The 248,177-nt window shown below is 54.3% G+C and overlaps 1 protein-coding gene across 11 annotated transcripts; it reads left to right on the forward strand.

The window, feature by feature from the left end:
- Window positions 1–45,588: 45,588 nt before the first annotated feature.
- DAB2IP (DAB2 interacting protein) lies at window positions 45,589–233,506 on the forward strand. 11 transcript variants are annotated; one of them, XM_054509398.2, is made up of 17 exons: window positions 65,383–65,686; window positions 131,823–131,926; window positions 149,851–150,002; window positions 205,941–206,094; window positions 207,752–207,850; window positions 208,665–209,219; window positions 212,197–212,341; window positions 212,428–212,572; window positions 214,743–214,979; window positions 216,631–216,832; window positions 218,505–218,683; window positions 220,497–221,385; window positions 222,090–222,242; window positions 224,397–224,590; window positions 229,464–229,551; window positions 230,372–230,442; window positions 231,499–233,506. In XM_054509398.2, exons 1-17 carry the CDS (start codon window positions 65,584–65,586, stop codon window positions 231,506–231,508), a joined length of 3,480 nt encoding a protein of 1,159 aa, XP_054365373.1. In that variant the 5' UTR covers window positions 65,383–65,583; the 3' UTR covers window positions 231,509–233,506. The 11 variants fall into 11 exon arrangements, with proteins under 11 accessions (XP_054365374.1, XP_054365373.1, XP_054365372.1 ...); XM_054509400.2 differs by lacking the exon at window positions 65,383–65,686 and adding exons at window positions 109,040–109,177; window positions 110,805–111,179 and having other exon boundaries at window positions 230,372–233,506; XM_054509399.2 differs by lacking the exon at window positions 65,383–65,686 and adding an exon at window positions 45,589–45,724 and having other exon boundaries at window positions 230,372–233,506.
- Window positions 233,507–248,177: the final 14,671 nt, after the last annotated feature.

Below are 248,177 nucleotides of genomic sequence, written 5' to 3' on the forward strand. Positions count from 1 at the left end.
GCCTTCGGCTCAGGTCATGATCCTGGAGTCCCGGGATCGAGTCCCGCATCGGGCTCCCTACTCGGCAGGGAGTCTGCTTCTCCCTCTGACCCTCTTCCCTCTCGTGCTCTCTGTCTCTCATTCTCTCTCTCAAATAAATAAATAAAATCTTTAAAAAAAAAAAAAAAAGAAGTGAGAGCGAGAGAGAGCCCCTGCCATGGAAGGCACAGTTGTTTTGCAATCGAGTGCACACCACGACAGGGGCCTCACACCTCTGCAGGTGGATCCTCAGCTCGTCTACACTGGTCTGCACTCTCTCTGAGCACAGCCGTCCTGGGCACACAGGGCAGTGCGGTCTGTCCTCATGAGGCAGGCCCAGGACCACCGGGCAGAGAACTCCCGGGTTCCAGGGTGTGGGTCCAAGAAGAGGGCAAGGCAAGCTCTGAGAAGGTACGTCCCTTTGGACCCAGGACTCCTCACTGCGCAGAGCGGACACAGCTGGAAGAGGACCAAAGTGTCACTGGGAACCCGGCTCTTGTCTAAGAGCAGCACCACGGGGGACTCCCACCTTCTCGAAGGCCTTGTACAGCATTCCCTCCCCTCATCACCCTCTACACCACACCTTTCCCTCCTACTACTGCCAAGGTTTCCAAATTTCCTGTTCCATGGCATTCCTAGCCAGCCCCACTGCCCCCCCACCCCCAAGCTCTGCCCCCCAGAGCTACCGTTCCTCAACTTCCTGCGTTTGCTCAAGCAGCAGAATGGCATTCATACACCCACGTGACACTGGATTGGTGAAAAGGACAGGAAGTTCTGGAACAAGTTGGTGGTATGAGCTCCACTTCTGTGTTACCGTCGATCTAGGTGCCTAAATAGAAAGGATTCTGGATAGAAACCAATATGACCGTGAAATTACCAAAAAATAAAATTAAAAAAAAATAGCTGCATTTTTTGTATAATTCTGCATATGCCCTTTGTTGTTTTTTTTAAAATTTGTATTGCATATTCTATACAGACAAAAATACATGTCACGTTACGAAGTCGTAAGGCAAACACCTGCGCTTCAGCCACCTGCCCCAGATCCCAGAAGTGACCAATGCTCAGAGCCACCTGGGGGTTCCCGCAGCCTGCCCCCCGCCTCCCCACAGCTGTAACCACCACCTAAAGCTGTATTTCCGATCCCCTCACTTTTCAAAAATAGTTTTGCCGCAGATATATCTGCCCCTAAACAATATATTTTGGGGTGGTGCTTGATCTTGAACCTTTTTAGACACACAGTGTGGCGGTATATGCCTTCTGTGATTTGTTTCTCCGTTGATACTATGTTTCTCAGGTCCATCCACATTGTGTTTCCAGGCGTGACTCCTGCATATTCACTGCTTTATCATAGCCCAGTGTGGGAACAGAAACGGGAGGCATACACTGGGATCTGTTCTTCCGACTTTTTTTTTTCTTCTTCTTCTTTTTGGAATGTGATCGATGAATCAATCCTCTTTTGGGAAAGGCTGTGAGTATGTTCTTCCTTCCTTGTTTGGTGTTAAACTTATGTTGATACCCAGAATTGTTTTTAAATTTTAATTTTATTGGTTCACGAGATTCAGAGCCTGGAGTTCATCGGTCCTCAGCATGCCCATGGTTCAGTCATCCCACCTCTGCTAGGATCCTGTGGGGCTAGGTGCTCACTATTTCCTGAAGGGCTCTGGATCTAGAAAGTTCTTTCTTGGGTGAGGGAGAATCTGCCTCCCTATGGCTTTCCCTCATTGGTCCTGCTTCCCCCCTGCTGCCCCAATGCTTAGAATGTCTGCACCTTCTGCACCATGACAGCCATAAAAAAAGGTAATAGTTCTCCCCACGCCCAGCACTGCACCCCGCACACCCCCCCACTCTCTCCCCAGGCTTCACCAAATCCTCCGCCCTCTTGTGTGAACAAGACCGGATTTCCAGTTCTCTACGCATCCAATCACTATCTGGCCCCAGCTCCAATCTTATTTTTGTGTAATCCAGTGTTCTCGGGTCTTGCCAACTATGGAAATAGATAATGTCCCGCTAACAGTTAATCTTCAGTGCTGTGAGTTGGAAACCTCCCACCTGCTCACACAGGAATCCCCGTCACAAGGAGTGTGATACAATCACTCATGAGTCAGTCCTGGCAGCCACTCCCTGTCACGGCCACAGTGAAAGTCCTCACAGTTAGACAGCGAGACATGCTGATGGCATCTCACTGAGTGGGAGAAGTCATCTGACATGGCCTCACAGGGCTGCCACCCTTGTCACGTGACTGTGGAAGGGTGGCCTCGCTCCGCGGCGGGAGCCCCAAGACAAGGCTGCATTAGTGTTCGGCAGGCAGCTCCTGGGGTTCCCACGAGCACCACCAGCATGAGGGCAGGTTCCTACAGCAGCCACTGATCCCTGTGTCCCCCTTCCTGGCCTTGTGGCGGAGTCTGCTACGCCACGCCAGATCCCTTGCCCTCTGGAAGAAACGCTCGAGAGCCTTGCCAGATGCTCCCTCCCTCCCTCCTCCCCCACCCCCACTCTGCCACACACACCTGCCTATGTCAGAGCCTTGACTGTGGCCACAGGCCTCCTCCCAGGAAGCCCCTCAGCCCTCACGTAAATCAGCAGGTACAGATAGCCCAACGCTGGATGGAGGGCGTCCCCTAATGGAGCACATGTACAACGGTGTCAGGGTCTCAACTCCGACCAGCTAGGACTCCTGGGACTCAGGGATGATGGTCCCCGTGTCCTAACCCCTGCTGATAACCAGATGCGCCCACAGTTTGGGGTAAGTGAAGCCAAGAGGAGAAAAGACGGTTTCTGAAACTTCTGTTTGTTTAGGATAAGCCCCTAAGAGTGTTCGTTCCAGCTCCTGATAAAGAGGGATTAGCATTGACTTGAAAGTAGTCAATCCAAGAAGTAAGGGCTATAAACTCACTCGGCCCTGGGTGGGGGAAGGACAGAAGAAATTCGGGTTGAGAAAGTCATAGTCCAACGGTGTTTTGCCAGTTCTTTTTTTTTTTTTTTAAAGATTTTATTTATTTATTTGAGACAGAGAGAATGAGATACAGAGAGCATGAGAGGGAGGAGGGTCAGAGGGAGAAGCAGACTCCCTGCCGAGCAGGGAGCCCGATGCGGGACTGATCCCGGGACTCCAGGATCATGACCTGAGCCGAAGGCAGTCGCTTAACCAACTGAGCCACCCAGGCACCCTGCCAGTTCTTTTTTTGTGGTTCTGACCACTCTCTGCCTCAGGGTCCCTCCTTGATCTGAGAGACTTCACTTGTGTGTGTCTATGAGCCCCTGGAGGGCAGGATCCAGGTTTGACCCTCTGTTTCTCTCCCAGGACCCAGCCCGGGGCTTGGCCCATAATAAACACACAGTCATAGGAATCAAGAACGTTGGAGAGGGAAAAAAACATCTGGGATCTGGTCATGTCACTTCCCTGCTCAAAAACCTTCAATGGCTCCTCATTAATAGCAGGATAAATTGTAAGCCGTTGGCCAGACATTCATGACTTTTAGGTCGAGGGGGGGCAGCCCACCTCTCTATCCTCATTTCCCATCACACACCCTCAGTCACACAGGACTCGGGGCATGAGCTGGGGTTCATTTGGAGAAGCAGAACCACTAGAGGGACAGAGAATGGGGATGTATTATAGGGAGTCGACTTTATGCAATCCTAGGAGCCTAACAGCTGTGGCCTCCGCATCCGGCGCCAGCTCTGAGGTCAGCAGGGCAGGCCATAGACAAGGAAAATAGTCAGGAGTTGGGGAGAGCACGATGAGAACAAATCAGAACCCACACTGGTCTCTCCTTGTGTTCAAGCCTCTAGCTTCCATCGTGCGATTGACTTGTGGGACCAGCCGGAGACTTTGTTGACAAATTGGCCAAAGAGATGAAGACCCTGAAGGAGAAGATCCAGCAGGAGCTGGAGCAGGTGCAAGCTGCTGCCACGTCCCTCCCTCTCTCCCTCCCCAATTACAAACACACACACACACACAGCCAGCACATCTATGCCAATATGGATGAGCAGCAAGTGTCTCCGCTGATGGTCTGAGCATAAACATGGCTGTGTTCATTTCCCCTTTCCAAACCTCATGCAGATTTCTCTCATGGCCAACCTTAACCCAGAGGAAATTCCAGAAGACGTAGTTCCAGCTCAGCTAAATTTGACCAGACACATACTTCCCCAGTCTGTTTCTTTGGCCTATAATATTCTTCCCCATTCTCCTCATGAATACCTCCTACTCACCTATCAAGGCTCCAGAGAAATGGCTCTCCATCCCACAAGTGTCTCTTATCATCTCTGGGCCGCCTCAATGCGCCCCTCCCCATGCCCCTGAGGGCCTGTCAGGACCAACCTCCTCTAGAACCTTAACACAGCCGGTTTCCGAGAGCTGCCCTCACTTGCGAGCCTGGATCTGCGTCATCTCTGTGACCCAAGGGACTAGATAATATTAAGCCTATCTCAGTCCCTCTTCACACCAGTCCTCTGAGGCCAAATGTGTTTAGTGTCTCCACATTATAGCCGAGGCAGGACTCAGCTGTCAGGCTCCAGAGCCAAAAGGCTTAATCACCAAGCAACTATTAAGGTAGAAAATACTAAAAGGATGGTGAGAGCGGGGTGACCAACTGTCCCAGTTTGCCCAGAAACAAGGTGGGCTCCTGGAACGCTGGGTTTTCCCTTTAAAACTGGGGTAGTCCCGGGCAAATGAGGATGAGTAGGCCAACCCTAGGAGAAAGTGCTCTGGCTGTTCCAAGGTGGGAGAGGCACCGGGAACCCGGGGAGGGGCCACCCTGGAGCATTGAACTTGAGCCACCCACCACCCCGCCCCCAAGACCAGAACAGGAAGGGAGTTTTTGGATTAGCTTTGTCATCCAATTTCTTCCTTTCTCTGAAACTCAGCCCTCTCCGTTGTTTGGAAAGCAATTTCGAATTGCTTTGTAGTCCCATTGTAGGTCCACGGTTGCTGACTGCACATGGAGTACGGCTGGGGGAGATGTGGGTAAGGGGTAGCAGGGAATACACCTTCTTTCCTGCAAAATCCACCAGGAGCCTGTGGACAGGGAGTCAAAACAGATTCACGGAGCCTGCAAGAGCTGGGTGGGAGTGGGGGTGCTGCCTTGGTCCAGCCCCTCCAGAGATGGTTGAAGAAGCATCAGCAGGCTCAGTGGAGATGGGATTCCAGCCTCCTAGTCATCAGCATTGGGAGGAACTGCTCAATCCAACCCCGTTGTTCAGCCCTGGGAAGGGATTTATCCAAGGTCACAGAGTCATCAGGAGCAGAGCTGGAGCTAAGACTCGGGTTTCCAGGCTTCTGCCCCCCAAACGTGGAGACTACCTGGGCAGGGGACAGTGGCCTGGCGCACTGTTAACTTCAGGCAAGTTGCTTCTCTGTCCGATGCTCATTTTCTTTATCTGCGAAAACGGGGAGAACTTCCGGGTCCAATGAGCAATGCACACCCCCAGAACCATGCAGACCACCTGAGAAACATCAGTGCCCTTCTCCAGCCACACCCAGACCAAAGCCTAGGGTTCCAGAGCCAAGACTCTATGAATGACCAGCTGTTCAATTAAGCAAGTTTTTCCTTCTCTTCAGTGCTGGTTTTCTCCTGTGTAAAGTGAGGTAGCAGTGCCTACTCCCGGATTTACTAAGAACATAAACATAAACAAAGAAAGTTGTCCTAACAGCTGGTACCTCTTAACTTAACAGCTGGGAACTGTCTTTGTTCAGGGAAAACACCTCGCTAAGCTTCTTGGAGAGACTTGCCGGGCTGGGTGTGGTCAGGTGGGCATGACGCACAAGAAGGCTCTGTTTGGGGCAGGGAGCTCTTGAAAGGGAGAATAAGAAATGGGGAAGGAGCTGTGGAAAACATGTGGAGGTTCCTCAAAAAGTAAAAATAGAATTACCATATGATCCAATAAATCCACTATTGGGTATTTACCCAAAGAAAACAAACACTAATTCGAAAAGATATATACACCCCTATGTTTATTGTAGCATTACTTACAATAAATGGCCAAGATATGGAAGCAACCCAAGTCCATCAGTTGATGAATGGATACAGATGGGGGATATATATATATATATATATATATATATATATATATATATAGTGGAATACTACTCAGCCATCAAAAAGAATGAAATCTTGCTATTTGCAACAACATGGATGGATCTAGAGGGTATAATGCTAAGTGAAATAAGTCAGTCGGAGAAAGACAAATACCATTTGATTTCACTCATATGTGGAATGTAACAAAACAAGCGACACAAAGGAGAAAAGAGACAAATAAAAAACAGACTCTTAACTATAGACAACAAACAGGTGGTTGGCAGAGGGGAGGTGGGTGGGCGGATGGGGGACATCGGTGATGGGGATTAAAGAGTACACTGACCATGATGAGTACCGAATCATGTACAGAACGGTTGAATCCCTGTATTGTACACCCGAAACTAATATAATACTATATGTTAACCATGCTAGACTTAAAAATAACATTTTTAAAAAAGAAACAATAAAGAGAGGGGGTGGGGTAAGGGAAAGGAAGGGGCAGGCTGAAGAGCCCGCACCAGGGAGGGGGAGCAGCTAGACTTCCAGGCAGGAGAGCATGACTGTTCTTGCCCAGAAGTTGTCACACCGCCCCATCCCTTCTGTACCCCCAAATCATCAGGGACCTTTGCCAGTCCCCCAAGCGCCTATGTAAACAGTGTGTGTGTATGCGCGTGTCTGTGTAAACCAGAGAGCGCTCAGTTGCTTGTCTGAGTTGAGGCGATGAGAAACAGAGACCGCACATCAGGAAGACAAAGCTAAGGATTTGAGAAAGCGTGGTTTGGCAGAGACCACGGGCTATCCATGGGGAGCCACCACCCCCCTTCCTGGGCTCACGGCTCCCTACGTTCCCCAGCCTCCCTTGCAGTGAGGTGTGGCCAAACGAGGGAGCTGGGGCCCATGGAATGTGTGTGGAAGTGATGAGGGCCGCTTCCAGGCCTGGCCCAGAAAGCCTCCCACCCCAGGCCCTCCCTGCTTCTCCTTCCTGCCTGTGGGAGTGTCTTGGGGAGCCATGTGTAGACAATGGCAGATCCACCCCACCAGCCTGGAACCTCCTAGATCTTACTGGGAGAGGAAAATAAACTTCTATTGTGTTAGGTCATTACATTCTCGGTCTAATGGTTGAAGAAATTGAGCTTACACAAAACAATACACTTGCAGAAGGTTTTAGACTTCCAGGGACTGTGAGATCGGGGTGGAGGGTCAGGGTGGAGGGTGTTGGACACATTCCAGCAGATCTCCAGGATGGATGCCAATGGATAGGTGGGTTACATATGTGACGCGTTTTGTATGCACTCCGCAAGTGACAGCCATTCTAATTATGACAATGGTCATTGGAAGAGCTCATCTATCCCTAAAATGGATCCATGAACCCCACTTCTCACAGGTGTTTGGCTGTTTGGGCTGTGGGCAGTGGGTAGCATCAGCATGAGGAGCCCGTCCAGACAGAGCTTAACTTGAGTTTTGTTTTCTCGACATTAGGGGAAAAGTCTCCTTCCCTGAGTTGATAATGAGATGGTGTGTGAGGCAGGAAGCACAGGTTGTTAGGCTCAGGAAGGAATGAAAGATGTTCTTACCTTCTGGGAGGCCTGAGCACCCTCCCCACCGAGGAGAGTAGACAAGCATGGTGCGTTTCTAAGTTCCTGGCCTCACTGAGAAGTCCCGAAGCCCCATGAAAGAGAAAGAGACAGAACATGCCCTTAATGTTTCTAGAAGGTGAAATGGATAGCACCCTGCCTCTGGGAAGGTTCCCAAGGGTCCTCTCGCTGCCCTTCAGGCCTTGTGCGGTATGGACACCGAGGCTTTGAGGCGTCCAGGTTGGGTCCACCGGTCTGAGCCAAGGCAGTCTTTCCCCGGCCCAGTTCTGCTCCAAGCAAAGGCATACAGCATCTCCTGGCATCTCGGGAGTCTTGGAGACCCGACTGTCCAGGAGCAAAGCAGGCCAGCCAAGCAGGAGCTCAGGGCAGGCCTGGGCCCCCAAAGAAGTGTTCTGGGCTCTGGAGCAAGGCCACAGAGCAGGCGGCAGGGGCCGGGGAGGAAGGAAATGAGCTTCCTTGTTCTGTGAAGGCTCACATGACTTATTAAGGAAATGTCTTGGGATGGGAGAGAGGGGGATGTGTGTGCGAATCACATCGCCAAGATGATCTGAGGCTCAAACGTCCACCAACGTTCGAGAAATGGCAGCCCATTTCTCCCTGAATTGGAGATGAGGAGCAGCGCAAAAAGATGCAGGGGGAGACAACCCCAGTTCTGTACAGAGAAGCCTGGGATGGAAAATGGGCACCTCTTGGGTTCACGGTTCCTGGCCTTCTGGAAGGCATAGCCGGCATTCCTGGGGAACTTGGCTCCCAGGCCCCGTAAGGTATTCTGTTGTTGGAGGAACACAGGCCAGCCAAGGTTGGAGGCCCAGCTCCTTCACTTACTAGCATGGGTTGGGCAAGTCACTTCGCATCTCTGGGTCTCAGTTCCACATCTGTAAATTGGAGATTATGACACTTGCCCAGTACAGCTATTGTGGGGAATCAGCAGGAAGAGAATACGAACGCAATCTGCCATAATCATTCTCACTGTGACTTACAGAGTGAGCACTTGCTCTGGACCAGGCCCTTTCCCTGAATTATCTCATTCAGTCCTCTCCGTAACCCCTCTTGGCTGATAAGACAGCCAGAGCCCAGAGAGGCAGAGTGGTTTTCCCAGCGTTGCTCAGCTTTAAAGTGGCCAAGCCTGGCCTGAAGCCCAGGTAGTCTGACCCCCACGTCCAGGCTCCGGGTGGTCTGTTCCCATACTTGGGATATAGAGCCGGTGGTCACTGGTGCTCAGAGTGAGGCTAAATCTACAGCAGGAGTGGGAAGAAAGGAAGCACCGTTCTGAGAAAGGTTTTCGGAGGGGGCAGGATTTGAGCTTTTCCAAGGAAAAGCGGGGTATGAGCAGGAGAAAAGGGGAGAAGGGGAGAGCACCGCCAGGCTACTGCGGCTGGAGCCAAGGCAGGGAAGTAGAGACAAGGGGCAGAGGGAGAGCGACAGGTAGATCATGTGGCCACAGTGGAGGCCTCCAGGCAGAGAACCTGGTGGTGGGTCACAACTGGAGCCTTTTCCTTATAGAAGGGAGCAGCCATTTTTCTCGGGGACCCCTTTACAAATCCAGCAGACTGCAAGCTTCATGAGGGCAATTCCATTGCCCGGCCTGGTGCCTGGCCCGAGCATGGTAGGCACCAGACGAACATCTCTGAATGAACTGGAAGGGGGAGGGTATGTATTCTCGTCCATCTCTTATTTTGGCAGAACTGCACCTGGATTGCCACACAGTCCGCTCTCCCCCAGCAAAGGAGGTGGACTCTCGTGGATGGGTGGCGGGGGGGGGGGGGCAGGTTAGGGGAGGGACATGGATAGAACTCCGCCTCTAGATACAGACTCCAGGGGACGGAGACCATGGCCCTCTCCTCTTCCCCACACCTGTTCCCTAGGATACTGCTGGGAGACAGCTCTCCATGGGCCTTTCAAGTGTTGCAAGCAGAGCCCCTGACTGCCCCTTGTTCTAGACGGTTTTTCCAAGGATGTCTGTATAACGAACAACCTTGGAAGAGGGAACTTTCTCTGAATCAAAGGGCCCGTTATAAAAGTTTGGTTTCTCGAAGCTCAGGGATCCCCTCTTGTATTACAACCGCTGTGTGCGAGGCATCCAGCTGGACCCATCTAGTCCATCCCTGAGTAGAATCGCCTGTTAAAATATAGGACACCCAGTTAAGTTTGAATTTCAGATGAACAATGAATACTTTTGTAATATGAGTATGTCCCATGCAATATTTGAGACTTACACACAAGTCTCATTCATTGTTTATCTGAAATTCAACTTTAACTGGGTGCCCTATGTGTTTATTTTTGAAGCCAGGCAACTCTACCCCCAAAGGGACTTGGGGGAAAGAGGAACTGGTCCAAATATGCTGATGTTTGTGCCGTGAATAGTAAAGTCCTTTCTCTGACCCTAGAGTCCTGTGTTTTCTGCCAGCATCCAAATTAGTTAGCAAGCAGGGCAAAATGTCATGCCCCTTCCCGGTTCTTGATAGGTATCCCCAGCCTAAGCTTGGAACCTGGCATAGAGTTAGCAGCCCAAAATATCTTCGGGATGAACGGCCATCAATCCTGTAGCGATCGCTGCCAAGTACACAGAATTCCTCAGGGATTTAGAATGGGTTCCTGGTGGTTGGTGCATCCGCTTTACATTTCGCTAACTCATTGTCGTTACCATGGTTACTGTAGCTACATAGGGCTTTGCAGCTTCCAGAAAGCATTTTCACACATTATCTTATTCAATTTCCCAATGATTCGCTGAAATGCACATGATTATTCTTACTTAAGGAACTAGAAAACTGAAATTCGGGGTCAAGAAATACATTGCACAAGTTCACAGGGCCAGGAAGTAGCACAGCTGGGATCACTCAGCCAGAAAGCAGGAAGACCTACTATGTGCCTGGCACTGAGCTAAGCTCGTTGCATACTTTATCTAGCATAGATCTTGTAGCTTCCTTAGGATGTAGGCATAGTTAATTCAGAAAGGGGTCTTATCACTCACCCAGATTCCCATAGCGGGGGAGTGGCAGATTCAAAAGGAGAACCTACTTCTGTTTAATGCTAAAGCCTGAGCAAAAGTAGTGGGAGGCTGCAGGGGGTGGGGAGGGGACGAGGGGTGGCAGAGAACAGCATTCCAGGGCTGGGCAACCACACATCTTAGGACTTCAACAAATACCACAGTTCATTCCAGGGCCCACAGGCTGGTGGGCTGGGCTGCGCCAGGGTCCCAGCAGTCTCAGGGATGGAACGTGATTTAAGCTGGGAGAGACAGGAGGGAAAAAAAGATGTTTTCTACACGTGGTTAGGGTAAGTTTGGCTTTTTTGGGGAAAACACACCCTTTGGCGCCAGAGTTTCCCGAAGTGTGTTTTCCTGAAACATTAGTTTCAAAAAAAAAAAAAAAGGGAAAAAGGAAATTCCATAGTGAACTAAGTTTGAGAAACAGTCACAGCTCATTTCTGCCTCTTAGATTTACGGGGTCTTCAGTATATTAAAGGCTCTGACAAGTCCTATTGCAGAGGGAGTTACTACGTTTTACTTCACCTGGAATTTCCTGAAAATATCTGATTGGGACATTTCTTTCTCATTTTTAAAAATAATGTTTGGGGGTTCATAGCTCGTATGAAGACATTGGGGGAAATGTTGGAATTTCAAGAATTTGGAGGCATAATACTGCTTGAAATTTGCCCTTTGCCTTATTTTCAGCAGAACGAAGCCTTAATTTCTGGCTCAGGAAATGGAAAGAGGTAGCATCGGGGTCACTGCAGTGATCAATTTCAGGGGACTCCGCGGGCACAGACTCCAGAGAAGGAGCATTTGTAGTATTTCACATATTCTCTGAGCAGTGCCTCTTGGAACCGTGGGAGGTAGCAGCCCTGGGCAGCATTTCTCATCAAAAAGAGGTGTTCTCACAGAGCCTCCTTATCTCTGGGGCTTTGGTGTGGTTTCCATAATGCCACGCAGGGGACATTTTCTGATTGCAGGCAAACAAGCGCAAATGCAACCGGGGCCTAACTCCCCTGCACCCCCACTGTGTTAAAGGGGAAGGAGCATCATCTTGCCTCTCAAACCAGAACCAGCCAAGGGAACAAAGAAGCAGCGCTGACTGCCTTTGACATGCTGGGGGCCAGGCAGGTCTTAATGCCCTCACCTGCTCCACTGGCAGGAATTCCAGCGTCTGATGTCCCCACTGCCAGAGTCACCCTTCTGGCCCATGGCTGGTTTCCAGGCTGCAAGCCTCCTAGGAACACGCAATTACCCCCGAAAAGAAAGACCCTCTGGGTCACATTGCCCCTGATAACTCAAGGGCGATATTAAGGTATGACCCAAAGAACTAATACATGGGGCGTTGGCAGATGATGCAAGGGAAAACAGTTTCGTGCTTGCATAAGTTTGGGCAACTGGGCATCCTGCAGACACTCTGTGGAAAGTCACGGAGTGCTCAGCAGTGCTCAAGTCCTGAGGGAGAACGGCTTTGGCTAATTTGAACACAAAACACTATTTATATTCAGCAGGGATGGGAAATGCTGGACATAGGAGATGTGGTCAACAATCCATTAACAACCAGGCTCACAGAAACGTGCCCGGGGAGCAGGCAGAAAGTTCTGCCAAGTGTGTAACCACGTGGACTCAGAAGTCGGGCAGATCTGAGTTCTAATCTTGCTCCACAATTTAGAACCACGCAGCCTTGGGCCACCACCCGAACCTCCCAGACTCAGTTCTTCATCTGCAAAGTAGGAATGATAAAAGTCTCCACGGCCGGTGGTTTTTGTGAGGATGAAATGAGGTAATGCACACGGCAAGCGATTGGTACATAGTCTTGGCAAGAGGCGCCTGGGTGGCTCAGTTGGTGAAGCATCTGCCTTCGGCTCAGGTCATGATCCCCGGGTCCTGGTGTCGAGCCCCGCATCGGGCTCCCTGATCAGCGGGGAGTCTGCTTCTCCCTCTGTCCCCCGCTCATGCTCTCTCACTCAAATAAATATATAAAACCTTAAAAAAAAAAAGTCCTGGCCATTACTGTCCTTGCTGTGTGTTTATTATTGTTTGTGGAGAGGGAATGGAGAGGCAGACAGCAAGAGGCGGGAGGAATCATGAGAGGTGAGCAGAGAAGAGGTCAAACACAAAAGCTTGCTGCCTTCGTTGTGTGTCCTCCAAGGTCAGAGCTGGAAGAGCCCTCCCTCGCTCATAAACTTAAGACAGCTAGCTGAAGTCCAGAGAGACAAAGAGCTTTTCCCCCAGATTACACCATGAATTAGTCTCAAGCCAAGAATTCATTCATTCTTCAGCGATTTACTGAGCATCTACTCTACTGTGTGGAAGCGATTTGCATGATCTAAGAAATGAATGCAGCGCATGATCTAAGAAATGAATGCAGTGCACACCAGAAATCTCATGCTTGGAATTTCCCTGGAAGAAACTTTTGCCAAATGTTTTCAAGATACATGTATTTTTTTTTTTTTAAGATTTTATTTATTTATTTGACAGAGACAGAGACAGTGAGAGCAGGAACACAAGCAGGGGGAGTGGGAGAGGGAGAAGCAGGCTTCCTGCTGAGCCGGGAGCCCGATGCGGGACTCGATCCCAGGACCCTGGGATCATGACCTGAGCCAAAGGCAAGTCGCTTAACCGACTGAGCCACCCAGGCGCCCAAGATAAATGTATTTTTTAAAGGAGCATAAGAAAATACACACGCATCTACTCATTTGAGCAAAAGAGACACAGGAAGGATCAACCAGGGCTAACGGGATTGGTTATCTGCAGGGTGTAGGTAGGTGAGGGCAGGGTGGAAAGAAGAGGGGGGAGTGGAAACAGGATGAGAGCGATAAGGACGAGTGACATTTCTCTGCATCTACTTTTGTACAGCTCTGCCTCTTGGATCCATGGTAATGTTCCATAATCCCCCTCTCCTGAACTGGCTCAATAAAAGCAACCAGGATCGGGGCGCCTGGGTGGCTCAGTCGTTAAGCATCTGCCTTCGGCTCAGGTCATAATCCCAGGGTCCTGGGACTGAGCCCTGCATTGGGGTCCCTGCTCCGCGGGAAGCCGGCTTCTCCCTCTCCCACTCCCCCTGCTTGTGTTCCCTCTCTCGCTGTGTCTCTCTGTTAAATAAATAAATAAAATTAAAAAAAAAAAGCAACCAGGATGTAGGGGGAGCCCCGAATGTTGTACAAACAGTAACAGATGAACGTGACAGTGTGACAAATGAATAACATCGCCCCACTGAAAGCCACGGGGAAGAAAGGATCGCACTCGAGCAACTTTGGCAAACAGTTATTTTGACTGGATAGAGACAAAACGTCTGTGAGGCGAAGGGCAACTAACTGTACATCAAGACTGTGTTCCAGTGAGTAAATCTATTTTCTCACAGCAATACGGGGTAGCCATTCTGAAACTGCTTCCTGCGTATCCTGGGAGTGAGCAAGTAAGGCGACGCACTGCGGGGCCGGGCTTTGCGCTGTTGGAGGAAAGAGTCAGAAAAAAGCAAAGGAGAAAGGTTGGAATGAATTCTGTGGTGTTGGGTGGGGATCAGAGACATCAGTGTGTGTGTGTGTGTGTGTGTGTATAAATATATATATCTGCATCATATTAAAGTATCTCCCCACGAGACACTTACTACTCACAAATGATAAATAGTATCATTTACTATGGTAGACACCTCCTAAGCCAAGTGAGCAAAATTAACATCACCAGACATCACGAACTTTCTGACTGGAGGCACTGAGAATGGACACAATATCACTCCATGGTGTTCTTGCCCCCAGCACACAATTATATCATGACAGCACATCGGATAAACACACACGTGGAGGTACATTCTACGAAATCACTGGCTAAAACTCTGCCAAGGTGTCAAGGTCAAGAAAGACAAAGACCGAGAAGTTGTCATGGATCAGAGGAGGCCAAGGAGGCCTGACGACTGAATGTCACGTGGGATCCTGGGTTGGATCGTACTGGAGAAGGGCAATGATGGGGAAACCATGACCTGCTATCACGTGTATGAGGTTAATTTCCTAATGTTGGTAACTGGACCTCAATCACATAAGATGTCAACATTAGGGGAAGCTCCATGAGGAGTGGACTATTTTTTGGCAACTTCTAAGTCTACACTTATTTCGAAAGAAAAAGTTTTTGAAAAGATAAAGAAGAATGTTCTTTGCAGCATTATTTGCAGGAGTGAATAAACCATAAACAAGAAGAGAGGTCACCGGTAAGCAGTATTTATTTATGTGCATAATTTTTTTTTTTAACCACAGAAAGAACCACAAGAAACTAACGGTGGAAGAAAGATTGTTGGGGAGAGAGCGTCGAATTTCATTCCGCTGCTGTCTGTACAGTTTGCATTTTCTGATCTGATTTTTTTTAAAGATTTTATTTATTTTTTTGACAGAGAGAGACACAGCGAGAGAGAGGGAACACAAGCAGGGGGAGTGGGAGAGGGAGAAGCAGGCTTCCCACGGAGCTGGGAGCCCGATGAGGGGCTCGATCCCAGGACCCTGGGATCATGACCTGAGCTGAAGGCAGATGCTTGACCATGAGCCACCCAGGCGCCCCTCTGATCTGATTTTTTAAATATGATTTCAACATTGATTGTCTGAAGATAGGATTATGGGCCATTTAAATTTTCTTTATATTTCTTTGTGCATAACACACACACACACACACACACAAATATATATATATTTAAAATCTTCCCCTCTTTATCTGACTTCTCTGGTTTTAAAGTTTTTTTAAAATTTTTTTTAAGATTTTATTTATTCACTTAAGAGAGAGAGAGAGCACAAGCAGGGAGGAGGGGCAGAGGGAGAGGGAGAAGCAGGCTCCCCACCGAGCAGGGAGCCTGATGTGGAGCTTGATCCCAGGGCCCTGAGATCATGACCTGAGCCAAAGGTAGACGCTTAACCGACTGAGCCACCCAGGTGCCCTGGACTTCTCTGGTTTTAACTGAACACTTAATATGCTTCCATTGTCAGTCTTCTCTTAGCATATCAATTATGCTCTAAAATTTTTTTCTTTGGTGGTTACCCTAGAGCTTGCAACATACATTCACAACTAATCTAAATCAGCTTTCAAATAACACAGGGCAGTGAAGTCACCCTACAATACTGTAATTCAGAGCTCCCGCTCCCCTCCACCCCGTCTGATCCGTACACCCCAGGAGACAACATCCCTCTGCTTTAATCATCCCAGGGTCAGGTGGCAGGCAACTAGAGGCTACCCGTGTAGCCCAACCCCCGCCCCAGTTATTCAAACTAGCCAATCATAAGCTGTTCTTTCTGCCCCATGCGACCCCCAATGAAGGCCGTGGCCTAAGCATGCCCTCACTAGTCTCCCTCCTGATGACCCAGGGAGCCCTTCCCAAGGGACACTGCCTGCCCTGTGCTCTGCGCCTCCCATCCCTAGGACCTGGGAGTGCCATAAACTTTGTTTTCCTGTCTCTTCTTGTGGCCACACCTGACCGACCCCATAGAAGATGACAGAACACCTTCTCTGACGTTCTTTCTTCATGCAGATTCGAGTTTGCCACTTGCATCATTTCCCTTCTTTCTGAAGAATTTTTGTGACCATTTCTTGCAAGCAGGTCTTCTGGCCACAAATCCCCTGTTTTGTTAAACTGAGAAGCCTTTATTCCTTTTTTTTTTTTTTAAGATTTATTTATTTTAGAGAGAGAGAGAGAGAGCACACATGCACAAGTGAACAGGGGAGAAGCAGAGGGAGAAGAAGAGAGAGAATCTCAAGCAGACTCTACGCTGAGCAAGGAGCCACCTTCGGGGGCTCAATCCCATGATCCTGAGATCATGACCTGAGCTGAAATCAAGAGTTGGACGCTCACCCAACTGAGCCACCCAGGCGCCCTGAAAGTCTTTATTTCTCTTTTGCTTCTAAAGGATAATTTCACCATATACAGAACTCTACGTGGGCTTTTTTCTTTCAACTTTGTAACTATTCCATTCTATTCTCTTGAAGCTTGCATGGTTTCTGATAAGAAGTCCAATGTAATTCTCATCCTTGTTCCTCTATAGATAAGGTGCTTTTCATTTCCGGCCTCTTTCAAGATTTTTCTTTTTGTCTCTGGGTTTCTGTAGTTTGAATATAATATGCCTTGCTGTCGTTTGTTTTGTTTGTTTGTTTGGGGTTTTTGTTTTGTTTTGTTTTGTTTTGTTTTGACATTGATCTGCTTGATGTTCTCTGAGCTTCTTGGATCTGGGGTTTGGGGCCTATCATTAATTTTGGAAAATTCTCAGTCATTATTACTTCCGAAATTTCTTCTGCTCCTTCCTCTCTTCCTTCTCCTTCTGGTGTTCCCAGGACGCACATGTTACACCTGTTGTAACTGTCTCACAGTCTTTGACTTTCTGTTCCTTCTCTTCTTTTTTTTTTTTTTTTTTTGTTCTCTTTTCTCTTTGCATTTCAGGTTGGGATGTTTCTATTGACATATTTTTGAGCTCACTGATTCTTTCCTTGGCTCTGTCTAGTCTACTAATGAGCCCATCAAAGGCATTCTTCCCTTTTGTCACAGTGTGTCTGATGTCTAGCACTTCTGAACCTTAGAGAATCTGTCTCTGTGCTATTACCCACCTGTTCTTGCATGTTGTACACTTTTTCCATTAGGGCCTGACATATTATTATTATTTTTTAAAAGATTTTATTTATTTGACAGAGAGAGAGCAAGCACAAGCAGGGGGAGAGGGAGAAGCAGGCTCCTCGCAGAGCAGGGAGCCCGATGCGGGACTCGATCGCAGGACCTTGGGATCATGACCTGAGCCGAAGGGAGACGCTTAACCCACTGAGCCAAATCAGGCTTCCAGCGTGTGGTTCTATATTAACCTGGCTAGGTGCAGGATTGTCTTTCATATTTGTTATAACTGTAGGTGCCAGAGGCTTTGTTTTTTTTTCTAGTTCCTTGCTATTTTCTCTCTAGTTGTCTTTGGTTTTCCCTAAGAAGTCTTTCTTAAATGCATGCGTCTTCCAGCTTTCTACACTGTAATCTACTGTTATTATACCTGTTGCTGTGTTGGTATGGTTTTGGGGAGGGGAAGCATTCTATAATCTTATGATTAAATCTCAATTGTGTTTTGTTTTGCTTTGTTTTGTTTTAGCGGGCCTGAGTCCCTGCTGAGCGACTATGACCTTCAGAAGCATTTCTTAGCTCCCCCCACCCTCTCCCCCTGTGAGACCGGAAGGCTGGAAGAGGCTGAAGCTGTCTAATTGCCCTTTGCCCAGATCAGAGAAGATGGCTCTGGTAAAGCAGTTTTCCTTGGGGGCAGGCCTTTGTTACAGACAACCATCTGGACAGGTTTCTCAAAATGGTTACTCTTTTGCTGCCCCCACTGGAAGCATGGTGGGATTTCTCTCTAGTCTTCAACTTGAGCCCCTGGTGGGGTCCTGGAGATGAAACCCTCAAACATGTTGGGGGCCTGAAGGCTGGGCCCCTAGGAGTTTTTAACTCTCCACTTAGTCTACACCGAGCGTTGTGTGATTCTCTGTATTCCTTATCTCACCAGTTTTTGGAGTTTACCTTGTAACCTCAACTCTCTGATGGATCTGAGATTTGCAGTTTGTTCCGGCTTTTTCTTATTGAGGAGGGAAGGGATGACTTCTGAGCTCTTTGTGTGTTAGAATTGGAACTGGAAGTCTGTGTGTGTGTGTGTGTGTGTGTATCAATCTTTTTTTAAACATTTAGTAAATGTCATCCTAATGTTTTTGGTTATTGTTACGTGCAAGCTGACAGGCTCCTGCCCTTGAGGCACTTAGCATTTGGAGGGGGAGGCAGGGAGGGACAGGCTGTCATTAATTTTGGAAAACTCTCAGCCATTGTCTTCTGCTCCTTTCTCTCTTTCTCCTCCTTCTGGTATTCCCAGGACACATATGTTGCACCTGTAAATTGTCCCACTGTTTTTGATATGTTATTCCTTTTTTTTTTTTTCCCCCATTCTTTTTTCTCTCTGCATTTCAGTTTAGGACGTAAATAATGGTGTCAGTAAGTAAAGGATCTAAATGGTGAGGGTGTCTGAGTAGCGCCCCAGGAATGTCTACGAGGGAACCTGACCCACTGCGGTCGAGGCTGGGGTTGGGCCAGCCAGGGTCTGAAGGGTGCTGGGCGGAGAGAGGCGGGAGGGGACAGTCTTGAAGAGGGAGCAGGCCCAGCGTTTCTGCCTCCGGCCCAGTGCCTTGTCTTCTGTCCTCCGTTGCCTCCCTCCTCACTCACCTGGCCTTCAGCTTGCTGTGTCAGCTCGACGGCCTTCACCTGGGCTGTTGGCTGGGAGGTGGTTTTCCCAGTGGAGCTGCTCTGGGGGTCTGATAACGCTCCTCCCCTCTTCTCTGAATAAAGCTGTGCAGGGAGGGCAGGAGAAGTTAGTGATTCTGGGAGAAGAAACCTACCGGGAGAGTTCTGGTCTGGTTCTGTTACCACCAGCTTCGAGAAAGGCAAGTGAAGGTCAGAGCCAGCATCCTGTTTGTTGCTGTATGTCCTTGTATGTGTTAGGCACTCTTCTTTGACAGCATAGCCTGTGAGATAAGCATTATTATACCCATTTTACAGACAAGGAAACTGAGGCTCACGGGGTGCTCATGCCCCGTCTCCAGGCAGCTAGAAAGGGGCAGGGCTGGGATTCAAACCCAGGTGTCCTGACTTAAGGCCCAAGCTCCCTCCCCCACACCCTTGCAAAGGCCCAGGCATTCCCACTGTGAGAGAGCCATGGCCTCGCTGCGAGCTTCCGTCGCCAGATCTATAGGCAGATGCTGTGGGGGATTTAACAGCAGGCTGTTGGAAGTTTGGCTTCGAGCCTCCATTGTCTCAGCATGTTGTAATCTGGCCCCGGGCAGGGGGCTAGGGGCGGAGGCCACTTTTCATGGGAATTCGGGCAAGCAGGGAGTGGGAACCATCAGGCCGGGACCCAGGCCAAGGGAGAGAGAGAGAGCTGAGGCTTGGCTGGGCCCTCGGGAGCATCCAGGGGACGGGGCCATGCGGGCTGGGGAAGGTTCCTGGCGACTCCTTGTCTGCAGGGGAGAGAGACAAACAGCAAGCTGAATGACAATCCAGAGGGTAAAGTGCTGCCAACCAGGGAAACATAGGGGCCTCTGGTCACCCAGGAAGGGAGCCCAATCCATGACGAAGGAGCCCCCCGGTGTGCCGAGACCCAAGAGATGAGCACAGGTTGGCCAGGACAAGAAGGGGACATGGCCCTTCTGGTGGAAGGAACAGCAGGTAAGAGGAGCCTATTGATAAGAACATGCCTGACCCATTTGGGGAAGTTCATTTTCAAGCAGTTCAGTCTCTCCTGAGGGTCAGATGTGAGATACAGCATAGCAAGAAATGAAGTTAGGTGTATGGAAAGGGTCCAGATGTGAAATATTGCACAGGACGGGGACATACACACACAGAGTCATTGTTTATCTGAAATTCAAATTTAACTGGACATCCTGTTTTGTTTTGTTTTTGTTTTTGTTTTTTTGCTAAATCTGGCAACTCTAGCCTTGGGGCAATTTGGACTTAATTCCTACGCAATGGGGAGCCATCAGAGGCTTTTCTGGAGGGGAGGACAGAATGAGATTTGCATTTTAACAGGAATGAAGCATGTGGAATGAAGAGGGCTGGACTGAAGGCAGGGAGGCCAGCCAAGAGAGAAGCGGGGAGATGAAGAGGGGGTAGGCAGACAGGGGTTTGTCACAGAGGTCAAGCCAATGGGCCTTGGTGACCAACTGAGTGTGGAAATTGAGAAAATGGGGCAGTCAAGGTTGGCATCCACATTTCAGGGCAACTAGACAGATGGTGGTGACCTCTCCCGAGCTAGGAGCAAAGGAGGAGGGGCAGGTTTGGGAGGACGTAGAGGCCAAGTCCAGCTTTGGACATGGGGAGCCTGGCGGCCTGAGGGGCCCTTCTAGAAGAGGCGTCCAGGAAACCACCAGAGCCGGAGGTCTGGAATTCAGGGGAGGGGCCAGGGCAGGAGGTCGGCATAGACCAGCTTTTGGAGTGACAACACTGAGAGGAACACACTCAGGGGAACCATACAAGGTGGGAAGAGAGGGAGACCGAGGCAGGAACCCTGGGAAATGTAACAGTTCCAAGGACATGGAAGGAAGGGAAGCTGGAGAATGAGACCCAGAGGCCAAGGCCGGGGGTTGGGGAGACACAGGATGGGTCTTCCGGAGCTGTGTGGCCCTCAGTGTTAGGGCAGGAGAGAGTCAGAGGGAGAGCCAGTTGGGAAGTGTGAAACCCTACCTGCGCATCCAGTCAGGTGGGTTTGGCTACCAGTGACCTGACGGGGAACGTTTTAGTGGAGTGGTGGGGGCAGAAGGCAGGTGCCTCAAGAAAGTGGGAGGCAGAGGCAACCCTTTCCAGAACTTTGGCTGTGAGCCACTTGGACACGGTGGATTGGCCACTGCCGTGGATGCCCTGTCCCCACTCCGCCCGCACCAAACTGACCGTGAAGGAAGAAAGCAGGTATAACTCACCTGTAATGGCGAAGAAGCCAGGACAGGAGGCACGGGAAGAAAAAAGATTTCAACAGCACTTTGGAAGATGGGAGGCTGAGGGAGAAGTGGCGAATACATTCAGGACTACAGCCTCCAGGGCGTGCAGAGGAGATGCTGAGAGAGACCAAGCCAGTCTGTCCTGAAGAATCCAAGAAGCCCGGGTCCTGGAGGGACCAGGTGTGGTTGGAAGTCTGGACACAGAACTGTTGTTCCAGGGTTCGTAGACGGCTATATGCACGGACAGAAGGGCATCTGTGTCTCCTTGGAGGATTTGAACCACAAAGACTTGCAGATCTCAGGCATGGCAGAGAACAAGACCGCATCCTGAACAATGGGACTTCTAGCCCTCCTTCCCTGCCCTACACCCAGAAGTATGCCCACCATGCTCTCCCCCAAGCAAGAGGTTGGAAGAATTATCTCTTAAGTGACCAAGTCCCAAAGGATGCACCTCTGTTGGTGACAGTGGCTGGAGGCCAGGACGCCAGGGGGAGAAGGCTGATGTGAGGTCCAGGCTGGACCTGGGTAGCTGCAGTGGCAGGAGTGGGGGGAGCCTGGAGATATTTAGGAGGCAAACTTTGTGAGGGGATGTGGTGGCAGGATGACTTCTAGAGAGAGAGAGAGAGAGAGAAACTTGTGAGGGGCCATTTCCCAGCACAGAAAACGTCGTCACAGGCAAGATCCTCGGGGGACAGCCCAAGAAAGAATTCTTCAGTGACAAGGGGTTTGTTCCAAGTTTGCAGGCAGAGGTGAGAGCAGAGGATGGAGCTAGGCTGCTGTGAGGGACCCCAAGGAGAACTGAACTTGGCTGAGAAGCCCTGCTCCCCGAGGCCGGCTGAAGAGAGTGTCCTTCATCTTGGGGTGCAGGGGGTCGGAGCCAGGAGCTGCAGGGGAGGCAAGAGGTGGTGACGTGGCAACAGAAATTGAGGATCATGATGCCCTCCCAGGGTCAGCACGGAGAAGGACGGTGCCTGAATCAGGCAGCCTCTTCTGTTGTAAATGACACAAAACCCAGACTGGCTTACACACAAAATGGTACGCATCTTGTACACATCTGGCCTCAGCCTAAGTGTGGATTCAGGACTCAAACAATATCCCCCGAGTGGCTGACCCTGACCTCCTTTATCAGGGTTGGCTCCATTCTCCAGCTCCGTGAGGTGACCCCCCAGCAGCTCCCATGACCTCAACACCAAGTCCGGGGGAAGGGACAGTGCTCTTCCTCCTTCTCTCAAACCAGAGTCCTGGAGAAGAGCCCTGTTGGTCCTGATTGGCCTGACCTAGGTCAAGGGCCCATCCCTGAACTGATCATCACGTCCAGAATCATGGACCTCACTAATGGGTTTAGCCCAGATCATGTGTTTCACCCTCAGGATGGGAAATGGGTTTTGCTACTGTGAAACACGTGGGCTGGGGCACGAGGTCCCCCAAAGGCAAATCAGGGAACTATTGTCCCAAGAAGAAAGAGGATGCGGAGCCGCAAACGTAACTGATGTCTCTATCTGTCACTGGGACCTAATTCTGGGGAAACCCTGAATTCTGGGGAACCCCTGATTCTAGGCACTCAGTACATGTTTGTGTGATGAATGGATGGATGAATGGACAGACAGACAGCTGGCTGGATGAAGGCATCTTTCCAGCTCCCAGGGAGGATAAATGATTTCCCCCTCTGTATCTCCCTCTTCACTTACCCTTACACTAGCCAAGCACAAAGTCTCCTTTGTCTTGTGCTCTGCTGTCCCCCTAGCACCCAGCACAGGGCCTGGCACAGAGTAAGGACTCGGAGAACCTTTGAATTAACAAATGAACTCATCTACAGACAGAGCCCCCAGTTTGGCCCCTTACCCTCTGAGCCTCAGTTTCCCCATCTGCAGTGGGCGCTACCCTGGGCATCAGGCAGCCATGGTGATGTGTCCAATGGCTCCATGAACATGAACTCTGACTGTGGACGTCCCTGGTCCCAGCAGAAGCAGCCTCTCACGTTGGTCACCAGCTCTGCAGGACAATCCCAGGCCTGGCATGGAAGCGGTTAATTGCCCTCCTAAACCACAGGACGACTTCAGCTGTACCCCACCCCACTCTGGCTTGCCAGATCCAGAATCTAATTTTGCACAGGCTGGAGGACTAATCCATTTAGCAGAAGTCATGGGGAAGGGAAGTGAGGGGTTAGTGATGGCCCCTGGAGATCAAGGTTTGGAATACCTTGAACTCCTGGGTGGAAAACTACTGGGAGATGAATCCCAGCCCTACAAAAAGAAGGGCATTGTCATGGCCCAGAGCTTAACAGACAGAAGAGGCAGAGCTTCCTCAGAGGTGGTGAGCTTTCCATAATTGGAAGCATTCAAGCAGACACAGGGGAACACACTTAGAGGGGACATTTACTAAGGACTAGAAAGAGTACTTCCTTCTATTTCCGGATTCTTAGGATTCCAATCCAGCCCATGGTGACAGGGCATCTTCTGGGTGCTGGCCACTGTCCAAGGAGCCGACACATTCTGGCTCCCTTCATTCTCCCAATGACCAGGGAGGGAGTTATCTGTAGCCCCCATTTTTCAAATAAGGAAACGGAGGCTCTACAGGACCAAGGTCCTTGCCCCAGGTCACTCCTTGAAAGGTGGCCACAGTGGTAGCGTTGATTGGGGCAGGAGCCCAGGTGTCAGGCCGAGAACCTTACTAACATTAATTCACGGAATCAACAAAACAATTCTTCTCTCCATTTTATTTTATTTTAATTAATTAATCTATTTATTTATTTATTTATTTATTTATTTATTTATTTATTTATTTATTTAACAGAGAAATAGAGCCAGAGAGAACAAGTGGACAGAATGGCAGTGGGAGAGGGAGAAGCAGGCTCCCCACTGAGCAGGGAGCCCGATGTGGGACTCGATCCCAGGACCCTGGGATCCTGACCTGAGCCAAAGGCAGATGCTCAACCATCTGAGCCACCCAGGTGCCCCTCTTCTCTCCATTTTAAAGACGAGGAACCTGAGGCTTGGGGATTCAGAAAGTGTGCAAAGCAGCACCTTCGGATGCCAATCCCCGTCTGAGCTCTGACTGACACCAAAGTCCAGGCTTTTAACCAGAGCAGCGGTGGTAAACTCCAGTTTTCACATTCTTTCTGTTGTTCTTTCCCTTGAGACTCATTGCTGGGCACCCACAGGCTGCAGGCAAAATGCCCCTTCTGCTGGCTTCCTCTTCTGGGAGAAGAACCAGAAGGACAAGGGGAAGTGGGACAAGCTGTCGTTGTTCTTACCATCTCTCTCCACCCCCTGAATTTCACCATGGAAGGAGGAGGGGTCTGTCCCCAAGAGAGAGGGGTTCACAATGCCAGGGACAAATACAGGGAGGCAGCATGGTCCTGGGTTGGGCCCCAGACACCGGTCCTATAAGGAGCAGAGCTACCCATTCCTCCAGGACATCATGGACATGTCCTGAGCACCAGGCACTGAGCACATTCGATCTTTCTCTCATTCACTCCTGACATTGACCTGGAATACTGACCTGACATTCATTAGCCCGGGAGGCCCCAAGATCACCCCAGCCTGTGGGATGCTGATTGCTGCCACTGTGTCTTAGCTCTCTTCTGCCCGCCCCCCCTTTCCCCCTGCAGTCCCCAGGGCCTCCACGGTCCACCCAATCCCCGGGGTTTCCCTGGCGGCGACCCTGGTAGGAAATTTGGGAGCATTCTGGTGCCACCTTCTGGCTGGTGCTGGAAGGACAAGGAGCCAGGCCCAGGAGGCTGGCTGCCCCACAGCAGGTAGGCCGCTGGTTGATTTGCTCCGTGCCTTGCTGCAAAAAAGATCTCAGGCAACTTCCAAGGATGCATAATGCACCACCAAGGCAGAGAATAAGGGAGTGCGAAAAGGAGAAAGAAACACAAGAATGGGAACACGGAGGAGGCGGGAATGAAGTTAAAATACAGACCGTAAGGATTGACTGTTCTGGAAATAAGACCACAGGCTCAGAAAATTGGAAGGTGGCTTCTGTCATCTACTAAAGAAACAGAGAAATGTAGGAAGCATCCAGCAGCACGGCGAAGTGATAATTCATCTTTGTTCTATCCCATCAGGTTATAGGTTCTCTATACCAAGGTATAGAGTGCACAAACACACACAAACACACACACACCACATCTTTCCTGGAATCCTGCCTGGGATGCACAAGGGAGAGAGGCCCTCATAATGTAGATTTGAAAAATGATACATTTTGAAAACAAGGAGTTACAGTAAACAAAATAAGGTATTCACATGAAAAAGATCCAGATATACATTTGAAAAGACAGTATTCTTGGGGCGCCTGGGTGGCTCAGTCGTTGGGCATCTGCCTTTGGCTCAGGTCATGATCCCGGGGTCCTGGGATCGAGCCCCGCATCGGGCTCCCTGCTCCTTGGGAAGCCTGCTTCTCCCTCTCCCACTCCCCCTGCTTGTGTTCCCTCTCTCGCTGTGTCTCTCTCTGTCAAATAAATAAATAAAATCTTTAAAAAAAAAAAAAAGTCAGTATTCTTGAAAAAATAACAAAGAGTATAGTTTTAAAGGAATAAGTGTTAAAGATATTTCTGTTAGGTCAGTGCTTAACTTTTGGGCTACAGGGCGTGAAGTTCTTTTGCTACGAGGGGTTGGGCCCCCCCATCTCCATATCTTGCTGTGGGGGCCACACCTTGGCTCTAAGTTGCTAGCAGGTGACACAAAACGGGGTCAATCATAGCTGCTTACACAATCCCAAAGTCTATGAATGAAGACAAACCAATCACTCAGGAAAAGCACGACTTTGGTACTAAACGGGAATGAGTCACTCTGGGGCTAGGTGAGGGGTGCCAGCTTGGGTGAGGGGTCCCAGGGGAAGAAGACAGAGTGAAGATGAGTGATGTTCTCTGTGACAGCCTCCCTGTGAGCCACTCATGGAGCATTGTGCCCGATACAGTCTGGGTTTTAATCACGGCCCCGCACTTGTTAGCTGAGGGACATGGGACCCTTTACGTCGTCTGTCTGGATCTCAGTGGCAAGACCAACACCCCGGGTGGTGCTGCCAGAGCTTCCTGAGATAAGGCACGAAGAGCACTTAGCACAAGCTGCCGTGAAAACCAGTCAGAATCACCATAGGACCCAGCAATTCCACTCCCAGGGATGTACCCCAGAGAATTGCAAGCAGAGACAGACACCTGTATACCAATGGTCTTTGTGGCATTATTCACAATCATCAGAAGGTGGAAATAACCCAAGCATCCCCCAGCAGATGAGTGCAGAGGCAAAATGTGGAGTATCTATGCAAGGGGATAGTATTCGGCCTTAATTAAAGTGGAATAAAATTTTGACCCTTGCAACACGAAGAACCTTGGAACCATTGTGCTAAGTGAAATAAACCAGACACAAAAGGACAAATACTGTATGCATCCACGTAGGTGAGGTCCCTAGAACAGGCAAGTTCATTGAGACCGAAAGGAGAGCAGAGGTTACAGGGGCAGAGGGGAGAGAGCAATGGGGAGTTCCCATTGAATGGGTACAGTTTTTGTTTGAGATGGTGAGAGGTTCTGGGGGTGGGTAGTGGTGATGGTTTGCACAACACTGTGAATATACTTAATGCCCCTGGATGGTACATTTAAAAATGGCTGAAACAATTTTTGGGTAAAAAAATATATTATCTGAAAAGAAAAGAAGACTACTTAGCACAGAGCCTGGCATCTAGCATAGGCCCTCCTCCTCGGTCTCCACTCCTTACTGTTAGACCGGAACCAAGCCTCCTTGGCCACTCTGGCCGGCTCCCACCAGGGGGCGCACGCGCTCCTTGCAAAGGCCTCAGGAGGCGAAAAGGGAAGGGTCTAGACTCTGAGGTCGGGCCAGCCAGAAAGGGGGTGTTTGCAAGATGGGTGGACTGAAGTGCAGGAGGTGGGGGCAGGAGCCTGACACCTGGGACAAGGCCACCTGGCTTGAAGTCCCAGCGCCACCACTCCCCTCTGCAAGCCTCAGTTTTCCTATTACAACCTTCTGTTTTCCTGGTCTATAAAATGGGAGGTGGGGGATCCCCAGAGCGCGCTTCACAACTTTTAATCGCCTGAGAATCTTTTTAAATGGCAGATTCTGAACGAATGTGTCTGGGGGGGCCTGGGAAGCTGCATTTCTAACAAGTTTGCAGGGGGGATGTCCATACTGCTGGCTCTTGGATTTATCTCTGAGAGACCCGTCAGCTTTTGTGACAGGTTTTGTTTGTTTGTTTTAATTTTTTTTTTTTTAAAGATTTTATTTATTTGAGAGAGAGAGAATGAGAGACAGAGAGCATGAGAGGGGGGAGGGTCAGAGGGAGAAGCAGACCCCCTGCCGAGCAGGGAGCCCGACGTGGGACTCGATCCAGGGACCCCAGGATCATGACCTGAGCCGAAGGCAGTCGCTTAACCAACTGAGCCACCCAGGCGCCCTGTTTGCTTTAATTTTAAGTAGGCTCCAACTCATGACCCCGAGATCGAGTTGCACGCTCCATGAACTGAGCCAGTCAGGTGCCCTGACAGTTTTGTTTTTTTTTTTTTTTAGGATTGTATTTTTAAGTAATCTCCACACCGACCGTGGGGCTCAAACTCACAACCCCAAGATCAAGTGTTGCATGCTCAACCAACGGAGCCAGCCAGGTGCCCCAACAGTTTGGTCTTTTGAGTTGAGCAGGGAAGACGTGCCAGTGTTCCAAACCCTTCTGCAGAAGTGGCTGTTTACGCATTCATTCACTCCTTCCTTCCTTCCTTCCTTCCTTCCTTCCTTCCTTCCTTCCTTCCTTCCTTCCTTCCTTCCTTCAGCGAGCACTTTCTGGGCCCAGCCCGGCACTTGAGGAACTCATGGACACAAGATCCAGAGATTGCAGCCCCGCCTGACCAGTGCTGGGGTGGGGATTGTGGGAACACCGGAGGGGCCCCTGGCCAGACAGTGAGGGGATCAGTGAAGGCTTCCCAAAGGAGAACGTTCCTTCCCCTACTCTTAATGAGTGGGCAAGAGAGCGCCCAACAAAGGTGATGCTGGGGAAGGGAGAGCGTGTTCCAGGCAGAGGAAATGCACGTGCAAAGGCCCAGAGAAGAGAGAGCCAGGCTTCCTGGGGTAACGTGTGCGGTGAGGGGCCACACGCAGATGCACAAAGGCAACACGCCCACACGCCGGCACACACACCAGTTGTGGGTGCAGCATCCTAAAAGAGGTGACAATTCTCCTCTCTTCTCTTCTTGTTTTTAAGTCAGCTCTACACCCAATGTGGGGCTTGGCCCTACAACCCCAAGATCAAGAGTTGCATGCTCTACTGTGTGAGCCAGCCAGGCGCCCGAGATGACAATTCCTATTCCAGGAACCTCCAGGAGCTCCAAGTAGAGTGGGTTGTTGTGGGAGGGTTTCCATAGCAACTCTCTGCTTTCCTGTCCCCAAAGACTCTGCAAGGATGTTTCCAAGGGCTTCTCTGACTCCATGGCCAAGGCTCCCTCAGCTGGAGATGGAGTCCACTCCCAGCCTCCACCCCCGGCTCTGAGTCCCCGGGCCCCGGAGAATCTGACCCCCCTGAATGTGCTGTCATGCACAGGGCCCACATTTACTCCACCCTTTTCTGCTCCAGTCCCTGCCTGCTACCCGTCACCACAACTTTGGGAGGCAGTTCTGGGTACCACCTTAAAGGGTGACTGAAGCTGAGAGAGAGGCAGACATTTACTGGGGTTTGAACTCTTTCCACCTGGCGTGGGAGTGGGAAGGGAAGGTGCAGTCTACCAAAGGTCAGGGTCTCGGATATCCCTCACCTGACCTCCACCCCAAGGTCAGAGCATTCAGTCATCCATCCCATCCACTCATACCTACTGAGCATCTACTATGTGCCTGGCCCCCTACCAGGTCCCTGGGATGCAGAGCCAGGCCCAGGAGCTCATAATCTAGTGGGAAGAACAACTTGGAACAAAAAAGCAAATGAACATTACAACCCTTTGGGTATCATGGGCATGTGGGCTCTGTCCACTTTGGGCTCCATTAGGGAAGCCAGAGAAGGATGGGAGTCCTGTGGGTGGGGATCTGAGACTCTAGGCCTGGGAGGGACCTAAAACCCCACTGTTCTGGAATAAATGCTGTGTCCCCTTGCTCCCTCTTGGATCACTCATTCTGGGAAAGCCAGGTGCCATGCTCATTCTCCCTACGGAGAAGTCTGCGTGATACCAAACTGAGCCCTCCTGCCAACAGCCTGCACCAACTTGAAGTTTTTACTAACTTTTTATCTGCTTGCTCTATCAGTTACTGAAAGAAGGGTTGTGGGGTGAGTGAGCCATCTCAGAAACGAATTCTCCAGGCTACAGCCTGGCTGACGCTTGATTGCAAACTCATGCAAGACCCCAAGCCAGAATCCCCAGCTGAGCTGCTCCCAAACTCCTGACCCACAGGAACAGTGGAATAAGTGGTTTTTGTTGTTTTAAGTCACAAAGTTTTGGGAGAATTTGTTACAGAGCAACAGATAGCTAATATCCAGGGATTGAGCCAATATATAAAGAAAAGTATAGATACTACAAAATAATGGAAGCCAGATTTCTCACCATTGGAGAGAAGAATTTCAAATATGGAAAGGGAGAAAATTAGAATGACCTCGTGGTGTCCGATAGAAATTAAAGCCCTTGGCTGTCCATATCTGTACGTAGATGTTGAATGGCTATAGATATGAGTGTGTGTGGAGGGGGGATGTGTAGATACACACGTAGGGCATGATGGCGGCGGAGGGGCAGGTAGGAGAAGGACAGCCAGTGCCTGGGTGGCTCAGTTGGTTAAGCATCTGCCTCAGGCTCAAGTAATGATCCCAGGATCCTGGGATTGAGCAGGGAGCCTGCTTCTTCCTCTCCCTCTGCCCTTCCCCACCTCATGCTCTCTCTCTCTCTCTAATAAATAAACCAATTAACTAAAAAGTAAATTTCAAAAATATCATTCTCCATTAAAAAGAATCAAGACTCCTTAGGGTAATGACTGATTTCAGGGCAGAGAACATACAAAATGAGTCTGAAATGTCCTATTGCGCCCAAAAGGAAGCAAGTGTACGAAGAATAGGGGGACAAATCAAAAGGAGTGCCCCCTGGCCCTATCTGAAAATATCTGAGTGTCAAAGTATTGGCAGTAATAAACTGGTATTGGTCATATTGATATAACGCACTGAATGAAACAGGAGTCCATGAGTCTACACTGATAGCAATAAATAAATGAATACTTTGGAAGTTTGTTAAAGAGTCAGATATTTATATATTTCAAAGTAACTCCCTCACAAAATGCTCATGAATTACAAACAGGAAAAGAGTAATTTTACAGTGAGGAAGCCTAGCAGACAGCATCTTAATCAAGCTATCAGAAATGAGACAAGTGGCAATCTTGAATCACCTGATAAGATGCAATAAATGTGAGGGCGCCTGGGTGGCTCAGTTGGTTAAGCGACTGCCTTCGGCTCAGGTCATGATCCTGGAGTCCCGGGATCGAGTCCCGCATCGGGCTCCCTGCTCAGCGGGGAGTCTGCTTCTCCCTCTAACCCTACCCCCCTCATGCTCTCTCTCTCTATCTCATTCTCTCTCTCAAATAAATAAATAAAATCTTAAAAAAAAAAAGATGCAATAAATGTGATGTTCCTATAGATATACGAAGCTTTTCCTAAGTTTTTATCTGCTTGTGCTATCGATTACTGGAAGAAGGATTGTGGATTTATCCATTTCTCCTTTTCATTCTTTTGAATTCTGCTTTATATATTTTGAAGCTTCCTTATTAGTTTCATGCAAGTTTAGAATTTTTGTATCTGCTTGATAAATTGAACATATTTTTTTTCCCACTGTGAATAGCTCTCCTTATCTTTAGCATTGCTTTTTTTTCACTATAAACTCTACTTTGGCTGGTATTAATGTAACTATACCAGTTTACTTTGGGTTAGCATTTTTTTTTTAAAGATTTTATTTATTTATTTGAGACAGAGAGAATGAGAGAGAGAGAGAGAGCACATGAGAGGGGGGAGGGTCAGAGGGAGAAGCAGACTCCCTGCCGAGCAGGGAGCCCGATGCGGGACTCCATCCCGGGACTCCAGGATCATGACCTGAGCCGAAGGCAGTCGCTCAACCAACTGAGCCATCCAGGCGCCCTTGGGTTAGCATTTTATGGTATAATTTTTTCTATCCTTTTCCTCTCTTCATTTCCGTATCCTTGTATTGGACATGTCTATTTTGTAAGCAGCATGTGATTGGGTTTTATTCATTTTTTCATCCAATGTGTTCATGCTTACCTTTCTTTTTTTTTTTTTTTAAAGACTTTATTTATTTATTTGACAGAGAGAGGCACAGCGAGAGAGGGAACACAAGCAGGGGGAGTGGGAGAGGGAGAAGCAGGCTTCCTGCCGAGCAGGGAGCCCGATGTGGGGCTCGATCCCAGGACCCTGAGATCATGACCTGAGCCGAAGGCAGACGCTTAACGACTGAGCCACCCAGGCGCCCCCATGCTTACCTTTCAATTGGAGTATTTAATCTGCTTACATTTAATATAATTGCTGACATATTTGGCTTTATGTCTCCCACCTTCCTGTTTGTTTTCTGTTTGTCCCACGTCCTCTCTGTTACTTTTGTCTCCTTTCTTGCTCTCTCTTGCCAACCTGAAAGTACATACCCAGCAAAAAAATACCCTTTGAAAACGAAAATGAAGCAGAGGTATTCCAGGCAAATAAAAAACATAATAATTCCTCACCAGCTCACCCCCATCACAGGAATTAGGAAAAGATGGTTTTCAGGCAGGAGAAAATGGATCCCAGACAGTAACTTGGAGATGCAGGAAGAAATGAAGGCCAATGGAGAGAGAAAATATGTGGTTAATCTAAACCAATATTGTCTGTATAAAACAATAATAATATCCTCTTGTGGAATTTGAAATATATAAAGAATTAAAATACCAGATGGCACCAGATGACAATAGCATTAAGTCAGGAGGGGGTAAATGGAGTTTTAAGTGGCCTAAGGTTCCTGCATTTTCCTGCAAGTGGTAAGAGTACTAATTTATACTATCCTTTAATAAGTCAAGGATACATATTGTCATCTCTAGGGGAAGCACTAAAAGAATAGAAAACTGGTGAGTTAATAAAGAAATAACATGTATTAACAAAAAATACAAAATCAATCCAGAGTTAGGTGAGAAAGGAGAGAAAATAAATGTGTTTTTTAACTGAAAAATAAAGTAACACATAGAAGAAACTTCAGAGGTAATAAAAATCTTCTTAAATTGCGTGGGGAGCGCATAGCATTCACTTCAACATGATTCACATCCTTTACATATATTAGATAAATATTGCTTTTGTCTCTACACTACAGTTAATAAAAATAAATTTATTTATTTATAAAGATTTTATATATTTGTTTGTCAGAGAGAGAGAGCACAAGCAGGAAGAGGGAGAGGGAGAAGCAGGCTTCCTGACGAGCAAGCAGCCTGATGTGGAACTTGATCTCAGTCCGCTGGGATCATGACCTGAGCCAAAGGCAGACACTTAACCGACTGAGCCACCCAGGCATCCCAGTAAAAATAAATTTAAAAAGCAAAGCAACTGGCAGAACCCTAGGCACATATAATAAGGTCTCATTTGTATATATATACACATAGGGAAAAAATAAAAGGAAACAGAAAATAGGTGGGACAAAGAGAAATATATACATGTATTTTTTCCTGTAGAGGAAAATTTCGAAGCCTATTTGCCAAAATGCACTCAGTGGACGTCTGTGGGGCTGGAGGGCCTGAATGCTGGGAGGAAACTGTCAATTGCTGCCTTATATGGTCTATCGAGTTTGCTATCTTTTTCAGTAAGCATATGTTACTTAAATAATTATAAACAGTCTGCAAATAGACGTCCATTCTGAAAAATAAATTTTAAATATGTAATGAGAATAGGACCTGGTGTACCTTGCAGCCTGGCAGGCCAGCGACCAATCTGGTGCCTTCCCTGGCCCTGCGCTTAGGACTTGGGAGTTGAGCGACAGACCTTCTGTCGTGACCCGCCTCGCCCACACGGTGGCGCTGCGGGGCAGGCTCAGCAGCTCCCGGCAGGGGTGGGAGCGGTGGGGGGAGGGAGTGGGGTGATGTCGCGGCGGGGAGGGGGCGGCGCATCATCATGAACAGATTTATTTCTTCAGCATCCTGCCGACAGCTTTACCAGGTGGCATCCGGAGCGCTCGCACGCAACAAGTCAATCGCCCCCGTAGGTGGCTGCGGAGCATTCCGGCGCCAGCTGCCAGGCCATTTTCCACGCCGTGGTGCCACCCAGCCCATCTCGCGGCGCGGTGTTAAATGCCCTGGTGTATCCCAGTGACAAGACTGGATTCCCAGAGCATGCCTGTGGGGCTCTCACAGGGCTTGTCAGATCATCTTTGGGGCCCAGCTCCAGAGGTAGTGAGGTCTAGGTCTCTGGAGGTGTGCAAGCCATACTGACCCACCTCACCTGTGGAGGGAGCTACACGAGGGTGGAGGGGATCTTGCCTTGGATGAGATGATCCTGGGTCTCTCTGGGCTAAGATTGGGTGTTTCCGATTTCTGTCTCTGAATTCTCCCACATGTAAATCTGAGCATATCACTGCCTGCTTAAGACATTCCATGGCTCCCCATTGCCCTCACGAGAAAGTCCAAGCTCCTAAGCCTGACTCCTGAGGTTGTTTACCATCACCACACGCCCCCCAAACCACCGCCACCTGGAGACACCCCATGCTCCAGTACACTGAATCCTTCCATTCCCTCCCACCTGGCATGCTCTCTCATCTCTGAGCCTTCAGCAGGCTGTTCCCATTCACTCAAATACTTTTCCACCCTCCATTTTTTCTTGTCTGACTCTGATTCATCATCCTTCAGACCTATAGTTTAAATGTTGCCTCCTCTAGAAGCCCCTCGGATTCCTGCTGCCCACCTCCCCCCGCTTCTCTCTCCAAATACCACACTGGACTCTGATTGTACACTTATTGTTTGCCTCCCCTCGTGGATGGTGGGACCCTTGAGGACAGAAGCCAGTCTACCTGGGTCATCACTGCTCTCCCATGGCTAGGATGGTATCTACTAGGTGCTACGTAAATCACTGTTCATGGAATGTTCAAGAATGTGCATGGAATGGTGGGGGCCCCCTCCTTTTGCGGTGCCTGAGGAGTACGGCAAAGGCATTCTGTGGGCTGCAGATGGGAGGGACCAGGCCTAGTTGCAACAACTCATTCAGAGGAACTGCTGGGCTCCCCTTGGGCTCCTGGTGCCAGGCAAGAAAAACCACAATGGCTGGAAGCTGCCGGGGCCCCTCCCCAGCACGCAGTGTGTAGCTGGACACAGGCTGGCCTCAAGTAGCACCAAAGAAAGAGGTGGGTGAGTGGCTCAGCTCCACCCAGCTCTGCTCAGCATCCTCCCTGCACATGCGGTTCCTCCCAGACCCTGATGTCCAACCCACATGCCACGCTGACATTAGACATTTCCCCCAGAACACTCTCAGCACCCTAAACTCATTGAATCCATCACCTTCTCCAAATTGCTTCTCCTCCTGGTTCCTGACTCCCCACACGCCGCCCCTACCACTCACCCGTCCCCAGAGCCTAGTCTCTAATCAAGGACTCCACTATCTGCTTTGTCAGTCTCTCCAGGGTCCTGTGAGGACAGCCCTCCCTCCGCATCTGCCCCTCACCCTTCCCACACTGCACATTACAGCCAGACTTTCTTACTTTCAGTTCCTCAAACAAGCTGACTACTCTCTCCTCTTGACTTTGTGCTGACCCCTCAGCCTGGACACCCCCTTTCTTTTTTTTTTTTTTTTAATTTTATTTATTTATTCATGAGAGACAGAGAGAGAGAGGCAGAGGGAGAAGCAGGCTCCCAAGGAGCAGAGAGCCTGATGCGGGACTCGATCCCAGGACCCTGGGATCATGACCTGAGCTGAAGGCAGTCGCTTAACCAACTGAGCCACCCAGGCGCCCGAGGACACCCCCTTTCTATGTGGCAAACATGTCTGTGTCCCTCCAGTTCCTGCTTAGACACCCCTTCCTCCAGGAAGCCCTCCCAGGTCAGGTGCTCTTCCTTAGGGCTCCTGAGGTTACCTGGCCTTTCTCATCTCTGCCCGGGTCGCACCGTGTTGCCAAACCCGGTGGTCAGTGTTGTGTCCCCAGCTTGCTAGGCTGCTCAGCACCACCTGACCCAGTGGTCCTGTCCTCCTTGCCGAAACCCTTTCTCCCCTTGGCTCTCAGGTCCCCGCTCTCTGGGCCCTCCTCTTGCCCCCAGGCTGCTCCTTCTCAGTTCTCTTGACAAGCTCTTCCTCATCTCCCTGCCCCCTGGTGTTGGCGTGCCCCAGGACTCCTCTCTGCTCCACCTCCTCTCCTCTGATGCTGCCATCCAGGGGCAGGGCTTTAAATCTTAGCTGCATGCAGACAGCTCCAGGCGTCTGTCTCCACCCTTTCACCTGTTCCTCGCCTCTGCACTTGATGGCTAGTGCCCACCTCTAACTTAGCAAGTTCAGTCAAGCTCTCAGGTCAAACTCCCTTCCTCCAACCCACTCCTCTTCTAGAGCCCCATTCTCCTGGTTCGTGGAGCCCTAAGCCTTGCTGTCATCCTTCTCCCTTTTTATCACCCCACATCTAATCCATCAGGAAGGCTCATGGCTACCTTCCAAACACACCCAAGTCCCACCCTTTCGCCCCCTCCACCCAACCACCTGGCCCAGTATCTCTTGTTGGGTCAAGTTCAATGACATCCTGACCCATCTCCCCAGTTCAGCCCTGGCCCCCTTTGGTCTATTCCCAACCCAGCAGCCAACTGTAAGTCAGGTCACCCCCACTTCCCAGAACTTCCACAGACCCCCCCCCCCCTTACTCGGAGTAAGAGCCAAGCCCTTCCCTGCCAAGGAGATCTTCGGGAGATGACCTGCTCTTCTACCACCTCAGTGCTGTTCCCTGAACATCCTCGCCTCTTGGCCTTTGCAATGGCTGTTCCCTCTGCCTTTGACACTCACACCCACCGTATCTGCACAGCTCCTCCCTCATTGTGGGCGGATCTCTGCTCAGAGAGCAGAACCTGACTCCCAGTACTCCCCAGCCCCTTCATTCTGCCTTATCACCTCCCCCACATACCGTATGTGTTTATGATGTCTCCTCCACTGGAATGTAAATCCGAGAGGGCAGGGGTTTTCTGTCTTGTGTTCCCTGCTCTCTTGTCAGTATCTGGCACGTAGACACGCTCCTTCGCTAGATGGTGGAGACTAAAAAGGCAGGGATATGGTTGTGTTCACCACCACCACCACCACCACCAGAGTACTCAAGCCGCCATTACTGTTCAACAAGCACTGAATGAGCGGATGCGTGGGTGGATGGAGGGAGGGAGGGAGGGAGGGAGGGAGGGAAGGATGGGTGAGTAGGGGGATGGGTGGATGGAGGGAGGGAGGAATGGATGGATGGATGAATAGGGGGATGGGTGGGGGGATGGGTGGATATGTGGACAGGTAGATGGAGGGATGGGTCAAGGCGTTGACGGGCAGGTGTTGTCCTGGGCCTGGCTCTGCAGGAGGAGGCAAGTCTGTGCATCTGGAACCCAGAGTCATTTAGGAGCCCTTGGGAGGCTGAGGTCCCAGATCCTGACTGGCCCCTGTAGGACTCTCGAGGCCCCAGAGGATTTGCAATGCTTATTCTCAGCATCGAGGAGAAAGTACCCCAGGATGCCACACTGATCCAAATTTTAAGTTCTCGTGCCTTTTGACACAGCATTTCTGCTTCTGAGAATCTCTCCATCAGGAACGCTCGCACCGGTACACAGAAATAGGTATGTGTGCCGAGAAGGTCTGCTTGTAATCCTGCGACACAGGGACCAGGAGACAGGGACCGACACAGGGTTGTCCCTCAGTGGACCACTGCTGGCAAAGTATGAGAGTCCAGGAGGGTGCATCCATGTGCTGGGGAGGGAAGATTCGGGGTTGAGTTGCTAAGTGACAGAAGAATAATTATATAGGATGTGCTATATGTGGTGTGAGTAAACACATACTCCTGTGTGTGTGTGTGTGTGTGCGTATCTGTGTACGTGTCCATGTGCACAGGGAAGATGTTGGGCTCACACTCACCCACCTTCTAACTATGGTCACCCCTGGGTACACAGTGGGATTGGAAGGAAAATTTCCTTATTAGTCTCTATACTTTACCAACTTTCCTTTGAACAATAAGCTTGTATTCCTATGTCATTGGACACACATTTTTAAAGAAATTGTCCTACTGTACGTTTCAGCACTTGATTTGATGGCAGTTGGGTTGGGTGGGAAGGTGGGTAGATGGGTGAGTGGGTGAGTTCCCCCAGGGCGGTGGATGTGGGATCTGTAACCAAGCGCTGACCAAACCAACCTAGAAAGCCTCCCCTTGGCTTCCAAGGCTCACTTCTACCCAACTTTTTTTTTTTTTTAAGATTTTTTATTTATTTATTTGACAGAGAGACACAGCGAGAGAGGGAACACAAGCAGGGGGAGTGGGAGAGGGAGAAGCAGGCTCCCCGCAGAGCAGGGAGCCCGATGCGGGACTCGATCCCAAGACCCTGGGATCATGACCTGAGCTGAAGGCAGTCGCTTAACCAACTGAGCCACCCAGGCACCCTCTACCCAACTTTTGAGCACAATCTCCCAGTATTCCCAAACACATATAGCGGCGGGGGCGGGGGGGGGGGGGAGGGGGGAGGGGTGCCTGGATCAGCAAACTAAGGGCCAGATCCAAACCATCAGCTGTTTTTGTATAGCCCCTGGGCTAAGAATGCTTTTTACATTTGTAAATGGCTGGAAAGGAATCAAAAGAAGAATACTATTTCATGACCAAGAAAATTATGTGACAATCAAATTTCAGTGTCAACAAATAACGTTTTATTGGAATAGAGCCACGCTCATTCATGTCTTCATCTCTCTGGCTGCTTCTGAGCTCCAACGGTAGAGCTGAGAAAATGGAACGGAGACCAAATGGCCTGCAGAACCCCAAGTATTTACCGTCTGGGCCTTTACAGATAAAGCGTGCTGATCCTGATATCTTCTGTCCCAAGCAAATCAGTCGGCTAGGTGGCCCCACTACTTGGCCTTTGCTCTCCGGTCTGTGCACCCTCCATGCTCTCTCTCTCTCTCTCTCCCCCCACCACCTCCCCTTGTCTACCTGCTGGAAAACTAGCCATCCTGAAAGAGCCTTGCAAACCCACCTGTGACCAGTGGGGAGAGCTCCCTCTGCTGACCCCCTGCTTCTGGCTGATGCCCAGGTACGCCTGCCTCTGCACCCTCCCACCCCTATCCTGGTGGGGATCCTCAGGGGCATGGACTGATTCATTTCTGGGTCTCTGGCACTTGACACGGTCTCTGGCTCAAGTCGGCTGAATGGCACGAATTGCTGTCATGGCTTTGTGGGTAAAGTGCTTCCAGGCTTCATGATTTTTCCCCTGACTCACCACAAAACCTGAAAACTAGCCTGGAAGCATGGGGTGGGAGTGGAGGGTGAGGTTCAGGGGGAGTGCTGCGAGCTGAGCTCATGTGGGGGCGTTCTGATGATACAGGGGCTTCTCCTAAGGCACCATCACGCGGGGTGACCATGGCGAGCAAAGTAAGGCCAATCTGGAGTAGCAGCAGGATGGCACAGCATGACTCCATTGAGTGGGGACCTTACTTTGGAGTCAGAGGGAATTGACGGCCTGACAGAGAGTGAGTTCCCCATCCTGGGAGGTAAGCAAGCAGAGTTTGGATCAAGAATGTTATGGAGGAGATTCCTGCCCTCTCAGGGGGCTGCAGTTGGATGAGCCTCCAACCTGGGGCTCTTGGAAGACTGGAGTTCTCTCAGGACGATGACCAGGCACTTTGGTCCCAGGCACAGGGCTGAGATCTGGGGGTTTGGGAAGAGGACGGAGAGCACTATCCTTGCCAGCTGCTGAAGATCCCCCTCACCTCATGCCAGACGTGTCTCAACCCTGTTGCCCACATGCAGGGCGTGCCGACATCGGAGGGCGAGGCAGGCCCTGGGCTGCGGCAGCCGGGATTTCTCGATGGAACCCCATGGTCCATCATGAAATGGATGGTTTCACAGAACCCTGGGGACCATGACCGTCCCCATCCTCTCAGCCCCGGAAATCCCCGAACTCCCGGCATTGACTGAGAGCTCACCTCCTTCCGGGAAAGATCTGAGGCTCTTTGATGAGAATTCGGCCTCAAGTTTGTGCAGCCACGGCCCGTTGTGGGTGAGTCCTGGCCTCGGAGCCTGCGGTGGCCACCAGCGGCAAGTTACCAACCTTCCCCACAGGGCCACGGATGACTCGAATTTCTCACCCGGCCCCAGATTTTTGGGTCCCACTCCGGCCACTTCTTGGCCGTGTGAGGTCGATGAGCATTTCTGGCCCCTGAGTCCTGCTGTCCTCAGGACAGTGGTTAGGATTCTCGGAGAGCACATGGGAGCTCACCAGGGCCCCGTGCACCCCCGGGGCTGCCGTCATTGGAAGGAGCCCAGCCCCTCCTCCCCCGGTGGAGCGGACGACAGGGCCAGCCGGTGACGTGCCCTCATGCCCCACTGGCTGGCTCACGACTTGTCAAAAGTTGCCAACCCTCAATTCTGAGGTCTTTCAATGAGCCACAAAAGCAGAGCCACCCCTCTCCTTAAACCCAGGAGATGGTGAAGGACAGTTGCTCGGGGTGGGGGGGTGCCCAGGAGGGAAAGTAGAACCACCAAAGGCTGGTCTGTCCCATCTCTGAGCCTCCCTTGCCACCCCCACCCAGACACGCCCTAGGAGGCCCCACTGGGTGCTACAGTGGGGGCAAAGGGGGGCCTCCAGCCAGGCCAACACGGCCACAAGTCCCAGCTCTGAGACTTGGTGTAGCCTCTCAGTGTTCCCATCTGTGAAATGGAACTCAGAAAACCTTCCTTGGAAAGTTGATGAGTGGGATGCAGAGAATGCCAGATTCATAGTAGGCGCATCTCCCCCAGGAGAAGACCCTCTGGTCTCCCTGCTGGGGCCCAGCCTTTTAATGAGAAGGGAGGACCAGTCCAGCCAGATACGCATTAAGAGACAGGGAGGCACACAGGAGTCTAGACGTGAGGTGCCCGGGCGCTCAGTGGGAGCTCCCAGATTGTGTGCTTGTAAATCAAGGCAGGAGGCAGTGGGGGGAAAGATAACCATTACAGCGGATGCTTGGTTCTTCCACAAAGATTTTGTCCCACGCATATTTATTGGGGGGTCTGCTTCCCTGGGCACTGTTCCAACTGCTGGGGGTACAGCACGGAGCCTACAAGTAAGCTGGGGCTAACAGACACTACACAAATATATAATATAGTGTCACATGGGATGCTAAGTGCCAGGAAGAAAACTCAAAGGTTGGGGGGCAGGGGTGGATAGAGAGTGATGAGAGGGGCAGGGGTAGGGCATGATATCTTAGAGAGGATGGTCAGGGAGGTGGCGTTTGACCAGAGACCTTATAGTAGGTGGGGTGAGGCTCTGGGGGAATCTCGGTCCAAGCAGAGGAAATGACCAGGCCTCAGGGGGAGAGTGGAAGGGCAATAAGAAAAGCCAGGCTGGGGGCACCTGCGTGGCTCAGTTGGTTAAGCGACTGCCTTCGGCTCAGGTCATGATCTCAGGGTCCTGGGATCGAGCCCCGCATCGGGCTCCCTGCTCGGTGGGAAGCCTGCTTCTCCCTCTCCCACTCCCCCTGCTTGTGTTGCCTCTCTCGCTGTGTCTCTCTCTGTCAATTAAATAAATAAAATTTAAAAAAATCTAAAAAAGGGAAAAAAAAAAAAAAGAAAAGCCAGGCTGGTGGGGCTGTAGAGGAAGGAGAGAGGGAGGGAGGGGCCCAGGAGGAGGGCTGGGAGAGGGCGAGGGGGCAGGAGGGAAGAGAGGGGAGGAAGAGAAGAGGTGAGGAAGGAGGAGTGCTTCCTCTGGCTCCTTTTTAAGTTCTATCTGCATTAACTCACTCTCCAGCCAGCCCTCCCGGGACTGCCCTTACCCTACAGCACAGACAAGGAAACTGAAGCTCTGAGAAATGGAATCACTTGCCCAGGGAAGCCCAGCTGGTAAATAGGGAGCTGGGATTTGGACCAGGCCGGCTTACCTGTCCTCGCCCTAGAAACCCAGCTGGGATGCTCCTGAGTGGACGCTGGCCACATCGGTTTGCGTTCCGGAAAGGGGCAATGCAGCGTCAGCTCAGAGACCCAGGAGGAGCCAGACATTGTGGGCTCCCCACGGGCTCCACTGGGGCTTGAACAGCAGGATTTAGCTAGAAAACCAGAACTCAGGGCCGAGAAGGACTTGAAAGCTCTCGTGGCCCCAAATGTGGGCTGTTCCGTACAGTAGCGTCGCCTGCCCTTACGCCTTGCATCTGCCTGGCGAACTCCTCTTCATCCCTCCCAGTCCCGTTTGGCTGGCCCCTCCTCTGCAAAGGCTTTCCTGATTCTGCTGACCAGATGGCTCCCTGGACGTACACTCTTCCAGCTTCCACATCCCTAGGTTTCAGTTCTCCCTTTAGTCTCTGGCTCCCCGGCTCAGGGCAGCCTAGGGCGCAGCAGGGGCAGAGAGAGTGAGCGGTGCAGATCGCGTATGGTCCCCAGCAGGCGAGGCAATGGACTAGCTGACCACCGCGAGTCCACTGTCGGGTTCCCCTTCCTGCTCCTTCCTGCCCACTTCTCTCTGTGGAGCCACAACTTGGGGCCAGCTGCCATCAGTGACTCTTAGTTCCCTTTCTTTACACAGAGTGACAAGTCGTGTCTGGAACCAGGGGATTCCTGTCGCCGGAGCAGGGCGGCGCAGTGGGCGGGCACGCTGGGCTGTGTCCAGAGCTTTAGCGACCCCCGGCTAGACCCACTGGCCCCCCTGCTCCACCCAGCCCCAGCCTGCAGCCACGGCCTCCTGGACGTCCCCAAGGGTTTGTGTGAATTTCCCACCACACGGCTTGACATCTCCATCCTCAAACCCTCTCCGCCCCCTCCTCCCCCAGCTCCGTAAACCACTCTGAAAGCCTTGCAGTCCTCCTGGACTTGTCCCTTCCTCCACGTCTGATCGGCCAGCAGCACCCAGGGCCCTACAGGTATCCTGAATGTTGCTGCCTTTCTCCATCTACTCTGGCTCTCCTCGGGCCACCTTGCTCACAGCAGCCTTTCATGTCCCTCTCCTGCTTCAGCCTGCAGTGGCTCCCACCCTCCCCCGGCCACAAGGCTCTCCGCGAGGTGGGCTCTGTGCCCTTTCTCTTCTCTGGGACCATCCCTCTGACTGTCCGCCCACGCCCAGCCACACTGGTCGTTCTTCTGTCCCCCCTGCTCACCGAGCTCACTCCCACCTCAGGGCCTTTTCAGTAGCTTTGCCCACTGCTGGTTGCTTTCCCCGAACATGCGGGAATGAGTCAAAGAACCAGATGGGACTTGAATGCCTTTTGTTGCTACTCCAGGAATGTACAAAGGCTGACATTTTTTGACCCCAAAAGTTCACATCTAGGGTTTTACCCTAGGGAGGTCATGAGACAGATGTGCACAGAGAATGTTCGAGAGACCCGTCACAGTATTGTTTCTCATCCTGGATGATTGGCAACAACTTAGGCGTCCATCGGTAGGGCGGTGGCTCAAAGCAGGCGCAGCTATTAAGCGGGAGGAGACAAGTCTGTTTTGCCCTGTTGTGTCACCAAGGGAAGGCCATGCAGACCAGTGCTCAAGACACATTTACTGTAAATGAATCCCCGAGCTCGGAGCTCTGGTTGCACAGAAACATATCTAATTCATAAAAACAGAGAAATGAATTGGGACCGTGTGGGAGATGCCAGGCTAATCCAACTCTGACCTTGACTTGTCAGAAAGAGCTGGCCAGGGAAGGAAGGGCCTGGGGACCCAGCCAGGCCTGGAGCCCAGGTCCCCTCCCCCCCGGAGCCCCACCTCCTGCTCTCAGTGGGCCCTGGGGCACAGCCTAGTGGGGGTGTAGACTGAGCCCGCCCAAGACCCTCAAGTTGAGTCCGTTCTTTCAAAGCCTCAACTTCTTTGACTGTACAATGGGCTCATATTCTCCCCCACCTGCCTTACCCCTCATCTAGGCAGTCAGGATGATCGAAGTTTGGAGAAGATGGAGCATTGGGACCCTTTAATTTTAACCATCACACACGCCTGGCCTGGTCCTGCCCTAAGGCTCAGACCACTGCATGAGGAAGCACTATGAGGAGCCCCATTCTACCAGTGAGACTCCCAAGGGTGCTAGCTTGCGTTGCCCAGTTAGTAAGCGGCAGAGTCTGGATATAAGTCTGAGGGTCTACTTCGGCAACCCCTCACTCTATCTAGAATGTGACCCCAGAACCCCCAAAAGCTTCAGGGCCCCAGAGAGCCGACAGGAGAGCTGGGCCTGAGCTCACTTGTTGGCTGGTGGTCCCCAGGCCTGACCCTTCACTCCTAGATCTCCCCCCGCACGGCAGCTTGCCCCCCACACCCGCTGAGTAGGAGAGCCTGTGAGCTGGACGTCAGCAGCTGGCTGGGTAGGGCTTGGCTTCCCTGTAATTAAGGCAGTGGGAGGTTGGAAGCTGGGAGCCCTGGCAGCTGAGGTTGGAGGGAGGGGTAAAGGGTGACCCCCCCCCCAACACTGGTGTTCTGGGAGCAGCTGGGCAGCACAAGGTGGCCGGGAGGGGCCCGGGTGGGTCTTTACTTCCTGCCACTCCTGGGCCTGGGCCCTCCTGCCAGCCTCCCAGCTTGTCCCCCAGTCCCCCAGCTCCCTCCTCTTGATGTCCTCTGCCTGGGCACCAGAACCACGGCATGTCTCCAAAAAGCTGGTCACAAAGGAGCAGCTTCTAATGTTCTCACAGTGCTGTGGGGCAGGAAGCTCTCTCCTGCTTTGTTTGTTTTATGTATGAGAGCTTTCCCCTGCTTTTAGTGCAGAGCATTACAAAGACTGGCAAGGGGCTGCTAGCGGGAATGCCCAGGCATTCCTTAGAAAGGAGGCCATTCTCTAGACTGCCTTCTGAGGCTGCCTGACGCCAACTTCAAGACTGTCATTCCAGGTCCTCCTCACTCCAGCCCTGACCAACCCATCTCCCTGACCTTCTCCCAGTGACTTCTCATTCTCACTGCATGCTACCTTCCATGCCTCTGCCTGTGCCATTCCCTCTGCCTGGGATGCCCTCACTGTCCCCTGCTCAGCCCATCCAAATCTGCTCTCCTCCCGCTCTCCAGTTCACATGCTTCCTCACCTGGGCAGCCTTCCCTGATTGGGCCAAAATGACGCACTTCTCCCACAAGCCTATGGCCTTGGTCTGTATTCTGGGTTGCACGCAGATTGAATGAATTACTGCATCTTTGTCCTCCCCACTGTCCCCCCTCCCCTCCCCCCGCCCAGCACCAAGGCTGTAACTTCTCTGGGGCCCAGGCCTGCCCTGGAGGCCACCCGCTGCCTTGGACATGTGGCTCCCCCTGTCTAGGCTGTGCTGTCCTCATCTGTAAAACAGGATAGCCAGAGTTTCTGCGAGGGGCCACCGAGCCGTGCACGAGACCATGTGGATAAATGCTCGGAACGGTACCCGGCTCCGGGGCCACTCACTGAGTGGTACCCAGCGTCGCAGCCGCTCCAGGAACCAGAGGCCTTTCAAATGACAACTTGGAATGTGTCAGTCCCACAGACCATCCTCGGGGTCAGGCCTGAGAACATCCCCGAGAGACCCTGCCCGGCCCTCTCCTGCTTCCCTACCTGGCTCCATCTCTCCGCACCACCCCCGCTTCAGCCACTGTTCCCACCACCGGGAACTCATTCGGGGGCGCCGAATGCCCCAGGTACCCCGTCAGCTCCAGGCTCTGGCACAGGTCACTCCGTTTACTTGGCACGCCTTTCCCCCTCACTTGCTCCTTCCCTGACTGATTCCTACTCATCCTTAGGGGCCCGTGTCTCCAGGAAGCCTTCCCGGACCGGGGGAGACATCCCTGCTCTCTGTTTCTGCAGCACTTCTCCCCCACCCCCCCACCGCCTGGCCATGACCTGCTTACCTGTGAGCTCCATGAGCCCAGACACCGCGCCTTGCTCCCCGCTGTTACCCCAGCACCTGGCAGTGTCTGGCGTGGAGTAGATGCTCAGAAAAAAGTTAATGACTAACTGAATGGAGGGATGAGTCAGTTTTGCATCCCCCACACTGCAGGAAATGTCTGTAGAACAGATTTGAGTGGGAGGTTCCAGCAGGGCCCGGGAGAAGCCCCTGGGGTTTGGGTGCTGGGTGGTGAACAGAGCCGAGCCCCCCCTCCCCCAACCCCTCCCACGGGTGGGTCAGCCTGCTCCCCTCCCCCAGCAGACCCTGGGGCCCCAGAGCCAGCTTCCAGATGCTAAGCCCCAGCGCAGCCTTACCTCTTAGCTTTTCCATTTTCACAGCCCCGGCCAGACCCCACAGCCAGCGTTGCCGGCAGCCAGGCCAAGCGTCCCGGCGTCTTCCTATTTTAGACATCTCGCTGCCTCGGTCCCTTCTAATGTTTCCAGCCCGGCTGTGGGGGGAGGAAAAAGAGGTTACTGCTACTTTAAATGTACTGTATGAAGGCGAGGGCTGGAGAGGGGCCTGCTTGCAGGAATACCCAGTCATCTAGTTGGAAAAGCCGCCAGATGGAATACAAAAGGAGAAGCCCAGACGCTCATGGAGACAGCCTTGGTTCATAAATCAGGTGGGGCCAGGGGCTGGGGGCCCATTCGCCATGGAGCCCGATTCCCTCCTGGACCAAGACGACTCCTACGGTAAGAGGGCCCCGGCCCCTGCAAAGTGGCAGAGTTGGGGATCCGGCCTCGCTGCTCGGCAGACTTTTCTCTGCTTGCTGCAGGAATCCGAGTTGATGGGGGGAGGCCGTCAGGAGGCTGGGCACTGTCTGATCCTGGGGCCTGTGGGTGGGCAAGGGGGGGGCCCGGGGAGAGGGGATACAAGGCCGAAGGGTCCCCCCACCCCCTGGGCAGAGCTGGGGGCAGCCCCTCGGACTCTGGACATGAGTAGCGTCAGGGGAGGGAGAGGGAGTTTGGGCTGCCTCTGTTTTGCTGTTGGCCAAGAAGGAAAGGAAGGAAGTTTGCAGCCCCCTTGCCTGTCTGCCTCGCTCCGGTCCCCAAGCCCACCGGGTGCTGTGGGGAATTTAATTAGTGAGATCCTGCAGATAAATACAGGTGGACCAGGCATCAGGAACCACCCTGTAATTAACGCCTGGCTGCAAGCACGGCCCACCTTGCAGGGCCCCGGGGGCGACCACCGGGAGCTGCCCCCGCTGCCCCTGCTGCAGCCTCCCGGCTGGCTGGAAACCCCGGGGAAGATTGTTGGGGGACAGTTGCCAGGACGGAGCTCTTGCTGAGAGCCTGGGACGGGACTTGTAGGACTCGGAATGGCTTGGCTGGGGCAGGTTCTGCAGGCTTGGAGCTCCGGGGGTGCAGGTAACCGAAACCCCCACTGCTCAGCCTGGCCGGGGGCTGCCCATTGGCTGGCACACCAGGGCACCCTGGCTGTCTCTGGGCAACGTGCACGTGAGAAAAGCAGGAGGGCCAGGGTGCCTGAGGGGCTGAGGTGGGGTGGGGGGCAGCAGATTTTAGGGTTCAGCAGGGAGAAGGCCCTGTTGGCCAAAAAGGGGGCAGTTGAGAGGCGGCCTCACTCCAGCTCCTCCTGGGACCACAGTTCCTGCGAAGAAAACTGACTTCTCCCTCTGGACCCCACTCCCACCTTCCCCCCACCCCAGCCAGACCTGGCCTCCATACAGATTCAAGGCCAAATTTCCTTCCTCCTGCAAGAGCTCAGCTCTTTCCAGGGAGAGGGTCCCTTTGCCATGTTCGGAGCTGCAATCCTCCAGGGAGCTTGGCAAGGCCCAACCCATGGACCTGGCACCGTTGGGCAGCCAGGTGGCCAGTGGATGCATGCTGAGTGACCCCCAAGTGCCAAGCTGTGTGTCAGGGGCACGGGTTCAGAAATGAACAGCTCAAGCTGGAGAAATGGTTGTGCTTAGTGAATGGAAGGAGAAAAGAGAGAAAGAGGGAGGGAGGGAGAGACAAAGAGAGGCCCCTGACCTGGAAGAGCTCCCAGCCTCAAATGGGAGACAGACGAGTGATATGAGGCTGGATTGAGTGATGAGTTCCCCAGGGAGGCGGGGGGCAGACAGACAATCTGAGACATGTCCCCGGAAGTGCTCACCTGAAACTTGGTATAGCCATGCCTGAATGCGACTCCAGAGAGGGCACGGACCCTTCTCTGGGGGACCAACCCATGGCCAAACGAGGCTCTAAATCTCCCAGGGCTCCATCTCCCCACCTGGACCCCAGAGCCCTGACCTGCTGTTTCCTGGTTGGCTAACAGCAGCCTCAGGGCAGGGCGAGGCTGGTACCCCAGGAATGGTATGCACCCTAACTGAAGGGTCCCATGCACAGGAGGCACCTTTTCTTCACCTGTTATGGGAGCCTGTTGTTGGTCTTCTGGAAGCTGGTCAGGCGGCTCGGTGCCTAGGAGCCAATAGGAAGAGGCGAAGGGACAGAGGGAGCCTCAGGAAGGGGTCAGGCAGGAATGGAGGAGAGCCCAGGCTCTCCTTGCGAGTGGTCCCAGGTCCAGCCGAGAGGGGCCTGGCTCCAGCATGCCTGGGAGGTCCAGAGCAGAAGGAGCCTCCTGGACCACGCCAGTGAAGGAAAACCGTGGGCTCAGAGGCACGTCCTCTCTATGTTCATTCATTTAACAAAAGCTACTTTCAGGTCCTGTGCTAAGTTTTGGGGTTGGAAAGGCAAGTCAGACCTTGTCTCTGCCTTCATGACATTTCCAGGCTAACCTGGGGGAGAGGAAAGCACTCTGATGGGGGAGGCCAAGGCACTGTGGAACCCCTAACCCTACACGTGGAGTCCAGGAGGCCTTCCTGGAGGAGATAACTCCTCCACTGAAGAAGTTGATGACGCTCTCCTTCACAAAAGCCTTTCTTCACCTGGCGGCTGGGATAGGCCACTCTCCCGATTTTCTCCCACCTATTTCTCAGTCTCTTCTTCTGGCTCCTTCTCTTGGATCCTTCCGTTTTCCTGCTACCCACATGGTCCCTTGACCAAAGTCTGCTGCTTCTGCCTCCCTGCATGATCTGACTCTTTCTCCCTCACCCACCCACTCCATAGGCTCCAGTCCTAGTGATCTGAACTTGCTCACACTCACCAAACCAGTTATCAGCCCAGGGCCTTTGCACATGCTGTTTCCTTTGCGGGGCACACTCTTTCTCTCATTCTTCAGTAAACTAACTCCTCGTCCTCCTCCTGTTCCCAAACTCAAGTAAAAAGTCAGCTCCTCAGGGAAGCCTTCCTGAGACCATGTTCCCTCGGTCCATCAAATGAGATCTCACTCTTAGTTTCTCCTTTCCTTTATAGGGTCTGCTCCTATTTGTACTGGACATTATTGTGTGTGCATGCACCTGTGCTTAAACTCTATATGTCCCCAAGTCTCTAAGCTCTCAGACAGCTGTTATCCCCAGAGTATAGCTCTCTGGCTGGCACAGAGTAAGCATCCAGCACATATTTGTTGAATGAGTGAGTGAACGAATTCCGTCGGCCCAGGCAAAGAGGTGAGGAAGGACATTCCAGGCAGATAGGACAGCAGGTGCAAAGGCTGGAGAAACTTCTGAGGGTTCTCCAACACTTCTAAGGAGGGTAGTGCTTTGGGTCAGGGTTGACAAGCTGAGCTCTTTGGGGAACTTGGGAACTTTAGGGGATACAGGGTTGGGAGAGGCACAGCTGGGAGTGGGGTTCTGGGCACCCCCTCCATGCTTCAAGCCAAGTCAGACTCTTCTGTCTGGTGGATAGCTTGAGCTTTGATTCCATTCACGTGGTGCTCAAGGGCTGAAAGGAGTTTGGCCACATCCCAACCACTGACACAAATGCTCTGGAGGCCCGAGCCATACTGAGGGTGTCTCAGCAGACAGGGCTGAGCGGTGCCCTATCAGGTCGTCCTGAGGTGAGAGACCCTTTGAGCAAGGCCAGTGAGGGCTGACGCGGCTGGGGGAGTGGCAAACACAGCTGCAGGCGTTTCTTCACACAACAAGCAGAAGCAGGAAGGCAAGGAGCAGAAGCCCTTCGTGGGTGGGCCTCAGTTTCCCCGTGTGTAAATCGGGGCAAGGGTCAGCCAAGATCTGACTGACCCTCTCTGGCGTGGGCCCCTCAGCTGCATGGAAAGTCCAGCTCAGAGAAGCACTTCCTTCCCATCTTTCCAATCGCTGAGGAAGAAAACAGGAGGGAGACCTGACCGTGGGCCGACCAGGAAGCAGACCTCACCCCATAGAACATTGTCTCTTCGGGTTCTCACGCAGTCCTGCCCCTCCTCCACTTTGAGATGTGGCCTCCCACCCCTGCCCTGCGGCACGTCTTGGTGCTTCCCCGAAGAGGACAGGTTTGGATTGCCTGGTCGTTAATCTGACTCCCACTTAAGACCTTGAGATCCTTGAGGGCAAGGGCTGTGTCTTGGTTGCTACTGTATTCGCTGTATGAATGAATGAATGAACGAATGAAAAAGTGAATGAGTGAATGGCACCAGCTGGATCCTGCCCTGGACTTGCTCTGTGCCCTCAGGCGTCCTCCCCCTCTCTGGGTTTGTTTCTTTCGCGGCCATTTACGCCCCACACCCCTGAATGTTCCAGCTCTGACCATCTAAGATTCTAAATCCGACTCAGCACTTGGCACCCACTTCCCTCCCTGCGGCCTGAGCCTCATCCTGGTTCCCTTTGCCATCGGTGGCCTGGACCAAGTCCCTGCTCCTCACTCAGCCTTGGCTTCTTTGTCTGACAAATGGGCAGACTCAGCTGTGCCCTGCCCACCTCCCTGGCTGTCTTGAGGCTCCAGAGGAGTGACAAGGTAAAATCTCATGAGACCGGACACATCGGGGGCGGCGGGGAGGCCTGTGATTCCCAGAGGGAGTTGGGCTCAGACAGACAGCGGGGATCAGTGCTCTGGAAGGGGCTGGTTGCTTTGGAAATCTGGGGGGCAGAACAAGCAGCTCAGAAACTTCAGTTTCTTCCTGGTGATGAGGACATCTGCCCCCGCTGGGGGACCCCAGTAGGCGGGCAGGTGGGAGTGATTTTATAAACTTCCCAGTGCTGCAGGTACAACAACCAGTCTTATTTATTGAGTACGTTTTTCGGGTGAGACTCCATGCAAGGTCCTTCATGGACGTTGTCTGCTCGACTCCTCACCACCGCACACCCGGTAGGTTGCCGTTAGTTCCATTTTCCAGATGAGGCAACTGAGGCTCTGGGAAGTTAAGTGATGGCCAAGATCATACAGGGAGGAAGGTGATTTGAACCCAGGTTGCTCCAGAGTCCAGGACCTTGATTTGGGGGCACTGTCTGAGAGCTTTATCACTGCTGCCCGGAGGCCCCTTCATTTGCCCGGGGAGAATCCTGCCTCCTGGGGGGCTTTGTTGGCGCGGCGCTGGGGACGAGGCTGATATGGCAGGAATGGGAACCGAAGGCAATACCAGCTCAGCTGGGAACGGCGAGCAGAAGCGGCTGTGAAGGGACAGGGTCAGTCTAAAGAGAAGGCTATTTTGGGCTAGAAGCTGTCGGGTCTGATGTCACCACTCGCTGGCCCTTCCCGTGAGAGGAGGAACTGAAGATGTCATAAGCGGGTTTGCTTCAGCTGGTGACAGACAGACAAGAACCACAAAACAGCTGTGTGCCTGGCCGTGCGCCTCTCATTCATCATCTGGCTTCCCCTTCCCAGCACCCTGTGGGGTGGGTGTTAGCATTCTCACGTTAGAGATGGGGAAAAGTTCAGAGAGGCTGAGTGACTCACCCAAATCACACAGCTAGTGAATGGCTGCGCTGAGAGTCGTGTAGGTTTGTCCCACCCCAGAGCACATGCTCTGAACTGGTGCCCACTAGGTCCTTCTCTGAGGCCGTGTCTGTGTGGGTGGATCACTGGGGAAGGGCGTTCAGGCCTGGCCTGCCTCTCAGGATGAGAGCCTGGGGGCTCTTCCTCCTGGCTCTGCTACTCAGCTAACCCAACAGGTCCTGGACAAAGACCTGGGCCCTTGGCAAGTTTTCGCTTCCCTGTCTGTGGAACTGGGTAATGATGCCAGGCTGGCCTGCCCGGGCTGGGAAAAGAATGCCAAACCCAGATTCCTTCCATCTTGCCCTGGGGCTCTGTCCTGGGCCCGCGGGCAACCGAAGGAACAGGAGAAGCCACACTCCTACCTGGGGCCCTTTCACAGGTGGACGAACGAGGCCAGCGAGGCAGAGTGGGGACGGCATTTACTGAGCACTTAGTACATGCCTGCTCTGTGATGTGTTCCACACGGAGTCACCGCCTCCTCGCAGAGGAAGAAACATCACCACTGTTCACACGAGACAGTCGAGGCTTAGAAGGGTCCACAGCCACAAGCTCTAGTGGGGGCACTCATAATTCAAACCCAGGACTCCAAGATTCCTGTGCTTTTGTCCACCATTCTGGGCTGTTCCCTGGGTACTCTGGCCCCCAATCCAAAGTCCTACCCATGCTCAGGAAAACCTCGGTCCTGCTGGCCAGCCATGCCTGGGCCTCTGACCCTCCCTAGTTGGGCAGGTGGATGAGGGTGGAGCCCCCCCTTCTTGCCCCATTGCCCCATGGGACTCTGGGAAGAGGCTAAATCAGGAAAAATAGTCAATAAAGAAGAACAATGAGGATGGACGGGAGGGGCTTAAATCATTTATGTACCCAAGCCTGAGCAGCTGGCCGCACAAGAAGGCTAGAAAGTGGGGCCCAGGAAGGGGGACGCGGAGGGCAGTCCTGTGTCTGGAGCTGGGCCAGGCAGAGCCAGGAGAAAGCTCAGGAGAAAGGAGCTGGTGTCCCCCAGGGAGAGAGGATCCTGGTGGGAGGAGGGAGGAGCTCATTCAGAAGCTCCTATTGTTTAGAAAGCAAAGACATTCCTCCCCCCTTCTTGTCCACTGGCTTCTGGTGGGTTCCCTCCTGAGCTGCTCTGGGCATGCACAGCCCAGGCCTAGGCTTCTGTCCTGGCCACTTGGCTCTCTGAGCCTTGACCTCCTCCTCAGAGGGGTGGAGACAGTAATAGCCACTTCCCATGGCTCCCACTCTTGACTGGACCATGCCAATAGATCATTCCTTCTTATATTGTCCTAGATGGCTACTGCCTCCTGCTGGTCCTCCTGCTTGGAGCTGGTGTGGCGTTTCCTTCTGCTGGATGGATATGCCCTGGGCTGCTGATACCAGCCCAGGCCTTCTGAAGCTAGAGCTGTGCCTCCCTCCCAGCTGGGATTTCTCCTAGGAGGTTACTTCCGGAAGCCCAGGGAGGCTGGAGCAAGCAGGAAATGGCCCCAGCTGTGAGGAGGCCAAGGGAGAGGGTCTTGGGTGGGGGTGGAGGGGCTCTGTCCATCCCCCATTACCAATGGGAAGATGGGGGCACCAAGAGAGGAGGAACCAGGAACCATTCAGGGTCCATTCTCCCTCCTAAGTAGATCCTGAGATGTACCCTAGCTCCAACTACCAGCCCCCACCCCAGGCCAGGCACCTCCTTAGACTCCTAGAGGGCTGCCTCACCCCCTCTGGGTCTCCCCAGCTCAACAAACGCATCCTTAATGTGCAGCCAAGGGGACCACTCACAGGCATCTTAAAGTCCCACAGGGCACCCACTCACTGCAGCAGGATAAAGTGAACTCCTTCACACGGCCTCCAGACAGTCCACCATCTGACCCCAGGATGGGGTTTGCCTTTGTCTCCAGCCACACCTCTTCTTTCTCGCCACCCCCATCTCTATGAATTAATCTCTGCGGTCTCAACTCAGGTGTCATCTCCTCCGGGAAGCCTTCCCTGACTACCTTGTTTGAGCTCATGGGCACCCTGAGCTTCCTGCTATCCTGCCACACACGGATGAGTGCAATCCATTTGCTTTCCTGCTTTTCTCCACCTCTGGGCTGTGAGCTGTTTCAGGAGCCAGACTGCAAACTTGGAGGCTGAGGCGGATGGGGTGGAGAAAGAGGTCAGGACGACTTGGCCTGTGGCCTGTGTGGCAGGAATGTTGGCGTCCACACCGAGTGGGGGACATGAGTGGAAGAGCAGCTTCTGAGTGGGAGTGATGTCCTGGGCTTGCTGTGTCTGAAAAGCCTGTGGGGCTATCCGGGGGTTTTCTATAGAAGAGTCTGTGATGGTCCTTCCTGATGTGACCTCTGGAGAGGCCCCAGCTCCAGGGTGGAGGAGCAGCTGGGCTCTTCCCAGCTGTGTAAGTACCACTCCTATTCCTAGGCTTTTTGAAACCTTACTCAACTGCCCAGCCAAGGTCCTGCCACCTCCCACAGGAAGCCAGCCCTGATCAGCCTGGCCGAAGCTGCTCGGTTTTCTCCTTGACTACCCTCTGGCCATTACCTCATCTAGTCCTAAGGCATCCCACGAGCTATGCCTTGAAAGTCTTCACGGTGGGGTCACATCCCTCTGTCTCTTGTAGCCTCCACATTGTCCTGCACAGGGAACCGCCCCCCCCCCCCCCGAAAAGAAGCCACGTGGCCCTCCCCGGACAGAGTTGGTTCCCAGCAGTCTCAGCCAGTGGGATTCTAGGGAAAACCAAACAGAAGCCTAGCGAGGCTTTGGGTCCGACTGACGCAGGCGAGCCGAGGAGGGAGGGGTGCATTTCTGTCCAATCCCGAAGCGTGTGCCGGATGGCTGGATCCTCAGAAGCCCGGGCCCTGAGGCCCTCCAGCCAGTGACCTACATCCCAGCATGCCTGTGTGTGTGTGTGTGTGTGTGTGCACGCACACATGAATGCACGCGGAGGGCGTGAGCACGTGTGAGTAGGACAGAATGCCTGCGAGGGGGTCTCTGTCTTGGCTGGCTGTGGGGGTCCCACATGCCCAACCCAAGCTCCCACTGACTCTGCACCAGAACGAGTGGGTCTGTGCTCCAGAAAAGCCAGCTCAAGCTTGCACAGTTCCTGAAATGGCAGCTGGGGGTGCTTGTTGCCCTGGCCCCCACCCCCACCTCTGCCCTGGACTTTTTTTCCCTTGACCCAAATCTCAGACAAAGGGCCTCACTTGCCATTGCTGATGATGGAGTGGAGGGTGGCTGCTAGTAGCATGGGGGGAGGGGAGACGAGGCTGACCCAGAAGGTACCAGAGAGGTCGGGAGGGTGGGGGCTGGGCGGGCTCTGGCCTCCGGACCTGAAGCTGAAGCAGGGGAGGGGCTGCATTCAGGGCCTCACTCAGGAGCCCTCTGGGGGCTGGCCCAGGTCTGTCCCTGCTTTCCCTCCAGGTGTCCTCACAGAGTTGGCTGGTGGGGGGGAGGGGGATAGAGGTGAGGCCTGTCTTTGACCGAATGGCCGTGCCAACTCCATGGCCCAGAAGCCAGGGTGCTTGGGAAGGTGTCCGCTCGGAGAACCTTTAGTCTTTCCTCTCACCAGCTCCATGGTGGGTGAGGAGGGGCGCCGTTCTCCTTCTTCTGGGGCTCTTTCCCCAGTCTGGGCCTCCCATAGCTTGGAGAGGTTAGACAGGGCCCCCCCTAAGTCTTTCTTTCTCTCTCTCTTGCTGTATCTCTGTTTCTCTTTGTCTCTTGTCTCTGTCTCTTACTGTTTCTTTCTGTCTCTCTGCCTCCTAGTGATTCTAAGGGGCAACCACTGGAATTGGAGGGTGATGGAGCCTGGGGGCTCATGTTTATTCTGTCTTTGCTCTTTCTATCACTGAAGTTGACACACAATGTTATATTGGTTTCAGGTGTACAACGTAGTGATTCAACAATTACAGACATTGCAAAATGCTCACCATGAGAAGTGTACTTACCATCTGTCACTGAACAGAAGAATCACAACATTCTTGCCTAAATTCCCCACGCTCTATACTTTTCATCCCTGTGACTTACTCATTTGATAACTGGAAGTTTGCCCCTCTGAATCCCTTTCATCTCTTTTGCCCCCCCGGCCCCTGCCAACCACCCGTTTATTCTCTGTGTTTATGAGTCTGTCTCTGTGCTATCGCCCCCGAATTCCTAGGACCCCAAGCCACCCCTCTGCTCAACAGAGAGCCCCCTGCCCTGAGGCAGCTCAGCTAGCTGTGGGAGGTCACGGTCCCAGCAGGAGAAGCTGAGCCCAGGCAGGGACTGGGAAGATAAGAGCAGAGGCCGAAAAGGCCGGGAGCCAAGAGGGCGGTCACGCTCCTGGGCTGGCCACTCAGCCGGGCCTGCTCAGCCTCCGGTTTCCGGTGCTGTGGCTTCAGAGGACTCCATTCCCCAAAGTCCTTGGCAGCCCAGTGCAAGCTCAGCTTCTAGGGAGAAGTGGGAGGGCGACTAATCTTCCTCCTCTGGGCCCCAGGAATAGATGGCTGTCCGGGCACACCTTGGCGAGATAGACCCGTCAGACAGGGAACAAGGACGGGGACGGGACACCTCACAGCACATGGAACTCTCGTTGGAAAACCCATTTTATAAAGGAGGAAACTGAGGCGCAGACATGTTTGGTGATTAACTTCTGGTCCAACTACTAGGAAGTGGCCGAGTCAGGATTTAAACCCTGGCCCACTGGCTCCGAAGCCACATGGGTCCCACTGTATGCCAACACGGAGTGCCCCATGTGCTTAGCATCCCAGGGAGAGGCAGGAGGGGCTGTGTCCGCGCTACGGGGGGCCCGGGGTCTCCACTCACCTTGCCCACCCGTTACGTAGATGTGCCACCGGAGACTCAGGAGGGCCAAAGGCGCCTGGAGCTGATCAGATGAAGAGAGAAATCAGGGTACCATGTAGTCAGAGGTGGCTTCTGGGAGGGGCAGCTGGGGCTGGTGTGGGCAGCAGGGGAGAGCCCCCACTGGTAGAGGGGCTGGAGAGAACTGAGATTAAGGTAAATGGAGGGCAGCAGGGAGGCACCCCAGCAGGAGAAATAGCAGAAGCAAAGGGGCTGAGGTGGGAGTGAGCATCCAGAGCATCCCAGCCTGAAGCATGGGATGGGGGGGGCTTTACCCTCAGGCAGGGCCTCCAAGCTTAGCACTATTGGCATGTAGGGCTGGAGGACTGTCGAGCAGCCTGTTCTGTGCACTGGAGGATGCTCAGTAGCCTCCCTGGCCTCCACCCACTAGTCACCAGCAGCATACCTGCCCCCCCCAGCCCAAGTTGTGACAACCAAGAATGTCTCCAGACATTGAAAACTCTTCCCTGGGGGATAAAATCCCTCCTGGTTAAGAACCAGTGTCCCAGAGTAAGCAGGAGCCCTGGAAAAGATCTGAGCAGGGGAGGGGCAGGGTCTAAGCTGCCACCAGCAATCGCCTGCATTCCTGCCCCTGGTCCCGGACCCTCGATGCCCACTAGTCCCCGCCTCATCCTGCAGCTGACCTGAGGCTAAGTGAGCGTGGATGCCAAAGCAGATGCCTGGCTGCGTGGTGGAACCAAAGGGCTTGTGTTTGGGGATGGAACTCCCCCCCCCTCCGCCACCGCAGCATGGGGGACGGGGAGGCAGTGATTCCAAGAGGGGCTGCAAGGCTGGGGCAGGGGCTTGTCAGAGCCGAGAGTTGGACAGAAGGGACTAGAAGGGGGTGGGGAAGCTAACTTTCTGCCTGAGTTCCTGTTCACAGACAGAAGCCCTAAAATCAAAGCATCCCAGCCAACTGGGATGGAGTTTTTCCAACTTTCTAATTCATCCTGACCCCGTGGTCCCAGGGGTGAAGGGGTCAAGGGCTGCATTACCAGGCTGGGGGCCAGGCCAAGGTGGGAATAGCCCGCAGCCTGAAGCCCCTCTTCCCATCTTGCACATGCTGTGTCTCAGCAGGAAACAGGGCTACCTGGAGGGTGTTGAGGGAAGGTGGGGTTTGGGGGGTGACGAGGGGGAGGAAAGCCTCATTTTCATAGTCGCCCCCCTCCCCAACCGTGTGTACAGCCCGATGAGCTTCTAAAATGCGCATCTGGTTCCTCTATCGCTCGTGAGGCTCTGCATGACTTTCAGGATCCAGCCCACCGTCCTTAGGACAGCCTTTCAAGGATGCTTTTCCCACTCCACCTGCATGCACTGATTACTCCGGGACGCAGGTGTCCCTGTGGGTGAAGTCTCAGTCCTGGGGCGGAACCCGTGCAGCCTTAGGCCTAGAACAGAAAGTCGAGCATTTTAGAAGGAAGCAGAGAGAGAAAGGAGAAGACAGGAGAGAGAAAACAAATAGGCAGCAGTGGGAGGGGACTGGCCTGTCCTCACAGCCACCAGGGAGTGTGCCGGGATGGGCTGGCCCCGCAGGCTGGTGCAGAGAGGCAGATATCATTTCTCTGTGCTCACACTCCTGGACGGCTCGTCCCCCGCAAGGCAGGGCCTTGGGCACGACCTGGCCTTGCTGACATGCCCCTCCCGGGTTCGGCCCTTGATGCTCCTGACAAGGCAGGACAGGTGTTCAGGGGGAGGGGCCCGCCCTGCATGTCGGGTATTGCCAGCCATCAGTGGAGCTCAGATTCCTTGGCCCTACGAACCCCAAGAGTCAACAGACTCTGTCCAGGCCAGTGGTTTCCCAATTGTCAGAACGGTCCCAGGGTCCCACGGAGATGCCTCAAGTTTGTCGAATAAGAGAGACTCCACGCCCTTGTTCTAACACAGCTCTGCCCAGGGCAGCTCGCTTTCATCTAAATATTGGGCTTGCCTGAGATTTTTCACTCAAAACGAGTGTTCTGTAGCTCCATCAGTTTTTAAAGAATCCACCTCCTCGAAGAGACGGGAAGGCCAAGGCCTAGCGAGGAGTGGACGGGCAGAGCGGCGTCGACCTCCTGGTCCTTCCTGCTGGAGCGCATGGCCCTCCGCTGAAAGCCTAAATGTGAGCGAATGATTGGAATCTGAAAGTAGGTTTTGTTTGGTAACACCGAAGGACAGTAAATGACACTTGGTTTCTGGAGTGAGGGGTGGGGGTGGGAAAGAGGAACCGCTCGAGAATGGAAAGGGAAGAACAGAGCTGGGTGGCCGGTCACTGTGCACTTAGTTTAATTATACTTTACCCAGCGTGTTTCCAAAGCTGTTCAGAGACGCTGCTCAGACTTCCTGGCTTCAGCCAGAGCAGTGGGAGTAGAGAATCGGAGTCTCAGAGGTGAAGCCTTAAACTCCTCCATTGACTCACTTGACCTTGGCCAAATTAACCCCTTCTCGAGACTCAGTGTCTTCCTCAATAAAATAGGACAACACTCCCATACGAGAGTTGTTGGGAGGGGTGCACGAGAACACAGAGAAGAGGTGGAACAATTCCTGGTGGGCTCAGTATTCTCCCTTGTACATGAATTTGAGGGAGTTCACAGTTTAAGGTTCAAATCCCAGCTATGCCCCTTACTAACTGTGTGACTTGGGGCAAGTTTCTTAACCTCTCTGCCTCGGCTTTCCCATCTGTAAAATGGGGATAGTAGTCGCACCCACCTGCGTCACGGGAAGTAATGAGTTAATATGCACGAAGTACCCAGAACTGGGCCAGGAACGTGTTTGCTATCAATATTTGCATTCAAATAACAGTGGAGACCAGGTCTTGCAGAGGAGAGAGCCCAGAAACAGAATAAAAGAATGAATGAGATAATGAATGAATGCAAGAGAAAGTAGGGTTCTCCCAGGGAATGCCTCATGGTCCTCACCCACGAGTGGTGTCTTCCAGTCATTGATCTTGGCTGGGACCGCCCTGCCACCCACTCACTGTGGCTTGACCTTGCCCTGCATTTTTCTGCAAACACGTAGAGGTAGGATTCCATTTCACCCCTAGATGACTTTGGGTGATAAAGAAGTAACTTCAGCCTCTTTGAATTGAATCTTCTCTCCAGAACGTGTAACAAACCTGGAAATTGGAATTGCCCTGGAACTGATTATCCTGGGAGGGCACCTCCTGGCATTAAAACCAAATTAGATCAAGGTACCTCTGTTATTAGCAAAATAATTCCCTACGATTACAGAATGCAGCCATGAATCCGGATGGCAGATGAACTTCAGGTGACTTACTTGAGACAAATAACTTGAGGCAAAAATCACAGGCTCATCTAATCGCTTCTCTACAGCGTTGCAGTCAGGTAATTATGCTAATGGTTATAAGAAATCACCTTTTGTGGTCTGGGACTGGGAGGCTTGAGACAGAAACGTGTGTGGCGGATATTACCTGCTTCGAGCTGGAGAGGCCGGGTGTCATGTTTGGTGCCTAAACGGGCCATTTCTGGGGAGCTAGTTTGGTCCCCTCTCAACCGGGGGAGAAACCGGTTACGCAATCAGAATTGCAGTGGCTTCATTATTCATCTCTTTTCGGATCATCTTAATATAGGAAATTGAATTTGTCTAAGTTCCACTGTTGGGCATGGCAATTCCAAGAAGCAAATTAAACTATAAAAGCTCAGGACCTTTGAGTCGCTTCCATTTGGCTAACGTGTATTTGTGCCGCTGGGTGCCAGGCACTGATCTAGGCATGCACGGGGGGGACATGCCAACGTTTGAGAGTGTATCTGGTGCTTTCTGAACATGGTCTATCATCCTCTCAGCAACCTGGCAGAGGTGGTATGGTCCCCATTGCAGAGACAAGGAAATGGATGCTCAGAAATGTGAAGTGACTTGCCCAAGGTTCTACTGCAAATCATCAGTGCACATTGATTACTTCCACCTTCCCAGAGAAATCTGGGAGGCCTCCTGGAGGAGTGGACATGGAGAGGGCATAGTAGGGAGACAGAGGACATAGTGGGGCAAACGCTCAGAGGCAGGAGATTAAAGGGGGTTTTCAAAGATGGGAGGTGGGGTGGGAAGAGTGGCCGAGGATCACACAATAGAGGACTTCCCACGACAGCTGAGGGTTTGGATAATGGGAGGGATACCACGGAATGTGAGCAGTACCTGGGCTGCAGTTTGGGGGGGGGGGGCCCTAGTGGACTACTGGCAGGAACAGGGTCAGAAGGTGATGAAGTAAACAACGGATAATTCTTTGATCCCAAATATTGCGTAAGACAGACTTACACTAAAAAATTATTCATCATTTATGTGAAATTCACATTTCACTGGGCATCTTGGATATGTTCTGGGAATCCTAGCTCAGCTGGGTTCTGAGCACCAGCTATTTCCTCTGCGTGGTATGACTTTCCCTTATGGGCACACCTCCTGGCAAACTCCTATCCACCCTTTGAAGCCCTGTGCTCCATATTACTGCTGTGGCAACATTTATCACGCACTCTGGTCGTCAATTTCTTATGTAATTACAATATCTATCTCTTCTCCTCTGAGCAGCCAACCTCACTTCCAGCTGCATAAGAAAAAAAAAAGTTAAGGTCATGACTCACTCCATTTCCTGACCCCATCCCCACCCCCACCTGCCTCCAATTTCTGCTTCTGTCTCAGGATGAGCCAGCCTCTCTGCCCCTCCTGAGACCTTGCCTGCTTCCGTGAGTATCAGTCACCTCTCTCACTGGCTCCTGCAAAGTCACAAGCTCTCCTGAGTCCCTCCCACCAGCGAGACACACAACAAGGGCTTCCCGCGCTCCCTGTCACAGTTGGGTTTCCCGGCGAGCAGGCTCGGAGACGTGTGAGGGCGCAGGAGGTTTGTCAGGGACTGTTCTAGAAGGCTCGGCACCTGTGGACGGGAAGGGCGGGCAGCGAGACCAGGCAGAAGGAAAGCTGAACTGCCATGCGGCCGCAGTGCCGGCCTCTGCCCACTCTGCGTGGGGTTTGGGGAGGGCCTGGGGCAGGGCTGGTCCTTCACACTTGTCCTGAGGAGTGTCAAGGGGCTCAGCCCTGGGGTGATCTGTCACTGGATGTAGGACACCCTAGGAAAGGGGTGTCACCTCAGGTGCAGTGGCTTCCTTCGGCAGAGGCCACCGCCAAACGGAACTGACAGCTGAGGGCCATTTTGCAATAGCCTCCGAACGCCTGGGGGAGTGCGTCCTTCATTCTGGAAGCGGGGATCTGGGCTGCATGTCATAGTATCCACCACTCCCCCAGCCCCAAAACATTCCAAGCTCCTGGGCATGGCATTCAGGGCCCCTCCTGCCCCAGCCCCACCTCCTTTTCCTATGGCCTGTCTCACAGCTGCTTGCCGGGATTCCAGAGCAGGCCGGGCGGCTTCACATTGCCCTGCAATCCCTCTTTGTCTGGCTAACGTCTCTCTCTGCTCCTTTAAGACACGCTCCGAGGTCATCTCCTTAGACTAAGGCTTTCCTGGAGCCACTGCTCCGGCCCACCAGCCCAGCGTCCTTCCGTGTTAGCCACAAGGAGGCCACTGGCGACCCCCTGAGAAGCATTGAGTTGGCAGACCGTAAGCTGGGCAGGATTCCCACCTCATGGGGCCATTTGCATGGGACAAAGTGCCAGCAGCAGCTCATGTCGTGTCACCAGGGTAATATGACATTGTCCAGTGTGATCTGGATCAAAGAGGATCGGCTCATTAGTTCAGAAAATCTCATCCGAGCCCATGAAGCGCACAGTGCTGTTCTTTTCCAGGGACCATATAACCCTGCCGACTTTATGTATTTGTTTGCTCCTACAACATGTAACACTGGCCAATTCATCTTCTAGAGTATGGACCATAAGCAACTTGCCATCCTGTATGTCGCCTTGATGGAAGCTCCCGACAAGTGGACATATGTGCATTTTGCATATACAGTGCAGACGATGCATTTGGTAGAGCGCCTCAGACGCGTCCCTGGGGAAGGTGCCTCAGGCTCTGTCGCCCCTACAGATGGAAGCTGGCAAGGAAAAGACAGGTCCAGATTGAGATCCCTCGGCTATGTGAGAGAAACAGATTGGAGGGGGCCAGAGTGGACATGGAGAGACAGAGAGGAGGGCCACCGGTTCCGAGGGGCCGTGCAGCCCCTCACCCCGGGGTAGTGCAAAGGGCAGGAGGGAGGAGCACGAGAAGCACTAACTTGGGGCACATTTCTGACCCTCCCACCTCCTGGGCCAACTCCCTTGCTTTTGTGCAGAGTCAGAGAACACTCCCCGGCATTTTTTCCCAGCCTCCTTCTTTCGTGGTAACCCAACTGGGTCCCTTCCACCTCCCCCCGCGAATATCTTCCTCTTGGCCAATATTCACGTAATTGCTACCCGTTCCCAAAAATGGGGTCATGCATTTTGCTTCTATTACCTCATTGACTCTTCTTGAGAACCCCTTGCAATATGCCCTCGTCCCATCCTGGTTGTGCGGATACACAGTCAATCCGCATGGTGGGACTGCTTTCCTTTTGAGAGCTTGGCATGACCCTTTCTTGTGTCTGAGTATTTGGATCCACTCACCCCCTTTATTCATTCATCCAACCTTCCCGAGGCCAGGCCTTATGTAGGTAGTAAGGCTGCAGGGGTTGCTCAGACAAGGTTCGTGACCCGGAGGAGCTCCCAGCCTGCAGCTCAGGGAGGAGAGAGAGCCATAAGCGGGTGCAAGAGTGCACAATGTGATAGATGCAGACAGTGGGGTGAGGGGATGCTTCGAGAGCCCCTCTGCCGGGAGAGTGGACGAGGACCTCCCAGGGTCTCTCCATGGGCTGAAACGCCAGTGCTGGATGACAACAGAAGAGAGGGGGAGGACGGACACTCTAGGAAAAGTGAACAGTTTGTGCAAAGGCATGAAGGCAGGACAGAGGTTGGGGGGCTTGGGAGATCCGGTTGCATGGAGTGAGGGAGTCTCAGCTGGCTGGGACTAGGGTATGAAGGATCCCGGGGGAGCCTGAGGAGCAGGCTATTCATGTTCTCAAGTTTTACTGAGCAATTGGCCATGAGTCACGCTTTGTGCTAAGCACTTCACAGACATGATGGTCGGATTATTTAAATTAGGAAACTGAAGTTCAGAGCAGGACTGCATTTTACGGGGATTTTATATTTTATAGCCCCCTGCTTGCTCTGTATCTTTAAAAAAGGTTCTGAAGACTAAAACAAACACCCGGGTACCTTGACCGGTGTCAAGAAATAAAACCTTACCAATATCGATGAAGCCCTTTCCCGCCATCCTTCATGTCTCCCTCTCCGCACCTCCCCCCCGCCGCCCCACCCAGAGGCAAACACTTCACTAAACGGTGTATTTGTCATTCCTCTGAGTTTCTTCAGATTGTTACCAAACATGTGCATTCCCAGCAATAAGTGGTATCATTTTGTTTCGCATGTTTTAAAAATCTCCAAGAATGCTGTCATCCAATGTGATCTTCTGCAACTTGCTTCCCATCCCCCAACTTAACGATTCGTAAGGTACCTCCATTCATTTTCACTACCATATAGAATTTCACGGACTGATCCACCATTCCTTTATGCCTTCTGCTGATGGACGTTGAGGCTACTTCAGATTCTTTACAAGGGTAAACACTGTGGCAATGAGCAAGCCCTAGGTTTATCCCAGAAGCCAAGTTCTCTGGGTCACTGGGATATGGAATGCATCTTCAACATTTCTAAACACTGTCAGATTGTTTTCCAGAGTGGTGGCACCCACTTCCCCTTTCCCCTGTGGTGTATGAGAGAGTTCCCTGTGCCCTGTATCTTCATCAACACTCTGCCCTCCTGCCTCTCTGCTTTTTGTCAATCACACAGGTGTGCCATGGCACTTCTCTGGGGTTTAACTTTCCATTTCCCTGATTAGGAGTGAGGCTGAATGTCTTTTCATATGTTTATTAGCCATTCATGGTTTCCCTTTCTCAAATTGCCTGTTCATATGTTTTACTCAATTTTCTCTTGTTTCTTTTGAAAATTGATTTGTAGAAGATCTTTGTATGTTTTGGATATTGTGTTCCAAATACCTGATTTTGACAGACAGGAAGTTTACACTTTTTTTGGGGGGGGGAAGTTTACACTTTTGAAAAAGATTTTGTTTATTCATTTACTTGAGAGAGAGAGAGAGCATGAGCAGGGGGAGGGGCAGAGGGAGAAGGAGAGAATCCCAAGCAGACTCAGCGCTGAGTGTGGAGCCCATCATGGGGCTCGATCTCAGAACCCTGAGATCATGACCCAAGCCAAAACCAAGAGTCAGAAGCCCAACCAACTGAGCCACCCAGGTGCCCTGAGTTTTATTTTTATTTTTTTATTTTTTAAAGATTTTATTTATTTATTTGAGAGAGAGAGAGAGAGACCGCGAGAGAGGGAATACGCTTAAGGACTGAGCCACCCAGGTGCCCTGCCCTGAGTTTTATACTTTAATTAAGTGTGTCAATCTTTTCCTTGATGGTTTGTGCTTTTGGGGTCTTTAAGAAATCTCTCCCTATTACACAGGTTCTTTGTGTTTAAGTCTTTAATCCACCTGGAACTGATTTTTTTAATGCAAGGTGTGAGGTAGGGATTCCATTTCATTTTTCCCCAACGTGGATATCCAATCACTCTAAAAAAGCACCATTTATAGAAAAGTCCACCCTAGGGGTGCCTGGGTGGCTCAGTCCTTAAGCGTCTGCCTTCGGCTCAGGTCATGATCCCAGGGTCCCGGGATCGAGTCCCGCATCGGGCTCCTTGCTCCGCGGGAAGCCTGCTTCTCCCTCTCCCACTCCCCCTGCTTGTGTTCCCTCTCTCCCTGTGTCTCTCTCTATCAAATAAATAAATAAAATCTTAAAAAGAAAAAAAAAGTCCACCCTTTTCCCAGTGACTGGTAGCACCACTCTTGCCACATATCAAGTTTCATACATGTGTGGGTCTATTTTTGCAGCCTCTGTTCTAGTCCACTGGCCTATTCCTCTATCCTTGGGCTCGTATCTTACAGTCTAGCTGTACCTTTTTATGCCCTTAGCACCCTCTCCCTTGAATTAGAAGAGCTAGTGACTTCCTGAGAGCAGATCTACCTCTTCTTCCTCTTTGCATTTCTTCATCCCTCATTACACGAACAAGCCCCTCAGGCTTTTTTTTTGCAAAGGCTTTCTCACATGCTATCTCTTGGGCTTCTCAGACTTCTTTATGCAGAAAGGAAACTGAGGCACAGAGGTGAGAAGACTTGCCAAGGTCACACAGTCAGAAGGTGTTGGGTTAGGGGTTCTGTAGGATTTGGAAACCACCCCACCCATCCATCCCATATTGCCCAGGCTCTGAAGACCTTTACTTGACCCTCTGGCTCATCTGATACAGGATTTTCACTCTTCCGTCTTTCAACAAGCAGCTCCTGAGTCATGGGAGTGTGCCAGCTCAGTCGGTGCTGGGGCCCAGATCCCATTGCTGGGGGGCTCTTCCCAGTGCTGGAGACCAGTAGGAAGGGTGGGCATTTTATGGGAAGTCGGGAAGCCTCGGGTCAGCAGGAGGAAGGCAGGTGGAGTTTCAGAGTCAATTTGAAGAGCCCCATGCCGGGCGTGCACTTGGGGCCCAGGGCTGCCTTCAGAGAGGACGCCGGCTTCCCGGGGGAATTAGAGGCCTCCTCCCGCCCTCCCGCCTCGAGAGGCAGGAATGCGAAGGATCAGCTTTCAGCAGAGCTGCGGCTGCCTTTCCGGGGAGCTCCCGGTGCAGGCCCTTCCCGAGCGGCCGAATTAACTGGTTCTGTCTGTCCAACTGGGAGAACAGCTCCAGCTAAAAATAGCGCCCTGCCCTGCGCTGGTCGCCGGGATCCGGGGCCGCGACCGTGGGAGTCCGGGCCGCGACAGTCCGAGGAGCCCGGGGAGCCCCGGACGCCCCACCCCGGGGCCTGGCCCAGTCCCACCCCCGAGGCCGCGGCGGAGGCCGCCGGCACAGCGCTGTCGGCACAGGTGCCGCGGAGGGTGGAAGGCCAGCGGGCGGAGGAGCGGCCGCGGCCGTCCGGGATGGGAGCCGGCGGGGCGGCCTCCCGCGCGCTCGCCTGGGCCTCCCTGCCCCTGCTGGGGCCTCCGGCCGGCGCGCTCTGCGAGGACACGCTCTGCTGCCGAGGTAAGGCAGGGCCGGCTGCCGGCGCGCCCCCGCTCTTCGCGGGCACTTGCTGGCGCCTCTTTCTCCTTACTCACCCCAGGTCCGCGGCGGGGGGCGAGCGAGGGGAGAACCCAGGCGTCCGCACCGGGCTCTGGGAGTGGAGCCAGGCGCTCTCTGCAAACTCACCCTTCGTTTGAAAAAGTCTCAGTCTCGCCACCACGACCGAGAAGCGTTCGCCTCCCTTTGGCCTCTCAGTCTTCCCATCTGGAAAATGGAACAATAAATTCGTCAAGCTTTAATATTTGTTGTGACCCCAAGAGAAGTTGGGGAACCCGCTGCAGCCGATCGCAAGCGTCCTGGAGAAGTTTCCCCGAATCCAGATGGGGTTCTCGAGGGTTTATGATGGTCGCGGGGGGGGGGGGGTTGGGCTGGAATTGCCTTCCCCGTGACCTTCCCTCCCCCTGCCGTCCTGTCCCAGAGCTCTGCACCTAGCATCAGACAGCGGCCCCCGCCGTCGGAGATCGAGGCAAGCTCGCCGCGAAATTTAATGGGCCAGAGGACGCGCGAAAATCCTCGCGGGAGAAGAGGGTGTAGAGTAGAAGAGGGGTGAGCCAAGCAGCGTCGCAGCCCACTCCTCAGACCTGTACCCCCATAGCCCCCAGGCTAAAGCCGGGATTTTGTGTTTGACATCCCAGGGGCTGGGGAAGGAGCGCAGTCCGGCCGCACCGAGGGCCCCCGCAGGCAGGCGGAGACAGCGGCGCGCTCGACCCGGCTGGGTCCGGGAGGCGGAGGGGGAGGGGGGCACGTGGCCCGGCCTAGATCCCGGGCCCAAGCGCGGAGAGGGGGCGTGTGCCGAGAGCCGAGGGGATCGCCCTGCTCAGTCCCGCGGTCTGGCCGCGGCGAGGTGGTTAGTAGTGGGGTCGATTGGCCAAACAGGTGCGCCCCCGCCCCTCCCCTCCCCGCCTCCGCTCGGTCCCGGCCGGGCGGGCGGAGCTGCCGGTGGCCGGGCCTGCGATTGGCGGGGCTGGGCCGGGCCGGCGGGGTGGCCGGGGGAGCCCTGGAGCCAGAGCACTGCCGCACGGGCGGAGGCACGGAGCCGGCCGGAGCGCGCTCCTGCCCGGCCCGCCGCCTGCTCGGCCCGCTCCGCCTGGCTGGCGCTACGGAAACTTTCCTGCGGCCCCGCGACCCAGCCACCCCGTGACCCTGGTCCGGTGCAGCTCGGGCTCCGGCGCCTTTGGGATGGCAGCGTCCAGTGGCCCGGCCGGCGCATAGTGGTAAGAGCTAGGGTCCCCGAGCTGGTACGAGGGGGTCCCCGGGGCTTGCAGGGGTCCCAGAGGGACCTGAGGTTCGAGAGGATCTGGGGGCTCTAATGGGAGGTATGGGGGTACCAGACCGAGGAGTGGGCTGCGACTTTGCTTTACTGATCCCTCTTCTACCCTACAGTCCCACTGTGCCGCCGAACGGTCTTTGCGAGGTACGTTGACCCTTTAAACTTCCCAGTGCGCCCTGCTTAGATCATTGGGTCCTTGGCGGAGAACCGCGCGGGATCTAATATGGAAGTCACCCCAGCTGGAGCCTGCAGCCCACAGGGGTTAGGGTGGGGGGGCGTTTCTCCAGCCTCCCAAACCCAGCTCTTCCAGTGGTCTCCCCAGACTTAAGACCCTCCTCAGCTCACCCTAGGGGTTGGTAGTTGAACAGCCACTCCTCTCATCCCAGAGCCAGGCACCCTGGGGCACCCAAGTTTGAGGTGTTGTTTTGTTTAACCGGTAGCCACTCCTCAGTGTTGAGGGGGCGGGGTCATTGAAGAGAGGTCTGTTTTTGGTTTCCTGGGCTGCCCTGACCCCTGAGCTCAGCAGGGTAGGAATAGGGACCAGAGCCATCTAGGTTCCAGTTCCCAGCCTGGTGGAAACGATTGGGTTTTCTGGTTTCCAGATGCTCCATTCTTTTGAGCTGTCTGGCTTGAGTCATATGGAAACTGAGCACCCCTCCTTCCCCCCATTCTGCTATTTAGGGGTGAGATTAATTTTGATTTGAATTTAATTTTAATTGAGGGTGGATGAGTAGGTAGCTTGTCACCTATGAGGATCATCATCTCTAACATGATTTCCCCTCGTGTCAAAGCCAAACATCTTTCTGTGTTTTCTTGACCTAAGACAGTATAGCCAAGAGTTAAAACCAAGCCAAACACCAGCTCTGAGGCCCAGAGAACTTGGGTGCAAACCCCAGCCCTGCCATTCACTAGCTCTGTGTTCTTGGGGAGTTTGAGCTCTCTGAGCTCAAAGGTCTCACCCCAGGGGGATGTAGTGAGGATTTTGAAAGATAAGGCATGGAAAGCACCTGGCTCATAGGACAACAGCCTTGGGCTCCAGTCTGTATCCTGGAGCTTGGGCCCTCTTGCAGCCTGAGCCACACAACCCCCTTTGTGCCTCAGTTTCCCCTCTGCTCAAAAGTTGGTATGAATCAGCCCTTTTGAGAAAAGTGCACAGATGCACGTGTCCTCTGAGGCATACGATTTCAGTGTGTTTGTAGGCCTCGGATTTAAGACAGTCCCATCCATCCCCCTCCTTACCAGGAACTACTCAGAAGGCAAAATAAGACTTTCTATCAACCACTGGCCTCTCCCCATCCCTTTTGGATTTGTGGAGCTAAAGGTTGTAAAGATCAGGACAGTGCAAATGCACCAATTACAGGGAGAGGGACTGACCTGTAGAACCTAACTGAAAGTCACCTTCGAGAGCGCCAGGCCACCCCCCCCTTCTTCCTTCCCTGGTGCCGCATCTCTACCTGGTGAACATCTAGTCTTTTTAGCCTCCATCCTCTAGTGACAGCCTGCTAGGCAGCTGGTTTCCTGATGGAGCCACTCCAGGCTGATAAAAAAGTTCTCGTGTTTCGAGCAGAAATCTGTTACTTCTACCCACTGGTTCTGGTACGACCCTTCAGGCATCTCTTACCGGCTCAAGGACGCCCTGCGGTCCCGTGGTGCCTGGCGCTCAGTTCCTTCCCTTCGACATTCAATACACTGAACTGAGTTTGGCCATGAGGGTAACACCATTTTTTGAGTATTTATGATGTGCTAGGTCCTGTGCGGAGGGCTTTATACATATTATTTCCTTGCATCCTTAAGACAACACCTTGAGGCTGCTTCTTTTCTTACCCTCATTTCGGTTTAGAGAGGTCATGAGATTTACCCAAGGTCATTCAACCCATAAGGAGCTGAGCTGCATCCCAAACCCGGCATCTCCCTTTAGAGCCCATGCTTCTAATGGTCCTTTTTGGCTCCATGCTGGCCCATGTCATGTGTACCCATGAGTGTGTGCCCATGAGTGTGTGCACGTGTGTGTGTGCCCCCGGGCCTGCGGTGTGTGCTGACGGTGCTTTATCACAACACCCTGGGGCACCTGTTAAAATGCAGATTCCTCATCTCCACCCAGACCTGGGCATCTGCACTTTGAAAAACTCGCGGGGCCATTCTCATGCACACCACAGCCTGGGAACCATGGCTGTAAGGTGTGCTTAGGAAGAGAATGTGGGATATGGGTTCCATGTGATCTAAATTCCAGCCTTGGCTCTATTCTCTTCAGCTGGTTAGTTTTCCTTTCTGGAGCTTTCTCCCGATTGTAAAATGGACAGGATGTTATGCCCACTAGTGGGGTGATCCCTGTCTGTGGAAGTCTCCTGGGTGGATGTCAGGCATTATGGAGAGGCCCGTGGAGGACTGAGACCTCTCCTGCCACAAGTGGATGGGCATGGCAGCAAACCTGCGGCTCCCAGGAGGCCCTGCTCACCCCACCTCCCTCCCCTCAAGACCTGTGACCTCTGCTTTCTAGAAGGATTAGTGCATCTTGGATGAGGACCTTGTGCTCAGATTTCTCAGCTAGGGTGGAGGGGACTTAGGAGAGGTGGGCAGGACCCTCCCTTCCCCCCGCCACACACATACCTTTCCTCCTCCATGGCCCCGTGATGACCTCTATCAGGAGGTGCTGGGGGACCCCTGAGGGAGGGGAGGGGGTGGGCCTGCCATGCATGCATCTGTGTTGTAAATCCAGGGGCAACCCACCCCTTCCCCTGGAGGGCTGCTCTGCTGGCCCGGGGGCAGCTCTGGGGAAATGTCTGACTTAGGGCTGGCTGGCCTGGGCGGCCTTCCAGGAGGGGTGAAGGTGAAGGAGTCTTCTGCAAAGGCCTCAGCAATGTCCCCGTCCTGACCACCTGGCTCTGTTGTACGCAGTGCTCTTGTTCCCCCTTGATTCTCTTTGATCCTGCTGAGAGCACGGAATTATGAAACACCCATTTTATGGAAGAGGTCTCTGGAGTCCAGGAAGCTGCAGTGACATGTCCAAAGCTCTAATGTCTGCGTGCATAAGGGAAGGTGGTGAAGTCAGAACTTGAACCCAGGCCCCTTGACAATAAGCACAGGCCTTTCTTGCACCATATCCGCGCTATGTCCTTGTTTTACTGCCCCACCTGGTCCTGGCTTCGGTGCCGGAGCCCTCCGGGAGGCCTGAAGGAAGATCTGTGTTCTGGCTGGGCCGCCATTGGGCTGTGTGATCCCCTGCAGAGCTGGTCATCTCTTAAAAGTGTAGTTTCCTTGTCTGTTAAGGCGGGGGGGGGGGGGAGCGGTGTTCAGTTATATCTCTGAGATTCCTTCCAATCTTGATATTCATGAGTTACTCTTCTTTTTCTGCCTTTCTGGGGAAGGGGGTCCTGTGATGGGCTTGGGGCACGGGTGAGTTGTTGGGTTGGGTTGGAGGGCAACGTGCTACACTGGCTTGTTGTGAAACCAGTCAGCTGGGCTCTGTGGGCTCAGTGTCCAGGGGGCTCAGGGAGCTGAGGGGTGGGGGCGCGGGCCACAGGAGGGAGCCCTGGGTGCGGTCAGGGTGCTCACCTCTGGAATTAGACAGTAATCAGCACTCTGAACACTGCAGGGGGTGATGATGGCCGGGCCTGTGAGAGGAGGCTGAGGAGCAGGACGGGGCTCCAGCCCAGCGGAGCACCCCCTCAGCCCTTCATAGCCTTGGCCGAGAGGCCAGGACGGTGTGCGGTTGTCTCTTGTCTCCCAGCCAAGCCACCGCATGCCTCTCCCCTGGGCGTCCCCAGCATTCCTTAAAGCCAGCCCCTCCCAGCTGGGGTCTGTGCCAGCATGGCTAAGAGGCTCTCCCTGGAGCCGAGCAGCTGGGTGAGGGGGTCCAGGTGCCTGTTCTCCATGCCCAGGGGGAGCCCCTGGCAGCCCGGCTTCCTAAAGCGGGCTCTTGTCAACCGAAGGCTCCACCAGCCTCCTGTTCTCAGCTTCCCTCCATCCTGCCTCCTCCTCCCTCCCTGGGGCTGGGAGGGGAGGGAGGGCTCCCTGTTTCCCGCCTGCAGGATCAGGCCCACTGCAACTCTCCTCTCTGCCTGTTCTCCCTCTCTCTGCTCTTCAGGCTGCCTGTGTCCCGGTCTCCGCCTGACTCCTGGATGCCCTTCTCTCGTGGCCGCGGCTTCACTGCGCAAATTCTTCCTGCCCCTCTGGGTCTGGCCCAAATGTCACCTCCACTTGGTCTCATCACTCCACTAAGGGTGAGCCGCCGCCCCCCCCCCCCCCCCCCCCCCCCCCCCCCCCCGGTGCAGTCCTGGCTTGTAGCTCCTATCAGCCGCCTTGCTTTACACTTGGTCGTCGGCTTGCCTGTCTCCCAAGACGGGCTCTGAGCTTCTTGAGGGCGAGGCCCGGGGCCTTACTTCTCATCTCAGTGCCCATGGAGCGTGTGGGGCCCGGCCCAGGCCTTCCTGGGTCTAGTAAATGCTCATAAAGCCTTGTAGGGTTGGACTGGCTTGTCATTGCACTTGGTTGTTCTGTTCCTGGCTCAGAGCATTTTTCCAGAACCCTGCTTCCCCGTGCAAAGAGCCTGGGTCCTCTGTGAGCTCTGTGTCAGGCTGCCTGCAGCTGAGGGATGGACCCAGAGATGCCTTTGGTTTGTGGAAAGACTTCCCTGACTCCTTTGGATTGTTCTTGATCTGCCTTTTAAAGAAGTCTATTCTGCTTTGTGGCATCAAAGACAGAGAAGCCTGGAGGAAGGTCTGAAAAGGGCATATCATTTCCTGCCCGCCCCCCCGCCCCCCGCAGGCTGAACTTCAGGTCCCAAATGAGCATTGCCAAGATTCTTTAGAATTCCTAAGAGAGTGTGTAATGTATTTATGGGAGGGTCTGTGGGGTCATTGGGATTGTGCTGGGGGCTCACGGATGTGGCCCCAGAGGCCCCTAGGGATCACATGACTTTTCTAGGGTTGTACTGTTATTTGCGGTCAGAACCTTCAGGGAAACTGTCTGTCCCTGGGGTCAGTGGGGGTTGCCCAGCCAGGAGAAGGCTGACCATCTTGAAGGCTCCCCATTCGGAATGAGGCTTTTTTTTTCTTTGAAACTCATGTGTTGGGGTCATTTTCTCTGCTGGTATCATTTGATGAGAGTGAACTTAGGCAGTGGCAGGTTCATTTCTCTGGTCCTGGGGTCAGCGGGGCTTGGTGAGGTGGGCGAGGTGGGACCAAGGAGAATGAGCAAATGTCCTTACAAACTTGATCAAAGCCCACACAAGTAGGCCAGGGACTGGGGAGGAGTTCTCTGTCCCGAAGTAGGAAACCCCCATCTCCCTGCAGGTCACAGTGACTGATCACCTATTAAACACCCACCTTGGAGTGAGGCCCGAGGGATGCCAGGGGTGCCGGAGGAGGGAAGAGGAACAAGATTAGTAATGGCCCAGCCCGGCTCCTCAGAGGGCCAGGAGGGAATGTGGGGGTAGACGAATCAGTAAACGAATGAATAACCCTCCTCAGCATTGCTGGTGACCCTGTCTGGCGGCTGGAGAATCTGTGACAACTGAGTCCACCAGGAAATGGCCATTTGACAGGGGCAATGAGGACCCAGGCAGACATAATGGAAGCTGGCCCCGGCCGGAGCAGGGCTCTCCCAGCCTTTCCCGGCAGAGGCAAAGCCATGAAAGCTGGCTCTGCTTCCAGGAGGAGGCAATTCCCAAAAGGCTCTGCCAGCCCCCCTGATAGGGATCTGCAGGGTGTGTGAGGGATTTGTTTTTTGGCCAGGATGTGGGGAGTTAAAAATAGACATCCTAATCCCTTGAGTTCGTGTCACACTCGAGGCTGTGCAGAGCCCTTTGGCTCCATGAGCTCGCCGGCGTGGCTTGGCCGCCGTTGATGTAGGCAGAGGTCACCCCACCTGCCTCGTAAGTGGGCACATGGTGGCACGGCCCCAATTCCACGCTTGAGCCTGTACCTGAAATCTGGTGGCAGAACCTCTCTCTGTTCTCTCTGTCTGCATTCTTTATTCTCCCAAGGAGCCCAGTTAAAGTCTAAAAGTCAACAGACTACAAGAGGAAAGGGGGGTTGGTCAAAACAACAGGGGCAGATTATTATTATTATTATTATTATTATTTAATTTAAATTCAATTAGTTAACATCTAGTTTATTATTAGCGTCAAGGGTAGAGTTTAGCGATTCATCAGTTGTGTATAACACCTGGGGCCCATCCCCCAGTGACCCCAGCCCCCAACCCCGCTCGCCTCCAGCCACCCTCCATGTGTTCCCTAGAGTTAAGAGTCTCGTATGGTTTGTCCAGGGACAGATTATTAAGCAAAACAGCAAGGGCAGCAGGAAGCCTGAGGACAGATCAAAGCCCAGGGGGCAAAGGCTCATGATGGGGATCTAGAACTGGAGAGTGGAAGCGGCTGGAGCAGGGGTGTGCGGGGAGGTGGGGCAGTGACGGGAGCGAAAAAGTCCCCTTGGGACCCCAAACTGAACACCTCGAACGCCATGAGTGTGAACAGGATGCTGCGGGCAAAGGGGAGGCTTTGAGTCTTCTAGAACACAGCAGCTATGGGCTTCGTCAACAGTGCAGTGCAATGGTGGGCTCCCCTGGCTTGGCTGCAGGTGGCCTTTTACGGTATATGGTAGAGTGGATGTCACAGAAACCCTCAAAAGACACCCTGTCCGTCCCCACCTCTCCTGGAACCTGGCGCCATGGGAGAGGGAGGACCTCACTTCCTGCTACCTCGGGGTTCTGGGAGGAGCCAGCTCAGGGGCAAAGTCTGTATTGGTTTCTTGGCTTTTTCCCAGTGTTCATCTACGTTCTCCTGATTGTCTGTGTTGGCCATGGTGGGAGGAATTAAGTGAGAAGGAGGGGGCGGTGGCTGAAGTTCTGGGGGAAGGCTCTTTTCCCCTCCTGGCCGGATTCATTGGAATGTTTGACAGGCTGCCCTGGTGCCTCTGGAACTTTGCTCCTTGCCCCTGACAAGCCTGCAGACCACCAGGATTGGTTTTCTCTTCCTCCTCGCCCCACCCACTTATCAGGCCCAGCTTCTCCTGGCGGCCTACACCATCCACTCCAGCAACAGTGGCTTCTCCTTTCATGTACTGTAGTGCCCACTTCTCTAACCTGTATCTTTATTAGCTCTAGGCCAGGGGCCCGTGGTGGGCAGATCTCAGCTGGACGGACCATTGGAAACCTGTAATCTACCCATGTTAGGGTTGGGCAGACAGAGGCCTGGGTTTGCATATTAAAACCTCATGGGAGGGGCGCCTGGGTGGCTCAGTCGTTAAGCTCAGGTCATGATCCCAGGGTCCTGGGATTGAGCCCCGCATCGGGCTTCCTGCTCTGCGGGAAGCCTGCTTCTCTCTCTCCCACTCCCCCTGCTTGTGTTCCCTCTCTCGCTGTGTCTCTCTCTGTCAAATAAATAAATAAAATCTTTAAAAAAAAAAAAAAAAAACCTCATGGGAAGTTCATGGCAAAGCTGTGACTCGAACCCAGATCTCGTGGCCCATCCTGGTCTTTGGCTGCAACACCGCCCTGCTTTTCAAGCCACTCTGATTCTCAGCTCCGAGAGCAGGGATCCCCAGCTCTGCGTGAATCCCAGTTTTGCAGCCTTGGCTCCTCCTGGGGCTGGGAACCAGCAGTTCCAAGCCCGCGGGTTCCCAGAGAGGGCTCTTGGCGTCCGTGTTGGCTTAGTCACAGGGATGAGATCACTACTCACCTCTGGACGGGGGAGGATGCCAAGGTTTGGGAACTTTCACTCTGAGCCACTTGTCGATTTTGTGTGTGTGTGTGTGTGTGTGTGTAAGGAAAACAAACCTGTTGGTTGGGACTTTGTACTTGGCCTGGGAATTGCAGACGTGGGGAGACCACTGGGCCATGAGAGCTCCTGGGCTGGGCCCTCTCACATTCCTGAGTGGCTCTGTGTCGAGAAAGAGCTTGATCCAGGAGCCAGAACCCAGAGTTAGTATTTGCCAGGCCTCACACTGGCTCTGTGCAAGGTGCAGGACCTGTCTGGGCTGTAATAATAATTCCTAGCAGCCCACACTTACTGAGTACTACCCTGGGCCAGGTACTGGGCTCAGGACTTTCCAATATTAGCGCATCTGGTTCTCACGGCAGTCCCATGAGGTCCTGTCATCATTTCCATGTTGGAAACTGAGGCCCAGAGAGGGGGAGTGACTTGCTTAAGGTCACCTAGCCAGGAAGGGGCAGAACTAGAATTTGAATGAAAGTCTTCTCCACCCCACGGCCCGAGGTGTCAGGCACTGTGCTTCTCTGCCCTCCAGCTGCCGTGGAAGTACAAACGCAGAGAAATTAGGTGTGATTAAGCTGGTGAGGAGGAGAAAGGGGGTGAATGAGGAGTCCTCTTCTAGTTTGACATCATCCCCCATGTTTCCCCTCTAACACTGGGCTTGAGCAGTCGGTGGGGGAGCAGAGGAGAGCAGGTACGGCTGTATCCAGGCTCTGTGAGGGAAGGGTGCATTAGAAGCCATGCTCTCACAGACAGCCAGTCCTGGGCCTGTTTCTCTCCACCCCCTGTAGCTCTTGGCCTTTTTGATGTTGGTGTTAATTCCATTCCCTTCTGTCCCCAGAAGGTGCCTTTGGGCAGTTGTGGGGGCCATTTCCCTTTGAGTGGAGTGGCCAACGAGGTGTTGATTCAGATTTGGAACAGGAGTCTGTGTTGGCTACTGAGTCCTGGGCTTGGGGTGGGAGGTGGGGGCAGAGCCAAGCAGCTTGATCCCATCCCAGAAGGGCCTGGTCTTGCAGAGGGGCCAAGGGTGGGGAGTGGTCTGGGGCCCATGAAACTGGAGTCCTGGCTGGCTCGCCTGCCAGCTATGTGACTCGGACAAAGCTACCTCACTTCTCAGATCCTCGGTATTTCCATCTGTAAAATGGGCATAACAACAATACCTGCCTCCTAGGGTTGTCGTTAGGTTAAAATTAGGGGTGGAGCTGAAAGCCCAGTCCAGTGTTTGCACATTGTGAGTCCTCTGTAAGTCCTAGCGTTTCGTTATTACTCACCATTATTTGCACTATGATTACTGAGGGCCTTCTCCATCCCCTTCAAATTGGTCTTGGGATGCTCTGGCTAGTGCCCCTTTCTAGAACTTGCTGCCTCTGGTGGAGGCAGTTCTGGGTATGGAGAAGTCTGAATTAAAGAGACTATATGAATTGCTTATTTATTTATCTTGTAAAGATACACAGCGCCTCAAATTGCCCAAACAAAAAGGTTTTCGAATAGGGGTTTTTAAGTGAGCTGCAGTGATGAATAGAGACGGGATGATAGAGGAAAAGATTTCTTTCAGGCGCTTGAAGTTTACCTTTTGCATGGCATTCACATTCCACTAGAGTTTGTTTCTGCCGTTGAAACGACTGGGGTGAGTGTTTGTTGGAACAGACCTGCCCGGTGAAGGTGGAGGGGACTCAAACCAGCGTGAGGTTCTGCTTCTCTTTCCCTCTCGAGAGCCTCTGGGGTCCAGTCCTAGAGAGAAAGCATGCCCAGTCTTTGGAGAGCCCACAGGACTGGTGTGTGGGGAGGACGAGAAGTCAGGGAAGCTTCCTGGAGGAAGTGAGGCTGGAGGGGGCCCCCAGGAGGACAGCTGTCTAGGTTTCTGCAAACAGGATTGCAAAATCGCTTCTCCCAAGTTTGCCTGCTTCTCTGGGGGCAGCCTGGCAGCCTGGCCAGCTGGGAGGCCCCGGGCCAGGCAGTGAAGACCGTTGGGGAGGAGGGAGGTGTCCAATCCTGCCTCAGTTTCCCCATTTAGACCGGAACCATCCCTATAGGCCCTTTATTTTGGGCATGCCTTTGGAGCGGGAGCGGAGGGCTGTGGATGAAGAGGCGGGTTTGAAATCAGACCTGAGTTTGTCACTTCCGCTTTGTGCCCTCAGACGAGTCCCTTCGCTGCCTACACCTCAGTCTCCTCATCTGTCAAATGAGGATCATAGTGACACCTACGTCACTGAGTTGTTTTGAGGCGCAAGTGAGGTAATGCATGCAAAGTGCTTATCACAGAGCTGGCACGGGCTAAGTGTCTATCATTATAAACTGCTGCCTGCCCACTGTTGTCTTTAGCTCGGGACACACCTCTCCCCGCCCGCCCTCACCTCTCCCCTCCGCCAGAGTTCCTGTTGTTGACATCCTCCTCACCAGCTAGTGCAGGGATTTTAAGTATTTATATCCTTGCTGGAATTTCTCTTTGCATTGTCTAGTTAATTACCTAATTGAATTAAGGCAAACAATTTCACTTCCTTTCCCGCGCAAGGGCAGGAAGGGGCCTGGTGCCTTCTTTACTGTGATGGAGATGATTATTGGAATATTTGATGATGATGATGCCTCCCTCCCTTGAGAGGTCTGCTACTCCTTAGGATGGCTCCACAGGCCCCATAAATCAAGCGGCAGCCACGTGCTTGGGAAACGTAAATCTCGTTGAGGATGTCGATGGGTTCCGTCACATGTTTCTGTTGGTGCCAAGTTGTGCTTTGGCACCTTCTTGCCCATTCCCAGAGGGAAGGTTGGAAAGACTCCCTTTAAATATTCAGAGCCAATGACCTATGTACATATTTGGGCAGCACTGGCCGATGGAATATAAGTCAGAAACCAAGGCATAGGGACATGGCATCCTGTGGCAAGGAACGATTGACCCTTCTCCACACCTTGATGGTGTTGATGGCATTGGGTTCAGCCCTGCCCCTTGCAGCTCTGGGGTGGGGAAGCGCAGTGGTTAAGGGCATGGGTTCTCTGGTTAATATGCTGGGGGCTTCAGATCTCTGCCCACCACTCAGTAGCTGCATGAACTGAGATAGCCATTTAACTTGTCCTTGGCTCCAAAGTGACAGATACACTAGAACCTGCCTCATAGGAGTGTTGTCAGAATTGTACTTTGCACTGCGCTGCACATGGTAGCCACTCATGAGTAAGCCATTACTGACTCCAGGACCTTCAAAAAACCCTCACTGTGTTCCTTACCCCAAGACCCTCCCCGCCCCGCCTTTCCAGCCTTCCGTCCTTCTCTCCTGGTAACAGTTAAGGCAAACAGTTGGACCCAGCATGCCCAGGGCTCTCCCACCCCTAGGGTTCCTGCTTGGACAGTCTCTTCTAAGGCGGATGTCCCTTCCCTGTCTTTGCCCCTCCTTTCTCCTTTAGAATGTATCTCAAGCTTATGCCCTCCATGAATTTTTCTAATAGCTCCCTAACCAGTCCCCTTTAAATGCCTTATTACAGCCTCATTATACCTTCTGTCTGCACCCACTGCTGGTCCTAGTGTGTTCTACGGAACAGCAGTCTGGGGAGATACTTAGTACAAAAAGAGTTTTGGAAAAGGCCGCATACTTTATGCCCATTCCTACAGGACCAGTCCACATTAGCAATTTTGAAGGCTCTGAGAAGTTCTGCAGGGAAGGAACCGGCTGAACTTTGTTTCCCCCTGGACTCCCAAACCTCTAACCATAGGACACTTTTCTTTTGGAATACCTGTTGACAGGGCTTTGTGATATTCTTGGGGCTGTGGCATTGTAGACATCTATATGATAGTTTGGTGCTATTTCCCCATTTTACAATCAAGGCAAGCAAGTAATTGGCCTCAGGAAAACCTGTGTGCCCCTCCATCACCTCCTGGATCAATGGGCATCTGGGGCCCGGTGGCAAGGAGAGGCTGGTCAGCCAAGGGCCTGCTGTCAAAAAGCTTCTGTCCTTGTTGAGGGGGTGAGCTGGACACGTGGAAGAGAGAGAGAGAGCCCAATCATGTATCATTGGGCTTCTGTGTAACGGGAACCCTGTCCCTGTCTGTTTCCCTGCTTAAGGAAGGACACAAGAGTCAAATGTCCTCTGAGAACACAGCACTGTCCCCAGGGTCCGGGACCCTGGAACTTGCCCACCCACCTCTCATCCCCATCCCCGTGGATTTCTGAGACATTGTGGTTTGGTCCTGCAGGGGCACAGCCAAGGAAGGGGAAAGAAAGCAGGAGGGAAGAGAATAGCTTTCTGTTTATCAGTGCACAGTCTCCCCTTCCTTTCTGGGGGAATAATGCTCTCTTTTTTTTTCTTTTTTTTTTAAAGATTTTATTTATTTATTTGACAGAGAGAAACACAGCAAGAGAGGGAACACAAGTAGGAGGAGTGGGAGAGGGAGAAGCAGGCTTCCGGCTGAGCAAGGAGCCCGATGCGGGGCTCGATCCCAGGACCCTGGGATCATGACCTGAGCCGAAGGCAGACGCTTAACGACTGAGCCACCCAGGCGCCCCAATGCTCTCTTTTTTGATTCCTCTTTTATTATCTGAAATTCTCTGGGGAGCAATTACCTGACGGTGGGAATTATCTGCTGTCTTTATTCTAATGCCTGTCTACCCGAGTTCCATCTTGGAGTAATTGATTTTGGTAATTCCGAGCTGTTGAATGTTGTTTTAAGGGACGGTGCTGGTGCAGAGGCAGGGGGATGCCCACAAAAGCATTTTCAGAGGCCTCGGTGGCCAGCAGCTCCTGGTGATGGTGGGGGTGGGGCGGGGCCTATAGACAATGTATCTGGTGTCTTGTACCTTTGAATTTGTCCCCTCTCATACTGAAGACGCGTGCGTTGCACGGGAGCTCACCTGACTGTGGAACTGGGGCAGGCTTATTGTAGGAAAACAAGGAGCAGAAAGGCTGGGGTCAGCTCTAATGGGTTTGGTCACTCCTCACCACCGGCAGTTCAGTCCTGGGCATTGGCCCTGACCCGACCCTGACCCTGGCTCTCACCCTCTGGCCTCCTGGAGGGTGACGGAGAGCCTTTAGGGAGGGCAACTGCTGCGAATTGGCCTGACCTTTCTCCTGGGCAGACAGAGGTGCTGGCTCTGGACCCTGGCTCAGGGCGCCTGAGGGGCAGCAGGAAGGAAGGGAGGGCCTCAGTGTAGGGAGCTCGGATGAGACCGGGAGATTTATCTGCTCAGTGGATAGAAGGCAGTGTGGTCCTCCCACAAATGCCCAGAGAAGGCCCGATTTCCAATGAGTGAGTGCTCTGGATGGGGGAGGAAAAGCTGGGACTGGAAGGTTCCTCGGGTCCCTCTCCTCTGGGGCTTGTATGGAGGAGGCAGCCCGGTGCGGGGGCGGGGGGGGCTTCAGGGGAGTCTCTCTCCTCCCGCTCCCCCTCCCCTGTCCCGCCCTCACCCAAGAGAAAGGAACCTGCAGACCCAGAGTCTGTAGTCATAACCACCACCCTCCCCTGGGAGGCCTGGACAATGCAGCTCCCTTCCCTGGCCTGCAGCCCGGGGTGTCACGTGGCATTTCCACCCCCATTTTGCTGACGAGAAAATCAAGGCCCAGGGTGATCTGTCCAAGTTCCCACAGTGAGTTAATAGCAGGGCTGGGCCTCACAGCATTCTCCTGACTCCCAGTCCGGGACCTCCGTGGGCTGTAGTGGGGGGTGGGAGCTCATCAGCGGCCCAGTGGAGGAGGGGGCGGCGGTTTCTCTGGTTCCCTTATGGCTCTCAGTGGGAGTTCCTACTGGGATGGGTTACTTGAGTCTGTCCAACCACCTGCTACACTGGGAAGGACTCTTTGTCGTCTTGGGATCACTCCTCGGGGCCCAGCGCCGGGCTGACCCGGGGGCCAGCCAGGGCTCTTTCAGGTACAAGAAACAAAGCCCCCTCCCCCTCAAACTGGCCAAAGTTAGACGCATTTTATGAACTCATGTATATAAAGAACCTAAGGAGGCCCAGGGAATCCTAAGTAAATGAATTAGTTAGGCTGTCTTATCTGTCTCTCTCTTCCCCCTTCCCCCAGTGCTAAGCTCTGCTTCTCCACTGAATTGGGAGTGGAGAGAGGGGGGATCCCCAAGGAAAATTCAGATGTTGGCCCTGGCAGAAGGGGGACCAAACATAGGCAAAAAATAACCAAAGACCCATCAATACGATGCACATGTCATGAGTAGTCAGTAAATTCATTGGATTTTTGTAGACACTTTTTTTTTTTCCCCAGAGAAGGAATTTACAGGAGACACAATATCCATGTGGTAGGCACATCATCTCCTATAAGCGAAACAAAGCAAACTCCAGGCATTGAGAGGATCTGAAGCCATATCTTGGCCCAGCAGAAAAGAGTGCCATCATCACTCAGCGATACGTGCCCACGCCCTGGGGGTGGAGGTGGGGGGAGGGGGCTGCGTGCGCAATGTTGGCATGTTTGCTGTGCCTAGTCTGGCCTGAGTTTTGGTGTTACAGAAGGACTTTCAAGGATTGAAAACAATTGGGTTGAACCTAAATACTTTTGGGAAAACTCCCCCAAACTTTAAAAGGTCAAATATATGTGCTTAAAAGCCCTTTCTGGCCAGATATAATACTATCCTATAGAACCGATGGGTAAATTATAATGTGATGGGCCATGATGAAGGGGTGATTGCTGGAGGGTGTGGCTTCTGGCTCTCTGAGTCTCCAGGGAGGCCTTCCTGTCCCTGGACTGTAACAACAGTGAGCTACATAGCTCTGGAGGGGCACATGTTTATTGAGGGTCTGCCATGTGCCAGGCACTGTTTCAGGGCAGGCTGAGAACTGGTATGATTTCAGCAACTCCTGTAAACCACCTCTGGTGCCTGAAATTCCACCATTGGTGATTGATTCCTTTGAGTTAAGCACTGTAATTTTTAGCTTAGGTGTTGGGTCCTGAGGAGATGCTGAATGGGGATCTCATTCATCTCTAAGCCTTCCTTGGGTTAGAAGTTATTATTTGGAAATGTGGAAATAGAGGAGTTAAATAGGGGACCAGGATACAACATAGGCTTGGGGGCGGAAGTCAAGGTTTGCGCATTGTACATCATCGTGCCTACCCCACCCTGAGCGCTAAACTTAGCAACAGTCAAAAATTTTAGTCATCAGATTACTTTTAGCGGTCATTGTTTTCCAAGTTTGGATCCTAAAGGCAGAACAAGAACTAAAGGTCCTTCCCGGCTCTGGCTCCCTGCTGCAGTCTTCCGGATCCTTCCGCTGCGATGGGCGGCTCCTACTGCCGCAGTCTGGGCCAGCTGTTGGAGGAAGTTGCTAGAGCCACCCTCCCACCCTTTCCAGCCCGAGGAACCGTTGTCTGCTTCTATCTGGTCAGCTTCTGGCCTCTAGGAGCCCCTCCCCCCATGAAAATATCCGACACTGACCTCCCCCTATGCCTTAGAGTGGTTAGAAGGGTGTGTGGGCTCTGGAGTCCAGCTGGGTTCAGGACTAGGCTTGACCAGCCGGGGGACTGAGCCACTCTGCTGACTTTCTCATCTTTAAAATGGGATAATAGTACTAGCTCCAAACTAGGGGTTTCGCAGGTGTCAGTGAGAGAGATGCTGCATGTCAGGTCCCAAGTTCAAGGCCTAGCATGTAAAAGGGACTCTGTACCTGGGCTCTTTGATGATTACACTATCATCATTGCTCAGGGCTTTGGCCAGCCTTCCTAGGGTCGGCCCTGGGTCTCCAGCTGCCTGACTCCGGCCTTCCCAGACACCACACCCTCCGTGCCCCTCACTGATGCCCCCTGATCCCACCTGGGAGTGCTCCTCTTTTCACCTGCTAGCTCTCACCTGGGAGCCCCTTTCATCCCGGGGGGTCAGTGACTCCTGAGCACCACTCCCCTTCCCGATTGGAAATCTCTTACCCTGGTCCTCTTTCCTGAGTTCCAGATGGAGAAGTGATTGTCACCAGATGCCCTAAAGTCACATCAAAGGTCCAACAGGGAAGTCCTTTTCTTTCTGCTAAAACCACGTCCTCCCATCCTCATCACCCCTCCCCCTCCCTGACATCCCTCTTTCTCAGGTGAGTTTGCGCTGGCCAGCCCGGGGCCGGGGAATCCCAGCCTGGCAGTTTCCCTCCATTCCCTCCTTCCTGCTTCATGCCAGCCTAGTAGCTCCCCTTGGCACTGGCTCCTGCCTCCATCCCTGCGCCACTGTCCCCTGGGGATAAGCAGGCTGCAGGCTCCTGTCACATGGCCTGCCTCTCCATCCCTGATCTCCCTCGACTCAGCTTCCAGGGGAGCTTTCTAAACCTTGTTCGGACCAGGGGCCCCCTATTTTCTCTGAAGCCTACCCACACTTCTGAGGTTGATTTTCGGGGACCTCCAAACTCTGGTAGGAGCCTCCGTGCCCACAGCGCCTTTCTCTGCACCCAGGAGCTCAGCCAGCTGAACACTCCGTGACCTCCCACCTGTCCTGTTGCCATGACTTTGTTCTCAGGGTCCCCCTCCCTGGAATGCTGTCCCTCAGCCTTGTGCCTACCCGTCCAGACCCTACCCTTGTCTGATCCAATTCACAAAGCCAGAAAGGGGCACAGGTCTCCATGCAGTCCAGCCCCCCGCCTCCAACCAGAAGAGCATAGGTATTTGTCCTTCTTACCCTTCCCTTGGCTCCTGGGGAATGTTCCTTCTATGGAGCCTATAGTATTTGTAGCTTGGCTGATTGAGGCTCAGCCTGGAAATCTCTGGGGTCTATAAGAGAAGGGTCTGGCCTGGCTAGGAGGACCACCTCTCCAGAGGCAATGGGTGCCTATGAATGTAGAGGGCTTGAAGGGGGCCAGAATGGCAACCCCCAGTACCGGGCACAGACCTAGTCGTACTTCCTACGATTCAGGATCTAGAAGTTCATGTGGGTTTGTTAGATGCATAGGGCCTAGTGACTGCGAGCCCTACCCCTACCTGTGCAAGGGGCCTCTGCTTCCCCAGCTCTCTGTTGGGAGGTAATATTTCTCCTTCTCAGGGCCACGGCAGCCGGAGGATTGAGCAATGGTGTGGGTGAAAGAAAAACAGAGGTGGACAAAGTAATAATTAACAGATGTCAATTGTTAATAGCTTAAAAATACCACCAGCGCTCCACCCCCACCCCCCGGGGAAGGAAAGCACACGGTCACTTGGCCCCTTGGAAGGGATTGATTCACAGCCAGCTTGGGACAGGTTTGGCCGAGAAAGTGACAGGTACCACGCCGTGTGGGGGGCAGGGGGGCGGGGGTCAGTGCCATCGGCAAGGCTGCAGGGTTTTGACTTACTTTGATTCCTGGGGGTTTTCTTGGGGTGAGGGCAGGGTCTGCTGAGTTAGAGGGCAAGATCAGAGGGGTACTTGGGGAGCCTACGAATCTGTCCATTGTGCAGGCTCGCTGGTTTCACCGGATCCAGGCTGCCGACCCATCTTCTGCTTGACTGCAGGATGCTGCTAACTGGGCTCACTCCTGTTTGCTCGCCTCCCTTCTGCTCTTTACTCAGTAGCCAATGTGCGTGTGCTGTTTAAATTTCCTGGAGACTTTTTCGTGTTGCTCCCGATTCCCACTGCCCTTGAGCCGCAGCTAGCCGGGCCTTGGCCCCGAGGTCCCACTGGGCCTGCCCAGCTCACACTCTTATAGGTACATGTACGTGGTTGTGTATTTATAGTTTCTTGATGCTTGTTTTCTGTGTCTTTCCAGTGGACCAAAAGCCCATGAGGGCAGAGAGGCTCCCTGTCTGGCTTTTCACCGTTAGCCCCTGACACAGTTTCTGGTTTGTTGTAGGCCTTCGTGAGCATTTGTCAGATGCATGCGGGAATGAGTACATGAAGGCTTCAGGAGAGGTCCAACCCTCGGCTAGGGTGACCAACTGTCTCGGTTTGCTCAGGACTGAGGTGGGGGGGGGGGGGTTCCAGGATTTGGGACTTTCAGTTTTAAAACCAGGACAGTTGCAGGGAAACCAAGATGAGCTGACCACGCTGCCCCCGACCCCAGTGTCCATCCCTGAGGGACTGGGTTTTTCAAGGTTCAGATGCTTTTTGATGTTAGATGGGGGTGCCCAGGGGTGCGCACATGGGGGCATGGGGCAGGTGGGCTGCCACTCCCCACCTGGCTGCTATGTGCTGAATCTGAGTCTTGTGCCATCCCTGTTAAGTGAGTGGCCAGCTCTCCCGACCCCCAGTTGGCAGGTGGGATTGGCTTGATATGCCCAAGGTTGGCTGCAGATGACCAAGCCAGGGTCCTTGCTCTACACAGCATGGCTGGTCCCCGCATATATTAGTTTGCTAGGGCTGCCATACAAATTAGCACGGACTGGGTGACTTAAACTATGGAAATTTATTTTCTTACGGTTCTGGAGGCTGGAAGCCCAAGATCATGGTGTCGGCAGGGATGGTTCCCATGAGGCCTCTCTCCTTGACTTGTCGACGGTCGCCCTCTTGCGTTCTCTTCATGTGGTTGTCCTCTGGGCACATAGGACCCAGTGTCCTTGTTGTGTGTCCAATTTCCTCTTCTTATAAGGACACCAGTCAGATTAGACGAAGCCCCACCCTAATGGCTTTATTTTACCTTAATCGCCTCTTTAGAGCCCTTATTTCCAAATATGGTTTCATTCTGAGATTCTCAGGATTGGAAAGTCAACATGTGAATTTTAAGGGAACACATTTCAGCCCTAGGCCTGAGTGACACTGCCCTCCCCCCCAAAGATGGCAGCTGGGGGGTGATGATGCCAGAGCAATGGAACTTTCCCCAGCCAAGAGGCCTCCTCAGGGGCTGGGGGGGTCCCCAAGAATAGGTTTTAAGCTTTAAGGTTTTGAGTTTTCTTCACCTCCGTAATGTTTGGCTCTTTCATTTTTCTTGCACATATGCATATTCCTTCAAGAGAGAAGCTAGCCCTCTGTTCTCTCACCTGCCTCGAGTTGAGCCTGGTTGGTTTTGTCTAGACTGAGGTTCCCAGCCTCCGGCCTCAAAGCTTGAGGTGCCTTAGGTTTGCTCCTGGTGCAACCAGCCCAGGGCTCACCTGCACACCTCTGGCCTTGCTTCTCCTTACCTCTTGGCCCTGGCTCAGGGGCTCCGTCATCCCTGATGCAGCTCTTCCCGGCAGAGTCCATGGTTCCCTGCCTCTGTGCCCTAGGCTGCCCAGATCAGGAGCTGGTCTTGCTCCTGGTAGTCCCCAGACTCGGTCAGTGCTGGCACACTGGGAACCACAAAAATCTGTGGGAAGGAGGCAGGAAGGGGTGCTTGCTGAGAGAGCTGGAATAGACTGTCAACAGCCAAATCCAGACTGTACCACTGACTAGGTGCCTCGAATAAGTCAGGTCACTTCTCTGAGTCTCAGTTTACTCATCTGGAAAATGGGGAGGTAATAATAACTACCTTCTGGGATTGTTGAGAAAGTGAAATGACAGGAACTTCCTCGAAGCATTTAACAGTGCCCAGTAGGTACTAAATGCTCCGCAAGTGCTAAGTTCTGTTATTTGGGGGATGTAGTGGTTTTGGAGAAGAGCATGCATCTGTGAAAGTCTCCCTGGGTCACTCTGAGGCTAATCATTCCCTGCCTCATCGGGGGCATGGTCAGGGGGCCAAAGGAGAGGGTGCTCCCTTGCTTTGCCACCCGGCCCCTCCCTGGTGTGGCTAAGTCCCTCACCTCCTCTAGGCTAGCTGATCATGTTTGTCATGGTAAGGAAGAAAGAACCCTTACAGGCCGGGGTCCTTTCCTAGGTCCTAGGTCTTCTCCCTCATAACCGCCAGCATCCATACAACACCCCTGGGAGACCGGCACTGTTATTCTTCTCTGCCTCCATTTTGCAAGGGAGAAAACAGAGAGGTGAAGTTATTTGCCCCAGGTCACACAGCCTGTCTCCAGAATGGCTGGTCTCTGAGTCCCAGGTGGTGCTGAGGTTGGGATGTGGGCCCTGTAGCTGTTTGGGTCAATGGGACTGTGGGATCAAGGAGAGTTTCTTGCCTTTTTTCTTCTTTTTAAATTATGGCTGCTCTGAATTCTGAACTGTTGCTCCCTGAGGCTACCAAAGGCAGGGGGGCTAGATGGATTCTGGCCTGTAGCCCTATTTCTTATGAACTGTAGGGTGTTTGTTAGTTTTTAAATGTGAATTAGTTGCTTACATTTAAGTCAGGAGGGTTTTTTTTTTTTTTTTTTTGGTTTTGTTTTTTGTTTTTAAAGTTTTATTTATTTAAGTAATCTCTGCATCCAACGTGGGGCTCGAACTCACAACCCCGAGATCAAGAACCACACGCTGTTCCAACTGAGCCAGCCAGGTGCCCTTAAGTCAGGAGGTTTTTTTTTCTTTTTTCTTTTGATTTTATTTATTTATTTGAGAGAGAAAGAGAGAGAGAGAGAGCAAGCATGAGCAGGGGAAGGGGCAGAGGGAAAGGGAGAAGCAGGCTCCCCACTGAGCAGGGAGCCCGATGTGGGACTTGATCCCAGGACCCCGAGATCACAACCTGAGCCGAAGGCAGACGCTTAACAGAGTGAGCCAGCCAGGCACCCCAGTCAGAAGGTTCTTACATTAAAATCCAATAACTGCTCTTGAAACTGGATCATCTGGCCATCCTGGGCCTGCTTTCCAGTAGCACCACCGTGGGCTGGCCTGTGCCCGCTCCATTTAGCCTGGCCCGGCCTGCTTGGCTCGTCCTCTTCCCTTCCTGGCTGACACCGACATTTGTGTTCAGGATTCCTGAGCTAGGTGAGCTGCTGGCTGGGGCACGCATCGGGCTCTGGGCCCAGGAGCCCCTCTGAGGAGCTCAGTGCTGCTGAGGGTAGGCAGATGCATAATTCAAGGCGAAGTGAGTGGCCACAGAGAGATGTTCAGATGGAGCTTAGGGCTGCTAGAAATGTTAACATGTTCAGTAGGGCATCCATGGACTTGGCATGTGTTTCTCGAGCTCTTACTCTATGCCAGGGACTGGCCAACCCTGGTGGCTACAGAGAGATATTTAGGACACGGACTGTCCTCAGAGAGTCTGCATTTCAGGGGGTGAGGGTACCTGGAACGTGCTTCCAGGGAGGAGGATGTTTGAACAGTGAAGGTGAAGGGACATACTGGTCAGAGGAGAGGGTGTGAGCAGAGGTGTAGCTCTGGGACCTCAGCAGGGCTCCCCTGCCATGAGCTTCACCCCCTTTCTGCACCTCGCCAGGACGATGTGAGAATAGGCTGGGACTTAGGACTCGCCCAAGAATGATGAAGGCACAGGGAACCTCAGCCAGGAGCAGTGTGGACTTGGCGGCGGGGGGGGGGGGGGGGAGTTCTGTGTGTTTTTCATTTCCAAGGGCTTTGTTTTTTTTTTTTTTTTAAAGATTTTTATTTATTTATTTGAGAGAGAGAATGAGATAGAGAGCATGAGAGGGGGGAGGGTCAGAGAGAGAGGCAGACTCCCTGCCGAGCAGGGAGCCCGACGTGGGACTCGATCCCGGGACTCCAGGATCATGAACTGAGCCGAAGGCAGTCGCCCAACCAACTGAGCCACCCAGGCGCCCATTTCCAAGGGCTTTGACTCCATTTTTCTCTCTTTTTTTAGACAGACATTATTTCTGAGAGCAATTTTAAGTTTACAGCAAAACTGAGTGGGATGTGCAGAGCTGTCCATAGACCCCCGCCCCCGCTCCCGGCCCCGCGCGGCCTCCTCTGCCATCAACATCCGTCCGCACCAGGATCTGTGTTATAACACATAAAATCGGCGTACTCCGTGACTTAAAATGGAAGCGGTACAGGGGGGTATAGAGCGAAGAGTAAACCTCTCCCCTTTCTTGCCCCCACCCCACTCAACACACACACACACACACACGCACGCACACACACACCACTCCCTGGAGTAACCACTGTTTATTTTGTTTTTGAAGAACATTCGAGAACCTGTTTCCCTGCATGCTTCCATGAGCCTGTCTGCCCAGGGGGTTGTCCCACATCTCCTGCCTCCTCACCTAGAGCACACCATGTCGGTATACACGTCTCCGCCCCATGAGGCCGAACAGCCAAACAGGATTCCGCGCTCAGAAGGGACCAGAATTAATTCAGCCAGGTCCTCTGTGCTGGACACGGATGCTGTTTATGGGGTTTTTTTTTCCTGCTGCAAACGAGTGTGTAAACATCCTTGTACATTTGTTCTTGCACGCTTGTGAGAGTTTATCTGAGGGACACGATTGTAGAAGGAGAATATATGAATTTAAAGTGGACATTTTATGGATCTTAACTTTTGATCCATGTTGCTGAGTTGCCCTCCACAGAGGTTGGGTGGTGAAGGCTTCTGCCTCCTGTGGGTGAATGTTGCTTCGCTCATGATCTTCTGGGGCATCAAGAGCCGGTGTAGAGTTCGGGTGTGATCTTTGGGGCAGGACCCAGCCAGGAGCTGGGGTGGGGGCCTTTGGAGTATGCTTTTTGCAGGGTTCTTTCATGCTCTCCTCTACACAGATGTATCCATAGCACATCTATGATTCTGTTTAACAGTTCTTAAAAAATCATTAGTCATTTTGCAACTTGTTTTTTTCACGAAGAGATTTTCAGAACATGTCCCTAGTCAGGACATGGACCTCTACCTCCCCGTTTCTATCAGCTGCATCGAGCTTTCGGCAGGCTATCAGGCTTGGGTGCCAGTGTCCTTCTGTCTGGGGGAAGCACATTTCCTAGGCAAGTGCTTGTGTTGGGAACAGCACTGCTGTTATTCCTGCTGTGAGCTTGGAGCCGAAGTCATGGTTTTGCCTCGGCTTTGAAAACGGGCCTGGCCCTTCTGTGGGCTCTTCGCGAGTGACTTGTGGGTCCAGGGCATCTGCTGACTTTGTTTCTCCAGCCCAGGGCTCTTCTCTGTTCAGAGTGGCTACGACGTCAACTCCTAGCCCCGCTTAGCCATCCTGGTTGACTGGTCTGGTGGGCCCCGTTCCGATGATCCTGGGGCAGCTGCCCCCGTCTGCCTGTGAACGGATCTGTCTCTGGTGGAAGGTTGGCATGAGCCATGGCTCGCTCATTCATTGCTGGCATGATCTTCCTCATTTACCTCTGGGAAGAGCCCCTGTGGGGTGTCTGGGTCTGGCTGAGGGTATGGTGCTGGGGTGATGAAGGAAAAGACTCGCTTAGCCCCAGGCAGTGCTAGTGGCCATCTCTGGCAGCTTCTGCTAAGCACTGGAAGACTTCTGACTCCACGGAAGGTGGGTAGTCAGGGAAGGCTTTCTGGCGGAGGTGAGACTGGGACCAGTTGGGTTTGGAGGTAAGTCTCTGATGGAGCCCCTGGGCAGGACAGGAAAGGGAAGGAGGGGCCTCAGACGCCTCCATTAGAGAGATTCTCTGGCCACCTGTGGTTGCAGGAGGGACCACACGGGGGCTGAAAAGCTGCTAAAGGGGACATTTGGAACCAGACAGACTGGTCTCAAGCCCTGGCTCTGTCAGTTTCCAGCTGTGCCTCCTTGGGCCAGTCACTTAACTTCTCTGAGCCTCAGTTACCATGTCTATAAAATGGGATAATAACAGGGCTGACCTCTTGCCTGGACAGTTGTTGGCACAGACCCACACAAAGTAACTGGTAGGGGCTACCATGCAGGTGACTCAATCTCCTGGGCGGGGGGTGATCACTAGAGTTGGCAGTGGGGTCTGGGGGAGGCCAGGGACACTTCCCTAGTGGAGTCCATAGGACTCGCTGATGGACTTGGGCCGGTGAAGACAGCAGAGATGACAGGCTGACCCCCTTTTCCCCTCGGGTCCCACCCCTAGCTGGGGAGCACTATTTGGGGCTCCTGTCTGCAAAAAGCAATCCATTCACAGACAGTGGATAGGTCAGGGGTCTCTGGGAGCAAGACCCAGGTTAAAAGGTGGCCCTGGGGGGGATCCCAGGAGGAGGAGAGCCCGGCCTGCTGGGGACAGAGGGCAGGAAGGGTTGATAGTCGGCTCCTAGGCTTGGTGCTACACTCAGAAAATTGGCCAGAGATGATTTCTGAGCAGCCTTTGGGCGTGTCCTCATGGCGCCCTTTCTTCCCCGGTAATTAATGGTGCTTTTATCCTTTCTGAGAGGGTGGTGGTGGGTAGCAGGGTGTCTGGGCGGGCGCCGGGCAGACAGTGTGAGTCCACTCCAGCCTTCCTTGGCGATTTATCTCCTGTCAGCCCTGCTCTTTCGGGACATAAAACAAGTTTCCTGGGAGGCAGCCAGGGGCCTTGAGGCCCTGAGCTGGGCTGTCTGGGGCATAGCAGCTCCAAGGGGCCTCTGCAAAGCCTACCCCACTGAAGGGCTTTGGGATAAGCCTGAGCAACAAGGCTGAGGGCGCTGGCCCTGGTTCCTCCATGATCACTCCGAGGCAGGTGGATGGAGATGGGGCTCTGAGATGGTCAGCGACGTGCCAGGCAGCACATAGCCAGAATCTGGTCTCCAGGACAAACCCTACTGTTTCCCCTTACACCCACCTCTACACCAGGGGTCCTCAACCAAGGACCCCAGGAGTCTCTGGGTGGAATCCAAGAATGTGGACAGGAAAAAAAAATATCCCACCTTTATTTTCTCTGACCTCTGACCACAGTTACAAATTCTAATTCTTCCAATTGCAAATGTAGGCGATAAACCACGGTGGCATTAGCCGTTCTGTGATTTTGTAGAAATCATAGAAATCACAGACACTATCACGTCATAGTATAGTTTAGTGGGGGTCTTGAAATAACACATTTGTTCATACTTCAAGGGGTGCCTGCTTGGCTCAGTTGGTTAAGCAACCTGTCTTCAGCTCAGGTCATGATCCCGGAGTCCTGGGATCGAGCCCCGTATCAGGCTCCCTGCTCCTCCCTCTGACCCTTCTCCGTCTTGTGCCCCGCCCCCCTCTCTCTCGAATAAATAAATAAAATCTTTTAAAAAAGGAACATTTTTCCAAGAAGGGAGTCTTAGACCTTTCTAGAGGCCACAAGGGTCCATGGCCCCCCAAAAAGGTAAAGGACTCATGCAATGGGCACTCAGGCCACTCTTGCCTCCTTTCCCTCACAAGGTCAAGGTGTCATGTTGTCAAGGTGACCACATCTGCACTGAACCCGCCTAATCCTCATGCCCAGCTGTATGCAGGGCTCAGGGGAATGAACTTCTAGAGGGAGGAGACCCTGCCCCCCAGGAGCTCCTGGGCTTGTTGGGGGTTGGGGCAAGGGGAGAAAGACTTCCCTCCAAGGAGGGAGCAGCCATTTCTACTGTAGAGTCCTGATCCTGGGACAGCTTCTTGCAGAAAATGGCTTTGGATTTGGGCCTTGAGAGTCTTGAAGTAAGAGGCATGGGGAGGGCATGTCAGGCCAAGGGAACAGCGTGAGCAAAGGTGTGGAGACAGGAAGCCTGGGGCCCAGGTGGTCAATGTGGCAGTGGTGGTAGGAGGGAGGGCAGAGGGGAGGAGGGGAGTGGGAGTGGGAGGAGGGGAGTGGGAGTGGGAGGAGGGGAGTGGGGGCTTGCACCCTGCGCTGTTAGCCAGGGGATCGACCATGGTGAGGGTTTCAGCAGCCGAGTGACGTTATCAGGTTTGGGCTCTGGGACAGTCCCTCTGACTGCTGGATGGAGGGAAGGCTGGAGAAGGTGGGGCTGGAGGCTGGGTGGCCATTGAGGAGACTGGGCGGTCCACTGGTGGGGGGCATGGAGGTCTAAAGTGAGCCCAAACGGAGGGGCCTCAGGGAGGTAGGAGCGGGAGTTGTCCCAGCTGTGGAGTTAGATGGGGTGGGAGGACCTTGAGACCTCAGACACTGGAGTCTGACCAGCAGCGTTTGAAGCCTGGTTCTGTCGGTTGTTGGCTGCCTGGCCTAGGTGTGTGGATTACATTCTCAAAGGTTCACTCCGTCGTCCAAGGCACATGATGATAACAGCACCCACTGGCAGGGTGGCGTGGGTGTGACAAGGGACAATGTGTTTAAAGCTCAGCACAGTGCCTGGCACAGAGTAAGTGGTGGACATGCCCCAGCCGTGACAGGTTGTTTTTTTTAAGATTTTATTTATTTATTTATTTGCCAAAGAGAGAGAGAGAGAGGGAGAGCACAAGCGGGGGGAGCAGCAGGCCGAGGAGAAGCAAACTCCCTGCTGAACAGGGAGTCCGATGTGGGACTCGATCCTAGGACCCTGGGATCATGACTTGAGCCAAAGGCAGACGCTTCACCGACTGAGCCACCCAGGCGCCCTGCCATGACAGTTTTTATCACCAGTGATAAAAGAGATGGTTCTGGGGACCCACTGGACCGGAGAGCCAGCAGGGAGAAGAGAGGCCAGTTGGTAGTCTCAGATCAGCACTGAGGCCTGGGCCTCTGTACCCGCATCTGAGACCAGATCAGGGCGCTGCTGTCTTCCCCTTGCCCAAGGGCTGGGCCAGGGCTGCCTCCTCCCTGACCTCACATCCTCCACCCAGCTTTCTCTCGGCAAGGCCTCCTCTGGCCCCTCAAGTGCAGCCCCTCCCTCCCCGCCCAGGAAGGGTCAAGCAAAAGGTGCATCTCTCTCTAACACCTCTGGCCACATCTGACCCAGGTCTTCCCCTCCAGGAGTTCCCAGTGATGGGAGATGTGGAGAGTGAGAGAGGTGCCCAGAGAGATGACCGTAGGACTTTGATTCCAAGTCCCAGAGCAGGAAGCATCTAGACCAGCATCCTGCATCTAGCATCCAGGAGCCCTCGCTCAGCAGGGAAGCGGGGGACAAGGTGGGCAGGGGACCAGAGCAGTGTCTTCAAACCTACACCTTCCCACACTCCCCTGGACCCTCACTAGGCACTCCCATACCCCATGTGGCCTCCCTGTCTCCCCAAGGGCGAGGGGTTCCAGCGTTCATGTGCTGTGCAGGGCAGTGGGAGCCCACTGACGCTGGAGAATAAATTTGCCATGTTTTGTAGAGCATGCGGCAGCATATTTGGGGGGCTTAATCTTCTTAATAAATCGTTCTCAGATTGTACACTATTAAACCCCTGGAAAATTCATGAGCACGCTGGGAATAGAGACCTCATCGGGAAGGTTTGACATGAACAACCCAATAAACGCAGCTTCTAAATTGGGTCAGGGAAGCCTCCAAGGCCTAGAGAGAGGACATTCCCGCTCGCTTGGCCCTCCCCAGGCCTATAAATTAATCATGCACACAAAGGGGGCCTTGTCCTCTCTTGTCAGGGCCGGGGGTGGTGTCTGTGTCCACTGACCTAGCCCCACTCCCACCTCAGCTGCAAACAGAGCTCCTGGTGAGGCCTTTTAGCTTCTGTGCTTTGTTACTCCTGTGTCTCCAAAGCAAGGTGGGTGTACATTTCAGCAAGAGAGATGTAGGTTAGATAGGGGGAAGAACATCCTGGCTGACCGTGGGGTGGTGTGAAGTCCCGGAATGGGCTGCTCAGGGAACTCAAGGAGACTCTTTTCTTTAGGGCTTTTAAGACCTGGCAGGCTCTGTCTCCCATTGGCACTTTGGGGCCACTGCCCCATGACAGCAATGACCAGAACAGACATTGCCCCAGGGTCTGGTGTCAGGAGCCAGGCTGCAGAATGCCTCCCTCTGGGCCATCTTGCGGCATTTATCACCCACCTGGCCTAAGAGGCCCAGCTGATTAGACACGGGGCCAACATCCTCTAGACCCAAACCCTCACCATGGTCTAACCACATGGCATTTGGAAAAGGGAAGTCAAGTCTCTTTGTGGTTCCTAGGCTGCTGTGAAATCTCAGTGGGTCCCCTCCCTTCCCTAATGTCCTCTGCCTATTGGAATCCTACTCAAAGTCCTGGCCCAGATGCCACCTCCTCTTTCAAGCCTTCTTTGATCTCCACCTGCCCTGCCAGTCAGAATCAGTTCCTGCCTTCCTTATGCTTCCTTTGCCTTGGGTCCTTGTTGGTGGGATCCTGCGGGAGTTCATGTGTCCTACCAGACGGTCGGCTTCCTGAGAACGGGGACTGTGTCTGAGCCCCCTTGGGCTCAGACAGTGTCCCTCACAGGACGGTGCGAGTATTTGCATGGGTTTTCACTGCCAGATCCTGCCAGCTGTGGGAATCCTGGGCTCTTGAACCAGGACTAGGGGGCACAGAAGGGCCGGCACAGGAGGGAGTCCCCGGCAGGCCGTGGCTGACCCTGTCTTCATTCACTTGGTTCTGACATTTCACAAGTCTTTATTCGTTTTTCTCTGAGTCTGCTTAAAGCCCTCTGATTCTGCAGGTCTTTGGAGGAAAGTGAAATGGGCCTCAAGTGTATACATGAGCTGCCTCAGCCCCAGGCGTCCCCTTGCACATGGAAACCAGCCCTATCCTAGCACAAGCCTGGGCAGGTGCAGCCTCTGTGAGCATTTTGGAAGGGGTGACGTGTAGGTCTGAGGCTGGGCAGGCAGTGTGTGTGTGTGGGGATGTTCACTGTCAGCATCAGAGAAAGGAGGGAGGCCCTGATGGGGGGAGGGAGAGACCTTTCTCGGGGGAGAGCACATTTAGGAGGTGTTCCTGGGTAGCCCAGCAGACCATAAGGGGAGGGGGTGGGTCCCAGTGGAACAGGAGAAGGCAGTGGACAGCCCCGAGGGTGGGGGAGCCCTTTCTGGGGCTGCCTCTGGCCCCAGCCCCAGTCCCCAGTCCCCATGGGCTAGGAAGAAGCTATTCCTCCACCCTTGTCCCCGACACATGGCCCGGGCCGCTCCTTGCTGACTCAGGCCTCCGAGGTATCCTCAGCCCCCTCAGCCAACGTCTGGCTCTGGCTGAGCTGCGGGGCCCCACGTGCATCAGGGGCCGTGTGTGTGCGCGCGCGTGTGTCGGGGAAGCTGGTGGCCCAGTCAATGCCTCGGGAGGTCAGCAGGTGGAGAAAGAGAGCCGTGAGACCCGTGGGGTCAAGGAGGCCTTCGGGCTGTTCATTGGATGGCACTAATTCAGTGCCTAAAAATAATCCCGGACTCCCCACAGCACTTCAGAATTTTCCAAGCTCTTTCAGACCTGCAAACTCATTTCAGTCTTCCACAGCCCGGGAGGAAGTGAGTGCCATTCTTATTCAACCACGGGGAAGACAGAGTTCTAGAGCAAATTTGTGGGGAGCCGGCCGCCAGCTGGTGGTTGAACGCAGGCTGGAGCCCGGGTCTCTGTGGCCCCAGGTTCCACGTGGCCTCCTGTAGCCCTGCTGGGACATGGAGTGAGGGGGACATCGGCTCTGCTTGCAGGGCAGAAGGCCGTCGGCAGGTGGCAGAGGAATGGGTACAGTGGGGTATACCGTGGGGAGTTCTGAAGGGGTGGGGACTTCCTGTGGGGCTACTTTGCAGCCAGGCCTTGGGGAAGGAAGGGTTCCCACGAGCAGAGGGCGTGTGGCAGGGGGGTGGACGCAGTCCAAACCCAGGGCACTCGTGGGTGAAGACGGACAGTGGCAGGCAGATTTGGGCCCAGCCAGCTTGTGAAGCCTTGACACCCCCCTGCCCCCCACAAGCCAGAGCTGCTCCTGCAGGGCCCGGCAGGCCCTCAGAGCAGGACAGTCACATTTGGAGAAGCCTGCTGTCGAGGACCCTGTGGGCAGTCCCAGGCGCAGAGGTCTCTGGGGGGGACACACCGTGACCACACCAGCCCCTGGCTGCACCCGAGGTCCCCTCTCCGTCCCCATTCTCCTGTCCCGATCTCCTGCCCCCACCCACTTTTATTCTCCTGGTCGCATAAAGAAGAGAGAAACTTGCCTCTTCAGAAGGCAAAGTGACTGAGGAGAGGAAGACAGTCGGAGGGAGAGAGGTGGTTGCCACGGAAACTGTAAAGCAGAAGCAGAAACTTTCAGGAGCTGGACCGGGGAGGACAGCAGACTTAGTGGCCCCGAGGGCCGCGGGCATTGGTGGGGGGGAACGGGACACCAGGTCAGCCTGCAACGTCCTCTGCTCCGTGCCCCACACCGGCTGGGCAGTGCAGGGATCTGGGCGCCCGGGGGGCAGGAGGGCCGCCTGGTGGCTCCACGCCTCGGAGTGAGGTAAGCAGCTTGTGATCCGAGGAGGAGCCTGGGTTTTCTGTCCAGATCCCCGCACGGTTCAGAGGCACCAGTCAAACTTAGCCCGGAGGAGCACCGAGGTTCCCTGCAGGTCTTTGCATGATGTCTTCCTTCACTGTCAGAACATGCAGAAATGACTTGGCCCCGGACCGGACAGTTTACAAGGCAGCTTTCTGCATGTTGCCTCATGCAAGCCCTGTGATAGTCCTGGGCAGGACAGTGTTCATATTCTACAGGGTGGGAGGATGAGGCCCAGAGAGGGGAAGGGATTTGCTCCTGGTCACACAGCCGGGCACTCCCAGGGATGGGATTCCGACCCCTAACGTGCTGAGCTCTCCCTGTATCCGTGTCACTTTTTTTTTTTTTTTTTTTGAGTGGGTAGCTCTGCCTCGAGCTATGTGCTCCCTATAGCCTCTAGACCTTTCTCATCCCTCACGTTAGTAGTACTTCCTCTGGGTCATTGCCAGTTGCTTCCTGTACAAACCTAGGGAAGTTGCTTCTCTCTGAGGCTTGATTTCCCCATCTGTAAAATGGGCTTATAGTACCTTCGGCCTTTAAAGGTGGCTGTGAGTGAGACTACTCCAGTCAAGCACTTGGCACAATGCCTGGCACAGAGGCTACCCTCGGAAATCTCTGCTGGCTGCACCCGAACCTGGCAAGTACCCAGTGGGGTAAGCAGGGCTGGCATGCGATCTTCTGTATTTCAGGGAAGTTTCTTCAACTGTGAGATGGGTCTGATGAGTTCCTGCCTTCCTCGGGCAGTTAGAGAGGTAGAGGAAGATCCCGTCTGTGGAGTCTATGGAAACCCTCGAGGCTGGGCGGGAGAAGCACTAGAGTCTGCAGCCCAGCCTTCAAACTGGCTACCAGGGCCCCGGTGGGCACTGGACAACGCAGCCTACGTTGTCTCTGCCAGGAGTCTCGCCATTAGGGAGGGCGGGAGGGGAGTTGGGGACCTGCCCAGTTAGTCCTGAGTGCGAGGCTCAACCTGCTCGAGGTTTGGGTCTGAAACGAGCCCTTGGAATCCCACGTGGCCTCGTGGGCCTGCTCCCGAGTTGGAGCCAAGCCTTAGATTTCTCCAGGGAGAGGCCAGTGAGCCAAATGTATCCTGAACCGGCAGAAAGGCAGCATGCTCGGTGTGAAAGGTAATGGGGGAAATTTATCGGATGGGCTATAAATCACAGAACAAAAGCACCGAAACTTGTGCGGAAGAAAATTAGTAAGTCCTGAGCTGTGACTTATTTGGGGGGGGGGGGGCGGAGGGCATTTGGCCCCCTTTGGCTTCATGGGGCTCAGAGGCCCAGAGGTCTGGGGACTCCAGTGCCCGTTCATGTGTATGGTGCTTTCCTGCATTCAGGACTGTGACACGCTTCCCCTCTTGATTGGCAGCCACCACGTGCCGGCCCCGGGCCGGGCACCGGGGTTATGATGTGAGCCAGGTGGGCAGGCCCTGCTCCTTGGGGAGGGCGGCGTGCCAGGAGAGGCAAATGTGACACGAATCACCAAAACACAGATATTATTGCATGATGCGGAGGGCTCCCTGGAGGAAAGGTATGGGCGGGGGGCCCGGAGAAAATGGGGTGGGCAGGCCTTGGGGGAGAAGCAGTGAGGTTGGGGTGGCAAGGGAGTGGTTTCTCCGGAAACGAAGAGGGAGTGGGAGTGGGCCAGGCCGCTCACGAGAGCCGGGGTGGGGGGATGAGCTGGATTGGGTGTCCACAGGCGAGCAAGGCCAGGGTGGCTGGGACAGAGGGCTGCTTTGTGGAAAAGCAGCTTGAGGAGGGGCTGTGGGTGTTCCCAAAGCCAGAGATGGTGGCGACCTGGATTTGAGTCACGATAGTGGAGAGAGGTGGACCGACTCAAGTTAGTCTTTGGAGCTAGCGACAGCCTGCTTCACAGAGGATCTCAGAGCCTAGGAAGCCTGTGTCCTCCGAGTGGGAACAGTGGGGGCAAAGACACAAAGAGAGAACTGGGGGCTGGAGGACTGGGGACCAGCATGGCTGAGGCCACGGCAAGAACTGAGGTCGGGGACTGGGCCAGCACCCAGTGTCCACCCCCTGGGCTGGGAGTAGAAGCCAAGGGCCCTGCCTCATTGCTATAGCATGCCTTTTTACCAACAAAATGACCCAAGGACAGGAGAGGGGAGACCATCTGTGGCAGCAAGGGGTTACCCATTAGGAGCCAGGCTACATGAGGTCGAGTCCCGGGTCTGCCACAATCGCCTTTCTGTGCCTGTGTAATGGGCGAATAATAGTGTCCACCTCTTAAGGGTGTTATATGGACTCACTGACTTAATACTGCCTGCCAGAGAGGAAGCTCTGTGTTGGGGTGATTAACTGGGTCCTGTGTGACCTTGGGCAAGGTCCCCTCTCTGGGCCTTGGTTTCTCCTGGCTGGTCTCTGCAAACACTTCAGGGGAAGGCTCTCTCTGATCTCTGTGGTGCCGGCAAGTGTCCAGCTCCTGAGGGTAGCCAGAGTGCAGCACCAAGCTGGGAATGGGACCGTGTCCCTCCCAGCCCTGTAAGGGGACACCAGGCCTACTGGAGCTGTAAGGGGATATTTTAATCAGCCCAGGACCTGGTGAGGTCGCAGGGCACACAGAGCAGGACAAATGGGGCCAGTCAGGGCTGCTGCCCGACCTGAAGGGACCTGCTGGGCCCCAGAATTTAGATTGTCTTTGGGGAGCTGGGGAGGACAGTAGAAGCCAGGGGCTTCTCTGAGGGACGAGGACCATGGGCAAACTTTGTTGTTCTCCATTCGGAGCCTCAGTTTCCCCATCTGTACTGTAAGGCTTGGGATCCCTGCCTGCCTACCGCACGCGGAGTGCTGACAAAGGGACAGGAGACACGTGGCGGTTGGGAAAAGGCTTATGACACCATTGTTGGGGGCTGGAGTCCCAGAACCCATACAGAGCTGGGGATCTGAGAGAGAGAGAAGGGGGCCAGTGTGGCCAGGGTGAGCTCACTCCCGGCTGGTTAAGAATGCAGACTCCTGGACTCTTCCCAGGCTGGCTAAACCAGACTCTCCCCGGCAGGCCTGGGCATCTGCATTTTAACCTGTTCTCCGCGGCAGTGAAGCATCTCCAACCTGAGAACCCAGGTTCTGCGCCATCCCCTTTGCTCCGGTGGGCATAGGGGCCCAGAGAGGGTGGGGAGGGCCAGTCCACGTCACTCAGCAGATTGGAACCCTGTGCCATGCCACCCTGGGGATCTCAAGGGGCACAGCCCTCCCTGTGGTGGCCCCAGGGCCAAGGACTTTGTCCTAGGGCTCTACAGCCCAGTAGGGGGCAGCACCACGGGCTACTCCAGAGGGCCCCAGGCTGCTCTGTGGGCCCTGGGGCTGGCAGGGCCTGGAAGGAGCCCTTTGGGGAGGGGGAGATGTGGGCCTCAGTGGGAAGACGGGTCTGTGTGTGCAGGGGAGCCCGTGTGAGGGGGCTGGCTGGGAGAGAGAGGACATAAGAAACACAAGGGCAGAGAAAGCAGGTCTAGAAATTTCTGAAGGCTTCTTGCAGCTTCCTGAGGCAGAGGCTACAGGGAAGAGGAGAGGGGCTGTGGGTCAGACAGGCTGCATCGGGGCCTTTGTAACCCAGGTCACCAACATGCGCTCCCCCCCCCTCCTGCCCCCGCAAGTCCCCCTCTTCCCAGCATCCTCTGGGCTTTCTAATAAAGGTCAGCCAGAGGTCAGCCCCCCCCCACCCTAACCTAGGCATTTTAGCCAGGAGAGATGTGGGGGCGGGGCTGAAGCTCAAACTCCAGCCCCAGCCCTCCTACTGGCTCCTCCTTACTGTGCCTGTAATAGCTTCCTCTGCTGCTGGGAACCAAGGGAGGACCCTGGGCAAGTCCCAAGCCCTCTGAGCCCTGGGTCAAGGGTGGACTGACCACTAGATCCCTGAAGGCCTTCTGCAATTCCTAGTTATGGGAAGGCACTGTCACTTGTAGACTTTCTGAGGACGGGGCAGGGGTGGGGGGGGGGGGGGCGGGGACAGTTTGGTAGTGAGCTCCCCATCATCAAAGGTATGCCAGATGAGACTGACTGAATTTTGCTTCCTTTTAGGACTTTGCCTGTGGTCCTGGACCATCCCCCTTTCACACACCTTCTGTCTATGTTAATCATTAATCAGGAGGAGAGCCCCACCTGTGAGAGGGGCGAGTCCCAGCCAAGGGGACTGCTGATTTCCAGGATGACCCTGAACTTGTTTTCCTTGGCCCCAAACTTTTAGCTACTTCCTGTTTGAGCAGGCACAGAAATTCTAGGGCCCCAGCCCTTCCTCCTCCCCTTGGTGGAATTTCCAGACAAAATGCTGTTCCCAGGATGGGGGCAGGGCCGGCATTGTTCTTGCTCTTAAGAGTTGAGGGGTGACAGGTTACAGAAGCCACACTTAATTCTCACCTATGTGGTCCTGGGACACCAGCTTTGGGCTGGGTGGGATCCCCAGGAAAGGCAAGTAAGTGTGAGAATGATGGTTCTGGCCCAGCCTGCCCCTCCTCTAACACCTGCTGTGGTTCCCATTTATGTTCCAGACTGGGCACAGAAGCTCTACGTGTAAGTGCCCAAGGGCCACCCCCCCCAGGCCAACTCCACTTTACAGGAGGGGGACGGGGTGGGGGTCTGCGAATGAGAGGGGACTTGCTCAGAGGCACACCGCAGAGCAAAGGCACTTATTCATCCGTTCCTTTCTTCTGTGCCAGCCCCAGGTTAGTCAGGACTTACAGCCTGGCCTCCTGATCGGCTCCAGGTTGCTGCCTGAGGTCAACTTTGCAGCCTGCTGTCTGTGTGTCCCATGGAGGAGAACCAGGCCCCGAGAGGGGGAGTGACTTGCCCCTGGTCCCACAGCTGCCCTTCTTGAGAAAAGAAGGGGGGCTTTGAGCCCAGCTCCCTCTATTCACCTCATTCCCCAAGTGATGACTGAGTGCTGGTCTGTGCACGGGGGACATGGCTGTGACAGAACTAACAAGGCCCCTGCCCTCATTAGAGTTTAGGGGAAGACAACTAGTGAACAACCGAATACACAGATAAGATAGTTTTAGGAAGCAGGAGGCTGAAGAAAATAAAACAGGGCGATGGGACAGCGTGTGGGGATTGGGGCAGAGGCGCTTGAGATAAGGTGGCCAGGGCAGGCCTCTGAGGGTGTGAATTTGAGCCGAGGCCTGAATGACAAGGAGGAGCTGGCCATCTGAAGATCTGGGGTTAGTGGGTGAGGCAGAAGGAAGAGCACATGCAAAGGCCCTAAGGCGGGACCATGTTTGGCACGCTCAGGACTTGGAAAGCTATCCAGCCGAGTCTACAACTATCTTAGCCAGTGGCTCCCCAAGAAAGCTGCTAGAAAACTTGAAGAATATGGATTCTTTGGCCCTACCCACCAAAATTTGGATTCAGTGATGTTGAGAGTGGCGCCCTAGAATCCGTGTCTGAATGCTTCAGTGTAGTTTGTGGGCATCTAGCCTCGCCCCCCACCTGCAGTCCTGCCTTCTAAAGCCGGGCCTTCCCTTAGAGTTGCAGAGTGGGGATCAGAGAGATCTATGACTTGTCAAAGTCAGACAGGCCCAAAGCCGCAGAGCTAGGCCTAGAGCCTGATCCTCTGCCTCCCTGGTCAGGGTTCTTTCTTTACCACTTCATTTCTCCCCCATGGAAGGGCTGCCTGGGCCTCACTGCCACTTGCATCTACACCTCATACGGCCTGCTCCCGAGACCCACCTCATCCTCTGCTCCAGCCTCACGGGTCTACACACTGCCCCAGCATATGCCTTGCTGGTTTCTACCTCAGGGTCTTTGCTCATGCTGTCTCCCCCTCCAAGAATACAGTCTTCTGTTCTCTACCCAGTCAACTCCTACTCAGGAGTACTCTTCTTCCAGGCAGTCTTCTGGGACTTCTCCCTCCTCTGAATTCCTTAGGGCTGAGTCCAGATCAGAAGGGGTCAGCCACTTGTCCCAAATGCTGCTACCATCTCTCGTAGTCAGTCTTACTGAGAGCCTATTCTGGGCTGGTAACTCTGCTGACCAGCTCTGACTAAACTGCTCTCGAGGAGCCTAGAGGAGTCAGAAAAGAAACAGCCCAGAGGGGCAGATGTTAGTCAGTTTACATACAGGGTTTGGATTCGCTATGCTATTTGACCTTCTACAACCTCACAAAGTGTAAGTATCATTAAACCCATTCCGTAGTTGAACTGAAGGCACAGGCAGGTGAAGGCACTAATCTGGGCTCACCCCAAATCCCATACTCTTTGAGCACCCTGCTTAGACGGGAGCTTCCTAGAAGCTGGCTCCTGGGCCAGTTCATCTGTCCTCCTCAGTGGGATCCTGCAAGGATTGAGCGAGGCCCCTCCTGCCTGGAACCCAGGCCAGTGCCGGCCATGAAGTGGTTCACAGATGACCAGGCAGGCCTGCCTGGGAAGGGAGGGGCCTTTCTGACCTCACACTGGGACCATATGCCACCCCCTCTGGTCACCCAGTGGGTGTGGAGCTGTCTGGGCCCATCAACTGGAAGGGGAGGACGAAGCCCGGAGACCTGGAGCCTCAGCCCCAGGCCTGGGCCCAGAGAAGGAGGGGTTGGGGGCCCACCTGGAGCTTGGCAGCATTTCTGGGTCAGGGCAGGGGGAGGAAGTCCAGGGAGAGAGCTGCTTCAGGCCTGGCCATCTGGGTTGAAATGCTGGCTGCTTGGGTGGGGGTGAGGAAGGAGGGCTGGGGCTGGGGCCTGGAGAGTGGATCCCAGCCTCCCCCAGCCCTGGGACTGGAGCCCTGAGCTTCGGAGGCAGCCGGTCTGGAGCAGAAGCCCAGGGCACCTGTGGGCAGGAGGCAGCAGGCATTCTGGGGGAAAGGGGGCGGTCCAAGGAGTCAAGGGGGAAAGAGGGTCTTGGCAGTTCTGTTTAAGTCCCAAGGTGGCCTTGCCCCCAACACTCACGTGTGACACTGGGCGAGTCACAACGTGTCTCGGCCTCCCTTTTCCATCTGCAGCGAGTGACACTGCCGTACCCTGACTGCTCTGTGCTGGGGTGTGAGGGGCAATCAGACCCCTGATGGCTGGGGAATTGATGCCGGATCCGGGCAGCGTCCCTGGGGCAGGTGGCTGTTCTGTGAGGCCTCGGCTTCTCCAGCTCCATCACCCACTCTGCAGGTTCCTGCTAGCTCTCCAAAGTCTCCTTTGGAGACTCCTGCGCAGTGTTTGCTATTGAGAATGAGCCAGGATTTTAGGACAGGTTGTTGACGTGTACAAAGGAACTACATCTTCTCTGGGCTTCTGGAGGACAGGAGGGAACATACAGGTGCTGGTTTGAGACTGGGGGAAATTTCTAGATCCTGATGGAATCCTGTGGAGGTGGGCTGGGCTGGGCGGAGATGGAGATGTCTCATCTCTATTTAGCACATGGGAATCTGAGGCTCAGAGATGTCAAGAGGCTTCCTTTAAGTCACACAGCACCCAAAGACACACAATGACCCTGCCGACTGGCCTTGTGCCCCTGTTAGGGCCCTGGCGTCTCCCAAGGCTCACCCTCAGTCCTGCTTTGAGTGACTTTATTTAGAAAATATACTCCCCAAGGGCTGTGTGTGTGTGTGTGTGTGTGTGCAAATACCCACCCTTGACCAGGCCCCCCATTCCCTGTGTTGAGAGGGGCAGAGTCATCCAAGTCTGGGGTCGGCATGGCCCTGACGGGGCCATTTTCTGGGAAGGATGTCAATAAAGTTGTTGGTGGCTTTCGGGAGGAAGTCTGGGGAGCAGTGGAGGTGTTGGACAGCTGGCTGGACCTCGAGTGTGACCTCGCAGGGCCTGTTTGCAGCTTCCACTGTGTGGGGAGAGCCCCTGCTCCCCCACATCCTGATGAAGGTCCTGCTCCTGGTCCAGCCTTGCTCCTGGACGCGTACTAGACGCTGGAAGCTGTCATTGCTCGCCAGACAGGCCACCTCTCCAGGCTGAGACTCATGACCCTGACCACTAGCGCCCCCCACCGCGGCACCCCCATCCACACCCCTGCCTGGGACATCAGCCACGCAAAGGTCGAGGCTGGCCCGGGAGGCGGATGTGTGCCGGACTGCCTGGCTAGGGACTTCCCCAGGTCACTGCTGCCTACCCCCGTCCCGACAGGAAACCTGACAGGTCTGAGCCCTCCAGACACCCATTGTGTGGGGCCTGGCGTGGGCTCCAATGTTTCCCCTTGCAGGGCTCCTAACCCTCTTCACCTCCTCCTGTTCCTTGTCAAAGCTGGCTTTTATGGAAAGTTCCAGGCTGTTGCCCCTCCTCCCTCTCTGCATTGAAGTCCTGCTCAGCCTTAAGAACTTTGCTTTTTCCAGCTTGCCTGGGTTCAAATCCTGACTCCTAGTGCCAGCTGTGTAACCTTAGGGAACTTACCCTCTCTGGGCCATCAATATTTCCTGTAAGCTGAAGGTGGTAACCACCCGCCTCTTAGGATTGTTGTGAGATTTAATGGGATCCTGTGCGTTGAATGCCCCAGATAGGGTCTGGCATACAGTAAATGCCGAATACGGTTTATCAGTATTAAATCCAAGCTTCATCTTCAGACAGACCTCTCCAGGCCAAACTTCTAGCCCTCCTCTGTGGAAAGTCTTGGACTTCTGGGGTCCCCTCCCGGTGTGAGCCCCTCTCCTCCCTGGATGGAATCTAATGTTAGGTGACGGGTTCTTCTTGCTCTTTCCTCCTGGGCCAAATGGCCCCTCAGTAAAGGCCATGCCCTTCTGCCTCGTGCTCACCTCTGTCCAGGGTCCTTTGTGGGCAACTGAAGGCTTTTCAGGAGTAATTCTGACAATATGCATTTTTGTTCCTCTCTCACTGACCTTAAACCTAATACCTCAGGAGGATGGGAGAATGCGCTCGGCTGGCCCCCTCACTCTGCAGCTGGTGTCCCTCCTGACCTAACAACCCCCCTACCCCCACTCCAGCCAGTGGTTTACCTGGACTTACAGCCCAGCTTTAAGGCCGCCAACCCCCTCTTCCCAGCAGGGTGTTATTCTCCTGACATCCAGATGCAGATTCTTTGGGTCCATCTCTCCTTGGTCTTCTCCTGTGTCCTCATTATACAACCCAACTGGTGGGGTGTGGCGGGGGTGGGGAGGGTCTCTCATTGGGCTCAGACTGCTTTAATGAGGTGACGTTTCAGCTGGCCCCTGAGGGGTAAGGAGGAGTTCACCAGATGCAGAAGGAAGAGCTTCATGGCAGCCATCTGACCAGCAGGGCAAAGGCAGAGTGGGAATGAGCGGGGAGACTTTGGGGAGCAGATAGGTAAGGGTCTGGAGTGGGCAGGGGTGCAAGGGGAGGTGGCTGCTTTGTGACAAAGCTTGGTCCTTTTCATTACTCTGTGAGCTCACTTTTGGAGGCTTTAAGGGCACGTGGGGGGTCAGATCTGATTTAGCTGGCCCCTGTCCCTGTGTCTGCACTTACTAAACATGTAGATTCCCAGGCCCCATCTGGAACCACGGAATCAAGTGTCTCGGGGGAACCCAGAAATATCTGTGTTTAATGTACTAGGGTGATTTGGAGGCTCAGGAGTGTGGAGGCGGCAGGCTTGACCCCGACCCAAAGCAGCAGGTTGAGAGGTGGGAGCTGGGCCTATTCAGGAGCCCCTCTGGAGTCCAGAGAGCAGTGGAGAACAGACCACCGACAGACGGCCAGCTCTGTGGGGCCCCAGCTCACAGATCAGCAGGGCCTGGGAAGCCCATGCTGGCCAGGGCAATCACAGAGGGCTTCCCCTTGGAGGGGGAATATTGCAGGAAATGGTGGTGGGGAGGGTGTTTTCAAATGCCCCTCCTCTAGGCTGGGTGGCCTCCAGAAAGGGGACTGCTCCTGTTTAAAGGGAGGAGGCCGCAGGGGCAGTGAAAGGGGGTGGGTGGCTTGCTCCACAGCGGGATTGATTCCAGATGCTCTGCTGGGGTGTGCAGGGAGCAGCCTTTGTCTGCCTGCCTGCCGCCCTGGGGGTCCTGGGACAGGAGGAGGGGCAGGGAGCCCAGGCCCCTTGTCTCCTAGGTCCTGCTCTGCCCCCTGCCTACACAGTACTCAACTGGTCGCTACTCCCGACCCTCCCGAGGCCTGTGGAGATGTTCAGCTTGCGTGGTTGGCAATGTCCACCCCATCCCAAGGCCAGGAATGCAGAAGCTTCTTCCTCTTCAATAGCAGACCCTCTTCCCTCCACAAGGTAGATAAGTTGGGGGCCCATAGCTTCTCCTTGTAGGCGGGGAAACTGAGGCACGGAGAACTTGAGAAGCCCAAGCATAAGCCGAGAGACTCTGCCTGATCTTTGGAGCCCAGCTGTGCTTACTGACGACGTCCGGAGCTCCTGGCTACTTCCCCCCTCCCTCTACACACAGACAACTAAATCTGCTAGGTGGGGATGCCAGGTCAAGACCACTTGTCTCAGCCACTGATAGTCTATTGGCAGGGAACCTCTCGTCCTCTCAAGGGGAGGCCAGACCCTGGTTGATCAGGGCCTTCCTGCTTTGGGAAGGAAACTGGGCCTGATGAACTCCAGGCTCTGGGTACAGGACCGATGCCCCCACCCTGAGCTGGACTTCCTGGGAGCCTTCCACCCACCAAAACTGGTGGACCTGGCTGCAGAGGTCATTCTTTCTGGAAGTGCCAAGGTGTGGGTAGGTGACTGCAAGAGGCCAGAGGAGGATGCATACAGCTTTTCTCTGGGGCCTCTGCTCTGGCAAGGGACGCTCCTGCGCAGTGTTTGCTATTGAGAATGAGCTAGAGCAGTGCTTAACCCAAAGGAGGTTAACGGTGTCCTTCCAGGCACCGTGGTTTACCATCTGTCCCAGGGACTGGCCGGCACTCTGGAGAGAGGGGCCAGCGGGGGTCTTCGGACAACCTAGATTGGGTTTGGAGGAGCATACCCCTCCTGCCCCTCCCCCCTGGTCCTGGGAAGGCGCCTGGCTTCCAGCTGTGATCCAGGCTCTCCTGACCTGGGGGCCCTCCCCCCTGGCTGAGGGAGCCAGGGAGGGGGGGCTCTTTGTGAGGTGCAAAACGTGGCCTGGATTTCTGCCGAGACTGCCCCGCCCCCATCAGGGCCCCACCTTTCTGTTCCGGAGAACTTCCAGACTGTCTCCAGCACCCACGGATGACTCTCCCTCAAGCACACCCCTAAAACTGCGTGTTGAGAGCCCCAGGCTAAGACCACTTGCCTCTGCCGTTTTTCTGTGTGACTGAGGCCAGTCAGCCCTCCCTGTCAGGGCCTCAGTTTACCCTTCTATACTTGAGAGAATAAAGCTCAGGCAGGTGGTTGTCTGCATAATTTACAAGATAAATGCTGCTCTGGGGGCAAGTAGGAGGAGAGAGAGAGAGAGAGAGAGAGAGAGAGAGAGAGAGAGAGACAAGCAAGGGCCAGGATGGTCGGGGAAGGCTGTAGAATTTGGGCCCTAGAAGGATGGCCTTTGGCAGGGCAGACCCTTCTGGGAGTAGCACAAGGAAGAGTAAGAAGGAAGGGAATAGTAGGTGAGGCTGGAGAATGGTTGGGGCCAGATGGTTGGAACCCCAAATACCAAGGAAGGTTGTCTGGACTTGGGGAGCCATGAAGAGTTCTTGAGCTGGGGAGTGACTCAGAGAAGTCTTTCAGCAGGAGGCAATAGAGAGAGTTGGCACCTCTCGCCTCCATCTCCTCGAGGGTTGGGATTCTTCTCCAGGCTTGCCAGAACTGCTGTGAACGCCCAGGGGGAGGAAGACCCCACCGCATCTGTGATGTTCTATTTGGGGAGTGGTCTAGATCATGCCCCGCAAAATGTTCAGATTTGGCAAAGCCTGCCAGATACACAGGTGCTCATTACCTCTCTCTCCTGTTTGTGCGCTTGAGATATACACTGCAATCGTAATGATATACAAAAAGTATGTGTATCAAACGGAACAATTTTTAAAAATGTAGAGAAGAGGCAAGTTTTCTGCGTGAAAGGGAAGTCTTTTCAGCCCCGTTAGGCGGCCAGGGCCGGGAGCTCGCCAGGCGGTGTGTTTGCGGATCCATACTCAGTCCAGTGAGCTTGGGGCAGAAACGCGCCCTGCGGTGTCCATCTCATTCGGACCCTGCAAAGGTGACCGGTTTCGCAGCGCGGTCCCCGCCTGGCCGCCTGGCCGCCTGTCGTGCACCCTGTCTGGTGCCTGCGATCGCGCGCACGCGGGTGTGCACCGTCTACACCCGCGGGCCGGCTGGAGCGCCCCGTGCGTCCCGAGGTCGGGCCACGGCTCTGGGGCGCGAGGGATGCGGACGGTGACCCTCCTGGGGACCTGCCTGGGGTCCCGGGGCGCTCCGGGCCGCCTCGCCCCGCCGACTCCAGGCCGGGATTTCTCCCGCACTGACTTTCCGGGCCGGTGCCAGCCCGGCCTCCCGGTCCCAGGCCCCCGCGGCGGGGCCGGCTGCTCGGGGAGGGCGGGGGCGGGAGGAGGAGTTTGAGCGACTTTGTGGGGCAGCCGTGGCCTCGGCGGCGCCCGCTCCAGCGCGCGGGAGAAGGCAGGGGCGCCCGCCGGGCGCGCCGGAGCGGGCGATGGGGCCCGTGTGAGCGCGCCCAGGCCCTGCCCGGTGCCCGGCGGGCGGCAGCATGTCCGCGGGCGGCAGCGCCAGGAAGAGCACCGGGAGGCCCTCCTACTACTACCGGCTGCTGCGGCGGCCCCGGCTGCAGCGACAGAGGAGCCGCTCCCGCAGCCGGACCCGGCCCGCCAGGGGTAGGCGCCACCCCGACCCCTGACCCCTGGGCTCCCCCTGCTGCCACCTCGCCACCTGATGCCAGGAAATGCCAGGGACCCTGGATCTTTCAGTCTGTTTAGCCGGGTCGCGCCCCCCCCCCCCCGCCCCCCATCGCCCTTTCTGGCTGCCCGTTACTGTGTCGGCTTGATCCCCATCCCCGCAGCTTCTCCCTCCTCCGCCAGCGTCCTGGGGAATCCGAAGCTCTAGTCTCCGCTTGGGCCTTGCGCAGGGAAAGGGGAGATGGCAATTCGGGGTTGTCTTTCTTCGCTTCTCAGATGCCACCTCCTATTCCCCTGTGCCTCAGTTTACTCAGCAGCCTGGCAATGAAGTAATCCTGAGTGGATCTTGGCTTTTCCTCACTTTGCCTTCAGGGCCCTGGCCTCCCAGCTTAGGGTGGGGGGCCCGTCTCAGCGCCCCCACATACCTTCTCTCCCCAGGGACTTAACAGGCTTCCCCACCTCTTGGGTGGAGGGACAGGTGGCTGGACTTCAGAGGGTCCTGTCCCAGGAGTCCTTGGCTCCAAAGCCAAGATCTGCCTGGGACCCCTCCGAGTGGATGATGGGCCCACCTCCTTTGAAAAATTTCTCTCTTTCAAGCCCGGAGGCAAGACAGGGAGGAGGGGAAATGGGAGCAGCATTTTCTTTTTTCCAGTAACAGGATCCTCAGTTGGAAGCACATGTGATCCAGGAGGCTGCCTTTTGGGCCCGGTGGGGGCCAGGCCTTCCTTCCGAGGTTGGGTGGGATGGAGTTTAGGGAGGGGGCTCCTGGAAGGAGGAAGCCAGAAGGGGTCCTGGGGAGGCCAGGGTCCCTGTCAAGGGGCTCAGGACCGCTGAAGTGCCGGTGGGTGGTGGGTGGTGGGTGGTGGGTGAGAGGGAGGAGGGTGGTTGGTAGCGCCCAGCGGGACCGGGGCCGAGTTGGTTCTCTTGGGAAACGGGAAGGCTGGTCCGGTGCTGAGCTTGATCGGGCAGCGGTTTGAGCAGATCCGTGCTTGGGATCCGGCAGACCTGAGGTCAAATCCCCACCCTCCCGGGTGCTGGTTTTGTGGCTCGGGCCCTGTGGTGTTGCTGCTGAACCTCAGTTTTATCGTCAGCTTGAGGGTAAATCAGACAGTACGCGTTCATTTGCTTTTCCCCAGAATGGGGAAGATTTTTTCCACAGTCAGGGCTGAATAACAATGTACAAGGCTTCCTCAGGAAGGAGTGAGTTCCTGAAGTAGTGAGTTCCCCATGCCTGGATGGGTTCAAGCTGAGACTGGAAGTGTGCACAGGTGTTGCTGCAAGTTCAGTCCTCAAGAGTCTCTCGAGGCCTGGGGTCCACCTCCCCTTGTCTTCCTTGAAGTGGCCTCTGGCTACCCCCCCCCCCCCCCCACCGCCGCCCCATTCCATGCTTAGCCTGAGAGACTAGAGATCTGGGTTTGAGCACTGAGACTTTGGGCAAGCCACTTCTCTTTTCTGAGCCTCAGTTTCTTGAGCTGTAAAAAGGGGCTAGCAGGACTGGTAGGACTCAGTGAGGAAATGGGTTCATGCTTTGAGAAATGGGAGTTGTACAAATGCCCAGTAATGCTCAGGACACCCTGAGGCCTCCACCCCTCCCCTCTCCTTGCAGATGCCCTGCATGACCTGCTCTGCACCTCCGTGCCCTTCTGTTCCTGACTGCAGATGCTCAGAGAGAAACGGAAGTCCCCCTCCTGCTCAGCTGACTGGGCAGGAGACAATGTGTCCAGCGGTCACCTGTGCCCCAGCTTCCAGGCCCCTCCTGTGCAGGAGCCCCTGCTTTGTGTCGCAGCCTTGAAGGAGCTCAAAGCCTGCAGCGAGTGGGGAGGAGACTGTCACTGAAGTTACATCTGGGGAAATCAGGGAGAGCTTCGCAGAGGAAGTGACATGTGGACAGCAGAGGGAGTGGTTGAGTCAGATGTGTGTTCAAGCCCCAGCTCTGCACAGAACTGTCCTTGGGCCAGTTACCTCGCTTTGGCCTAGTCTGGTAAATGGGTGTAGTGACAGGTGTAGTGACGGCAGGGTCCTTTACGGGTGAGAGCAAGTGCACAGAAAGCTAGAAGCCTGTGTTGTCTGGCACTTGGGCCAGAGTTGAGCAGGAGCTGTTGGTGTTCTTACTCTGGGCAGAGGAACAGTCTGGAAAAACAGGGAGAAGGAAAATGTCTTGGGCGTTGTAGAGAGAGTTCATCCTGGGGTGGAGGAGGGGAAGGGCTTGGGAGGGGGGATAGTGGGGAGCAGTAGTTTGGGCTGGAGAGAGGGCCTTGAGTGATGGGGAGTCATGCATGGGGATGAGAGCTGCCTGGCAGGGTGAAAGGTGGAGGCTGGGGGCCCCTTGCCCGCCTAGAGCAGCCACTGATCTCCCTCTCCACTAAATCCCCAGATCCTGGCCTCTGCCCCCAGGGCCACCCCTCTTCCTGAGGCCAGTGCCCCAACCTAGGTGGCAACTCACGTGGGGGGAACCACCCTGTGGCCTTGGGCGGGTCCCTGCTGACCTCAGGCGGCACAGTCTCCCCATCTGCGTGGGGGCTTGGTCCCATAGTGCTGACATCAGACCCCAGAAGAGGGGGTGGTATCTAGCACCCCAGCCCCGATCACCCACGCCCCTTGCTCCACACCCATTCTGGCCTCTGTCACTAGCGAGGAAGGACAGTGACTGAGAACTCTGGGGGAGTGTGTTTGTCCAGAAACAGAAGAGTGCAGGGAAGAGTTGGCTGGAGGCAGGTGCACAGCCGGCCGGGCCTTGGAGAGGGCTGTGGCCAGGCTGCCACCTCTGAGGAAGCCCCCTGTCCATTGCCCCCACAGTCCCCTGGAGTGGTGGCAGGGGGCTCCCTGTGGACTTGAGAGCAGGACTTGGTCCTTGCCCAGGGCTGCAAGTGATGGACAGTGTCCACAGTCCCGCCTCACTCCCCCGGGCTTTGAGCAAAGCGGGGCACTAAGCAGGGCTCTTCCTTCTCGGGGCCCCGATCTCCCCATCCGAGGAATAGGCAGAGTGAGACCTGCCATTGACAATGACCAGAAGCAGGGTGGAGACAGTGACCTTTAGATGGCAAGGGTCATCTGGCCATTTCACATTGAGCTTTGTGACCCTAAGTCCACTTGAAGGCTAGGTATGGTCCATGGATATGAGGGGGGCCTGTCCCCAGTAGAGTGTCACCAGCCAAGGTGCCTTCCCACCTCCCCCTACCCCAGGTCAAGAAAAGTTTTGTCTGTCTGTCTGACTTATCTGTCCCCCCAGGGCTGCTGGGAGGAAATACAGGTTTTCCCCTCACTCCAGATAAGGTCTGGCCCATTTACCCAACTAGCAAACATGTCTTGAGCACCTACTATGTGCTGGGCTCCAGCCTGGGCACTGGGGGCACATGGAGATTAATGGCACATGCTGCCAGCCCTCCCCAAGCCCCCAGATGGTTGAGGAGGCTGACTTGTTGAGGTTCACGGAGGCACAGAGCCCTTTTGGGGGTACAGAGCCATGGTTAGTGGGAGACAGGTTCTGCTCCCAGCTCAGCAATGAGCTGGTTGTGTGACTCTGGGCCCCTCCCAGGGCCTCAGGTTCCCCCTCTGTCAAGCAGGACTTATGCTCTGCTGCCTGACAGGTCAGGAGACCTGGAATGCCCATACGCATACTCATCAGAGGCTCTGATTCTTTTCGTTCTGTTTTCACCCGAGTTTTTTCAGGTGCTAACCCTAACCCGCCTGCACGCTGGGGACTTGGTGGATATATTCTCCTGAGATGGTTCCTCCTCCACATCCATACATAGCCCCATTGTATGGCCCTATATTTTGGTGGCTGTGTGATCCCTCTCCCCTATCCCCAGGCCCCTTTCCTTTCAGGGTGTGCTGGAGTCTGTCTGAGGAGCCCTCTGGAAGGGTTTCCCAGGAACACCCCAGCACACTTGGAGGAATGCAGACAAGAGTGGTGGTGGTACCCAGGAAGACTGGGGCTGACCTCCTGAGGGGATAGTCCCCTCCCGGTGCTTAGACGTGGCAGCTGAGTGATCCAATCCCTGGTCAAGATGAGGACACTGAGGCGCAGAAGGACCTTCCTAGAACTAGGTGTGGAACCCAGGGCTGCTGGCCCCCAGGAAGATGATGACATGGTTCGGGAGGGTGCTGGTTTGTCACAGCTGCTTCCCAGTTGGGAGTGATGGCTAGGGAAGGGCCTGTGTGCCCCCATAGGGAAGGACAGGGGCTGGGACCACTCCATATGGACCCTGGCTTCACTGAGACTTGCCGAGATGCCCTGTGGGCTGGCAAGCCCCTGAGGGTGGGGGCTGGTTGTATCTTTTGTCCCCTTGCCCCCATCTTCAAATGTACCCCCAAGAGCCCAAGGCCCAACTCTCTGCCCCCAACTTGGTTGCAACCTCTGAAATTGTACATTTATCCTTTCCTGCCTCATCTCTTCATTTGTTCCTGCTGAGACACAATCCCTCCTTTGGGGCTTAACCCCAGCTTCTGCAGGCCCTCCTGGTCCTTACATACCCCAGGAGCTGGGAGGCTCACTCCCTTTCATGGCCTGTAATAAAGTTAAAATGGCTTTTGTTTGTTGAGTGCTTTCTCAGTGCCCAACAGTGAACTTAATTTTGTACTTGCCTTATCTCATTTAATGCTCATTACAACCTTGGGAGATGGATACTGGTGTTGTCCTCATTTTATGGGGGAGGAAGCCGCAGCCCAAAGAGTGGGAGCCTCGTCCAGCATCACACAGCTCAGAAATGCTGGAGCCCAGTTCTGCAAGACTCCAGATCCTGAGCTGATAAATGCACCACCTTGCTATTCTGTGGGCAGGCAGATCTTTCTGAGGTCAGGCCTTGGCTTTGATAAGGCCTCCTCCTCCTATCTGATTTTCACAGTCAATGACTCTACCAAGTGTTCTTGGCCATCATCTCCCCAAATCCTGGCCATAACTTGGGAGGGAGGCAGGGGAATGATTCTGTTGGCATCTGTGGGGGGTCAGTCTTCCCGATTGGCTCGTCTGCCTGCCTGGGACCATTCAGGTGATCCCCTAGGTCCAGTATCACCCCCACCCCCACCCCTGTATCCTGCTCTCATTTGTGTTCTGCCAACCATGTGCTTTCCCTGGGATGGTCACAGGTCAAACAGCCTCAGCCCTGTCTCTTCACCAAGGCTCTTTGTGCTAAGGGTTCAGGGTCCCCTTGTATGAGGTCCCTGAAGACAGGCAGACAGCTTGAGGCCCACTCCCCAGAGCTATCTAGGTCCTTGAGGGAGGCCAGAGGTCCCAGTTAATCTACCGGAATGTCAGTCTCTTAGCCTTTGTGTTCCTGGCTTCACCTTCAATAACAAGGAAGATAATGGCTGAATGTGTGTCAGGCCCGGTGCCAAGAGCTTTGCCTGATCATGTCATATCTTATTTCGACCCCTCCACCCTCCTAAGGAGGTAGGGGTCCTTATTATCACTTCCCTTTGCCGGATTAGGAAACTGAGCTTGGTAAACTAATTGGCTGAACGAGGCAAGGTCCAAAACGAGGCCACTAGACTCCAAAGCCCACTTACACTCAGAACCGGGCCCAGGAGCCCAGTGCTTCCTCTTTTCTGGAGTTGGTGGGATGCGGAGGACACGGGAATGCCCTCTTGAGCTCAGCAGGTCAGGTCTGCTGCCCAGTCTCTGCCCCGCTGCAGTCTGTGCTTACGGAAACCTGGTGGGATGAGGGGCCGGAGGCTGCTTTGCTCAGCCGCTGCTGGGCCCCGGGTTGGCGGGGCCTCTTGCACCTCCAGCACCCGGGCTAACTGTTCCCCTGGACAGCGGGGGAAACCGAGACCTGCAGAGCCAAGGCCACTCGCTCAAGGTTATGGAAAGGAGTTAATGAGAGACCCAGGTCCGGAATTCTGACTCTGGCATTCTATTTCCATGTTGGTTGTGTTTGTTGCTTTTCCCAAGGGTAGCGCAGAGAGGGAAACTGAGGCAGCTGGGCTCCTCGTTGGGTCTTCCTGGGGGACGGGATGGGGTTGAGCTCTTGTGTAACCCGTTGCCGACGCGCTCACATCCCATACGCGTTTTGCTTAGAAATGACATGAAGCCTTTTGACTGTTTTTAAAAGGAAAAGCAACAGCTGTGATAACTTCTCCAGCACCTTCCTCTTGAGGCCGTTTGGTTTAAATGTCAGGAAAGGGAGAGTATTTCCTGGTCAGGAACATTCGGAGCTCGCCAGGAGCTGAAGTTTTGTTTTGTGTTGAGTGGGAATTTGGGCAGTCAGTCCCCAGCCCCCACAGCCCCCCAGCACACCCCCCCACCAAGGCTGTGTTTGACAGTTGCTGGGAGGAGGGATTTGAGAATGAGCAGGCGAGATGCCACGCCGAGTGGCAGGGTGGTTATGGCATGGAGTGGCAGGGTGGTTATTTTTAGCCATCCCGATCCAGCAGAGGCATTTCAGCGTTTGTTCAATATTTAATTATCCATCTGAAGTTGGCCCACGTGGCCTTGAGTTTGGAAGCGGCTCTCTGTGCTGTGATTTCCTCTGACTGCATAAATAAGGAATCGAGGGGAATCTCAATAGCCCTCCAAATAATGAGAATGAGAAAAAAAAAAAAAAAAAAAAAGCAGCCCAGGAGCCTCGGTACTCAGAAAAGACCGGCTTGGTTCTGCAGTCTAGACAGACCCACCTGTACATGAGCGGAAAAGGCGAGCCTGCCGAGGACTCCCCATGACGCCCTTGGAAAGGCAGCCGCGCTTGGCCTATGAATCCCCGACTCCACAGCTGCCTGGGGTGCATTTGGGATGGGATCCCCCCCCTTTGCCGGGTTCCTGTGTTGACTTTGACAGCTGCTGGGTGCCCGAGAGGTGGTTTGGGGATTTTGCTTTTAGAAGCTTTGTTAGCTTTTCTTTCCCTCTTCTTGTCTCCCTGACAGGCAGGAGAGCACTTCCTGCATCTGGGCCATGTTCTTTCTTTTTTCTTGGCCCTTAGAGGTGATGAGTTGACACGGCTATGAGATGAAAAAGGCAGAGTGCAGGGAGGATGGGGAGGAAACTGTGGGGCTGTGAGGTTCTGTCCCCTCCCCCTTAGCCCCTGTCGATGAGGGAGCAGAGGGGAGGGGAAGGAGAGGGGCCAGAGGAGCCGCCGGGCAGCCGGAGATGGTGCTCCTTCTTGCTGTCCCTCTTGGGGTGGGGGGTTTGTGGAGATTGGAAACCAATACATTGGTTAGGGAGAAGCTTAGGAAAAAATAGTTTCCTATCCATTTATACTTCTGTTCTGGGGACCGGGTTTGGCTCAGGAGTGTGGCCAGGGCCGGAGTCCTGACTGCATCATAAATGCTGTGTGATCTCAGACAAGTGACTAAATGTCTCTGGGCTCAGAAGCCCTTCTAGCTTCTAGAGGTGTGACACAGCATAGAGTATTATTATAAGCTGGGTGAATTGTCATTATCTGTTCATCCAAAGCCTGAGGGGTTAATTGCACCTTTATTAGGGCTGATCTAGAAACAAAATGTGATGCCTATGGGGATCGGAACCATCCCAGATGGTTCCTTGGCATCTCTTCCCCCAGAGGCTGCTGCAAATGTCACTTGTACTTGTTCAGAGCAGCAGAGCTTTAATGAGCCGCCTCCTGTTTGCAAACCCTGTGCCAGGGGCTGCCGTGGAGGAGAGAGCCAGTCTCCACCCTCAGGGAGCTGAGCCTGGGGGAAGGTCTGCTGGAATCGGTCAGCAGATGACGTGACCAGGAGGTTAGTTAGGGCCTTGAACGGTGAGCCAAGAGGTTGGCACTCCCCCTAGCTAGCCACAGGGAGTCGAAGGAAAGATTCTGAAAATAATGGTAATTATAACAATGACTTCCAGCGTGCCAGGGGCTCTGCTAAGCCCTTTAAATGCATCATTTTATTAAATCCTCATTCTCCCAGTTACTCTGATCTGCTTCATTTTGCAGATGAGAAAAACTGAGTCTGCGGACGGGTTAAGTACTTGCTCAGCTTTACCCAGCTCCTGAGGGGCAGAGTCCAGGATGTTTAACCCTCACTTTGCTTACCAGAGCTGTGATTTGGGAATATGATTTTTAGCAGCCGGCAGGCTAGATTGGTGCGGTACAGGGAGGGGGTGGGGGGAGAGTGGGTGTCTGCAAACAGAGGTGATGGTGTTGGCTGTCCAGAAGGAGGAGGCAATGGGTCTGAGCTGGGAGAAGGGGAGAAGGACTGGACCAGTTTGGGGGAATGGGGGAGGTGGTATCCCAAAAGACTCAGATGTGATGCAAGTTTTGGAGGCCCAGCAAGGAGGTCATTCCTGCTTCCTGGAGAATCCTGGGGGAGGCCAGTAGGTGTGGGGTCCGGGGAAGCAGAGGGCAAGTTGAGAGAAGCTGACAAGGTTGGAGGAGGTGGTACAGGGGATGCCATCCCCATCTGAGGACCAGTGCTGGACAGACTGCCCACATTTACTCCCTGACCGACAGCAAAATACGAAAAGTAAGGCCAATGCAGTGAGTTGCCCACAACATCCATTTCAGTGTAATCCATCTTTGTTGCTTTTCTTTATTCTGAGGTGATGGTTTTTGGACTCTTTTGGGGGTTAGAACATTCCTTTGATGAGATGCAGGATGGTGATAATTGTTTTAATGTTGTATTTGGCAAGACAAGAGGTCAGAGGTCCTATCGTTGCCCATTTCCATATTATGCTACCATGTTGTTTTTATGTATGAAAATGGAATGGGTTCCTGAAATTCCAAGGTGATGGGAGCCTGGCACTCAGGAGAGAGAGGTCCAGCAAGAGGGAGGCGGCATACAGCCTTTGGAAAGATCTAGGCGAGTGGGAGCCCTTGGAGTGGGTTGGAAGCCAGCAGAGCTGTGGACATGGCTGACAAGCCTGCTCTGGCTCTTAATGCTGCAGACGGGGCAGGGGTAGAGGTTGGGGGATGGAGTGTGGTGTGCAGAACGGGACAGCTGGAGAAGTTCGGTGGGGGTGGAGGCCCGAGAGAAGCTTGGGTTTCCCGTGAACTGTCTCTGCAGTCACAGACCCACTAGTGTCTAGGGACCTGCTCCAACCACCCTCCCCCAGCAGTAGCAGCCTCTGAGTTGTCCTGGGATGGCGCCCTGAGCTTCAGAGGACCCAGGCTATAGCTCCCTGTCCTGCCCCGACAGACAGCGCTGGGGCTGGGGGCCTGGGAAGCCCCTCCTAGAGATGTTATGGAAGCAGTTCCTGAGTTATCAATGGTCCCCAGGGGAGACCACCAGTTATGGGCTAACCCCCTCCATCTCCTCCTTAAAAAAAAAATAATGTTTATATTGGTGTTTCTCCTCCTCACCCAACTCCCAGGATTACAAAAGCAATAAATATCCATATTAGAAGAGAAGAAAGTAAAAAATCATCTTTAATCCCAGCACCCAGTGATAAGCATCTGGGGGGGAGCATTTGGGGGTTACTTCCAGGTTTTTTCCTGTTCTTGACTTTTTTTTTTAAAGATTTTTACTCATTTGTTTGAGAGAAAGAGAGTGAGCAAGAGAGAGAGAGAGCACAAGCCAGAGGTGGGGGGAGAGGCAGAGGGAGAAGCAGACTCCCGGCGGAGCAGGGAGCCCAAAGCGGGGCTCGATCCCAGGATACTGGGATCATGACCTGAGTCGAAGGCAGACGCTTAACCGACTGAGCCACCCAGGGGCCCCCCCATTCTTGAATTTTTTAAAAAATTCTAAAATATTTGAGGGGCCCCTGGGTGGCTCAGTTGTTAAGCATCTGCCTTCGGCTCAGTTCATGGTCCCAGGGTCCTGGGATCGAGCCTGGCTTTGGGCTCCCTGCTCAGCGGCGAGCCTGTTTCTCCCTCTCCCACTCCCCCTGCTTGTGTTCCCTCTCTCGCTGTGTCTCTCTCTGTCAAATAAATAAATAAAATCTTTAAAAAAAATTAAAAAATTAAAATATTTGAAAATATAGGAAGTATGGGGAAAAAATTGCAGACACCCATGTACTCACTTCTCAGATTAACAAATGGTAACATGGTCCTATTGCTTCTCCTTCCTTCTCTTTTCTTTTTCTCTTTTTTTTCCTAGAAATAAAATGATTCGGGTACAGCAGGGGCCAACAAAATACAGGCCATAGGCCAAACCCAGCCGGCCACCTGTTTCTGTATGACCTGGGCGCGAGGAATAGCTTTTTTCAGTGGTTGAGACAAAAGTCAAAAGAGGAATGATGTTTTATAATGTGAACATTCTATGAAATTCACATCTCCATGTCCATAAGTAAAGTTCACTGGAACACAGCCATGCTTTTTCAAAGTACATATTGTCTGTGGCTGTTTTTGGGCCACTTTGGCAGAAGTTGAGTAGTCGAGAGAAGCCTAAAATATTTGCTCTCTGGCCCTTTATGGGAAAAATTTGCCTACCCATGGGGTATGGCTAAAGAGCCCTGTCCTCTCCCCAGGGAGAGCCAGCCTCCTGAAGACAGGGTGCGTCCTGCGCAACTGTGCTTTTATGTTTTTCCTACATTTGCAAAGGCTTCAAAATGTGTACTATGGCATTGTTTCAAAGAAGAGATGGATGTGGAGAAACTGCACACATGCCCACACCTGGGACCCCCTCCCTTTCCCGAACTCCGGCAGCCCAGAAAAAATGGCAGCCCTCTGTGGGCCCTGGGGTAGGAGCAAAGGGCCGCAGGGGGAAACTCGGGAATAGAAACGCCGCAGACCCAAGTTCCTAGAAATCCCCAGAAAAGCAAAGGAAGAAAGAGACTTGGGGACATGAGGAGTCTTCAGGCCAGTTCATGAGTCCTTGGAGTGACCAAGGAATCCAGAGTTTTCTGGAAGGCTGGGAATTCTTTGAAAGTTAGGTGCACGTCAGGGTGAGGAATAGGAAGCATGAATTGTCAAGGCAATTGTGAAGGGGCTCGAGGAGAGGGCCTCAGGAAGAGCTGGCTACAGTGTCTACAGATGCTGGGAAGTTTGCAGGACTTCACTTGGACGGCTGCTGAGGCCAGCCAGGGGCCAGGGAGCAGACCCCCGCACTCTGCTTTCAGAGAGGCCCCTCCCGGGATCTAAGTGAGAACAACGCATCTCCTTGGCTCTTCCCTCCACCTCCTGAGTGCCAGCAGCCTGACCCCTCCATGGCCCCTCTGGAGAGTTGCTGTGCCCCCCACCAAATGCTCTGGGTGGGTGGGGATGGGTGCCCTGGACGTGCCCCTCTCTCAGCAGATGTGGCCACCCCCAGGAACCGTGGGTACCCTCCCCTGACTCTGAACAACGTCCTGAACTTAACAACAACTTGAATTCTGATCCCAATTCCACTTGAAAGACAATGGGTTATCACAGTTCCATGGCTTTAGGACTCCTTCCCTTCCCCACACCCGCACAGTCACCATCCCCAGATCTGTTTCTCTACATTTCCTGATGGTCCATTTTTATTACATACAGATATCCAGTTCTAGTGCTATTTGTTGAAAAAACTATCTTTCACACCATCAATTTACCTTTGCACCTTTTTTCCAAAAATCAATTGACCATCTATGTGTGGTCTGTTTCTGCATGCTCTTTTCTTCCATTGATCTGTGTCCTAATGCTAATACCATGCTGTCTTGATTACTTTAGCTCTGTTTCGAGACTATAAACTATGCCTTGAAACCAAGTAATGTAAGTCTCCCAACCTGTTTCTTCTTACTCCAGATTGTTTGGCTCTTCTCGGTCCTTTGCTTTGCCACCTAAATTTACAATTGAGCTTGTCATTGTCTTCAGAAAGCCTGCTAGGATTTTGATTGGGATCACATTGAATCTGTAGATGGGTTTGGGAGAAATCCATCTTAACAACACGGAGTCTTCCCAATCCTTGAACATGGTGTATCTCTTCATTTATTTAGATTTTTTACAAAGTCTCTCAGTGATATATTTTTAGCTATTAGTCTTGTACCTCTTTTTTTTTTTAAAAAGATTTTATTTATTTATTTGACAGAGAGACAGAGAGAGAGACCACAAGTAGGCAGAGCGGCAGGCAGAGGGAGGGGGAGAAGCAGGCTCTTGCTGAGCAGAGAGTCCAAAGCGGGGCTCGATCCCAGGACCCCGGGATCATGACCTGAGCCAAAGACAGTCGCTTAATCTACTGAGCCACCCAGGCGCCCCAGTCTTGTACCTCTTTTATTAAATGTATTCCTGAGTAGTTTTGATGCTCTTTGTTAATTACCATGCAGGGTGGCAATGTTACCCTACTTGCAAACTAAGAGCCTAAACTGGTAGTTTCATGGGCAGAATATAGGAGACCCCAGGGTCAGAGACAAAGGTTTCTGCACAACAGGTAGCAGGAGCTTCATGTCTCCATTGGTCCCCTTTCCCCCCAAGTTCCTAGGGCGGTCACAGATGGTCTGTTCTAGAACATAAATGATCGCTCTGTTGTTTTTCCAAATTACAGCTTCATGTCCCTTATAGGGTATGATATACAATCTAGGGGGTCAGCTGTTTCGCAGGCTAAAAATTACACAAAGAACTGAAATTCAGTTTGCTTTAGCATTAAACCATTAAGTTAGAAGCTGGGAGATCATTTAGAATTTGAATTCCAAGTTGTCGAGTACAGAAAGGTAAAGGGAGTTTTCAAGTTATATGTAAAAATCAGTATATACACACTTAAAGCTTTATGCCCATTTTAATTTGTTGAGGAAAAAAATGAAGGCTGTTATATAGCCATGTACTAATTTAATAATACAGTTTTTAAACAGAAGTGCAGAACATTAGGTTCTGAGGTTGAATTTTGGAGAAAAAAGAAATAGCTTATATTTTCTGAATGAAATGAAAAAATAGGATGAATCTAATAATACATCAGAATATTTAGGTTTGGATAATCATGGTTCCCTCTGGAGTGCTATCATTAGGACTTATATACCCTAGAGACGTATGATTGATGTAAATAGTATCTATACTGAGGATAAATACACAGAGTGCTGAGTACGAAAAGATGAAATGTTCTCCAGGCACAGATGTGAAAACATCTCTAAGTTATATTGCAAAATAACCAGCAAACGTACGTTATACTCTCGTGGTTATCACGTGTGTCGTTTGATAACAAGTGCATTGTGGAGAAAGAAAGAGGCTTACATTATATATGGTGAAGAATATTGTCTCTCTAGAAGGAAGCTCGTCTCCTTTTTTAAAGCAGCTGTAAGCGAGAGATGGGAGACCTTGAGTGTCCGCTGTCCTAAATCGGCCAACGATCTGATGGCCTATCCCTCTATCTTCACTTTAATGTAATTAGAGTAAGCTGTGCTTTTATCAGTGGCTGTATTGGTTTCCTGTTGCTACTGTAACAGATGACCATAAATTCAGTGTCTTAACACAACACAGATTTATTATCTTACAGTTCTGGAGGTCGGAAGTCTGAAAGCAGTGTCCCTGGGCGCTAGAATCAAGGTGTCGGCAGGACAGTATTCCTCTTAGAGGCTCTGGGGGAGAGTCAGTCTCCTGGCCTTTGCCAGGTTCTAGAAGTCTTTGACCCGTGCCCCCCACCCCCCCTTGCTCCCTTCACCACGGCACCAGCTCTGCCTTCTCTGACACTCCTCCTGTCTCCTTCTGCTTGGGATTACATCAGGCCCACCAGGTAGTCCAAGGTAAACTCCCCATCTCAGGATTCTTGACTTAATCTCGTCCGCAGAGTCCCTTTTTACCACACAGGTGACATATTCAGAGGTTCTAGGGATCGAGACGTGGGCTCTCTGGGGCCCATTTTTCTGCCTACTGCAGGTGGCTAAGGCTTAGTAATCTCTGAGGAACACCTGTCCTCCTTCTCCCAAAGACAGGTGACCAAAAACTGAACTGGAAAAAGTGCGCAGGGGGAGGCGGGCGACCTACCAACTTATCAGTGCAATATTTTGGCAAACTCACTCTTTATTTAGCTCACTGTTACAAGCAGATAATAACAGTGCGGATGTGCTTCATTAACGCACACAAAGATAGACACAGAGCCATCATAGTTGGACTGCTGCGTCTGGAAAGTTCTAACAATGTGAAGATTCCATGGCCTGTTGCCATGGTGATTTTACCTTTGGCTCTTCCTGCTGTTTACCTGGCCACTCCCGTGGAGGGGGGTGGGGGGGTGGGGACCAGTCTTTTGGCACTCCAGGATGGGGAGCCGTATTCCCTCACCCACTGGTTTGTTCCTAGGTCCACTTTTTGGACTCTTCCTGAGCCACTCTCTGTAGCTGTCTGGTCATTTGGACCGCTGTTTCTGATTTATTGGTTTTGTTTTCTGGTTGTGTTTTTCTCTTCCTTTCCTATGTGTTCAGGGGGGCCCAATTCGTGCTGAATCATCATACCACTTTTTATGTTTTAATTTTACTGTTAGTTTTTGGAAGTCTGAATTATTCTTCATTCAGTTAATGATGCAGTCATCTGTTTCCACCCATAGCCCATCCCCTTCTTCAGAGAGAACCTCTGATGATAATGTTTTGAGAACGGTTTATGCCTTTTTTCTATACGAGTTTGTGCACACACACACACAAACAGAAGGTAAAACCTCGTATCAGTTTAATCACACAGACAACAAATGTACTTCAGCCTAAAGAGTCTAGGGTAAGCCTGTGCGGTGAGGTTCATATTTCTGTGCCTCTTACCTCTGGATCGCTAGCTCCTCTCTCTATTAGGTAACACTGGATACCAATACATTTCTGCAGTTAGTTTCTTGGGATGGAAAATCTCAATTATTTACACACAGATATGATTCCATGTATTTCAAATAGGCAATTTATTGACTTTCCATTTCGGAATCATCACAGATATATAAGCAGTTGCAAAAAGAGTACAGGGAGGCTTCCGTGTACCCTTCACTTGGTTTCCCCTGATAGTTACGTCTCACATGACTATAGTACATTATCCTCCAGCGTCGATGCCCTCCAGCCAGAAACCCCCTGGGAGCGTGCCTAGTTAGACAAGTTGGATTTATTTTTTGTTACACCAGCGAGGGAGAACATACACCACTGGGAACCACAGGACATCTCAGTCCGAATATGGTAGAAAAAAACCTGCTATAGGATTTGGGCTTTGATGGAGTGCTTTGGGGGATGTCTAAGGAAGTGGGGTTCACTCTAGGTTGGCTGCTGTCAGAAAGCGGGGCAATTTTATGATGGGGTATCTCCAAATGTATCTTCAGGGAGGGGAGACAAGCATGACGATAAAGCGGTCGTTGTAAGGAAGAAGCAGTCAGTCATTGTAGCCAAGGTAGGAGGGTGTTTGGTATTTTGTGGGTGGCACAGTGACTTGGCTCTTGTCTGTTGCTTAGACAAAATTATGAAATGGCCTTGTTTTGTCTCACTTTATCTGGGTGAACTTGTCTGAGGCTGGTACCCTAGAAGATTCTTTATGTCCAAAAGGACAATAACATGGCACGGCTGTGAATGCCAGGTTGGATTCTGGATGCCAGCGGCTGCTTTCATCCACTCTTTTCTGCAAACTGGTACCGTGTATATGTATAATTGTGTGCCGTTTTTAAAAAGATGTTATTTATTTATTTTATGTATATGGAGAGAGAGAGGGACAAGCAGACTCTGTGCTGAGCATGGAGCCCAGGCGGGGATCGATCCCATGACCCTGAGATCATGACCTGAGCTGAAACCAAGCGTCGGACACTTAACCGACTGAGCCACCCAGGCGCCCCAGTTCTGTGCCATTTTTATTACATGTGTACATTTGTGTAACCACCACCACAATCAAGACACAAGACTATTGTATCACCACGAAGAGCTCTCGCACTGCCCCTTTATAGCTATACCCACCTGCCTGCCCCCCACCATCCCCAAGCCCTGGCAACTGCTAATCTCTTTTCCATCTCTAGGACTTTGCCACTTTAAGATGCCATATGAATGGAATCATACTCTATGTGGCCTTTTGATATTGACTACCCCCCCCCCCACATAATGCCCTTGAGATCCACCCCAGTTGTGGAAATTTGTGGAAATCTATCAATAGTGCATTCTTTTTTTCATTGTTGTGTAGCATTTCATGGTATGTGTGTTGTTTCCTTTTATTGCCACAACAAATGAAAATTTAACAGCTTAGGGCTACCTGATTGGCTCAGTCAGAAGAGCATATGACTCTTGATCTCGGAGTCGTGAGTTCAAGCCCCACGTTGAGTGTAGAGTGTACTTAAAAAGAAAAATAAATAAACTTAAAAAAAACGTAGCAGCTCAAACAACACAGATCTGCCATCTTACAGTTCTGTAGGTCGGAAGTCTGCCATGGGTCATGGGCTTGCAGGACTAAAATTGAGGTGTTAGCGGGTTGAGTTCTTTTTGAAAGGCTCTAGGGAAAAATCCACTTCATTGGCTGGGCTGAACTCAGTTCCATGTGATTGTAGGGCTGAGGTCCCGTTTTCTTGCTGGCTGTCAGCGGAAGGGTGTTCCCAGTTTCAAGATAGAAGTCACCCACATTTCTTGGTTTGTGATCTCTTCTTCTATCATTCCTTTCATGCTTAGAATGTCTCCTGCCTCTTCCATCATTGCATCCTTCTGCTTCCTCTTCTGCATTTAAGACTGTTTTCCCCTGGATAATGCAGGATATACTTTCATCTCCTTAACCTTGATCCTGTCCACAGAGTCTCTGTGTAATGTAACAATTCACAGGCGCTGGGAATTAGGAAGAAGTGTGGACTTCTTTGGGGGGCATTATTCAGCCTCACACACTGTGGTGGATGGACCACATTTTCACCATTCACCTATTGAAGGGCGTTTTGATTATTTCTGGTTTTTGGCTATTACGCATGTTACGAACATTGGTACAAAAATGTGTGTAAGGGGATCGCACCCCATTTCCTTGGGCAACGTACTTTTTTCACTCAACGCCTTGTTTCTGGGTATGCTTCATGTGGATCTTATAGAATCGGGTCCTTCCTAGTGTCATTGTGTGCCATGTGAACAGAGTCCCTGAAATCATACCCTCTTCCTTGCTGTATCGTATTCTGCCAAATGATTGCCCCGGGGTGCCGGGGTGGGGTCACCCATTCCCCTACTGGTGGACATCCAGGCTGCTCCCAACATTTTGCTACTACAAACAGTGTGGCAGGAGACATCTTTGTGCAGATCTCCATGTGCAAGGATGAAGCAGCGTTCTAGACTGGACGTGGGGGGGAGGGCGTTCTGGTCCCAGAGCGCGTGCGTGTGTGTCGGTTTCCACTAGCTCTGATCTAATTGTTCTTCAGACCCTTCTACTCCACCAGCAGTGATGAAAGAGTCCCCTACATCCCTGTCAACATTCGGGGTCACTGTTCTTTATTTTTGCCTATCTGAACGGTGTGAGATGGTATCTGGTAGTTTTAATTTGCGTTTTCCTGGTCACCGTTGAGGTCCAGCACACACATACACCCCTGTCTCCTGTCTCCTTTTTCTATACTCGTGCTGACTTCTTTTCTCCTGACACCAATATTAGAGGTTGCTGCCTTTCCCTGTTTTTAAGCATTAAGATCTGGGCAGTGCAACCCGACAACTGAAATTTGGTGTCTTGTCTGAAATTACAGGATGTTCTCAGGCCTCCGTGTTTCCATGGGAACACGTAACAGTCATCCTTCATGATTAGGTGGTATCCCTGGCAACCAAGCCAGCAGCATTTGAATGAAACCGATTTTATTTTATTTATTTTTTTGCAAACACATCAAGGTTAAAATGCATTTCTCTGGCTGTGGCTTCCAAGAGTGGGAAGACAGCCTGGCGTTCCTGGGAAAAATGGAGACTCTTTTGACCTTGTGGTGGAAAGGGGATCCAGGATCGGCTCATCCTGTGGCCTGGTTTTGCAGGTTGGGAGCCCCGAGGTCATGTGGAGGTCACAGAAGGAGTCTGAGCTGAGGGGAGACTCTTGGATCGGTGCTCCAAGGCCAGGGATGCTGCACAGTGTTAGGTCACTTACCCAGCTGTGTTGCTTAGACCTTTGGGGAGCACAGGGCCTGAGCCTCCCAGTGTCTGCTTCCCCAAATTAGAAAAAAAGCACTGCTAAATCAAAGGACATAGGCTTCTGTGTTTTTGTCAAGGACTCAGGCTAAATCCCTGCAGGCAGAATGAGGATGGCCGGGAGGGGGTCAACTTTCCCTATTCTTTGCCTCTGTAAAATAAAGAGGGTTTGTTTTTTGGTCTTTGCTTTTGTTTTGGTAGTTGAGGACTGAGACAGTCACTGCTCTAACCCCCTGACCCATTGGATTGCTGATAAATCAGGAGCTGGCCTGGAGTCACACAGCAGAGGCCAGGTTGAATCCGTCTCCTGGTGCCCCCCTTGCGTTCCTCCCCCTGCCCCAGGCTCCAGGCACCCTCAGCCTTCTGTGAGGTCCTCAGTGTGTGTTTGGGGGGGCAGTTTAAGGAGCTTCGGCATGCCCTCTTACTTCCTACCGGGCGGAACTTTAGAGGAAGTCATTTTTGCCTCTGAGAACTCAGTCTCCTCATCTGGAAAATGGAGCTCACCACAGCTGTCCAAGTTGCCATGTGGGGATTCTATATGAATGGGTCCAGAACTTTCCTTCTCGGGGGGGGCGATAGTGCTCCATGTGGGCGAAAAAAATTGGTTCTTGGAAGGGAGGGTGCAAAAAAAATTCTCACTCTTTCTTTGTATGAAGCCCAATATATGTACAGGTCATGAAGATAAGTTACTGGGTACGTGGTATTAAAGTTTTATGGGGGGGGACCTAGGGAAAAAATGTCTAAAAAGACCCCCTCCAGGGGAAATGGTAATGAAGAGAAGGTAGAGAGATGCTGGCTCAGAACTCAGTGATCCACGAGGTTATTGTTAACTTTGTGTTTTGAGCCTGTGGCAGGCTTGGGAAAGCCATTTGGGGTGTCGGATGGGGAGAGAGCCCGATCCGGCCCGGACCCTGCCCTGAGGACCATGAGCACCACACGGCTTCTTTCCTGGCCTGCCCCCTCCCCCGCCCGCCCCCGTCCCTCCCCCTCCGTGGAGGATGGGCTGGGTCTTGGGCAGCTGGGATCCCGCCTGGTGGATCAGTCAGGGTCCCACAGGAAGCAGATGGGACTTAGGCTAGGATGATTTGAGGTGTGGGCGGGTGTGGGGAATCATGAGGAGGAGTGCAGGACCCCAGAGCTAGTGACAACCAGGGATGATCTACTGAGGCTTAGGGAGGGGAGGTGGGCCAGGGCTCAGGAGACAGGCTCATCTTGATAGTAGCTGGGACTGTCAGTGGAAGGAGGGAGGGAGGCAGCCAGCCTGGGCGACTCTCCCTCCCCTGATCTCTGCACCAGTTCCCCCCTGCCACCCCTGCGCTGGCCTAACCCCATGGAAGCTGGGGGGCCCAGAAGCTCGGTTGGCGGGGGCCACACAGGTCAGCCCACTGGAACAGAAGGCAGGGTGGAGAAGAGTGGAGAATAGAGCCGGGGCCAGTAGAAGCTACCTGGAAAGGTACAAAGGTTCCCCTTCAGTTTCCTCTGGAGGGCAGGGCCCTGTGCTGGGCATTGGCCGGGAGGCTCCAGAGGTCAGGGAGAAGAACTGGTCGCTCTATGCAGGAGGGAGAGCCGACTCCTATCCTTTCCTGCCCTGTAGCCCCCTTGCTGACTTTCTGCCTTCTGACAGGGATGGGGCATGGCCAGGGCTTCTGAATTGAAGTTTAAGGCTATTTTGGGAACACCTGAGAGTGTCTTTGCTCTAGACCTATTGGGTTAGTGGCTGATGGACAAGTTCCTTTCCTCTCCTCTCAGTTTCCTCATCTGTAAAATGGGTGGTTGGATCAAGCAACCCCCGAGAGCCTCCTGGCTCAGACCTAGGAGGCAAGAGGAAGTATTCTGCACAGGTTGGGGGGAGTATCAGTCTTGGTCTCAGAAGAGAGGCAGCCTTGCTGGGCTCCTCATGCCCTACAGGTGACTCCATGTATGTCTTGCCTGAAGCCATGATGGCCCACCTGCCCAGGAAGGGCTGATGGAGCTGTGTGTGTGTGTGTGTGTGTGTGTGTGTGCTGGGGGAGGGAGGGAAGTTCTTGAAGGGCTTCTGGGAGCTGAGCACAGTGCCTCACACATGGGTAGGACACAGTGGTTATGGTGGACACCCAGGTGGAGGTGATGGGGGTGGGGTGCTGGGGGTTGGGGAGAGAGGTGAAGGTAGACTGGGGAGTACAAGAAGAGATTTCCTAGGGAAACCTCCAGAAAGAGTGGGTGTCTCCTAGAGTGTGACTAGCAGGGACCGTGGAGGGGGAGGGTGGAAGGTTCTCAGCAGGAAGTGCCACAAGCAAGGCACTGAGGGCCTCAGAGATCGCGGTCACTGGGCTGAGGAGGAGCCGAGTGGAGGAAACTTCTCTGGAGGAGGTGGCCCAGGGCTGGCTAGTGCACATCCAGACCTGGTATCAACCCCTGCCTTAGGTCTACCTGGTGGTCAGCCATGCCCAAGCCCATCCCCGTGGCTTTCCTGCTGTACTGGAGCCCGTCCTGGGGGGGGTGACAGGCTCAACTCTGGCCTTCCACACGTCTGAAGACTCCTGTTCAATCTGGCTGCAATGAGGGAATGGACTGGAAGGGGTAGACGTTGTCCCCAGTGGCGCTTCTGCCTTCTGGGAAAGCCTGCTTCTGGTCATCTGTCCTGTGCACGTGCACACGTCCACCCGTCCTCACACGGACATGTCCCTGGGGATAAGTCTGCGTGGCTACACGCACAGATGTGGAAGTGCATGTGTGTTTGCTGGGCATGCGCCTGACTACGCCTGTGTGTGCACGCATACCAGGGAAATCTCTGCCCTATCCTTTTTTTTTTTTTTTTAAAGATTTTATTTATTTATTTGAGACAGAGAGAATGAGAGAGAGAGAGCACACGAGAGGGGGGAGGGTCAGAGGGAGAAGCAGACTCCCTGCAGAGCAGGGAGCCCGATGTGGGACTCGATCCAGGGACTCCAGAATCATGACCTGAGCCGAAAGCAGTCACTTAACCAACTGAGCCACCCAGGCGCCCATGCCCTATCCTTTTTCTTCCTTGCGAACCAACAGGCCTTTCCTGAGCACCCCCCATGTGAGAACTTTGATAGGAGGCTTGGCCAGGCTATCGCTGTAGGATCCAGAAGGGGGCCAACAGCGGAGGACAGAGGGGTCGCCAAGCGTCTCCTCCAGGGCCTGCAGGATGGGCTTGGGCCCAGAGACCTCTGTGGGGGGTCCCAGCCAGAGCCCTGGAAAAGAGGCACCCGGTGCTGAACATGGCGAGCATGGTGTGAGGGAACAGCTGGGAAAGCGACCAGCTTGCACTGACCTGGGAGGTTCTGAACAGACATGCTCAGATCATGGCCATGAGTTTTAAATGAGCTGTCACCATTTAAAAATCAGAATATTTCATATTTTAAAAAACTCAGATTTCCAGCTTCTCTTGAACTATGGGACGCTGTGGCTGCACTGGGCCCCCCATGGCTGCACAGAATAACCAGCGGGCTGCTACCCTTGATCCTGGGAACAGCCAGCCCTTGCACTTCCATCAAGTTTAAGGCCTCTGGAAAAGAAGGTCCAAATTAGAACCCGGAGATCACAGATTCTCATGTTTGAAGGGACTACTTGTATACCTCCAGTAACAGGGAGCTCATTATGTCACAAGATATATGACTTGAAGTACAGGTTTTAGGACACCTTTTTTTTTTTTTTAATTGGGGTGGGATGCCTGGGTGGCTCAGTCAGTTGGGCATCTGCCTTCAGCTCCGGTCCTGATCTTGGGGTCCTGGGATTGCGCCCTGCGTCCGGCTCTCTGCTCAGTGGGGAGTCTGCTTCTCCCTCTCACTCTCCCTCGGTGCTCTTGCTCTCTTTCAAATAAATAAATAAAATCTTTTTAAAAATTGGGGTGTATATATACATATTACATAAAATTTGCCATTTGAATCATTTTAAGTGTACAATTTAATGGCATTGAGTATATTTATGTGCTGTATGTTATGTGTTGTCCGACCATCACCACTGTTTCCCACTGTTTCCCATCACTCCAAACAGAAACTCCTATCATTAAGCCATACCCTCTCCATCCCGCCCACCCTCAGCCCCTGGTTACCTCCAGTCTACTTTCCATCTCTATGAATTCGCCGATTCTAGGTGTTTCATGTAAGTGGACTCATACAATATTTGTGTCTGGCTTTTGTTGCTCAGCGTGTTTTCCAGGTTTGTCCACATTGCAACGTGTGTCAGAACTTTTGTTCCTTTTTGTGATGGAACCACATTCCGTTGTATGGCTCTCCCACACTGCATGCATCCTTTCATCTGTGGATGGACACTTGGCTTGCTTCCACCTTCTGGCTGTTAGGAATAATGCTGCCTTACACATTTGCATACAAGTCTGTGTATGTGTCTGTGTCCCTGTTTTCAAGGTTTTGGGGTATATACCTAGGAGTGGAATTGCTGGGTCATGCGATAATTCTGTCTTTCACTTTCTGGGGGAACCGCCAAACTGTTTTCCATGGGGACTGTACTATTTTTTTTTTTTAAAGATTTTATTTATTTATTTATTAGAGAGTGAGCGAGAGAGAAACAGCATGAGAGGGGGGAAGGTCAGAGGGAGAAACAGGCTCCCCGCCGAGCCGGGAGCCCGATGTGGGGCTCGATCCCAGGACTCTGGGATCATGACCTGAGCTGAAGGCAGTCGCTCAACCGACTGAGCCATCCAGGCGCACCGGGGACTGTACTATTTTATGGGGACCAGTTGTCTGCTGTCCTGGCCAGGATGGGCATGACAGGAGGGCCGGACTGAGTGGCTTCGATTGCCCGTCCTCACCAAGCTCTCTCTCCCTCTGTTGACAGAGTCGCCCCAGGAAAGGCCAGGCTCCCGGCGCAGTTTGCCCGGCAGCCTGTCAGAGAAGAGCCCCAGCATGGAGCCCTCGGCTGCTACTCCGTTCCGGGTCACGGTAACTATCTCTGCGTCACCACCGCTACCTGGCCAGGGGTGCTGCTCTGTGACCCCGCGGGCCCCCTTCCTGGAGCCTCATGGACCGGGAGAGCATCCAGCCTCCCTCGTTCTAGGTATCCGATCGCTCAGCTGCTCCCCTCTCGGTGGCTCAGCCTGGGGGCCACGTGGGGGTCCCATCCTGTGAGGGAGGGGGCAGAAACAGGACAGCCAGCCCTGCAGCCATGGGGCCTGGAGCAAGCTGGCCGGGGGAGAGAGAGTCTAGTGCGAGGCCAGATAAACATGGCCCGCGTGCGCACACGCACACCGCGCTTCCTCGACTCTTAGGATGGCACCGTTTTTATTTTTACACGTTAATATCTCTCATGTTACAGCCTGTGGTGTGTCATGATTTAATTGCTATGTTTTTTTTTTTTTCTCTCTTGGAGACACATAAAAGAATTGCTGTATCTTAAAATTGATGATGTCTTGGAATTGACAAAACATGGCATATATACTTTAGCTGTTGATTTTCGTGGTCCCACCGGCATACACCTTTTTCTTACAAACCTAAACAACTTTACGGAGACAGAACGCGGTGACCCTTAACATCTGACTCCCTGTGTCCTTGCCAAGCACGCACAGTTTGGCATCTCTTTTCTTCCCCATCCAGCATGTTACCATGTGCTTCTCGGTCCGGAGCTCTGTGAGCCACTGGAGGCATGGAGAATTAGTAGGCAGGAAGAAGTAGTAGCCACGGTCTCTTCCCCTGGGAACTCATGGTCTATAGCGGAGGTGGACGTTTGCATCCATCCATCCATTCAGTAGTTTATATGGCCAGCTGTGTCCCATTCTTTCTTGGGACTGGGGCTGAGTGGGAGAAGCTGGCCACCAGAGCACCAGCTAGACAAAGCCCCTGAACTTATGGGCTCACATTCTGATGTTCAGATTATGTGCTGTGAAGAAAAGCAGGCTGCTGTGATAGAGAAAACCAGGAGGGCTTCCTGGAGGTGGTGTGGTCGAGAGGTGATATTTGTGCTGAGGCCCAATGGATGAGGAGCCAGTGCTATGGGGAGCAGGGGGAAGAGGGTTTTGGGTAGAGGGAACAGAGAGGGCACAGGCCTGGCTGTCCCCATGAGTGTGATATCAGGGCTCCGGGTGAGCTAGGAGTGACCAGCTGTTCCCCCCAGAGGCTGATTTTTGAGCTGGGTCTTGAAGGGTCAGTAGAAATTGGGTAGTCAGGGACAGTGAGAGAGGGAGTTCCAGGGACAGTGAGAGAGGGAGTTCCAGGTAGGGGGAAGAACAGCTGCAAAGGCACAGAGGCACGCGAGAAATTGGTGTGTTTGTGGAACAGCAAAATGCTCGGTGGGACTGGAGTTGAGGGGTATGGAGGACAGGGTAGGGGGTGAAGCTGGGAAGCTGGGCTGAATCTGGGTCAGGGGGAGCCTCAGGTGCCAGGCTAAGGGATCGGTCTTTCCCCAGGGCAACTGATTCTCTCACCTGTCTGTGTGTCATAAAAATGCTTGCAAAAGACATTCTTAGGCCCCCTCAAGATCTCAGAGCAGGGGGCCAGGGGCAGAACCTGGATATCTGCATTTTAACAGGCGCCCCCAAGTGGTGGTTGGGAGCTTCAGGCTCTGAATTAGCCTTGGGCAGCGAGGAGGAAAGGGAAGCCCAGGCTGAGAGTGGGTTCAGGGTCCCTCCCCTGGGTGTGGCGGGGGCCCCTGGGAGAGGGTCTCCAGCCTGCAGGGAGGGCCAGGGCGCTGACCCCTGGGTGGCCCCGACTCCAGTCAACTGCAGCTGAGGCCGAGACCTGCCACTGGGGCTGAGCCTTCAGGGGCCTTAGGGAACAATGACTCATAATAAGGTAGCCACCTGCCTGTGCTTCCGGTCTCACATTGGTGATCTTTTTTAATCCTCAAGACAGCCCTGAAGCTGACTTTGATCACCCCATTTCACAGTCAAGAAAATGGAGGCTCAGAGAGGGGAAGTCACTCAGCCAAGCTCCAAGGGCCAATAAATGGTGGAGCCAAGATTGAGACCCAGCCCGTCTGACGTCAGAGTGTGAGCGTGAGCTCCTGGCTGTGAGGAGGAGAGCTGTTGCCCCCCCTCGCCCTCCCGGAGCCTCTCAGTGTGGTTTTTTCCCTGTTCCCCCTTCTTTTGCTGCTCGTTAAAGGTATCAGCACACCTTGATGTGGCTGTCACTTGCCGGCTAGGCTTGGCGTCTTCCCTTCCCGCGTCTTGGTGCGGAAACCATGCGTGGGGCAGAGCCAGCCCCAGCCTTCTGGGCCCTCAGGCGCCGGGACTCAGGGGCCCCCACTGCATGGCCGGGCTCTGCAGGCTGGAAGGCGTGTTCCCTTGTCATTTTCCCCACTTCTCACAGTGACCCCGAGGGGAGGTATGACGAGTTGCTCCATTGTACAGATGAAGGAACTGAGGCTGAGGGACGTGAGGTCATGAAGTCATTTGCCTGGTGTCACACAGCTCTGGAGTGATGGAGCCAGGCCTGGATGCCAGGACTGTTAGACACTCGCGTATTGTGTCCTTCTCCGGGCACCTTGGTCCTTTTCTGTGTGCAATGGTTAAGGAAAGGGATGCGAGTTTCTTTTCTTTTCTTTTTTTTTTAAGATTTATTTATTTATTTAGAGAGAGCATGCACGTGAGTTGGGGGGGGTGGGCAGAGGGAGAGAGAATTTCAGGCAGACTCCACGCTGAGTGCAGAGCCTGACGTGGGGCTCAGTCCCACGACCCTGAGATCATGACCTGAGCCAAAATCAAGAGTCGGACGCTTAACTGACTGAGCCACCCAGGCGCCCCAAGGGGTGTGAGTTTGTATCCTGGGCTGGTGCTCAGAGTTCAGAAGTGCTGGAGAGCTCAGAGGTAGGGATCGGGGTTCAAATCCTGGCTCTTCCATGACCTGTGTGACCTCATTAGTCACTCAGTGAGCTTTGTGTCCTTATCAGTAAAGTAGGGAATGTCCACCCTTCCTTGAAGGACTATAGTGGATCTTCGGGAGTCCTGGCTCATATAGGCCCAGGTCTGACCCAGGGTAGACACTTGATACAGAAAACCCGCCGCTGTCCTTGGAATTGTGTTTCCCTTTTTGGCTTTAGAACAGTACAGATCTAGGGAGGGTCAGGGTGGAGAGCAGAGGACAGGGTGTTTGGGGGAGGGTGGGTCTTGGGTGTTGGGGACACACTTGCACCCAGACCCTGTGAAGGACAAAAAGCACACCCTCTCCCCCGCCCCCGCTTACGCTTGCTCACATGCACTCGCATAAGCCACATCCTCGCGCACGTGGCTGACTACTCTTCTGTGCATCCCCCCGAGGGAACTCAGGGAACATGGTTTTGCCTGGGGGAGACAGGGGAGACAGCACAGGATATACTTGAATAACTGGTGTCTTCGCTGCCACCTGAAACTCGGGTGACGGGATGTCACCACCTCTTACGGAAGTGCCCCTTGGCAACCGTGTAGTTTAGTGAAGAAGCAACATGTTGTATTGTCTAGGACTTACCTCTTTACCTCCTCCATGAAGACTAGAGCCTGGGAGGGGCTGGACTTGTGCAAGCTCACCATCCAGCTGGGAGTGGGCCACTAGGACCATACGGTGCTAGCAGGCTGGTGTGTGCCCTGAGAGTTGTGGAGGACCCCGGATGAGGGTAGGATGGGGAAGGAAACTGGAAGCAGGTGACCAGAAGGACCTCCTGCCCATCTCTGGCCTTCAGCTGTCAGGCTTTAAAGAGATGATGAGGCCAAGACTCAAACCCAGATCTGTCTTCTCTGTATCAATAGGGAATCCTGGAAGGGAGAGAGGGACAGAGAGGGCAGGCAGGCAGCAAGCTAGGGGCCCCGTGTCTGCACAGACTGTCAGGCTGGGTCCAGAGGCGCTGCATGGGCCCATCTCCCTTCCCAAAGCCAAGGAACCCTTAGAACAGCAGCATGCTGCCCCCTGTCACCTGCCACTCCGTGTTGGGAATTCATGGTTTGATTTGGGGGGAAGGCAGTGATGACTCTTCCTGCCCTCCCCATAGGTCCCCTCAGCCTACCACCTTCCCCAGACCCAACCGCCCCTGGTGTAGGCTGGGTCCTTCCCCTCTCCCTCCTCGGCCCCCACCCCCTCCCATCGACCTTGAGGAGAGCTGGCAGGCCTGGGGTGTGGGAGGTGGCAGAGGCTCTGGGAAACTTGACAGCCAATTGATTCCTCCTCGGGAAGTTGAAAGTGGAGAATCGTGTTTGAAGGTTTAGCTGAAATTAGGTCTCAGGGCTATTTTTTGCAAGATGGAGAAGGAGAAGTGTCAGGGAGGGGAAGGCCCAGGGGGTTGGCGGAAGCTGCAGATAAACTCAGTACCGGGTTGATTGCCGATGCTTCTAGAAGGGGGTCTTAGTTCCTTTCAGTTACCTGCTTTTACTGGATGCTTATTTGTGCGCACCCTCACTGGTCCTGGAGCTGTGCTGGAGGCGTGGCTGGGGTGCAGTGGGCACCCAGAACAAGGGGTAGTCCCCGTTGGCTAGGAAGGGCGGGGAAGAATTCCTAGAGGAGGCTCAGAGGGGCTGAGTTTTGAGGGATGTGTAGGAGTTTGTCGGGAACAAAGGGAAAAGAGTATTCCAGTTGGGGGCGACAGAAGCCAATCGGAACAAGCCAATGGCCCCATGGGGCTAATTAGAGTGTTGGGTGAGTTGGAGGCATGAAGTGGGGGGTGGCTGCAGAGGAAAGTGAGTGGGTGAAGGCTCTGGATTTTCCCCTGTGGGACCCAGGAGCCGCCGGAGATGCTGGGTGAGAGTGGAGCCAGCAGATCTCTGGGATGTGGACTTCAGGATTTCCCACCTACTTGCCCCTCTTCCCGCTCCTGCAGCTTCTCTCTCTGCACCTTCCCCAGATTTCAGCTGTCTACCTGTCCTGCCTATATGCAGGCCTGTGAGGGTCCCCCTCCACACCACCCTTGAGGGCTGTTGGAAATGATTATGAAGCCTTCCCTGGACACAGGAAGGACTGAAGCTCAGAGAGGGTAGGGTCCTTTCCCCACGTCACACAGCACGTCTGGGACAGCGCCTGGGATTGAGCCCAGGTCTCTCCGTTCCCCCGATTCAGGGCTCCTCACGCTTGGCTCGCGCCGGCCCTCTCTCTTCCCTGCAGTCGAGACCTTCTCCCCACCTCCATCCGGTTTCCTGGGAGGAGAGGCTGAAGGGAAAGGGCATCCGTGGCTCCTGCCCACTCGTCAGCACGCTGCCCCCTTCTGGGCTGCCTGTCGCACTAGTGCCCCTTCTCAGCTCGGGCCGCTCCAGTTAGGCACTGGGGTGGTGGACAGAAAAGCTGGTCAGGCTCACAGATCAGATGAGCCAATTCTGTCGCTGCACACGTGGTACAGCGAAGGCCCAGAGAGGGGAGGCTTGCCTGGAATTCCTGTCGGGGCGCACTCCCCCGCTCCGGGCTGCCCTTGGCCCACCTCGGATGTGCATTCACGTGGGACACGTCTAGGTCTGTGGCCCCCAAGCCGACGTGGGGAGGTCAAGCCATGCAGCCATGGTTGACTGTGACAAGGCAGTGGTGCTGGACCCTGGATCGGGGTCCCACAGATGGGCGCCCCAAGCCCCTCCTCACAATACCTGGCTCAGTCGAGCCCTGTGAGCTGGAGTCTCCCAGCCCGGTGTCTGACAATGTTCCCCCGAAGAGGGGGTGCTGGAGAGAGGCTTCCTCTGCCCCTGCCATTCATGGAGCCTAATTGTTATTAAACTGTTCAAACCCAAAAGGAAAATTACTATCATTTTGGTGTGTGTGCTCACCTTCTGCAGGGAGAGGCTCCTTTCCTGCAGTGGGAATGCAAGAGATGGGGACATTGTCACAGACAACCCAGGTGCAGGAGCTGACCAGGGCAGCCAGGGTGGACCAGGATGCTCTTCGGGTCAGGGATGTGGGTGGGACAGGGGGCTCTTTGGAACCTCCTGAACCTGAGGTCAGGCCTGGGACTGCGGACGGGCTGTGGTATTTGGTAGGGCTCGGAGGCTGCCGGCCCCATTAAAAAATGGATGCTATCATTGCCTGACTCTGAGCCTCTCTTTCCCCATCTGTAAATGAGCCCAGGAGCCCCTTACTCACGGAGTGGCTGTGAGGGCCCAGTGCCTGGCACAGGGGAAGCATTCAGCCAATGTTCACACCCTGTCCCCCATTCTGGTGGGTGGGGCTCACTCCTACCCGACACCTTCCCCCAAACCCTCAGGTAATCAGACAGACACCTCCCTCCTCACCCATCATCTGCTGCCCCAATGCGACATTGCCTTTGACAGAGCTTCTAGGGCTCAGCCCTGGCACCAGGAGGTGGAGGTGGGTAAAGTGATTCCTAAGGGGCGAGAGACCAAGTTCCCAGGTGGTGAGTACAGACGGAGGGAGCTGCAGGTGTCTGCACAGGGCTGTCTCCCACCAGCTGGGGGCAGCAGAGGGCAGCGAGTGGCCGCCTGGACAGCCACTCCCAGAGGAGAGTTGGAAGTCCCAGGGGTTTGTGCGCCCCCCAGGGCCACAGGGCCCCAGCTGAGCTAAACTACTAGCTGCAAAGCTCACCTCTGGGTGGAGGGGAGAACTCAAATCAAGGAGCGCCTATGGACAGCTGGGCCTGCCACTGGTGGCTGAGCTAACTGGACCCAGGTTGGCCAGAGAGCTGGGGGACTCAGGAAAGAGGACCCTAATTAGGGACATTGGAGTGGGGGAAGGCCTGGGGCCAACACAGCTTTCCAGCAGGAGGAGAGGCGCAGGCTGAGGCCGGCCACCCCGAGGGCCGCCGAGCTGACCAGTAGACACTCCATCATGGCCATTCTCTGACGGTTTGCAGGTGTCTTGTTCCATCCTCGCCAGGAATTTGGAAGAGAACAAGGCTGGTCTTTGGTAGAGATGGGCTGGTGGTCAGAGCCTGGGCTGCAAGTCCCACTGACATGGGTTCACATCCCGGCTCTGCCAGCCCCTGGCCATTTGTTCAGTGTTGAAATTCTTGCAGAGCCCGGCCCACAGCACCAGCCCGGGCTCTGCCCACCATGCTGCTATTCTCTCCATTTTGTAGAAGAGAACACTGAGGCCCAGAGAGGGGAGGTGCATTGTCCCAGGTCACAGAGCCAACTGGGGATAGAGCTGGCATTGGAACCTGGGCCTCCCCATCTCCCTGCCTCATCTGGTCTTGGCCCTGCCTCCAGCCCGCGTGGCCCCCAAGGGTCAAGAGGTGTTTGTGCAGGGCAGACACTCCTGGCTTGGAAGGGAACTGCTCCCCTCGTCCCACCCCATCCTGTGGCCCCTGCAGGCTCTCTTCTGGGTGAGGGGGCAGGAGACTGGATGTGGGGGGCAGGGCTCAGATGCCTTCACTTCCCCACCCCCTCATGGTAGGAAAATGAAGCAATTGCCTCTGTCACATCAAGTGGCATTTGGGTTGGATTACAGACATAATTATCTCTGAGTCTTCGGGTGGGAATTGTTTCCAAAGCCAGGAGGCCCTCTTTGGAGGTGGCAGTATGACATCTGTTTCTGATACAAGGCCCTGCATTGGGATGAGTTGCTTTTCCTGTGGAGTTGCTTAAAGAATGCCTAAAACAAGCCATGATTGTTACTCTGCCCTGCTCCAGCATCTTAGATGGTTGCAGGGGGGTGGGGCGGGGCTATCCAGCCCCTGCCGCAGGTGTCCCCAGGCCTGTCCCAGCCTCAGGGCCCTCCTTCCTACAGGCTGGTCCTATCCTCCCCATTTCCCTGCCTTGAGAGCTCCTTCCCTCCTCCGCGCTTCCCTCACTCCAGCAGGCATCCCCTCCCCTAGGCCACAGACTGTGATTTAACCATCTACCAGACGGTGACTTTCTCAAGGGCAGCGACTGTTTCTGATTTATCTGAACCCTGGGCATTGAGACGGGGCCTCATTTATGGTGGGCACCTGGATGGGCTTGTGCAGTGAAGGTGGATGAGAGAGACAGAGGCAGAGAATGAATTCCATGAGTGAGTGCTGGGTGGGTAGGGGAGGGGAGCAGAGATCTTCTGGCTTCTGAGAGCCCCACTTGGTGTCTCTGGGGCCAAGTGGCCAACCGTCTTGGGAAGAGAGCTCAGGACAAGTCACCCAGACCACCACAGAGCCCTGGCAAGGACACCCGCCCTTGTTGTAAAATTGACCTTGACTCCACCCCATGGGTTCCCATGATCCCTCAGGGGCAGGACTCCCAGGTGAGCCAGGCCTGCAGATGGTAAATCACCCAGGAGGAGAAATAGCCTATAAAATCCTCTCCCAAAACGGTGCGTTTTGTATCCTGTATGAAAAGGGCTTTAGAAAGCATTGCTCACTCAGGTGGATTTATGGGGCTGCCACCCACCTCTCACCTCTCCCTCCCACTATAACGTTTACTTGTCCCTGGGGCTGGGGCACCCTGGGGTCCTGGTGCTCCTTGGTGGCTCTTGGTGCAAGGAGAAACAGGATAGCACCTCTTCCCTGCCTTGCTGCTCAGGGGCTACTCCAGGCCAGCTGGGTGCTTGGGGGCTGGGCGGGGAGGATCTCACTTTCCAGCACAGAGCTGGAGTCCCCACCATTAACACCCTTCCTTCCTGAAGGCTGTGCTGTCCAGAAGATCCCTCCCATTTGTTGTCACCTGCACATGGGTCACCAGGGAGGGGAAAGATAGCATGCCCACACTGGGAAGGATTTAGACCTCAACTAGACCAATCCCCTCGTTGTACAGATGGGGAAAGTGAGTCACAGAGAGGCTAAGATGCCTGCTTAGAGCCTTACAATGTGGTAATGGGATTATGGAAGAGCTTAGGCTCTGGCACAGACTATCTGGATTGACCCCAGCTCTGCCACTTCCTAGCTGTGTGACCCTGTGAAAGTTGCTTGACCTCTCTGAGCCTCCATTCTCTCATCTGCACGTCGGATTGTGAGAATTAAACGAGGTAAGTCCTGTAAATCTCTAACACAGCGCCTGAAGCTTAGACAGGGCTGAATAAGTACATCTGGTTTACTCTTATTAGCATACTGGAACAGTCCTCATTATTATTAATAGCAGAGCTGGGTTTTGGACTCACATTTCTTGACTCTGAACATGGTTTTCTCGCCACTCTGCCAGGCGGCCTCTGCTGAGAGTGTTCACTCATGCAGAGCGAGCGTACGGAACATAGGACCCAGGGCCTAAGCGCCGACGTCAGTGAGTCACCCTAGGAAGACTGGCCTGGTGCTGGGACCTCAGGCAGGGCCTGGAGGGAGGCAGAGGGAGAAAGTGGAGATCCTGCTGCAGGGGTGAGGCTCCCTGATGGAGTCAGCCTCCCTGCAGTCAGGCGGCCCTTGGTGCTGGACTCCCCACCCCGAGGTCAGAGCTGGCCAAGGGCTTAAAGAGCTGATGAAGTGTGTGTAGCTGTCCAGACCTCTGGGACAGGCTGATTATGCTAAGGCAAGTGTCGGCTAGCTAGAGGATTTATGGGGCAGTGAGTCACTCCCAGGCTGCTCTGGGTTATCACATCCCTTCCTGAGACCTCAGAAATGTGTGTTTGATTTCTGTTCACTGATGCCACTCAGTCCTGGGCACTGTTACGTGTCAGGAGGTCCTCTCTTGTCCTCATTCCCTCCTCCTACCTGCACACGCTTACCCTCTTCCCAACTGGATGCCCCCTTCCTCCTTCCTCTTAGACTTCCTTAGGGGACCTCTTGACCTGGGTGTCCTCTGCACTGTGTGTGTGTGTGTGTGGGGGGGTGGTTATGCCCCATGTTATCAGCCTGGGCTCAGGTGGTGGTGTGTAACTGGAGGTCAGAGGGACCTGTGATCACTCCATGGGCCTCCGAGGCAGCCAGACTTATGGCTTTCCTACCTCTGCACCATTGCCTGTGCTGTGATTCTGCCTGGAATTCTCATATGTGGCTTCCCTACCCCAGATAATCTTAGCAAGACCCCCCACTGCCTCACTTTCAATGTTTCTGTTAGACTCTCAAAATCTGCCTCCTCCAGCAAGCCCACCCAGATTGACAAGTGGAATCCCTTAAAAAACCTCCCAGAGCATATTCTCAACTTTCTCCTTTTTCTTTCGTATCATAAATATCTGTTAATTAATTCAGGAAGCATTTAGGAATACCTGCCAGGCGTCCTGCACTGGGAACCCAGGCCACTATGGCCCCCACAATCCTGTGAGGGAGGGAGGCATGAAATAAACACATGTATAATTACAACTATGATAAGTCTGCAGAGTGACCTGGCCTAATCCTAGGGCATCTGGTAGGCCCCTGAGGAGAGACTATGAGGAGAGACTGAAGGGTGTGCAGGATCCCCTGGGCAAAGGAGGCCTCTTTTCCAGGCTGTGGGAACAGCCTGTGCCAAGGCCCTGTGGCAGGAGGGGCTGGTAATTCCGAAAGTCCCACTGAAGACAAGGGGGTTGGAGCCCAGGGGATGGATCATGAGAGGCCTTAGGAGCCTTACCAAGGATCTAGGCATCTATCCCCAAGCCCCAGGAGCTGTGGAAGGGTGTGGAGCTGGTCAGGGCAGGATCTGATCTGCTTTATCAAGGACCCCTCTGGATGCCCGTGGAGAGTGGACAAGGAAAGGGAGGCAAGACTGGAGATAGCAAAGCAGCAAAGAGACTCCTGGGAGTGTCTAGGAAGGGCCAGCACCACCTCTCCAGCTGCACTATGGGATCCTTGAGGGCAGAAAGTCCCTTCCAGGACTCAGTACATGGGAAGGCTCAAGGAATACACCCTGAATGAGCCTTGACCAGCTGTCTTCCCCATCAAAGGGGATTTGGGTTACACAGTTTGCTTTGGTAAACTCCTGCCCTCTGTTTCCTTCTGGCTAAGGGCAGGGCTGGCCCCTGGTGGTCAAAGTCCAAGCAATAAAAACCACAACAATGACCGTGATGATGATAGTAGCTAACGTTTACCGCGTGCCGGGAAATGGGCTAAGTTCTTTACATGCATGATCTCATTGACTTGTTACAACAACCTTGAGGTGGCTGCTGTTGTCTTCCTCCTACAGAAATTGAAACAGACTCGGATGGTTAGGTCACCCACCTTGGGCCCATAGCCACTAAGTGGTGGAACCCTTTTCTACCATGCATCTTGGGGGAGGGGGGATGAAAAGTATTTGCATTTTACCTGCGCATTCCTAGAGATTGAGGTAATCCTGGGACCTAGGTAGAGCTTTAGGTATGATGATGGCAGAAGGAGAAATGTTTGGGGCAGGGCTCTCTAGCTCTGGATAGGGGTGGGGCCCTGAAGAACAATTGCCAGGCTGCAAGACTCCCAAAAAACCACATGTTCAGGGAGTTGGGAAGGCCAATTTTCAGGGTGTGAGAGAAGCAAATAGGATGTCCTGAGATTCTGGTACAAAGTAAGGTCCTGCACACAGATCAGGGGAACTATGGTAGCAACAGCATTTTCTTCCCTTGGATCCGAGATTTGGGCTCCTAGCTCTTTGAACGGGGCTCTCTGGGCCACTTTCCCTTCCTGCTGTGGTTGTGAACGTGAACACACACGGGCTGGTGTTTGGCCTGTGTGTCGTTCTGTGTGTACCTGGTGACAGCTGAGCATGTATGTGTATTTGTGAGCTTTTTTCAGCGTATCTTCATTTGCATGTTTCACGCCTGTATGTGTGTATCTGTACATGTGCTAGTCAGTGTGCTTGTATGTTTATGTGTGTGTATCTGTGTGTGGTGGGGTGTGGAGACTTGTATGTTTACCCATGCATTTCTTTGTGGGCACCCCCCCCTTCTGTGTCTTTGTATGCATGCATGTCCTTGAATTTGTTTGCGTTTCTGGCTGTGTGCAACCAATGAGTGTTTAATGCAAGAGTGACCCTTGTGTGCCAAGGTCCGGCCCCCTGCTGGTTCTCATGGCTCGTGAATTGGTTCTTTTTTGTGTGACCCAAGTAGTCTGGCTGCCTTCTCCCGGTATGCTGGAGTGTGGAGGTCTTACGTTCAAGAGAGCAGGCAATTGCGGAGGGTTATGTGGGCATAGAGTGTCCTTCAAACAGGTGGCTACCAGGAAGGCACCGACTTAATCCTGGCTTAAAATGCCTCCCCTCTCACCCCTGTCACGATGTCTGACCTTCCACCATTAGTGAGTCATTCTCCAGCTGGGACCCTCTTTGAAGGGTCCATACCTCCCAGGGCAGGAGGCCAGAGAAGCCCGGCAGCTTGCTGAGGGCAGAGCCCCAGGAACAGGGAAGGGAGGGCAGGAGGAACCATGCATCTGAAGGACTTGGGCAAAGCCAGAGAAGTTGCTGGTACTGCTAGTGCGAGGCCTGGGAGAGCCCAGCTGTGGAAGGCAGCTGCTCTAGCTTCAGCTTTTTGATTAATTAATTATTATTTTATTTTATTTATTTATTTGAAAAAGAGAGAGAGAGAGAACATGAGCAGGGGCGGGAGAGAGGGAGAAGCAGCCTCCCCACTGAGCAGGGAGGGAGCCCGATGTGGGGCTGCATTTTAGGACCCCGGGATCATGACCTGAGCTGAAGGCAGACGCTTAACCGACTGAGCCACCCAGGCGCCCCATAGCTTCAGCTCTTTAGAATCACCAGGTATCAGTGCTGGAATGGAGCTTGGTGATCACCCAGCCCAGCCCTTATGATACAGAAGGGAAGACCGAGGCCTGGAAAGAGGAAATGTGGGGAGCCTGAGAGGTTCTTGAAGGCTGGGGTGCTGCAGAGAGCACTGGGTGAGGAGATAGGGCACCTAGGTTCTGCCGTGCTTCTGCCACTGCTTCATTCAGTGACTCTGGGCAAGCGCCCTGCCCCCCTGGGCCTCGGGTGCATTGTCTGTACCATGTGGGCTCTGGCCTGGCTGCCCGATCTGGGCCCTCTCAGCTCTCCCTGTGACTCTGGAAGCAGGACCTCTTCCCGGAGCCGGAGCCTGAGCCTGCTGAGCTGTCGGGACTGCCTGCCAGCCAGTATGCCCAGCCAGTCTCCTCTCCTGGGGCTGAGGGAGGTGGAACCATCTAGATGGGGTCTTCCCCTCCCTTTCTTGTGTTTTTAGGTGTGATTTTGGCATTTGTGCAAAGCTGCAGAAAGGTCCTGAGAGACGCCCCTGTTAAAACAGCTTCCTTCCTTGAAGGCTGTTTGGGTGCAGGCCTTAGAGACGGCCGCTGGAGGAGGAGCGGGGCCTGAGCCGGGGGAGAGCCCACTGGGTTCTGCCTCCATCCTGAGCAAGGCCTCAGTGGGAGTCAAAGGCAGGTCAGGCCTGCTCACTGGTCTGGGTGTTGGAAGGGGAGAAGGCGATGGAGACAGGATGGCGGATGCAGCACCAAACAGATGATGGAGTTGGGGGAAGGGAGTCACCCTTGGGGACAGAGTGCCTACTATGTGCCAGGCACAGTGTCCCATGCTTCACACTCAGGTTTGAACATGGCTCCGAGACCAGTGGTGACATGCCGCCTCTGGGTGCCCAAGTAGTGGCGCTGGAATGCAAACCTGTCGTCCCCTAGGTGCTGCCTAGGTGACTTGTGCATGAGGCATGTGGGAGGCTGGGCCTGGGCAAGGTGTCCCCGCCCGGAGCGGCCAGGCCCTGACCTGTGGTCAGGGAGAGAGGGCACTCCCCTTCTCTCCTCTGGTCTGGCCTGTGGTCCCGGGAGGTTGGGGCTGAGCTCTCGGTTCCCGGTCTGGCCTTTGGGGCCTATATGCGGGCACATAGGGAGAGGGCCCCCACCCTGCCCACCCCAGGGGCTAGAACCCCCCAGCTTGGCCACCAAAGAGCTCTGCCACTTTCAGCAAGTGGCTTAACTTCTCTGAGCCTCTGAAAACCCCAAACATTCTGTATTCTGCAGCACACATCCTCCCTGCATTCCCAATAACAGGCATTGGACCCTCCTGGGCCTCCCTCCTAGGGCTTGGGAGGAGCCCGGTGAGTGCCATGGGCAGTGACCCCATAGAGCAGGGGCTCCGCAACTGGTCATCTCTCCTCACTGGCATCACTTGGAATTGACTGAAATGGGTGAATGAACAAATCATGTTCTGGAATTCTCCAAGGCCCTTGAGAAAGTTTCTCAGAACATCCTGAGGAAGGGGTGAGCAGGGTTAGGGCCAGATGTCAGGATGGTGGCATAGTGGCTGGAAAGGGGTAAGGGAGCTGCCGAGAACTTGGGTCCTTCCCTCCAGAGACCCACAGGCCTCTCTGTCCTCCACTGGGGACTGCCCTGCACTTTGGTCGGTGGCATGGACGGAAGCCCAGGGGAGCCGTGTGGATCAGCTGGAATGGGCAGCCGGCCGTCACAGAGAGGGGCAGAGGCGACACAGCTGTCCCCACCCAGTCCCGCAGGCAGCAGCCTTGGGCACAGGGGACCGTAGAGGCCGCACACCCCATCTGGCGGGCTCTGTCCTCACGGAGTGCATTGGCTGCTCGCTGAGCTTTCAGTCCCTGCTCTAGTGAATGAAAGCTGAGGCCTCCCCCTGAGCAGCCCCGGCTGCCCCCAGCTTGCACACTTTGTACATTGGGAGTCTCTGTGAGGTTGCTTTAGAAAAAAGTGCTTGTTTAAAAGCGTTCGAAACTACCAAACGGGATGACATTCCATGGCTCCGGGATCATTTTGCAAGCGTGTTCATTCATCCACTAGGCATGACACCAGCCTGTCCCTGCTGCGAGACAGCCTTCAGGCTCCTGGGAGAGCCCAGACAGACTCCCGCCCGTGGTGGTCATGTCCCTTCTCAGGGCAGAAATCGCTGGTTGCTCTCCCGCCAACATCAGTAGTCATAATAATAAAGCTGTAACTATGGAGTGTAGTGGCTGAATCCTTACTATTTTACTGGTGATAGCTTGCCTCATTTGATCCTTCCCACAACCCTATAAAGTAGGTACCATCACTAGTCTATTTTACAGATAGGGACACTGAGGCTTGGAGCGGGCCAGTGGCTGAGAACAGGGAGCAGGGGACAGGCAAACCAGGGCTCAGAACCAGCTCCACTCCACAGCAGTCCTAGAAAGTGGGCCTCAAGGACCCTGCTTTCCTGAAAGAAGGGACATGATTTGCCCACTGCCTCTCACTAAGGTTGACTCGGGTTTAGAATAAGATTTTCTGACTTGAAGATGCTTCTTGAGTTTGGAGCTGTAGCCGCCTCCAGAAATCATGTCCCTGGACCTGCTCATGAAGGGAAAGGAGAAAAGGCCCCTCTCCCTTCAGCCAGCCCAGGGCTGGGTGAAAAGCCGACCTCGGCCCTCCACCCCATGAAAGAGGTCAGTAAGCAAGCTGTGAGCCTGGGCAGAGTAGGGAACTGGAGTCTGGGGTCTTTGATTAACCTTGCTATGTGATTTTGGGAAAGTCCCTTTCCCTCTCCGGGTCTCATTCACCCTTATATCCAGACTTCTGGATCTGAGTCCCCCTCCAACTGTGGCTTTCTGGGAGGATGAGCATTTGCTAAGCCCGCTATATGCAGAGCCCTGAGCTGGGTCCTCTGGCGGACACAAAGTCCTTCAGGGTGTGATGGGGGGGGGTTAACGGGGACCTTCCCCATTCCCCTGAAGAATCTGAGCCGCCTCTCCTCTAATTAATCTGCACTCTGCTCCCCTCATAGTGTTAACAGCTGGCTGTCTTGGTTACTGTGTCTAGCACATAGTAGGCTCTCGATAAATGTGAATGAATGAATGAATGAATGTTACAGAGAGTCTGAGACCCCAAGGTCATTGTTGGTTTGGTGAGGGATGGTAAGCTTCAGGGAGGGGGCAGCTTGTCAGAGGAGCCTGAAGTCTAGCCCTAGGGGGGGGCGGGGAAGAGGAAGTGGCACGGTCCCACTCAACCTCCTAGAAGGAAGAACGCTTTTTAAAAAAAAAGAACTCAGAAATAGGATAGAGCTGTCAGTATAGCTACATAATGACTACAGAAATTGTGAAAAATGCCTCGTGGTTCTTTGTACCACAAGAATGTAAAAATCGTGAAATTTTCCTTGGTGTAGAAAATAAAAACCAAGACAAAGTACAAGCCCATTGGGGAACTTGCTTGACAACACCTGTGAGAGATGAACCCGTCCAAATTCACCAGGTGCATCTCCCCTCCCTGCCGAACGGGCACGAGACCAAGGTTGGGGCACCCAGAGCCTACACACAAGTGCAGATTCCGGCCTTCATGCCGAGTCTCCCAGAGAGCCTACTGTTCCTTGGCCTGCCACCATTTGTGGTCCCTCTCCATTAGGGATTGCTCTCTGGAGGAGGGTCCCTCTTGTGGCCCCTAACACCGAAGAGGTATTTGCTGAACTACAGCTGATTAGAGTAGCTTGGGTGACACCGAGCTGCCAAGTGAGAGGCATTTGGACCCCGCTGCCTGGGAAGGCCTGGACAAAGTGGTGTTTCGTCCTCTAGGTGTAGGCCCTAGAGGATGTGCAGAGTTTTGGATCAGAGAGACCAAGGGAGAGGAAAGAGTAAGGGGGGACAGATAGGAAAAGGGAAAGCCTGCAGAGGGTGGGCAGAGGAGGGGCATCCTGTGGTAAAAGGTCTGGCATTAGGCAGGCCTGGAAACTGTGTGTCCTTGGGTAAGTCATCTTATCTCTCTGAGTAAGGTTTCTTCATTTGCTGAAAGGGGTAATGTTTCTCTGTCATTTTCTTGTGTGGATGACATGAGATGATGTGTACAGCTAATGGTTCACCTCATCATGACTAGGGTGCTGGGGCCATAGAGATGGACAGATCAGCACAGGGCATGGCCTATAGCAAGTGTCCACCTCTGGATTCTTTATTGTATGATGGATGAAAGGTGGTGATCAGATCGTGTACAACAGTCACTTCAAAATGAGTTACTATCCCCTTCGCTTCTGTCCTTATACCACCTGGAATTGAGGCTGGGGTGGGGGGTGAGACCCCAGAGCCCCTCGCAAATTCCTCCCTCAGGGAATTCTCACCTCCCATGAGTTTTCCTCTCCCTCTTATAGCCTTCTGTAGTTGCAAGTCCTGGACACCCCAGCCTGTGGCCCCTTGAGCCCCTAAATCTTCCCTCACCTAACAAGGGAGCACTAGTTCAACCTGCCTACTCTCTTCCCTGTCTCTTCCATGGGACCAGGAGCTCCTGGGGTTGGGGGTGGATTAAGCTCTGTCCTGCGAGTGCAGCCTGGTGGATGGGCAAATGAAATGGCCTGAATGGGGGCCCTGGCTGAGGTTTGCCATACTCGTCCTAGGAACGGCCCCCTGCCCACCATGGGTCATAATGGGGCCCTGCGGCAGCAGGTCAAGCGAAGGCCCAGTCTTCTCGCAGACATGGCTGCAAATCTTGAAGCAGGCCATAGGGATACGCAGCAAACCCTTCAGCCTCCGCCCCCTGCCTGAGCTAGGTGCTAGGGACCCTGTCCTTGACGTGGTTGTCCCTGCTGAAGTACCAAGGTTCCAGGCAAGGGGCTTCACCCTGAGGGTCAGTGACGGTCGCCTGCTGAAGGAATGGCACCCAGCCTAGCGGGCCGGGTGGCCAGGGTACTACCAGGCGCTGGCCCCAGGGGACGGATCACACGCCTTCTCCCAGAGCCTCAGTTTCCCTCACCTGTACCTGGGGCTGGGCACACCGACCTCAGGAGTGGAGGACCGCCCAGAGTCAAGCCGGGACCGGGCGCCGGGAGTGGATTCCTCCAGGGGGGTGGGGGCGTGCCCTCGTTCAGGGAAGAGGTGAGGGGGCCGCCCCTTCGCAGCCCCGCCCCCGCGCCCAGGGGGCTCGGGCGGCCTCGGCCGCGGCCGGCGCGGCTCGCCTCGGCGTCGCCATGGCAACAGCGGCTTAGGGGGCGGGGGCGACGTGGCGGGCTGGGCCGGGCGGGGGGCGGCGCGGGGTGGGCTGGGCCGCGCTGCGCGGGCCGGGCCGTCGGCGCTCGGTCGGCGGGCGGGCGGCGCGGGCCGCGAGCAGCTGGGGCCGAGCCCGAGCCCGCGCCCGCCCTCGGCCGCACGGCCGCCCGAGCCAGGGCGCGGGTCCCGCGCGGGTCCCGGGCCCGCCGCCGCCGCCGCCGCCGCCGCCGCGCTAACCCCGCCTCCCCTTCCCCCTCTTGTCGCCCCGCGCGCAGGGCTTCCTCAGCCGCCGCCTCAAGGGCTCCATCAAGCGCACCAAGAGCCAGCCCAAGCTGGACCGCAACCACAGCTTCCGCCACATCCTGCCGGGGTTCCGGAGCGCCGCCGCCGCCACCGCCGCCGCCGCCGCCGCCGCGGACAATGAGAGGTGAGCCCACCGCCGCCAGCGCCCGGCCCGGCCTCCGCGCGCCCCCGCCCCGGGATGCGCCCCGGAGGGCGCGGGGACAAAGCGAGAGCCGGGGCTGGGGCGCGCTGGAAGCCGGAGGGCACCGCACGCCGCCCTCCGGCAACTTGTGGGGCCGCCTCGGACGGGGGGGGGCACGGCGAGAGGACCTTTCTCTCTTCCCGCGGGGTGAGGAGGGGGTGCCCGCGGCCCGGGGCGAGGCCGGGCGCGAAGTGCCCTCGCCGGGAAGTCCTGCCTCGCCTCGCCTCGCCGAGGTGGGCATTGTTTCCCGGGCGGTGCAGTGCCCGGAGCTGGGGACCGAAGTGGCGCCTCCACCCCCAGGACCCATCCCCCTGCCTCTGGAGCCTCCGGGTGTCCGATACAAAAGGCATTTTCGGCTGGGTTTTGCCGAGACCCAGTGGTGAGGAAAAGGGTGAACATCTGGAGGGGAGGAGCAGGGGGCTGGGCCGCTTAGGGGGCACATCTGCTCTAAGTAGGGCGCGTGCTCCGCTGGGGGCTGGGGCGAGCAGAGGGGGCAGTGCCGGGGCTCTGAGCTCAGGGGCATTGCCTGAGGCTAGGGAAGAAGGGCCTCATCCTCTCCAGCCTGGGCAGCTGCTTCCCTCCCTCACCTCTCCACTCCCAGGGGTGTCTCCTGTTCCCTGTTCCCTTTTCCTGGGCAAGCCAGGAGCAGGTGTGGAAATTCCAGGGGGAGGTGGCTTGTGGGGCAGAGGAGGAGAGGGAGGAGGTGGTTCAGCCTGCTCCCAGTCACCAGCAACAGAGCAGGCTTCAGCTCGCAAGGGCAAGCCATCCTGTCCGGGTGCGGGGGCACTGGGCGGATACAGTCTCTGGGCCGGGTCCCCCTCCTTGAGCCCTACCTGCCACAGCACCTTTCCACTTGGGCACAGGCACCGTGATAGATTCCGGTGCCAGTTAGAACGTGTCCGTGCTCAGCTAGTGGAGGTGAAAGAACAGGCAGGCACCAAGGAGCCTTTTCAGCATTCAGCCCCGACATCTCAGGCCCCTGGCATCTGCCTCCATAGGGCTGTGCCCCTGTGTATGATTGGCAAGTTGGCACTCCCTGTAGGGGAGGCATAGGTAGAATAAAAATGTCTCTCTCCTCCCCGTTGGTTCCATCAGGCAGAGGAGTACAAGTTATCGCCCAACTCCTGCCCAAGGTTGAGTGGCTGTTTAACTGACCCCTAGCATCTTCCTGGAGAGCACCCCTCCCTCCCATCCCCGGGGAGAATTACTAGACCTTTAATTTCCATCAGCCCAGAGCTGCTCTCTCCAATGCATCCCCACCGCTGCCTGCAGCTGGTTTCCTGCCCCAGCTGCCAAGCCCAGCCTGAGGCAGGACCCTCAGCCTTTCTCTGATGGCCGTGGTGCCCCGGGGGACCAGGCGTGCCCTGGCAGGAGCATGCAGCCAGGCCAGAGCTCAGCGCTGGGTGCAGCCACTGCGTCTTTGAAAATCTCGCTTCCCATCTTTGTTATTGTCTGGGCGGCAGGCCACCCGGTTTGCTGCTTTCCTCCCTCCGCCCGGCCCCTGCCTCCGGCGTTCTCCCCCAGGAATATGCCTTTCTCTGCGCTTTCCTTGGCGGGGGTCAGGACCCTCTGCACCCGCATGAGGGGGCTTGTGTACGTACCCCGTTTTGTGTGCATGTGTCGGTTGTCCGGGGAGCAGGAGAGACAGCAGGCGGTCCGGCCTCTGAGTGTGTCTGCCCTCCCGGGAGCAGACAGCATGCATGCCATGTTTACCTCCCTCCAGCGGGAAGCCTGCACCAAGAAGCCGGCAAGTGCTGGCTGGCAACCCAGCCTCCTGGCTGGAGGTCGGGGCATGGCCCAGATGACCTCGAGCAGGTCCTGTCCAGCTTGGTCTCAGGTCAGGTCAGCCTTGCTACAATGCCTAAGGGGCGAGAGGTGGGGGGGGGGAGGGTTGGGGTTCGGGAGTGAAACTATAAGCTCATTTCTAGAAACAGTGCTAACAGTAGCAGTTGGAGCAGAATGTCACTGGCAGTGGTGTGGAATTGTCTTATTAATTTTCTATAAACAAAATCTGGCTTGGTGGCTTCTCTGGCACAGGAAGGGAGCCCAGATTTCTCACGGATAGGCAGAGAGACTGAGTTTGAAATCCCTGGACCCAGCCTTGGAGCTGAAATCGGCTTTGTCAGGAGACTGGGATCTCCTGCTTTACTGCTTGGCTTAGAAATAATAGATTTATCAGCTGCTTCGGGGATGGATGGGCAGATATTTCTCTTGGGTAGCTACTTCTCTGGGGCAGTCCCTGGAGTCGTTCTGTGTGGACTTGGCTGAGTAAAACCAACTATGGTGGAACCCCCCTCCCCAAACCCTCATGGTCAAACCTGGGTGAGTGGAGAGGAGCCTCCCTCTACTCCGCGTGGTGTGGTTGTACTGTTGAAGGCTGGGAGGACAGAATGGGCTGCCTTTGGCTTGGCTTAGCAGTGAGGAGGGGATTGGGTCCTGGTTCCAGGGGACCCCTACCGGGCTGCCATGTTCCTGGCCAGGGAGGGGGTAAGTGCAGCCTCAGTGAAGGGATAGGCATGGGAAGGAGGGCGGAAGCTTCTAGGGTAGCAAGTGTGAGCCCTGGTCCTCGTGGCTTCTCCCTGTCAGTAAAGAGCGTGGGGCACTCTGGGGCGGCCAGTTGGGTTCAGACTTTGGATAACGCTGTCTGCTTTAGGGCCGCTGAAGCGGCTTTGTTGCATGCTGTCTGCTGTGGTCTGCAAACTGCTGTGTTGTGGAGGTTATTTTTTGCGCTGGAATTCTCTCATCTGGAGGCTGGAAACCAGTTGGTTCTGTGCTGGAATCTTTTGGCTCCCTGGGAAAGGAGTCTAGCCAGGTGTGGGGCCGCTGAGCACTGCTGGTTGGGGGAGAGGGCCGATGTCTCGGTTGTGAGGCCAGGGTCAGGCCAGCCAGGGCTTGGTGGGCACAGCTGGGCTCTGGGGGGGCTCGAGGGCCACAGGACAGGTTTGAGCCTTTGTACTTATTCTCCTGAAATGGCTTATGGGAGGTTTCCAGCTGGTCTCCAAAATCCCTGGCCCCCTTAGACACTCATTTCTTCTTTGGAGGTTTTGGAAGTAAGCACCAAGGACAGGTAATCATGCCTCCTGGATAAGGGAAATGAATGCTGCTCAGGGATTTTCCAGGTGAAAGGTGTGCTGGCAGAAGCATTTTTTGTTTTGCAGGCTGGAAGTGTTGCTGCTTCATTTACAAGGCTGTCATAATGTTGGTAAAAGCCATCTAGAATGTGGTGGTTCTGTCTTCCCAGAAGATGATTTCCAAGTCACTCATTTATTAATGGTCCTGAGTAGCTAGGAGGGTCAGCCGGCAATATTATACTGCCTTGGTGCTGCTGTTTCTGGGTGACTCTGGCCCTCCGCGGGTGCTGAGAGTATGCCCCCTCTGGGTCTCAGCCTGTTCCCTTACCCCTGTAGTTATTCTGAAGTGGCCATACCCCCTTTGCATTCTTCCCAGTTGGTCTGGTGCAGAGCTGATCCTGTAAACGTGGGCAAGCCAGGTGCAGGCATGCAGGGCTGCTGTGTGCGGAGTTAGAGATTGATGACCCCTTCTCAGGAATATGTGTTTGCCTGGAGTTCCCACACCTGAAAGTTACTAATGGTGGGATTCCAGGCAGAGTAAAGCTAGGGAGGGAGATACTTGGAAGTGGGGTGGGGGCCTTCAAGAACCCCCAAGTGGCCCTGAGTAGGCAGGAATCAGTTCAGCCCCTTTGGGTGAGGCAGTCCCTGGGGAGCGGAGGGGAAGCTTAACGGGAAACAGAAAATAGAAGGTGGGATCCGTTTTCCTGCTCTAGTTGTTGACAGTAGGTGCAGGAGGAGCTGGGCATAAGGACTTGGCCTTTCTTGCCTCTCTCCCTCCCCTGCCATAGATAGGGAGTGTCTGGTCCTCTGCCTTCCCCTGGGTGACGTCGAGATGATTGTGCAATTTAGACAGTCTCTGGGAATAATGGGAAGTGTGTGGCGTTGAAGCCAGGCATTCTTGGGGCAAGTCGCATAAGCTTTCTGAGCCTCAGTTTGCACATCTGCAAAATGGGTCTCATGATGATAATGTCTTTGGAAACGTTAATGTTAATATATTCAGTATGTGTTTAATAGAGAGTGTCCCATTCAGTGCTATTTCCTAGGCAACTAACACCAGGTCTTGCACATTTCTTAAATGTTTCTAAAATGTTATTAAATGCATAATAACACGTGAAAGAGGCTAGACTAGTATGTTGTAGGTTTTCAGTAAGTGAGAGTTACCATAGGTGGGAAGAAGTCACTTCATTTTGATAAGCCTCTGTTTTCTCATCTACAACGTCGGACTAATATCAGGCAATCATGCTATGTTCTTCTGAGGTTCAAGAGAGATACTGGATGTTGCTGTCCCTGGAAAAGTGAAAAGGGTTGTACAGAGAATCATTATTAACTTGAATACAGTAACTAGCAGGGCAGAGTGACCCTTGTTCCTGTCTACATCAGGGGGCGTGGGGGGGCGGGATGGGATGATGACAAACTTCTATGTGTATTTTAAAAGTCCATTGTTCCAGCTATGTTTGGGCCATACTTGTTTTTAATCATTTAAATGTTTAGGTTATGTCCAGTGTTTTTTTTATTAAAAATGATGCTGGTAATTGAATACTCGAATATTTATCTTTGTTCACGTCTCTATTTCCATAGGATAAAGTCTTAGAAATTGAATTACTAGGTCAAAGAATATAAACAATTTCAGGTTTTTGATAAAAATGCCCCCCACTAAAAAGCCTGTAGTAATTTATACTCCCCCCAATGATTTTTGAGAGTGCTCACCTGTTTCCTCACACCCTTAAAAACACTGGGTGTCATTAAAATTATCTTTGTCATTCAAATAGGCAGAAAAATGGCATTTCTTTGTTATTTGCATTTCATTGCTTGTTAGGGATTGAATATTATTTTCTGGAGTTTAATGGCCAGTAGTGCTTCTTCTTTTGAGTCTTGTCTAATTCTGTCCTTTGCCTTCTGAACGTTCTTAGACAAGCCCCTTGCAGGATTCTTAGTTGCTCTGTGCGGCCTCCCTCAGCTCTGAGAGGCCCATGTAGGTGGATCTTTGTTAAATGGGCTCCTGCCTTCCAAGAGGTATGGCAGGGAATTCATTAATTACCTGCAAGGAAGGCTCACCCAGCTCTCCTCTCCCTTCTCCTCCCTTCCCCTCCATAAGAGAATCAGGTTTAATTCTTAATCCGATAATTATTCGAAGGAGGCCTGGCATTTACACAGCATTTTGAGAGGTCTTCTGCCCTGCAAGGTAGGTAAGCAATGAAAGGGTTGTTAGATTCATGGAAACTGAGGCATGCAGTCAAAGGCACGGAGGTGGGACCATCGCAGAAGCTAGGCCTGGTGAGCAGGTCCTACCCTGTCTGCAGCATGGTACTTGGAACCCCATGGGCACTTTTGCGGGGCAGGGCTGACCAGGGCCCCGCGCGTGAGCACGTGATTCTGAGCCTCATCTCCAGAGAGGGAGGGGAAAGCCACAGAACACAACCTGGACGTAGGGAAGAACCAATTTACTTTTTGCTTTCTCATTTTTATCGCCCTCCTTTTAGATCTGTGGCTCCCTCGTGTATCTTCCAGAGACCGGAGCCGGGCAATATTTTTAGGAACGGTGGAAATTAGCTAGTGGGAATGCGCTCAGCCCCAGGCTGGGGGTTTCAAAGGTTGAAGAAGCCTTTCTTTGTACAAGCTCGTAAGCCTTTGTACATCTGTGCATGCATGTTTTTGTATGTCTTGCAAGTACGTACCTGCCCTTATGAAGGTGTGTGTGCGTTATATGCAAATGTCCTTGCACACGTCTGTGTGTTTGAAATGACTAATCACATGTAAAGCATTTGGAACAGTGCCTGGCACTTCATATTGGGTTGGACCATAGGAAGTGGCTGTTTTTGTAGGTCGAATATAGACATATGGTTCAATCTAATAAGCACTCACTAAGTGTTGACTGCTATCATTATTGTTGTCTGTTTTCTTATGTGTACACGTCTGCTGTGTGTGTGTGTGTGTGTTTGCAGATACCAGGTCATACTGTGTGTGTAGTGTGTTCTGTGTTTGAGCTGTCACATGTGCACATCTGTGTGCCGTTTCAGTCTGGGTGTGTGGCCACTGAGCTGGCCAGTTTTGTGAACAAACTGCCCACCTGCCTGGGGAGAACCTCAGGGCTCGGCATACACCTGGCCATGAGGACAGCTGCCTTCTTCATCCCCTTGTGCCTTCAGGGGCCAGCAGAGCCCATGCCTGGGGTGCCAAGGGGCCTATCGCATTCTCCACAAGTCACCCACTTATTTCCAGGCCCCTGTGTCTGAGGATATGCAAATCGACTCTTTAATGGAATTCCTTTGCAAAATATTACTTGAACCAGAAAGTTAATTACCAGGTTTTAATTAATGGCTATTTTAGAAGGCCACAGAAGAGAGCTGGAGATCATAGGGGGACCAAAAAGGCAAGAAGGAAAACATTCAGCACCCCTGGCTGGCTTGGCGACTCTGTCCCAGGTGGCAAGGCACACTTAGCTCTTTCCTTACTCTGACCTGCCCGCTTAACTGCCCCATGGAGATCAACCGTGGCCGCGTGAAAGAGACCCCCCTCCCCCCACACTCGTATGAAGATACTCTGGTCTTCTGGCCATCAGTCCGTCCATCTGTGAGGAATGGCCCAGGCCTCATTCCTGGCCTGAGCTGTGGGACAGTCACTGGCCACCCTGCCTTGAAGAGTAACCCCTTCCCTACTTCTCCAGTGCCTTTGGGCTGCTTCCTGCAGTCCCCCCACCCCTACCCCTTCCAAGAGCCTAAGAGCCTGGGGCAGCTTCCTGCAGGGCCACATCTCTACCAGGGGCCAGCTCCCTCCTCTCTGTGCTCCCCCTCTGCTCTGGTGGAGTCACCTGTGATCCAGCCTGTCCACCAACCTCAAAGGACAGACTGAAAACTCAGTTTCGCCCCCCCACTCCCCGCCAGCTGGGAGTGCCAGAAGGATGGCCTGTGTTACCATCCCCTCCTGAGATAGAGGGAATCTCTGTTCTTTGTGGGAATGTGTGGGCGGGAGCTCGTGGGTGGACGCACAGTGTTTCGCACATAGCACGGGACACAGCCTTGGCTGCCTGCCCTGTCGTGTCTGTAGCTCACACCACATGCCACACCTGGGCATGCACCCAGAAGAACCGTCCCTGGCGTGTGGAAGGCAAACCTTGTGGAAGCCACCACTTGCGTGCCAGAGGTCCCCTCTGAGCCAGGTGGGTGGTGGGATGAGGACCAGGGGAAAGAGGGAGACAGGATCCCCAGCGGCAAGGTCCGTGGCAGCCTGCCTGGGAATACCTTGGGTATTCTTGGGGAAGGGTAGAAAGGGACCCCAAGGCTAGAGGTCAAGCCTCTTCCTGGGGGCATGCCAAGAAGAGGTCTTCCCCACCTACCCGCAATTGCACCCGCTCGGGAAGCCTGCGTGCTGACTCCTGGAGTTGTTACCTCGAAGACCTCAGCTGATGATGGCAGCATGGGGTGGGCTGGTTGGAAGCTCTAACAGAGCACTTTGTGCCAGGCACAGAGGAGGTGCTCTGGGTTTGCCCAGTGAATAACTGCGTGAGCAGCCCCAAAGCCCTATTCCTTAAAGGTTCTCCCGAAGGCAGCCTGAGCAGGGCTTTGCCACCTCCAGCCTCCTGCCGCCCCTTGTACCTTGACTGCCACAGACCAAGCTAGAGCAGACAAAGTGCAGGACTTATGGGGACTTGGCTCCTGGGCCTGGCTCGGTTGCTAACTCAGTATGATCAACCTCAGAAAAGCCACTGGGGCTCTCAGTCTGTCCTCCTGTCCCTCCAGGGACTAGTGGGGCAGGAATTGGCCCAGCTAGCGAGTGGGCCTTACATTTCTCTGCATCAGATGCTCTGTGGGTGAGTTAACTCCTTGTCAGGATGATTTCCCTCACCTCCCTTTTCTGGTGGGCAGCCCCCTTAGGGGAGCTGAGGAGCCCTTCTCTGGCCCCCTCTCCCAGCTGGCTCTGGCCACCTCCCAGTTAACCCTGCACCTGTCACCTCTGTGTTGGCCTGACCTTTCTCACACCCTCAGGGCCCTTGTTTGCAGGCCCAGCCTACTTGTAAAAGAGCACATTGGGCAAAGATCCAGATGCCACCCCAGCAGCGCAGGCCCTAATTTGAGGCGACGTTGTCGTGGGGAGTTTGCATACTGAAGGCAGTGTCTCCCTGTGGCCACTGACTAAGGGGAAGTTAATTTCATGCCCTGTCTTTTTGACATTTGTAATCAAAGCTTTGTATTGCAGCTGCAGACTGTTAGCACGTGAAGGATGTATGAGCCTCAATTATCGCTTCTGGCTAGGGAGGAGATTGATTAATAGATTGCTCACAGTCCCACTCCCTACTCCTTATTCCCCTTCCTGTCTTCTTCCTCCTTTTCCAACTTCCCCACGTTTCATCAGGAAACTGGGCCCCAGAATTGGCTCTGATTGAAGCTTCCCTTGTGCCTTAGAAGCCGAGGGCCTGGCTCATGAGCAGGACAGACCAGCCCACCGCAGGGAGGACCTGTATGAAGAGGAATTGCCTGGGGCCCCTGATAAAATGCAGATTCTTGGGCCCTAGCCTAGACCTTCCAGAATTAGACACTGGTGGAGTGATCGTGTTTCACGGAGCTTGAGAACCACTGCCCAAAGTTTGTTTCTTTTGCACAGGGGCAGGAATTGTGCCCCAGGGGTGTGCCAGCGACTTGCCCAGCCACTGCCTGTGCTATATTCTTATTGATGCCTCATAGTAAGAGGGTTTTTTGTTTCCCATTTCTTAGATGTAGAAACCGAAACTCCAAGAGTGTAGCTTAACTAGCCCAGAGTCACACATTGGGGGACCTCCTGCCCTGGCAACCCATTCCCTGATTGATGCCTAAAATCCCCCCATTATCATGCTATGCCCCTTCTTTTTAAGCTTAATGATGTTTTTGAAGTGAACCTTCCCGTCCTAGAGAAGTGCCAGTAAGCTCCCTCTTGGGCTTGCACAGGGCTCCCCTCTATAAAACGCTCTCACATCAGTGCCCCTGATCTCCCAGCGCTGCATAGAGCAGTTAGGGCGTGGATGACTGTGATCTGCATTTTACGGGTGAGGCGGGTGAGGCCCAGAGAGGTGAAGGGGCAGAGCTGGAGTTAGAACGTGTCTTCTCACGCCAGGCCCAGTGCCCAGCCTACCCGTGCCACCAAGGCCTACTTGTCTTGCCAGCTCTCCAGTTACAGGAGGGGAAACGGAGGTTCACAGAGGTGGTGTCACTTACCAGAATCAAGCAGGTGGCAGTCATGCAATTCAAGGCCAAGTCCACTGAGTCAAAGCCCATAGAACAGGACTAGCCAGCATTTCAGGGCCGGACCGGGTACCTTTGGTCCCCACCTGGGAGTGGAGGTCTTTGAGCACAGCCTGGAGGGTTTCTGCTCAGGGATGCGATAGCTGTCTGTGCAGAGGCCAGGCCTGGTGGGGTGGGCTGGACTCCTCACCAATGAGGCCAGGTGCCCTCTGGAAGTTGTGGGAGAAGGATGGGGGGCAGGGGGAGTCTGGGCCATCAGTAGCTGAGGAGGTCAATAGTACGTGTGCCTGAGGCAGTCACCCAGAGTCGGCCCAAGGCCCAGCTCCACCCACTGCTTCTCTCTGAGCCTCACTTTCCCCATCTCAACGAAGCAGAACCAAAAACTAATGTCTCGGTGCTGAGGATTCTAGGATTCCTGGAAGGCAAGCAGCTGGTACAGGGTGGCGGGTTGTCTTTCCCAGGCTTTGCTGCGCTGCCTTAAGGGCCTGAGGCCCCCGGAGGTGTCGTGGAACGGAGCCGTGGAAGCCCGGCGGACGAGGGGCCTTTCCGTCTTGGTGCCCTTCACGGCAGCTTCTCTTGGTGCTATGCTGCCCTGAGGGGCCGCTCCTGAGGGGCCGCTCCCGAGGGGCCAGCCTCCTCGCCCGGCGCCTTTGCCTGCATTCTCTCATTCCATCCGTACAACAGCACTGTGAAGGATGGGTGCTATTACTGTCCTCATTTTGCAGAGAAGAAAACTGAGGCACAGAGAGACTGAGCAGCTTGCCAAAGTCCTATGGCTCATAAGTGGCCGACCTGGGATTCAAACCCCGGCTGTCTGGCTTCATTATATAAAGTCCCGCCGTCAGTCACTATCTGCGTGGTGTCTGTTCACACGCTCATTTTACAGACGCACGGCCAGTCAGTAATGTCAGCAGTCAGCTACCCGCCGCTTATGAGGTGTCCTGCCTCGCGCCAGGCATTGTGCTCTGTGTGTGCGTCAGCTGATCCTCCCCACTACCCTCGTGTTATCCTCCCCCCATCTTACGGGTGACGAAACTGGCCTTGGAGGGGTAAAATCACTTCTCGGGGATTACCCTCAGGATGGATTTAGAATCTAGGTCTCTTTAGGCTCAAAGCCTGGGCCCTCTCTAGTGCGACAGCTGACACGACAGGCACGTCCTGTGGGCGCCTCCCTCCCACCAGCCCGTGTGCCGCGCGCGCTTGTCATCCCAGGTTTACAGCTGGGACACAGCAGTCGCACAGCTAGAACGGCAGAGCCGGGATTTGAACCCAAGTAGTCTGGCTCCCAAGTTTGTGCTCGTAACCGCCGCCCAGCATTGCCCTTCTCCCTTTTCTACAGATGAGGAAACCCAGGCTCCGTCAGGTAAAAGCCACTTGCCCTGCGTCAGACAGCATGTGCGTTGCAGAGGTGGGATTTGCACCTGGATCTTTCTGGAGTGGTTTACTGTCTTCCTGCTGAGAGAACACGAGAGCTCCCGGGGGCTGTTATGGGTGCTCAGGTCCTGAGGCCATGGTGACATGGAGGCGGGCCTTCCTCCTGGCCTCATTGTTTGGGGGGGGGGGTTCTCCAGGATGTGAGGGTAGGGCCCACTTGGTGACTGTTCCTGCATTTGTACTTAATCAGTGATTATACGTGTCTAGTTCCATGGGCCCCTCAGGGTTCTGGGCTCCCATATTTCTTTTTCTCTTGGCAGAGCTGGTGAGCTGTGGCTGCTTTTAGATCTATTAATTTGTAGTGCTGGGTGAGATCGGGCAGGTGGGGAGGTCATGGGCCGGCCAACTGGCCTCGTGCCGCACCTCCCTTTCTTCCCAGGGTCAGCACATAGAGGTGACTTTCATCATTGCCCAGGTGGGTGAAGGGAAAGCAGAGTGGTGATGGCGGGCAGGGACTCCCCAGACCAGCCTTTGTTGTGGACCTCTGGGGAGATGGGGGAGCCTGGCGCCCATGGGGCCGCTGATCGTGGCTGGGGCCGCACTCCTGACTGATGAGGCCTGTGAGGCCGGTGCGGACCTGGGATGGTGCTCGGCACAGCTGCTAGGCCTGCGAGGGGGCTGGAAGTCGGCGCGGGGCAGTGGCAGGACAGGGTCGGGTGCTCTGCCGGCAGCCCCATGCAAACTGCCTGAGGTGGTCTTACCCAGTTGCCCTGGGATGTGAAGGCCACACTTTTGACTGCTGTTTATGAGAACGGTGAAAACCCAGTCTGAGGGATTTCAGAGTCCAGGGATGATGGAGCTGGTAGGGGACTTAGTGAGCAATGTGGCCAGAGTTTCTCGAACTTGGTTCCTGAGGTTCCTGGAGGTGAGGCTAGGTATTTTCCTCCTCAGGGGTTGTGGGCATCCTCACTCTAGGCGACTCATTCTTTGATTCAGGACATTGAAGGCCCTGAGAGGCCCTGAAGTAAAGAAACTAGTTTCATCTTGATTAATCCAGGGCTTCCTGTCCCCGCGCCCCACTCCAGGAGCATCTGCTGAGCCGCAGTGCTCCGCCAAACATTCTTTAGTAAACACTAATTTGAGATCTTACCTCTGCTTAGAAGCATGCTTTTAAGAAGGATCTTTGGAAGTATTCCACGCCTTCAGTACCTACAGGAGTAAGCTTTGAATGATGGCGTTGCTAGCCCAGCAGGTGGTATGGGGGTATGTTGTTTTGGAAAAAGGCATCCCCACGTCTTCAGAATCATTCCTCAGGGCAGTTGCCGGCTCTCCTCTGTGGGGTGGGGCTGGTTCTGGTCAGTTTTCTGTGGGCCCGGGGCATGAGGGATTTATTTCCCCTTTTGCAGCCTGGATGGCTCCCTTCTTGTTCCCAGCAGCTTGGGCTCCCTGCTTGCTCTGGGCGTCCCCATCCCCCTCTGGACTCTTGCAGAAGGCAACAGCCGGGCAGAGGCTGCCCACTGATTTGCATAATTGCACCGTCCCCTGAATAATTAATAAAGCTCTGTCCTTGCTGGGAGCAAAGACTGCACCATTATGGATGGGTTTGCCATGGATGGGTTTGCCGGAGCTCTTCCAGGGAGCCAATGGTTCCCGGACTCCTTGGCTTTTCCTGGCATGGAGTCCACCCCAGAGAGAGGAGAGGGCACTGGGTTATGTGTGGGCGGGGGGGGGGGGGGGGTCCGCGTGATGCCTGTAGCATCATAATGGGCAGGGCTGGTAATATATTTGCTACTTTCTTCCAGGACCCACAAATGGGGTCTCGGGCACACAAACGATTTGGGATTCTCTATTCTCCTGCTTTCTGTGGTCCCACAAACTAACTCTTCTTTGAAGTATGATCAACTGTTGTAGAGACTTACCTCCCTTTTCTGGTAGCCTGGAGGAACCACTGTTGACTCAGAGGGTAAGGGCAGGGGTGGTGAGTTTGCAGGCAGGAGCAGGGGACAAAGGGGCATTTCTGCTTGAGGCCTTTCTTTTTTTTCAGTCCCTCCAAGTTTCTGGGTTTCTTGAGGTCAGGAGTGGCTTGAGAGTGACTTGTATCTGAGGTTTCTAAGTCCCTTTTTTATGTTGTTTTATGGAAGTGAATTTTTCCTCTGTAGATGTGGTCTTGCCTCCCTGCCATGCTAGAAAGGGAGGTTGAGGGCTGGGTCTGCTCCTGACCTGTTGACATTAGGGAAGTTCCTATAGTCTCTCCAAGCCTGTGGTGTCCTTGAAAGGCTTTGGTCTCTTCCCTGCCTCCTCTCATCGTCTTAAGCTTCTGTAGGAGTGTTTCTCAAACTGGTTTCCACAGAACACCACATTCTTGTAGATGTTAATGAGTGCTTGACCATTAAGAGATGAGGGGATTCCATAGTTCAAACAGGTCAGGGAAACATCCAGTGAACCAAAGCGAGTAAGTTTCTTCAGTGCTTGAGTCCTGGGAGCCTTGAATGTGCTAATGTGCATCTGGGTGTCCTAGAGGGTGTATAGGCCGCTCTGCTTCCCATCCATCCACGTGGACTATTCCAGGGCCTGCTTGCTCATCTCCAGTCATGGGGAGTGCCAACTCTTGGAAACCTTCCCCTTTGTTGAGCTTCCCTAGCCAACATGTATGTGGCATTTCATCATTACCATTTGGCCCTCATACCAGCTAGGGAGGTGGCAGGGATTATCCCATTTTACAGTTAAGGAAACTGAGACTCAGTGGATAATTATCTCACCCCAAGGCCCAGAGATGGTGGTAGAATTGGCATTTAAACCCATGTCTGCTAGCTGGACCTTTAGTTTTTTTCCCCTTGGCCACAAAGAAACCGTTTGTTCCAAATGAAGGTCAGTATGTTGGCTGGCATTGGTCCTTGGGACATTAGGGACCTGTTCCTCCCACAGCCCCCATCCCCGCTTGGTTCTAAGTTTCCGGGAGTGGGAAGTAGGAGGTAAGCTAAAACCCTGTTTAATAGTATCCCAGCTGCGGGGCCCGCTTTTGGAGCTATATGCAGATACGGACATAAAACTACTAGGTGTCCCACTCACCAAGCCATTCCTGACTCTCTTTTCTTCTGCCTTCTCTTTTTTATAGGGTGGGGATGTTAGAAGTGCCCCAGGAGCTAGGTAGGCACTTGTCTCAGGCGGGTGGTGATGGTCAGGGGGCGGCGGAGGGCAGGTGGGTCCAGCTACCATCTTTTGCTCTAGGTGTTTCTGAGAGCTATTGCCCAGGCCTGGTGGATGGCGGGGGGCAGCCTGGGGTGAACCTGTTTACAGCGGCTAGGCTTAGGGCCTGCACTGAGGCTGAGGTGTGACTCCAGACCTAGGCCAACTGTTTTATGTCTCAGGAGTCTCCTTGGGTCACACCGTGAAAGGGACTGCATTGCCCCCAAGTGGCACGGCCACCTTGTTCTCTTGGAGAGCAAGCCACTGCAAGGACACCCTGATGAACTGAATTTTGCTCTGCTGACACACGGACCTAGGTGTGGATCAGGCTTCCTAACTTCCTGTGTGATCTGGGCCAAGCCACCGAATCTCTGAACCTTGATCTCCTCATCTTTAAAATGGGTGTGATGATGGTGCCTGCCTCCTAATGTTCTTAGGTCATATGGGATCATCATGGTTTTCACATGATAATTTTATGATCTCTCTTGTGTACGCACACACTCTCATATTTGCATACGCCATGCTTTTTTTTTTAGATTTATTAGAGCTCGAGTGAGCACGGGTGGGGGGAGGGACGGAGGAAGAGGGGGTGAGAGAGAGAGAGAGCAGACTCCCTGCTGAGTGTGGAGCCTGATAGGGGACCCGATCCCATGACCCCGAGATCATGACTTGAGCTGAAATCAAGAGTCGGACGCTCAACTGACTGAGCCACCCAGGCGCCCCTGCACACGCCATGCTTTTGCGCTTCTGTGTGAGACCCCAATGCCCTGCCAGCGGATGCGGCCAAGCTTTCCCAGGGTCCCACCCCATCACGTAGCAGGAGACAGCCCAAGACAGACATGAAAAGATGTTTGTGTGGACATTTCTCCCACTTAGAAAATCAATATTCTGTGGTCTGCCTAATTGTTCTGTTGCTGCTAAATGAGTCATTATGGAGGGAGAATAGCAAGTGCATTGTGAGATTAATGGGAGAAAATAGTTGGCAAATAACTTTGGTTTGCTTCCGAAACTCTGAGAAGGTGTTACTATGAGAAATCTGGAGAGCCGTGCGAGGCTGAGCCTCAGGAAGCAGCTAGTAGCATTGTGAGTCTCCAGAGGTAGTGGATGGTCCGAGGGGGTCCTTTTAGGGCAGGGCACCGATTTGAGTATCACAGGGGTTGGAATCGGAGTTACTGGGGGATCAAATCTGGAGTCTTTGGTGGGACAGGGAGCTCCGATGGCCTGGCCCCAAGGCGGGGGGATACTGTTCAGTTACCCTACATTCTAGGCGGTGCTCTGGGGATGCAGGGGTGAGCACAGCCAGCCCCGGCCCCTCCCAGGGTGGAGGAGACAGGCTGCAGCGAAACTGTCCCACAGGTAAAGGTGTCATTACGGTTGAGGTATGTGCCCTGAGGGCCGGGAGAGCCTAGAACTAGTGGGTTTGATCTGGCTGGGGTGGTGGGGACAGCCTCCCCAAGGAAGGGAGGAGTGGGCTGAGCTCTTAGGGAAGAGCCTTCTGGGCAGAGGGAAGAACTTGTGCAGACCCAGTGGGTCTGGGAGCAAGGAGCTAAAAGAGGGCTTGTGTGGCCTTAACCCTCACAGCAGTCCTAGGAAGTGGATACTTGCTCACTTTACAAGTGAGAAAACTAAGACTGAAGATGCTTAAGACACTCGCCAGAGATCATGTAGCCTTCCGTGGCAGAGATTTGAACCCAGGCCTCTGTAACTAATTGTGTGCCTGGCCTGGGAGCTGCTCTTGGCACCTGCTGCCCTTGCAGGAGTCTCCACAGCCAGCTCCAGGACCGCACTCCTGTAGGACTGGGGGCCTAAGAAGTTCCTGAGCTGGGGAGATCCCAGATTCCAGAGAGCGGGAGCCCCATCAGCCCCAAAGCCAGACCTCTGCCTTTGGGGGGCTTTGCTTCCTCCTAATGGCAACATGACTTGGGTAATTTTCTGTTGATCAAAATGCCAAGTCAACTAATGACTCCTTTTTGAAAAAATTCTCTAACGCACTTCTCTCCCCATGAAGTGGGTTGGTTTATTCCCTGCCATTAATCCCTGCTGGCCTGTCATCTGGTGGGGCCTATGGGCTGCCTGTAGAAGTGGGATGGAGGTGTGGTCAGTTCAAGGTGTTTGGGGACCTATGGACTTCCTAGGGTTTTAGGAAGTGGCAGCTGCAGATGGGGGAGTAACCAAGTATTCATTTTGAGCACTGGGATGGGGCCATCAGAGGTCATCCCACCTTTTCTTGGTCCCTGGAGACAGCAGAGCATCATGGTACCAAGGAGTCTGGTAAGATTCCAGAGCCCTACCTGAGAGGGTCAGAATCACAGGTCTAGAGTTGGCTCCAGGCTGTATTCTTGACAAGCTCTGGCATGATTCAGAGACCCACTGAAGTATTGAGATCTCCAGCGAGTAGCTGTGGATTCTCCCCTCTCTGGAAGAGTCCCAGGCCTCTGAGGGATGTTGGTGGTGGAGGTGGCAGGTTATCAGACTGCAGAGTAACCTTGTACCACTGACTGCTCCAACTTGGGGAGCCAAGCCTCATTGCCCCCAGGGACACTTGTAGGACAAAGCAATGTGGCGAGCTCAGCCCCAGAGGAGACAGGAACTCAGCCTGTGGTGCTTTGCTACTGCTCTTGGCTGAAAGCCCACTTTCAGCCCAAGCTCAGATTGGATTGACTCTTCCTACCCCTCTCCAAATATAAACCACAGCCCCCCTGGCAGAGGCTGAGTGTTTATTTGGTCTGGTTGAAGAGCCCCAGCTGAGGGCCCTTTGTCCTGCTCAGATTCCACTTCCAAAAGAATTCTGCTTAGTTCTTCAGATATACAGCAGGCCATCTCCTATGGGGTTCTGGGCAGGTCTGTGGCTGGCCCTGAGGGTACAGAGGGGATCTAGTCCTGTCCCAGCTCCTAGTGTACTGCCAGAGGGAGTTATCAGTAACCCCCTGGAGTTGGTGCCCTGAGGTCTGCCTTCTGGTCTTGTTCCTTCTTCTCAGGGAGCCAGTCCCTCTCTCAGAAAACCAAGCAGGACAGACCTACTCATGGTGGTATTTCAGGGTCCCTGCAACACCTCTGACTCTGGGTACCAAATCTGGAGTCTCCTCATAGTCAGTCCCTGTTCTTCCATGGTGGCAAACTGAGCCCAGGCAGATGCGAAGCAGAAGTAGCCGGATCAAGTCTTGTTCCACACACTTTTTCTTCCACCGGGCGATGGATGGATTCCAGAGTCTTATATCCCTCAAATTCTGCCCCAGCTTGAGCACTCTGTTCTCGGGCTTGTGTTTTCATGGTGCTCTGTTGTTTGCAGGTGGACAATGGACTGTCCCCTGAGTTTGGTTCTTTGACCAACCTGGGGAACCTGGGCTGCTCAACAGTAAGCCTGGTGATTTGTTACCACACATTTCCGATCGGTCATCCCTGCTTCTCTCCCTCCTAAGTCAAGGTGGCCGCGTAGGTGTTGTTGGGTTCCTTCCGTAAATCTCTGTAGCCTGTAATCGTTAGTGGTGGTGGGACTTTATCTTCTTTGCCCCCTGCTACTACCGGGAAGAGAGTTTCAGTGAAGGCAAGTCTCATACAGCACCTTGCCCTGTGCACACACATTTTAGTGCACTCTCAGAAAGACAGCCCCATAGCGTCTAGTAAGCCTGGCAGCCGCCAACTTTGTCCTTCTGCCCTGGAGAAGCACCTTGCGCCACAGATTCACTCCCACAGTGTTCTCATGGCCCAGCGTGTTCTCATGCCGGCACCATGGCAGGGACCTCCTTATCGGCTCGGGCCAGGGTTTTCCATTGAGTGGTGGGATTCAGGATCAAAAGAATTCTGGACCCCAAGGGGCCACGTGCGAAGGGTTGGCTTGCTAAGCTCGCCTGAATTTTAGGGCAGGTACAGACAGGATGGTGATGCCTGATGCTCTTTTTATCCAGTCACTCAAAGCCACTCATTACACTGGTGGAAACACATTTCTAAACAAGAGGAAACACGGCACCCTTTCTGGCACAGGTGCACAGAAAACTAGTTAACACGCTTCCTGTGGCCACCCCTAGTACACTGGGGTCCTGATGAGGGGTCTGCAAACCTGCCTTTGGGTAGATTCACCTGTTTCACACACATTTTTATCCCACTGTCAGCCGTTTGCCTTAATATGTTTCCGTATGGACCCCGTTCTACTTCGCAGGCTGTGTGCACATTCGTAAGTGAACATCACATTGCCTTTCCAGGCATGGTCGCCGCTCCCTCCCCGGAGCTGTTCTGGCTGCTGTGTCTGATCCTGCTGGATGGCAGCTATATTACTGGCCCCAGAGGGAGGCCCGGGGCGGGGTGGGGTGGGGTGGACTGCAGTCAGGATCCCGCCTTCCTTGTGGCCGTCCCCTCTCAGCCCCCCCTCCTCCACTGCCTTTCCTGGTCCTGCCTGCCCCCAGTCCCGTGGGCTGCCTGTGCTGCCGGTCCAGGCCCTCAGACGACGGGCAGGCGCCACCACTTGTCGTGCTGGGCGTCTTGCAAGAGGAACTTGGGTTGTTGGAATTGCTGGCTCCAGACCCTCAAGCCCCCAGCCAGGGTCTCTGTTTGGGTTGTGTTGTGACAAGGGACTTGTTTCCACCATGGGATGTCTGCCCATTCTCTCTGTCTTGATGGCCTTTCATGCTGGTAGCCCCCCTACGGCAGGGCCCCTGACATTCTGTGTTGAGGTTTCGGAAGGCCAGGCACTCAATGGGGAGCCCCTGGCCGGCCAAGCTGGTGGCCCAGAAGAGACCTACGGGCTCTAAATCACTCTGCCTGCGAAGGCAGAATCTCCGGGCTGCCCTGGCAACAGCTCCGCGCCAGCCTGTCGTGTGGCCGCTGACAGCCCAGGCTCCTGACTGGCTGCGCTCGCCCGTGCCCTCCCCTGCGCCTCGAGCCCTCCCTTGCTCCTCCCCTGCCCCTCGTGCTCCTGCACTCATTAGCAGCCCCGCGCTCTCCTGCAACCGTTAGGCAGATGGTGCAAGGGAAGTGCGGGGCTGGGGTCCTTGGACTCTCCCGAGCATGGGTGGGGTCACCCTGGAGAGATTTCAGCAACAACATCGGCCTCGGTTGGGTGCCATTTAAGACCCGGCTGCAAGGAAACAAAGCCTGACTTCCAGGTCTTAACAAGTCTCTCGAGAGTCCCCAGACTGTCGTTCTCGTGGCACCCCCGCTCCCCTGAGCCTCTCTGCCCCGGTCGTCCCTGTTTATTCGTGTTACTCAGACTCACTCTGCAAGTGGATGCCTGGGTTCAAATCTCAGCTGGCCTCTCATCAACTCTGACTTCAGGGGACTTGCTTAACTCTGTAAAATGGGGATAAGGGCAATTCCTATCTCACAGGGATATCAAGAGGAATAAATGAGAGTTGTGGCTAAATGCTTAGCAGAGCACCTTGAGATATGCACAGCAACACTTGAGACGCCTGAGCCCTGCCCTGCAGCGGGTTTCCCGGTCTCAGGCTGCTGCCCTCTCTAGAGTGCCTCCTTCCTTCTCTTTCCCTGCTCTTCTTGCTTGGAGCCTGCCCATCTGTCTAGTCCTGGCTCCTTCTGCTTGGAGCCTGCCCTTGGCCCCTTGCTCCAGTCTCAGGCAGATTTCACTTGGCTCCGCACTTCCCGTGCCTGCTTTCTGTGCTTTGTTATTATTGGGTCTGCTCTGCAAGTGGGGTCTTCTGAGGGTACTGGCTAGGGTCTCTTGAACTGTCCTTGTCCTGCCCTTTTGGGTAGTACAAGGTAGAGTCTAGCTCCTTCACAATCCCCCAGAACCTTGGGGTGAACTGGGAGACCCTCCCCACCACTCCTCACCCCGCAACAGAGCATGTAACCAAACTCATTCCTAAGGCTCTAGAATGAGAAGAAGTTAGAGATCCTGTCACAGATGGGGAAGCTTCATGAAGCCGAGAGTGGGGAAGGAACATCCCCTGGCACACAAGGAGCTGGAGTCCCTGCCTCCTCTCTCCACACTTCTCTCCTTGGGGGCTGGTAGGAGTTGGGCCTTCTTGGAAGGAATCAGGGAGGACTTCACAGAAGTGACAGGAGTTGAGGTTTAAAAGAGGAGCAGCTCATCAGAGGGAGAGGGGGAGAAGGGTGGTTAGGCAGAGGGGACCCCGTGAACAAATGCCCAGTGCTCAGAGGTTAGAATCTTCCTGTCCTCTTGGGATGTGAGGCTGCTCTGGGAGGTGAGAAAGGGCTGGGAGCTTAGGGAGTGGGAGGTAAGGAGATGTGGATACAGAGAGGTGAGCTGGGCGGTCCCGTGTGTTGGGTTGAATCAGGTGATCTGAGAGGTGGGGAAACCAAGTGCCCAGAGGTTTGGTGACTTGACTGAGGCTTCATGGGCTAGTAAGGGGCACAGCCAGAATGGGAACCTCGGCCCATGACCCTCCAGGCTCTGCTGACCACTGCCTGCTGGGGATGGGGCAGCACCACCTCTCTAGGGGCGGGGCCCCGGAGCCCAGTATTTTAGCTACTCCCCCGCCAGGTGTGGGAGCCACTAGGAGAGTGTACCTGAAAGGTGTGGCACAGGGTCTGGTCCACAGAGATGCCGTGTCACTGTGAGTTGCCCGGCACACGTGTCCGGGTGCACACGGCACAGTGGGCACTTTCAGAGAATGGGGTCACCGCCATGCGGGCCTCGCTGCTCTCTTTGAGCTAGGCCTGTTGGGAAATGAGTCGAGCACCAGGCAGCCTACTGCTGGGCAGCCCCAACTCTGGCTTCTGCTGCCTGGCAGCTGAGAGGGAGGGCTCTTAGAAGACCTGCGTCCCTCACCTGCTCCTTGGGGAGCCCACGACCCCCTGTAGGTCTCATAGCATTCTGATCTTACTTCCTGACAGTTCTCAGGGTATGATAGTTGTCTGTGGGCCCCACTGAGGGGCAGGCCTCCATTCTGGGCCTCTGGCCTAGCACAAGGGCCCGATAAATGCTTACACCGTTAACGATACATTGAGCACCAACTGCATGCCCGGTGCTCCACCAGGTGCTGGAATAATTGACTTTGGCATGGCACTTCCTGATTCACAAAGCTCCTTTGGGTCCTTTTAGGTAGGTTGTCTCGGATCAGGTATTCATTTCCCCATTTTCCAAACGAGGAAACCAAAGCACAGAGGAGGCAAGTAGCCTGAGGTCACATCATCAGCCAGTGAGGGGCAGAGCCAGGCTGAGCCCATCCCGGGCGGGTTCCCGCCCCCTGGACTGTGAGTGCATCCTGGGGACTATCAGCTCTTTCTGCCACCAGCTTCACTGAGCACTGGCACTGTGGACCAGAGATGGTGCTCCCAGGCCAGCAGGGAAGCCGGGCCCACAGAGACTCCGGATCCCAGGAGCAGGGCCCCTGGGGCCACAGCCAGCACCTGACTCCTTCTTATTGCTCCGCCCCAGCAGGAGCAGAGGCCCCCTGTGCCACTGCTGAGGAGCTGGCTGTCTGGGACAGTGACTGTTTGGGGTAAGTCAGAGGCAGGAGAACAAAGAGAACCCTTCCTGCCAATGTGACTCTGACCTTGGAAACCCAGAAAAAGGGAAGAGTTGGCTGCAGGCTTCAAAGGGGGGCAGGCCTCCTGCAGGCGGGCATTGAGGAAGCCTTGGCTTTGTCAGTTCTTGCTGCCGAATTTCTCCTTTTCAGGTTAACAGAAGTCCTGGGGATCAGTGTCTGTGGGCTGGCCTGGAATCCTGCCACTTGTGCGGAAGGCGGGGGCATGCTAGGATCACTGCTCTGTTTTGCCTGGGCTCTAGAAGACATAACTTACTGACGTGGGAATCTGGATACAGCCCCCATGGTTTACCCCAGTGCCCCCATTGCGTGTGTGCCTAGCTGTGGGAGGGGGGACCCCAGGAATGCTTGAGGTCTTGCGGGGAAGTGGAGAGCAGTCAGGAGATCCCGGGCACGGTGAGACATTGTGTCTTTGTTCATTATTCCACAAACGATAGGCAAGTCCCTACTGTGTGCCAGGTGCTGAGTGTGTCCCTGGAGAGATGTGTGGGGGTGGGTCCTGCCCCTGTCCTGCCAGCTGCGACAGGAACCCCTGGCTGAGGCAGCCACAGGTGTGGGGGGCACTGTGTAACCTGGAGAGTGTGTGCGCTGCTGGGGGGGTGGGCAGCCTCTGTACTGTGTGTCACCAGGTCTTTGGATGTATAAGAGAAGCCAGAAATCTAGAGCGTTTTGGGTGACATTTTAAAATTTCACATCTTTAAATGTTGCCAATTGATTCAAAACTTAAAAATGTCAAACGCTATGTGGGCTTAACAAAACCTGAATGTTGACCAAATACAGCCCATACTCTTTAGTTTAGAGACCTTCATCTAAGTGTTGGATAGAACCCAGGTGGGCAGAGGGGGGAGTAGGCAAGGCCTTCTGGAGGAGGGGCCATATGGGCAGAGGTGTGGCTGGGTAAATCTGCACCAGTGTTTCAGGACAGTCTGGGGACTGGAGCAAAGGGGACTGGAGTGGCAGTCTGGGTAGGGGTAGAGTCACGCCGATTATGGAAGCCTGGAAGCCGTGCATGCCTTGAGAGGGACTAACCCTAGTTGGTGTGAAATGCTGCCCTGGAAGAGCGGAGAAGTGGCAGCCTGACCCAGGCTACCCTGAGCCTGCTCAGCCTATGTCCCCTGTCCCTCTAGCCAGGTGTTTCTGCCCAGCATTGTCACAGTGAGTAAGAGTCTTTGGTCAGGGAAGAGCTCAGGGAGGAAAGGTCAGAGGTATTTAAGAGAAAGCCCTGGGACACATGGTATCCAGATCTTTAGCAAAGGTATAACTACACAGCTCTGATGGGACTGTCCATCTGTCTGCGGGTCCGTGTGTGTATAGGACCCCCCCCCCCCCTTTGCATTTGCTCTCCTGCTGGCCCTGTAGCTCCTTCAGGCACAGGAAGTTCTAAACCCTCAGAAGGGGGCTCACTTCTCCCCACCTCTGCAGGGGTCCTGCCTTCTTCAAAGGGTCTGAACTGCTCTGGCCAAAGCCTGTCTGGGTGTCTTCCTGTTCAGGCCTGCAGGCCTAACTTTTCTTTGTTTCTCCACCCTGTCTGCCACTCCCTCTGTAATCCACATTTTCATTTCTTTCTAAATGATCACCTGCTGCAAGGATCCTTCAGATTGTCCTGGCAATTTGTCTAGCAAGCTTTCATCGAGCACCTGCTGTGTGCAGGGCCCTGGGCCAGAGAAACATAGGTGACTGAAGCCCAGGGACTTGATGTGGCCAGGAACGGAGGGGGTAGACAGACCCAACCCCCAAAGCGGGGCGGGGTCCAGCCCCAGGCTCTGAGTGAAGGGCAGCGAGGCAGCAAAGCGGGAAGGGGCAGTCAGGGAAGAGGTGAGGTGACTCTGTGATCCCCAAGTGCCTATGTCGGAGGAGGCCGGGCACTCCTGGCCGCTCTCCCAGCCTCGCCTCCTCCCTCTCGTGCTCTGTCCTCAGCATGTGGGGTGCGGCGCAGGCAGGAGAGAAACAAAACGGAAGGAGGCGCCCGGCCTTCTGGGCGGAACAGGTACCAGAGCTTTCCAGATTCCTTCCCAGACGCCCTCTCGTCCACTTTGTTTTACTTTACTTTTTTTTTTTAAGATTTTATTTATTTATTTGACAGAGAGAGACACAGCGAGAGGGAACACAAACAGGGGGAATGGGAGAGGGAGAAGCAGGCCCCGCGCCAAGCAGGGAGCCCGATGCGGGGCTCGATCCCAGGACCCTGGGATCATACCTGAGCTGAAGGCAGACGCTTAATGACTGAGCCACCCAGGTGCCCCTCGTTTTACTTTACTTTTAAGTCTTTTAGCGTAAAGGTAATTAAAAATACAAGCACAGAGCACCAAATTCCAGCCATACAGGGGCGTGTCAAGCAAAAAGGGACATTTTTCCTTCTACGCCACTGTCATCATAGAACCTCCCCACCCTGCAAAGACCACTACCTACTGCTGGCTGTGGCTTTTTCTGCAGACTTTTCGTGGCAGGTAAAAAAGTACTGTCTGTGTCTATGTGCTTGAGAGCATGTAGGCCAGCATAGTCCTTCCTCCTTAGCCTGTAGAGAGGGGAGGCGGGGGAAGCTGGCTGTTCTGGCCCAGAACACAGACCCCCCCCCCCCCCCCCCCGTCACGCCCTCCAGCCGCACAGCTCTGGGCCTGGGCGGCTCTCCAGGTGGTGCCATGGTGGGGGCCCCAAACTCAGGCTGCATGGCTGTCGCAGGGCTTCTCATGCGGACAGGACTCCCCAGGGGACCCTTGGGTTGAGTCGTTTCTGGTTTTGCTCCCCTGTGCCCAGCCTTGGGGACAGGGACAGGAGTCAGCTACAGTCCCTGCCTGCTCTGGAGGAGCTCCCAGCCTGGGGTGGGAGAGACGTGTGCAGCCTCAGTGAGACTCTCTAGCTGGGGGCCGTCACTTGGCAGCTCCCTCTGGGCCCAGCTGGGCCACCAGGCAGAGACCCTGGAGCCTGGCCCTAAGGGACTGTTTGGGGCTGGGGGGCAGGTGAGCCCTGGGAGGAGTGTTTGCCTGGGCTCAGGGAAGCTTCTGGAGGAGATGGAATAACCTAGGATTCGAAAGAGCTTTCCTCAACTCTGGTCCATCATCTGATGGGGCTTGAAGTACCTCCCTCTCAACAAGTGAGAAACCGGATAGAACTGGGAAAATCTGTGCGGTGCAAACGCTGATGCTGTTGTTTGGTTGGGGTTTCCTGTTTCCCTCTCGCTGTGTGGATTGGGGCGCACAGCTGGTTGAGGACTGGGCCCTGGGTGGGGGAAGGGCAGGTCACACGGAGAAGACCCGTCTGCTCAGGCTGGAGAGCCCGGTCTGGGCCAAGTGTTGGCCCTGCCTGTCACTGCTCTGGGGATGTTGAGCAGGGCACTGGGCACTGGGTCATCTGTTAAGATGGGATGCAGAGGTCTGCCTGATGGCCTTTTTGGCTTTGGCACCAGTGTCGGGGTCATGGGGTATTGGTGGTGATGAGAATAGGGACAAGAAGAGTGAAGTGAGGGCTCACTTTGTGCCAGGACCCTGCAGCCCACCACTAGGCTGGTCTCCACCTCCGGCTTTGCTCCCCTTCAGTGCTGCCCCCCACCCCTCTATGGCCCACCCCTTCCAACTGGACTCCAGGCTCCCTCCTGCCTGCCTTGTCGAGTTTACTTCCCCGACCCGTCCCTCTCCCCTGCACCTCGAGTACCCCAGCCCAGGATCTCTGCCTCTGTTGTTCCCTTGTCCTCGACCACTCTGCCCAGACATCTGTGCCCTGCTCCCTCACTTCATTCAGCCATGTGTCAAGCAGCCTCCTCTCCCTCTAGCCTAGACCCTAGCACTTGAGTTCACCTGATAGTATCATGCAGATATTTGTGTACCTCCCCCACACTAACTAGACTATAAGCCCCAGGGGAGCTCGCAGTTGATGTCTTGTTCCCTGATGTGTCTCCAGCCCCTAGAATAGGGCCCGCCACAAGGTTGGTGAATGAACAAATCAATGTATTTCATTTACCCTTACCCTGTGAGGTAGGCATATTGCTGTGTGCTTTTACAGATGAGGAAGGTAAGCTCAGAGTGGGGGACTGACTGGCTCATGGTCCACAGTTGCACCATGACAAAAGCAAGATTTGAACCAGATGTCTGTAGCCCAGAGTCTTGTCTTAGCCAGTAGATGCTCCCACCTCCCCAGAATCTAGGCAGGCCTGCCCTCCAGGAGAGGACGAGAGTGTGAGGGGCTGAGAACTGTGGGTATTGTATCCTGAGAAGAGATGAGGGGTGGGGCACAGGAGGGAGTGAGGAAAACTGGTGGGAGGAAGCCTGAGAGGGCCAGGGGGCAGGTCGGGCACTTCAGTGAGGCTCAGGGCAGGGAGCCTCTGCAACGTAGTCCCTGAAGGGAGCAGCCCCGGGGCACCATGGCTCCCAGAGGCTCCTTGCGCTGGCTCTGGTTCCTGGCACGATTTGTTTCCCAGAGGACGCCTGGCCCAGCTTCCCAGGGCAGAGAAACACATGGTGAGAGAGAGAGTCTCCAGCCTTGCTGTTCGCGTTGTTGTCATGTCTTCTCAATCAGCCTATTTCTGGGAGCAATGACTTCATCTCCTTTGATTCTCCACACAACCATTGTCAGGCATCCATGGAAAGATTGGGCCTGGCACCATCCATATTCCCCCGATGAGCCAAGTTAGGAGAGCCAGTTGGCAGGCCCTAACCTGACCTGGGTTGGGGGCTTATGGCAGGACCTCTTCCAGTGGTCACCCTCAGATCTGGCCTCATTGACCCTGGGGAGCCCGGTGCAGCAAACGCCAGCCAGCCAGCCAGCACACACCCAGTGTTGTGGGCAGGGGCAGTCAAACCCAGTCTCCGCCCTCAAGGGCTCCTACTGGTTGGAGTAGGCAGACCCTGCCTGCATTAGAGGGGCTGTGTGGGACAGGGAAGGGAGTGGGGACCCCACTGGGGCTCAGGGAAGGCGTCACAGAGTTGTTTGGGCCACAGGGGAAAGATGAAGGCTGGTGGAAGACCTCCCTGTGGAGGGTAAGGGAAGGGCTGGCTGATGGGCCTGGCATCTGGGTGTTGTGGGCCACCTTAGCAGTGTGTTGGGCTGGGCAGTGGGAGGGGATAGAGTGGAAGATGGTGGGAGGGCAGGCAGGGTTTGGACTTGATCCCGTAGCTGGAAGGATTTTCAGAGGGGATGGGGCCTGGTCAGATCTGTGATTTTAGAAGCAGCTCCCTGGCTCTGTGTGAGGGTGGGTGTGGGAGGCTGTCAGTTGTTTCCCCTTCATCCTAGAGAGTGGGGATCTCCTCCCCTGTCCCTCCGCCACACTGCCTGGAACTCCAGTCCCCACCCCTGGAATGCTGGTGGACTGGGACCCGGAGATGGTGGGAAGTTGGGATTTAGGGTGACCCCCAAAAAATCTTTCGGGTGGGCTTGGGCAGACCTGGAAGGCCCCAGAACCTCAGGCCCAGAAAGCACATCTTTAGCCCAAGTTTATTTACAGTTTTGGCTGGAGGCAGGGGGAGGGCCTGAAGGATCCCTGGCAGGACATGGTGCCAGAACACTCATGCCCCCACCAGCTCCCCATCTGGGGGTTCCCTGGGCCACATCTTGGAGCAGAGCCATTAATAGTACAGACCCCTGCTGGCGGTCAGACTGCCTGGCATCCAGTCTCATCTGCCCCACTTCCCTGCCCTATGGCCTTGAGCAGGTTTCTTGCCCTGTCTGAGCTTCAGTGTCCGTGTCTATTAATGGGGACAATAACTGTACCTGCTTCCCAGGATATTTGTGAGAATTATTTGTTTTTAAAGGGGGGGGCACCTGGGTGGCTCAGTTGGTTAAGCGTCTGCCTTCTCTCCCTGCTCAGCGGGGAGTCTGCTTCTCCCTCTCCCTCTGATTCTCCCAACCCCCCCCCCCGCCCCTACTTGCGGTCTCTCTCTCAAATAAATAAAATCTTAAAAAAAAATAAAGGTGGGAGGGGCCCAGTTTGCCTTAGCTGTGGCAGAGGTGGCCATGGGGTTAGGACAAGGGTGAGGGCAGTTATCTTCACCACCCTTATCAAGGCTCCCTTAGGTTTCCCAGGGCCAGAAGTGGGGAGGGGTGATGAGAGAGCCTGGTTGAAGGAGCAGAGAAGTCTGGGTCCCAGTTTCCACCCCTACTGACCTCAGGCAGGTCTCTCCCAGCCTCAGTTTCTGGGGCCAAGGAAGCAGTGAGGAAAGGGTTGATGGTGGTTGGAGCCAGCAGGGGGCAGGTGAGGGGCTGACATACCGGTTTTAAGACTTCTCTTCATTTCTCCCAGTACTGAAAGTCAGCTAACTTCCTGCCCCTGAAACAGGCATCAGCAGGAAATGCTCTGAAAGGGGCCTTTTCCAAGCCAAGGGTGGCCAAGTTCTCCTGCTTCTGTGTTATTTTCCCACAGAGGATGGTCTGCTCTTGCCCTTGTCCCTGAGCCACCACCCATCTTCCTTTGCTTGCCTTCACTGTTCCAGCTGTTCAGCATTGTCTTTTTTGGTAAGAAAACTGTTCAGCAAACCAGCGAACATTTCCTGAGCATCTTCTGTCTGCCTAGGTCTATGTTGGGCCTAGGGGATACAGGGATGGTTAAGATACTGACCCAGCTGTTAAGGGGAGGAAGATTGTTGAATTGTCTTGTGTGTAAACATCTGAATGCAAAAGCAGCAAGGCTGGGCCAAGAGGCCCTGGGCCCTAGGTTCTTCTGCTTTCTGCCTGTGGGACCCTCGGCAAATTACAAGGCCTCTCTGAGCCTCAGTATCTTCAGCTCAAAACCCAGGTCAGTCCCTGATGATCCCTCCGGGTTCAAAGGGTCTGGGATCAATTTTGGATTATTAACTTACTCTGTCCTCTCCAGGTAGAATCCTATGCTAAGTGCACTTGAAGCGCAAAGCCAGAAGAGCAGACTCCAGAGGTAGTAGACCGAACCAAGTTGAATCTAGTCTATAACTTACTATTTATATGTCTTGGGACAAAATCCTTCCTTGAACTTCTTTGAGACTTGGTTTTTTTGGATGTAAATGGGTATTATGGTATACCTGGTACCATATGCCCTGGCTCATAGGAACTCACTCACTGGTCATATTAAAGCTGCTGAATACCTCTCCTCCTCAAACACGGGACCTGCCCCACACCGAGAACACACCTCCAACACCCCCTCTCCTCTTCCCAGCTCCGCGTGTTCATTAGTGGGGCTCTCCGCAGGGAAGAGGCTGGGGCGGCAGTAACTGGCAGCCCCCCTTCCCCACATCTGAGGCCTACAGCTGACTGAGGAGACCTAGGATGGGCCCCCACAAACAATTCTCCCTCCAGGGAGAGCCCTGGGTTGGGTGGGCAGGGGTTCAAATGGTTTAAAACCTCCTTGATTTGAATATAATACTGGTTTGGAATTCTGACTTGCTTTATGAAGAAAATGTTTGCTAATGAAATTAATAGTGTAAATGAGATTTGGGGAGGGCAGGCAGCCAGAGGAGAGGGGTTATTTAAATACACTTCAAAGAACACCCTTTTCCAGCATCTAAGCCGCTCCATTTGCATACGTAATGATTGTGCTAATTATAGGTGGCCTCATCTGTTAACAACAAGTTTGCGTGGTTGTGCTACATTATTGTAATCACTCAGTCAAAATTTCTGGCATGCTTTTCACTAAAGATAATAGTAATAATTCCTCTCATGTTTGATCCCTTGCTGTGTGCTGGGCATCTTACCGGCCATTTGATAACCATCATCTCATCTCATCTTCACAACAGCTCTGTGTCCCGAAGATTCCTAACCCCTGTGTACACAGGATGAGGCTGAGGTACAGAGAGGTTAGGTAACTTCCCCGGGAACACACAGCCAAGAGCTGGTAGCTGGGGACATGACCCCAGGTCTTGCTAACTCACACGCTTTCCACTCTGTGTGCAGCTCTGCCTCTCTGGGGAGACTTGACACACCTGCTCACTTTTTCTCTCGAAGCTTTCTAGTTCTTGTTTGATCCTCACAGAAACTCCCTTTTGACTGCAGAGGAAACTGAGACCCTGACAGGGAATTGAGGGCAGTGCAGGAGGTGTGACCAGGGCCCCTCATTTCTAGGATGAAATCAGTCCCAGCTCACCTAGCCACCTCCGCACCGCGGACGGGGCGAGCCCTTCCTTGTCCTTCCCTGGGGTCTTGAGTCCCGCCTTAAGGGGACGGTGTCTCTTGCCTCTCCCACTCAACCAGTGCTGGGCTTGGCCTCTCAGCCCAAGAAAATTATAAGGCAGTAAACAGGTGGGAGGACACCAAGCACATCATAAATTGCCATGCATTTGTTGTCATTAAATCGGAGGTTGCACCCAGGTGGCTCGTGGCCACATGTAGCCCACAGGCAGGTTTCACTGGATCGGAGAAAGTGCAGAGGTGTTTCTTGATGTTTTTTAAAAAATCGGTTACCAACACTTCAACACCCATAAAACACATGCCTGAAAAATCTGGGTTTCTCTGGCTCTTCCCGAACAGACAGATGTGGCAGCATCGGGCCTGTATTCCTATAGGGCATCTCATCCTTTACTCTCTGGAAGGCCTTCAAGTTTGCTTAGCCTGCCTTAGCTCTTCCCAGTGGCCCTGTGTGTGTGTTGGGAGCGGGGGGGGGGGGGGGGGGAAGGGGGTAATGTGCCCGTTCTGTAGACTATGAGCTTGAGGCCCAAGGGGACCACTGGACCCTGCCACAAAGCTGGTGTTGGTGAGGCTGGGACTTACACTTCATCCTCACTGCCCCCCAGATGTGTCTGAGCCCCACTGGCCGCCATGGAAAGAAAGAAACCTTTCATGGGCCTAATGACTCAAAAATAACCAACAGTGAGCCTGGGGAACTGTTCCTGTCTCCCCTTCTCCCTTTCCACCCTCCCGCGGCCGGAGGGGACATGGGAAACCTATTCATTTAAACTCAATTATTTTCTCGAAGACAGAATGGAACTGAATTGGGTCAATGGCTATATTTGCTGTGCTCAGCTATTTCCCCTGTAACAGCATCGCCCACCGAGCGCGTTGCTGGGCTCTGTGCCGCCAGGCTCACCAATTATAACTTCGTGTCGGTGGCCATTCCTTAGCATGCTTGGCTCGGGAACAGAGGAACACCCTGTGCTCACTCACCCAGCAGGCTACGGGAGCAGGGTCTGCAGTGTGTGGTCACCACCTCCTGGACTCAGGCTGCAGGTGTGGGGCATTTAACGTCCAACCCCCGTCTGCAGTAGATGTGCCTCTGACAAGGAACCTAAGGTCCAGAGAAATCAGGTGCTTGTTTGAGAGGCAGGCCTTGGAATCAGATGTAGCTGGGACCTTACTAGGTGTGTGACTTGGAGCAGAGAGCCTGACTGCTGGGCACTCCATCTCCGCATCTGTAAACGAGGCACGAGTACCTGATGAACCTCCGGGGGCCAGGCTCTTGTATTGGAAACGTGATGTGCTATGTGGACATTTAACCCACCCATCCACACTCGTTCCCTTGTACTGTGTGCAAGGCACAGAGCGTGGTAGGGGACCCAGGTCTCAGAAGGCACACGGGCTGGGCTACCCTCTTCTCTGTGAAACCGTTCCTGATTCCCTGCACCCGAACTGGAAATGTTTCTGCGGTCATTACAGGTCCCCCGTTAGGCCAGGCCCTGCATTGGATACTCTCTCAGCTTCTCTGGGGCCTGTAGCTAGGTGTGCTTTTGTTTGGCACCGATGTCTGTATGTGTCCTCCCCCTGCCCAGCGCTGGACTGCCAGCTTCCAGAGGGGAGAGATCACATGTCTTGTTCACTTGCTTGTACGCTGATGTCACACCCTTTCTAGCTGGGTGACCTTGGACTGGTGGGCCTATTTTCTTGTCTGTAAAATGGGACAGTGTCTTTCCTGTGACACCCATCCAGAAAGAGGCTCCTGGCAGCTTTGTGTATTGACACCTGCGACAGACTCTTGGAAAACATTTGGAGGAAATCAAACCAGACGCTTCTGTTCCACCCTCTTGCAGCCGGGAACATCTAAGATCAGGGCTCTGGGGAATCCTGAGAGGGGCTGTGAGTGCCATCTTGTTGCAGAGTTGCTTCCTTATGTGGAGAAGTGTGGACAGGGTGTGGTCTATGGGCCTCCCCTCATCTCCCAACTTCTCTGCTGTGGGGGCTGGGTCTTTCCCAAGTTCGCCTGTTTTGGCTGCTCTGTCCTCACTGAGCAGTACCTTCAGGTGTCCGGTGGTGGGGCTGGGATGAATTAGGACCCAGCCAGCCACCGCTGATCTTCAGGAAGGCACCCAGGTCCCAGTCCTGGCATTGGGACTCTTCTCTTGGCAGTGTTGGGTCCGGAGGTGGAGCAGGAGCCCTCCAGTCCACTCCCACGATCCAGGGGTATGGGGGTGGGTAAGGGGACAGTTCAGGGAGGTTTGAATTCCTTGACCTTTTAGGGACTTGGTGAAATCAGAGGGCGTGTCTGCGAACTGGGGCATCGGGCCTGGGGTAGACATGCGATGGTGATGGCTCTGAGAGCAGAGCCCCACTCTTGTGGGGGTGGGGACAGGACTTGCGGACTGGGCAGCAGGTGACTGAGTCAGACACAGAAGCTAGACTCTGGTGGGAGCACAGTGAATGGAACTTGAGCCTTTGGGGGCAGGACTTAGGGATGAGGGGGCCTGACCACCAGCTGACCCCAGCATACTGTGAGAGGGGTCTAGCAGCCACAGTCTCCTTAAGTAGCCATTCCACTCCCCGCCCGCCCCCCCACCTTGGTAGCATTCAGTCCCTGGAACACCATGCTGAGTGTTGCCCAGCACTTGGCACCGTGACAACCAAGAAAGAAATGCTGACCAGGTCTCATTGCAAGTTCAAGAATAAATTTACTATTTTTCTGAGAAGGCATCACGTGGCTGGGAATTTACCCCTCCCCCCCACCATATACACACAATGATTTGATGGAAACATTGCATTTTTTGAGTGAACATGTGTCAACATCACTGTGGGGGGAAAAGGTTCCAGGATTCTCTGCCAGCTGAAGTCATTACCACAAGGCGCTGCGGGGGGGGGGGGGGGGGCTGGCAGATGGGGGTGATACAAACAGGCTGGTGGGGGGGGGGAGGAAGTGGCCAAGTGGGGAGCCTGGCTGGCCTAATGGGAGGTGGGAGGGCCTGTGAGCTGGAGGGGATGTCTGAGCAGGTGAAGAGGAGGGAGGGAGTTGGGAGGTTGCAGGCTGACAGTGTATTTTAACCTTCCTCCCCCTCCCCCAATCACAAAACAAGGTGAGTAGGGAGCACAGAGACGGACAGACAGGGAGAGAGGACAGAGGCTCTAGAATGGTGCGCACTGGCAGCTTAGACCAGAAAGACAGACTGGGGCCAGATTATTGAGGGGCCTGGAATCCCAGCTCCTACCACTAACAAGCTGTGTGACCTTGGGCAGCTTTTCCAATGTCTCTGTGCTTCAGCTTCATTTCAGTAAAATGTAGCTGTGGATACCCACAGCTTACGACTCTCTGGAGGACTCATGGAGCTAACGTGTGTAGAGTGCCTAGCACTGGGCCTGGCACGTTAGCAGGTGCCCGGACACACTTGTGGTTTGTTGGTGATGGTAAAACCACATAAGCATGGATGTGCTCACATAAATTAACAGCTGGAGTGCACCGAAACTGCTCTCCAGAGTTGGCCCTCAGTCTAGTATCAAGTTTGATTTTCACCTTCAGCAAAATACAGCAGCTTGTCTCTTCAGAAGCTCTTGTCCATGAACAGCCAGTCCCTGAGGCTGACTCTCCCACAAGGCATCTGTCTCCAGTCCTGTGCTCTGTCCTCTAGCTGAGACAGCTCTTGGGCAGGTCAGAAAGGGCCTCCAACCTCTGCACAGCCTCTAGGAAGAAGAGAGCCTTGGGCACAGGAAAGGTCCCCCCTCCCGAGGGGATGTTCCTTGACAATCTTGGGGCTGGCTCTTGCACATCAGGAAATGGGAAGGTGTTTGAGGGAGGACGGTTCTAGAGTTCTCCAGAGAGCCTGGGCCAGTTGGTGAGACATCTTCAGATCTGAAAGATGATGTCACATCTGGGCTCTCAGCTTTTGGGAGAAGACTGACCTGCAGGGTATACTTGTTCATCACACATTTATTTGAGTCCCAGGACCTGAAGGACCTGAAGAACCTGAGATGACTAGATCCTGAGGAGGGCCTGACAAGGGCGGTCAGCAGGATCCCCAGGGGAGGGGGGCAGGAGGCATGCCAGGAATTCAGGAAGAGGGAGGGGGTGATTTTGTACTTCCTGTGCCTGGGGACACTGGGAAACTGGGAAAGGCTTCCCTGAGGTGGGGGCAATTAAGTTGGGTCTGAAAAGTTGAATGAGAATTGGAAGTGGGGCGGGGTAGATCAGTGGGAGCAAATGTGTGGCCAGGAGGAAGGGCAGGGCAGGCCTGGGGCAGAGTGGAAAAGGAGAACCTGCGGCTGGTTGCTTGTGTAAATGTGAAGGAGTGTGCAGTGGGTCGGTTGGGCCTAATGATCAAGGAGGCCTGGGTCACCGGAGGTGCTGGAACCAGGCAGGAGTGACTGGATCCTGGCAGCCTCCGGAATTCCCCCAGCTATCTGTGGCCAAATCACTGTGTGCTCTGTACTTTTACATATTGTTCAAGTTGACTCTGAAAGGAGCTTACAGGAGGTTATACAGTCCTCTGAGCTAAGGCTGGAAGGGTATGGAGGAGGCAGCTTATTCAAGGTCCGGCAGCTGGTGAGTGTGGGAGCCTGACTTGGGATGTACATGTTCTGACCCCAAATACAGGCCTATTTCTTGTTTTTATTTTCATTTTATTATATATATATCTATATGTATGTATGTGTATATATACATACATGTATATATATATATTTTAAAGATTTTATTTATTTGATGGGGAGAGAGAGAGCGAGAGCCGGACCACAAGCCGGGGGAGTGGGTGAGGGAGAAGCAGGCTTCCCGAGGAGCAGGGAGCCTGTTGTGGGGCTAGATCCTAGGACCCTGGGATCATGACCTGAGCCGAAGGCAGACCCTTAACGACTGAGCCCCTCAGGCGCCCCTATTTTATTTTTTAATCGAAGTATAGTTGATGTACAATATTATATTGGTTTTAGGTGTACAACATAATGATTTGACAGTTATATACATTATGAAAAAGCTTGTTTCTTTTTAGCTTTTGATCCTCTCTTGTGGCAGCTGTCATACTGAGAAGTCCCTGTCATAGGGGCCTGTTTTGTCATAACAAAATCTTAGAACTGGGTGGACCCACCAGTGGGGTGGCTTCCTGTCTGGGGTAAATCTGGGAAGGCCTCCAGGAGAAAGGGATTGTTAGAATTAGAGAGGGAGACTGAGAGGACGGGATGGGAGCAGACGGTTGTCTGGGGTGAGGCTTAGCTACTTTCAGATGAAGCTGGGTCAACTTGTGCAAGCGACTGAGGTTCTCTGGACTTGATTTCTTCATCTGTAAAGTGGTCACAGTATTGGCCTTGCCTGTTCGTTGCCAGACTAAGCTCAAGTAGGAGGTCTGTGCGGGGTCTGCACCCTCGTGGAGGTGCTTGGGAAATGTTCTCTGTCCCTCCTTTCCGTAGCCTTGGCTGCTCTGGGAGCCAAAGGGGCTGCTTCTGCCCTAAGGTCTCTCTCTCTCTGCCTACAGCCTCACCTCTCCCTTGTTTTGAAATTTTCACCAAGACGTTGGGTAGACTCAGATGAAATCTTGGACTAGGAGCCCTCTGGGCTGTGGGTGTGGGCAGATGCAGATGTAGGGGGCGATGGAGGGGGTGTGCCTGCAGGCCTTGTTGGCCTGTGGTCAGGATCACCCGTGCCTAAATGGAGCTGAGCCCAAGTGAGGACACAGCAGGGGATGGAATGAATTACAGACTTCCCAGTTTGGGGGTTGCTCTGGGGCCAGTCAGACCTCTTCACCAGCCTTTAGTGTGCCTCAGCCAGAGTCCTGCCTGCCCGCACACATTAGGTGCCAGACAGTCTGGCACTTGATAGGAGCTCTGTTGTTTGCTGAGGGACTGGAGCAGGCTGAAACCACCATGAACTGAACTGGGGCTTGTGATGTCTCTGGATATAGAAGCCATGGAGTAGGCAGGACCACCAGGCAAAGGCTCTATTCTCCCGCCCGCCTCTCTGTCCATATTTACATGGTGGGATTGCATGCCATTATTCATTGTATCAGAAAGCTGTGCAGCAGCCAACCCAGTGCAGGCTTGTGGGTGCTGGGCCTTAGCTTGATTAACCCTTAGGGTGGTGGCTGTAGGAGGAGGTATTCCCTGCCTGCGGTAGAGGCTCAATGTGTAGCCATCTCAAGTGGAACGGAAAAGGGGTGACTCCAGGCAAAAATGTTGGGTTGATTGGGTGTGCCCTTCCCAGAGGGATTTGCGTTTCAGTGAGTATGACCTGAAGATGAATCTCTACGCCAGAGGCTGGGGTGGCACTTGGGCCCATGGGTCAGACTGGGTCTGTCTGCCCCCACAGTCTTCCCAGACCTGGGCAGTTGACCTTGCGCACCCAAGCGTCTCCTCCGTTGTGGCAGTTAATCCTACCCCTGTCCTGCTGGCCGCAGAGGAACCGGGTGGGAGAGGGAACTTGAAGCCAGGACTGCTGCCGGGAGCCCTGCTTCCCCACGGCGCTGGGCCCTTCTGCGCGGGTGCCTTGGGTAAGCAAATCCCCGGCTGTGCCTGTACCTCCGCCTCTGTTCACATTTTAAAAATGTTTGGAAGTGCGGGGTGGCAGGGGAGTGGGGAAGCTCCGGGCTGCTGCTCCGACCCGAGGAACCCGGGTGTGGCCTCCGGGCGGCGGGGCTGGCTGGGGCTGGCCGGCGCTGGCCGGAGCGCGGCGGCCCGGCGGGAGCGGAAAGCGGCTGCAGCTGCGGACAGCTGGGCGCGCGGACCGGCCCCGCCGCGGGGCCTGGGAAGGGCGGGAAGTGCGGCTCCCAGTGGGCGGGCTCCCGGGCGGGCGGCTGGGGGCGGGGCCGGCCGCTTCCGGCCTGGGGGAGCGGGGCGTGGCGCCGCCCGGAGGAATGCGCGGAGAGCGGCTGGCCCAGGGGCGCTTTGGCGCGCCCTGCGAGTCGCCCCGCTCGGCGTGCAGAGCTGTGGCTGGGCTGTCACAGACCAGCCAGAAAGGTACCAAAAGATACTCATTCAGCACGTGCTAGACACTGGTCCGAGGTGTTTCGGGCTTACCAGGGTGAACTGTTGCCTCTCTTCTCACAGACCTGACTTTCTTACTGTGGGAGGAAGAGGGGGGCCGAACAAGATGATTTCAGATCAGGGCTATGAGGAAAATGAAGCCGGGGGATAACTTGGGGGTTGGGGTGGAAGTTACTCCTTTAGCTGGAGTGGCCAGGGACGGCCTCTCCCAGGACACTTGATACGAGACTTGATATGAGACCAGAATGAGGCAAAACCAGCCTTGCCTCGGGCCAGGGCAGCACAGAGGGAATAGCAAGTGCAAAGGCCCAGAGGCGGGACTGGGGCAAGATGTGACCCTGGGCGGAATCAGCACTTTATGGGAGGAGCCTGCAATGGGCCTCTCTGGCTGAGGTTCCTCCAGCTTCCTGGACCCAGAGCTTGGCGCCAGGTCTGCACCCTGCCCAGGTGCTCTGGGAGGAAGACTTGCCTGTGGCTGGAAGCAACTGTTGGTTTTCAGGAGTCTTTCTAGACTTCTTGGAGGTTGTGCCGTGTGGTTACCTGTATGGAAGACTGTAATTTTCCACTTGTTCCCTGGAGGACCCGGAAATCTCTAGATGTTGTCACCGCTGTGTTTTTTTTAAGTCATTTTTGAAATTTCAACTTGGAAGACAGATTCAGCATGTGCTTTGCGGGAAGGGGAAGCGTGCCGGAAGACACCTCTTAGATGCGGGCCGAGCTGAGAGGCCCCCTGATCTGGCTGGGAGAGGCACTTGGCTGCACACCGTTCTCAGGAATGGGCCTCTGTGGCCTCGGACTCCTTGGTGACAACCTTGGCAAGATTCTGGGCCGGGCCAGAGCACCCACTCTGTGGAGACACGGCCATCCTCGCAAACCAGATCTGCTTCCCAGGCACCTAGTGCCCAGACCTGGGTCATTTGAGAGGCCTGCGATTCCACTGCCAAGGTCTGTGGGGGGCTCCATGGGAGCAAAGGGGCACAGGAAACTCCCTCCCTGGTGGGTGGGCATGGATCCAGCTGGAGGGTGTGGGGCTATGTCTCCAAGGAGGCCCAGCCCTGAGACATCCCCATCGCCCCCCCACTTCCCCCTCCTCCCCCTCCTCGGTCCAAGGCCCCCTTGGTGTGCTGAGGAGGTCTACAACAGCAACCCTTTCTTTTATCTGTTATTGGCCCACGGGGACTGAATGGGAGGCCTCCTCAGGGTCTTGGGAAGAGTGAAGATGGGGCTGGGGTTGCTAGCCTGGCTCCTCTTTCCTGGGAATCAGGCACTCTTCTGAGGGAGCATCAAGTCTGGGTGGCAGGGTGGAGAGAGGCCCAGAAGCACAGGACCAAGGTGGCCAAAGCAGGCAAGACTAAAGTGCCTGGAAGGTAATCTAGGCCCAGGGAACTGGCAGGGTTGGCAAGGCTGTGAGAAGGGGGCTTTGACCCCAAGCTGCCCAGTGAGGAGCCAGTGAGGGCCCCAGGCTGTTGTTCCCTTAGCCTGCGGCTCCCAGCCCAGGTGAGGAAAAGGGCAGAGCACAGCCTCTTGGAGACATTTAAATAATCCTAGCCTGTCTCTCTGGCAGTGAGTGTTGCAGGAGAGAAGCTTTACTCCTAAAACTTTTATTGATCCAGACACTAATAAAAAGTAAAGGGTTTTTTGGAGCAAGGTTTTTTTTTCCTTTTTTCCTACTGGAGCAAAGAACATCAGAGCCCTAAAACACAAATCTTTTCCTTCCTCTCCCTAGATTTGGGGCTGGGGGTGGGGTTTGGCCTTGTTCAGATTTTACCTCTTCAAGAAGTCTTCCCTGACTGCGCAGGCCTGTAATCATCCTTTGTTTTCCAGCAGTTCACCGAAGCTGCACTTGTGCATCTGGTCTGTTCCCCAGAAGGGTCAAGGGTAGAGGTTACAGAAGCCTGAGACCCCGAGGGCAGTGAAGGGCATCTGCCCTAGGAGATAGTGAAGGCTTGCCTTTTGACTTCTTAGGCTTTCTGGGTTTGGTTCTTTTGCTGCCTTGTTCTTCATTTCATAAATACTTCCTGAGCTCAAACACCCTGCCAGAGCCTCCCTTAGGATGCAGAAATAGAAGACTCGGTGGTGCCCTTGTAGAGCTTACCTTCTGTCAGGAGAGACAGATGATCATAAATAAGCGGAAAAACAAAGTAATTCCAGATTGTGAAATTGCCCTACTGAAACGTAAGTCAGGGATGTTCGGCACCTTGTTTCCCAGTGCCTAAAATAGTGCCTGGCACATAGTTTGCACTAAATAAATATTTGCTGGCTGAATGAGCCAAACACTATGAAGGAAACAAGTGTCTCAGTGGGGAGTAATGGGGTGGGGCAGGACCTGTGACAGACGGGGCCATCCATCTGGAATAACTGAGCTCCAGAAGGTGGCCTGTCCCCGAGGTCTTCCCCTACGGCAGTGGAAGGAGAACTCCCACCGAGGCAAGCAGCAGCCAGTACAAAGTCCTCAAGGTGGGAAAACAGAGGCTGCAAGTGGGGGGGGTTGGGTTTGGTGGATGAGGTCAGAGGTAGGCACCTGCCTACTTCTTCCACTTGGGGAGGAGTGTGGATTTATTCAGAGTGTGTAGGGAGTACTGGAAGAGTTTCTCACCCCAGCATTAAATAATCCGATTTGCATTTCTAAATCGTCCCTCTGGCTCCCTGGTAGGGGTGGGGGTGAGGCTGCAGGCTGGGTCAGGGAAGGGAGACTTTAGAGGTAGTAACAGCAGGATTTGCTGATGGATTGGATTCTGAAGGCCAGGGAAAGGGGGGGTTCCTGGCTCCTGAGTCTTCACTTTGGACATTTCGCGCTGAGGTTCTATGAGGAGTTCAAGAGAAGATGTCAGCCCTGCATGTCATGTGTGAGTCTGGAGCTCAGAGGAGGGGAGGGCTGAGGGGCCCTTGAGCACACTGGAGTGGATGAAAGCAAAGGAGCAGATGAGATCACCAAAGCAAGGTGTTCTACTGAAGGGGAGTGCCCCCAAGTTAGAGCCTGAGCAACTCCATGCCCCACCCCCCAAGGGAAGGGGATGAGGTAGCAGGAAAGGAGATGGGAGAACCTCAGGTGGTGACAGGGATGGGGGAGGAACACCAAAGGGTCTGGTGGCCTGGGTTTCAGGGAGGGCATGGGCTGTCCTCTGTCAGTAAAGAGAGGATGGAAACTGTGGTTGACCTTGGCCCCATGAAGGCCCTTGGGGGCCATGGGGAGAACCGCTGGGGTCAGGACAGGTGTGTTGGATAGAAGAGGAGGAGAAGGTGGTGTCAGGGAAGGGCAGGAAGAACCAGCCAATGCGGGAAGCAGGGGAGGATCAAGTGAGAGCTCAGACCCTCTCTCTTTGTTGGGTTTACCAGTGGCTTGCCCATTGGTCTCAACCCTGCGTACCCCTCCGAATCCTCTAAGCAGAATCCTTGGAGGCTGATGCAGAGGGCTGGAGGGGCCCCCTAACATGCTCTTGAACAGCTCTCTGGGCTCTTCTTTCTCCCTTTCTCAGCAGAACTTGCTAACTGCCCTGTAGTGGTGCACTTTTTTCTGGTTCATGGGACCACCTGACCCTGTTCTTCCCCATCTCCCTATTTGGTCTCTCTCTGGGTCCAAGGCCCCTAGAGAAGAGCACTGTGGAGCTGGGTTTACTTGGAGGGTCTTTCTGTCTTTCCCAGAGCATGGCTAGACTTCATTTTCACTGATTTTTGCTCTGGAAGGCTCCTTTGTGTGTTTGGCATCCAGAGAAGTTTGAGGTCTTTTTCAGGGTATTTTGGTGGCCAGAACCTTGACCTCCCCCAAGGCTTGGCTGGCTGTGCGGGGAGTTTAGAATGTGTTTTGCTTCGGGGAGGGACAGTGTAGGGCAGTGTAGTGTTGGAGACAACCTAAATTCTAATGGTCCTCAAGTGGGTTCTCAGTGTCTGTCAAATGAATGACACTCAGATATTTGCGTCTTTGGGCTCCCAGGTTGTTGCGTTAAATGCTTCCTCTGCAGCTGGTTAACCAGTGTATTCACATCTGTTATCTGCAGGGGTAGAGTATTTCCTCATTTTATACCTAAAGAAACCAAGGCCTGGGAAAGTGAAAGGTCTTGCCCAGAGGTTCCAGTTGCTAAGTAACACCACCAGGATCACATACCAGGCTTGCAGACCCCTCAGTGAGGCCACCCTTACTGACTAACCCTGGGGGTGAGGAGGTGGTGGTAGGGTGCAGGGCGTCCAGGCTCCCCCCTCCCCTTAGGAGCCGTGGTCATTTGCTCTGCCAGAGCTATAGGGATTCCTCCCGACCACCTGTTTCCTCTGGCACTCCATACCCTCTTCCCTGAGCACACACATACCAGTGGCTGTAGGCTCCAGGAAGATAGAATGAGGCAGGCCTTGAACCTGGTCAAGCCTTGGGGGGCCCCCAGCTTCTGGGAGGCTGTTTGTGTAGCAGGTATGGGGTGGTTTGTGTGGCTGTTGCCAAACTCCCCACAGGAAAGCCAGCTTGGCTGCACAACATCCCATGAGAGACACCTGAGCAGGAGAGGGCCTGCCCCTCACTGAGGAGTAGGGAGACTGAGGAGACTCAGAGACGACAGGGGTGGGGCTGGGTTGCCCCTAGAGGGGTGACCATGAAGTTTTGTGCTTCCTCCCAGTAGGCCAGGTGGCTTTGCACTCTTTCTTCCCTCCTCCTACCCAGCAGACCCCAGTTAGCCTGGGGGCGGTGCAGGGCAGAGGTAGGCTGGGATTTGGGCCACAGCCCAGCCGGTCCCCATCCCCCATCCATCTCCACAGCTTTCTGGCCTGGAGGGCTTCTTGGGGAGGGCAGGCACCTGGGAAGAGCTACAGAGTGGTCTTAGTGGTAGTCCCTGAGGATTCTAATTGGATCCCCCCTCTTTACAGGAGGACTCTGTGGACCTGGAGGTCTGCAGCCCTGCAGGAGTGGGGTACTTGACACTCAGGCCCTGAGTGTCAAGAAAGAACTTGACACTTCAGGCACTCACTATGTGCCAGACACAGCACTTAGCACTTCCTAGCACTGCCCAGGATCGCTCACAACCCTCCACAGACGTGCGTCCCCAGACCCCCTCTCACAGGTAAGGAAGCCAGGCTTCTGGCTCCCACCTGCTCCCTCCGGAGGCCTGCTTGCCCCATCCTGACCCTCAGGCCCCGCCTGTTCCATACCCACTAGCTTCTTTCCTTCATAGGGAAAATGTAGAGGGTAGATGGGGACTCACTACCAGAGAAAGAAGTGACTTGCTCAGGGTCACTACTCAGGAGCTGGTTTCCCACTTCGTGTCTCCCATCGTATCATGGGGGCAGCCTCCTTCAACCTAGCTCATCTGGCTGCTCTTTAATAAGTGCTCACTCTGAGCCAGGCCTTGTGCTGTAACTCATCAATTTCTCATAGCAACCCTGTTGTGAAGTTATTAAGTACTGTTATTGCCCATTTTACAGAGAGGTGGCTTGTCCATGAACACCTAGGTTGCAAGTGACACAGCCCAGATTTGAACTCAGTCTGTTCTTAACCAGCAGCCTACCCAGCTTCAAACTTATTTGATTGCCGGGCTCCCTAGGATCAGAAACAGAAACAAAATGGTCAGTCCTTGAAGGACCTGGCCCTCGCAGAGTTAGGCCTGAGGGCTCTGCCTGGCCTTGGCCATTCTCGTGGAGAATGGCCAGACAGCACCTCCAACGGACCCAGCCGCTCCGTATGCCAGGAAATGGTCCGCCTCTCTTGGAGGGCTTGTTAGACCGGGTACCGAGGTCTAGGCCATTAAGTCTCTCCTTTCCTCACCCCTGCCCACTCCTCTTCTAGCAGCTGGGCAGACCCTGCCCACCCTTGGAGCCTGCGGGCCTCAGGAGAGCCCCCAGCCCTGCAGCCCTGCCTCGTCCTTTCTCATGGACAGTGGAAGGGCCTCAGCCAGCTTGCCTGAGCCCTGGGCTTGGAAGGACGGCTCTCCTTACCTGTCCCTTCCTCTGGCCATACAGCCTTTCCAGAAAGGGATGAGGGCCTGAGTGTCAAGTACCCCACTCCTGCAGGGCTGCAGACCTGCCTCTTCTCCCTCCTTCACCTTCTCCTCTCTCCTTTTCCTATATCTCACCCTTACTTAGTGTTTGTCTATCTCCTGCTGTGTTATTTCCAGGCCTGATTTCCAGTGTTTTCATCTATAAGAAGGGGGAAACAATAGAAGGGACCTCACAGGGTTTTGAGGCCCAAACTGAAAGCCTAGTGGTTGGGCATCTGCAACAAGTGAGTCCCCATCTACCCTCTACATTTTCTCCATGAAGGAAAGAAGCTAGTGGGTATGGAACAGGCGGGGCCTGAGGGTCAGGGTGGGGCAAGCCGGCCTCCTGAGGGAGCAAGTGGGAGCCAGAAGCCTGGCTTCCTTACCTGTGAGAGGGGGTCTAGGGACGCGCGTCTGTGGAGGGTTGTGAGCGATCCTGGGCAGTGCTAGGAAGTGCTAAGCGCTGTGTCTGGCACATAGTGAGCGCCTAAAAGTGGCTGTGGTTCCTGCTTTTGATTCTTCAGATGTAGCTGCTTTTAGGGGTTTTGGGGGTTCTTTAGGTGAAATTTGGATTTTAGCATTGTGCATTTTGTCTAGATCTTCCTGAGAAGCCCAAGCCCTCCATTCTGATCATGACTTTGGGGGAGTTTTTTTGGGTTTTGCTGTCTTGTTTCTTGTACTGAAAAAGGGATCTGTGCCTTTAAGTCCCCGGCAGCCCAGAGTGGGACACTGGCCCTTTAAAAGCACATTACAGAGAGTTGGAACTTAGCCTTTGTTTAACTAGCAGTGATTAGTCCCAGCGGACAGGGCTGGAGTGCTATGTCTAGGACCGGAGTGCAGTCGGACTGGCTGGGCCCAGTGGGGGACAGCGGGCAGACCGGTGGCTGGCCTGGCCCCTTGGTTTCCCTGGCCTGGTGATCCTGGTGGCCTGGGGATCCTGGTGGCCGTGCTGAGGGATGGTAAGTGGCCTGATTGTTCTGATCTGCCTGAGCAGAGGCTGGAGTGTGGGCAGCTGCCGGCCCCAGGGCCCCTGACCAGCCTCCTGGGCCCAGGGAGACCCATGTGAGATGGGTGGGAGCAGGCTGGTAGAGAGGGGTTGTCACAGGTACTCAGTCTTGGGAGGGACTCCGTTGTTCTCCAGAGATGGTGTCTCTGCAGACATCTACTGCCCGCCCAGAATGTGGAAACAGATTAGCCCCGCCAAAAAGCGAAAAACTGAGAAGCATTGCTCCTGGTTTTAGTTTTTAAAGAGAGGAAATTCAGCGTCCGGTGCTCCTTTCCACAGCCAAGCCTCCATGGCCTACGCCTTTGAGAACCGGGAAATGCTAGGAATGGCCGAAAAGTTTTCTGAGCGGAGGATCTTGGCCTTTGCTCGGAGTCGCCCAACCCTGGGCTGGACTGGGTGGGGCCGCGCTGGGGTTTGGGGGCCATGTCATCTTCACCCCAGCTCCCCAACCTCCCAGCAGTCCTCTTTTATACTCCCCCCCCCCCACCCCTCCCTGCCTGTGTCCGTGGGCCTGCAGGCTGCGGGCAGTGGAAGACCAGGAAGGCTGCCCTGGGCCTGGAGTGTGTTCTGCTCCAGCGTACGTATCTGAAACCGTGTTAGGAGCCGTGTCCCTGTGATGTGGCAGTCTTTCCTGGGGAAGTACCTCTGTCTCCGGAGAAGGCGGGGATCTGGCTTGTTAACACACTATCTGGTGGAGGCTAGTGAGGAATAAATGAGCCAGCGCTGTGAAGTGCCAAGTACCGTGCCAGGCTTGTTCCAGCGTTGGTCCCAGCCACCCTCACTACTGTTTCTGGGGGGCTGGTGGTGGATCTCACTCCTACCAGCAAGATGTCCTTCTCACCATTTCCCAGACGGGGGACACAAATCTACGCAGGGTCACACCGGAGGGGACAAAGGCAGGGTTCGGTGTACAGTTCAGGTGACCCAGAATTTCTGTAAGCTCTTCGAAAGTTGGTGCATGTGATCACGTGATTTCTGTAGTTTTGGTGAAAGCCTGACGCTTTGACAAGCAGTGAAGATAGTTTGGAGCTGGAGCCCAAATGCCAGGCCTCTAGCCCCGCCCTGGTACCTGGGAACGGTGACCTTGGGCAAGCTGCTGGACCTCTCCTCACCTCCACTCCCCAGTGTTTGAGGGGGTGGGGTGCATGGGTCAAGCCCTGGAGGGAGTTGTCAGTTTTGCTGGGGCACATGTCATGGAGGTGGGGGTCTTTGAGCCAGGATTCATGGATAAAGCGGACTTAGCGGCTGGGAGTGTTCAAGCTTCGGTGGGCAGCCCAGTGCTGCGGGGTTGGGACACACCTTGGATGCTCTGTATGGCGTATGTGGCGTTACTGGTTGGACTCCCATGGGCCAGGGGGCAAATGACAGATTGGGCTAGCTTATCCTAGAGTCAGCGAGTGTGGGGGGTGAGAGGGAAACATGGTGAGCTCTCGGGATCTGGCACACTGTCTGGCCTTGGGAAGCCCCTTGAGGTCTCGAGCCTCAGTTTCCTTAACTGTAGTCATGTGGCTGGGCTTTATGAGCGTCAGAAGCCCACATTTTGTGGACCCATTGCACTTCCCAGGTGTGAGGTGTCATGGCTGAGGCAGGCACTGTAGATGGCCCTGGTGCGTGGTCACTAGGAGCAGGAGAAACTCAGCAGCTGCACCCCACTTTTCTTGGATATCTTGAATTCCTGCCTTTGTTGGTGGCCTGGGCACCTGTGGCTCACTGGCGGCCACCTCTTCTGCTCTTTTGCTGCTGTTGAATGACCCAGGCCGATTCCCGCTAGTTACAGTCTGGGAAGCAGAGCTCTGATGTCCCACTGAGACCCCCAGACACCAGACATGGGGAGGAATAGGCAGCGCGGGTCCCAAAGCCCCCGGGCTCAGTGTCGGCATATTGGAAGTACTTAGTAGTTCTATACTGGGGCGCTGGATTAACTCAAACCAGGAGGGGGGCATAATGAGGTTCCTAAGCATAAGGAACCTCCAGCAGGCTCTGGCAGGAGGTAAGGGCAGCCCATTTGTCCGGTGAAGAAGCCAAGGTACAGGGGAGGCCGACTTGAGATTTCTGCTCTCTTGGCCCAGTGCCTATTCCCATCTTTGACTCTTGTCTCCCTAAGACCACAAAGCCCCTCTGTCCCAAATAGTGGCTGGAATTAAAAAGACAGCAGGGCTGGAGATGAGCATTAGGGCTGGATATGAGCATTGGGGCTGGAAACCTAGGGTGCCGTGTTTGTTCCCAGTTGTGTCTGCCCATCTCTCCTCAAATGGGGGCTTGAGGTGTCTACTTAAAATGGCAGCACTCTCGATCCTGCTGTTGGGGGTGGTAGGTGGAGTGGCTAAGATTCTCTGGGGTCAGATGGCAGAGAGGCTCTTCAAGAGCCCATGTACAGGGAGGGCCGGGCAGGCCCTGCGTGCTGGGCAGAGTGAGAGGCATCTTGGGAATATCTGTGTGCCCAGGGAGAAGCCAGGAACATCCAGAGAAGTGCTGCTGGGGCGGGAAGGGGCAGAGTGTTTGCGCAAAGGCAGAACCAGGGCTGATCATAGGGCTCTCACTTCATGTCAGGGCTGGTGTCATCCCCATTTTACAGATGAAAAAAACAGAGACATGTGGGTTAATTAATGTGAGGAAAGTCCCAGAGTTTTATTTTCACGTGTGTTTGTTTTTAAGGAAGGAGACCTCTCCACATTGACCAGTTATCAACCAGCGTGGTGCCAGGAGCTGGGGCTGTGTTGACAAGTGGCTGGTCCTCCGCTGAGGCAGGAAGCTTGGTGCCCAGGGATGGGGAAGGAGAGTCCACACATCGCTTTGTCACCCTAACGTGAACAACCTGCACAGAACAGAAGGCTACATGGCACGGCCTTCGGGTATTAGGAGGGGAGAAGGTGCTGCTTCTGCCCCCACCCTCACATTTCTTGGAGAGGCCACCTGAGCCTAGGAGGGCTTCCTGGAGGTGAAGAGCTGGGAGGAATTAGATTAGCCAGAGGGGAAAGTGGCTTCCTTGGGGGATGGAAGTCCTTGGTTTTTGGTTCGTTTATTTTTTTATTTCATCATCTTTCACCCTGCTTGGGTCATGAGTCCCCAGGGCCTGAGGCAGCTGTTGGAGGTATTTATGGTTGCTGCCCCCAGGGGGTGGCGGGGTTGCTGGGGAACCAGTCAGAAACCAGTCCCACATGCGGTGGTGTCATCTGTGAGACCAAGGGGATGGATGGGTACGTTCACATATGTGAGGAGAAGGCACAGACTGAGCTTGCAGGGAGGGAACACCTCGGTCAGGGCCTTGAACCATTCTCTAGAGTTGTCCAAGTGGAGAAGGTGGGAAGGGCTTTCGGCAGAGAGCAGCATGTGTGCAGTGGGGTGCCCTCTGGGTCCTGGGGGACCTGTAGTGTCAGGGTTGGGGGCAGTGCTCCTGGGGCTGGGAGTGGGGGGCTTTACTGGGGGAGGCTGAGGGGGGCTTAAGTTTGGGGGTGTCACCCTCCTTAATCTTTCTGAGTGCCCTGGCCAGGCTCTTGGCTCTTTCTTCTGGGGAGCAGGGAGGGGGCCGGAGAGCTGTCCCCACTCAGAAGCAGGAGGGGCACTTGGCTCTCAGCTCACTTTCGATTTGCCCAGATCTCATCCTATTCAATGAGTGTTCCTCAGATTCTCTTCTTTTAAAATTCTCTTCTTTTAAAATTCAGGACACTTTGCTGTTCTACTGAGGTTTATGAATGTTTAAAAACTGCTTTGCGGTCCCCAAAGTAATTTGACAAGTCTGACAGCTATTGATTAAAAACCCGAGATTATTCAGGCTGCAGGATGACTTGGGGGATTAGATGGAAAGTTTTTTGTTTCTTCTCACTCTGCGTGCCCCTTGCCCCCCAACCCCCCAAAAAGAAATAAGAGGTGGGGATGTAAATGTGTTCCTGAATATTTTCTGAAAGCTCTGTTAGGCAGCGGAATCACACTGGGAAGGGTGGGGATGGGGGATGGTCAGGATGCTGAGGGGACCACAACCAGCACCCCTCACATCCCTGGTCTCGGCCCTGGCTCTGAGGCCCATCACCGACAGGCAGCAATGAGGTGTCACTGTGAAGGCAGCGGAGGTGTGGCGGCGGTGGGAGGCGTTGTGCTGTTTTGTGTCTGGTCCCTTACGTTCTTGGGTTGTTGACATGTTGGGCTTCTGTGGCACTCTTCCAAGTAGCCCAGCAGGTGAGGAGCTGCATCCTAGAGGGAGGAGGGAGCTTGTTTGGGTCCGAGACCCAGCAAGTCTGTGGGTCCGAGGGAAGCGGGGGGCAGGGTCACAGGCAGATTAAGGGTTGCCCAGGACAGGAGCCCTCCTGGCCAGGTTTCTTGTCTCCCTCTCGGTGAGGGCCCCCAGGCCTGGCCCAGTGTGAGCTGAGGGTGATGAGGGCCAGCCACTCCGTTCTCCCAGCCTGTTTCCTCTGGCATCTTAAAGCTTCCTTCATCAAATCCTTCAGATTAACTAGGGTGTGTAGGGGAAAGGTTGCCCCATGAGATGGGGCTCTCCGGACCTATTTGAGTTCGTGCTCCCCCTTTCTGCTAGGGTGATGCTGCCTTTTATGTGGGGCTGTTGGGAGAAGGCCGTGCTATGATGTGTGCACCTTGGTAGGAATACCTGTCATGCAGCTGGGCACACAGTAGGTCCTTAGTAAGTGGCTGTTAAGTCCAGGTGGCCACAGTGTCGATCATTATGCCCCAGCATATATGGGGCACTTCCTTTTTTTTTTTTTTATCTTTTTGAAACGTAAGTATACATTAATTTATTTTCAAGAATATATTTATATTTTTAAAAACAGGACACATATATGTCTAAGCAGCATGGCTGGCACAGACCAAACCCATGCCGGTAAGCCGAGGCCTGGCTTATGGGGCACTTCCTAGGAGTCTGGCCTTGGCTTGCGCTGTAGCCATGGCACGTGATAAGCCATCCCACCCTCCTGTTGTAGTTGCCAGGGTGTGGACCCTCCTTTGCCAGCTCGGCCCTGCAGTGTGGAGGGGAAGCACAGACTCCCAGGGGTAGGGTGAAGGCTGGAGACTGGGTACCGCCCAGCCCAGGGCTCAGTGTGTGTATGGAGATGGGGTCACACTTTCCAGTGGCTGCTAGGACCTGCCCCCTTGCCTTGGATGAGAGAATCCTGGGCCGAGAGGGACGGTGCCTCCAGGCCCTGTCATCCCAGGAAGCCTTCCCAGGCAGGGCAGCCAGCCTCCCTGCCTTTTAAGGACAGGCTCTGACTCCCCTGGGCCCTGGGAGCCACTAGGCAGCTCATTCTTTTCCCCTCCCCTGGGACCGCAGCTGGGCCAGAAGTGAGCACTGGCCTTCTCGGCAGCGGGTTCCCAGGCCAGCAGGGCAAGGCTGGGCCTGGGGAGAGATGGCTCTGCTGGATGTTCTGGGTGGGGCGCTGCCCTGTTTGTGTCCTGCCACTCACTTCCCAGGACAGTGGCGCTCTCACCCTGACTGTGCCCAGTTCTGGAGGGCAGAGGTTTCCAGCACAGCTATCTGGATCGCCTGGCTGTGACAGACAGAAGTGAGCTTGGCATGTTCTGACCTGACTCCAGAGTCCACCGGTCCTGCCAACCCTCAGGTGGGCACCTCCTCCATTGAGACCAACCTTGTCCAGGATTTCTGCCCCTTCCGGGCCTGGCTGTGGCATGGGCAGGGGCAGTGGACCACACAAGCATGAGTGGGAGGTTGGGTCAGGGGACGCTGTGCTCAGGAGTCACAGGCAGAGGGCCTAAAGTGGCCCCTCGAGGGGTCTGCTGACCACCCCTTCCTTTCATTCAGGAAATTAAGGACCTTTTTTTTGAGGCATCCCAGAGCATTTGGGTAGATGTAGTTTGTCCCCATTTTATAGATGGGGAAAACTGAGGCATGGAGAAAGTGAGAGACTGGAGTGGTCAGAGGAAAGGAACAGAAAATGGCCTGGGAAGCCCTTATCTCATCACCCCAAATGTCAGGAGCGTCACCCACCATGGAAACATCAGCCTTCAGACATGTAGTTCCTGCGTTGGCCGTGCTCACAGCTGCACGGACAGTGGTATCTGGCACTCACCTGCACTATCTCACTGGATCCTTGTAACAGCCCTGTAAGGGAGGTAGGTCATTCTCCTCATTTACGGATGCAGAAACTGAGGCCCGGAGAGTTGACTAACTTACAAGTGATCATGGTTGATTGGTTTTTAAAGAACGGAGACCAGCTTTGTCCCATGGCTGGGCACTGTTGGCACTAGGCTCTCCTACCCTCCTCCCTGTTCCCAGCTGTGGGTGGGGAGTGTGTGCATGCCTTTGCTCTCGGGGCTTACTCCACGGCCTCCCTGCGTGCACGGCCTGTTCCCCAGCCATCCTCCAGCAGGGCAGGTGTCCCCTCTGTAGCGTATCTAAAGGGGCTCCCAGCTCCTGCTTGCACACTCCCACAGACAGGGTGCTTACTCCTCTAAAACCAAACCAGCCTGGCCTATATGGGGACAGCTGTGCCCGAGTAGTGACTGGCCTCTCTTGGTCCCAGTTCTGCCTTCTGGGAGCATGCAGGGCAGCTCCCTCTGCTCCTTTAAGACTTGGAAGGAGATTTTGAGCCTCTCATTTTCCAGGCTATACAGCCTCTCAACTCACCCCGCCCTAGCTGGGAACATCCTCTCCATGTCAGATAGGGCTTCTTAATTATCGCAAGTTTTGTTTTTGGGTCTCCTCCCTTCTTGGAATAATGGGGAATTTGCTAAACTTCTGTGTTAGTAACCTTTGAAGAGAAAAAAGGCTGGAGTTGAAAAACAGCTCGTGGGTTGGCTGGAAGGCTATCAGATAAGGCTGTGGCCCAGGAGCCAGGACAATGTCCTCTTGTTCCTGCTCCCAGGCCCTCACAATGAGCTGCTGTTGGGGCTGGGCTGTATCTCCAGCAGCAGCCCCACCCGTGCCCGTGCCGGGCCCACGTTTCCTGGGCAGGGGCCGTCCCACCCTCGCCAGCCCCCCTGGCTCTTCTGGACCTGGAATGAGTGGGTCATGGTGAGCAGGGCAGCTGGCCGTGGCCTTTGGCAGCTCAGCCACCTGTGGGGTGGGGGAGAGCTGATGGAGGCACGGATGGAGCTGGCCTTAGACTCTGCTGAACGGGGTTCACATCTCACTCGGCTGCATGCCACCCATGCAGTCTCAGGTGAGCCACCTGGCCCTTCTGGGCTGCAGCACCTCAGTCCTGGTGGGCTGTCCTGAGGAGACAGGTGGGGCAGTGGTGTGGCGTGGGGCTTGGCCGTGTGGCTTGGGCGTGAGCTCTTGTCTGCCCAGGGGTACCAGGGCAGCATGCTGGTGGCCACAGTACTTGGGCTGGGCTTGGATAACCAAGAAAGAAAGAATTCGTTAGGCAGAGAGGTGCGGGGAGAGGTGGTAGGGCTTCAGGAAACCGCATGCGCAAAGGGCCCCAAAGGGGGACCAACTGGGGAGGAGAGTCTAGGTCACTTGTCAGGGTGTGGTGTGAGGGGAGGTAGAGAAGCGGCCGTTTCAGGGAGGGCTTCAGCACCAGGTGGAAGCACAGTGACTTGTTTCTCTTTAGGCTGTGAGCGGACGGCAGAGGGGTGGGAGTAACACCATGTTGGGTAGAGGGGCCCATCTAGCAGGATGGTACTATGGTCAGATGGAGAAGGCTGGTGAGGAGCCCTACTGCACTGCCCCCCAGGCCCTGGCCAAGACTGCTCTTTGGAGCAGAGGCGTCCAGGGCAGGTCTCCCTACGCTGTGGCCTTGGCACTTCCATCTGTGACCTGAGAACCATGGCACCATCCGCTTCCCAGGAAGTGTGAGGATTCCATGCCATGGAGGTAAAGGCGTGAGCAGATGGCCTCACTTGGGGAGGGGACACAGGGCTTCTAGTCCTTGGGATCTGTTGAGGGTCTAGACAGTCAGTTGTGTCTAGGACTCAGGGATGTGTCAGAGGGATGGGACAGTGGTGGGGGGTACAGCCATAGAGGGTACAGTGAGCCACCTGGCCTTGGGAGACATGAGGGAGCTCCCCATAACTGGACAAAGAGCAGGGGCATTTCTCAGATTCTGGGTGAGCACTGGGGTGCTGCTCTTGGGACCTGACCTTGAGCAGACAGCTGCCATGATGACCAACGCTTGGGTTGTCTTTGTCCCTTTTCCCAGTCACCAGGGTTGAGGGCTCAGGGAGGATTGCCCCCATCCCAGCTGAACTCCTCCCCCTCCCAGAGCTTAGCTGACCTTGGCTGCTGGGATACTGGGGCTTTGGGCTAGGAACCTCGGGGTCCCTGAATCTTGGTTCTGAGCCAGACCCCGCCCTACCCACCAGGAGCCCCCAGCCAGGCAGGAAGATGGTCTGTGACTGACCTTCCCAGCATAGCCTGACAACTGTCAGGCTGCTGGGACCACTCGCAGGGTTGCTGTCTCCAGGGAGTCCCGGAAGGCTTCGTGGAGGAGGGTGTGCTGATGCTGAGTGTTGAAGGTTGGATAGGATGAGGGGATGGCATTTGCCTGGAGGCCTGCCTGAGGGAGCTGTGAGCCCTGGGGAAGAGCAGTCCAGGGTGAGGTAGAACAGACAGATGGACCCCAGCAAGCGGGGCTGATACTGAATCCCATGCATTCCTGACCAGAAACCCCTCTTCTGGACTCCAGGGCCTGAGAAATGCCTCTTTCTGAAAATCCTCTTTACAGTACTTCTTCACTGTGTGCTCATTACTGTCGAATTTTGTTTGAAGCAAGACCCTTCTTTTTCAGGAAGTGGCCCCCAGGGAGTTGAGGTATGGAGGTGACACTAGGAGGAAGACCAGCCCCTGGGCCTGCCCTCTTGGAAGAAACTTGTCTTTCCCCTGTGAAGTGGGGATGAGCTCAGTATCTGCCTCTTGGCCTTGTGAGGATTCAGCGAAGGGATATATGTGACATTTCCTGTGGGCACGGCCACCAGCTCTGCTCTGGTGAGGAGCCAGGGGCACGGAGCCCGCAGTCCTGTTTGAGGTCTGAGCCTGGCGTAGTCCCATGGCATCCCTGGTGGGGTTGCCGTGAGAATGAGCTCAGACTGGGCTGCAGCAGTGTGAAGGCCTTTGCCCCGCTTGGTGTGGTGGCTCTGATCTCCAGGGGCCACAGGAGGTCATCGGGGTAAGCCATCGTGAGCCACATCCGGGCACTGCAGGAGGCCATGCAGTGGGAGTGTTGGGCCACCTTCTCTTCTTACCCCAGCCATGGAGTGGCAGGGAGGGACCTGATGCAGGGGTCAGGGGTCACAGAGATCCTGTGTACAATGGCATCAGGCCTCTGAGCCCCTTACCTTTTTGTAAAATGGGTAGATGAATATTCCTGGTAAAAGGGACATGAAAGCGAGCAGCTGGGTGTCCTGCGCCAAATGGAGAGGGTGCTTATGAGTGGAGCACCTCCTGGGAGTGGGGTGGGAGCGAGGCGGCAGCCGGCACCTGGTCACCTCCTTTTACTGAGCTTCCTAGGTAGGGAGACTGAGCCCACTTGCTGTCCCCTTGGAGCCTGGCCAGTCTGCGGTGCCCTCCACCCTCCCTCCCTGCCTTGTTGGGCTTTTCGCCCAGCCTGTAGGTGGGCAAAATGCTGCCCTGAGGCAAAGGCAGGGCTGGGTGAAGGCCTACTTAAACTAATTGATGGGATGGGGTGGTGTGGAGTATTAGGGGGTCCTGCAGGCTCAGGACAGGGCTGGCTTCCTGGAGGAGGTGGTTCTTAGGCCACTTAGTGACCAAGTGACCATTTTTCCTTCCTGAGCCCTAGTCATTTTATCAGCCACCACCAGGGGCACATTCAGCCTCTGCCAGGAGCTTTCACCCTGGCAGGGTGACAGCAGAACAGCTCCCTCGGGGCCTCTTGTGCACCTTTTCTGTCTGGCCAGGAGCCTTTTGGGGAGGAGGGGAACAGGTGGACTCCAGGCTGAGTGGGAAGGATATGTGTCTGCATGTGAATCAGAGCCCAGGCCCTCTGGCCCTGCCCCCACCCAACGGGGCAGCGCTTCAGGCCGGGTCCTCTACTGTGCAGAAACAGCCTGGCAGACCTTGGAGTAGCTAATGGCTGGCCTGGGTGCCGTCTCCTCCGACTCCTCCCAGTGAGCTTAGCTGCATGGGGGTGCAGCCTCTGCCCGGGGTCCCCCAGCCTGGAGAAGCCCACAAGAGGTTGGGAGGGTCACAGGTGCCCAGCTGCAGCCAGGATGCCTTAGCTGTGAGTTTCCCCACAGCCCTCTGTTTAGCCAGGAACCTTCCTGGGGAGTCCTGGGCCAGCTGGGGCATGTTTATGGAGCAGGATGGTGAGGAAGGAAGAGGAGGGTTCTGCAGCCGTAGGTTCCAGGCTCTTGCTGCTTTCAGGTCTGACCTGGACCTGCGGGGCTCGCGGGCTGTAAAACCAGAGCCCCCTCGTCTCCCCGTGCAGGACCAGTCTGCTGAACCATGCCTCCCTTTCCTCTCCCAGCCACCTCATCCAGGTGCTCCAGGCAGGGGGCGGCCCCAGCACATCAGCTCCCCCTTTGCACTGCCTGGGTCCCTACCCTGCCCTCCCAGCATCCTTACCTGGCAGGGGTTTCCAGGCTGGGCCAGAAAGCAGCCTGATCTGGCCTGCTGGCTGGGTTTTCAGTCCTGGACAGCAAGAGTAGGGGGCTGTGGGTGCCAGCCCTTCCTAGGCGGGGTGACTTTTCTAGCAGCTGGGGCAGGGCCTCTCTTGCATTGAGGAATGAAGCCCCATCCTAGGAGGGAAGCCTGGAATTTGCCCCATGTGGTGTGCGGCCTGGGGTGGCATATTGCAGCTGAGGGGATTACAAACCTCCCCACAGCCTAGGCCAGTGCTGTGATGGGGATGGAGAATGGGCCACTGGAGCAGGGCCTGGGGAGCTCGTTAAGGGAAGGTGCCTGTTGGCACCCAGGGCTGAGTGGTGCAGTAGGCCACAGTGCATGTTTGTGAAAGCTGCCTCCCGGGGGCGGGGTGCTGGAGGAGCAGAGGCGGTGTTCCTGTGTGTGCCAGTGGGCTTGAGCCTCACTAAGCTCTACATGTGAGTTTGGGGGTTTGGCTTAGCCCTGAGCTGACCTCAGCCTGCCTCACAGCTTCCCTCTGGTCTGTGTATTCCCCTTGAGCTCCCAGGAGTCCTACCTGAACGCACCCATTCAGCTTGAGTGATCGGAGCCTCACCCTGGGCCAGCTGCATACTGGGCATGGGGGAGCAGTTACGGGGAGGCTCACTGGGTCTCTTGGGTCAGGCTGTGGGGTTCCTGAGGGCTGGGGTCCTCCTTCCAGCTCTGACTGCCATGGAGTGCCTGGCACAGGACTCCACATTAGAGAGGGCTGTTGCCATGAACGTGTAGGGTTGGAGGTGTGGAGGGTGGCCTCCAGCCTGTGAGGGCCTCTGGGCAGGGCCTGTTGGCTCATCTCTGGATTCCTGAGCCCCCACGTAGTGGGCCTCAGCTCCCCCTTACCTCCAGTGGTCATGGAGATAGGAGCTACAGGGTTGTGCCCTGCAGGAAGTGTTTGGTGACCCTGCCAGATCTTCCTGCCTGAACTCTTGACTGAGACAGGGAGAGAGTGATAACTTGAACCTTGGGCCATTAGAGGCCAGGAGCTGAAAGGCAGAAGGTGTTGGGGGAAGGAGGTCTAGGTGGGCTAAGGCCAAGTTGGGTTCTGTGCCAGCTCCAGGGGTTTGGGCTTGGGCAAGAGTAGGGGCAAGGCCTGCCCAGCTTCCATGCTAGGGGAGGGCTTAGCAGTCCTGGTAGTCCTTAGGTCCCAGCTGTGGGAGGGAGCTTCGTGGGGCACTGCTATGTGCCGTTGGCTCTGGAAGGGACATTCACCTCTCTGAGAAGGACCCCACCAAGCTCTGGTGCAGGTGCCGTCTGAGGTACTTTCCACGTGATATGCTGAGGAGACCGAGGCTCAGAGAGGGGAAGTGACTTGCTCAGGGCCACACAGCAAGTGAGCGGTGGGCCCAGTCCAAGGTCAGGTCTGTCAGAGCCCGGCCTGGTCTGGGCTCCATTGGGCACCAGGTGGCCCACTGCTTCTGCTCTTTGTACCTGCATCGGGCCCACTGACCCTGGCCTTGGCCCCCAAGCTCCAGCACATGGGCCCTGAGTCTCAGTGTCTCAGGTACCATGCAGAGACTGCGTCCTCTTCGGTTTGAGCCTCAGGTCCTCATGTATGGGAGGGGAGCAGCAGAAGTCCCTGTGGTTCTCCTGCCCTGAGTGGGGCTGGTGGGCGGACTGTGATGCTGTATGAGAAAGGGCTCTGTTGACAGTGACGTTCTGGACAAATGGGTGACTACTTTGGTCTTGGAGGAAGACCAGGGCCAAGGAAAGGAGGTGGGGAAGGTTGCTTGGGTCCTGTGGGGCTCCCAGGCCAGGACCCTACCCTGCGCTCATTGCTGATGTTCAGTTCCTGAGTGGTGGCCTCATCCTCAGCCGTTTGCTTCCTTAGAGGCTGAGCCACTTCCCCAGAGTCCCTCAGTGGGGAAGAGCGCCTGGCGGGTCCCTGTAACTCCAGTACTGTAATGCCTCCTTCTTGGGAGGAATGATTGCCTCTAGCTGGGAGGTCTAGACAGGCCTCCTGGAGAAGGGGGAAGGGAGGGGAGTGGTAGGCTGGGCCTGACACAAGAACCACCCACCCCCAGGTCCCATCTGATGCCCAGGCTGAAGGAGTCTCGCTCCCACGAGTCCCTGCTCAGCCCCAGCAGCGCGGTAGAAGCGCTGGACCTCAGCATGGAGGAGGAGGTGGTCATCAAGCCCGTGCACAGCAGCATCTTGGGCCAGGACTACTGCTTCGAGGTGAGTTCCACTGCAGGGGTGGGTTGGGGCACCGTGTCATCTCCTGGTGAGGCCAGGTCGCATCCAGACACCCTTCTGGAGTGCTCTGTGGCCTCAGTGGGGGCCAGGTTCTTTGGGGCAAGGCTGGAATCTGCTCATAGCTTTTGGCTCCTAAGAAACCAGGTGGAGGTGGGAGATGGGGGACTTTGTTCCTGCTCCGTGAGCTCCTTGAAAATGGACCAGCACAGTCTTCCATGTGCAGGGACACAAGGCCCCAGTGGGTGAAGGGAGTGAAAGCCTGTATAGAATTGCTTAAGCCCCAGAGCCTACTCACTCCTCAGAAACTCCTCAAATACATTGTGGGGTAGTGGAATATACTCCCTTTTTTGGGCCTGTCTCCCTTTCTGCATGATGAGAGCCAGAACCTTTCCTGCCCTAGCTTTCTGTGACCCGAGGTTTGAAAGCAGAGGGACAGCCACCCAACCTGTGTAGGGTGTGCAAGGCTGTGACCTGCCCAGTCCCTCACTGTAGATGGGGAAGCCGAGGCCCAGAGTTGTCAAGAAGATGTCAGCAGCCACACATCAAGCCCGAGGCCAAACCAGGACTAGGGTATCTAATGTTGCAGGTGTTCTGGGCGTTCCTAATTGCTTCTCCAATTATTCATATTCTCTTCCCACCTTTGTTTCTGGGAAGCTTCCTACCCCCAACAATCTTGGATGATTAGGGGAGCTCTCTGATAGAGGAATGAGCCTGGTAATGAAAATCAGCTACTCAGGGACAACCTCCAGGCACCCCTGCCCTGAGGAAAGAATGGAATGGGGCCTGGCACCTGCCCCATACCCTGTGCCCACTGGGTGCCCTTTCTGGTTCAAGACTCCTGGTCCAGCCAGGCTCTGACTTCTTTGCCTGGGACGGGCTGAAGATGATGCCTGTCCACTTGTCCACAGCCGGGGATGCTGTTTTGTGCATGCCCTTGAGTGGCTGGATAAGGAGTCTGCTTTCCCCCTGGAGAGCCCTTGGCCTCGTGTTGGGCACAGCAGGAACAGAGTAGGAGCTGCGTGGGTCAGGTTCCCTCACCTGGAGAAGACGAAGGATGAGCAACAGTCTGGCCCCAGGGCCCAGCAGGCCTAGATAGCCCAATTCTCATTTCTCCAGTGTGGCCCCCAAAATGTAAAGTTTCTGTGACCGTCACTGTTGTCACTGCCACTTAGCCAAAGACCCGTCAGAAGGTGTCAGCTGAGGACTGAGGTGATCCTTTGTGCTTACCCGTGGCTGTCTCCTTGGTGCCTGCGGTTTTACCTGTAGAGGGCGGTTCTGGGTAAGCACTGCCTTCTGACCTGGGCAGGGGGCCCTTCCCTTCTCTCCTCCCATCTCTGGGAGAGTGAGATTGGAGCCAGAAAGATGCTTTCCTGTGGACAGGGCTGCTGAGGCAAGGTAGGGAGCCGGGACCAGGCACCAGCTGGTACAGGCATGGGCCTCCTACTGTTGTTGACTTGCTTGGGGACCTCGGGTCTCAGTGCGTCACCTGCAAACGCTGTCATTGTGAGCCTTGTTCTGCCCCCTCCCTGTGGCTGTGGCGCAGACTTGGCAGCTGAAGTCCCCCAAGGCCCAGAGGTCTTCCATCATAGCAGCCTTGCTGTGTTCCCCTCCTCTGTGACTATCCTGCCCATCCCCCCAGGTGACGACGTCGTCAGGAAGCAAGTGCTTCTCCTGCCGATCAGCAGCCGAGCGGGATAAGTGGATGGAGAACCTCCGGCGAGCCGTACACCCCAACAAGGTAAGCCTGGGCTCAGAGCAGACGCAGACTCTGGCAAGAGGGATAGAAGTAGGGATCTCTGGTGTAGGCTGCGGTGGGGGGGCGGGGTGGAAGCAGCGCCCCAGTGGGCAGTGGTGCTGGGCCCTGCAGGAAGAGCTCTAGGTGGCCAGGCTGACTCAGGCCATGGGCCTCCGTCCTCAAAGCTGCACACGGACGAGACTGGGCCAGAGGATGGAGTACGGGGCTGTTACGGACTTGGGTGTGGTGCCCTGCTGCCTGGAATTCATGTCCCTGTCCCTCCCCCCCGCCCCCAGGCTGGTTCCGTATGCACCCAAGTCTAGCTTGGACAGCCGTCTCCTTCAGAGGACCACCACTGGCCTAGGCTGGTGGGCCCCCAGCTTCTCCCATCGAGTTCATGGATCCCTTCCTGTAATTGGCTGCTTCCGTGCCTGCCTCCATGGCTGCCTTCAGGGCCCGGGTTGAGTCCTGGTTGCCGTGACCTCACTAAGGAAGGGGTCTTAGCAGCGGTCACCTCTAAGTGACTTTACAGACCGGCAAATGCAGACGAGCTGGTAAATGGCACGGTCGCCTGCTGTGTGCCAGGCCTTGTGCCAACCCCTTACTTGGTCTGTCACTCTGTTTTGTTCCCATTTCACAGAAAAGGGACCGAGGCTTGGGTTAAGTCACAGGCTTAAGGTCAGTGGGCTAGTACAAGGCAGAGCAGAGACCCGGCCCCTTGTCCGCCAGGCTCCAGAGCTGTCCCTGCCTCCTCCCGATCCCGTGTTGCGGCCGGGCCCCTCCTGGGTCTGAGCGCGGCCCCCTTGTGCGTGTGTAGGACAACAGCCGGCGTGTGGAGCACATCCTGAAGCTGTGGGTGATCGAGGCCAAGGACCTGCCAGCCAAGAAGAAGTACCTGTGTGAGCTGTGCCTGGACGATGTGCTGTACGCCCGGACCACGGGCAAGCTCAAGACCGACAATGTCTTCTGGGGGGAGCACTTTGAGTTCCACAACCTGCCGCCCCTGCGCACCGTTACCGTCCACCTGTACCGGGAGACGGACAAGAAGAAGAAGAAGGAGCGCAACAGTTACCTGGGCCTGGTGAGCCTGCCGGCTGCTTCCGTGGCCGGGCGGCAGTTTGTGGAGAAGTGGTACCCGGTGGTGACACCCAACCCCAAGGGCGGCAAGGGCCCTGGGCCCATGATCCGCATCAAGGCGCGCTACCAGACCATCACCATCCTGCCCATGGAGATGTACAAGGAGTTTGCCGAGCACATCACCAACCACTACCTGGGGCTCTGTGCAGCCCTCGAGCCCATCCTCAGCGCCAAGACCAAGGAAGAGATGGCATCGGCCCTGGTGCACATTCTGCAGAGCACGGGCAAAGTGAAGGTGCGTGTGTGGGCACAAGCGGGTCCGCCACATTGTGTGGCCCCACGTGGAGGCCTGGTGATGTGCACTAGATTACCCGCTGTTCCCCGTGTCCGAGTCATGGATTTCAGCTCTCACAGGGACACCTGTCACAGCCAGGTGGGCTCCCTAAGCCCAAGAGTTGTGCCACAGAGTCGGGGGCTTTGTGTCCCTCCTCCGTGGTTGGAGCTGATCGCTGATGCACATATGGAGCCGATGGGTGGGGTTGTGGCTTATAGTGAAGGGGTAGTTTGAGGAGCCTCCCCGCTGCACCTGAGGGCCGACCTCTGAAGCTCAAGGGGACCCAGCCTCTCCCAGACACACGCCCAGTGAGGCAGCATTCAGGTGACATCCCTGACATGTGACAGCCTGTCTTAGCTCCCAGCCTCAGCCCTCCCACATCAGACACATAGGCTCACACACAGTGCGCACAGGGCTGGTCGGCAGTCAGCCAGCTGTGGCGACAGCTGCCCCAGCCACACAGCCCACGGAACGGGGATTGTCCCAGAGCTATCCGGCAGGCCCCCCGTAGGTTTGGAAGGCCCCACCTCTCTGCCCCCCCCCCCCACCTCCTTTCATCTTCCAGGCCACGCGTCAGCCCCTCCCACCTTCTTCTGGAGATAAGTAGTCTCCTTCAGGAGGGCTCTCCACGGCTTACCTGCCCGGCATAGTGCAGCGTGGTTCTGGGCCTCAAAGGTGGACCCCCCACCCCTTCACCCTGCCCCTTCTGTTGGTGGGGAGCTACCTGAAGGGGGTGCAGTGGAGAAGGACTGGGCATTGCAGAGGGCCTCGGGTGCTGGCCTGTGTCATAGGAGAATAAAACACAAATCTCTTATATGCGTTTAAGAGAAAAAAAGAAGGAGCTGGGCCTCTGCCCTCTGGACATGGTATGGTTTGAGAGCCAAGTGGCCTGTGATGGAGGTGAGGGACCGCCATGTGTCAAGGTCCTGAGCCCTCACAGTCTGGGGCGGGGGAGACACAGGTTGGGGGTCCAGGTTAGACTCCCATCAGGGCCCCTTATTCTCTTACCTGTTCCCAGAAGTCTTTGGGCCCTCCAGAGCCCCCCTGCCTGGTGGCCGCCCTCAAGGAGAGGTACTTTCTCAGTGTGGTCTCCGTGGAGGGAGAGGCACTGAGTTTCCTCCTCCCTTCCCCAGCCTTTGGACCTGACTAGGCCAGATAGGCTCTGGTCAGTGTTGGCAGGCTGTTGGGAAACTGAGTGAACTGAGGGAGCCCCTGGCCCCCAGAGAGGGAGCGAGGGAGGCCTCTTCTGCTGCTGTGTCTGTTCTTTCAATACCCGACCCCCAAGAGCTGGGCTGGCCTGGAAAACCACCTCCCATCTGCAGTGACCTTTGTTCTTAGGGCCCATGGTGCTCACCGTGGAGGGAGTTGGAAGCCAGGCTCCAGCTGCCCTCAGTGGGCCTGGGAGATCATTAGGCGAAAGGATAGAAAGTAACTCGTGCTGGGGTGATGTACATATGAGCTCACTCTCTGATAATATATATATTTATATTTATATATTTATAATTATATAATATAATCCCAAGGTAAAGGTGGTATCAGTGGGCATCTCAGCATCTTCCTACCCTCTCTCCGGGCTCCGCCCTCTGGGGCCGTGGCTTTGCAGAGTTCCTGTCCTTGGACTCCAAGGCTTCTCCCTGTCATCCCCACTCCAGATCTGGCCCAGGTAGTTGTGTGGACTTGGACAGGTCACTTTACTATTCTGTGCCTGTTCCCCTCGTTGGGTTTTAGCTCTAAAGAGAGCTCCTCCCCCATCCCAGCCTGGGCCTAGCACCCATCCCAGGAGTTGTGGAAGACCTGTGACCGTGAACAGGAGCCTAGTGGAGCTGCAAGGCCCATGCAGTACTTGGCTCTGCTCCTGTGTGTTCAGAGGAGGGGGCCCTACAGGTCATGTGTAGCGCAGGAAGGGGTCCTCAGGTTGGGTGGTACCCAGAGAGGCACTAGCCCCTTCCCTCTCCTCCTGCGGTCCCTACTGTTCCTCCTTTGGCCAGTAGGTTTCCTGCACCTAGAACTCACTTCTGTATTTCAGGGGCCACTTGTGATTTCAAAGGGCCCAAAGTTATGCATATTGGAGGGAGGGATTTCCAGAGCACCAGAAACCCTGGCCCATACTAGCCACCTTGCCACCTCCATCACCCTCCCCTGCGTCTCTGATTCCCTGTCTTCCCCTCGCCCAGGTCACAGGGTTGGCTGAGGGCATGAGGAGGCAGGGGCTCCTGAGGAAGGCAGGCTCACCTTACCGCATCTTTGCAGTCAGGAGGGAGGGCGTGCGCTCCGGCTCCTCTCAGGGTCTTCCCATGACGCTGTGTAAGGGACCTGTAGACTCATCAGCTTCACAGCTGCCTTCCAGAAGTCTGGGACCCACAGCAGTGAGGGGCCGCCTTACCACCCAAGCCGAGGACTGTGTTCTCGCCATCTGAGCCCTGGCCCACTGCCTTCCAGGGCATCTGGACAGTTTCCCCCGGGGGGCGGCCCAGAACAAGTCTGTCTGGTATGGAAGACCCCGTCAGAGTCACAGGCGGGTGGATGGTGACAGCTGCTTGTACAGTGGAGGGAGGGTGGCCTGTCTGTTCTCTTTAGTGCTGTTGGCAAGGGGAGGGGAGTTCTGCTCTGGTCTCCTGGCCAGGCCTGGTCAGGGCGGAACAGGGTTTGAGTCTGGCGGGTCTGACCACGGTGCAGTTGGCTCATGGCTCCACGTGGCTTGCACTTGCTGAGGCCGCCTCCCCACCCCTGACCCAGCTGTCACGTCACCACCTCTAGGTGTCTCCCCTTCACGGGCTGCCCGGGCTCACCCCTCAGTAGCCCCCAAGGTTGGGCACCAGCAGCGTGGCAGCAGAGCATCCTCAAGAAGTGGGCGCTTCTGGCTGGGGGGCGGGGCTGGGATCCCAGGGTCCTGCCTTCCGGACCTGCTCACAGCCACTCTTATCTCCCACCTTCCCAGGACTTCCTGACGGACCTGATGATGTCAGAGGTGGACCGCTGCGGGGACAACGAGCACCTTATCTTCCGGGAGAACACGCTGGCCACTAAGGCCATCGAGGAATACCTCAAGCTGGTGGGCCAGAAGTACCTGCAGGATGCGCTAGGTAGGGAGGTTGCAGGCTAGCTGGTGGGCAGAGGGTGGCCTGCGCCCGCCAGTCCTTACTCCCTCTCCTTGCCCTCCTGGCCCCAGGTGAGTTCATCAAAGCGCTATATGAGTCGGATGAGAACTGCGAAGTAGACCCAAGCAAGTGCTCGGCCGCCGACCTCCCTGAGCACCAGGGCAACCTCAAGATGTGTTGCGAGCTAGCCTTCTGCAAGATCATCAACTCCTACTGGTCAGTGCCACCTGGGCCCCTGCCCCGCGTCTTGCCTGTCTTGTGTCAGGGTGCCCGCAGGGTGCTGGGCAAGGCCCTTCGGCTCCGTTCTCCCTGACTTTGAAACGACAGAGCAGAGGTTTAACGAGGGCGCCAGTGGCCGAGCTGCAGCCTCACGTAGCTTCCAAGTGGTGGCTCTGGGATTGGAATCCCACCCCCCCCCCCCGCCCACCTGGCCCCCGTCTGGTCCTTTGTGGGCTCTCCAATGTAAAGGAGTGGCCCAGAATCTGTGCAGGCCGTGGTGTGGAAAATCTGGATGTGGCAGTGCATCTGCGAATCTCTTCGCAGGCCCGTCGGTGTGCCGGCCGCTGTTGAGGGTGCCGGGCCTGCAGCATCAGGGAGTGAGGTGGATGGGGCCCTGTTCAGGCACTCTCCTGGAGCAGGTGGATGGATGCGAGACCTCTCAGCTGTCCACAGGGGGGCCGCCCCACCCTACCACCTGCTGCCCGTGCCATTCCTCACTCACCCCACAGCCCCACCGCCTCATGCTGCCTCCCTTCCTGCTTGAAGGCCTTACGCCTGCCTCCCCTCAGTGGCCCCCCTCCATGGTATCAGACGTGGTTGTCTCCCCCCTCCCGGGCACCTCTGTCACAGCCCTGATCCCGTCAGAGTGGGATTGTGCTTGTGCCCAAATCTGTTTCCTGCATATCCTTGGAACCCCGGGGCAGATGGATCCACCAGCTCAGGGCTGGACCTAGGAAGGCCCAGGAATGGCTTGCAGCTCCCGAAAGACAGGCAGGGATAGGCCTGCTAGGTGACTGATAGCCTTGGGCAGGGAGCAGAGGGAATAGCCAGAGCCAGGAGAATGGATGTCCTCCTACCACGTCCCTCTGCCCCTGGGCTGCACAAGGTACTCACCTAGGGTCAGCCTGGCCCCTCGAGCTGGGCCAGAAATGACCCTTGGACCTGGGGGTGGAGGCACAGTCCTGAACTCTTTGGGAACATACCTCCCACCCTTGGGGTGGACTGTGCTTTCACCCTCTGCCCCCCGTTCCCAGGGCAGACTGGGTGTGGGACACAGGGAAACATATCCGTGGATGATTTTCCATTTCCTCTTTCTGATATTTGTCAGAGGCCCAGAGGCACCTTTCTGTTCTGAACAAGGCCATCCACAGATGTCGTTGCTCCACAGCTCCCCCCTGCCTGGCATTTTGGGTCAGGCATTTTGAGGGCCAGGGCTAAAGGTCCTCCCTCTGCTCCCCTGTCACCGTCTCTCTAGCACGCTCTTGCTGCTTCAGCCACATTCACTGTAGAGAGCCTGCTGGGCAGGTGCTGGGCTTGTTGGGCAAAAACCTTGTGAGTTGATCAAGGCTTCCTACGGCCTTGAGATGGTCATGTGAACTTGGCAGGGTAGGCCCTATTCTCATTGTAAGGGTGAGGGAACTGAAGGTCAAGGAGGGCCAGGCACTTGCTCAGAACACCCTGAGCTAGTGACAGAACCAGGCATAGGGTCCCTGGAGTGCTGGGTGGGTGCCGGCACTCTGTCCCAAGGTGGGAGGCATGTCTTTTCAGGGTGAAAAGATAGGAAAACCACTTAAAGATTGGCCAGTGGGGCCTGACTGAGGCAGGCTGCGGATGCCCAGCAGAGAGAGCCCCCAGCTGGGTGCTAGAAACCCTGCCTACCCCCACTGGCCCCCACTGGGTGGTGGGGGGCGGGTCACTCCCTCTGTTTCCCTTCCCGCCGAGAAGGTGGAGAGCTGGGTTCTCCTCCTGTGATTAGGCTATTCCCATCTTGGTCATTCTGAGCTCTGCTGAAGTTGTCCAGTTCCTGAATATGATGCAAGCAAAGGGAGTGAGTGTCAGCAGCAGTGATGGCGTCCAGGGAGCAGTGGTCGATGCCACTTGTGTGCGCCTCGCTCTCCCCTAGAACCTCGTGCCTGGTGTTGGAGGTCAAGGCTGAAGCCCCGGGGCAGGCTGGCTGTTGCCACTGATTCTGCTTGGGACAGAGACCTAGCCTCTCTGGACCTGTGCCCCTCCGCCTCGGCCCCTTGTGGAGAGCCCACCGCCCTGCCTGGAGCTCGGCTGTCCCTGCTCCTTGCACCAAGCCCTCCATTTGCCCTCGCCGCGCTGCACTCCCCGCAGCGGGCTAGCTGCCCCGCCCGATGACCGACGCCCCCTCTGTCCCTCCCAGTGTCTTCCCACGGGAGCTGAAAGAGGTGTTTGCCTCATGGCGGCAGGAGTGCAGCAGCCGAGGCCGGCCCGACATCAGCGAGCGGCTCATCAGTGCCTCCCTGTTCCTGCGCTTCCTCTGCCCGGCCATCATGTCGCCCTCGCTCTTCAACCTGCTGCAGGAGTACCCCGACGACCGCACAGCCCGCACCCTCACCCTCATCGCCAAGGTCACCCAGAACCTGGCCAACTTCGCCAAGTGAGTGCCGGGCACCCCTCAGGGCAGAATCCGGGCGCCGGCTGGAGCGGCGGGGCTGGGCCGGGGGCGGGGGGGTGGGGGGCTTTCCGCCCTGGAGTTGGGCGGCACGCAGGCCCCGCTTCTGGCCCTGTCATCCTCAGTTCTTCCCTTCCCCGTTGTTCAAAATAAAATCTCCACACCTCATCCTCCTCCTACAAAAAGTACATGGCATTTGGGTACGTTTCCTTCATTTTCAAAGGTGAGAAGAGGAGATATTTTTTCCTTCTGCTTTTTTGAATTAACATTTTATCATAAGGATTATCCCGTGTACTTAACATTCATAAGCCTCATTTTGCAATGAATGATTAATATGCCTTCAAGGGAGAATGGCCCATATTTTCTTAACCCGTCCCGCGTGGTTGGGCTCTCAGGTTGTTTCAGACTGTCCTTGTTTGATGCCGTGAAGGATGTCTTTGCTCATAAAGCACTTCAGTGTCCTCAGCTGTACCTTGGAGCGAGTGGGTGGAAACGGAAGGGCTCGTTCGCAGTGTGGACGGAGCCCTGCTGCAGGCCTCTCTGCGCTGGGCTCTGAGTCACATCTGGCCCCAGCCTCCTGGACCCACACTCCCGCAGAGAGGGAGATGTGGGATAAGCAGCAGAGCGGTGAGGGAGCACGCAGGCCTCTTAGGAGGGCCCCTGGCTTGTCGTTCTGGGAGATGTGCCCCCGCCGCGCGTCAGGATGAGGCGAGCAGAAGCAGAGGTGCAGCAGGCCCCAGGAGGGCCGTGTGCTGGCAGCATGAGGCACCCTGGCATTCCTGACTCATCACCAGGCCAGGAGGAGTGGGAGGCGAGATATGAGAGGTCAGCGGGGACTTGAAGTGCAGGTGGGGCAGGGGGAGCCACTGGAGGGCTTGAAGCAAGAGGGAGGCTGGCTCTCATCTGTTCTGGGTCCTGAACTGGTCAGCCTGAAAGCCAGGGGCACGGGGGCTGGAGGAAGCACAGCGGGCAGCTGAGAGACAGGGCCGAGAGGGTAGCCATGGTTCCCTCCCACAAAAGGAACTGCAGGGGAAGTGTTGGGGGGCAAGGGGTGGCGATACAGGAGGCCGTGGCTGTGAGGTGGGGGGTTATTAGAAGATAAAGTCAGCAGGTCTCACCAGTGAGAAAGGGAGAAGCTGGAAGCCACCAGGCTTCTGGCTCAGCTGTCTCGGGGACGGCAGTGTCCCCACTTAGGATAGGAAGCCTGGTGGTGGGGCATGGGTCTGGGGCGACAGACCTGACGCCAGACTTGGCCAGGCCGAGTACAGAGGAGGTACCCATGGATGCGCACATCTGAAAGCTCAGCAGAGAGACCTGCCAAACGTGCATTGAAAGGCATCTGTGCACCAAGCCTTTGAAACTTGGAGGAAAAGAGGAAGGAGATTGACTGGCTGTGCATGAGGAGTGAGGGCCACAGAGCATTCTAGGTCCTGTGAGGAAAGGTCCCGAAAAGGGTCTCTGGGCTTAGCCAGGAATGAGGGCCCCCAGTTGGAACGGACTGGTTGGCGGGGGCAGTGAGTGGCATGGGAGGCAGCCGCAGTGGGCCAGGAGGGGTGGGAGTTGAGGCAGGGTGCCTCAGAGAAGGGGGCTCATGGGCGGGGCCCCGGGGCACTTACCCTGTCCGCTTTCTGTCCAGGTTTGGCAGCAAGGAGGAGTACATGTCATTCATGAACCAATTCCTGGAGCACGAGTGGACCAACATGCAACGCTTCCTGTTGGAGATCTCCAACCCCGAGACCATCTCCAACACGGCCGGCTTCGAGGGCTACATCGATCTGGGCCGTGAGCTCTCTAGTCTGCACTCGCTGCTCTGGGAGGCCGTCAGCCAGCTGGAGCAGGTGCCTGGCCCCATGGGGCTGTGGGGGGTCAGGGGCTGGGCCAGATGCTGCCACAGAGCTGGAGGGTGCTCCTCCAGACGAACGGGGTAAGCGTGTTCACCCACCCAGGTGCTGGAGCCCGAGGTTCCAACCCAGGCCCTGTCAGCCTGCACTGGGGGGTCTTGGGGCTCCATTTCCTGGGGGGGGAATGTCCCATTCACTTTCCAGCACCTGCCACGGGAGCCCACTCTGCCCACTGGGGCTTTAGCTAGGCCTCTGCACATTCAGAATTGAGTGGACAGACTCCTGCGTGAAGGTGTGCTCCCTGCCTGGGAGAAATGTGATCATCTTGAGCTGCGTCTCAAAAATGTCTTTGCTTTAGGTTTTAAGGCCACTGGTGTGAAAAATGTATACTCTGAAGATGCTGCACCTCCCCATGTCAGGCAGGAAGGTGTAGACCTTTCCAGACTTGCCCTTGACTATCAGTTGAAAATCTTACTCCCTAGCCACCTCTGACCCAGCCGCAGCCACCCGGCATGCGCCCTCTGTGACCTGGGGTTCCACTGTCGCCCCTGCAGCCCCAGCCCGCACAGTGAACAGGTTCTTGGCAGCAAGGGCCAGTCCTGCCAGGATCCACTTCCAGAATATCTGTTGCTTTCCAGGGCCTCAAGAGACCACCTGACAAAAGTAGTTACTGCCTAAACAGGGCTGGAAGACCTCCCTGCTCCTGTCCTCTTCCCTAGAGGTGACTGCTCAGGGCACTCTGGTTGTGAGGCTTTCTAGATAGCTCTGCTCGTGTGTGAAGTACCCACGCAGGCACAGAGTGCTTTTCCTCTTGTTCGCGGGGCAGTGAGGACTTCGGTGGGCCCGCTCACTGTAGTCAGTCATACTGCACTGCCACTGGGACCTTCTGCCGGCCGCACGCTGTCCCGCACGGGTGCGCACGGGCCCCGGCACTGTCGCCGGGCGCTCGGGTTCGGCCCAGCGCTTTGCTGCTGCACTCCCTTCTGCTCACGGTATCCACTGCCCTTTGGCTGCGACAGGTGCCGGAGGGGTCATGGCAGTGAGGCCGAGGCCCCGTCTTCCTCCACGGCTGCCAGCACCAGTTGCTCGAGCGGCCGCTGCCTGCCGAGTCCCTGTGCCGGCCTCCGACCGCTGCATCCGCTCCACGGGAGGTGGCAGCCGCCGTCGCAGCTGATGCCGCTGCAGCAAGGACTTGAAATTGAGCTGTTGTCTCTCGAGTCTGTGCTCTGTTGACTACATGAGTTTTCCCACTTCCTTTCTGCACAAAGTCCTGGAAGCCAGTGCATAAGCAGAGGGCCATCCCAGAAGCCTCTCAGATAGGGAGGTGTCACTGGCAAATCTGGGGTTCCACCTGGGCTCCCTTCTCTGGGGCACGGGGAGAGGACAAACTCAGGTCAAAGGCTTGGGCTAGGTCCCCATTTCTCCCTTTGGGCCTTGCACCCCTCCCCCACTCCCAGAGCTAACTGAGAGGCTTGGGGAAAATGTTCAGTTGCAGATTCCTGGCCTTCCCAGCCACTTCCCAGATCTGCTTCATCTGACAGGTGGGCGAGGGCAGGGCCTGCCTTTCCAAGGGGCTCCTTGGCGATTTTGAACCACAGCAGCTACGGTGCACTTGGCCTTCCTAAGTGGCCCCCACGGATCACACCTGCCTCTTGCTGTGTATTTGCAGAGCATTGTATCCAAACTGGGGCCCCTGCCTCGAATCCTGAGGGATGTCCACACAGCACTGAGCACCCCAGGCAGTGGGCAGCTCCCAGGGACCAACGACTTGGCCTCCACTCCTGGCTCTGGCAGCAGCAGCATCTCGGCCGGGCTGCAGAAGATGGTGATAGAGAATGATCTCTCTGGGTAAGACCTGCTAGGCGTACCGGGTGTTGTGAGGTACACGTGCAGGCAAGGCTCAGCCTGTCTGCAGCCTCAGCTGGGGAGGAGGATGTCCACACAAATGTTTACAAGATAAGCTAGATGAGACTTGAAATGTGTTATGCAGACTATAGGCAGTGAACCTTCATTTAGGAAAAATCGGAGAAGGCTTCTTGGAGGAGGTAGTGCCATAGTTTGGGCTTTTTAGGAAAAGTAACATTTCCATTGGTGGAAAAGGTCTTCTATATAGAGAATCTAGCACAAACAAAGACTTGGAGAAATACGCTTTGTTAAAGAACCGTTTGGTCCCAAATACCTTTAGATTACCCGGGTGTGTGTTAAAAATACTTTCATGGTATTTCCTGGTTTGAATCAGAATCTCGAGAAGTAGCACTAAAGCATGTGTGTTTTCAGCAGGAGCCTCGGTGACTGACTGCAAGGCTCTGAGTCTGGGAGCTCCAGAAACTAGGAGAGAGGTATTGAGGTTCAGACCACAGTCTGAGACCTCAGCCCCAAGGCACAGTGACCTGTAAATAAGCACATGGTGGACAGAGAGGCAGAATGTTCTCAAATGTTAATGTCAAAATGAGGATATTCCTTTGAAAGACTTGGGTTTATAGTGAACCATTTCTGCCCCGCTCATGCACTCCCTCCCAGGGGCCAGCTAGTAAGGAAGGATGAGGCTGGGGCCGCAGAGTCGGGAGTTGAGTCTTGTTCGGAGGCATGTAAGCAGGCAAGGGCATTGAGATCAAGAAGCTAGGGTGTGTGGTACGCAGGACTGGAGGCCCAGGAGGAGGCGAGAGATGCAGAGGCCTAGGTGCCACTTCCCAGCTCCCTCTGAGTCTTGGGGGTCCATTCATATAGCCTGCCAAGTGAAGCAAAGCAGTTCAGGTGGAAGACACCTTGGTTAAGAGGTAGCCAGGCATTCTCTCCATCCCAGGCTATGCCAATTCCAGCTCCCCATTGTTGAACCCTCACCTGCTCAGAGCCCTGTTTACCCCCACCCCCCACAACCTTCCCTCCAAAGCCCACCTGACCTACCACCACACTGTGCTTTCTAAGGAGCCAGCTTCCGGGGGAGGGGCCGGGGAGAGGCTGCAAGACTGGGGGAGGGCATGGCCTGCCTCTGCAGGTGCAGACCCTCCCTGCCTGAGTCACACCTTTGGATCCTCCTCTGATTCCTTGTTTTTGCCAGGAACAGCAGCCCCCGCCTGCCAGTCAGACAAAGGTGGCAGCAGGAGGCTGGGCGGGGAGCGGGGGGTGGGGGGGTTGGGGAGGCTTCACTAGGTCCCCACTCTGGTTGTCAGTCTGATGAGGAACAAGAGGGAAGAGGCTGCGGGAGCCCCTATGGCTTTGAAGTCGGACCTTTGGATAGCAGAGAGCCACTGCGTTGTGGGTTTGGGTTTAGCCAAGGGGAATTTTCCAGAACACTCCAGGCCGCAGCACCCAATGTCCCAAGTGCAGCTGAGCCGGGGACGGGCGTGCCGGACAGCCTGGCCTGGGACTAGCAACACCGGCCCCTAGAAGGGAGGTGCAGTGTAGGAGGTGCTATCCTGGCCGCTCGGTCCCTGCGGTGGCTTCTGCCGGGTGGGGGGCGCTGCCAGGGCTGTGGTTTGGTGCTGCAGCCCTCGCACCTCCTCTCCCTGCCCTGCCTTCCCCCTCCCCCCGCAGCCCCAGCTCAGGCTCAGGCTGCCAGGCCCTGGCAGGTTGGCGGGGCTCTCGGTTTGGACCCGCCTTGGCCGCATTCACAGCTCTTCTCTTCCCCCTTCTTTCCCTGTGTGTGCTTGTCTCCCTGCAGTCTGATAGATTTCACCCGGTTACCGTCTCCAACCCCCGAAAACAAGGACTTGTTTTTTGTCACAAGGTCCTCCGGGGTCCAGCCCTCACCTGCCCGCAGCTCGAGTTACTCGGAAGCCAACGAGCCTGATCTTCAGATGGCCAATGGTGGCAAGAGCCTGTCTATGGTGGACCTCCAAGATGCCCGCACGCTGGACGGGGAGGCGGGCTCCCCGGCGGGCCCCGACGCCCTCACCACCGATGGGCAGGCGCCGGCATCTCAGCTGGTGGCCGGGTGGCCGGCCCGGGCGGCCCCAGCGAGCCTGGCAGGGCTGGCCACGGTGCGGCGGGCGGGCCAGACCCCGACCACGCCGGGCACCTCCGAGGGCGCCCCCGGCCGGCCCCAGCTGTTGGCACCGCTCTCCTTCCAGAACCCCGTGTACCAGATGGCGGCCGGCCTGCCACTTTCGCCTCGTGGCCTTGGCGACTCAGGCTCCGAGGGCCACAGCTCCTTGAGCTCCCACAGCAACAGTGAGGAGCTGGCAGCTGCCGCCAAGCTGGGAAGTTTCAGCAGCACCGCCGAGGAGTTGGCGCGGCGGCCCGGGGAGCTGGCGCGGCGGCAGATGTCACTGACTGAGAAGGGCGGGCAGCCCACGGTGCCGCGGCAGAACAGTGCCGGCCCCCAGCGGAGGATCGACCAGCCGCCACCCCCACCCCCACCGCCCCCTCCTGCGCCCCGTGGCCGGACGCCACCCACCCTGCTGAGCACCCTGCAGTACCCGCGGCCCTCCAGTGGGACCCTGGCATCAGCCTCGCCTGATTGGGCTGGCCCCGGAGCCCGGCTTCGGCAGCCCTCGTCCTCGTCCAAGGGTGACAGCCCGGAGCTGAAGCCTCGTGCAGTGCACAAGCAGGTCAGTGCTGCTGTCCCAGGGCAGGCCGCGCTCTCGGGCCGCCGGGACATCATACCCCACCCATGGTGTGCTGGCTCCTGGTCATTTCGCCTGTCCTCAGCTGCCATCCCATGCTGAACACGGCCGCACTTGGCCCCATCCCACCAGCCTGCCCCACACACCACCTCCCCTCTCCCCCCGAGGCCCACTGGCCCCTGCCTGAATCCTTTGAACCAGGGACAGTGTGGCCTTAGGGTCTCTCTGCCAGTTCCCCCAGGGGCAGCTGGGCCAGGGAGAAAGAGGGAGGGGTCTATCCATCTCCGATTCCAGGCCTGTTAAAGCCCCACCCAGGGTAGGAGTCGACCAGACCCCCAGCACCCCCACCTTCATGCTCTGAGCTGGCCTCCAGGGCTTCCGTGTCACCCTGGGGCCGCACACAGTATGTGGGACAGATGTGCTCTGGGTTGAATGCCCGCCTGCCTGGCCAAGCTCACTTGCTCTCACCTGGGTGGCAGAGAGGGGCACTCAGGCCACCTGGGCTCTTGACTCCGCCCAGGCTGCCATCCAGGAGTGGGAATTCCTGAGTTGGGGACTGTGTCGGTAGTTGCCTGGCCAGTTGGAGGTCCCCTACCCTTGCCCGTGTCCCTGAGCCACTTGTCCCTGTGACTCACCTGGTGCCACCCCCCTGCCTCCCTCCAGCCCCTCACAGCTGTGTTTCATTGTAGGGCCCTTCACCTGTGAGCCCCAATGCCCTGGACCGCACGGCCGCTTGGCTCTTGACCATGAACGCGCAGTTATTAGAAGACGAGGGCCTGGGCCCAGACCCCCCCCACAGGGATAGGCTAAGGAGTAAGGAGGAGCTCAGCCAAGCAGAAAAGGTAAAGCTGGACCCTGGCAGTTTGGGGCAGGGCGGGGCTGCCTGCCTGTGGCCGCTGGCAATGTTCTCTCCCTTCGAGCCCTGAATGAGGGATGCTGCTTGTTCCCTGCGTATGGCCAGTTCCCCCTCAACCCCTGGTCCCCCATGAGGACATCAGCCAATGGCCTCTGGAAGAGGAGCAGCAAGAGGGATTTAGCTTAGAGCTGAGAATTCCTATACAGGCTGTACATGAGACTCACCTGGAAATTGTACTGAATCCAGACTCCTGGTACCTGGTCCTCAGACCTCTGGGAGGCCCCTTCCCTGAGTGACCTGGCCACCGAGCTTCTGCGTGGCCTGGACTTGAGGACTGGGGGTGCCAAAGAGGCACATGGAGACCGTCATGGGGAGCTTCATGCATGAGGAGGCAGAGAGGTGTGGGTCCCCGAGACAGCTGGGAGGGCCGCCCCCAACCAGGTCCCCCACTCTGGGTTTGCACCTATCCAGAGCCTGGCTCTTGCCCAGTTCCTGTCTCCACCAGGACATGAGAGAGAAAGAGCTAGGTGAAGGGTCCTACTGCTACTGAGAGGTTTTCTTCCCCCTAGGGGGGGAAATGGTTCTAAAATATCCAGATTCCACCCACCACACACATCTAGCTAGTATTTAGTGGGGCAATGGGGGTTGGGGAGGGGGCTTCTGTCCTCCCAAATTCTCCCTGTTGTTATGGCAACTGCCCTGGATCCATGGCTCGTTCTCATGTCCTCCTGCGGGCCAAAGCCCAGGAAGATGCAGGGCCCAGTGCAAGGCCCCTGAGAATGGCACTTCTTCCGCTCCCCTGATGCCCTCGCCTCGGCCCTAGGAAAGCCTTAGCAGCCTCTTAGGCAAGGGCACGGAAGTCAGGGTGGCAGCTCTCCCTTGTCCTGGCCTAGGGCGAGGTTCATGTCCATGCTGCATTCCGCCACCTTCCATCCCCTTAGTCCACTGCATCCACCTGCTTTCACCATAATTATGTCAAGGGGACATGGGGCACAGTCCTCCAAGAGCCAGAGTTTGGTTGGGCCAAAAGTTGGGCCAGCCTTAGCCCAGGCTCCCTTTGTGAGCCTGGGGCTGGGCTCTGTACCTCTCGGGGACCCAGAGTCCCATTCATGACTTGTAAGGACCACCTGAATGACTGCAGGGGTCAGGCTGCAGCTGGAGGGCCCTCTTTCCTTGCCAATCTGTGGCTGAATGAGCTACTGCTTCTCTCATCTTCTCTGCTACTAACCCTCACAAGGCAAATCTGGGGGAGGCCTTGTTCTCTCCAGCTCCCTGGAAATCTGGTACTGCCTCTGTCAGGGAGGAGCCTCTCTACCCCACTCTGGCTAGCTGAGCAAGACTTGGGATGGGCCAGGGTCATCTCTCTCAGAGCCAAGCTCTCCTATGGGTCCAGTTTTGCTTTAGGAGCTTAGCTTGGGGCTAAGGCTGGGCCTCTCCCCAGTCATCTGGATTTGCTGCCTCCTAACCGTTGCTGAAGTGAATTAGGTCTCCATTGCCTAGGACTCCAGGAGAGGCTCTTCCTGCCTCCCCAATTGTCACGGCACCCTGGCCCCCACCCCCTTGATTCTAGTGTCAACCCCACCTTACCTTTAACCTCTCCCCCCCCTCCCCGCCCCCACTTCCCTATGCCACCGCCCTTGCTTTAGGGTCAAATAGAGGCTGGGAGGCTAGGATCTCACTCCACTGGTCAGTCACTCTCCATGGGACCAGGTCACCTTGCCTTCTGGGCCTCAGTTTCCCCTCCTATAGAGTCCCTACCTCTCAGGGTTCTATCAGATCTTAATATATCCAAGAGTGTTTTTAACATTTGTTTATGATAAAAAAACTCAGTGCCCTCCGTTAAACCCTTACTTAGGAGATTTGGGTTTGAGTCTTCATCCCCTCATAGTTGTAAGGTCAGGCTGCAGGGGTGGGAGGTTGGAGGGGAGAGAGCCCTGGACGGAGACAGGCTTGGAGTCTCACCCTGACCCTTCTGGCTGGGCTCCGGAGGCGTCTCCTCACTGTGTGAAGGTGAGGGTGGTGAAGACCCCTGGCACATTCCGAGCTGGGCTCCCTCCCCACCCTGTGCTCCTGCTCGGGCTCACGAGGCTGTGCTCTCTGTCCTGGGTGCTGTGCCCTTGGCACGCTGCCCTCCTGGCAGGACCTGGCAGTGCTGCAGGACAAGTTGCGAATCTCTACCAAGAAGCTGGAGGAGTATGAGACTCTGTTCAAGTGCCAGGAGGAAACAACACAGAAGCTGGTGCTGGAGTACCAGGCACGGCTGGAAGAGGGTGAGGAGCGGCTGCGGCGGCAGCAGGAGGACAAGGACATCCAGATGAAGGGCATCATCAGCAGGTGAGGGCAGCCTTTTCCTGCTCTGGGCCAGTTCTGGCCCCCCCCTCCACCCACCCACCCCACATACACGCACACAGCGGGCAGACCACCCTCCTGATTAGAGGAAGGTCTGGTCAGCTGCAGGGGAGCCAGGAGTGGAAGGAGGAAGGAGGAGAGTGTCCCAGGCAGTGGAGACAGTGTGGCCCAGGCCTGGAGGTGGGAGGCAGCCTGGAGCGTGGGGAGCCCTACCTGGTGTGGTGTGTATTGATGGTAGAATGCAAAGTTGGGCCCGGCAGAAGCGAGGTTAGCGAAGGCCAGCTCACACAGGGCCTGTGACCCCTATAAGCAGTCCTGTTTTCTTGGTAAGCGCTCTCAGGGGAGGTAGGATTAGAGGTGCCAGGCAACACAGTGGGGACCCAATTCAGGACAGGAAAAGTAGGGATAAGTCAGTTACATTCAGTGGGTGAAGGAGAGGAGGCAGAATAACCCCCAGATTTCTACCAAGAGTATCTGGGTGTCTTGGTACCAGTTGCTGAGAGGAGGATCTTGGGGAGTTTAGGTGTCCCAGCCATGCTGGGACAGATCCCACGTTTGGGATCTGTTGAGTTTTAAGGTGCCTGTGAGTTATCCAGGAAAGATTTCCAGGGGGCCGTTGGCTTTGATGCTGACTCTCATCTCTATTGACGGCTTGGATATCACATGCTGTGGTGATTTTCTCTCTCTCATTCTCTCTGTCTCCACCCATGGGCAGGGTGGGTACACCCTCATGCATGTCTGCAGGCAGGGAGTACAGTGAAGGTGTAGCATCCTGGCCGTCCCCCGGCGTCCCAGTTGTGAAGTTCACTTTTTCATGAGAGTAATAGCAGGTAGAAGAGGACACAGTGCGGGTTTTACAGCTTGTTTGCATGGCCCAAGAATCCGTCATCCGGACAGGTTTAGCAGGTGTGCCATAGCCAGGAAGTTTCCCCACCTAGCCTCATGCTTCATCCACTACAGAAACTCTTTCCAGGTTCTTCCTCTTTAGGCTACCTGTTTCTCTGTCCTAATTATTGTTTGCTTCGCTTACCTGTGGGTTTGTTCATTGCAAAATGGTTAGCATGAGCAGAGGGCCTATAACTGGGGTGACTGGAAATCCACTGTTCACTTGACTGCCAGCTCTATTCTTGGCTCACTAATGCTTCTCAGACCAACCACCACCTTCTCACTGTGCCTCTTCTCTGAAGGGTGTGTGGTCTCTGAATTCAGTGGTTTACTTAACACATTTATTTCTACTAACCCATCCCGCTGTATTTCCTCCTTAATGGAAACGTCAATTTTCAATTTGGTTGATAGCATTATTTGAATCCTTCTATATTATTACTAATTTTTCTGTCTACTTGTTTACTGTTCTATTAGTTATTGAGAAAAGGGTATTGAAGTTTTTAATCGTAATTATGGATTTGTGTATTTCTCTTTTTTATTGTTTTTGCTTTATGTACAGTGAAACTATGCATCCACATCTAGGAGTTATGTGCTGGTGATGAACTAACATCTTTATTGTTATAAAGTCACCTTCTTTATCCCTCGTAATATTCTTTGCTCTGGAATCTACTTTGTTTGATGTTGATTATAGGTATCCCAACTTTATTTTGATTAGTATTAGCCAGGTATATCCTTTCTTATCCTTAAACTTTTAACCTGTCTGTGTCTTTCTATATAAATGAGTTTCTTTTATAGACACCTTATTGTCTGTTCTTGCTTTTTATCTAATCTGGCAGTTTCTGGAGTATTTAGGCCATTTACATTTAATGTAATTATCAATATAATTATGTTTAAATCTCTTCTGTTGCTATGGTTTTCTATTTGCACCATCTGTTCTGTTCCCTTTTTTCCTGCACTCTTGGATTGAGCATTTTTATGATTGCATTTTATCTTTCTTTTTGGCTTATTAGCTATATCTCTGTTGTCACTTAGGGCAAGAGTTGGGAACTTCCCGTAAAGGGGCAGATAATAACTATTTTAGGCTTTGCAGACCATATGGCCTCTCTGTTAAGTGTTCAACTTTGCTGTTTTAGCAGAACTGTGTGTGTGGTGTGGCTATTTACAAAAACAGGAAGTGGGCCAGTGGGGCCCTCACCATCAGGCTGTAATAGTAGGGATTCTGTCATTGCTTTTGTTCTTCTGGTCTTTGTTCTCTGGCTATTTTTAAGATCTTTTTTTGTCATTGATTTGATAATTTGATTATGATGATCCTTGGCATGGTTTTCTTTTTTTTTTTTTTTTCAGGCTATTTTAATTTTATTTTATTAATTATTATTTTAAGGAATTAAGATTTAATTAATTTTAGCCCTCATATTTTTTTTTTTATTATTTTTTTTATTCTTATGTTAATCCCCATACATTACATCATTAGTTTTAGATGAAGTGTTCCATGATTCGTTGTTTGTTGGCATGGTTTTCTTCATGTTTCTTGGGTTTAAGCTCTCGGATCTATAGGTATGCTGTCCTGCCTACGCAGTCTTTTTTCTGGGAATCCCATCCCACATATGTTAGGCTGCTTTATATTGTCCCACATTGCACTGATGCTCTGTTGTGTCCTTTTTTTACTTCTTTTCCCTTGTTGTATCTTAGATAATTTCTGTTCCTATGTCTGCAAGATTAATAATCATTTCTTCTTCAGTGTCTAATCTGCTATTAATCCTACCCAGTATTTTTTCATTTCATTTCAGATACCGTATTTTTCACCTTCAGACTTTCAGCTTGGTTTAAATTCTGTCCATTTCTCTTCTCATCATGCTTATGCTTTCCTCTCTATTTTCTCAAACATGTGGAAATACATTTACGATTGTTGTTTCAGTATCTATGAATTCTGTCATCTGTGACATTTCTGAGTCTGTTTTTATTAATTTTCTTCCTGGTTATTGGTTCTATTTTTCTACTTCTCTTACGTTTGGTGATTTTTGGTTGGATGCCAGACATTGTGACTTTTATGTAGGTGTGGGATGCTTTGTGTTCTTTTAAATATTTTTGAGGCTTTGTTCTGGGACACAATGAGGTTATTTGGAATTAGTTTGATTCTTTGGAGGCTTACATTTAAGCTTTGTTGGGGTGGGTCTGGACAGCCTTTAATCTAGCCTAATCTGGCCCCACTGCTGAGGCAGTTTCCTTCTGGGGATTCTACTTTATGTCCCTGTGTTAGTATGTCTTTTCACTCTGCCAGGTAGGAGTATGAACTCTCCCTGGGGTGGTTTTGTTCTAATGTTTCAGTGGTTCCTACCCCAGCCTGGCTGTGTTCTCACAGGCCTGCAGACCCGTCCCCAGCCAAAGACTCAAAGGGAACTCTCAGGAAATACGTGGCGTTCTCCCTGTGTCTTCCTCTTCTCGGGCACCGCTTCCCTGGGTCTCCTCAACTCCGTGACATTACTTTCCTTCTTCTGTTTGGCCTGGACACTCCAGGCAGTGAGTGCAGCTCAGCTCACGTGTTCCCTTTTCTTAGGACACACTGCCTGTTGTTCAGTGTCAGGAAACCGTTTTTTCATATATTTCATTTGGTTTTCTAGTTTCTTACTGTCGCTGTTTGATGGCAGGAGGGTAAATCTGGTCTCTGTTTTCCCACCAACCAGAAGCACAAGTCTCTCTCCCCTAGTGTAATTTCCCCTCGGATTGACACCATCCAGTGCCCTTTGCTCCCTGGTCCTCCTCCTCCGCTTCTTACAGGCTTTACTCAATGTCTGATCTTCCTGTGACAAGGAACCCCCCTCTTGGCGTGGCCCCTCACCCTTCCTCCTGATCAGTGCTCCCTGACTGCTGATCTCATTGACTTTTCACAAGGGCCCTGTGGGTACCTGCCCTAGCACCATTGACCTCCCTGTGCACCTTCTGTGTCAGGTGCTCGGTGCCCACCCAGGGGGTAGGGGACTGCTCTGCTGGCCTGGAGAAGTTGTGCAGGTAGCGATGGGCATGAAGCCTTGGGAGCAGGTGAGCTTGTCTTGAGAAGAGTGTGGGGGGCAAGAACAGGGGCTGGGACAGACCCCCACAGAGCCCTGACATGCTGGGGGCAGGCAGGACAGGCGTCTGCAGAGCTGTGGCCTGCCAGCTAGGAGGCAAACCCAGAGAGTGTGGGATCCAGAAACTAATGGAAGAGCATCAGAAAGTGGGTGTGAGCCACTGTGATTGACAGGTGCATGAGGGACCTGCGAGGTGAGGCCAGGAGGGGTTTCAGGGAAGGAGCAGCTGGGGACAGACACACACATGCCTTAGCTCTGAGCTTCTGCAGACGGTGTTCTTCCCATCTTCCCTACTCATTACCGCACCTTCAGACCTTGCTGGTACCCCACCCCACCCTCCAGGACAGTTACCTACTTCCTGTTCTCTGTTCCCATGGCCTCCAGGCCTCCCATGCAGGGCATGGCCACTGTCTGCCTATCTGTATCCCTGCTGCCTTGTAACTTTTTGAGAGATGGAGATCTCTACTTTATTCATCTCGCTGCGTCAGGTTCTAGGCACGTCTTGGCATAGCCTTGGTGAATGCCGAGTGGGTGGAAAAAGCCCTAGAGCCCTGCAGGTTTTTCATCCTCCTACCCATGCCACGGATCTTCTGACATTACACTCCCTGCGTTGCTCTGGGAGGCAGTGAAGATCTAACCCCCACCCCCGTGCACCTTGGCTCCTGGAAGAACATCAGGAAATGGGCAGCTCCAAGGGCTTCTGGGGGATTTGGGAGCAGAGTCTGGGGCAGGTGAAGTATAAGGGAGGAGCAGACCCATCTCATGTCAGTGGTTGGAGGCCAGCTGGAGGAGCTTTCCTAGTATGTGCCCTCCGTGTAGGTGTGATGGCTTCTTCCCGCACGGCCCCACCCCACCTCCTTAGCTGCTCCCTCAAGTGCCGGCTTGACTGTCCTTGTGTCTGGTCACAGGTTGATGTCAGTGGAGGAGGAGCTGAAGAAGGACCACGCTGAGATGCAAGCAGCTGTAGACTCCAAACAGAAGATCATTGATGCCCAGGTGGGTTCTGGCCCTTTGGTCAGCCATAGGTGTTAAAGGACCTAGGGTAAGGAAGGGTGACTTTGACAACTCTACATCCTCAGTCATAACCCCACTATAAAAACTGAGAAGGAATAGGAGGCCAGGATCTCGGATCCAAGAAGTCAGGCTTGGAGGTCTCAATGGACCACAAGCTCACTGGGACAGGCTATGAAAGGGGTGGGACAGCACCTTCCCTACTGGGGCAGCTTGGTGACTACTGCCTTTCACCAAGGGTACTGAGCAAAGTGTGGAAGCTTTTGGGAGGGGAATGGGGATGGCTTGGGGTGACAGCAGGCTGGGCAGGCGGAGCAGGGGGGCTCTTGTTCAGAGCTGTGGCTTCCCGGCTGCATTGAGAGAGGAAGCACATAAGAGACTCTGGCCTCCACTCTCCTTCCCTACACTCCTTTCCTCTCACTCACCCGGCAATAGGGCCAGGCCTTGTTCAGATTATAAACGTAAAAACAGCATGGACCAGCCAGGAGCCATGATCTCGTGCGCGAGGGGACGCACCCTCGGGGCTCGGCAGCTGATGGATGACACCACTAGGGCTGCTCTGACTGGGGAGAAGCAGTGATGGGAGAGACACAGGAAGGCAGGCGGAGTCTCGGACCATGGCACTGAGACCACCTGCCCCGCGGCCCTGTAACCTGGGCGCCTTTCCGGCCCCTCGCACGCCGTGGACTCTCAGTCCTCCCCATGTGTCCTCCCAGCACCCCTGATGGGCGCACACAGCCCCGGGGAGACCCCTGTCCCGGTACGGTCCCCCTGTGGCCCCAGCTAATGCCCTCTTTGCCCCCAGGAGAAGCGCATCGCCTCACTGGATGCCGCCAACGCCCGCCTCATGAGCGCCCTGACGCAGCTGAAAGAGAGGTACAGCATGCAAGCCCGTAACGGCGTCTCCCCCACCAACCCCACCAAATTGCAGATTACTGAGAACGGCGAGTTCCGAAACAGCAGCCATTGTTAACCTGCCCGAGGAGGGAGGACCGTGGTGGCCCGGGGCCAGCCTCAGCCTGGGGAGCCCCAGCACGGGGGCGGGAGGCCCAGGCCCCCCCCTTCCCTCCACCTGCAGTCCAGGAGGTGCCACGGAGGGAGCCTCGACAGACTGACACAGCGTGGGCCCGCTCCCCTCTCTTCTGGCCCGAGAAGCGAGTTCGGTGCAGGCCAAAGAGACTGCAGGCTGGGGGGTGGGACGGCCTGGGGCGAGCAGGGGGCCTGCCAAAATATGTCTCTGTTGGTTATTGAATTTGGTGTGTGTCACCTTTCTTTCTTGACCTGGCAAGTGCATGTACCCCCTACACCCTCCCTAGGGAGGGAGCACCCGCAGAGGTGGAGGATTGAAGCGGTGGGGGCCCAGGCGCCTGCCCTGGGGGACTTGCCCCTTGGTTCCAGGGGCTGATCGGCTGGTTGGCAGGCAGGGAGAGGGTGGGAAGGATGGAGCCGTTGGAGTTCCTGTCCCCTGCTGGGCTCCACCCTGAGCACCTGCCACTGCATGCAGCCTGTCCGGGGACCCTTACTGGCTGTGAGGAACCGAGGATTCCCCCCTGTACCTGCCCCCAGACTCCCCACCCCCCCTTCCTTATTTGTGTTGCCAAATAGACCCAGTGAGGATCCTGGCTCTCTTCTGGGCCCTCGTCTCTGTGGGGAGGATCCAGAGCCTCCCTTACTTGCCACCTGGGCCCAGGCTGACACTCCGGGGCTCCCCAAAGCCAAAGATCTGGGCAGAGTGGGCCCAGATGCCCCTGTGCCTGGTACCCGCCCTTCTCCCGGGGCCAGCGCACCAGGACGCAGTGGCTCTTCGGGGAGTGGCCAGCCGGTTCTCACCCTGAGAGAACGGCTGATCTTCCCTGATGGATGGTGAAAAGAAAGTCTGATGCCAGCAGGCCCTGAGAAGGTGGATAACTGTGATTTTTTTTCCTTTCACAGTATGCATTAGAAACAAAAGCCCGCTTGCTCGCTTGCTGGAACACAGGGGCCTTTTAAATTGAGCGTGCGCACTGCATGGGAAATAGCGGCCCTGGAGGATGTTAGACTTGCTCCCTCTCCAAGACAGCAGCGGCCTGCACCAGGCCCCGTGTGTGCGGCCGGCCTCCTCCTCACCCTTCCCGGGCCCCGGCCGAGGACCCAGGCGCTGCAGACAGGAGAGGGGCACGGCTGGGGCCGGTTTTCCCCAGCTCTAGGCTGTTCTATGGCTCCTCAGCCCTCCCTGCTCCCCCCACCCGCCCCTTGCGGGACATAGGTGGGCAGGAGCTTGGGTCTGTCTCGGTCCCTCCCTGTTCCCGCCCCCAGCCCCGGTAATCTCGGGCGGGAGCCGGGCGTTTGCCCCGCAGCAGAACCAGGGCGGCGGAGCCGGGGCTGGGCGATTCGCGGGAGCCGCCCCCTCTGCCTCCGCCTCAGCCTCAGGAAGCTGAGGAGACCCTTGGAAAGAGCGCTGAGCCCTTCCCGCCCCTGGGGCCGGAGGCCTGCCACTGCCAGGGGCTGAGGTCACCACAGAGCCCACCGGGTCAGGGAGTGCGGGAAGGGTGGCCCAGACCACACAGCACCCTGGCGTGGCCTGTGTCCTGGGAGGGGGCTCTTAGATGCAGCCTGCAGTTCAGTTAGGCCAGAGATTGGCCGGTGAGGAGAGGGCAGGCCCCCGGCGGTCACAGACCTCAGGAAGGAAGGCCGTGGGGGCTGTGGCCCTGCCCCTACTCGTGGCCACACAGGCAGGGCCCGGCCCGCAGTGATGTACTCTGGTTCGGTCTCCTCCCCTCCTCCCCCCTACCCCTCTCCCACCGATGCCTCGATGCCTCGTAGAGCAACCTTGGACTGAGCGCCTCTTAGCAATACGGGGGAGGTTCCTGGGGCCCCGGGGCCCGGACAGCAGGGTGCAGGAGGCCAGCGCAGGTCTGGTGCTGGCGGCCCTTGGCGTGGGTTGTGAGCTCTCAGGCCGAGAGCCTTACTTACTTAGTGCAAAAACTGTAAAAGTGTACAGACTCTTCACAGATTTTTATCTGAATTGCAAGTCTGACCATTTTTGTACATGTTCTTGGTGTTCGACTGTAATGTAACTATTTCACCTAATGGTTGTACATAGTCCTTTAGTCCTGGTGCTGCCGAGGGCTGCCCGGGACCGCTGCTCTCCAATGGTGTGTATTTTATTTTTTAATCTAGAGAACAGTATTGGGCAGGAGGAAGAGGTTTGGGATTTGGGTGTTGGGGCTTTTCCGTACCCAGGGCATGCAGCGTGCGGTCTGGGTGGGGTGCTAGGGGCCTGCGCCCTGACTGGACCAGCAAAGGAGCTCCTGTCCCGGCCTCGCAGACGCTGCGTCCCAGTGTTGGGCCAGTTCGCCGCAGGGCCAGAGGGAGGGGGAGTGAGGGAAGGCAGGCCCTGCTCTGGGAAGATAAGGCCCCAGGTCCCCGGGGCCCCAGGCCTAGAGTCTGCCGGAGACAGCTCTCCCCTCTGCCAACACAGAGAGGCCTGACTTTTTTGCTTAACTTGTATGTTTAGGGTGAAGGAAACTGCCAAACTTTCTATAAGTGAAGACTTTTTTCCAACTGCCCAGAAAGGGGGGTGGGGGGAACCAAGGCCAGAGCTCCACACACCGCCCCCCCGCCCCCCGCCTATGGAGCATCTGCCCCGGGGTACGCCTCTCTCCCTGCTGCCTGCCCATCCGCGGAAGGCAGGCTGTCCAGGGAAACAGCCCCTCTTTTCTACACCTTTGGCCCCAAAGCCGCCCCCAGCCCCACACCACCTCCTTGCTCCCCCTTTTGTAAGTATGTGAAAAAGAAAAAATGCAAACGTTGGAGTCTTGGCTGGAGCTCCTCCTTCCAGCTATGACTTTTCATATGTAATAATGTACAGAGAAAGTTGTTGGTGTTCTAAGACTGTGTGGCTGTGCAATTTCTGTACATTTGCAATTAGAAATATTAAAGATTTATTTAGCTATTTTAAGCCTGACTCGCCTCCATTCAGCTGTGTCTCAGGAGATTTTCCAGGGGCGACCCTTGAGTTGTGGGCCTATATTGTCCTTTACCAAGGGGCGGCATCACGGGGGTTCACCCTGGTGGTACTTGTGGACAGGGGAGACCCCTAGAACGGGGGTAGTGGTGGTCTCGGCTTACCGAGGGACCTGAGACTGTCTCCTCCAGCAGGTTGGGGTCTCTCCGCTTAGAGAGTGGAGCAGTGCCTTCTTCAGGGCCCTTCCTGGGCTCCGATAAGCTCCAAAGGGAGTTCTTTGCTGGTTCGCCAGTCCCAGGGGGATGGTGTGGCCCCTGCACTTCCTGCAGGAGACACCATCTCCTGCCAGGCTCTGTGTCAGATGCCTTCTCTAGGGTAGGGGCGAGAGTTTGGTCTACGTTACCAGCAGGTCAAGGCTGAGCTGGCTAAATGAAGCTTCGAATGCCTGCAAGGCCACAATTCATGGGGCTCTCACGAGCCAGACCCGTTTGCAAGGCCCCACCCAGGGCCTCTGAAACAAAGCACCCCAAACCCCTTTGGCTGCACCCATGCCCGGGGCCGACTCAGCGGGAGCCAGGCAGGGGTCAGGCCATCCTATTTACACAAGGCTGAGAGGGGGCATGTGCAGGCCTCAGTCCAGCCCCTCAGAGGGGGCACAGGTACAGGAGCCCAGCTATGACGGGGGCAGTGATGTGTCTCAGCAGGTCCCCGGTGGAGACCTCGGTCTGTCACCGGCACAGGGCCCTGGCTGTCCAGCATTCCCAGAGAGAATGGCCGGCGCCCTAGCCTCACCCTCGCTGCCTTCATCATCCCTAAAACTGCAGCCCCGCTGCGCTTTCCCACGGCACCGGGGCTGCTCACCTGCTCCGGGCTGGGTTTTCTTCTCTCCCCTTCAGCCAGCCTTCTTAAGGTGTGCTGCCTGGAGGACCCCGTCGCCACCTCCTCGCCTCTGTTCTTCCTCCAGGCCAGTATCACCCGTCTCCTTCTCCCACACCTCTACCACCTCGTTGCCAGACCCATGGGCCCCCTCAGAGCTTCTGTACCTCTGTCCTTGGTCCTCAAGATCAAGGACCACCATTCCTCTGCTGGGCAGCACCACGTAAACACCATAGGATGCCAGGAAGTGGCTATGGATGAGGCACAGATCATGTTGACAGAGGGCATCTGTGACAAACGTACGAAAGCCGTGAACCTCCTTGTGTGCATTAAGTAGCATCAAATAGAAAGCAAAAAGTGGGGGCGCCTGGGTGGCTCAGTCGGTTAAGTGTCTGCCTTTGGCTCAGGTCGTGGTCCCGGGGTCCTGGGATCCAGTCCTGCATTGGGCTCCCTGCTCTGCGGGGAGCCTGCTTCTCCCTCTCCCTTGCCTGCCTGCTCTGCCTACTTGTGCTCTCTCTCTGTCGAATAAATAAAATCTTAAAAAAAAAGAGAGCAAAAGCTGGAAATGCAAAGGAAAAAATCAACAGAAAGACAATTACCTTTGAGGTTAACACCCCACTGCTATTAGTTTATTACAGATCAAGGAGACACTAAGAACCCCGAGGCTTTTAATAATTTATAATGTTTAATGAGCAGGGATACCTTGCTCTTGCCCCAGAGAGCATACCTTCTTTCTGAGTATGCCTGCAACGTCACCCAAAGTTGACTATATATCGAGACATGAAATCCTCAGAAAGTTGCCCGAAGACATAGCGGGGGCCACATTCTGTGCCTTGAAACAATAAAACTAGAAATCAATAATAAATGTTTAATCAGGAAAAAAAAAGCTACCATCAGGAAGTTTAAAAAAATACTGAATCAATAGAATTAGATTTTTGAAAGAAACTTCTTCTCATTAAACAAAGCATATCGACCACATGCATTTATCTAACTCCCCAAACACCACCACCCTGATGGGGAAAGGACTGGAAAGGTTATCAGCAGTGAATGTGGGAGGAGACATCAGTAAACAGAATTTGAAAAGCCTTGGCAGATGGAAGCTGAGGAGCGGGACAGACCAACTGGGGGTGCGCTGAGCAGCCCCGCCCGAGAGGCTCAGGAGCGGGAGGTCCCAGTGTGTTGGGGGCTGAGCCCCTGTGCCAGGTGGGAAACAGGAGGACCAGGCCCCAGCCTCCTCCCCTGCTCTGCATAGCCAGGAGGTTTCTCTTTATCGTCTCATGTCTTTGGAAGGAACTGGACATTTATTCTCTGGAGGAGTCAAACCAGCTATGCTCCAGACTTGGGGACACCAGGCAGAGCAGAGGGCTCTGTGACGTGTAGGTCTGTGAGCAGGTGGCAGGGGGTAAAGTGAGCTTCTGTCCCCAGTAGTGATTGCCCCACAGGTGCCTGCACTGCTCCCAGAATGCCCGGAGCCCACCCCCCCAGGGAGGCGACTGGAACATTCTTTGGAAAACTGCTTTGGAGAAAAGACTTCCAGATGCCTCCCCAATGCAAGGACTGCAGCCCTGTCCCAGCATCCCATAATGACACCCAGCAATCAACATGTCCTGTGCGCGTGCACGTGCGTGGGAGGAGCATGGACATCCGGGAACCCTGATGACCCCCCCCCCTCCACAGGAAAGCTTCCAGTAAATAAAAGGAACTAGATAGGAATTTCTCTGGGCCTTTGCTTCAATATGATAATAAAGCCCCCTATTTGCAAATACAACAGCTCAAGAAAAAAGGAAGGAAAGAAGGGAGAGAGGGAGGGAGGGAGGAAGGGAGAAGGGAAGGGAGGGAGGAGAAGAAAAGAAAGAAACAAAGCTTCTAATGTGAAAGAGAGACTAAATCAGCCCAAGAAAGGAAACAGGAAATAGAGACAATGCAGGCAAGAGAAGATCATTAAAAATAATAATAATAATAACCCCAAACTATAATATCATCATGGAGCTAAAACAAGAACAGGGTGTCATGAAGAAGAAACCAGGATCAAGAAAGAACTATTAGATTCTTTGCAAAAGCAGAATATGCAGTAGAAGAGACGGAAGGCAAAGTTGAGGTATTCTTCCAGAAAGTAAAACAAAATACACAAGCAGAGAATGGTACGGAGAGAGGTGAAAAAAAAAAATCTAGAAGCTCAATCCAGCCTGTCCCAACATCCAACTACTAGGAATTCCTGAAGGAGGGAAAAGAGTAAAAGGAAGGATGAAAATGATCGAAGGAGTAAGAAAGCAAGTTCTCCGGGACAAAGGAAGGTGCCCACATCCGGGCTAAAGGAAGGTGGCACAACAGACGAGGTCGACCCTTTGCAGGCAGCGCGAGGCTCCCGAACGTGGCCCGAGCCGGGCCGATTGGCGCTGGCCGCAGCCAGGCGCCCAGAGGCGGGACGGGGCGGCTGAGTCCCCGGGGCGGCTGAGTCCCTGGGCCGACACGAGGGGCTGCTGGGGGCCGCGGCCCGAGACAGCCGGGAGGGACGGCCGCTCCTGAGCCGTCCGGGTGCAGGGTGTCGGTGAGAGGTCCCCGTGAGAGATGGTGACGTTACAGGGAGACGCGTTAGCACCGTCTGGCCACAGTCAAGACTAGCAGATGCCCTACAGGGCTATCAAATCATAGGCAGTGGGGTTGCGTCTTTCCCTGCCCCGAATCGACCAGTTCACGTGTAACTTCCGAGGCAGCATGCATAAATAAAGAGTGGATGGCAAGGCAGATTCAATGTCTACCCCCTGGAGATGGAAGAGTCCTGGGGCAGGCCTCTTAGACGGTACCCCAGGGCGCCTGGGCGGCCCCGAGTGTTGGAAGTCCCATTCGATTTCTGTTCAGGTTGTGATCTCAGGGCTGAGGGGTTGAGCCCCGTGGTGGGCTGGCGCTGAGCGTGGAGCCTGCTTAAGAGTCTCTCTCCTCCTCCCTCTGCCCTCCCCCCGCTCACGCATGCATGCTGGCTCTCTCTCTTTAAAAAAAAAAAAAAAAGAAAACTTAAAAAAAGAAACAAACTCTAATACTCTAGGGGACACTGGAATGACAAGCTGGCCTCTTCTGCCTTAATTCCAAAGTCGGATGATTTTTCTGAATAGTCCCTGACAATGCGAAGCACAAAGGCTCCGTGAGCGGGCAGGCGATGTGAGTGACGGAAGCAGGGCCACCTGGGATGACTGTCAGGCCGGGCATCAGGTGGGGCCCGGGGTGAACTTGACAAGCACACGCCCTTTCTGCAGGCTCGGCTCCCCCCCAGCAGGGACCACAGCCACGGATTTACATACCCGTGGTTTTCTCACTGACCCACATGCTTTTATACCCAGCTCCACCTCTCTCTGAGCCCCACGTTCACGGGGCCACGGGCCCACATAACCTCGCCACTTGGCGTCAGGTTCCATGTGTCCGAAACGGAGCCCTGGACTTTTCTGACCCCCCCAAACGGCTCTGCCATCCTCCGTGTTGCTGACGCCAGGAGCCAGATGTGACTTCTTGATGCCCGCGCATGAAAGAGGACAGATGGATCTGGAACGGTGGTCACGAGATATCGAGATATCGGGTGTGAACAGCAGGAAGTAGATCCGCATGCCCCCAAGCCTTTAAAGGAAAACAAATGCCAGTGAGTGACACAGACGAGGCGTAGAAGCAAACGTGCGACTAGTGATGACTTCCTCCGACGAGTGGGGCTCAGCAGGATGGGAGAGGACGGCGGGCACTTTCTACTTCATACTCCTATTATTGTGTCAATATTTTGCAACCGGTCTTCATTGCTCGTTTTGATATGGAGCCATTTTTTTTTTTAAAAGATTTTATTTATTTATTTAACAGAGAGAGACAGCGAGAGAGGGAACGCAAGCAGGGGGAGTGGGAGAGGGAGAAGCAGGCTTCCCGCTGAGCAGGGAGTCTGATGCGGGGCTCGATCCCAGGACCCTGGGATCATGACCTGAGCCAAAGGCAGACGCTTAACGACTGAGCCACCGAGGCGCCCCTATATGGAGCCATTTAAAAGCAAGTAAAACATATCCATGTATGTTTAAAGGCTGTACAGCTATTAAATCTATAGAATAACAAGGGACGATGAGAGCTTTTAATACTGTATTAGGTGTAAAAGCTGATAACAGGACTGTACATCCAGGAGGATTTGAATTTGGTGTTTAAAATCTATTTGCAAAAGCAAATCTGGATTAAGAGGCAGTGGAGGGTAAGTAAGAGCTTGAGCCTTGGCATAAGGGACCCTTACTGTCTGCAGATGAGCCACGTGAGCTTAGGGGAACCGGGCAAGTCCGCTCCGTCTCGATGGCCCCGACTCTAGGGTGGGACTGACCGTCTCTATAACTGCAGAGATGCTATTTGTCACCCCTGTCCTTCCACAGGTACTGACGCAGAAATAAACGTTACTGCTCTGGGAGCAATAACAATCATTCTCATAATATCTTAAGATAAAAATTACTATTATTAAGGACATACACCGAGCTGTTCACAAAACACAGACCAAGAGGTGGCAAGGACTTGTATTTCTCCCCCTCTGTCTGTGCTTATCGGTATTTTCTAGTATTTTCTGAACATATTTTTGCTTTTGTAATAAAAACACGTAAAAAAAAGACTACCTCAAGCCAATAGCCAACATCACCCTAAAGAGTAAACCAGCAGAGACCTTCCCGATGAGGTGAGGAGCAAGACTCAGATGTAGGACCCCCACATGTCAGTGACAAATGCCATCAGTAACTGTAACCACTGGGCAAGAGAAGACAAAAGATGGGGTTGTCTTAGAAATTCACTGGAAATCAACCAAAAAATGGTCACAGTTCAGTCCAGTGTCTACATACGCAATAATTATACAAAATTGAAATTGTTAACAGAGGGGGCCCGTGGCTTCCAGGAGAGGCAGGTGACAGGGAAGCTCACACCCAGACCACCCAGCGAGCTTGTCCACACAGTGTGGGTGGTGCCCAGACCCCTGGCAAGGGGAAGAGCCTGTCTCCAGAGCACACCCCACAGTGCACCGGATCCTGGTCTTCTTTTCTGATGAACAAACAGTACAATCATGTGGCACTGTTTATTGGATTTGCATTAAAACATTCATGTATGCAACATAAATGTTTAAAATTTACTGCTATTTTTGTGACTCTCTTTTGGCATTTCTTTGTTTTTATATATCCTTGAAACATCCAGAAAACAAATTAACCGAGGATGTCTTGCTCTCTCAGAGGCCCAGCCAGTCGGAAACAGGAAGAATCCCTTTCCCAGAGGATGGTGGTCTGACTTTGGCCAAGCCTTCTCCCCCCGCCAGTGACTCTGGGTCAGTGACAATGAGGGGGCCAGGATCCCCACTCACTGGGGGCACAGGATCCCTGGGGAAGGCTGGGTAGGGTCCCGGGGGGCCCACACTTAGTGGTGTTCACACTTTGCTGGTGCATGAATTTGGGCTTCCTGCCCAACAGGAATCCAGCATTTCGATCGGAAGGGGGGGCTCCCCCTCCCCCCGCAATTCTGATTTAGCTCTCTGGAGAATCTCTGGACTGCTTTTCTTTTAAAATGTTTCTAGATTTTACCTTTAGTTATGAAAGTAACAGATGGTTGTTTTAAAAGATACATTTTATTAAAATGATGAAACCAAAACTCTCACACAAATATATAAAATCTTTTTTTAAAGATTTTATTTATTTATTCATGAGAGAGAGAGAGGAAGAGGCAGAAGGAGAAGCAGGCTCCCCGAAGAGCAGGGAGCCCAATGTGGGGCTCGATCCCAGGACCCCAGGATCACGACCCGAGCTGAAAGCAGACGGAGCCAACTGAGCCACCCAGGTGCCCAAATCACATGCATTTTAATCAGGGTTTTTGTGATAGACGGAGCTGTAAAGTAGCTCAAGGACAATGAAAAGCAGTTTCTGGGTCCAGGAGCCCCGGTAATCCTTGTTTCCTATTTTGAAATCTTTCACAAATTTTCCTGACACCTGTGAAAAATAACAACAAACAGAAACATAGAAAGTTAAAAGGGATTCCCTCCTTCACAAATCCCCTTCAATCACACTACCCACCAATGGACTGTTTGCTTTTTTCACTTGGCAGTATATCATGGACACCAAGTCATGACAGATGTAATTCTTTTTTTAAGCTATCCCTGTCTGTCTGCCTGCCTTCCTTCTCTCTCTTTTCCCTTTCTTTCTTTCTTTCTTTCTTTCTTTCTTTCTTTCTTTCTTTCTTTCTTTCTTTCTTTCTTTCTTTCTTTCTTTCTTTCTCTTTCTTTCTTTCTTTCTTTTTCTTTCTTTCTTTCTTTCTTTTTCTTTTCTTTCTTTCTTTCTTTTTTCTTTCTCTTTCTCTTCTTTCTTCTTTATTTCTCTCTCTCTCTCTTTCTTTCTTTTAAAGATTTTATTTGACAGAGAGAGACAGAGCGAGAGAGGGAGAAGCAGACTCCCCGTCCAGTAGGGCGCCCGATGCGGGGCTCGATCTTAGGACCCTGGGATCATGACCTGAGCCGAAGGCAGACACAACGACTGAACCACCCAGGTGCCCCTCTTTCTTTCTTTCTTTTTGCTTTTTAATGATTATACTTGCACATAGTCTAAAATTTCAAGCCCTGGGATCTGAAGGTTTTTTTTTAACAAAAACAAAAACAAAACCCTTCCGGGGGCACCTGGGTGGCTCAGTCGGTTAAGCGGCTGCCTTTGGCTCAGGTCATGATCTCAGAGTACTGGGATTGAGCTCTCTGCTCAGTGGGGAGCCTGCTTCCCCCTCTCCCTCTGCCTGCTGCTCCCCCTGCTTGTGCTCTCTCTCTCTCTGTGTCAAATAAATAAATAAAATCTTTAAAAAACAAAAAAACTTCTGATTTGGAAAGAATTCACACTTATAGTGAATTTGCTAAAACCAACAGTACAAAGAACATCCGGATCCTCCTATTAATGCTATTACCCCATTTGCCTTATCATTTGATCTCTCCTCCCCCCCCACGCCCCCACAATTGTTTTTCCGAACTCTTTGAAGATAAGTGACATACGTCATGGTCCTTTACCCCTAAGTACTTCAGCGTGCATTCGCTAAGATTAGAGATCCTCTGTTGCATAATCACAGGATAGTTATCAACCCCAGTCAATTTCACATTGGTCCATACTGTAATCCGACATCACATTCCAACCTTCTCCGTTGAACCAGTAATGTTCTTTTATAGTATTTTTCCCTCTAACACAAGATCCAGTTTAGGGTCAGAGATTGCATTTAGATGTTGGGTCTCTTTAACCTCTATTAATCTAGAATATTTCTATGGCTTTTCTGTATCTTATGGCATTGAGTTTTGGAAGACTGCAGCCAACTATTGCGCCCCTCTTTCTTTAATAGAAATATAATGTTGCAATTTGTCTGATGTTTCCTTGTGACTAGTCTCTGGTTATTCATTCTTGGCCAAAATACTGCAGGGAGCATATTGTGTCCCTCTCATAGTAACCCGTCTGAAGGCACACCTTATCCATTTGTCCCTCGCTGGTGATGTTAATTTTGATCATCTGATCAAGGTGTGGTCCTATTTCTCCATCATATAATTACTGGGTTTTTCTTTTTCTGTCTTGGTTGCAACTAATAAGCAGTCTATGGGGAGACATTTTGAGACCATGCAACCATCTTGCTATTCATCAAACTGTCCCCCTAGATTTAGCAACCATTAACGATGCTTGATTGATTCAGCCTTTACTAGGATGGTTGCGAAAGATGATTTTCCAATTCTAACACCCCTTTTCTCTTATCAGTTGACTCTCAGAATTTTGCTGACAACAAAGGAGCGCCCTTCTCCTCGGGTATTTATTTATTATCAGTATATGGACACATAAAGTCCTGTTTGTAAGGGCTTATAATTCATTGCTTAATTATTTTGGTGCTCAAACAGGCCCAGATTTGGCCACAGGGAGCCCCTTCACGCTGGTGCCCACATCCTGGTGGCACCTTCAATGTCTTTTCTGACCATTTCCTTATTTCTAGCATCATAAGAGGTGCAGGCTCACCTTGTACCTACTCTACTCCAGCTACGGATTAGTCATCTCCCTGAGCAACACTGGGGATTGGAATTACAGACCTGTAATCTGAGAGCTACTGGAACGCCCTTTCTTTTTTACCTTTTCAGCGGGCAGAATCAGGAAACAAATGAATAAATGTGATTCTGTGTGTGTGTGTATAAATATGTGTGTATGTATACACATATACATACAGTACAAATATACATCCATACACACATACATGTGCACACAAACATACATATTCGCCTTTCAGATATCAGGAGTTGGCATGCATGCGTCTGATTCCATGGAATTTGAAGTTTAGTAGGTGTCCCGGTGGCTCCTGCATCAGGCAGGCAGGAAGAGCCTGGGTAGGCCGAGCAGAAGAGAAAAAGACCTGTAGGAGGGAGGTGGGGTTGCTCCTCATCCCATCCCCCAGTGGGAGTGGGGCACAGGCTCGGACTAAATAGAGGGAATGGCTGAGCCTGCCCACGTGGAACGCAGATCCTCAGGGAGATTCCCTCGAAGACAGTCCTCTCCACAGGATAAGGGCGAGTCCTGCATTGCCCCCCACAGTGCCCCAAGCCTTAACGTGTCAGGTTTGGGCAAGCGCCTCAGCCATCCTGAATGAATGCTCAGATGATTCAAATAATGCTTCATCAATCCACGGAGTGTGCAGCTGAGGGGTCGGTGCAGCTTGAAAACAACAACTTGAGGGTAAAGAATATCATTGCCAAGAGCAAAATCCAGAACGCACGTTCTTGAAAGTCAAAGTCATGCTTCATCCCAGAATATCGGCTCGGAGTGTTATCCACGAATATTGCAAAAGACAAATAACTGGAAATTTGAAGAATTAAACAATTATCCCAGCAGAAAAACAGGCAAAGATATGAAATAGCAAGCTGCAAAGAAGGAATACAAATGGCAATAAAAGAGAATGGGGCATTGATGCTAATGTTTCAAGAAAAGCGAATGGGTGTGATACTGAGATATCTTTTGTGTGTGTGTGCCTAGAAGTGGTTAGGTAATTAACAAAAAAAAGGAATCAACCCAAGGAGAAAAAAAATACTTGATATATTAAAGAAAATACACGTTCTGACATTCCCTCGGCCGTACATACATCAAATTGTCCATGTGGATTTGTCTTCTCCATATTAGCCTCTGGAGTCCAAATTAATTCAACTTTGTCTAATTAGCGCCTGACATAATGCTTGGCACAGAGTAGGTTCAAAAAAGGAAGAGTCCTATTTCTTGACCACAGAGCAACTAAAGTAGGAATTAATAACAAAGGTTTATGGGCATGGAATGTGCAACATGGGGAATGTAGTCAATAGTATTGTGATAACTTTGTATGGTGACAGATGGTAACTAGCCTTATCCAGGGGATCATTTCATATTGTGTAAAAATATCGAATCACTATGATGTACACCCGAGACTAATAGGATATTGTATGTCAGTTATCCTTCAATAAAAAACAAAGTTTATCTGCAGCTTAGAAATCAAAAATGTGTGTAGAAGTGTGTATGTGACTGTGTGTGTGTGTGAGTACCGGGTGTATCAGCTACGAGGGCTGTGTTGTGTGTCGGTGTGGGTTCGTACACACTGGGATGGGAACGGTATCTGTGGGCGGGTCTCTGGGTGTGGCTCTGTCCAGGTGTGGCTTGCACACCCGCGTGCGTGTGTACCCCATCTTAGGTGGCGCCGAGGAGTGGCCGGGGTGTGGGGCCCGTGCTGAAGGCAGAAGCCCAGGCCTGCGCCCTGCACACCCCCGCCCCCGGCCCCGGAGGGGCGGCAGAGGCACGAGCACTGGGCCTCGTCCAGGTTGTGAGCCCCTGGCTGGCCTGGCTCTAGGTCCTGCTGTGGACGGGGCGAGGGCCAGGGAAGCCAGGGACGGGGCGACAAGCAGACAGACCCAGGGCAGCGGGCAGAGGGCAAGACAAGAGGACAGCACAACGCCTGCAGATCATCTCTCTGTGAGCAGCACCCAAGTTCAGCCCCCAGCGCCCAGTACCTGCCCCCACATGACCCCTTGCATGCCATACCCTCTTGTTTTCAACCTATAGACAAGGAGTGAGTTCAGGACCCTCCCCCACCTGCTTCGGGGGGGTGGGGGGAGGTTTGGAAAACCGGTCCTGGCAAGAAGGGCGGGGAGGGGGGCACCTGGGTGGGGGCGCCTGGGTGGCTCAGGCAGTTGCGCGGCTGCCTTCGGCTCGGGTCGTGATCCCGGAGTCCCGGGATTGAGCCCCGCGTCGGGCTCCCTGCTCAGCGGGAAGCCTGCTTCTCCCTCTCCCTCTGCCTGCCTCTCTGCCTACTTGTGCTCTCTCTCTGTCAAATAAATAAATAAAATCTTAAAAGAAAAAAAAAAAAGAAGGGGGGAGGCTCGTGTTCATTACGGGAAATAAGCAGCAGAATTGCATCCTAATAAATCAGCACAGATTTCAGAGCAGTGCGGGCTCTGCGGGCCGTGGAATTCAATATGATATGCTTCAGCCCGTCAGCTAATGGGCGGCTGCTGGGTGCCACGTGACCCAGCCTTCCCGGGGACGTGACACGATGCTGAAAAGTGGCCCAGGTTTATTTACTGGGACAGTGAGCGTTCCTGCCTGTGGGTGAGCGGGGAGATGACCAGTTCTTGTGAGCAGGTGGGAGCAGCTGGGCTTTCCACGCGGCCCCCGGGCCTGGACAGGCAGCCTGTGGCCTCCCTCCTGGCCCTGCAGCTGGGTCTGGCCCAGCCCCAGGGAGGTCACCGGCTCCCCCAGGTGACATAACACCCCACGACGTAGAACGTCAGTTTCTCCGTGTGCCAAATCCTTCATTCGTTCAGCATGTCCTCTCCCACCTGTCGTTCATTCATTCATTCCCAGAACATTCCACCTGCTGAGCGCTGAGCTGTGTGCTGGTTCGTCCGCCCCGGGCAGCTGACAGGATGGCCCAGGCCTTGCCCTCTCAGAGGGGGATGAGGCAGCGATTAAGCACCGGCCATGGGAGGTGTCCCCAGAGCCACGGCCAGGTTACAGCCGCCATCCCCTGCGACTGGACGCCGGCCTCGCTCCCGGCCAGCCCCTCGAACTCACGCACCACCCACATGGCCTAGCCCACCCTCCAGATTCGAAGCTTGCTTATTTTAAAACCCAAGCCCCTCTGAACACTCTTCGGTGGCAAAGAAGAAACCTTCAACGGGCCAGCAGGGGCTGCGGGGCCCGGGCTCCCCGCTGCCAGCCTCGCCCTGCCTCCTCCTCACCCCTGCTTCCCCCCCAACAGCGGGAGGCCCACTCCCCCCACCACCCGTGCAGCCATCTGCACTTAGTTCCGTCCTGGCCAGGCCTCGGCTGCAAGCAGGCTGCTGCGTCTGGTTTCGCTCCCGTGGCCCCTGCCTCCCCAGGGCCTGGCATGGTGTCAGCACACAGAAAGTGCTCAGCGGCCACCAAGTAGGGAGCTGGGGGGGCTGCCAGAGGCACAGACGCCACGGGGTGCCAGGTGCTGGGCGCCAGAGGGGGTCCCAGGGGCCAGGCAGGGACCACGGAGGAAAGTGCGGCTGGGAGGACCCTTATCTGACTTCTATTTTTGAAGGACCCCCCAGGACGCAGGGGGAGGACTGATGGCAGACTGAGGAGGTGGGCAAAGCAGCAGGGAGCCCTGCAGGTGCCCGGGGGTGACGGAGGCAGAGCTGGGGGCACATCCCCCATCTGAGGAAGGATTGGCAGGAGGGCTGGCCCGGACGAGGGCCTCAAGCAGGTGTTTGGGGTTTGGGAAGAAGGGGCTGCTCCAGCACCTGCAGCCCACCAGCCCCTACAGACCAGAAGGGTCCCTGGCGCCCCGCTCCGTCCCCTGGGTGCTCCCATGGCAGAAGCTGCTGTGTCAGTCCGTGCCTACCGCGTCTTCCTCCGATGCCCCTGTGGGAGAATTAAGGGAGGAAGGAGAACCTACTTCCTGAATGGGCCTTAATTTATTATCTGAAAAGAGCACTAGACTAAATGAAAGGCCTTCACTGCGGACTCACAGGGCAGACTATAATTACCTGGGAAGAACCGGTCTGCTGCATTTTTTAAAAATTTGTATCTTGCAAAGTGTTTAATGGATATTTATGCAAAAGAACAACCTATTGGGTAGACGCACGACTTTACAGTAGGCTGAAAGGCTGAGGAGGTTCTGGGTCTGCACCCCGCTTCACGCCCACCGAGTCTGGCAATCAGAGGCTGCCTTCATTCATTCTTTCACTCATGTATTCATTCATTCATTCACTCATGCATTCATTCCACACACATTTCCTCCTCTGTGCTGGGTGTGGGCTGGCTGTGGGACTCAGACATCAATGAGCAGAGCTGCCCTAGAGAGAGATTCGCCTTGACCTGTGTTAAAGGGGTGACAGGAGGGCTGTGGGGCCCCAGAGGAGGGTGAGGCCACCCGAGGCGACCATCAACACCTGGAGGAGGAAGCTCCCTAGGCCCACAGGGGAGGCAGGGCATTAAGGGCAGAAGGAAGAGCATGGATGAAGCCGGAGAGGCACAGAAGTGCCTGGGATGTATGGGGAATGGTAAAAATCTGAATGCTGAGGTCAGGTGTATGGGACCCAGAAATAGCGGCTCTTAGGCGGCCCCCTTGTTCACCTGTAGGGGTGCCCTGGGTTCCCCTTCGTGTGTCCTTGGCCCCTGTGCAGGGGACAGCCTTGACCGCTGCACCTGGTGGCCCTGGTGGCCAGGGCTGGGGAAAGCTGGACCCCACACGGAGGCCCCCCCCAAACCAGGTGAGGATTTTGAACTGGATCCCGGTGGGGGGAAGCTGTCTTCTATCTTGAGGTAGGAGGGTGACATGATCAGATTGGCATTTCAGAAAGGCCACTCTGGCAGCCTGTGGAGAATGTGTTGGAGGCAGAGAGAGAGTTGGCTGCCGAAAAATGGCCCATATAGAACACATATTTTGCAAGGATATGACAAAAGGCTAATTCTTTTAATCTGCAACGAGATGCTACAAATCAACAAGAAAAAGACCAGTAGAGAAATGGGCAAAGAACATGAGCAACCAGTTCATAGAAAGGAAATACCGAAGGCTTTTAAACAGGTAAAGAAGAGTCTCAACCTCATTCATAATGAGAGAAACAAAAACGAAATCTATAATCAGACAATCAGACAAGGCCACGTTTTTCGCCCATCCATTGGCAAAGGTTGGCATTTTGATACTATGCTCTTGGGGAGGATGAGGGGATCTGGCCCTCTCGCACATTGTTGGTGGGACGACCGAAAATTGGTCCAGTCTCTTGGGAGGGCACTCGGACAACTTATCGACTGCAATTTAAAATGCATGTCTCCTTTGACCAGGTAATTCATCCTCTTGGGTATAGTCGGACAGGTACATAAAGATGCAGAGATAAGAACTGTCTGTTATGTGGTAACAGAAAACCGGAAACAGTCTAAATGCCTCACCTGGGGACCAGTTAAGCAAACTACGGTATTATAAGTAATTATAGTGCGTCGTATAAAGGCTGTTAAGAAACTGAGGCCCGCCTCCATGTCGGGGTCATACAACAATGTCCAAGAAACAACGTCCAGGGGTAGAAGCAGAGTGCAGGTCAGTGTATAAAAGAGAGGGAAAGGGGTATGCACACATACCTAAGAATTCTTGTGTCTTCACACGCTGTCTTTGAAAGAACGTACAAAGCCCAGGAACAATAGTTGTTTCTGGGGACAGACTGGAGGATCGAGGGACCGGGGTGGAGGGAGAGTGCGTATGATTGTGTATCCCTGTGCTGTTTTTATTTGTTTTAGCCGTATATCTGCATTCCTGCCATATGTGCACTTACGTG

The sequence above is a fragment of the Mirounga angustirostris genome, unplaced genomic scaffold, assembly GCF_029215605.1.
Source record: "Mirounga angustirostris isolate CCGP_5_RB_7025 unplaced genomic scaffold, mMirAng1.0.hap1 SCAF_15, whole genome shotgun sequence".
NCBI lineage: Eukaryota > Metazoa > Chordata > Mammalia > Carnivora > Phocidae > Mirounga > Mirounga angustirostris.

Excerpts from the sequence above, each read along its gene's own strand:
- DAB2IP (XM_045883064.3), top strand. The coding sequence starts at position 109,054 with ATGTCCGCGGGCGGCAGCGCCAGGAAGAGCACCGGGAGGCCCTCCTAC. Across the intron at positions 207,851-208,664 it reads GAGCCGTACACCCCAACAAG|GACAACAGCCGGCGTGTGGA; the intron begins GTAAGCCTGGGC and ends GTGCGTGTGTAG. Across the intron at positions 212,342-212,427 it reads GTACCTGCAGGATGCGCTAG|GTGAGTTCATCAAAGCGCTA; the intron begins GTAGGGAGGTTG and ends TCCTGGCCCCAG.